The sequence below is a fragment of the Hyperolius riggenbachi genome, chromosome 7, assembly GCF_040937935.1.
Source record: "Hyperolius riggenbachi isolate aHypRig1 chromosome 7, aHypRig1.pri, whole genome shotgun sequence".
Classification (NCBI taxonomy): Eukaryota; Metazoa; Chordata; class Amphibia; order Anura; family Hyperoliidae; genus Hyperolius; species Hyperolius riggenbachi.
In genome coordinates, this window is record NC_090652.1 from 40,360,419 (window position 1) to 40,648,776 (window position 288,358).

Sequence of the window (288,358 nt, forward strand, 5' to 3'; positions counted from 1 at the left end):
TAAAGGTGCATTCTTTTCAGTTTTGCGTCCATCCCTAATTACAAGCCCATAGTTTATAAACTAAGTGTTGTACCCTCCTGACATAAACATTTAAAAAGTTCAGTCCCTAAGGTAACTATTTATGTATTTTTTTTAATTGTAAATTTTTTTATTTTTTTTTTATTACAAAAAAAAAAAATTGGGTAGTGTGGGAGGTAATGAGTTAATTTTTGTGTGTAAAACTAATGTATTTGTATGTGAAAAATGCTTTAGGGTGTAGTTTTACTATTTGGCCACAAGGGTGGCCACAGTAACATTTTGTTTCTGCGACCTGCAAGCGTCCGGAAGGACGCTTGCAGGAAGTGCTATGAGGCTGGGAAAGTTTTTTTTTTACAATGATCGCGCTGCTTCTCATAGAGGCAGCGGATCATTGCGGGGCTTAGATCAACGAACGGGAATGTTTTTTCCCTTTCATTGATCTCCGAGCGGGCGGCGGCGTGCATGCGAGCGGGAGTGCGCGCATGAGCGAGCGAGAGTGCGGGCAGCGGCAGGAGCGTGGGAAGTACGGATTTCTCCGTCCCTGGTAGTAAAAGGATGGAAAAAGGGACGGAGAAATCCATACGGCTGGGGGTAAAGTGGTTAAAGAGGAACTCCGGTGAAAATAATGTAATAACAAAGTGCTTCATTTTTACAATAATTATGTATAAATTATTTAGTCAGTATTTGCCCATTGTAAAATCTTTTAAATCCCTGATTTACATTCTGACATTTATTACATGGTGACATTTTTACTGTTGGCAGGTGATGTAGCTGCTGCATGCTTTTTTGGCAGCTGTAAGCTATTTCCCACAATGCAGCAAAGTTCACAGACAGTAAACTGTCAAGAGTAGGTACTCAGAATTTCTTTGTGGGAGGGGTTTCACCACAATATCAGCCATACAGCGACCCCTGATGGTCTGTTTGTGAAAAGGAATAGATTTCTCATGTAAAAGGGGGTATCAGTAGAGTGACCAGATTTATGTTGGTTCAACCTGGGACAGGGGTGCACGCTGCACCGAAAAATGGGGGGATGCGGCGCGCGCAGCGATGAACAACTGGGGTCTGCGGCGCGCGCTGCGCCGAAAAATGAGCGTGGCCATGACATTATATGGGCGGAGCTAACATAATGATGTAACAGCGCGGCATAAGAAAGCAGTGCTTACGCCATGATATGGTCAGACGAGGTTTCGCATCATGGGTGTGCAGAAACTGTGTGATGCTATTTAATAGTATACAGTAACCCCAAAGCAGCAAACATAGCCAACTATGACCATTAAATAATAAATGCAGCAACAGTTACCCCAGATACCAGAAAATAAACGCAATGTGGGCAAAATTTCAGCACAAAAGAAATGCAATGGGTAACATGTCAGCACAAAATAAACGCAATGGGGGCAATAGTTCAGCACAAAATAAACGCAATGGGCAACATGTCAGCACAAAATAAACACATTGTGGGTAACATGTCAGCACAAAATAAATGCATTGTGGGCAACATGTCAGCACAAAATAAACACATTGTGGGCAACATGTCAGCACAAAATAAACGCATTGTGGGCAACATGTCAGTACAAAATAAACACATTGTGGGCAACATGTCAGTACAAAATAAACACATTGTGGGCAACATGTCAGTACAAAATAAATGCAATGGCTATCATTCATAAACCATTGCGGAAATGCTTAAAACAGCTGACTTTACCGACCACTTAGCATTCATAAAGCCTCTTTCTGCATGGAAAAATGACACTACCGAGCAGAGTGATAAATCACCGCCTTGTGCGGTGATTATCGGAACAAATGTAGCAAAATGTTCATTCATAAAGATCACCGCAAGCGGTGTGAGGTCGGGAAGTACCGCTCCCTCTGATGTGGCGATACCAATGTAAGTGAATGGAGACACACAGACCTCCCAGGCAGCTGCAGCAGAGCGAAACACGGAGAAATGTATCAACTCGGCAGCTTCCGTGTCTCCGCAAGCCTACCGCCTGCCTACCGCCAGCTTAGTTCAGGGAATCTCCGCACTGCTTCCGCACATGGATACTTTTTTATGAATGCCCACCCAGAAGTCTAAAAATCCGCCAGCGGTGTTTTCCCGCACTGACAGCCTGTTCATGAATGATAGCCAATGTGAGCAACATGTCAGTACAAAATAAACGCATTGTGGGCAACATGTCAGCACAAAATAAACGCAATGGGGGCAATAGTTCAGCTCAAAATAAACGCAATGGGCAACTGTTAGGAATATGGTCATGCCACTTCCTGCCTGCTGGTGGCAGCATTGTGTTGAACTCTGAACTTCCTTTATTCCACCAGCAGATGGCTCTAGAGACTTTGCAGGACCTGAACTTTCCTTGTTCCACCACTGGGTGGCTCTATGCTGGCTGGAGACAGCTCTGCCACTGCAAGGGTTGCTCTCTATGGACTTTGCTTGTCAATCATGCTGCAGGTGTGTCCTCCTTATTTAAGAGCCCTGCAAGGAGCAACCTTTGCCAGAACTTTGTGCTCGCTAGCTGGAGTATCTGGACAACCCTGGTTCTCTGGTAGCCTGTATCCCTGTATCTGTTATCCTGTTTCTGAACCTAGATTCTGTCTGACCTCGTTTACTGCCTGCTCCTTGTGTACCGTGATTGCTCGATTGTTGCCGACCTATGCTTTGTCCTGACTGTGATTTTGTGCCTGCCTTCTTGTACTGCGTTTGGTGTATATATTGTATATCTTTGTCCGGTGTATCTGTGTGTGTATATATATCCTATAGATAGATAGATAGATAGATAGATAGGGATTGGGGTTTTTTCATCTTGCCTTGATTGTATGGTGTGTATGTATGTGGTGGTTACGTTCTTGTATATAATTGCCACCATATTCTCTGACTGCTGTACATAGTGTTATGTGTGCTGCTGCATTGATATTGCATAATACTGTATGCACGATTGTAAATAAACCTTCCTGCATAGTTTATTCCTGTCTCAGTCTGTGTTGCTGCAAACTGCAATCAATCCCAGTTTCTCCGTTCAGGCTCATGACAGCAACATGTCAGCACAAAATAAACGCATTGTGGGCTACATGTCAGCACGAAATAGATGCAATGGGCAACATGTCAGCACAAAATAAACGCATTGTGGGCAACATGTCAGCACAAAATAAACGCATTGTGGGCAACATGTCAGCACAAAATAAACGCATTGTAGGCAACATGTTAGCACAAAATAAACGCAATGGGCTACATGTCAGCACAAAATAAACGCATTGTGGGCAACATGTCAGTACAAAATAAACGCAATGGGCTACATGTCAGCACAAAATAAACGCATTGTGGGCAACATGTCAGTACAAAATAAACGCATTGTGGGCAACATGTCAGTACAAAATAAACGCATTGTGGGCAACATGTCAGTACAAAATAAACGCATTGTGGGCAACATGTCAGTACAAAATAAACGCATTGTGGGCAACATGTCAGTACAAAATAAACGCAATGTGAGCAACATGTCAGTACAAAATAAACGCATTGTGGGCAACATGTCAGTCAGGGGAGGACTGGCCAGGGGGAAAGGGGGGCAATCTCCCCCCAGGCCGCCTTTCATTCAGTGATTTAGGGCTGGTCCAGTGTCTGGTGTATTCAGGTTTGTTGTTATAAGGCAATGTGAAACACTTGGCTAGCTGATAAAAGTGCAATTAGAGTGCAGGCAAGCTGGTAAATATACACAGCATGATGCAGAGCTTGCCTGGAGGGTCCGTGGGCAAACATCTGTCTTGTTTCTCCCCATTGTTCTAATGACTGCATGTGTGGACAAGGCTTTAAACAAGTTGAAAAGTTTTTGACAGTCCCTAGACTCCAGGAGGGCTGCTTTCTGACTTGTGTAAGAGACTGGCAGGGACAGGAGTCATATTAAAGGCAAGTAGCCTCTGTGTGATGTGAGACTGCAATACAGATTAGCTCTCTGCTCCATCTCAGGCTATTCTCAGTCTCTCTCCACTCCTCCTCTCTCTGAGCTAGTGCACGCCAAAATCACAATAGCAATCTCTAGCAATTTGCAAGTGCGATTTTGTGAAGCGATTTTTCAGAGCGATTTTTGAATGAATCGCTCCAAAAAATGCTACATGCAGTGTGTTTGCGATTTTTAAAAAAATCACAATGCTGCTGTGAGAACACCCTCATAGGGTAACATTAGCCAAGCGCTTTTCAAACCACTGTCGATTTGAAAAACGCTCAGAAACCCTCTTGGTGGGCACCAGCCCTCCCTCATTCATCTTTGTTTCCCTCTTCCCCTAGTGCTGGCTGGCTGTGTCTTCTTCTTATACAGCAAAGCTAAATAAAAGTGCAATCCTGAAGAGGCAAATTATTGATATTATTATTATTTATTATTTATATAGCGCCACCATCTTCCGCAGCGCTGTACAGAACATATTGTCTTGTCACTTAACTATCTTCATCCTTCTCTTTCAGCTTTTCTCTCCTCACCGTTTCTCCCCTTCTCTGCATAAGGTCTCAGACACGCTATAAGCGCTTTTCTGAGCGATTTTACCGCGATCGTGATTTTACCATGATTTTAATATAAGTCAATGGAAGCCCTTTATAAAAAGCTCTCAGAAAGTTCTGATGGCTAAAAAGTGCTCATAAAAGCGCTTATAGTGTGTCTGAGCCCCTAGTATTTGTATGCTGCGGGTAAGTTGGGCGCCGGGAGCGCGGAATGATGGCTCTTCCTGCTGCCACTAAACTCCCTGGCAGTGTTAAATACTATTCCCCCTCAGAGTCGTTGCAACTCCGAGGGAGGTGTAATTTGGGGTACGGCGATCACTGGAGCCCCAAATTTCCCTTACGCACCCCGCGCAGCATATTATTGCTGCTATAGGGCTCCTAGTTTGGGTAACCGTTGCTGAGCGCCGTGCACCAAAACCACCTGCTTTGCCTTCTCTCTCCAATCTTGTTATTAGAAACCATAATCTAGAGCTGGCCATACATGCATCAATTGTTACGGACAGATTCTTTCACTATGATCGACTCAATGTCTTTTCCACCTGTCAGTACAGAGTATGGATGTGGCCTATAGGGTTTCATACTATAGTGAAGTGGGTCGTGGGCAGGGAGTTATCCACTGCCACTGACCACCAATAAAAATCAGGTAAGCAAGGCATGGATTTTGGGGGGGAGTGAAAACAGTGATGGGAGAAGGGATACCGAAACCTTGGAAATTAGCATTAACGAGGCAGGGATTATGGTGCCAGCAGGAAGGTCAGTAAGGATGTGTCTGGTAATGGGGGAGGGGATATCCGAAATGGAAGAGGGGCATATTTGAGGGATTAGTAGAGATGGTGGCGAAGGGGAGGACATAAGTGTGTGGAGGGGGAGGAGGAATGAGCTTTGGGGAATTAAAGTGGCCATACATCTGTTGACTCGATAGCCGATCGACCATCCGTTTTGATATTATCGAATCAGATAAAAATTTTGGGTGGAAATTGGTCGCATGTATCAATCTGAGATGTTGGGAAATCTCAGGCCAATGTGGTTGTCAGGTGCGATAATCACGGCATGCGATAACCACGAATTAAACCCCGGCCGTTGTACCTCAAAATGTATTATGTGCACCCGTTGCCTGTATTTCCACATTGGCGCTCCACGTGACCGTGACGCCAGGCGACGCCCAGTCGGCCAAAACGCAATCATGGTCGGTTTGCGACACATCGTTAAACCGAGATGTGATGTGTAATCTCCCTCTGACTAGGAACAGATGGGAGGTCTGGTCTCAGCTGAGAGAATCCCTGTAAAAGCCGGGAGGAACGTAGTTGATTTTTTTACCGATTTCTTGGTCAGATTTGCCAGTCGTGCAAGCGATCAGAAAATGACTTCTTTGTTTTTTTTTTTAAACCAGAGATCTGTCCCCCTGTGAGCAAGGCATTCCCCTCACCCCTCAGGAATGTCGCACGTGGCCAGATCCCCTGCAGGGACCAGCTCATTCCCCCCCACAGCCAAATGGTTCCATGAAAAGAGCCAGGAAGCTGGCTCCCCAGGGGGGCCCTGAGAAGCTAGCCAGGGAGGCACCGATAAGGACAGATATGAATGGATGTGATGTATGGTTGCTTACCTATTATATGGAGACCGTACATCGCACAGCTATAAAATTTATATAGTCTTATTCCTTAAAGTCTGCCCAACGCGCTGATATAACATTCATGGCCATGTCTCGTCCAGTTATTGCGGTATAAATCTTTTCAGGAACCTGAGAAGCTACCCAAGTCACGTCTGATATCATATTAATCTGTATTTTCCAACAAGTATGAATCTGTTATCCACCTAAATATGACATGTATCGTTTCTGAGTTACGGCATTTTATAAGTTTAAACCTAAAATCTCTCAGGGAATGAACTGTCATTGGTGGGTAATTCAGAGGGGGCGGGCATTGCCACCGAGCCAGCTTCATCAAAAGCACCTGGCCGGCAGGCGGACCTCAGTCCTCCAAATTCCATCTGTATGAGAGTCTGTCTGCTGCCAGCCAGAGGACACATGCTAGCGGCCATCTTGTTTGGACTTTGCTCTGATCATCAACAAAAGAATTTTGCTGAAATTGAAACCAAGGACTTTATGATTTTCCCTCAAAAGGACATCTCTCCATGAACTTTAAGTATCCGTGTTTTCTCCCTTTTATTTTCATACTGTTATCTCATGTCTCAATAATTGTTGATTTTAATAATTTTCTGTATATATTAATTATTTATATTGCATTAATAAACGACGTTCAAACGTCTTTTGTTTATTCAGCTACCCTATTACTCAGCTATACACAGAAACTGAATCCAGACTTCTAGAGAGACGCTACTATTGTATTGTTGTTAGCTAGACAGAATAGAGTGTTTAACTGTTTTAATTAATGGTCTAGAAATAGCTAGTCAGTGGGTGCTTCTGGCCCAGGAAAGCAGAAGTGGTGGCAGTTATACCCTGAAATAGTGTGTAAGTTGTAATTACCGTAACCCACAGGCTCCCTTCTAGTCGGGCTGCTGCCCAAATTCCGTCGGTTTCTGCCCACTGATCGCAACCACAGCTTGCATGATCTGTGTGCTGAAACCGATTGGAAGGCAATTTGCGTTCCGACCACTAGGGGCCCTGTGACAGTGACTACTGGCATATACGACGTGGGGTCCCTGTGTGACGTCATTTGGGCTGGGGCTGCCATGATAACGGGCCTCTGGTTTGTGTTTCCCCCCCAGGCCAAAAGGTCCCAGTCCTCCCCTGATGTCAGTACAAAATAAACGCAATGTGAGCAACATGTCAGTACAAAATAAACGCAATGTGAGCAACATGTCAGTACAAAATAAACACATTGTGGGCAACATGTCAGTACAAAATAAATGCAATGTGAGCAACATGTCAGTACAAAATAAACGCATTGTGAGCAACATGTCAGTACAAAATAAACGCATTGTGGGCAACATGTCAGTACAAAATAAACGCATTGTGGGCAACATGTCAGTACAAAATTAACGCAATGTGAGCAACATGTCAGTACAAAATAGACGCATTGTGGGCAACATGTCAGTACAAAATAAACGCATTGTGAGCAACATGTCAGTACAAAATAAACGCATTGTGGGCAACATGTCAGTACAAAATAAACGCATTGTGGGCAACATGTCAGTACAAAATTAACGCAATGTGAGCAACATGTCAGTACAAAATTAACGCATTGTGGGCAACATGTCAGTACAAAATAAACGCATTGTGGGCAACATGTCAGTACAAAATAAACGCATTGCGGGCAACATGTCAGTACAAAATTAACGCAATGTGAGCAACATGTCAGTACAAAATAAACGCATTGTGGGCAACATGTCAGTACAAAATAAACGCATTGCGGGCAACATGTCAGTACAAAATAAACGCATTGCGGGCAACATGTCAGTACAAAATAAACACAATTTGGGCAACATTTCAGTACAAAATAAACGCTATTTGGGCAACATGTCAGTACAAAATAAACGCTATTTGGGCAACATGTCAGTACAAAATAAACGCATTGCGGGCAACATGTCAGTACAAAATAAACGCATTGCGGGCAACATGTCAGTACAAAATAAACGCATTGCGGGCAACATGTCAGTACAAAATAAACGCAATTTGGGCAACATGTCAGTGCAAAATAAACCCATTGTGGGCAACATGTCAGTGCAAAATAAACGCAATTTGGGCAACATGTCAGTGCAAAATAAACGCATTGTGGGCAACATGTCAGTGCAAAATAAACACAATTTGGGCAACATAACACCTGGAAAAAAAAAAAGCATTTACTCACCTGGCAGAAGTCTCCTCTCACTCCTGGCCGGCCTCTGGCGCACTGCTCCTGGGACCATCTTGCTCCTCCTGCAGTCTCCTGCACTGACAGACAGAGCAGGGCTACGGCAAGATGGCGCCCGAAGCCCTGTACTGGAGACACAAATAGTCTCCAGCACAGGGCTTCGGCAGCCATCTTCCCATAGCCCTGCTCGCCTGCCGGAACGTAAGAGACTATGCAGGGTGGAGCTGGGCAGCGGGCAATGAACTGACGTTGCCAGTTCATGCAGATACGGTGGCCAGAGTCCCGAGGCCGGGACATCCCGCTGCTAAAAGCGGGGCGTTTCCCAGGATCTCATGCAGCCTGGGACAGGGGACCTCGAATCCGGGACCTGTCTCGGGTAATCTGGGATGTCTAGTCACTCTAGTATCAGCTACTGTGACAATCCAGCCCCGCGATCCCGTCGAGATCTGCTCCCGTTAGCGTACGCAGGAAGTACGGGTGCAGATGGACAAAGAAGACCGGTTGCTGGATTGTCAGAGGGAGAAGGGTTAATCCGACAACGCGTGCCAAGCCCATCTAATCTGCTCCCGTTAGCATATGCAGGAAGTACGGTGAACAGACTGACAATAAATGAATGCGCAACTGCCGACGATATGTAATGGGACAAACATTCACCAATCCCGTATTACTAGGCCACTGTTGCCAATCAGGTCTCATGCCCTAGAGACTGCTGGAGGCAAATTCACTGTGTGCGTAGTAAACGGTTAAGATTGGTTGGAGGTGCCCATACATGTACAATCCCGATTGTACGTACAATCGGTAAACTAAAAATATCGATTTCGCGCTGGAAATCGGGTAAATACACTGCCACCACTCTTCCAGTTGAGTAGGGAGGAAAGAGACTCCCGGTAGTAGCCAGCCCAATCACATTCAACATGCTCCAGTCACTGTTCGGGGAATAGTCACTTCCGAAGGCTTAAAGACTGTGAGCAATGCGACGTTAAAGAAAGGTTACTGGGTCCATATATGATGCAATCTCGGTTGTATCCAATCGAGAAAACTAAAGTTATTGATTTCGCACAGGAAATCGGATACTAGCTAATCCTAGAAGGAAGAAACGGTTATTTACAACCTAGCTAGCAAATCAACAATTTATAAGCAAATCATAACACAATGCGGTAGTATGACTGACTCTTTAGAGGGCAGATTCGTTATAGCAGCAATCAGATGACCAGAACAGGCACAAGACTGAACGATAAAAATCGTTAGTTTTATTATAAAACTACATACACACACAGCTTACTTTAGAACAGATTGATTTGATAGAAAGAGAGTAGAGATGAAAAGAAACAGAATGTATTAATATACAGTTCAAATACCATTATTGGTAGTCCATGCAGCAATCGTAAGTCTTTATTGAAAAGTCCAAGATGGCGATTGCCATGTGGCCAGAGGCCGTGATAGGAATAATCCAAGTTGGAGATTCTGCCAGTGTCCAGCTGGCTTGTCAGATGTTATAGACAAAGATTCCAGATGATGGACTTGGACCCAGAGCGTTCTGGGCTCTCTGTAGTTATAGCCCCCACTCCAGCAGGAGGGGTTAGGGGGCGTGGATCACACACCTCTTTGGAACAGGAGATATGCCCGCCCCTCTCATAGACACAGGAATATACCTGAATCATGATAGGTGTGCTAATCTGCAAACCATACAGGTTATGTTAAATCTAGTAACATTTTTAGGTTTGTCAGAATTTATCAAGAACGTTGATACCAAACTTGGGGGGTCAGACCTCTGGGGTGTTAGAGGGTTATTTTAAAACAGTCTTACGCTAGATCTGGGAGTTCGATTGGTCCGTAAACCTCTCAGAACCAGCGTCCTGCGGAATCCCACAACCTGTGCAGATTTGATGGGCATAGAGATTTGGTATGCCATGAATTATGAGGGAAATATGGAGAACATATGAATATTGGGTATCTCAGGGCCACATGGGGGTCAGCTGGGGAATGGATTATCTTTGATCCTTCAGCTGAGGTAATCCTGAGAGAACCCCCTGCTGTGATCAGTTCCTACCAGTCTGGAGAAGGATGCTTTTTATTAGCTTCTGTCCACCTAATCTAGCTCTGGATGAGCTATAACCTTTCCAGGGATGCTTGGGAACCCCTTTCACACATACGTGAGAAGAGCTGTAATTAGAAGCTACCAGAGAGCCAGGGGGAAGAGTATATTCAACCCAACCAAAATGTCATTTTGGTCGCTTGCAATGAAACTTGCGTTTGCGACTCCATGACGCATTCGATATGTCATATCGACGGCGTCACAGCTACTGATTGGGATAAAGTTCAATTCTTGGTCGGAGTTTCTCTTTAAGAAAATTCCATACTCAATTAAAGGAAAAAAGGAGTCTGCAGCCGTATTCTAGATAATCAATGTGATAATCAATCAATCAATCAATCAATGTGGTAACCAAGGCTACATGAATCTGTCAGCTAATTAATCAGATCATCACAAATCATCCTATATGATAAAACCTGTGTCCATGCTTTTGCGTACCACGCATGCGCGGCACGGGAACTTCAGCTAGGCATCGTTCCTGTTGCGTTAGCCGTTTGCGATTTTTATTTCCGATTCCGGGTGCTAGAGATGGCTTGAACCTCAGATTTTGGGTCCACGGATTGCGGACGCGAACTTCCGTTTTAAGTCAGCAGGCCGCGAAGTTGGCGAACCGCAATAGACTTCAATGGGCAGACGAACTTGAAAAACTACTAACACTGTTTCTTGCCACAAAAGTGATGGAACGGATGTTTCAAGGGATCTAACACATGGAGGGAGGGCATGGTGGAGTGGGATACAAGCCAAATGTCCTGGGAAAATTATATATTTGACGCAGAGCAGGGTTATAATCCATAAAGAGCAGAAATCACATTGCATTCCTAAATTGGAGGCATAAAGTGCTTTAAACATCTTGAGTGTGTGTATACATGGATCAAGTAGTGTAAGTAGTGTACTGCTTCACACTGACAGACCAAACTCACTGTGTAACGTACCGCAAACAGCTGTTTGTGTAGTGATGGCCGTGCTGGTGCACACATTGGCGACAGTGCAGGCGATGGCGGTTTTCCGGCCCATATGGTTGGGCTGAGGTAGCTCAATGACAGAACAGTGACTGTCCAGCTGATCGAATTTGGTCTGTCCACAATGAAGCAACGACCTTTTTATCTTGGGTGTGCCCCCCCCAACACACTCATATACAGTGGCTTGCAAAAGTATTCGGCCCCCTTGAATTTTTCCACATTTTGTCACATTACTGCCACAAACGTGAATCAATTTTATTGGAATTCCACGTGAAAGACCAATACAAAGTGGTGTACATGTGAGAAGTGCAACGAAAATCATACATGATTCCAAACATTTTTTACAAATAAATAACTGCAAAGTGGGGTGTGCGTAATAATTCAGCCCCCCGAGTCAATACTTTGTAGAACCACCTTTTGCTGCAATTACAGCTGCCAGTCTTTTAGGGTATGTCGCTACCAGCTTTGCACATCTAGAGACTGAAATCCTTGCCCATTCTTCTTTGCAAAACAGCTCCAGCTCAGTCAGATTAGATGGACAGCGTTTGTGAACAGCAGTTTTCAGATCTTGCCACAGATTCTCGATTGGATTTAGATCTGGACTTTGACTGGGCCATTCTAACACATGGATATGTTTTGTTTTAAACCATTCCATTGTTGCCCTGGCTTTATGTTTAGGGTCGTTGTCCAGCTGGAAGGTGAACCTCCGCCCCATTCTCAAGTCTTTTGCAGACTCCAAGAGATTTTCTTCCAAGATTGCCCTGTATTTGGCTCCACCCATCTTCCTATCAACTCTGACCAGCTTCCCTGTCCCTGCTGAAGAGAAGCACCACCAGAGCATGATGCTGCCACCACCATATTTGACAGTGGGGATGGTGTGTTCAGAGTTATGTGCAATGTTAGTTTTCTGCCACACATAGCGTTTTGCATTTTGGCCAAAAAGTTCCATTTTGGTCTCTGCCGACCAGAGCAACTTCTTCCACGTTTGCTGTGTCCCCCACATGGCTTGTGGCAAACTGCAAACGGGCCTTCTTATGCTTTTCTGTTAACAATGGCTTTCTTCTTGTCACTCTTCCATAAGAGCCAACTTTGTGCAGTGCATGACTATTAGTTGTCCTATGGACAGATTCCCCCACCTGAGCTGTAGATCTCTGCAGCTCGTCCAGAGTCACCACGGGCCTCTTGACTGCATTTCTGATCAGTGCTCTCCTTGTTCGGCCTGTGAGTTTAGGTGGATGACCTTGTCTTGGTAGGTTTACAGTTGTGCCATACTCCTTCCATTTCTGAATGATCGCTAGAACAGCGCTCCGTGGGGTGTTCAAGGTTTTGGGAACCTTTTTTTAGCCTAAGCCTGCTTTAAATTTCTCAATAACTTTATCCCTGACCTGTCTGGGGTGTTCTTTGGACTTCATGGTGTGGTTGCTCCCAATATTCTCTTAGACAACCTCTGAGGCCCTCACAGAGCAGCTGTATTTGCACTGGCATTAGATTACACACAGGTGCACTCTATTTAGTCATTAGAACTCATCAGGCAATGTCTATGGGCAACTGACTGCACTCAGACCAAAGGGGGCTGAATAATTATGCACACCCCACTTTGCTGTTATTGATTTGTAAAAAAATTTTGGAATCATGTAGGATTTTCGTTCCACTTCTCACATGTACACCACTTTGTACAGGGACGGATTTCAGGAAAGGCCAGAAAGGCCACGGCCTAGGGCAATAAAATTAGATAAGATAAGAAGGGTGTCATGACTTGGAGAGAGAAGAGGACATATGTCAAAGTAAATCATCTCTTCTGGTCCCGCAGCTCAGCCATCCAGCGCCCTGCTCTGCACTAATAGCTGAATTCCAGAGTTCCCCAATCCCTGCTTCTCTCTCTCACTTCCTGATGTGTTAAAACAATCAGGATCAGTCATAATGGTCACCTAATAATCCATTCCTTTGTATGATGGACATACAGATCGATGTGAGAAATACCAGAGATTTACATTACAAAGCAGATAGAACTAAGTTCCGCTGAGTTTTAATGCAGGCATTCCCAAACATCAGTGAGCTCTGCAAGTTTCTTCACCTCTTTTACAGCTTTGACACTGACCCCAGCAGTTGTTAATTTATATAATCCTAATTTATGACTGTTTTAGCAGTGGTCGCTTCTCTTGCTTAGTTAACTCTTTCCTGACTCATTTTCTGTCCTCCAGCTCCTACCATCTATGAGACTGCAGGATAAAAAATGCTGTTTTCTTCCCTTTCATTGCTAAACTGTCATTTTAAATGACACCTGAGCAGTGGTGCTCATCCAATATTTGGGTATCTGAACTACCCAGATAATCTAAACTTTTTCCACTATCCAATAGCAATTCGAATATTTGAATAGCAATTCGGATATTTTTTAAAATCTGAATAGCACTATCCGAGCAAACTCGGATTTCCCATCTGAGAGAGAGGGATTTTAAGTCCCCACATTATTAAAAAAACATGATGCTACATGCCTCATTTACCCTAAAAAAGTATTAAAGGCAATTTAAATAAGCCTTCTTCAGACTTTGTTCCCGTATACTGTCAATATGTTAGAGCACACCACCATATGTACATTCAGTGTTCAAAAGAGATGCATAGATTTTTCAGCAAATATAAATAAATGTCATTCAGATGCTTTAAAGTGGAGCTGAACTCTTGCACAGGACAGAAGGAAAACCGAGAAATGTACCCTGTATGTATTTAGAGAGCCTGTCTAATTCCCCCTCCTCTGTGTCACAAGTTGTAATTTGATCTCTACACTGTGACTGCCACAACAGCTAAGCTCATTTGAAAGCACAGGATGTTAAAAATATGTCTGCTTCCATAAAAGCAGGAAGTAGACACACTGCAGATTTTCTTGCAGGGTTTGTATCAGCTGTAACAAAAATGTTTTTATTGAAAGGTTATGTTGTTGCGTATCTTTTAGAGCAGAGAGGAAGTTCTGAGTTCAGGTCCACTGTAATTACAACGGAACATCCAAAGTGGGTCTTGATAGGATGTTTGCTACTTACCTGTTCTCTGTTTTAGATGGGCTTCTCTCCATTGCACTGCCCTGCCAGTTGCCACCTGTTTGTGGCTCCGACTGCAGCCAGTCGCACAGAGGACAAAGAAGCAGCGCCTGCTCTGGTCACTCGCGCTCCCTGTAATTTCTCGCTCATGCCCATGGCAGGTACAGTGTTATGCATTCTTGACAAGTACCGGTCATACATCAGCGTCATTTCTCAAGTATGCATGCCCAGAACACTATCGGCTGCTGTGCACATTTGGGCAGGAGCGCAAATTACAGGAATTATTTGTTGAATGGGTGGCAGAGCAGCACAACTGAGATGAGCCCATTCAAACCAATGATCGCTAGTCAGAGTGTTAGACAATTTTTTTTTTTTTGGGGGGGGGTGCTTGGTAAAAGCAGGCCTAGGGCACTGGAAAGTACAAATCCGGCCCTGACTTTGTATTGGTCTTTGATGTGAAATTCCAATAAGATTAATTCATGTTTGTGGTAGTAATGTGACCAAATGTGGAAAACTTCAAGGGGGCCGAATACTTTTGCAAGCCACTGTAGGTCATTGCTTCATTGTGATACGCAAGCCCCTTCACCGCGGCAAGGTAGTGATCACAAAGGGGAATTGACATATGTACATGCCTTTTGTTTTGTTGTTGCAGCCACAGTGCAGCCAGAAAAATTAGGCATTTACATGCACCAGAAAAATTACTACTCTTTTCGTTAGCGGCTGCTGTTAGCAACGACCTTAAAAATTCAGGAATACACCTGGAGTCCTGGACCCTGTTGGTGGTGGCAGAGAAGGCAGTCACACGGCGTGCAGGCAGAGATGCTGTGTGTGGGGACTGACTTAGTCTTCATGCAGGCAGCAGCGGTGTGCAGGCAGAGATGCTGTGTGGGGACTGACTTAGTCTTTGGGACGGGCAGGCAGTTACACAGCCTGCGGGCAGAGATGCTGTGTGGGGACTGACTTAGTCTTCAGGCAGGCAGTAGCCCTCTGGGATCCATGCCTCATTCATTTTTTATAATAAAGGTGAGGTGCTGAACACTTTTTTGACCTAGGCAACTTTTCTTGGATGGAAAATTGTGACAGCTCTGGCCACAGGTCAAGCCTGTGCACCCAGTAGTCCAGGGGTTCATCACTGCTGAGTGTCTATATCCTCACTTAAAGAGAGCCTGAACTGAAAATAAAAAGACAAAATAACCATACACAGGTCATACTTACCTCCTGTGTAGTCTACTCCTCAATCTCCTTCTCCTCTCCTGTGCCCATTTGTCCACTGTGATCAATGGAATTCTCTGTCCTCCATTTTAAAAATGCCCATTACCCCATAACAGCTTCCTGGTCAGCACACTGTTAAACTGTAATATCACTCCCTTGAGCTATAGGGAAACATGGACATTATGTTGCACATTCAGTTTTAACTGACAGCTGCTGATATATAACTGACAGCAACTGGTACACTTCAGTTCTGATAAAAGGGATCACTGTAAAAAGAAAATGGTGAGCCTCTGAGAGGAACTGACGGTGAGGTTAGTATGTAATGTTCATTTGCAGCTACGTGTTTATTTTAAATAATTTTCCACACTTCAGGTTCCCTTTAAGGCCAGGTAGTCGGCTACCTGCCGGTCGAGGCGTTGTTGGAGGGTGGATCCCGAAGGGCTGAGGCGATGCGTTGGACTAAGGAAAGTACACATGTCCATCACCATCAGATCGCTAGAGCGTCTTGTCCTTGCCTACATGGACATGGGAGGAGGAGGATTACTGGCACCTTTTTTCCACTGTGCTGTGACATCACCCTTTAACCTCCTGAGCGGTATGGACGAGCTCAGCTCGTCCATCACCGCCGGAGGCTGCCGTTTAGGCCCTGCTAGGCCGATTTTTATCAAATAAAAAGCAGCACACGCAGCCGGCACTTTGCCAGCCGCGTGTGCTGCCTGATCGCCGCCGCTCTGTGGCGATCCGCCGCGAGCAGCGGTGAAAGAGGGTCCCCCCAGCCGCCCGAGCCCTGCGCAGCCGGACCAATCAGTTCCGGCCAGCGCTAAGGGCTGGATCGGAGGCGGCTGATGTCAGGACGTCGGCTGACGTCCATGACGTCACTCCGCTCGTCGCCATGGCGACGAGAAAAGCAAAACAAGGAGGGCCGCTCATCGCGGCCCTTCTTGTTACTTCAGAAATATGCAACAGGAGCGCCCTCTAGTGGGCTTTCATGCAGCCAACTTTCAGTTGGCTGCATGAAATGGATTTTTTTTTATAAAAAAAAAACCCTCCCGCAGCCGCCCTGACGATCTCAATAGAATGCCGGGGAGGTTAAATCACTGTAAAGCATACTTCCCAAATTGTGTTGCAAGTGCTGAATCCTTTCAGCCTTGTTGTTATTTGGTAACATCTCTGCCACTTTGTGCTTATACCAAGGGCCTAGTAGCGTTGCCACCAAGTACAGGTCATTCCCCTTGAGTTTTTTTATATGGGGGTCCCTCAACAGCCTGGACCCTATCTGCACAACGTGTAAATGCCGACCTACTAGTCATCTCCTCTTGCTCTTCCTCAGTGATGTCAGGTAAGTTCTCCTCCTCCCCCCAGCCATGAAGAATACCACAGGAAAGGTGAGCAGCACAAGCCCCCTGCAATGCCTGCTGTGGTTGTTCTTGCGCCTCCTCCTCAAAGCCACCTTCCTCCTCTTCCCCAGAAGACTCCTCCTACTCCGCTGGGATGCCGCAGGTGTTGATGACAAATCTGGTTCTGGTGATGGTTCAAACAACTCTTCCTCCTCTTCCTGTTCACGCTCCTCTACAGCTTGATCCACCACTCTACACATGGCACGCTCAAGGAAGAAAGCGTATGGGATCAGGTTACTGATGGCGCCTTCACTGCGACTCACCAGGTTTGTCACCTCCTTTACGCATGAGTGTCCAGTACTTCGGCCAGAAAATCCCCAGCTCCCCAGAGCATGACGTTTCACTGTAGTTGTACAGATACTCGTTGATGACTTACTCCTGTTGTAGCAGGCAGTCAAACTAAACATGAGGATCGTTAAATTCCAGCGAGTTTGGCTATCGCAAATCAAGCGACTCACCGGCAAGATGTTTTTCCGCTGAATATTGGACAAGAGCGCCATGGCCGTGTAGGAACGCCTGAAATGCCTACACACCTTCCTGTCTGCCTTTGGACCTCCTGTAAGCCTGGGAACTTACACTCTGTCACGGACGGTTGTGGGGCCGCAGACGCGTCCTGGAACCGCCCGTGAAGAAAAAGCGATCGCACTCGATTCTCTGCATCGATTGCGCTTCAGATCAATAGAACCAAGATTTGATGTGTAGTATCCCTCTGCCTAGGAACAGCTGGGGGATTTGTCTTAGCCCAGTAGAAGCCTGGGGGGAGGTGTTAATTAGCTTGGACATATTCCCTGTAGAAGGCACAATTCCCCTGTTAGCAGCTGGCAGGAAGACTGGCCCTGTGACTGCTGATTAAGCCAGAGGTGTAAACTCAAAGTTTGTCTCAGCTGATCTCACATTCAGATGTTAATTGAAGGAGCCAACAAGGCCTTTCATAGAGGAAGATCCCAAGAAGCCGACACAGCTGGACTCCAGTCAGCCTGGCTGACTCCAGCCTTAGCAGGAAGAAATTAATGTACTATATAATCTTTTGCCCATTTACAGAATACAATAAATAGGGTGGTTATGAGAGCGGTATCATTGGATCCGTAGGGTCATGCTGGATCTCTTGATACCAGTCGAGAGGGGCCCGGGGCCCCTACAACCCAGGTATGAATCTACCCAGGACCCTGATCTGCTGCACTAGCCATGTCGGATATCATATTAATCTGTATTTTCCTCCAAGTATGAAGCTGTTACCCCCCTAAATGTAACGTGTATGGTTCAGGAGTTACAGCAATTCATAAGTTTAGCTCTAAAATCTCTCAGAGGGAATGAACTGTCATTTGTTGGTAGCTCAGAGGGGGCCGGCATTGCCACACCCCCAAACCAGCTTCATCAAAAGCACAGAGCCAGCAGGCGGGCTTGAGTCCTGTCATTCCATCCATCTGAGAACATCCTGCGGCCAGCCAGAGGACATAGGGCTGGTGGCCATCTTGCTGACCCATCTGAAACAAAGGACACATGTGCTAGCGGCCATCTTGATTGGCATCTTCTGTAACCTGGAACAAAGAATTCTGCTGAACTTTGATTGAAACCGTTTTGCTTGAACTTTCTGATTTTCCCACAAAAGGACATATTTCCACAAACCATAAGTATTTTCTCCCTTTTTATTTCATACTGGCTATTACTGTCTTAATAATTGTGATTTTAATAATTGTCTGTATATATTAATTATTTATATTGCTGTTAATAAACGACTTTATCCAAGTCATTCACTGTCCGCTACCCTGCTTATCAGCACACACAGAACTGATCCCGGGTCTCTGAAGATACGCTACTGTTTGTTTGTTGTTGGCTAGACAGAATACCGTGTGTTTAACCGTTTTATTCGCAGGACTAGTCAGTCAGTAAATCGGGTCCACTGGCCCATACCAGTGGTGGTGGCAGATACCGTGGAATCGTGTGTACGTTGTAATTACCCGTATCTTACAGGCGCCCTCGTGGTTTGTCTGCGACTATCTCTTAACGGTTCCGGCGCATTGACTGCGACCAGAGTTCGCACGATCTGTGCGCTGGCACCGTTTAGAAGGCTAAGTGCGGTCAGACCACTAAGGGCTCTTGTGACACACTCAAATCTTTATATTATAAGATTAAGCACATGTGCCATGCAGGGTACATGTGTCAACTTGCTGCTGTCACACACCACGTTGCTGATCTCCAGTTGGTGCGGGGTCAGAAACTGATTCACCCGTTTCTCCAGAGTGGCCAGGGGTGCTGCTCCGTTGTGACTCTCAGATTTGAGGCAAGACATGTCCAAGATGGCGTGACACCGTCGTACCTGGCATGCGGAATAGGCCCTGGGGAGCTGAGGGTGTGCAGTTTGAGAGAACACAGCAGTAGAGTAGCACTCAGCCGAGGAGGAGAAGGATGACAGCGAAGAGGATGTAGCAGGAGTAGGAGGAGAGGAGGTGGCAGAAGGCCTGCCTGCAAGCCGTGGAGGTATCACCACCGACTCTGCTGCACAGCCAGATACTCCATGCTTGCCAGCGGTCACCAGGTTGACCCAATGTGCCGTATAAGTAATATCCCTGACTGTGCTTTGCAGACCAGGCAACTGTAGTCAGATGGACCCTTGACCCAACACTTTGTGCCAGAGATGACACCACTTGCTTTAAACATCACAGTACAGTTTGGGTATCATCTTTTTCGAGAAATAATTGCCGCCTGGTATCTTCCATTGCGGTGTCCCAATCGCCACAAATTTTCGGAAGGCCACAGAGTCCACCAGCTTGTATGGTAACAGCTGGTGGGATAACAGTTCCGCCAGTCCAGCTGTCAGACGCTGGGCAAGAGGGTGACTGGCAGAGATTGGCTTCTTCCGCTCAAAGATTTCCTTAATGGACACCTGGCTGCTGTGGGCAGAGGAGCAGGAACCGCTTAAGGTGAGAGGCGCAGTGGAGGAGAGTGGCTGTGAAGTTGCAAGGGCAGCAGAGGATACAGCAGCTGAAGATGCTGCACCTAGAGGAGCCAGAGGGTGGCTTTGCGTTTGTGTGCTGCTTTTCCACATGAGCTTATCCCATTGGTATACTGGTAGGTGATCAGAGGCGCCAGCAGAATAAAATTAATATAAAATTGTTAAAAATTGCCGGGAGGGAAAGTGGTGGACTTCCCCTCAATAATTAGACACCAAGGTCTGTCATCAAATCAAACGAATACATTTATTCAATAGTACCCCAAAAATATTGAATAAATGTATTCGTTTGATTCGATGACAGACCTTGGTGTCTAATTATTGAGGGGAAGTCCACCACTTTCCCTCCCGGCAATTTTTAACTATTTTATATTAATTTTATTCTGCTGGCGCCTCTGATCACCTACCAGTATACTTGAGTCCACCCCAGGTGGAGGGGTGACCCTATCCCATTTTTTTCTGATCTACAGAGAGCGACTTCTTAATCCTGAGTGAGGACAGGTCTAATCTCCTCACCTGCCTATACAGTGGTTGCCTGAGCGGTAAACCATGTTTGTGAGTATAACCATATCACTTATTCATTTCCCTTCGTATCTCTGACATACTACACCATATTGGGCTCTCGATTTCTCTCTTTTCTACTCATCCCATTGGTGTTTGTGCTTATTGATCAAGTGCCTTCGTAAGGCTGATGTCCCTAGGTGGGTGTTGCTTTTCCCACGACTCAATTTTTAGTGGCAGAGAGTACAGATGGCATTGCTGTAATCTGAGGCAGAGACACAAAAATAACTCCACACTAGTGAGCTGTGGATTGACGGCATTGTGGTGGTGGCAGCAGCTGACCTTGAAGGGAGTGTTGGCTGGCTGTCCCTACGTGGCGATACATGCCGACAGACACTGCCACGAGCTGTTTCCGATGACGAGCTCCCCCTGCTTCTTACAGCAACTCGTCTCCTCCTACTCCTCTCTACCTCCTCCTCTGAACTTTCCCCCTGTTCATCTCGTCATGTATTGGGAACCCACGTGCCATCCATGGCAAGATCATCATCATCCTCCACAGCTTCGCTTGTATCAGATACCTCCAAAACTGCACCAACAACAGGTACTTCATCATCCTCCTCACACCTTACATCCATAGCGGCGCCTAACTCAGACATACAAGGTGGTGTAACATCCTTAGCGCCTTCATCTTGTAACAAGAATGGCTGTGAATCAGTTAATTCCCCACCAAATAACTCCTGTGAACCCTCAAATGGAGCGGATGTGGTGCTAGTAGTAGCGGTGGTGGCCAGCTGAATGTTAAGTGGTGTCCCCGCATCAGAGCAGGAGGAAGAAGATATGTCACGGTTCAATGCAGAACCTGAGGAAGATGAGGTGTTCTGTGTCATGAAATCAACTATGTCCGCAGAATCTTGGGGGTTGATGGTCCGTGCCTTCCGAACACTGTACTTTGGTTGAGGGCTGCATGAAATCACACCAGCACGACCTCGAACAGACCTGCCAGGTGGCCTGCCCCTGCCACACACAAAAAAATAATAGAATATGAGCCCTCAAATGTTTTTTTTTGTTTTGGGGTGGTTTCAGCAATAAAGAACAGCCTAGCTAACGGTCCCTGTCTCTCTGTGGGCTGTATGCAGTCACCCACAAAAGGAGCGATGGTACGTTCAATCACAGATACAGAGGAAAGGTATGCACTGGTATAATAGAGTGTGCTTTCACACAGGTACAGTGGGAAGGTATGCACTGGTATAATTGAGTGTGCTGCCAGTGGTGGGACTACAAATACCAAGCAGGCAGCAACTGTCTGTGGGCTGTACCTATATGCAGTGTCACCCACAAAGACAGCTATGCTTTAGTAAGTTAAATCACAAATGCAGTGAAAAGATATGCAATGGTAATACAGAGTGGGACTACAAATCCTAGCTGGCCTGGCTGGCAACTGTCTGTGGCCTTTAGGTATATGCAGTGTCACCCACAAAGACAGCTAAGTTAAGCTAAATGAAAAATGCGGTGTGGGCCTGGCGCAGTACAGCAAGGCACAACTGCGTCACACACACACACACACAAGATCAGAAGAATATTAGCTCTCAAAAGAGCTTTTTGTGGGGTGCTTTCAGCAACAAGATTGAGTGAGGAGCAAGCAAGCAAGCTAACAACAGCCTAACTAATGCTTTCCCTATCTCTCCAGCAACATCTCTCCCTGCTCTCACTATAGCAAGATGAGCAGAGTGAGAACATGGCCAACACTGCAGCGTTTTTATAAGGGGGGGGGGGGGGTCCAGGAGGGAGTGCAGCCTGATTGGCTGCCATGTGTCTGCTGACTGTGATGTAGAGGGTCAAAGTTTAATCCAATGACGAGGTATAGGAGGCAGGGTTTCCCAGAATCTTCTTCTTGTGTTTTCTGGCTTTTCTTTAACCACTTAAGGACCAGGCCATGTTTCACAGATCTGTGCTGGGTGGGCTCTCCAGCCCGCAGCACAGATTAGGTTTTAAGCAGGGCGATCAGACTTTCCCCCTTTTTTCCCCACTAGGGGGATGTCCTGCTGGGGCAATCCGTCCTGTACCGCCTCTGATAGGCTTTAGCCTATCAGACGGCGCCAATCCCTGGCCAACCAAAGGCTGGGGATCGCAGATCTCCTTTAGGAGGATGTAAGCACAGGGGATTTCTTCCCCGTGTGTTTACATTTCACCTGCGAGCCACGATCGGAGGCTCGCAGGCTGTTCACGGAGACACCCTCCGTGAACTGACATGGAACAGCCGCTCAAAACACCACTTCAACTGGCCGACGCCTATCAGCGTTAGGCGGTCGTTAAGTGGTTAAAAAGGAACCAGAGCTGTTAGACCTATAGAGGCTGCCATATTTATTTCCTTCTAAACAATACCAATTGCCTGGCAGCCCTGATGATCTAGTCAGCTTTGTCTGATCTGCATGCTTGTTCAGGGTCTATGGCTTTGAAGTGGATCCGAGATGAAAAATTAACTAACAAGTCTATATATCTTATCTAAAGTTTAGCTAGTTTACACAGCAAATCTAGCTGCAAACAGCTTTAAAAGTTTACGATTATTTATTCCTGTGATACAATTAGAGCAGCCATGTTCTTTTTGTCACAGGCTGAGGGCTGGAGATACTATCAGCTTGCCTGTGTGTAAATTCAGTCCCCTCTCCTCCTCCCCTCTGCCTCTGAAATCAATGGCTAGTAACCTCCTCCTCCTCCTCCTGCCCAGACTGAACTCCCATAAGCCCTTGCTACAGTGCCAAGGCACAAAAGGAGCTGTGGGCGAGGCTTGTTTCGTTTATAGGGAATTAGAGCAATAAAACAAAACAAAAAAGTATTTGGCTTGAGGAATGCCCTATAAACTATAGGAAAGGAACACAATTATGCAATGAGTAAAAGTTTATCTCGGATCCACTTTGAGCAAACCTGTAAAGAAAGGGAAAAAAAATAAAAAAAACTTACCTCGGGAGGGGGAAAGCCTTTGGATACTGATGAGGTTTCCCCCGTTCTCTTTGCCCCCTGGGATCCAGCACTGGCAGCCCCCGGAACAGCGGGCATGTAAATATTTACCTTCCCGGCTCCAGCGCAGTCGCGACTTTCCAATAGGCTCCGGTGGAAATAGCTGAGCCTGCCTGAGCAGTAGAGCAGACCCAATCTGGTTCGGCTATTTCCACTGGAGCCCTTTGGAAAGCCGCTACTGTGCCTGCTCCACAGACAACATTGGCTGTGGTTTCGGGGGCTGCCAGTGCTGGATCCCAAAGGGTGAAGAGGATGTGGGAAGCCTCACGGATCCAGAGACTTCCCCTCCCAAGGCATATACTCCCTGTTTTTTTCTTTTTCTTACAGTGTCTCTTTAATTTATTTATTATAGGCTGAGGATCAGCAGCACAGACAGGTAATGACCATTATTTGAAAGGAAATAAACAGGTCAGCCTCCATACCCCTCTCACCTCGGGTTCCCTTTAAAGTGGACCCAAATTAAAAATATAAGATTTCAGAAATAAAATCTATTTTCTAAATTATAATAATAAATAGCAGCCTTTTTCAGCTGCATGATGACAAATATAAAATATTTTACATTTATTGGAGGAACCCCTCCCTTCCTTTCATATTGCCGGGACAGAATCCGGCAAACTGGTGGAGTAGGTGGTGTCCGGCAATGGAGGAATTGCTAATGGCTGCCACCTGTATAACCCTAGTTATGGAAAGAGAAGGGTGAAAAGCATGCACTGAAATGCTCATAGGCTTGAAGGAGTGTTTATCTTTGTATGTGTCAGAGTGGTGCAACTACATATTTTGAAATAAAAAAAATGTTTGGCTTGGGTCCGCTTTAAAGAGACGCTGAAGTGAAAAAAAACATGATATAATTAATTGGTTGTGTAGTACAGATAAGAGATAAAGCATTAGGAGCAGAGACATGTTGAATGGTGGGTACACACTATGAGATTTTCGATTATTTCCGACATGCCTGATTTGCTTTCCGATCGATTTCCGAGCATTTTCCGATCGATAGGGAATCGGTCCGAAAGCAAATCGGACATGTTGGAAATAATCGATCTGACAGTAAATCGCCCAGAAAATCTCATATTGTGTACCCAGCATAATATGTTTCCAGTACAGGAAGAGTTAAGAAACTTCAGTTGTTATCTATGCAAATAGCCATTGAGCTCTATGACTTTGAAAGTTGCAGAGAGCTCTGACTTCTGATTAGGTTATCTCAACTGTATTGAGTTTTTGTTTTGCAGAGAACAGTTCAGGACAGGTCAAAAAGTTCACTGCCGATATACAGCCGATTCGATCACAGTGATCGAATCAGCTGTGAAATCGCCGCACACACCACAGACAGAACAATCGATTTCCGTCTGAAATCGATCGTTCTCGTCGATTCGTCCGGGCGGAAGATTTTCCTCGATCGTCGGCGGGTCGGGAGTGCATCGATAGAGGTGTTCGAATGCCTGACGACCGACGCAATACAGTATACATTACCTGTTCCGCCGGCGCGACTCTCCTGGTCCTGGCTGTCTTCTTTCCGCGCTGGGTTCCGGACCGTTCCTGCAGCTACACAGAACTTCCTGTCCCGGCAGGAAGTTTAAACAGTAGAGCGCCCTCTACTGTTTAAACTTCCCCTGGACAGGAAGTTCAGTAGCTGCAGGAACGGTCCGGAGACCAGCACGGAAAGAAGACAGCAGGGACCAGGGAAGTCGCGCAGGCGGAACAGGTAATGTATGCAGGAGGGGGGGCGGCAGCTCCACAGATTGTGATCGGTTTCAGGCTGAAATCGATTCACAATCTGTTTGCAGTAAAGGTGGCCATACAATCCCTCTCTGATCAGATTCGATCAGAGAGGGATCTATCTGTTGGTCGAATCTGATGGCAAATCGACCAGTGTATGGCCACCTTTAGATTGCTAGGTTTTGTTGATAATTAATATGATTCAGGTTAAAAGAAATACCTGTTATCCCCAATTTGAGCATTACCAAACTGGACTCTATTAGATCTAATATATTCCTGCGTTATTTTGTCTGCTCAAAGAATATGTGACATCGAATATTTTAGATAATATGTTAAGATCTCGGTCTTATATGTATCTGCTCAATATCATATCATTTCTACCCAATACTTGTATTTTCAATGCTGTAAACTGAAACCTTTTTGAAATTCTTTGAAAATTGTTAAAAATCAATAAAAACAGTATAACAAAAAAAGTTTACTGCCTGTTCTGTAAAAACATTTAGAATGCTGAGTAATGTGTAAGCTGCAAACAGAGAATGATGCAATGTTATAAAAAAAAAAAAAAAAAAAAAAAAAAAGCTGTATAACAAAATAAAAATATGATCATATTTATTTTGCTTCCAATGTTCTAGTAATTACCCCTGCTACACAACCAATTCATGATATCATAATTTTTATTTATTTTCCGCTTCAGTGTCTAAAGGGATTCTGTAGGGGCTTCCTGTGGATAAAAAACGCCACTTACCTGGGGCATCTATCAGCCCCCTGTAGCAGTAATGTCCCACGCAGTCCTCCTCCGATCCGCCGACCCTGGTATAGCGCAGCACGCAGTCCAACTGCGGCTGCGGGGCCGTGCTCGCTCCCGCGTCATCAGAAGCTTACCGTGCAGGCGCAATACAAGAAACCTTTGTACTGCGGCAGCGCAGTAAGCTTCCGATGACGTGAATGGCAGCGCGCATTATTCGGCTATGACAGATGAATAATGCCCGGTGCCAGCGGTGGGGAACGGGTGATCGGAGGAGGATGGCGTGGGACATAATAGCTACAGGGGGCTGATAGATGCCCCAGGTAAGTGGCGGTTTCTATCCACAGGAAGCCCCTACAGAACCCCTTTAAGTGGCCTCCAGTTGCAGAATAGCCAAATAGCAAGAATATCTCAAAGCCATTGTGCAGATAATAGGCTGCCAAGTATTTTATTGTGCCTCTTTAGGTCCAGTTAAATTTACTTTAGTGAAAATAATTTTATCCCTACACATATACACATAAAATTGCCACCATCAATGACTTTATTTAGAAACAAAGAACTGAGTAAAGGGTTACAAAAACAGAAAAAAATGTTGGCCATACTTCTGTCCACTATGCAGCACACACCATAGAGTCTTCTGCACTGCCGAAGATAAGTATTTACAATCATTCTGTCTTAGCCAATGTCTCTTTTATGGCATCCCTGATCTCCGTATTGAAAATATCCAATTCCAAGCTTGAGAGACCCGGACTCTTTCCCTTTCTAATTTTACTCATGCTTCTCAATCTAAAGTGCTTCTCGACCTCGGAGTGAGTGATGACCTTGTAGTCAACCTCCTTGCTGCTCTTGGCGATGCTCCGGTTGATGTTTTTCCGGCATTTCTCCAGAACGGTGTTGAACCATTCAGCTCTGGGGACCATGCATGACCAGAAGACTACGGTGTCTCTGTACCGCCGGCTGATATCGAGCAAGACGTTATTGATAGAGGCGATTAAGTAGAAGGTGGTGAGCACTCCCAAATCATTCCCTCCTAAATGGACGACCAGGATGTTCGGCGCACCCATATTAGCGATCTTCCTTTTCAGTTCCGATGCCAATTCATGCCACTGCATGCCAGCTTTGGCCATCCAATGAACAGTGTAGTTATCCTTGCCGAAGCCCAGGTCATGAGTGGTCGCTTGCGCTTGCTGTTCGGCTTGTGATATCAAAGCATGCCCGATGATCCAAATTTGTTTATTTCCTGTATTGGATAATACCAAGATGTGTATTTAATCAGATGATATGTCAGAAATATTGTATTTTCTCTAATAAAAAAAGTTGTTATTGTTTTTAGGTAATCTTAAAGGTCATCCGAGGTGAAATTTAACTAATGAGATAAACAATTGTATCTATCCTCCTAAAAATGACTTTTTAGCCATTCAACAGTTTTATTTTATATTTTAATCTACTTTTTAAGTTCATATTGTTTCATGGCCTCATTCATTACATTCATTCAAGAATGCCAGAGCTAAAATCTGTGAACTATTTACATTTTTTTATCTTTTTTCTGCTTTCAGAAGCCATTTACTGCCAGGAAAGTGATTGATGGTTGTAATTCTTTATCAGTGAGTGTTAGGGCCACTACAGCGAATCTGCATGCGTTTTCTGCATGCAAATTCGCATAAGCAATACAAGTGCATGGGCCTGTTTCCACTTGTCCGGAATTCTGTGCGGTTTGTCGTGCAAAAGAAATCTGCACGGTAGAACCATCAGAATTCGCACACCGCACGTGATTCGTCGGTAATGTAATTAAGAAGGAAACCACAAGCGTGTTAGTCTTGCGGTTTTCCATGAGTTTTCGTTCGCGTTTTCGTTTAAAAACACATGTCCGGCACCGACATGGTTAAAATCTCATAGAAACGCGAACAAATCTGCAACCACATGCAGATTCGTTCACCCGTTTTTTGGGACGGAATCGCGACACAGTAGTGGAAATGAGCCCATAGCCCGACTCGGACAGAAATAGTCACTTGCATACCTGATTTTTAACTCTTTCAAGCAGAGAAGAAAAAAAGGAACGCAGCATAGTTATTTATGTGTTAGGCGCTGTACATACACATGTCTATCTCATCATGTCACCTCGGATGTCCTTTAAGTAGCTCTAAGGATTAGAATTAGGAAAAATATATATATCTAGAACGGTTTTTAACTCATGTAACGGTTTACATTCTTATATCATTTGTAGCGTGTAGCCAATAGTCCCAGGGTGGGCAAACTTTTTGAGTTGAGGGTCACAAAAAAAGTGATCTAAAATGTGACAGGGGGGCTGGATCAGTGCGGGTAGCCGACGTTTACCCCGTCAAATTTTGGTGCCTGCTAGTGGAGAAACCTTGGGTGCCACCAGAGGCCCATTGAATATCTTTAATAGTAAGAAATCTGGGCACCTGCACGCAATTTGTAGCCGTAATTTGCATTTCAGGTGAAAATTTGCACTGAATGGCGGCCGCAGAGGGCAGTGAAGGCCAGCCATGGGGGGTGTTAAGGTTAGCTGATGGTAGCCAGGGGAGCAGCCCCCCACCCCCAGTGTATATGGTGAGAGACACAACTGCACCTTGGTTTTACAGTCACTCTAGCCAACCTACCACTATATTGTTTAGAGAACAGATAGGTCTTCTCTTTTGGTACTGTACGATTACATACTGTACTTATGCCTTAGTTCAGCTGTGTTTTTATTTTTAATAACACATTAACCTTTTGGGGACCGAAGTAGTTTGAATCTACGTCCAGCAGGTGGTGCTGCCGCCCTGAATGGATCAACGTCCGTGCTAACGAACCGTCCTGGCGCGATTGTGCGCACCGGAGAGGGGAGATTTAGCTGTCATATGACAGCTGACATCTTCCCCTCAGCGATCAGCAGCCGTCTCGTATGGCTGCTGATCACGTGATCACTACGATCGCCGTCGGATTGTAGTGATCCATTTGATAACGGCGGCGGCATAGGGGGAAAGAAGAGGATCCACTCACCTCCCTGCCGTTCACGTGACGATCGGCGCTCCCCACCGCTCTTGCTGGCATCTCTGCTCCTTCTGACGTCAGCGCTGGGTTCCAGCTTAATGACATCGTCAAGCTGCGACCCAGAACTGAGCGGCAGTAGGAGCAGAGATGCCGGCCGGAGCAGAGGGGTCCGCTGCGGCTCGTCGCTGGAGCCTGGAAGGTGAGTGATGGCTGCTGCACACAGGGGGGACACCGGGCCACCATGGGGGGACACTGCCCAGCCAGACCCTGCAGGGATCGGGCTGCCCTAACCCCCCAAACGCCCCCCCCCCCCCTTTTCAGCAAAAACTCCTGGTCCTTAAGGGGGTTAGGTGGCTGGTCTCGAAATGGTAAAAAAAAGTAAAATTGTTTTGGAAGCACTTTTACTTTTTCCAATATAAACATTTTGTTACTGCTTCTTTCCCCTCCCGAGGTAAGTTTTTTTTCTTTTTCTATACAGATTTGCTTCTTCTAGTGTCTATTCTTTGTCTTCAATGCACAAAGAAGAGGTTGATTTAGGCACATTGCTCCAACTCCAATCTTATCTGCACATCATGCACATGTGTCGGATTGTGACTGGTGTACTTTGAAACAAAAGCCTAGGCTATTTAGCTTTGTGGAGTTCTGCCCCCATTGCGTTCAGGGAAACCAGGTATTCTTTCTGCTGGCTTTGAAACTCAGTACATTCAGCAGAGCTGCACCTGAAAGGACTAAAGAGGTCACTACCTGTGATAAATTTCAGAATGTAAATCAGGGAGAGGAAAGCTTTTACAATGGACAAACACTGACAATCATTTAGAGAGTAATCTTGTAAAAAAAATAAGCAATTTTATTAATTATTTTCAGTACAGCTCCTCTTTAAAGTGAACCCGAGCCAACACTCCGGTAAAAAAGGAAATAACCTCTGGATCCTATAGAGCACAGGTGTGGAACTCCAGGCCTGGAGGGCCAGATCCATGCCAGTGTTTAGGATGGAATGAGAAAGAGGGGAACATGCTCTACCTGGACCACACCTTTCCCGATTCAGCCCCATCAATTAAATTGAGCTGTGTCAAACCTGTGTGAGAACCTCGGAGGACCGGTTTGACATCCCTGCTAGAGGCTTCCCGAGTCCACCATGCCCCTGCCACCACTCGCCGGGACCCACCAGAAGGTCTGGGCCACGCTCCTCTTCAAGTACCTGCGTGAACACGGCTGCACCTACACGTGCATGAGCGGCTCTGGCCTTCTGCACAGGCGCGGCCCTACTTGTGCTTAAAGAGGGGCGCGGCCACAATCAGATTTCCAACAAGGAGGAGGAGATTAGGGAGTGACAATGGGGGAACGGGGTTGTCAAACTCAATTACAAAGTCAATCAAAAGATAGTCTAAGTTGCGGAGCAGTCTCAAATTAATTGGCGTAACTATTGTGACTGTGGGGGCCTTGCTCCTCCGCCTATTGCACAATGGGGCGGTTTAATATTTTCCTTCTCCAGAGCTGCGTTGGGTCTCCTCTGATCTTCCTGACAGCCACACGCTCTATGCTGCAAACCTGTAGCTCCTGAAAGCCACATAAAATGGCAAGGAGGGTCGCATTCGGCCTACAGGCCTTGAGTTTGACACCTGTGGTCTATAGGATCCAGTGGCTTCTTTGGTAGGCGTTTCCTTTTTGCCCCGAGCTTTGGTTGGGGTACACTGTAATAGCCATTTTAGCTTGGAAATGTCCTCTTTAAGTCACCTAAAGCTGACTCACCTGACTTGGCAGCTCCAGTAGAGGAGCCTTTCCTCCGGTTACCTAAAACACAAAATGGCAACAAATCAATGTCAATGGGCCAGAGAGTCTGAGAGAAAAAGTTACCCATGGAGAGAGAAGGAAGTGGGGCCTATAGGAGCCTTCACATTCATCTCCTGGTCCACTTGTTTCATCGCTTTCAGCACTGTACAAGCCTCCCATGGCAGGAGGCTTTGGAAGCCCGAGATCTCCCAAAGACGGGCGGCTCCGTACTGCACATGTGCGCGAGTGCTCTCATGCAGGCACAGTACGGAGCCCCCCGTCTTCGGGAGCTCTCAGGCTCTCCACTTCCAAAGCCTCCCACAGCGGCACAGAGCAGTCTTTGCCCCATCGGTTAGAGACTACTACCGGCGGTGACAGCGCTGGAACGATGGGACCAGGATAGAAACAGGAAGGCCCTATAGGATCCACAGCCTTCCCTCTCAATAGGAGAGCATCACTTAAAGCAACCCTGAGCTGAGAGGCGGTTTGATTGCTCTAGGTGCCATTGTGTGAATGGCTCTGTGACATATCTCGGCACCAGCCTCTCAGTCCATTGCCCCCAGGGGTCCCCATTCTAGTCAGGCGAAATCTTCAACTAACTAGAACATCAAATATGGGCGGGGAGGGGGGGGGGCTAGGGTAAAAGGCAGTTATTGTCCTTAGGAACGCCCCCGATCACACCCACTCGTATCTGCCGGCATTTTTACCACTAGCGATACACATGCCGGCAGATATGAGAGGACACGGTGGCGTAACAGGAGAGCGGACAGGGCGGAAAAGAGAGAAAAGGGAACTTGAACTAAGCGAGTTATGCTTTTTTTATTTTATTTTTTACACAGGTCTTCAAAGTACGGTACACGAGTAAGTTAAATTTCACTTCATGTTTGCTTTAACCACTACTTCTTCTGTGACAGTTCTGCACTACTTCCATACTAATGGCAGTTTGGTGTAATCATGCTAAACTGCTACAATTTCCCCTCTACCTCTTGGTAGGAATTAGGAGATTAGTTAAAAATAAGCAGAACAGCTCCTTCTGCTGGTTAGGACAGATCACCCAGGTAATGCAGTAATCTAGCGTGTGTGAGGCTACAGACCAGAGTCACCCAGGCCGCATTCTGCAGACCGTGGGCCACATTCCTGGCCTCCTTCCTCCCTGCAGAGTCGCCAGCGGGCAATTAGTGAGGGGTTAAAACTCACCTACTTGCAGCTTCCTTCATCGCGTCTCCATGGCAACAGGGCATCATGACACGTGTTGCATGACTCACCAGTGTATCACAGGCTGGCAGTCAGCATGTAATACGCTGCCACGTTCCGACTGCGTGTCATGAGACGCCATGGAGACCTGACTCTGGAATCGTCAAACAGGTGAGTTTTAACCCCCCCCAAACTAATCACACCGCTCGCGACTCTGCAGGGAGGGAGGGGGTAAGTGAGGAATCCGGACTACTACTGGCGGGCCGGTTGTACAGCGCTCGCAGGCCGGATATGGGCCGTAGTTTGCCATGCGCTGCTTTAGACACATACAGTAATATCTAAATAGTTTACCTGTCTTTGCGTCACCTGTAGAGCGATCATTTTCTTCCAGTTCAGAGATATCCAGATCTGTAAAACAAGACAGCCAACACTCAATCTATCTGTACAAACCACAGAGCAGGAGGGTACATCAAGTACAAAATACAGACACTCACCTGTACCGACTAAAAAGAATCCAGTTCGAGTGTGCTGGCAGCTCTTAAAGGGAACCTAAACTGAGAAGGATATCGATTTTTTCCTTTTAAAATAATACCAGTTGCCTGACTCTCCTGCTGATCCTGTGTCTCTAATACTTTTAGCCACAGCCCCTCAACAAGCATGGAGATCAGGTGCTCTGATGGAAGTCAGACTGGATTAGCTGCTTGCTTGTTTCAGGTGTGTGATTCAGCCACTACTGCAGCCAAAGAGATCAGCAGGAGTGCAAGGCAACTGGTATTGTTTGAAAAGAAACATCCATATCCCTCTCAGTTTAGGTTCCCTTTAAGGCAGCTTGGCGGCCGATTGACCATCCGACTTGATTATTATAATCGGATCGAATGAAAATCGGTGCTGCCAAGAGCATGCCCGATTGACGATGCAACCAATTACGGCCTATGGTGCGCCCAAATCTCCTGCGCTGGAATGAAAGTATTTGGAGCCAGTGGCTGACACGGTGCGGTCTTTCCGCAACCCTACAGCAAACAGCGGCAACCCCCTCAAAGCCTGCCGGCCATGCACCTCCTCAATGTGTCCCCGCACAAGGCAGCACAAGGGCACAGGGTACTGTAGGAGGCTGCAAAAAGCCCCAGGTAAGTTTAACTTTTTTGTTTACTTAAATAACCCTTTAAAAAAAAGAGTACCTCAGGCCAACTAAAACATATCTCTAAAAACTAATAGTAATTTTTGACTTTTAACTGTGTAAATTATCCAACTGGGAGAACAGATACTCTCTCATAATTTATTTCAACTGACCGTTTGTCTCCTCTTAATGACAGTAGAAGGCATAGCCTGGATGAAGTGGCATTAGATAAGTAAACAATCTGCCAGCTCCTCCCATCCATAGGCTCCTAATGTCTGCAGGTGTGTGGGCAAAGAAGAGGGAAGCATATTAACCATTTAAGGACCGCAGTGATTGAAATCTACGCCCTGTATTGGTGGGCTTTTGGCTGGCAGGGCGTAGATTTCAATCACTGTCCGCGGCATGCATCCGCCGTCTCCGCCGCTACCCGCCAATCGCGCCGCTCAAACCCGATGATTCTCGCCGCATCTCACAGGCTCTGCCTGTCTCTATGACGGCAGAGTCATGCGAGCCGGGTCAGGAGCCGATTTCATTGGCTCCTGGCCATGTCTTTCAATGTAAGCTGTTCCCATTGGCTTACATTGAAAAACAGGGTCAGGAGCCAATGAAAGCGGCTCCTGACCGGCTCACATGACACTGCCGTCATAGCGACAGGCAGAGTCTATGTCCTGGGGTCCCGGCGAGCTGCGATTGCGACGGGTATGTGCTGTGATTCGTCGGGATTCTGTCGGGATTGGACCAGCGGTCTCTGGTCCTTAAGTGCCCAGAGACCGCTGGTCCTTAAGTGGTTAACCTCCTTGCCGGTCATCCCGCTCGGTGTAACCCGCCATGGAGGATTGCTATGGCCCTGCTGGGCCGATTTGCATAATTTTTGTTACATGCGGCTAGCACTTTGCTAGCTGCGTGTAACATCCGCTCGCCACCGATCCGCCGCCCCCCCCCCCCCTCCAGACCCCTTGCGCAGACTGGCCATTCAGTGCCAGGCAGCACTGAGGGGTGGATAGGGACTCCGTCTGACGTCATGACGTCAGTCCGATCGTCGCCATGGCTACGGGGGAAGCCCATACAGGAAATCCCGTTCAGAACGGGATTTCCTGTTGGGTATTTGCGCCGGAGAAGATCTGAGAGGTGGGAGGGACAGCAAAGGGAGGGGGGAAGCATGTAGCTAGCACTAGGCTAGCTACATGCTAAAAAAAAAAATAGCCAAAAAAAAAAAACAAACCCTTCCGCTGCCGTGCGCAGCAAATTATTAGAACGGCAGGGAGGTTAAAGAAGACTACTTATATGCACAAACCCAACTTAGTAGTGAGAAACCATCTCTGCCGAGAAGTCTGAATGGATAACAATATCCACACAATCTCTTAGCAGGAAATGCCTGTAACTGATGAAATCGATTCCTGTTGGCATATGGAAAACCTACCTGGAGCAACCAGCGACTTCATTTCCCTCCACACAGTATACAGGATGGAGGACCCCTTGGTGGTGCTTTGCTTCAGCTCCTCCTCCTTATCAATGAGAGTCTTTTCTGACCGCGCCTCTTTCTGCACCCTCTCACACCTGAGGACAGAAGGAACAGGCAATTTATATACAACATGAGTAAGCGTACGATGCTCTATGATCTCCACCGAACACAGCACGATTTTCATGTTGCCATTTGCAGATTTCACAGAAGGACAATGAAACTCCTTGGCGGTAATAACCGGAGGGCGCCGCTCAGGCCCTGGTGGGCCGACTTTCATCATTTTTTTTTAGCTGTGTGTCTAACCTGATCGCCGCCGCCCACCGCTGATGCGCCGCTACCAGCCGTGTTAGAGGCCCCCCCTGAGACCCCGTGCGCAGCCTGGCCAGTCAGTGCCAGGCAGCGCTGAGGGGTGGATCGGGACTTCCAATGACGTCACCACGATCGTCACCATGGCGACGGGGGAAGCCCTAAAGGAAATCCCATTCAGAACGGGATTTCCTTATGGGAATACGCGCCGGCGGCGATCGGAAGGGTGGGAAAGATGCGTACGGGAGGGGGGAATCATGTAGCTAGCGCTAGGCTAGCTACATGATAGAAAAAGAAAAGAAAAAAAATAGTGCTGCGCATCCACCCTGGCGCATTTAATAGAACGCTAGGGTGGTTATGAAACATTTAACGGAGGAGCTGCCTCTAAACATCCAGCCCCAGATTATACATATCCTGCTATCGGCACTATCATTAATAGCCACCAATTGGAAATCAGCCGACTCTCTGTCGATAAGACAACTAAGGTCCCAAGTGTTTGCGAACCTCGACATGGAACACAAAATTAGAATAAGAACTTCAGGAGATCACAAGGCCTTCTCGCTACCTGGTACCTGGCTAGATTGATCCATTTAGATACCCCTTATATATCCTATAATTCCTGGGTGTACTCTACTATTTAGCATAGTTAATTTCATTACTCAGTTCTCACTTGTTTTTCTCTTTTCTTTATTTTCTTTTTTTTTTTTTCTAGTGATTTCTAGTTAGAAGGTTTATAGATGAAACACGAACACGGTACAATGTCAGTTGAATTCTCTCTTTTGAATTCTCTCTTTTTCATCTTTGAAACAGCTAGGTCATAAATCTGCACTCTAGAACCATTATATGTTAATATGCAAGTATCTAGGGCAAAACTAGGCCCACTGGATAGATACATTTTGGGGAGGTCTGAGTTCCTGGTAGGTACCTAATATAGGTCATGTGAAAACTACCAGTACGAGACCAGCATACTAGGAGTGCCCCTTGCACTAACTTACCCTTAAGCTCAAAGGAATAAGATAATGTATCTGTGTAAAAGACTTGTGTGAGTATGAGTATTGAGTAGATTACTTATCACCATGATGTTTATGTTCGCATTTATGGTTTTGTATCACGCATCAATAAAAATTTATGATGAAAAAAAAACAACCATTTAACCTCTTTAGCCGTAAACCCGAGTCAGGCTTGGGACGGAAATCCTCAGCTCAGAGCGGTAATCCCTTGCCAGTTATAAGAAGGAGCTGCTGCAGATCTTTCTGTGGTATGTTTTTTCTTCATCTTGTTTTTAGGGTCTAAAAGCTTGTGAAAAAACAGCACGGCTTTTAGACCCTAAATCCAGAAATAACCATAACGCCAGGGAGGTTAATCTTTCCTGGACCGACGCAGTACAAATCTACATCCAACAGGTGGTGCTGCGGCCCTGACTGGACGTAGACTGTACGTCGCATTGACCGCGCCTCCCCGCCGCAATTCGCTCGCCCTGCCAACTCTATGATAGCAGAGCTCTGTGAGCAGGTCAGGAGCCGTTTTCATTAGCTCCTGGCCCTGTCATCACTGTAAGCCAAACCCATTGGCTTACATTTATTGACCGGGTCAGGAGCCAATGAAAGCGGCTCCTGACCGGCGGCACAGCGCTTTGCCATCATAGAGACGGCAGAGAGAGCAGCCTGCGGTGAAGACAGAACAGTGTGACCGGCGGATCTTTGAGTCGATTCGTTGGGAATCGGTGTTTTACTGTACCAGCAGCCTCTGGTCCTTCAAGCGGATCCGGGATAAAAAAGTAACTATAACAAGTAACTGGTCTATATATCTTATCTGAAGTTTAGATAGTTTACACAGCAAATCTAGCTGCAAACAGCTTCAAAAGTTTATGCTTATTTATTGCTGTGATACAATGAGGGCGGCCATGTTCTGTTTGTCACCCTACACTGAGGCAAGCTGATAACATCTCCAGCCCTCAGCCTGTGGAAAATTTCACCTCCCCTCCTCTTTCCTCCCGCCTCTGCCTCTGAAATCTCTGGCTAGTAACCTTCTTCTCCTCCTCCTCCTGCCCAGACTGCACTCCCATAAGCCCTTGCTACCTGGGACTGAGTGCCAAGGCTCTCTATAAAGCTGTGGGCAAGGCTTGTTTAGTTTATAGGGAATTAGAGTATTAAAACAAAATTTAAAAAAGTAGTAGTTTACCTCGGATACACTTTTGTGGGATGAGCTCTGCCCTTCCTTCCTTGTGTATTCCCAATGTGAATGCTGATAGAAGGACACAGAGGCCTGTTTCCAGAATAATGGCCGACCTGTGTCCCCCTGGATGGCTGCTCTGATACCACGATAATAAAGATGGTTTTGTATGAAGGGAAGGTACGTCCTTAGCTGGAATGGCATTCCTCAGCAGCCCATTCTAGCCTCTGAAGTGCCCCTTCCCCGCCTACCGAAGGACCTTACTGAGCAAGTCCTGTCATAGGCGGAGCTCTTGAGCCTACTTCATGTGCCAAATGTGATTGAGAAACACCTTTGCAGGTCTAAAGCCTCGTAAAGCTCAGATGGCCGAGATCATTGTTCATCGTCAGTTATTTAAAGTGAACCTCCCGCCTAAAAATCTACTCGGGAGAAATAAAAAGGCTTGGTGTTTCTTTAAAGAGACACTTAAGCCAGAAAAAAAAAAAAAAAGTTTTACTCACCTGGGGCTTCTACCAGCCCCCTGCAGCAGTCCTGTGCCCTCGCAGCCACTCACTAATCCTCTGGTCCCCCGCTGCCAGCTAGTTTTTGCCGACAGACCCGTAAGGACTGGCCACGCGTAGCTTTTTCCGCATTCCTGTAATTAGCATTATTGCGGGCCGCAACGCGTACAAAAATACGCGTTGCCGCATTACGAACGCATAGATATGCGGCAACGCGTATTTTTGTATGCGTTGCGCCCTGCAATAGCGCTAATTGCAGTCGGGAATGCGGAAAAAGCTACGCATGGCCAGTCCTGACGGGCCTGTCGGTAAAGACTAAACTAGCTGGCAGCGGGGGACCAGAGGATTAGTGAGTGGCTGCGAGGGCACAGGACTGTTGCAGGGGCTGGTAGAAGCCCCAGGTGAGTAAAACTCTTTTTTTCTGACTTAAGGTTCACTTTAACAGTTTCACAGCATCAGAACTTTGTTTTTCTTAGGGCCTGAGTCCACTAACGCAGTTGTGTCCGCTTTTCAGCATCTTTAACATTGATATATAACTGAAAAGCGGACACAACTGCATTAGTGGGCTCAGGCCCTTACCAAAGCATAATTTTTAGCTAAGCTCCACCCATCAAAGTAAACTGCCCGGGCTTTTTTCCCCTGATGCTGTGCAAAGCATGATAGGATTTCCTATGTTGTTATTCACGTTGCCTAGCAACTTGGAGGGGTGATCAGCACACAGGACAGTTGGAACTGTGTCTCATGCTCCCTGTCCCCTCCTTTCAACCAAAAAGATGGCTGCCCTTATGAAATCAAACATTTGCCTGTTCTTTTAAAACAGGGTGGGTAAGAGATTATATTACCTATTTTAACCACCAGAGCAATTTTCACCTTTCAACTCTCCTTCCATTCATTCGTCTATAACTTTATCATTACTTATCACAATTAATTGATCTATATCTTGTTTTTTCCGCCATCAATTAGGATTTCTATGGGTGGTACATTTTGCTAAGAGCTACTTTACTGTAAATGCATTTTAACAGGAAGAATAAGAAAAAAAAGGGGAAAAAAATTCATTATTTCTCAGGTTTCGGCCATTATAGTTTTAAAATAATACATGCCTCCATAATTAAAACCCACGTATTGTATTTGCCCATTTGTCCCGGTTATTACACCGTTTAAATTATTTCCCTATCACAATGTTTGGCGCCAATATTTTATTTGGAAATAAAGGTTCATTTTTTTCAGTTTTGCGTCCATCCCGAATTACAAGCCTATAGTTTATAAAGTAACAGTGTTATACTCTCTTGACATAAATATTTAAAGAGTTCAGTCCCTAAGGTAACTACTGTATATTCCTGCATATAAGACTACTTTTTAACCCTTGAAAATCTTCTGAAAAGTTGAGGGTCGTCTTATACGCCGGGTGTCATTGATGCCGGGTGATACGCCCTATCCTGTTACCGCCTCTCAGATCTCCCTGCTGAGGGAGCGCAATCTTTTCTTCCATACCGCTCTGATAAACAGGTAGACAAGGAGAGCTGACCAGTCTACTTAAGGAGAGTTGACCAATGCAACAAGTCAATTGACTATATACTGTTATATACTGGGTACCACATACAGTACAGCACCAGTAGCTGTTCATACATAGCACCAGTACATGATTTTTTTTTATTTTAATGTGGTGTGCGTTGGAAGAGGGGTAGTCTTATACAACGAGTATATATCAAACTCTATATTTTAACTGGAAAAGTTGGGGGGTCGTCTTATACGCTGGAATATACGGTATTTATGTAATTTTTTTTTTCTTGCAATTTTTTTTCTTTTTATTACAAAAAAAATTGGGACGTGTGGGAGGTAATGAGTTAATTTATAACTAAATAAATAATAAAACTAGGTATTTATTTATGAAAAATGTTTTTGGATGTAGTTTTACTATTTGGCCACAGTAATTTTTTGTTCATGCGACCTGAAAGCGTCCGTAAGTACGCTTACAGGAAGCACAATGAGGCTGGGAAAATCACAATGATCGCGCTGCTTCTCATAGAAGCAGCCGATCATTGCTGGGGGACAGAGATCAACAAACGGGAATGGTTTTTCCCGTTCATTGATCTCAGAGCAGGCATCGGCGTGCACAAGCTCAGCGGCGGTACCACCAGGGGCGGTATGTGTTTCTACGCCCCTGGTGGTAGAGTGGTTAACCATGTCAGCCTGCGGGGATTTTTCACCTTATGCATCAGAGCAATTTTCACCTCCCATTCATTCGCTAATAACTTTATCACTACTTATCACAATTTATTGATCTATATCTTGTTTTTTCCGCCACTAATTAGGCTTTCTTTGGGTGGTACATTTTGCTAAGAATTACTTTTTCATAAATGCATTTTAACAGGATTAAGAAGAAAAAAAAATGGAAAAATGTATTATTTCTCAGTTTTCGGCCATTATAGCTTTAAAATAATCCACGCTACCATAATTAAAACCTATGTATTTTATTTGCCCGTTTGTCTCGGTTATGACACCATTTAAATTTTGTCCCCATCACAATGTATGGCGCCAATATTTTATTTGGAAATAAAGGTGCATTTTTTCCATTTTGCGTCCATCACTATTTACAAGCTTATAATTTAAAAATGTTAAGTATACCCCCTTCAAATACATATTTAAAAAGTTCAGACCCTCAGGTAACTATGTCTTTTTTTTTATTATTGTAATTTTTTTTCTCATTAAAAATTTTATTTGGGTAATATTTTGGCGTGGGAAATAAACAGTTAATTTTTAATGTTATTATACGTGTAAATTGTAATGTAAAAATATGTAGATGTAGTTTTACTATTTGGCCACAAGATGCCCACCTTTCATTTTCTTTTCCCTCCTTGTGCTTCTCGCTAAGTGGCAGCACAAGGGGGATGCGGAAATTTTTACGGGCAGAAAGACTGAAGCCTCTTGTAAGAGCACTTTGGTTTTTCTGCTGGGGACATGGATCGGTGATCGGGAACCATGTTCCCATTCACTGATCCCAGGGCTACCGGGGGACACCGCAGCAGAGCAGAAATGGTTAATTAACATAACTAATGTAACTTAATGACAGTATGTTTGTTTAGGCTGAAGTTCCTCTTTAATATCGATAAGATTCTATGGATCACAATTACAGAAAGGGAAATGCACTTACTGATCTAAGAAGGACTTGATGTTCTGTAAAGGAAACACAAAACAGTCATTATAGTGGATGTCAGAACCCCCCCTTAATAAAAAGCAAGACAACACGTATTTAGGCCTGCTGGCTCCACTCACAGACAGGAAGGAGGCGGCATCGGTCTCACTCAACTTCTCATTGGATTCAGCAATCGCGTGCGTCAGGAACTCTTCATTCTTCTGCATCTTGAGGGCGGAGCTCTGTATCTCCTCCAGCCGCTCCTTCCCCTCATTCCGGGTCTTCTGCATGTACTTCTCCTCCTGCTCCTGCAGGAAGTTGTGCAGGCCCTCGAATTCCCCCATAATGTGCTGCTCACACTCCTGCATGTCAGCCTGAAGAAGGAGGAGGAGACCTGTGAGATCGGCTCTAAGGACCATCTGTGGTGATTTCTACACCTGCAGGGCTTCTGCCTTATGAATTAGATTGTGTGCACTGGAAACCTCTTGTGCTAAAACCATATAGTTCTCTGTTTGCTGCCAGGTTATCCTGCCTCGCTACCCCCCAAGCAGCTGGACTCCACACTGCTCAGTGTTAGCGTCATAAAGTGTCAAAGGCCGAGCACCATTTTTAGCACCCAGGGCATCTCAATAGCATGTTAAAATGTGGCTCATTAATAAAAAAAATTCCATTTTACCTCTTCTTTTTACATATAAGTTTATCAGTGGTTTTCATTACCATAGTTCTGCGGACGGCAGGGCCTGCCCAACCGCAGAAATTTCAGGCAGACAAGGATGATGTCATTATTTTACTGCACACATTGGAAGAAGGGGGGGGGGGGGGGAGAGGGAGGTTGGGGATGGGGTTGAACCCACGGGATTGGATTGTCTATGTGCCAGAGTAGATTGGAAGGCTTGCACAGGCTGGCCGGCAAGGGCCATATGGATACCACCTTTTCCATAGGACCAGCACTGGCAACACTAAAAGGGAAAGTACCAATGGTTTAGTGGATTAAAGGGAACCTGAAGTGAGAGGTATTTAAAGGCTGCCATATGTATTTCCCTTAACACAATACCAGATGCTTATCTGTCCTGATTATTCCTGAATCAGTAGTGTCTAAATCACACACCTGGTACGAGCATGTGACTAAACCAGTCAAACATCTGATCCGTATGCTTGTTCAGGGTCTATGGCTCAGTATTAAAGGCAAAGGATCAGCAGGACAGCCAGGTAAGTTGTATTGCTTAAAGGATACCCAAAGTGTCATGTGACATGATGAGATTGACATGGGTATGTACAGTGCCTAGCACACAAATAACTAGGCTGTATTCCTTTTTTTCTTTCTCTGCCTGAAAGAGTTAAATATCAGGTATGTAAGTGGCTGACTCAGTCCTGACTTAGACAGGAAGTGGCTACAGTGTGACCCTCACTGATAAGAAATTCCAACTATAAAACACATTCCTAGCAGAAAATGGCTTCTGAGAGCAATAAAGAGCTACAAAGGGGAATTTCTTATCAGTGAGGGTCACACTGTAGTCACTTACTGTCAGGACTGAGTCAGCCACTTACATACCTGATATTTAACTCTTTCAGGCAGAGAAAGAAAAAAGGGAACACAGCCTAGTTATTTGTGTGCTCGGCACTGCACATACACATGTCTATCTCATCATGTCACATGTCCCTTCCGGTAACCTTTAAAGCGGAACTGAAACTAAGAAAAAAAAAACCAAAGTTTTACTTATCTGGTGTTTCTGCCAGCCGTCCTGCCCTTCACAGTTCTCCATTCTCTCGCCGCCAACTAGTTTCAAGTAGCTTTGTTCGCGTTCCCGTCTGCAATAGCGGCGCAGGACACTCTTGCGGACAGGAACGCAAGCAAAGCTACGTGCGGCCAAAGCTATGCAGGCGCAGTGGCCCGTCGCCGAAACAAACTAGCTGGCGGCGGGGAAACAGAGGATCGCGGAGGATGGGCGCGGGACAGGACGGCTGCAAGAGGCTGGCAGAAGCCCCAGGTAAGTGAAACAGTTTTTTTTTGTTTTTCTTCAGTTCCGCTTTAAAAAGGAACTAAACCTATCCTAGACCTTTTTCAAGGAGAGCAGCAATCAGCTGGCTTCCACAGCCCAAGTGCGGACAAGTTCCAGTTGTACCTGTTACACTGACGGTTGCCTGGCAGGTATCTCGCTATTTTACCACTATTTTGTGTTATACAAATGCTACACTTAGTGGCTCCTGTTTCTATTCTCGGGTCTCATTTTCTGAGGTCTTTGGAGAATGAAGCCTGTATGGTGTCCGGATTTGATCACTTACTTTAAGCTGCTCAATCTTCTCATTCTGCTGGTCAGGCAATGGTTCAACCACCTCCAGGGCTTCCTCTAGCGGTGTCACTATGGCCGACACTTTTGGCTGAAAGAAAGACAAGACAAAATAAATAAACCCTACAAGCTTAATAACTCTAAATTCCACATTCCATTCATCATATCCTTTAGATTGTAAGCTCACAAGGGCACGGCTCTCTCCCCCTTTTGTGTCTTGGAAATCACCGTACATTTTATCATGATACTTTTATCACTGTCATTACCAATTCTGTATTTTGTATCATTTTTGCGTCACTAATTGTGCATCTTGTATATTGGTGTACACCATTGTCTGTATTATTATGTAGTCCATGTTTGTTTCTTACTTTGTACAGCGCCATGGAATATGTTGGCGCTTTATAAATCAATAATAAGTAAGTTTTACTCACCTGGGGCTTCTACCAGCCCCCTGCAGCTGTCCGGTGCCCACGCAGTCTCGCTCGGATCCTCCTGCCCCCGCCGACAGCCACTTCTGGTTTCAGCGACAGGCCTGGGAACGCAAGTGATTCTTATTGTTCCTGGCCGCAATAGCAGTATAGAGGGTGGTAGAAGCCAGGTGAGTAAAACTTTTTTTTTTGCCTTAAGTGACCCTTTAAAGGGAAGATCCGAGGAAATTAAAAAAAAATCCACTTACCTCGGGCTTCCTCCAGCCTTTGGCAACTGACCTGTGCCCTCGCCACAGCTCCGTTGGCATCTTCCAGCGTTCCACTGTGCGGCTCACTGACGTCATCCGGGCTGTTCTGTGCAGTACAGTCCAGATGACGTCAACGCGACTGAGAGCCGCACACAGGCGCAATCGGCATCTTGCGTTAGAGGGGACCCCGGACCACCAGCGTGAAGCGGAGCTGCGGCGTGGGCACAGGATGGCTGGCAGGGGCTGGAGGAAGCCCCAGGTAAGTGGATTTTATTATTTTTAAAATCCTTTGGATGTGTCATTTAAAGGGGCACTATGGCGAAAAATTGTAAGATTTGAAATATGTGCAAACAAACAAATAAGTATGTTTTTCCAGAGTAAAATGAGCCATAAATTACTTTTCTCCTATGTTGCTGTCACTTACAATAGGTAGTAGAAATCTGACAGAAGTGACAGGTTTTGGACTAGTCCATATCTTCATAGGGGATTCTCAGCAAGGCTTTTATTCTTAATATATTCCCTAAAAAAGGATTTAAACAATGATGCTGGCCGGCCTCCCTGCTTGCTACACAGTTTTTTGGCAGTTGGACAGAGCCCTTCACTAATTGCTTTTGAAAATAAATAAATCCCTGAGAATCCCCTATGAAGAGATGGACTAGTCTAAAACCTGTCACTTTTGTCAGATTTCTACTACCTACTGTAAGTGACAGCAACACAGTGGTTCATTTTACTCTGGAAAAAATGTACTTCTTATTTGTATAGGTTTGCATATATTTTAAATTTTACAATTTTTCGCCATAGTGCCCCTTTAAACAAACAATCATATGCCTGAAGCTCCACCAACCTCGGCAAATAAAAGGTATGGAAACGAGGGTGAAGTAAAATTGATAAAAATAATACAATGGCCACCTGTAAGCCATTTTGCCACACTCTCTTTGTTCTATACAGTTACTCGTATAAGACCAGTTCTCTTCTTTCACATGCTTTCATGGGTTTGGAATGTGCTACTAGGGATGATTTGTGCTGTCTTGTAGATAAGAGATGGCGCCATGTTAATCTCATCAGTCAAACCAACTTTAAATTAAACAAGCTACTATTGAAGTGACCTCTAATAATAATAATTAACGACTGACTTCATCTATTTCATCATTTATATGCATTTATATATTCATATGTGTTCCAATAGGTAGCTCAGATATTTTGTAAGTATCCAATCATTGCCAGAGTAGGAGGAATGATTGCAATGTGTAATTGGGAGTATACAACTCCTGTTCCAAGCATTCCTAGTCAGACACTGATGTTCAGTGCATGTCTCCTGTACAGTAAATAAACCGATACTTTACTTCCAAGACATGGATTTGTGGTATCTGCCCTGATGCCCAACGCTCCTCCCATCAAATCTAAAAGCACCTCGGGACCCTCTTCCGGGTCACCGGAGTCGAGCTTTACTGCACAGGCCGCACTCGTCCTACAGCTTGCGCCTGTGACCGCTCTGCACTTGAGGTCATGAGCACTCCTTGCCACGGGCACACACTGTAGGACACGCGCAGTAAAGAATGACTCCAGTGACCTGGAAGAGGGTCCCAGGGGGGCTTTTAGGCATGATAGTTGGGCTAGAGAGGAGAACGGGGGAGCGGTGGGCATCAGGACAGGTGACAGTATATGTCTGCTCCCCCTATTTCTCTACCTTTATTCCAGTCTGGTATCCTTTAAAGTTTGACGATCTGTGTTCATGGGAAACCTATAGGGATGCCCATCACAGGGTACTGAACACTAACTTTCGTAACGGGGAACATAATGTAATAATTGAGAAAAAAATAATGTAAGCACATCACAGCAATCTCCTGCCAAGTCCCAATACTACAATACTCACCATGTACAATTCCGCTGCATCTCGGATGGATAGGAAATTGTGACCGGCGTGTTTCAGGGAGTCCCGACAGATAATACAACTCAGGGCTCCATCATCCTTGCAGAAGAGCTTCAGCCTCTCGTCATGCTCAGGGCAGTCGTTGAATATTTCGGTGTTCATTTTCAGTGCAGGCTTCGCTGGAGACAACATGGTCACAGCACCAGCTGCCTTCTTCACTAGGTTGGCCAGGGCTCGGTTGGCGGTATAGGTTTTGTCGATCATCATTTCGTTGCAGTCAGGACAGACAAAGATGTCCTCATCCTTCCAGGCATTGTCCATGCAGTCACGGCAGTAGTTGTGGCCACACGCGACCATGACGGGATCTTTGAAGAGCTCTTTGCACAGAAGGCAGATCAAGTCCTCAGCAACATCCTCTGATATCAGCAACAGGTTGCTTGTCTGAGCTTCCAAGTCTTCAGCAATATCTTCAGTCTCCCCCAAGTCCTCAGTTTCCAAGTCCACAGCAATACCTTCAATTTCCCCCAAGTCCTCAGGTTCCAAGTCCACAGCAATACCGTCAGTTTCCCCCAAGTCCTCAGGTTCCAAGTCCACAGCAATACCGTCCGTTTCCCCCAAGTCCTCAGCAAGATCTTCAGTTTCCCCCACCTGGCTGCTTGTTGGAATTTCTGAAACTTCAATCTTCTTTTTCTAAAGCAAGAGAAATTAATTGTTAGGGGAAGTAGGAAGCAACAGCAACCAAGGCCTGAGTAATCACATACATACTGTCAACTGCCACTGTGACCCCAAAATAACGTATTTTTTGAACTATAAAGACGCTCCTGACCAGAAGACAAACCTAGGTTTAGAGGACAAGAATTAGGGGAAGAAAAGGTTAACTATAACAGAAGTTCTTTTATATCTGGGTATATTAGACCAGGTGTTACGCCCATATACTTATAATGGTGCTTGGCTAGGGCATAGACATTTAGTTTACTATACCCGAAGTTTTACTATCTATATCAGTTTACTATAAACGGGATTCTAGTGTATTCCCATTTGATACTTTTCCGTTTGCTAATTGTACATAACTGGGAAGCACTCCACTTTGGGAATTTCAACATCTGTTTATTATTTATTGATTACGGAATGGATTTTATTGGTCATTGACAATTTGATGTTTGTGGAATTTTTGCATGATATACAATAACTGTGAGCGCCACCATTCCTTCCCAGCATAACACTTGGCACCACTTACATCCTGACAGGACACAAAGGTTTAGGTTTTCAATATTGCTTCATTCCAGTAGGTGATTTCCTTACATGGATACTGCTATAGTGCTGGTGATGCACAGTGAATCCATCTCGTTTTCTGAATGGTTTGTCAGGCAAAATGCTTCATTTCAGTATCTGCTGGAAGGGGATCATTCTGTCCCTTGATAAGCAAGATAAAATTACTTCAGTAAGAAGTGACTGTAAGGCTAGAAACCCACTATGAGAGCTTTTCTGAGCGCTTTGTGATTTGAAAAGCTCTAGCTAATGTAATACTATGGGTGTGATCCCACTTGAGTGATGCGATTTTATAAAAATCCCCCATAGCATTGCATTACCAGGAGCTTTTTCAAATCACTCACGCTTACAAAGCGCTCCCAGTGGGTTTCTGGCCTAATACCTGATCAGCTAGTCACATCTGCAAAAAATATCCAGCAATAGTAAGCTAGATATCTGTGTATACAGTAGTCTGCAGTCCCATTTGTTCTAGTGAAAGGTATACTTTAAGGCTGCTTTCACAGTAAGACGTTACAGGCGCACGTTAGTGCAGCCTGTAACGCATCCTAACTGACAGCAATGAAAACTAAATGGGCTGTTCACAGTGCCCACGTTGCGTTATATTGTAACGCTGGACGTCAACATAAAGTGCTGCATGCTGTGCGTTATATGCGGCTAAGCCGCGTTAGACTGTTTGCACATGCTCATGGTGGAAGAGGTCTCCCCTCCTCCTCCGCGGCCAGCAACATGGCTAATTAATATTCACTGCACTGTGACGTGCAGTGTTTACTTTCCAGGAGCGGCCGCTCTGTGCGGATCACGTGGTCTCCGCATCCCAAAGCACAAAAACGGCGCACCACGAGCTGCATAACGCAGCTCTAGGTAGCGTCCTGCTCCAACACCACCAGGCGTTGCGTTCGGGGCACCTTATGCGACCTATAACGTCCCCTAAAACGCAACGTCCTGGTGGGAAAGCAGCCTAAAGCAGCAGGGACAGCCATACTATCCCAGTAAAAGAAAAACACATATAAAAATAAATACTTGTTCTACTTATATAAAATATACACTCACCTAAAGGATTATTAGAACACCTGTTCAATTTCTCATTAATGCAGTTATCTAATCAATCACATGGCAGTTGCTTCAATGCATTTAGGGGTGTGGTCCTGGTCAAGACAATTTCCTGAACTCCAAACTGAATGTCAGAATGGGAAAGAAAGGTGATTTAAGCAATTTTGACCGTGGCATGGTTGTTGGTGCCAGACGGGACGGTCTGAGTATTTCACAATCTGCTCAGTTACTGGGATTTTCATGCACAAACATTAAGGTTTACAAAGAATGGTGTGAAAAGGGAAAAACATCCAATATGCGGCAGTCCTGTGGGCGAAAATGCCTTGTTGATGCTAGAGGTCAGAGGAGAATGGGCCGACTGATTCAAGCTGATAGAAAAGCAATATTGACTGAAATGACCACTTGTTACAGCCGATGTATGCAGCACAGCATTTGTGAAGCCACAACATGCACAACCTTAAGGCGGATGGGCTACAACAGCAGAAGACCCCACCGGGTACCACTTATCGCCACTACAAACAGGAAAAAGAGGCTACAATTTGCACGAGCTCACCAAAATTGGACAGTTGAAGACTGGAAAAATGTTGCCTGGTCTGATGAGTCTCGATAGAGTCAGAATTTGGCATAAACAGAATCAGAACATGGATCCATCCTGCCTTGTTACCACTGTGCAGGCTGATGGTGGTGGTGTAATGGTGTGGGGGATGTTTTCTTGGCACACTTTAGGCCCCTTAGTGCCAATTAAGCATTGTTTAAATGCCACGGGCTACCTGAGCATTGTTTCTGACCATGTTTATCCCTTCATGACCACCATGTACCCATCCTCTGATGGCTACTTCCAGCAGGATAATGCACCATGTCACAAAGCTTGAATCATTTCAAATTGGTTTATTGGACAGGACAATGAGTTCACTGTACTAAAATGGCCCCACAGTCACCAGATCTCAACCCAATAGAGCATCTTTGGGATGTGATGGAACGGAAGCTTCATGCCCTGGATGTGCATCCCACAAATCTCCATCAACTGCAAGATTTTATCCTATCAATATGGGCCAACATTTCTAAAGAATGCTTTCAGCACCTTGTTGAATCAATGCCACCAGGAATTAATGCAGTTCTGAAGGCGAAAGGGGGTCAAACACTGTATTAGTATGGTGTTCCTAATAATCCTTTAGGTGAGTGTATATTGTACTGTCTATGTTTTGATTTCAGTGAAATTTATGTAGTAGGTTAATAGAAAACTGTTCCAGGCATATTCCAACTTTACTGCCTCTAACTAAAGTCAATCCTGATGTCATTTCCTCCCTTGCCATTTATTTCTCCTCCCCACTGAGCACTGTAGGAACTGCCAATCTAGCTTGGTTTGTAAACACATGTGAGAACAGCACAGATGCTATTTCAGCAGCTTCTCCAGAGGGGTAAGTTGTATTTCCTTTTTCAACCTCCTGTTACACTGAACTGCCCTCAGCCAATCAGTGAGGAGCAGGAATGTGGGAGGGGAAATAAAGAGCTTCCTTCTCCCTGGCAATGTACCAGACTAGAGCCAGGCTGACTGAGATAGGATTCATTACAGCAGACATTTATGATTATATTGAAATGCTTGCAGTGCAGGGTCAGGATGTAAACTGCATAATAAACACAGAGCAGTGGGTAGTTGGAATTTGATTTTACGGCAGACAATCCTGCTTTAAAATGTATATGGAGAACAAATGGAAGGACTGAAGAGCGAGGAGCCATCTGCCATAGTGTAGCAGCTCTGGCCACTCAGCGGATTCATCCATCCTCATCACTCAGACTCCGGAATTGAGTCAGAGGGAGTTCCATATGTATTTGCAGCAGAGATCTCAGGTTTATATCAGATATGAAAGCAGTGCAATAGATCTATACTGCTTGGCACATGCTGAGGAATTACTGCGTATATCTTCTATTACCTCCCTCACTGTGCTCAGTGCCCCATGCTAGTGGTGTCAGCAGCTATTATGTCTCCATTGTGCAGGCGCATACATACACTGGAAACCTGTTATTACTGTGGGCTAGATAACAGGTTCTCTTTGCTGTATTTTGTATTGTGCACCTGTGTGGCTAGTTATAATAAGACTGAGCAGCCACCATTTTTTGTCAGTGAAAATCCACCATACTGCCAACTAGTGGTAGGCCTCTGGTAGTGCACAGTCAGTGTGACAGTATGAGGCGCTACCAGTGGGGCAATGGGGAATCCTAATATGCCAGGGCTGGCTGGAGAGCGTTGCATTACCTTTGCCTCAGGCTCAGCATCTTCATCTTCCTGCTTCTGAGGCGTATTTCCATCCTCAGGTGCCTCAGGGTCCTCCTCATTGGCCTCATCCTCTTCTGCTTTGGTGAGCACCAAGCGGGGTTTGTCCACCCACTCGGGTCGCTGGCGGGTCACTGCGGAAAAAGTGAGCTCATAACAGGCGGGTTCATTACACAAAAATAAGCGGAGATAACTGGCTGCAGCTCAGAGAGTAAACTTACCACAAGAAGACTAAAACTAATGTTCACAATGACTTACAAACTATAATACACTGCATAGGTAACTATGGAAAATCTACAGGCTACTAAACAGAACAAACTAAATGGCATAAACACCAGTAACCCTGCTGTGTAAACAAGCACATGGTCAAGCTGGATTTATCTGGCAATTTGATCTTTAAAAGGGTTCTGTCTTCTGTGGATACTTCTAAAAACAAAAACTGACACATACCTGGGGCTTCTATAGGTCCCCTGCAGCTGTCCTGTCCAGCGCCCTCCTTTATCCTCCGTTCCCCGTCACTGGTTACGGTCCAATTATTCATCTGAGTAGAGGAATACAACTGCGCCCCGCTCGCGTCTCCAAGAGCTTAATGTGCAGGCACAGTACAACATTTTCACGCACTGCGTCTGTGCATTAAAGGGAAGGTTCAGGGAGGGGATTCAAAAAATAAAAATAAATTTCCACTTACCTGGGGCTTCCTCCAGCCCGTGGCAGGCAGGAGGTGCCCTCGCCGCCGCTCCGCAGGCTCCCGGTGGTCTCCGGTGCCCGACCCGACCTGGCCAGGCCGGCTGCCAGGTCGGGCTCCTCTGCGTTCCATTTCCTGGAACTTCTGCGTCCCACGACGGCGCGCTGACGTCATCGGACGTCCGCCGGGCTGTACTGCGCATGCGCAGTACAGCCCGGCGGACGTCCGATGACGTCAGCGCGCCGTCGTGGGACGCAGAAGTCCCAGGAAATGGAGCGCAGAGGAGCCCGACCTGGCAGCCGGCCTGGCCAGGTCGGGTCGGGCACCGGAGACCACCGGGAGCCTGCGGAGCGGCGGCGAGGGCACCTCCTGCCTGCCACGGGCTGGAGGAAGCCCCAGGTAAGTGGAAATTTATTTTTATTTTTTGAATCCCCTCCCTGAACCTTCCCTTTAAGCTCCCGGAGACGCGAGAAGGAGCTAGACCGCGCGCGGCCACGGAGTCGGCCTGCTCTACTGCGCATAAGCTGTTTTCATCCATCTCCGTGCGGAGAGCCGCAACAGCGCCCCCGCTGCAGCCAGGAAAGGTCAATAAATCAGCGCTTGTCAGGCTTGTCGAGGGAGGATTCTGGGACACTTCGGGGAGCCAGCGCTGGACTGCCTGCAGCTACAGAGGAGGGGGAAGCCTCAATGGGACCCTGAGGATTCCCCCTCCCGAGGTGAGTACCCCCCAGGGGAACTTTTTTTTTTTGTTACAGGTACTCTTTAATGGATGCTTGCCCCAACATTCCTCAATTTGAACAATGCTGTAGCCAAAGGCAACACATTTGGTAGCTGTACACACACAATTACATGCTGACACTTTAAATGATAGGGTGTGTCCAAGTATTCACAGGCAATGTATTCTTTGCAGGAGAGTTGGCAGTTGTATCAATGAGTCAACCTCCATAGAGAAGGAATACCAAGACAGCGATAACAGAGGTTCAGCTATCTGGAGCCCTGACACTTCACCTGCACATAAGTCTCCCAAACAGATAGTAATACAAATGCTAAAATTCTGGTTCCAACTACTCTCCACACATTAACAAACATAGTGAGTGTTCCACTTTATCCAGCAAAAGAATACAAAGAAAAAAAAAACAAAACTTGTCAACCACTTCCCCACCACAGGTTATTTCCCCTTAAAGTACATTTCACGCTCCTCTCAGGGCTCGTTTCCACTGTTGCGACGCGATTTCGCCGGCATTCCGACGCTTGTAAAAACGCATGCGGATGCGTTTCCGCATGCGTTTTTACCCGCGATTTCGCGTGCGATTTCGCATGGCAGGGTGCCATGCGAAATTAACCATGACACTGCCAGGGCAAAATAAAATTGAAAAAGGTGCGAAATCGCGGGTAAAAACGCATGTAACAAACGCATGCGTTTTTACTATTAAATACATTAGCGGCGATTCGCATGCATTCCACTCGCAGGCGAATTCGTTGGCTCTTTTGTGCGTTTTTTTACCGCTGAAAAAAACGCACCTCAACAACGCTACAGTGGAAACAGGCCCATCCACTTGCATTAAATGTGCGAATCTGCATGCGTTGGACGCATGCAGATTCGCGATAGTGGAAACGAGCCCTCATTCATTCACCAATACATTTATCACTACAGACCAAAATGACCTATACATACTCATCACAGAGTAGGCTTTCTTTTGGTGGTACTTTTTGCTAAGAATTATTTTATATGCATTTTTAAAGAAATAAGAAAAAAAAAAAATCCTTATTTATTAGTTTTCAGCTATTACAGTTTAAAAAGAAAATAAGTAGATAAAAGATAATAGATAAAACCCAGACATTTTATTTGCCCATTTGTCCCAGTTATGACAAGTTTTAATTGTGTCCCTAGTACAATGTACGATGACAATATTTAATTAGGAAATAAAGGTTTATTTTTTCCTGTTTTGTGTTTATGTACATTATTGAAATAATTACATGCCATTATTTTTTTTATTATTATTTATTTGCAAAAAAATAACAGCAATATACACTCAGGATATACATACTAAAAAAATCTGAGTGTCTAGGGTAACTATTTGCAAACATTTTTTTAAATGCTGTCACTGTTTTTATAAAGTGGCGACTATGGGGGAGGGGGGATAGTGGGTTGATATTTTTTTTTTTTTATATTAATGTAATATACTGACATTTTAAGTTTTGGCTACTAGATGTTACCACATTGTATGCCCGTGTACTGTACAGTACACCGGAAGTAATATATAAGCGTTTCTGTTTACTTTCATTTTGTTCATTACCACCAGCATATTGCTGATGCCTTTGATCATCACTGCAGGTTCTTTGTTCGGCTTTGGGAACACATGTTCCCGTTCACTGATCCCTACTCTGCCACGTGGGGGAGGGGGTGGTGTCACGGACACGTAACTGGGAACAGGTTAAAGCACAGTCTCCACTCACAAAGAAATGCCCTTTGTGGCACTGGTGGTCCTACAGAGTGCAAGCTTCTGGGTCTAGTACTAGCGTCACAACAGGTACTCACAGCCAACGTAGCGCACGTAGAACTCCTCTCTCCCGGCCTTCTTGTTCATCCTGGTTTTCAGGACCTCGGCATCATCTGTAACGAGAGAAGTAGAATGTCTTCAGGCATATTCTTCACACACTGTGCACAAACTTTAAGGGAGGGGTCAATATTTCTGTCAGATTTAACCAATTTCATCTAAATGGGCCAGTGATTGGCAGACCAACAGATACAACCAATTTCATAAAGTAGGTGGGCTGTGATTCAGTGCAACACTGAACGAAAGCAAGAAAGTGGTGGCAGTGGCAGAATGGATTCCAAGTCGGCTTTCTACCGAAGGGCAAAACATAATCATTCACTTGTTGAATTAGGCCGCTATGGATTCTGTGTGGCTAATTTAAAGTGGATCCGAGATAAACTTTTACTCATTGCATAGTTGTGTTCCTTTCATATAGTTTATAGGGCATTCCTCAAGCCAAATACTTTTTTTTTTTTTAATACTCCTAATTCCCTATAAACTAAACAAGCCTCGCCCACAGCTCCTTTTGTGCCTTGGCACTCTTAGAGCAATGTAGCAAGGGCTTATGGGAGCTCAGTCTGGGCAGGAGGAGGTGGTGTTACTAGCCAGAGATTTCAGAGGAAGAGGGGAGGACGACTTTTCACAGGCTGAGTGCTGGAGATGCTATCAGATTGCCTGTGTAATGTGACAAGCAAAACATGGCTGCTGTTTATGTATCACAGGAAGAAATAATCATATACTATTGAAGCTGTTTGCAGCTAGATTTGATGTATAAACTATCTAAACTTTAGATAAGATATATATACAAGTTACTTGTTAGTTAGTTTTTCATCTCAGGTCCGCTTTGAAGACTTCAAACCCACAGCAGCGGAATAAAGAAAACGCCAATTTTGCACAGATACTTTAAAGGGAAGCGAGAATAAAAAACAAATATTTACCTAAGGAGGGGGAAGGCTCTGGGTCCTATAGAGCCTTCCCGCTCTCCTCCAGGTCCCCATACCCCCCCCCCCCCCCCCCATTAGCAGTCTACAACCATTCGGTTGTATACTGCTCTCTTCCAAGTTGGGTTGGCTTTTGGCAGCACTCGGGCCTCCAAAAAAAGGGTCGTTCTGTACTGCGCACGCGCAAGCACCCTCTCTCATGCACTCGTGCGTGTGCAGTACAGAGCTGCCGGTCTTCGGGAGCCCGAGAGCTACTGAAGTCTAGAGCGGCGGGAGATTCAAGCTGAGAAGCCTGAAGGAGAACAAGGAGACCAGGAAGACTCTATAGTACCCAAAGCCTTCCCTCTCCTTAGGCGAGTATCTGTTTTTTATTTTTAGTGGAGTCGGAGCAAGTTTGGGTAACTGGAGTCTGAGATTTCAGAAACTGAGGAGTCGGATGATTTTTGTACCACCTTTTTTAATGTAGCGAAAGAATGGAAGAAGTGGAAGACTGGCTCTTCTCATAAGGGAGGGGGGGGGGAGGGGGGACTGTTGATTCAGTGAGTGATATGCAAAGGCCTAAAATGATACTCAAGTGAAAACAAAATGGAGATAAACAATTATATCTATCCTCCTACTCTTAAAAATGACTCTAAGGCTCACTGCAAATCCGTTTTGCGATTCCGATTTTCCCTGAATACATTCAACAGAAAAACGGATCAAAATATGCAGCATGCAGTAAAGATTAAAAATTGGAATCGGATGTAAAAACCGATTAAAAAGCGGAATCGGAATAGCATGCAGTGTGCAGGGAGCCTCATGCTGGGAGTACAAGGGTCGATGTTGCCGCTCGATTCCGCGCCCGATCGTTTTCCACGCTCGATTCGGCAGACGATTCTCTTATCTTTTCCCATTGTCCTCCATGCATAATCGAGCGCGAAAACGATCGGGCGGGAGATCGGACGTGTCGGAAATTATCTATGGAGTCATCTAAATGGCTCAGAATCAAGCCGTGTATTCCCAGCATTAGATATCCCGCAGTTTTTGTTATGTGTAGGTAAGAAAAACAAAGGTTTGTAAAAGTAATACCTTTTAACGGCGACCTGAAGTTAAACTATGCAAGCTTTCTGGGATCTAGTCCCCTTCTTCAGGCATATTTCCAGATGTTAGCTGAAGTAAAACACTGATGCAGGTAAATAGTGTACACGTAGATGGCAGTAGTGCTGGTTACTTTTTAGCAGTTAGATGTCAGGTGATCAGTTGGCTGGATCCCCTGCAAGTATACAGGAAGTCCAGCTGGTCCAGACTGGCATCAGTGTTTTACTTCAGCTAACATCTGGAAATATGCCTGAAGAAGGGGACTAGTTCCCAGAAAGCTTGCATCATTTAACTTCAGTTCACCGTTAAAAGGCATTACTATTACAGAACTTTTGTTTTTCTCTACCTACATGGTACAAAAACGGGGGAATTTTGGGTACCTGGAGTCAGAGTCGTGGTTTCATAAACTGAGGAGTCGGATGATTTTTGGAGGCCTGTCTCGCTACAGTGGGCGAGTCTTCCGACCTCCCTCTGGCACTACAGCATGCGGGTCTTCCAGCCTCCCTCTGGCACCACAGCGGGCAGGTCTTCTAGCCCTACAGTGGGCAGATGTTCTGACTTCCTTCTGGTACTACAGTGGGCGGGTCTTCCGACCTCCCTCTGGTGCTACAGCGGGCAGGTCTTCTGGCCTCCATCTGGCACTACAGCGGGCACGTCTTCTGGCCTCCATCTGGCACTACAGCGGGCACGTCTTCTGGCCTCCATCTGGCACTACAGTGGCCAGGACTTCAAGCTCCCTCTGGCACCACAGCGGGCGAGTCTTCTATCCCTACAATGGGTGGATTTTCTGGCCTCCTTCTGGCGCTACAGTGGCATGGTCTTCTGGCCTTCCTCTGGGCACTACAGCGGGCAGGTCTTCTGACCTCCCTCAGGCGCTACAGCGAGCACATCTTCTGGTCTCCCGTTGGCATTACAGTGGATGGGTCTTCTAACCTCCCGCTGGCACCACAGTGGGTGGGTCTTTTAGCCCTACAATGGGTGGATTTTCTGGCCTCCTTCTGGCGCTACAGTGGCATGGTCTTCTGGCCTTCCTCTGGGCACTACAGCGGGCAGGTCTTCTGACCTCCCTCAGGCGCTACAGCGGGCAGGTCTTCTGACCTACCTCAGACGCTACAGCGGGCAGGTCTTCTGATCTCCCTTTGGCGTTACAGTGGATGCATCACAGTGGGTGGGTCTTTTAGCCCTACAGTGGGCGGATCTTCTGGCCGTCTCCTGGCGTTACAGCGGGCAGGTCATCTGCTGAGCCTCCTGATGATCTGAGAAAAGGAAAATCTTTCTCATGGGAAAGTGGGCATCAGCTTTTGGTTGAGATGAAGTTCAATTCTTGGCCACAGTTTCTCTTTAAACACTCAGGCTGGGATGTAGCAGCAGGGAGAATCCATATCAGGTGCCCCCCCCACCTCCCCACCTCTAGCTCTGTCTTTGCACAATACATATAATGATATATAAGGTGGATGCACTCACGGTAAGAGCCGTCCTGCCTCCTGCAGGGGTAAGTGGCCCCGATCTGCACGGTGATCTCCTCCTCCTCCAGCTCTTCATCCTCCTCTTCCTCCATCTCCTCCTCGGGGTTCTCCATCTCCTCGGTGATCTGCGCTGCGGCGGCCATGACTGCAGTGAGAGTGAAAGGGCGGTCACGTGACGCGCGCTAGAGGGAGAGAGAGGGGTGCGCCGCTGGTCTCCGGGAAGATGGCGCCTGTGTGTACAGCATTGTGCGAACCTGGAGGGCTCCTCCCATTTTGTCACATGACCGCGCTCTAGTGATGGCGGGATCATCTCACAGCGCCCCAGTGTGGGAGAGGATGGAAGCAAGCAGCAGCAGCCACCAGGAGAGGAAGATGGAGGAAGAGGAGGATGAACACCAGGAGAGGAAGATGGAGGAAGAGGAGGATGAACACCAGGAGAGGAAGATGGAGGAAGAGGAGGATGAACACCAGGAGAGGAAGATGGAGGAAGAGGAGGGGGCCACTTATCCCTGCAGGAGGCTAGACAGCTCCTCCTGTTAGTATGTGTAATGTGTGTGTATGTTCTCTGTGCTGGACTGTCAGTGTCTCCCCCCCACTGCACAACTTGGGCCCTGGATACATAAAGGACTTGCTGAAGCTGCACCACACCTGAAATCAGGAGGATCCATAAACCTGGTCACCCAGAGAGTGCACCTCAAAACCTTTGGAGATAGAGCTTTCTGTCATGCTGCCCCTACTCTTTGGAACTCCCTACCACACCTAGTAAACACAGCCTCATCCCTGGAGTTTATTCAAATCCAGACTGAAAAGCCACCTGTTTAGGCTGGCTTTTCCGGACTTATAGAATTCTTCCTCTGTACCACGATTTACCAATCAACCAATAATTGGTCTGAGCCATGCTTATGCGCTTTGAGTTCTACGGGAAAAAAGCGCCTTACAAATGTTATTTGTTGTTGGTGTGCTGTCCAGGGCAGACTTCTTGCCCCATTGGAGAGTGAGGTCTGCTGCTATTTCATTGAAATCTAAACAGAGAGAGAGACAAGAATCACTTTCACTTACTTGGGGCTTCTTGCCGGAGCAGAGCTTTTCAGCGCAGGTAGATTTGGCCGCAGCCACCGCCACCATAGACTGTAATACAAATTACAGCTATAGTGCGCTCAGTGAGTAACGTCTGCGTCGTCAGAAGACGGAGCCAAAGTTGCTTTTAAAACACAATAATTTGGCCTCCAGCAATAGCTGGAAGCCGAATTATTTAATTCCCCCCTATCCATGGCGGCCTGGAGGGGGAATTGTAATTAACACGGCCGGGACTTGTGCAGAAGCAGGATCAGCCATATACCGGCTGTGTCCTGCGCCCAAGTCTACCGGCGCCGATTTCAAATGTAGGCCTTCTTGCAGCCCCCTGGAGTCATCCTGTGCCTGTGCTGTTCCAGGATCTTACAGTCAGCAGTGGCAACTCCCTCAAACCTGGCCGGGCATGCGCCTGCTCACCGCGTCCCCGCGCATGGCAGTGTTCTGCACATGTGCAGTATGGGAAAATCGATACTGAGCATGCGCAGAATGCTCCCGGTGACCATCAGAGTGCACGAGGCTCCGGGAAGCACATGCACAGTAGCCTTTGACTGGCCACAACCAGCCATCTTTGAGGGGGTCGTCGCTGCCTGCTGGAGGGTCTCGGAAGGATGTCGCAAGCACAGGATAACTATGGGGAGCTGCAAGAAAACCTAGGTAAGATCAACTAATTTTTTTCCCACGTAAGTAACCCCATCAGGTTTATGATTCAGACACAACAACATTTGTAAAGTGCTTTTCTCCCGTAGGACTCAAAGTGCATAAGCTTGTCTCAGATCAGTACATAGTAAAGAGTGTAGCGGAAAAAGTGATGTCATCATAAAACAAGTAGCTTTTCAGTTTTGATTTAAATGTGTCCGGGGTTGGAGCTGTCTTGATTAAGTTTTGCAAGGCATTCCAAAGGGTAGGGGCAGCATGACAGAAAGCTCTGGCTCCAAAGGTTTTTAGTTGGACGCTGGAGGTGGTCAAGTTATTAACTCTTTTGGGCCGGGCACCTCAGAGGCTTTTTTTTTTAATGCTTTCACTTCCTGATCACTGTGATTGGCTCAGGAGATCAGGATTTAGTGAAATTGGCTCTGTACCGATTGGAGGAAGCCCAGCTGTCACATGATAGCCGAGTTTACTTAGTTCTGGAGCAGTGATCGGTTTAGGACCGCAGCAAGCTGTGGTGTAGAATCAACACTGTGTCAGAAAGCCACAGATACGGCGTAGATTCTACTTATTGCAGTCCTGAACTGGTTAATCACTACTGCAGCCAAAAAGATCAGCAGGACTGTCTGGCAACTGGAATTCTTTAACAGGACATAAATAGGACAGCTTCCGTATTTCTCTGAATTTAGGTTCTCACAAATGCTACCAATCTTAAAGTGCCCGTTAATGATACAGTCTCGGTTGTACAATCTTGCCACGTCTATGTAGTATGGAAAGGTAGTAGCATTAGTGACCACCTTCAGAGTCATAGAACTTGACTTCCGGTTTTTTTTTCTTTGCAAGGGTTAAAGAGAACCTGTAACAAAGAAAAAAAAAATTCCCCTGGGGGGTACTCACCTCAGTTGGGGGAAGCCTCATGGTCCCAATGAGGCTTCCCCCTCCACTGTAGCTGCAGGCAATCCAGCGCAGGCTCCCCCGAAGTCTCCTGCAATCCAGGCTCAACAAGCCTGACAAGCTACATTTATTTACCTTTCTTGGCTCCAGTGGGGGCGCTGTTGCTGCTCTCAGCACGGAGATGGGCGGAAATAGCCAATCTCTGTTGGGTCGGCTCTACTACGCAGGCGACTTGCGACTGCGCAGTAGAGTGGCCCGACAACGATCGGCTATTTCCGCCTATCTCCGAGCGGAGAGTCGATACTGCACCTGCACTGGAGCCGGGAAGGTAAATATCTACATCCTCGCTGTTCGGGGAGCTAGAGAGAGACCGCCGTGGGACACAGGAGGACGGGGAAGCCTTGATAGGATCCGGAGGCTTCCCCCACCGGAGGTGAGTACCCCCCAGGGTAACTTTTTGTCGTTACAGGTTTTCTTTAATAAATCAGTGCTTTATGACTGCAGAGGCAGCTCTCCTGAAAACTAATTACAGGGCATAAAATATCTGTGTGACTTCTGTGTGTGACATGCACTATAATCACCACTATATTTATCATCTTTATCATTCTGGGAGACTTCCACAATGCAAATCTGCGGCAGGAGCTGCCTCGGTATAAGCAGCACATCACGTGCCCCACCAGAAATCACAACACCCTAGACCATTGCTACACAGTTCTAAAGAACGCGTACAAAGCTGTTCAGGGAGCTGCCCTGGGGAACTCTGACCATAACCTTATCCACCTGATCCCCACCTACAGAAGGCTCCTTCAGTCCTCAAAGCCCATCACCAGGACTGTCAGGAAATGGACGGAGGAGGCAAAGCTTGAGCTACAGGCATGTTTCGACTGCACCGATTGGACAACCCTAGAGGCACCCTCCCTGGAGGAGTGGACAGAGAATGTCACTTCCTATATCAGCTTCTGCGAAGAATCATGTGTCCCATCCAAGACCTTCAAGGTCTTCCCAAACAACAAGCCTTGGTTCAACAGCAAGCTGCGCCGGCTGCGAAAACTCAAGGAAGAGGCACACAAGTCTGGCTCCCCTGAAGAGTTCAGGGCAGCTAGGAACTCCCTTAACCGAGAACTGAGAGCTGCAAAAAGAGCCTACTCTGACAAACTGGGTCTTAGTCTCCAGTCCAACAACCCACGGGAGGTATGGAAAGGCTTTAGGACAGTGACGAACTTCAAAGCCCCCGCACATCATGCGGCCCCAAGCACCCAACTGGCTGCAGAGCTCAACGAGTTCTACTGCAGATTCGAGCACCAATCTGTGCAGCTTGGGGTCCCTGCACCCGTGCCAGGAGAAGCTCCTCCCCTCCCATCCTCACTGCCGAGTCATGACCCCCCTGTGCCAGTTGTGGTTCAGGAAGCGGAAGTACTGAGACTCCTACGCAGAATCAACCCCAGGAAAGCCGCTGGTCCAGACGGTGTGTCATCAACCTGCCTGAGAACCTGTGCAGATCAACTTACTCCCGCCCTGACCCCCATCTTCAACAGGTCCCTAGCGAAAGGCAAAGTACCCTGCTGCCTCAAAAGATCTCTAATTATCCCAGTTCCCAAAAAGCCAGGGAACACAGAACTTAACAACTTTAGGCCTGTAGCCCTTACCCCTGTCATCGCAAAGATCCTCGAACGTGTTGTTCTTGCCCTCCTGAAGTGCTCCACTGATGCCCTCCTCGACCCACACCAGTTTGCGTACAGAGCCAACAGGTCCGTGGAGGATGCCATAAACGTCAGCCTGGCACACATCACAGAACACCTCGACAAACCAGACTCCTATGCCAGGATCTTGTTCTTGGATTTTAGCTCTGCGTTCAACACCATCTGCCAGGTCATCCTGCTCGACAACCTTAGGCAGCTTGGAGTCAATCCCACCCTGTGTGCATGGGTCAATGACTTTCTCTCCAACAGAACGCAGCGGGTTATGCTCGGAAACTGCTCCTCCCACGAAAAAACCACCAACGTAGGGGCTCCGCAAGGGTGTGTGCTGTCCCCCCTACTCTTTTCTCTGTACACCAACAACTGTACCTCATCTGCAGACCCCGTCAAAGTCATTAAATTCGCAGACGATACCACTATCATCAGCCTTATCGACAACAGAGGTGAGCACACTTACCGAAGCGAGATTGAGAGGATCAGCAATTGGTGCAAAGGTAACAAGCTCGTTCTCAATGCGACAAAAACTGTTGAGCTCATTGTAGACTTTAGGAAGCACCCCTCCACGCTCCCCCCAGTCTTCATTGATGGAACTGCAGTCTCCAGGGTGTCCAACGTACGGTTCCTCGGTACAACCATAACTAACGACCTTAGGTGGGAGCAAAACACTTCCAGGATACAGAAGAAGGCCCAGTAGAGGCTATTCTTTTTGCGTCAACTGAAGAAATTCGGTATGCCAGGCAAACTGCTGACCAGCTTTTACACCGCTACCACGGAATCAATACTCTGCTCCTCCGTCATTGTATGGTATGCAGGGGCATCCGCTAAGGACAAGTACAAACTCCAAAGGGTAATTAACACCACAGAGAAGATCATAGGATCGCCCCTACCACCTCTGGACCTTCTCCACACAGCGAGACTGGGGTTGAGGGCTTCCAAGATTTCACGGGACCCCTCTCACCCGGGTAACTGCCACTTCAAATTTATGCAAACAGGCCGACGTTACAGGACCATCTACTCCAGAACTACCAGGCGCAGGAACACATTCTTCCCTCAAGCTGTCCTCCACCTGAACTCCACACCCTCCCTCCATAACTGTCCGCAGCGCCTAGTCCCTAGTCAATGCTCGGATCCCTGATCTCTCACCACTCTGGGCAGTACTGCCCCACACTCTAGCTACTAGTGCCCTCAAATGAACTGTTCCCCAGTTTCCAAAATGCATGCTGCTATACCCATCCCATTGTATATACCTGTCTGTTCTTGTTCTGTGTGTCATGTAAAGAAATGCCTATGCCATGTGTACCACAACCAATTCCGGGCACGACAACTGTCGTACTTGGCGAATAAAGTCAATTCTGATATGTGATTTACCACAACCCGTATACTGTATTTTTTGGACTATAAGACTCACTTTTTCACACGCAAAAGTGGGGAAAAAAGTAACTGCATCTTATAGTCCAAATGCAGGGAGTTCCTGACTTGTGAACGCCAGCCAATACGAACCTCAAACCCGCCGCAATGTCGGGGACTCCCTGTACTGTGCCCATGCAGAGGAGGACACAGGGGGACAAAGGGAGGACACAGGGGGACACAAAGGGGCATAGAGTAGGACACGAGGAGGACACAGGGAGACATTTTGTTGTATACTACCCCTCCTCTTGTTTCCCCCCCCCATTCCCTTTAGATTGTAAGCTCGCAAGAGCAGGGCTCTCTTCCCCTTTTGTGTCCTGGAAATCATTATAAATGTTATTCATCATGTTACTATTATCACTGTCATTACCAATTCTGTATTTTGTATCGTCTTTGTATTTTGTCACTAATTATGTATCTTGTATATAGTCTAGATTATTACGTATCCCATGTTCGTTTCTTACTTTGTACGGCACCACGGAATATGTTGGTGCTTTTATAAATCAATAATATTAACATGTTGAAACATTCACGCTTAGAAAGACAGGCTCAGATGGCTGACAGGGTTGCGTATCAGCTTCCTGGCTAGGAGCTTTTTGTTCCCAAAAGTAGATGCTTTTTAGGTTACATACTTTCAATCAAGAAGATTGTTATATGCAAATTGGAGGAGTCTGAGTCGGTGGAATCCTAAACTGAGTAGTCAGAGGATTTTTGTAGTGACTCCACAGCCCTGCAAGCCATGGAGCAGAGAAGCGGCACCCTGTAGGTAATTAGTGAGTCTTACTCTGACTACCCCACCCCCTTAACAGTGCACTTCATTATATTTTTGCTTCATGGGGAAATTCTTTCCGTAAAAAAAACAAAAAAAAAAACCGTTTTTATGGTGCTCAGTGACCTTTAGTAATTCTGAACATTAGTGGAAGCCTCCGTTTGATAAGACAATCTTCCCTCTGCCTCTGTTATGTTTTATTATGAACTTACCTGTGACAAGATCACTTTTTCCACAGTGAATCACAATGAGTGGGTAGACAAAACCCGTCTGGTGTTGCTGAAACCTGTGGATGAAGAGGGCGGGGCTAATGGGAAGGATCAGCAGAGGGGCGGAACTGGGAAAGCAACTGACGAGCTGAAGTGCGAGAAGGAGGAGCCAAAAGCGAAGGTAACGCGAGGCCCAAACTCTGACTACTCCCACCACCTGGTGCCACAACATGTTGGGATTAACCAGTCCACCCTGCAAATGGCGGGCTTGATATCTGTGCCGATTCTGAAATGTAATTATGTATAAGTTGTTTTCAAAACTTGCTCTTAATTCTTGTGACAGGAGTGATGGTGCTGAGATTTGGCTGGCAGTGCTTCTCTTTCTTCCCCCTCCTCTCACACTTTTTATCTTTCTGCAGAGAGCCAAGGTTGAAATTACTGAAGCTCAGTCAAACAGCTCTATGATGGAGTCTGGGGACTTTACAGAGGGGTTGACATGTCTGTTGTGCCAAGAGCTCTTCAAGGATCCCGTCACGGTGGAATGTGGCCACAACTTCTGCCACTGCTGCATAGACGAGGCTTGGACTAGCCAGGATTCCTTTACCTGTCCGGACTGCATGGAAGTCATAACTGAGAGGCAGTACGCCACTAACTGGGCTCTGGCTAAGCTGGTGAAGAAAACTGTTGATGCCCCTAATGTCCTGACTTTACTGAAACAGAAGGAAAAGACCAGACCTCCTGAGAAGTGCCCTGAGCATGACGAGAAGCGGAAGCTCTACTGCAAGGATGATGGGACTCTGAGTTGCATTATCTGTTGTGACTCCCTTAAACATTCCGGTCACAAATTCCTGCCCATTTTGGATGCAATGAGGGTGTACAAAGTAAGTCATGTTGACCTACCCTTTTCTGGAGATTGTACAAGATAATTGCGTAATTGACTCTTTAAGCACTGTGCTTTCTTCAGGAAGAACTCTTGGCCATGGTGTCTCCACTGGAAGAAGCTCTGCAGGTGACCGAATATCTCACCACACTTCAAAACGAGAAGGTTGAGGATCACAAAGTAAGTGATCACACCCCCGGGCATCAGTAAGTGGCAGGCTATGTCATAGTGCTTCTGTGGAAATGTCCTCTGATCAGACTCCCCCTTCCTATCAAGTAAACACACCCACCTGCCTTCAGAACATCCCTTGTAGTAAAAAAAAAAACAAAGACAAACGGGAGCCCAAATGGTGCAGTATGTCACAATTATTGGGTACTAGCTGGTCGCCCGGCGTTGCCCGGGTATGTAATTGGCTAGTGTTAGCTCTGCCCACTTTTTCTAATCCTAACACACAATTACTCAAGGATGACCTAGTTTGTGAGCTTTGTGGTCTTTGGCATCAATAATTGGCATTGAAATTAAATAAATCTAGTTGGCTGTGGCTCCACTCCTTTGAAAATCAATAGGTGAATTTTGATTAGCTTTTGTAGGCTCCACCCACTTTTCTGAATATTAATCCCAGTCACCCAGTGACCAACTGTGCAAAGTTTGAGAACCCTGCCATTGACAGTGCAAGAAAAACTAAAGTTTGCTTTCTTAAAACAGAAAGAATTTGCGATAATTCAGGTTGGAGTGAGCTTATTATGTCGCCCAGTGCATCACTGTTAAATATATGCAAATTAACCATTGTTACCCTTAAAAGCTAAACACACCTCCAGAACTGCTGGAATGCAATGATGTTTCATCTTGTTAATTTGTACAGAGCCATGATAATCCAACATGCATACAGACTGTTTGGATTGTTTGATCCTCATCAGTGCATGGCATGGATTAATTTGGCTCTATGCAGTAGGGCTTGTAACACCGAGAGGTACAGACTAACCAGAAAGCTCATGGTGACCCAGGACTCATTGGAGTGTGTAAGGGACTACAATGGTCCTAAAAGCCCCCTTACTAAGATGTTAAGAAAAACAAAAGTTTGCTTTCTTAAAACAGAAAGAATTTGCGATAATTCAGGTTGGAGTGAGCTTGAGATGTCTCCCAGAGCAACACTGCTGAATATATGCAAATTAACCATTGTGCCCTTAGAAGCTAAACACACCTCCAGTGTAACAGTGTAAGGCCTTGTTTCCATCTGTCCGCTTCTATCCGCTTTTTTTCAGCACATCAATGTTACAGATTGATACATGTTGCCAAAAAGCGGACAGAAGCGGACAGAAGCGCATAGATGGAAACGAGGCCTAAGAATGGCTGCAGTATATATTTTCCAGTGAAATTTGTATTTGTCTCCGCCCCCTTTTTGGTTATGGGAATAAAAAGTATCCTATACTTTATTCCAGGTAATGTACTATGTGTGTGCCAAATTTCAGTTTACATTCTGGCAGTTAACTTTGTAATTTTCTCCACCCACTGATGTCCTAATGTTTCCCGGGTATGTATTTGGCTGCTGATGGCTGTGGCCACTTTTTCTAACCCTAACACACAATTGTCAATAGTCAATAACCAAGTTTGTGAGATTTGTGGTCTTTGGCATGAATAATTTTCATTGAAATGAAACACATCTGATTCGCTGTTTGTGGCCCCACCCCTTTTCTAAATATTTAACCCCAGTGACCCAATGATCAACTGTACCAGGTTTGAGGCTTGTGCCATTAACAGTGCAAAAATGGCAGCAATTAAATATTTGCCTTGAAAATCAATAGGTGAATTGTGATTGGTTTTTGTAGGCTCCACCCACTTTTCTGAATATTAATCCCAGTCACCCAGTGACCAACTGTGCAAAGTTTTAGAACCCTACAATTAATAGTGTAAGAATGGCTGCAGTTTACATTTCCCCAGTGAAATTTGTGTTTGTCTCCGCCCACTGAAGACTCGGCATTGCCCAGGTATGTATTTGGCTGGTGTTGGCTCCGCCCACTTTTCCTAACCCTAACACAAAATTACTTAATGACCAAGTTTGTGAGCTTTGCGGTCTTTGGCATCAATAATTTGCATTGAAATAAAATAAATTTGATTGGCTGTGGCTCCACTCCTTTTCTGAATTTAAACCCCAATCACCCAATGGCCAACTGTACCAGGTACAGGTGATTAACAGTGCAAGAGGCTTGTGCCATTAACAGTGCAAGAATGGCATCAATTAAATATTCCCCTTAAAGATTATTAGGTGGATTTTGATTGGCTTTTGTAGGCTCCACCCACTTTTCTGAATATTAATCTCAGTCACCCAGTGACCAACTGTGCAAAGTTTAAGAACCCTACCATTAATAGTGTAAGAATTGCTGCAGTTTACATTTTCTCAGTGAAATTTGTATTTGTCTCTGCCTACTGATGACCCGGTATTGCCCGATTATGTATTTGGCTGGTGTTGGCTGCGCTCACTTTTCCTAACCCTAACACACAATTACTCAATTACTCAATGACCAAGTTTGTGAGCTTTGCGGTCTTTGGCATCAATAACCTGCATTAAAATGAAACAAATCAGATTGGCTGTTTGGGGCTCCACCCCCTTATATAAATGTAACCCCCAGTCACGCAATGATCAACTGTACCAGGTTTGAGTCTTGTGTCATTAACAGTGCAAGAATGGCAGCAATGAAATATTCCCCTGAAAAATCAATAGGTAATTTTTGATTGTTTTTTTGTAGGCTCCACCCACTTTTCTGAATATTAATCCCAGTCACCCAGTAACCAACTGTGCAAAGTTTGAGAACCCTACCATTAACAGTGTAAGAATGGCTGCTGTTTACATTTTCCCAGTAAAATTTGTATTTGTCTCCGCCCACTTATGACCCTGCGTTGCCCGCTTATGTATTTGGCTGGTGTTGGCTGTGCCCACTTTCCTAACCCTAACACACAATCAATTACTCAATTACCAAGTTTGTGAGCTTTGCGGTGTTTGGCAACAATAATTTGCATTGGAATGAAACAAATCTGATCAACTATAGCAGGTTTGAGGCTTGTTCCATTAACAGTGCAAGAATGGCAGGTTTGAGGCTTGTGCCTATAACAGTGCAAGAATGGCAGAAATATTCCCCTTGAAAATCGACCAACTGTGCAAAGTTTGAGAACCCTACCATTAACAGTGTAAGCATAACAAAAGTTTGCTTTCTTAACACAGAAAGAATTTGCGATAATTCAGGTTGGAGTGAGCTTGAGATGTCTCCCAGTGCATCACTGCTGAATATATGCAAATTAACCATTGTTACTCTTAGAAGCTAAACACACCTCCAGAACCACTGGAATGCAATGATGTGTCAGCTTGTTAATTTGTACAGAGCCATAATAATCCAACATGTATACAGACTGTTTTGGATTGTTTGATCCTCATCAGTGCATGGCATGGATTAATTTGGCTCTATGCAGTAGGCAGGGCCGAGCCGAGACATAGGCTGGAGAGGCTCCAGCCTCAGGGCGCAGTGTAGGAGGGGGCGCACAATTTATTCAGCTGTCATTCCTAATTGTGTATGAAGCAGAAAGAAATAAGAAAAGGGGATACATAGCAGTGACTGCAAGCCAGAAAACTAGATATTAAGGTGTTGGGGAGGTTGTGGGCCCTGTGGCCCTCTTAGTCTAATAGCAATCAGTGTGTGATGGCTGGGGTGGGATGGATGGAGGGGCGCACTTTGGTGTCTCAGCCTTGGGTGCTGGAGGACCTTGTCCCTGCTCTGGCAGTAGGGCTTGTAACCAGGGCTGTGGAGTCGGAGTCGTGGAGTCGGGCAATTTTGGGTGCCTGGAGTCGGAGTCGGGAAAAATGCACCGACTCCGACTCCGACTCCTAATGAATTTGTAACTGTAATTAAAATAGAAAATATGATAAAAATGTTCTATTTCTCAGATAATAGTCATTAAAAATAATGTATATATACAGTATATATACAGTAATAGCTGTGCTTAGTCCACAAAGATGAAAGAAACCAATCAAAATTAGTTACTTGTGCTGCTTCAATAAAGCAGTCCCCGTATTTTTAAGGTCAGATATACATATCTGATTGTGACTGTATATATGATGTGTACACAGGAATCTCTTATATATACTAAATAACATCTATGCTGTAAATATAAAGCCTGATGTGTAGCCATGTCACTAATAGAGATGGTCAACGAGATGGAAATAATTCTGCATTGATGCTGATTTATGCAAATGTATGCACTCCCTTTGCTGATGAAATAAAATAATTTGATATGTTATTAAAATTTGGTTTGGTGACTACAAATTAAAGGGTAACTGAGACGGATGAAAAGTAAAGTTTTATACATACCTGGGGCTTCCTCCAGCCCCCTTCAGGCTAATCAGTCCCTCACTGTCCTCCACCATCCGGATCTTCTGCTATGAGTCCTGGTAATTCAGCCAGTCAGCGCTGTCCGGCCACACCCCGCTCCCACAGCCAGGAACATTCTGCACCTGCGCAATAGTGCTGCACAGGTGTAGTATGCTCCTGGCGGCGAAGTGTGTGCATGCGCACTACGCTTGACTGACTCAAGTACCTGGACTCATAGCAGAAGATCCAGGTGGTGGAGGAGGACAACGAGGGACTGATTATCCTGAAGGCGACTGGAGGAAGCCCCAGGTATGTATAAAACTTTAATTTCATCTGTCTCAGGTTTACTTTGTTACACAGTAGTACAATACTCTACATATGCACTCCCCACAGAGCTGCAGGGAATCCACTGAGAATGCTGTGCACATTGAACACAGAGGTGTTGTCTGTTTACAATCTCCTCATTCCCCTGCAGAGTACCTGCACATCATTCTTACATGCACCCACACTTGATAGATGTTCGTTGTACCTTTTACAAGTACTCTTACCAAGGACTAGTTTTAGTCTATAGGGAATAAATATAGTAGTCTACATATCCTTCTCACTTCAGTTGTCTTGTAAAATTCCTAAGCGTTGGCAGTTAAGAGACGAATTTCATGTTACATACTTTTAATCAACAAAATTGTAATATGCAAATTAGAGGAGTCGGAGTCGTGGAGTCGGAGTCGGTGGAATCCTAAACTGAGGAGTCGGAGTCGGTGGATTTTTGGACCGACTCCACAGCCCTGCTTGTAACACCGAGAGGTACAGACTAACCAGCAAGCTCATGGTGACCCAGAACTAATTGGAGTGTGTAAGGGACTACAATGGTCCTAAAAGCTCCCTTACTAAGATGTTAAGAAAAACAAAAGTTTGCTTTCTTAAAACAGAAAGAATTTGCGATAATTCAGGTTGGAGTGAGCTTGAGATGTCTCCCAGTGCATCACTGCTGAATATATGCAAATTAACCTTCTACCCTTAGAAGCTAAACACACCTCCAGTGTAACAGTGTAAGAATGTCTGCAGTTTACATTTTCCAGTGAAATTTGTATTTGTCTCTTTTTGGTTATGGGAATAAAAAGTATCCTATACTTTATTCCAGGTAATGTACTATGTGTGTGCCAAATTTCATTCAAATCCGTTCAGCCGGTTTTGCGTGATCGAGTAACAAACATCCAAACTTTCCCATTTATTATATTAGTAGGATTGAAAAGATATTTCTATAGAAAGGTACTCACAAAGGCGGGTTGCACCAGGGGGCAACCGACCACTTTAGGCACGTGCAGTATCCTAAAACCCAACTCCACTCAGGTTACCTATGAATCCTGGACTCGGTCGCTCTCTTGTAATAAACTTGCGCTCCTTGGATAGGTGCGCAAAGGGCCCCCCTCCGTGGAGGACGGGGGAATAAGGTACAGTAGAAGGTGAAAAGGCACCCAATGTATATAAAACACTTTAAAATCAATAAAATGAAAAAGATTGAGGTGGCTTACCTCATAGATAACAAAAACACTTTAGGAAAGGAAGTTTAATAGAATGTTTAGCACAGGCAACGCGTTTCGTGGGTCTACGCCCACCTCCTCAGTCCAAATAAAGTGCCGTGGTAGTATATAAACCGCACCCCAAGTAATTTTGTCGTCTATGAGGTAAGCCACCTCAATCTTTTTCATTTTATTGATTTTTAAAGTGTTTTATATACATTGGGTGCCTCTTCACCTTCTACTATCCGTTGTAGTAATCACTGAATCCATGTTGGATTCCCTGCAGTGACAAACTGCGGACTCTTCGAAGCTGATCCTAAGATATTTGGAAGATAGGATATCAATTCCTCTTATATTTTCCATTTATTGGTCCAGGAAGAGATTGTGGAAGATGGAGCAGTCATTCTGTTGTCCAGTTTCCATTCAATTAAAAAGGGGGTTATAACCTCCCCCTTAAAAAATGGACAATGCGTAGTGCCCCAAAAATATATCCCCCCCCCCCCTTTTTTTTCCTAAAATAGGTCCCTCTATGGCCCCCATTTTTTTTTCTTTTCACCGAGTCCAACTACTGGAACTGTGCAGTGCCAGTGGGATTAATAAGAAGCTTATCTCAGTATGCAAATAACAGAATGCTTCTTATTTCAGATAAGATAAGGACACTATGACCAGAAAGTACCTGAATCTCCCCACCCTTTGTGAAGTTCACACAGTGATGTTAGCCTGTTGTCTTGGTGAAAAAGAGAAAGACATAAGTGATGTCAGTTTTGGCGTCACAGAGAAACATTAAAGAGAACCAGAGATGAAGCACCCTCTTGTATTTTACCTTATAAATCAGTGGGAACATGACAGTAAACACCTAATCTGCCCTTTGTTTCATTGTTCTCTGTGTAATCTGACTGTTATCACGTCTGATAAGAATCCCCGACTGAGAAGTCAGGCTGCTTCGTCTAGCTTTGCTACAGAAAGATTATAGCTAAGTCTGTATTCTGTGGTGTTATTTCAAGCCCAAGCCTGCCCCCTTGTGGCTTTGCTATAATGACTCAGCTATAATCATTCCCAGCAAAGCCAGATTTAATTGCTCAGTCTGGGATTCTTGTGACTGCTGTTAACAGACACTTTTAGCAGTGAGGAGGAAACAGAGAGCATGGTAAGTGTTTTCTCTAATGTTCTTACTGATATACATGGTAAAATACACAAGGGTGCTTCGTCTCTGGTTCCCTTTAAATATGGAAACTAGCAGAAATATTCTTTGTTTCATTTTAAATTCCTCCTAAATTTTACAGCGAACACTAAAAACACCAGGACAGGTAAGCTAAATAAGTCATTTGTTATTGGATGATTTTTTTTCCCGTTAATATGCAGTTTCATCCCACTTTCATCTAGTTATTGCTGTGGGGGCAGTATATCTACACCTTGCCGGACTTCCACTGAAGTCCCAGGGGCGTAGATACTTGTCTTTGGATTTCTATGCACTTTGTGCGCCCGCCAGCCACCAGTACATGACAGATTGGTGAATGCGAGCCTATGGGCCCAATGCCAATCTAAGTGCCTGATTCATGAATAATCAGTGCTGTAATGAACAGCACTGATTATTCAATGGTCGTATGTAAAAAATAAAAAACTTTTCTTTTTGTTTTAACTTCATCTTAGCATTCTAAGGCAGGCAACATCTTATGGTCAAAAATAATATTGCAGGCACACAAAGAAATCCACTAATCCTTTCCGAAAAATGGAAAATGTTTTATGGCTGTAATTCCTTATCGGTGAGGGTTATGCTATAGTCCCGACCCAATCCTGACCCGGTCAGAGACTGTCGCTTGCATACCTGATTTTTAACTCTTTTAGGCAGAGAAAGGAAAAAAGGAACACAGCATAGTTATTTTTGTGCTTGGGGATGTACAGACACATGTCTATCTCATCATGTCACATGTCACCTCATGTATCCTTTAAGGGGAAATAACCTGTAGTGATCAAGTAGTTAGTCTAGAAAGGTAGATGAGGAGTGTGGGCAGAATAACAACAGCCTGGTGTAGGTAGGAGCTTAACGTCTGCTTAGCTATTATTATCATTATTTATATAGTGCTGACATCTTCTGCAGCGTTGTATAAAGTATATAGTCTTGTCACTAACTGTCCCTTAGAGGGGCTCACAATCTAATTCCTAACATAGTCATAGGTCTATGTATGTATCGTGTAGTGCATGTATCGTAGTCTAGGGCCAATTTTTTTAGGGGGAAGCTAATTAACTTATCAGTATGTTTTTTGGATGTAGGAGGAAACCAGAGTGCCTGGAGGAAACCCACACAGACACAGGGAGAACATACAAACTATGTGCAGATAGTGCTCTGGCTGGAATTTGAACTGGGGACCCAGTGCTGGAAGGCAAAGGTGTTATCCACTACCCCACTGTGCTGCCCACGATCAATTTTGATCGAAAGTATTGATCAGACAGGATGATAAATTTGGTTTAACATGGTCGCTTTAAAGGGACTAAAATCAAACCTGGTGCTTCCTTCAGCTCCCTGTAGCCAGCGAAGTCCATCGTTGTCCCCTCTGTGGTCCTGCTGGTGGCCCAGCTAGTGCAGCGACTTTGGCTGACGTTGAGCGCAACTGTGCATGCCCCTCGATCATGCACGTGTTGCCGTAAGCCTCCTGCGCATGCGTGGTTCTTGAAAGAGTGAATCGCGCAGGAGGCTTACGCCGATGCATGCGTGATCGAGCCAGGAGTGCTCCTGGGCCACGCATGTGCAGCTGCGCAGGACTTCGTCTGAAGTTACCACACGAACGGGGCTGCCAACGGGACCACGGAGGGGGCCCGGAAGACGCTGAGGGGCTACGGGGGCTGGAGGAAGCCCCACCTAGGTAAGTGCTGATTTTGATTTTAGCCCTCTGCTTGGGGTCCCTGGAAGATAAGGTAGGCAAGGAGACAAATCTTTGATTTATGCAATGAATTGGACCCAATATCCTGCAGCTTCTCAGTGACTGGTAAACCGTCCGTCCTTGTCTGACACGAGTGTTGGGGAGACAAGCGACCTGTTAGAGCAGGGGTCTCAAACTCAATTTACCTGGGGGCCGCAGGAGGCAAAGTCAGGATGAGGCTGGGCCGCATAATGGATTTCACAAAAAAAGTCAATCAGAAGCTCAGCCCCCCCCCCCCCCCCCCCCATCCCTTGCATTGATTTTTATTGCAAAATCAAATTCACACTGAAGCGGACTATTTTGCCTATTTTACTTTATAGTTCGCTTCAGTGCTCCCATTACAAGTAATCCGCCGTGTCCCCGCCGCAAAACGAGGGCTGCAGAGCCCCCAAATCGCCCAGGGGGCACTCCGCCGGCATTTCCTGGAAGGAGCAGAGCTTTCAGCTCTGCCCCTCCTGACGTCAATTGCCGCACGGATCGCTGCCTCTCCCCGCCCCTCTCTGTGAAGGAAGAGTGAGGCGATGCGGCGCGATTGACGTCAGGAGGGGCAGAGCTGAAGCTGAAAGCTCTGCCCCTTCCAGGAAATGCCGGCGGAGTGCCCCCTGGGCGATTTGGGGGCTCTGCAGCCCTCGTTTAGCGGCGGGGATGCGGCGGATTACTTGGGAGGAAGCTTTTGCCGGCGCAGGCCACAAAATATTGTATCAAGGGCCGCAAATGGCCCGCGGGCCGCGAGTTTGAGACCCCTGTGTTAGAGCTTTTTCACACTATGAGCGTTTTGAGCATTTTAAATTGCTAGTGTTTTTAAACGCACTTGTGTAATGAAATCCAATGTGTGTTCTCACATGAGCAATGAGCTTTCTTTCCAATCGCAAATGTAGCTCCTGCACCACCTTCTGAGCGTATGAGAAAAATCGCAAAGCGCTTTAAAAAGCACTTAGAACAGCGATTTTGTGAGCCTTTTTTCAAGCAAATGTACTTTAAAAGACATTCAGTTCCAGGTCAAAGATTGCACTTTCTGTTTGCCTGCACACAGAAAATCTCAAATCGCGAAGCAAAAACGCTTCCAAAATTGCTTGCAAAAAGCACAAATCGCAGAAAAATTGCTTAACAAATTGCTCATCAAAACGCTTAGCGCTTTCAATTTGTTGTGTGAACCAGGCCTTACTAATTCAGCTCATTTTAGACCTCATGAGCTGTATTATTCCTGCATGCTGAAACATGTTGGCAAGCAAGGCTGACCTGTGGCTGACAGATCCTGCTTGCTTCTTCCCATCCAGATCAGCGTGTGAGACTTCCAGGAGCATATTATGACTGAATTTGATGAGCTGCACAATTTCTTGAGGGAGCGGGAGGACAAACTACTGGAGCAGCTTGAGGAAAAGAGCAAAAACCTGCTGAAGGAGATGGAAACCAACATCGCCAAGATGCAGGAGAACATAGATGACATTAAGCAGCGCCTCCAGGTGGTCAATGAGAGGATAAATGATGCCGACCCCCTCTCTTTCCTTACTGTAAGTCAAGCCAAGCAGACTACACTTTGTTTTTTTAATCATTTATTTTTCACTATACTGTACTTAGAATGTTTTTCTTTCTTCTTGTAGGACATCAAGGAGTTAACTGACAAGCAAGTGGTGTGATATAGGATATGTGATATGACTGTATTTTTACTAATTGTATGTTATTCCTGCATTGTTTGTTTGCTGTGATTAGGCTATGTCTCTGCATTGATTGTAAGTTACTGGAGTCAGGCGGGGCATTTGCCATTGTCCTATTGTCTGTTAGCAGACTGGCCTTGCTCTTATCATCTGCTAACATTTGATGTCTGTTTGCTAAGCTTGATATATACTGTCTGGTAGAGAGAGAGAGGGAGTCATTCTGGTATGAGACAACTAGGTGAAAGCTGTATGCTCCTGTATTGATGGAAGTTCTCTGATGTATGGATCAGAATAAAGTGTTCGTCATTGGATTCCATGTCTGCTCACTGTTTATGGACAATCCTCATGTCATATCATGACAAGTGGTATTTTAATTCGGCTTACATTTGAAGAAAAAAAATGGTCTGACTTTTTTATTATTTTGTGTTTGACAGAAGATCAAATATTGGTATGCCCGGATATACAGGTCCTTCTCAAAAAATTAGCATATTGTGATAAAGATCATTTTCTGTAATGTACTGATAAACATTAGACTTTCATATATTTTAGATTCATTACACACGACTGAAGTAGTTCAAGCCTTTTATTGTTTTAATATTGATGATTTTGGCATACAGCTCATGAAAACCCAAATTTCCTATCTCAAAAAAATTAGCATATCATGAAAAGGTTCTCTAAACGAGCTATTAACCTAATCATCTGAATCAACTAATTTAACTCTAAACACCTGCAAAAGATTCCTTAAGCTTTTAAAAACTCCCAGCCTGGTTCATTACTCAAAACCGCAATCATGGGTAAGACTGCCGACCTGAATACTGTCCAGAAGGCCATTATTGACACCCTCAAGCAAGAGGGTAAGACACAGAAAGAAATTTCTGAACGAATAGGCTGTTCCCAGAGTGCTGTATCAAGGCAACTTAGTGGGAAGTCTGTGGGAAGGAAAAAGTGTGGCAGAAAACGCTGCACAACGAGAAGAGGTGACCGGACCTTGAGGAAGATTGTGGAGAAGGACCGATTCCAGACCTTGGGGGACCTGCGGAAGCAGTGGACTGAGTCTGGAGTAGAAACATCCAGAGCCACTGTGTACAGACAGGTGCCGCATTCCCCAGGTCAAGCCACTTTTGAACCAGAAACAGAAGCGCCTGACCTGGGCTTAGAGTTGAGCTGAAATTTTCGTAATTTCGCATTACTAAAATTACGCATGCGAAATTTGCGATTACGATGCGACATTACAGTAGCGTAATTGCCATTAAAATCGTAATTGAAAATACCGTAAGCGTAATTTTCAACGCGTAATTTCGCGCTTCATTCATGCCGTAATTTCGCATTAAACGCTACCGTAATTTTGCGTTAAACCGTAACGCTCCGTATAATATAAAAAAGCCGCCGACTTTAAGGGTTAATAGCAAAGCCCCCTTAAATGCTAAGAGCCTCAAATTTGGAGAATATATTAAGGAGATCAGGAGGAATAAGAGGAAATTTTTTTTTTCAAAAAGACCTTATAGTTTTTGAGAAAATCGATGTTAAAGTTTCAAAGGAAAAATGTAAACATTTAAAAACCCGCCGACTTTAACGGTTAATAGCAAAGCCTGCTTAAAGTTTAGGAACACCAAATTCCCAGGGTATATTAAGGGGATCAGTGGGAATAAGAGGAAAAATTTTTTTTTCAAAAAGACCTTATAGTTTTTGAGAAAATCGATTTTTAAGTTTCAAGGGCGAAAATGTCTTTTAAATGCAGAAAATGTCAGGTTTTTTTTGCACAGGTAATAATAGTGTATTATTTTCATAGATTCCCCCAAGTGGGAAGAGTTTTACTTACTTCGTTCTGAGTGTGGGAAATATTAAAAAAAACGACGTGGGGTCCCCCCTCCCAGACCTCTTTAACCCCTTGTCCCCCATGCAGGCTGGGATAGCCAGAATGCGGAGCACCGGCCGCGTGGGGCTCCGCACCCTGACTATACCAGCCCGCATGGTCCATGGATTGGGGGGTCTCGGAAGGGGAGGGGCAGCCAAGCTTTCCCCTCCCCCTCCGAGCCCTTGTCCAATCCAAGGACAAGGGGCTCTTCTCCACCTCCGATGGGCGGTGGAGATGGAGGCCGCGATTTCCTGGGGGGGAGGTTCATGGTGGAATCTGGGAGTCCCCTTTAAAAAGGGGTCCCCCAGATGCCCACCCCCCCTCCCAGGAGAAATGAGTATAGAGGTAGTTGTACCCCTTACCCATTTCCTTTAAGAGTTAAAAGTAAATAAACACACAAACACTTAGAAAAAGTATTTTAATTGAACAAAAAACATAACCACGAAAAAGTCCTTTAATATTCTTAATTAACCATTAATACTTACCTGTCCCTTTAAATAAATGATCCATCGAAATAGCCTCGGAAATGTTCTATCAGTTACAATGTAACAAAGTTATTACAATGTAACAACTTTGTTACATTGTAACTACGCCGCACCCGACGTCACTCGCCGCCGCCGCATACGCGTCTGCGCTGCACACATTCCCGACAGAGCTCTGAGCTATATAGCTCAGAGCTCTGAGAAGCATCTTTGTATTTTGGCTCCAAGGAGCCCCATTGGTCCTTAGCAGACCAATGGGGTTCCTTCAAATCAAAAGGAACCCCATTGGTCTGCTAAGGACCAATGGGGCTCCTTGGAGCCCAAATACAAAGATGCTTCTCAGAGCTCTGAGCTATATAGCTCAGAGCTCTGTCGGTCCGTGCAGGACGCTAAGTCCCCGCAGCTCCCGCTGTCCACCCCGCCCACATCTGTCACCCACATGTCACCCACATGTGGGTGACATGTGGGTGACGTGGGAGAGGCGGGGAGGGCAGCGGGAGCTGCGGGGACTTAGCGTCCTGCACGGACCCGACAGAGCTCTGAGCTATATAGCTCAGAGCTCTCTAAGCATCTTTGTATTTTGGCTCCAAGGAGCCCCATTGGTCCTTAGCAGACCAATGGGGTTCCTTCAAATCAAAAGGAACCCCATTGGTCTGCTAAGGACCAATGGGGCTCCTTGGAGCCAAAATACAAAGATGCTTCTCAGAGCTCTGAGCTATATAGCTCAGAGCTCTGTCGGGAATGTGTGCAGCGCAGACGCGTATGCGGCGGCGGCGAGTGACGTCGGGTGCGGCGTAGTTACAATGTAACAAAGTTGTTACATTGTAATAACTTTGTTACATTGTAACTGATAGAACATTTCCGAGGCTATTTCGATGGATCATTTATTTAAAGGGACAGGTAAGTATTAATGGTTAATTAAGAATATTAAAGGACTTTTTTCGTGGTTATGTTTTTTGTTCAATTAAAATACTTTTTCTGGGACTTCCGGTTCCGGCGCCTGCATGAACGGACGTGTGTGAAGGGAGCTCCGTGCAGCCGTTTACAGAATAGTGGCATAGCCACACTCATACACCCCTCAGAGACTTGAAGGGTGGCCCACAGTCCGCAGAAGCTAAGAAGTATACCCTATGGACCGTCGCCTAAAACCAGCAGGCAAAACAACTAAAGAAAATTCAAAGCCTGACATCCAGCCTAAGATGGCGCCGCCGGAAAAGAAACAGGCTAAGTCTCCGAGCAATGAGAGGGACGAGGGCGAGTGGGGCACTGACTCAGACGAGTTCGAGGAGAGACCCCACACTCAACTTAAAGATGCTGACCACCAGCGCATAGCCAAAGAAGTGGTCAAAAGAATCTCGCCAGATTTGCAAGCGATAGTAGAGGCCGCGGTCACGAGGTCCATGGCGGCCATTAACCACAAACTACAACAACACTCAAAACAGATCCGGGAGGCGGAATCCAGGCTAGAGAGATGTGAAACTGACCTACAAACAGCCCAGAACACAATTAAAGATCTTACCGTGGAGAACAAAGGCTTCAAAGAGAAGCTAGACGACTTGGAGAACCGCTCCCGCAGGAATAACCTGAGAATAGTCGGGGTGCCGGAGTCTTGCAAACCAGGAGACCTGCAACAATTGTGCGAAATAGACCTGCCAGAAGCTTTGAAGCTAACAGCGCCTATGAGGGTGGAAAGAGCGCATAGAATAGGACCCCCGAAAGATAATGAGGCCAAAACGCCAAGAACTGTGATAGTCAGATACTTAGACTACAATGACAAAATGAAGATTTTGAACGCGTATAAGACACTGAGAGAAACATTCAAGCTTCTTGGATTTGTCATACGTATTTTTAATGACTATTCAGCAGAAGTCACGAAGAAAAGACAACTTTTTGGAGCAGTATGCACAGATCTTTATAATAGACAGATAAAGTTTGCTCTACTGTATCCCGCACTTCTTAAAGTGACCGAAGCTGGAGGTAACATCATATTTCTCCGGGAACCAAAAGAAGCTCGCAACTACATCAAAAATCTCCCCCCCTTAGTGCCTGCGGAAAGAGCTGAAGAAGAAGCGGGGTAATGTATGAAAAGACTTATTAACCAGCCTACGCTCTGTTTATTTTAAGGTACTCAGACTGGGGGATTTGCCCTGACCCTTTTGGTCTAAAGAACTGGGGTCTTTCCTTGGGACTCGTAAAGTACATAATATATGATGCGGACAATCTGTATATCTTATAAGGTTGCAAACAAGCCTAACGGCTGGCTGAACTGAGTCCATGCAGGAAAAAAGAGAAGTCTCTACCAAAGGGATGGAAAATGTTAAGTTTTTTGATGACATGAGAAATACAACTTCTGAAACTCTTGGTATTAACCTTAAAGTAAATTTGGTATGCTCATGTCAGTTAAAGGTTTTATATACCCAGGTTAAAATGGGGGAAGGGGTTAGGGGGATTAAAGGGGACTGCTCTCTCGATGTTAACTGTTGTCTGTGGAAGAGGGGATTGAATGAAAGGCGACATAGGCCCTGTAAACTTAAACCATGGTAATCAAAATTATCTCATGGAACGTTAAGGGCCTGCGAACACCTACTAAAAGGGGCCAAATCCTGAGACATTTGAAAAGTCTCCACGCTGACATAGCTCTCTTACAAGAGACGCATTTGGGTAGCTCAGAGCTCTCATATATGAAAAAGAAATGGGTAATGCAAGTTATAGGATCCCCAGCGATGGGAAAAAAAGCAGGAGTAATGATTCTCATAAACAAATCCTTAAGGGCGGAAATTATAGACTCAGCCTCTGATGATGAGGGAAGATGGGCCTATGTCACTTTTCGTATACCGGGGGAGACGTATACTGTATTTAATGTCTACGGGCCAAACGCAAACTCTAAAGACTTCATGCAAAAAATACAGTGGAAAGTAACAGAAAAGTCATCCCCTAATCTTATTGTGGGAGGTGACTTTAATGATGTCATCAATGTGGCTGAGGATAGGTCTGCTAGACCCCGAACAAATTATCAATCAAAATCTACCTACTTAGCCACATTGATTAAAGACCTAGACCTGATAGACAGCTGGCGTTTCCTACACCCTTATGACCGCGAATACTCCTTCTACTCACAAGTCCATACCTCTTCCTCACGTATTGATTATTTGTTCATATCCCCAAATATAATCTCTAAATTAAGGGAAGCAATAATCCAAGATATGGTTATCTCTGATCACTCACCTATCTCCATCACTATAGAGAAAAAAATACCTCATGGTACAGATATACTATGGAGATTCCCACAGTTCTTATATGGAGATGAGAAGTTTCACCAAGACCTAATATATTGGTGGCAGGAATACTCTGCTGATAATAAATCTTACAAAACTAACCCTCACCTCTTTTGGGATGCCTCCAAAGCGGTCATAAGGGGAAGGATTATATCATATGTAGCAGGTAAAAAAAAGCAGACCTCACAAGAATATGATAAACATGTTAACATGGTCAGACAAGCTTACACTGAGTATAAATTGTCCCCTAGTGAAGCCAATAGACAGAAATGGCTAGAAGAGAAAAAAGAGATGGATTACTGGTCGAAGACCCGAGAAACCATGACAACACCCTATAAGCAGCTATACTTTCACAAGTTCGGGGAAAAGTCAGGGAGACTCCTGTCTAGAATGGTCAAGGCCCAAAACTCCCCCTCAAATATCCATTCCCTTAAAGCCAAGGATGGAAAGCTTGTCCATCTACCCAAAGATATTAATAAAATCTTCTATGAACATTATAAGCAATTCTATGGGGACCCAGGATCTATAGACAAATCACTGGGAGAATCATTTATACAAAAGGTCAAATTAAGGAAACTTTCAGAACAACATTTAGAGGAACTGAACACCCCCATCACAGAACAAGAAATCCTAGCCACTATCAAAACCCTACATAATCATAAATCACCCGGCCCGGATGGCATGCCAGCCGAATATTTCAAAATATTAAAATCAGAGGTGACACCCACACTGACCTCCTTATACAATTTAATACTGGGAGGGAAACATATACAGCCCTCAGGAAACGAAGCTTATATCAAACTGATATATAAGCAGGGTAAAGATCCAAATGACCCGGCCTCCTATAGGCCGATCTCCCTGATAAACCAAGATTTAAAAATACTCACAAAACTAATGGCGAATAGACTGGCACAGTTTCTGCCTTTCTTGATCCACCCAAATCAGGTGGGATTTGTAAAGGGAAGAGCAGCGGTGACAAATATCAGAAAACTCATGACAGTACTAGAACAGGTCAAAGCTTACCCAACAACATACAAGCAAGCGGCAATACTCACGTTAGACGCGGAAAAAGCCTTTGACGCAGTTCACTGGACATGGCTAAACAAGGTATTGATGAAAATGGGGTTTCAAGGGGAATTTATACAATTCATAAACTCATTATATGCAGCCCCCTCAGCTAAAATCTATACCCCAGGTTTCCTCTCCCCCTCTTTTCGATTATACAAAGGAACAAGACAAGGATGCCCAATGTCACCGCTGCTCTTCAATATAGCCTTGGAGCCACTAGCCACTTATTTTCTTAACACCCTAGAGGGAATACATATAGGAGAGCGAAAAGTAGTGTCCGCACTTTTTGCAGATGATATATTACTTTTTTTAAATAAACCACGCTCACAAGTCCCCCAAATACTGGAAACTATCAGGGAGATTGGCCAGGAGTCAGGTTTTAAAATAAATGAAAAAAAAAGTGAGCTTCTGTACCTGTCAAATCAGCTGCCTAGACAAGAGCAATTACAACTAGGAGTTAAAATAGCAAATAAGTCCATCACATACCTAGGACTGAAAGTCGATAAAGATCCCGCCTTATTATATGTCAATAATTTTACGCCACTAATCACAAATATCACACAACAGTTAGAAAGATGGGCTAATATCCCTGTGGGTCTATCAGGTAGATCAGCATTAATAAAGATGATAAGCTTTGGGAGGCTCCTATATCCAATGCAAACCCTCCCCCTCCTGATAAAACATAGGGATATAACTAGTCTAACTACAGCCTTTTCCAAATTCCTATGGAAAGGAAAAAGAGCTAGAATACAATACAAGAGACTTCAAATCCCTAAAATATATGGAGGCCTAAACCTCCCAGACATTAGAAAATACAACCTAGCATGCCTTACACGGCATGTAAGAGATTGGGTCTCAGCCACTAGCTACTTCTCCAATTTTGAGCTTGAGAGCTCTCTAGCAGAGCCCTGGTCCCTGGTTGGACTATTGCATACTCCTTGGGCAAAATTGCCTACACGTATGAAACATAGCCAGGTATTCAGAGATACTATTGTAGCGTGGAAGGAATTAAGGAAGATGTTTAACCTCCCATGGAAAATCTCAAAATACACCCCCTTATGGGGTTTGCCAACATTTTTGCCAGGCATGATGCACAAGGAGTATGCGAAGTGGGAATCCAAAGGGATAATAAAGATCAGCAACGTGCTTAACTTAGAGAAACATACCCTCTTGTCATTCAGAGAAGTCCAACAAATATATGGGATAAGTAAGACACATTTCCTGATATATGCGCAAATCAAATCCTATATAAATAAAAATGTCACTAATGTTGCTAATATAGCAAAACTTACCCCCTTTAATCGATTCCTTAAGCCAGGAGGTGGGAGACTATCTCTCTCAGAGCTCCAGAGTGCTCTAGCCCAGACGCAGTGCGAGGCAACATCAAAAAAGAACTTTAAAGCGTGGGAAAAATCCTTTCCAGATATAAATATTGAGAATAAAATAATAGCTGGAAATAATATATTAAGATCACTCCTGGTAAGTGAGAAATGGAGGGAGTCACACCTTTTATTTATTTTCAAGGCAAAATATGCATTCAATATAAAATATAAAATCCCTCCACCACACTATGATAATAAATGCCCAAAATGCAACCATTTGGAAGCAGATCTGATCCACTGCGTCTGGGAATGCCCGGAAATCTCAAAGCTCTGGGATGACGTGTCTCAATTTTTGAGTAAGCTGTGTAAACAACAAATTAAGAAGAACCCTATACTCTTCTTATTCCACTTCAGTGAAGAAGAAAGAACTGCAGAAACCTCCCCAATTAAACTCCCTGATATAGGCCATCTGGTCTTAGCGGCTGCCAAAAAAGCCATATACAATAGATGGATATATCCCACAGTACCTTCCATAACTGATGTACACGACGAATTATCATTTTTATTTAAAATGGAAAGACTGGAGGCAACCTCAAATGTGGAAAAGGGCACAAAAAAGTTCTTTAAGAGGTGGAAAGCATATATGCTGATAATGTACTCAGACTCACAAATTAGACAGCTCATGGAACCATTCAAGTACTCTTCTTGGTATGCTTACCAGCAACTAGCAGGTACCTTAGGCCGCTTAGAAATTCATGTTAGCTAAAAGTTTGATCTCTTATGTCCATAGATACGGAAATAAAATGCATTAAAGCTGAAGAGAGAGCAGAAGGGTGGGAGGGAGGAGGGGAAGGGGGAGGGAGGGAGGGAATACAGGGTGGGAGGTGGGAAGTATAACTTGATGTGATTGTTGTACCATGTCATTGATATATAATATGCTGATATTAATGAGAAGCAGCTGCGCCTGCATAATGTTTAAGATGTGAGATGGTAGATTTGTTCTGTAACCAGGGTGAAAATTTGAAAACCAAATAAAATATTTTAAAAAAAAATAAAAAATACTTTTTCTAAGTGTTTGTGTGTTTATTTACTTTTAACTCTTAAAGGAAATGGGTAAGGGGTACAACTACCTCTATACTCATTTCTCCTGGGAGGGGGGGTGGGCATCTGGGGGACCCCTTTTTAAAGGGGACTCCCAGATTCCACCATGAACCTCCCCCCCAGGAAATCGCGGCCTCCATCTCCACCGCCCATCGGAGGTGGAGAAGAGCCCCTTGTCCTTGGATTGGACAAGGGCTCGGAGGGGGAGGGGAAAGCTTGGCTGCCCCTCCCCTTCCGAGACCCCCCAATCCATGGACCATGCGGGCTGGTATAGTCAGGGTGCGGAGCCCCACGCGGCCGGTGCTCCGCATTCTGGCTATCCCAGCCTGCATGGGGGACAAGGGGTTAAAGAGGTCTGGGAGGGGGGACCCCACGTCGTTTTTTTTAATATTTCCCACACTCAGAACGAAGTAAGTAAAACTCTTCCCACTTGGGGGAATCTATGAAAATAATACACTATTATTACCTGTGCAAAAAAAACCTGACATTTTCTGCATTTAAAAGACATTTTCGCCCTTGAAACTTAAAAATCGATTTTCTCAAAAACTATAAGGTCTTTTTGAAAAAAATTTTTTTCCTCTTATTCCCACTGATCCCCTTAATATACCCTGGGAATTTGGTGTTCCTAAACTTTAAGCAGGCTTTGCTATTAACCGTTAAAGTCGGCGGGTTTTTAAATGTTTACATTTTTCCTTTGAAACTTTAACATCGATTTTCTCAAAAACTATAAGGTCTTTTCGAAAAAAAATTTTTCCTCTTATTCCTCCTGATCTCCTTAATATATTCTCCAAATTTGAGGCTCTTAGCATTTAAGGGGGCTTTGCTATTAACCCTTAAAGTCGGCGGCTTTTTTATATTATACGGAGCGTTACGGTTTAACGCGAAATTACGGTATCGTTTAATGCGAAATTACGGCATGAACGAAGCGCGAAATTACGCGTTGAAAATTACGCTTACGGTATTTTTACTGTACGGTAAAGGCTTACGGTAAAGGCTCTTAGCATTTAAGGGGGCTTTGCTATTAACCCTTAAAGTCGGCGGCTACCTAACATTGATACATGCGTCAACTTTTCCGCTTCAGGAGCATGACCATACGCATTAATTTCGTAATAGCCGTTGTAATGCGAAAATTACGCTTGCGCGAAATTTCACGAAATCCTTCTTCATTACGATTATGTACTTACGGTCATAAACGTAATTACACTAATTACGCGAAATTTCGCGAAATCGTAATTACTCCATTACGCTCATCTCTACCTGGGCTACTGAGAAGAAGCACTGGACTGTTGCTCAGTGGTCCAAAGTACTTTTTTCGGATGAAAACAACTTTTGCATGTCATTCGGAAATCAAGGTGCCAGAGTCTGGAGGAAGACTGGGGAGAGGGAAATGCCAAAATGCCTGAAGTCCAGTGTCAAGTACCCACAGTCAGTGATGGTCTGGGGTGCCATGTCAGCTGCTGGTGTTGGTCCACTGTGTTTTATCAAGGGCAGGGTCAATGCAGCTAGCTATCAGGAGATTTTGGAGCACTTCATGCTTCCATCTGCTGAAAAGCTTTATGGAGATGAAGATTTCATTTTTCAGCACGACCTGGCACCTGCTCACAGTACCAAAACCACTGGTAAATGGTTTACTGACCATGGTATTACTGTGCACAATTGGCCTGCCAACTCTCCTGACCTGAACCCCATAGAGAATCTGTGGGATATTGTGAAGAGAAAGTTGAGAGATGCAAGACCCAACACTCTGGATGAGCTTAAGGCCGCTATTGAAGCATCCTGGGCCTCCATAACACCTGAGCAGTGCCACAGGCTGATTGCCTCCATGCCACGCCGCATTGAAGCAGTCATTTCTGCAAAAGGATTCCCGACCAAGTATTCAGTGCATAACTGAACATAATTATTTGAAGGTTGACTTTTTTTGTTTTAAAAACACTTTTCTTTTATTGGTCGGATGAAATATGCTAATTTTTTGAGATAGGAATTTTGGGTTTTCATGAGCTGTATGCCCAAATCATCAATATTAAAACAATAAAAGGCTTGAACTACTTCAGTTGTGTGTAATGAATCTAAAATATATGAAAGTCTAATATTTATCAGTACATTACAGAAAATAATGAACTTTATCACAATATGCTAATTTTTTGAGAAGGACCTGTACTGTGTATTAAAAAGTAAAATGTCATATGTGGTGTACTTTGTCTCACATTGGCACTATTCAATTCAATTTTCCTCCTAGGAGGTAATTTTTCATATTCTCCTTAAAATAACTTGTCAACACTCTTCAATTGAAAAAGTACCAAACAATAGGGGAAAAGATACTGTCAAAATTATTTTCTTGCTTGCTGAAGCTTGAAAGACATTTTATTTAACCACTTGAGGACCACAGTCTTTTCGCCCCTTAAGGACCAGAGCCTTTTTCTCCATTCAGACCACTGCAGCTATCACGGTTTATTGCTCAGTCATACAACCTACCACCTAAATGAATTTTACCTCCTTTTCTTGTCACTAATACAGCTTTCTTTTGGTGCTATTTGATTGCTGCTGCGAGTTTTAGTTTTTATTACCGTATATACTCGCATACAAGCCGAATTTTTGACCCCCAAAAAGGGGGCCAAAAGTTGGGGGTTCGGCTTGTATGCGAGTCATGGTGGTCCGCGGGTCCCCTCCTCCGCTGGTCCGCGGGTCCCCCGCTCCCCCCATAGCCGCCGCCGCTGCTATTACCTGTCCGCATCTTCTATTTCAGTCTCCGTGCTTGTAAACATTCAGAGCAGCTCGCCCGGCGCTGCTACTGTGACGAGGCAGGAAAGAGCGTCCTGTTACTATGGGAACCGCTCTTTCCTGGCTCGCCGCTCGTCACAGTAGCAGCGCCAGGCGCGCTGCTCTGAATGTTTACAAGAACGGAGACTGAAATAGAAGATGCAGCCAGGTAATAGCGGCGGCGGCCATGGGGAGCGGGGACTGTACTGGCTAAACTGGGGCACTTAACTAGCTTTACTGAGCGCTATACTAGCTAAACTGGGGCGCTATACTGAGCGCTATACTGAGCACTATACTAGCTAAACTGGGGCACTATACTAGCTAAACTGGGGCACTATACTAGCTATACTGAGCACTATACTAGCTATACTGAGCACTATACTAGCTAAACTGGGGCACTATACTAGCTATACTGAGCACTATACTAGCTAAACTGGGGCACTATACTAGCTATACTGAGCACTATACTAGCTATACTGGGGCACTATACTAGCTATACTGAGCACTATACTAGCTATACTGGGGCACTATACTAGCTATACTGAGCACTATACTAGCTATACTGGGTCACTTTACTAGCTATACTGAGCACTATACTAGCTATACTGAGCACTATACTAGCTAAACTGGGGCACTATACTAGCTATACTGAGCACTATACTAGCTATACTGAGCACTATACTAGCTATACTGAGCACTATACTAGCTATACTGAGCACTATACTAGCTATACTGAGCACTAAACTGAGCACTATACTAGCTAAACTGGGGAACTTTACTAGCTGTACTGAGCACTATACTAGCTGTACTGGGCACTATACTAGCTAAACTGGGGCACTTTACTAGCTATACTGAGCACTATACTAGCTATACTGAGCACTATACTAGCTATACTGAGCACTATACTAGCTATACTGAGCACTATACTAGCTATACTGGGCACTATACTAGCTATACTGGGGCACTACCTACCCATACTGGACACTTTACTAGCTATACTGGGACACACTCGGGGAATAAGGCGGCCAGCATTTCCTACCCCCGGCTTATATGGGGGTCAATCATTTTCCCCTGGTTTTTCAGGGAAAAGTTGGGGGGTCGGCTTATATGCGGGTCGGCTTATATGCGAGTATATACGGTATATTTATCAAAAAAGACATGAATTTTGTCAAAAAAAAGGATTTTCTTTACTTTCTGTGCTGACATTTTTCAAATAAAGTAAAATTTCTGTATACATTTTTGTCCAAATTTATTGTGCTACATGTCTTTGATAAAAAAAAATCCATTCAGTGTATATTTATTGGTTTGGATAAAAGTTATAGCGTTTGCAAACTATTGTGCCAAAAGTGAATTTTCCCGTTTTTAAGCATCTCTAACTTTTCTGACCACCTGTCATGTTTCATGAGGTGCTAAAATTCCAGGATAGTATAAATACCCCCCAAATGACCCCATTTTGGAAAGAAGACATCCCAAAGTATTCACTGAAAGGCATGGTGAGTTCATAGAAGATTTTATTTTTTGTCACAAGTTAGCGGAAAATGACACTTTGTGACAAAAAAAAAGTTTCCATTTCTTCTAACTTGCGACAAAAAAAATGAAATCTGCCACAGACTCACTATGCTCCTCTCTGAATACCTTGAAGTGTCTACTTTCCAAAATGGGGTCATTTGTGGGGTGTGTTTTACTGTCCTGGCATTTTGGGGGGTGCCTAATTGTAAGCACCCCTGTAAAGCCTAAAGGTGCTCATTGGACTTTGGGCCCCTTAGCGCAGTTAGGCTGCAAAAAAGTGCCACACGTGGTATTCCCGTACTCAGGAGAAGTAGTATAATGTGTTTTGGGGTGTATTTTTACACATACCCATGCTGGGTGGGAGAAATCTCTCTGTAAATGGACAATTGTGTGTAAAAAAAATAAAAAAATTGTCATTTACAGAGATTTCTCCCACCCAGCATGGGTATGTATAAAAATACACCACAAAACACAATATACTACTTCTCCTAAGTACGGGATACCACATGTGTGGCACTTTTTTGCACCCTAACTGCGCTAAGGGGCCCAAAGTCCAATGAGTACCTTTAGGATTTCACAGGTCATTTTGCAACATTTGGTTTAAAATTTTTCATGAAAAAAAAAAATTGTTACTTAAGTCTGAACTTTTTTTTAATATGCACGTGAAGAGGGTATATTAAGAACATTTTTTTTAAATTATAAGCTTGTAAATATTGATGGACGCAAAACTGAAAAAAATGCACATTTATTTCCAAATAAAATATTGGCTCCATATATTGTGATAGGGACATAATTTAAATGGCGTAATAACCAGGACAAATGAGCAAATAAAATACATAGGTCTCTCTCTCTCTCTCTCATTCATCCATCCATCCATCCTCTTGTAGGGAATTGCAGTTTTTCAAAAGCCAGCTTACATACCTAGGCTGGGATTTGAACCCAGGTCTCAGTGTGTAGTAGGTATCTGACTTACCCCCTAGACCACCAACCACACTACATGCTAAAGCCAGCCTAGCATGTACCATTATGATCAATCCAATAGAAAAAGTAGCATGCTTAAAGAGGAAGCGACACCCATGCTAACCTAAAAATAAAAAAACACATATTTAAGTAGATAAATACTAGTTCAACTTATATATCAGATGTATTGCACTGTCCACATTATGATTCCTGAGAATTTTATAAATGAGAAGCAGAAAATCCTATTCCAGGCAGTGGCCATTTTGCCCAGCTAATGCTGACATCATATCCTCCCTGACTCTTGTTTCCCCCCCTCCCTTCTCTTGCTCATTATATATTCATTACCTGCCCTCCTCCCAGAGTCTTCAGACACTCCCACTGAGGTGTATACTAGGAAGTGTCTTATGTCATCATTGTGCAACTCAGTACAGCTGTGTTTACATCACAAAAGCAGGGTGATTTCAGAGCACACTTCAGAGATCAGATTTCAGCTGTCCCTTCAGGAAGTGTGTGTGCTCTCTACTCCTGGAAACAATGCTAATGAAAGAATGGTAATCTTGATGGCATTTTGAGAACAGAACTAAGAAATCTTATTGAATCTTTGTTCATGCCACACATGGTACAAGCTCAGTGGTATTGTACATTGTTTTCGTGATTAACCCATCAAAGGGGAGACCTCCTCCTCCAACATTACTGCGCATGTGCAAACAGTCTAACGCGGCTTAGCCGCGTATAACGTATAGCATGCAGCACTTTCTTTAAACGTGCTGCGTTACAATGTAACGCAACGTGGGCACTGTGAACATCCCATTTAGTTTTCATTGCTGTGAGTTAGGCTGCGTTACAGGCTGCACTAACGTGCGCCTGTAACGTCTTACTGTGAAAGCAGCCTAAGAGGGTGTGAGAGTGTAGGTGTGTGTGTGTGAGTGAGAGAGAGTAAGAGTGAGGGTGTGTGAGTGAGAGCGAGTAAGTGAGAGGTGTGTCAGTGCTTCTCCCTCCCCTCTGCATAGCACAGCACATACTCCTGCTTCTCCCTCCCCTCTCCATAGCACAGCACGCGCTGCTGCTTCTCCCTCCCCTCTCCATAGCACAGCACGCACTCCTGCTTCTCCCTCCCCTCTCCATAGCACAGCACGCCCTGCTGCTTCTCCCTCCCCTCTCCATAGCACAGCACGCACTCCTGCTTCTCCCTCCCCTCTCCATAGCACAGCACGCCCTGCTGCTTCTCCCTCCCCTCTCCATAGCACAGCACGCCCTGCTGCTTCTCCCTCCCCTCTCCATAGCACAGCACGCGCTGCTGCTTCTCCCTTCTCTCTCCATAGCGCAGCACGTGCTGCTGCTTCTCCCTCCCCTCTCCATAGCACAGCACGCGCTGCTGCTTCTCCCTCCCCTCTCCATAGCACAGCACGCACTCCTGCTTCTCCCTCCCCTCTCCATAGCACAGCACGCCCTGCTGCTTCTCCCTCCCCTCTCCATAGCACAGCACGCCCTGCTGCTTCTCCCTCCCCTCTCCATAGCACAGCACGCCCTGCTGCTTCTCCCTCCCCTCTCCATAGCACAGCACGCGCTGCTGCTTCTCCCTTCCCTCTCCATAACACAGCACGCGCTGCTGCTTCTCCCTCCCCTCTCCATAGCACAGCACGCGCTGCTGCTTCTCCCTCCCCTCTCCATAGCACAGCACGCACTCCTGCTTCTCCCTCCCCTCTCCATAGCACAGCACGCCCTGCTGCTTCTCCCTCCCCTCTCCATAGCACAGCACGCACTCCTGCTTCTCCCTCCCCTCTCCATAGCACAGCACGCCCTGCTGCTTCTCCCTCCCCTCTCCATAGCATAGCACACCCTGCTGCTTCTCCCTCCCCTCTCCATAGCACAGCACGCGCTGCTGCTTCTCCCTCTCCATAGCACAGCACACACTCCTGCTTCTCCCTCCCCTCTCCATAGCACAGCACGCGCTGCTGCTTCTCCCTCTCCATAGCACAGCACACACTCCTGCTTCTCCCTCCCCTCTCCATAGCACAGCACGCGCTGCTGCTTCTCCCTCCCCTCTCCATAACACAGCACACGCTGCTGCTTCTCCCTCCCCTCTCCATAGCACAGCACACGCTGCTGCTTCTCCCTCCCCTCTCCATAGCACAGCACACGCTGCTGCTTCTCCCTCCCCTCTCCATAGCACAGCACGCGCTGCTGCTTCTCCCTCCCCTCTCCATAGCACAGCACGCGCTGCTGCTTCTCCCTCCCCTCTCCATAACACAGCACACGCTGCTGCTTCTCCCTCCCCTCTCCATAGCACAGCACGCACTGCTGCTTCTCCCTGCAGCACGTGCTAGGCTTCAAATGTCAAATTCAAAATGTAAAAAAAAAAAAAATTGCACTAAAACAGCAGAACGAGAACAACAACATCAGAAATCCCATCATGGGGGGAGGAAGAGGAATTCCGCAGAATTTTCATAGCGACGGAATTTATCATTGGCGGAATCCGTGATTTCCGGCGGAACGGAATTTGCTGGTTCCGATCATCACAGAATGTCTAAGGCCAGATAACAGTGGTGTTTCCTCCCAGGAGTTTCTCCAAGTTCACGGAAGCCATGTTCCCTCTCTCTTTCCAGGTATCGGGAGCAGCAGAAGGAAGTGATGCCCTCCAACATCACTCTTGTTGACAAGGAGCTGTCACTGAGCACTTTTAAGGGGCCAATTCAGTACTCGGTGTGGAAGGAAATGAAGTCTATTGTTGTTCCAAGTAGGTTGCAACTAAAGTGCATAAATTTGGTAGAAAAGGCAATAACATTGATTTTTGTTTCGGTTCCACGACCCTTCTTCAGGCCTTTATACATACAATGAATATCTGCACAATCTAAATACCCAGCAGAACCTCATCTGGACAACAATTAAGCCAGGATAGACCACATGGAAGCCACATGGAAGCAGAACATCCAAACTAGGTGGTGATTGTATGTATAAAGGCCTGAAGAAGGGTCGTGGAACCGAAACAAATAGATGTTGTTGCCTTTTCTACCAAATTTATGCACTTTACCACGTGATTGAAGATATTGTATACAATTTTCTGCACTTTTGGGAATATTAAAAGAAAAAGTACATTTTGCAATTTTTGGTTTCCTGAGTTTTTTATTATATTCCTGAGTATATAATAGTATATAATAGTACTGAGCAGTGTCCAAGCTATAATCCTCTGGCCCAAAGGTTTTTTAACCGAGAAATAGTTAAGGGTCTAAATTTATTTTTGCTTAAAGTAAACCTGAAGTGAAAATAAACTTATGAGATAATGAATTGTGTAGTATAGATCTATAGTTCTACTAGCAAAGAAAAAAGTATCATATTGTTTTCTAGTACAGAAAGAGTTTAAAAAAAACTTGAGTGTTATCTATGCAAAAGAGCTTCTCTGAGCTCTTTGACCTAATAGGTCAAATAAAGTCCTGTTTCCTGAAGCACCTACACAGCCAGAGACAGCTTGAGATAAGGTTTTACTGCAGGAAAGTTCATAGGGTCATTATTTCTGCTTTATTTCCAAATAAAATATTGTTACCATACATTGTACTAGGGACATCATTTAAATGTTGTGATTGTTAGAAGTTAAGTATTTTCCTTATGCCTCCATGGCAGCACCTATCGGTAGTGGCTCCGCCCCCTAGCCCCATAGGACAGGTATCTAGTTTAAATTAAAGGTAGGCTAGCCCCACCCTGTCTATTTTCATCCTTGCCTCGACAGGGTGTTCTAGTTCCAGCGTCTGCATTCACCCCTACTCTCATCCAGGTTCAGCCTCTCCTGGTGTCACAGTGCGACTCTAATAGAGCAGGGCTTTTCAACCTGTGGTACGCGTACCACCAGTGGTACTTTGCTGTTGGCCAGGTGGTACATTCCAAGTTTGTCTGCTACTTAATTGCCCACCTGCTGCTTGTCCTGGTCCCGTCCTGCCTCCACAAAGTTTGGCTACCCCTCACTCCTCTGCCTCCCCACCAATGCCTCCTGCTATTCCCCTACCATATGCCTTCCCCCCCCCCCCCCCTTCTTAAAGTGTACCTGTAGGAAAAAAGTGCCCCGGGAGGAGGAAGCCTCCTGATCCTAAAGAGGCTTCCCCCTTCCTCCTCAGTAGGGAGGTTCCAGCGCTGGAACTCCTCGAAGATCTCCTTGTTGGTGTGAGTGTATGTGCGGTAGCGGCTCTCCGCTCGGGCTCCTCTGGAAACAGCCGAGCCTGATCTGGTCAGATCTATTGTGCTGGCACACTGGTGGTACTTCAAATTTTTCAGGTGATCAAAGTGGTACAATGAATAAAAACATTGAAAAGCCCTGTAATAGAGTATGCAATGCTGCCCCATTCTGCTGGTCTTGGGGGCCTCAGACCATACAGGCGGGGCTGTCAGGTATGTCGGAAGATAAACTCTTCTTTTGCCTAAAGTATATGTCTTACCTGGGCTGGCTAATAGTTGGCAGGGGCAGGGGAACCATATCGCTAGTGTAGCGCCGGAGAGACATTGCGGGCAACGCTGTTTGCCTTCGGGGAGGCTGGTGACGTCACTTCCGGTTGCGCTCCTCACGACCGGAAGTAGGAAATAGAAGCTGTTCCTCTCCTCTGCGTTCCACGCCTCGTCTCCGGCGCAGGGGGCGGAGTGGCTTACTGGAAGGGCCTGGGAAGCCTATTTAAGCTACCAAGATGGCGGGGATCGGCGTCTTTCGCTGAAATTCTGCGTGGACCCTGCGGTGGCCGATCCCTGTCACTTGGACTTGCTATAGAGCAATTATTCTCAGGAAAAGGTAGGTGAGGGACAGATTTGGCCTCACTACAGTGTTTTCTTCTTACCTCCTTGGCCGCAGCCAACTATACACATTCATTGCTGTGTTTTTCTTTCACAGCATGTCGCAAGCAGATATGGACCCTATTACGCCCAGCACAGACCAGCCTCAGCTTATCAGGTAGGGGTGCTTAACCACTTGCCGACCGCCCACAGCCCATGGGCGGCGGCAAAGTGGATGCCTTAAGGACCGCAATACGCCTTAGGGCGTTGCGTCCTTTTCCTATGCCGGGGGAGCGATCGCGTCATTGATGACGCGCACTTCCCCCGGCAACTGGCTCCGCCCACCCGCCGTAACATCCCGCCGGCCATACGGAAGCGCCGGCGGGATGTTAACCCCGCGATCGCCGCTACAAAGTGTATAATACACTTTGTAATGTATACAAAGTGTATTATACAGGCTGCCTCCTGCCCTGGTGGTCCCAGTGTCCGAGGGACCACCAGGGCAGGCTGCAGCCACCCTAGTCTGCACCCAAACACACTGATCTGCCCCCCCGCCCACTGATCGCCCACAGCACCCCTCAGACCCCCCCTGCCCACCCCCCAGACCCCTGTTTGCACCCAATCACCCCCCTAATAACCCATCAATCACTCCCTGTCACTATCTGTCAACGCTATTTTTTTTTATCCCCCCCCCTGCCCCCTCCTGATCACCCCCCCACCCCTCAGATTCTCCCCAGGACCCCCCCAGACCCCCCCCCGTGTACTGTATGCATCTATCCCCCCTGATAACCTGTCAATCACCTGTCAATCACCCATCAATCACCCATCAATCACCCCCTGTCACTGCCACCCAACAATCGGCCCCTAACCTGCCCCTTGCGGGCAATCTGATCACCCACCCACACCAATAGATCGCCCGCAGATCCGATATCAGATCACCTCCCAAATCCATTGTTTACATCTATTCTCTCCTCTAAACACCCACTAATTACCCATCAATCACCCATCAATCACCCCCTATCACCACCTGTCACTTTTACCTATCAGATCAGACCCTAATCTGCCCCTTGCGGGCACCCAATCACCCGCCAACACGCTCAGATTGCCCTCTGACCCCCCCTTATCAATTCGCCAGTGCATTAATTACATCTGTTCTTCCCTGTAATAACCCACTGATCACCTGTCAATCACCTATCACCCATCAATCACCCCCTGTCACTGCCACCCATCAATCAGCCCCTAACCTGCCCCTTGCGGGCAATCTGATCACTCACCCACACCAATAGATCGCCCGCAGATCCGACATCAGATCACCTCCCAAATCCATTGTTTACATCTATTCTCTCCTCTAAACACCCACTAATCACCCATCAATCACCCCCTATCACCACCTGTCACTGTTACCTATCAGATCAGACCCTAATCTGCCCCTTGCGGGCACCCAATCACCCGCCCACACGCTCAGATTGCCCTCAGACCCCCCCCCCCCCTTATCAATTCGCCAGTGCATTAATTACATCTGTTCTTCCCTGTAATAACCCACTGATCACCTGTCAATCACCTGCCAATCACCTATCACCCATCAATCACCCCCTGTCACTGCCACCCATCAATCAGCCCCTGTCATTGCCACCCATCAATCACCCCCTGTCACTGCCACCCATCAATCAGTCCCTAACCTGCCCCTTGCGGGCAATCTGATCACCCACACACACCATCCGATCGCCTGCAGACCCGCAGTCAGATCACCTCCCAAGTGCATTGCATCTGTTCTCTCCTCTAAACACCCACTAATTACCCATCAATCACCCCCTGTCACTGCTACCCATCAGATTAGACCCCCATCTGCCCCTAGGGCACCCAATCACCCGCCCACACCCTCAGACCCCAGCCCTGATCACCTCGCCATTGCATTACTTGCATCTATTCCCCCCACTAATCACACCTTGAGACACCCATCAATCACCTCCTGTCACTACCTGTCACCCCCTAGCACACCTACCCATCAGATCAGGCCCTAATTTGCCCCGTGTGGGCTCCTGATCACTCGGCCAAACCCTCAGATCCCCCTCAGACCCCCTTCCGATCACCTCCCCAGTGCATTGAGTGCATCTATTTTCCCCTCTAATCACCCCCTGAGACACCCATCATTCACCTCCTGTCACCCCCCTAGCACTCCTATCCATCAGATCAGGCCCAATACAACCTGTCATCTAAAAGGCCACCCTGCTTATGACCGGTTCCACAAAATTCGCCCCCTCATAGACCACCTGTCATCAAAATTTGCAGATGCTTATACCCCTGAACAGTCATTTTGAGACATTTGGTTTCCAGACTACTCACGGTTTTGGGCCCGTAAAATGCCAGGGCGGTATAGGAACCCCACAAGTGACCCCATTTTAGAAAAAAGACACCCCAAGGTATTCTGTTAGGTGTATGACGAGTTCATAGAATATTTTATTTCTTGTCAGAAGTTAGCGGAAATTGATTTTTATTGTTTTTTTTTCACAAAGTGTCATTTTTCACTAACTTGTGACTAAAAGTAAAATCTTCTATGACCTCGCCATACACCTAATGGAATACCTTGGGGTGTCTTCTTTCTAAAATGGGGTCACTTGTGGGGTTCCTATACTGCCCTGGCATTTTAGGGGCCCTAAACCGTGAGTAGTAGTCTAGAAAACAAATGCCTCAAAATGACCTGTGAATAGGACGTTGGGCCCCTTAGCGCACCTAGGCTGCAAAAAAAGTGTCACACGTGGTATCGCCGTACTCAGGAGAAGTAGTATAATGTGTTTTGGGGTGTATTTTTACACATACCCATGCTGGGTGGGAGAAATCTCTCTGTAAATGGACAATTGTGTGTAAAAAAAATCAAACAATTGTCATGTACAGAGATATTTCTACCACCCAGCATGGGTATGTGTAAAAATACACCCCAAAACACATTATACTACTTCTCCTGAGTACGGCGGTACCACGTGTGGCACTTTTTTACACCCTAAGTGCACTAAGGGGCCCAAAGTCCAATGAGTACCTTTAGGATTTCACAGGTCATTTTGCGACATTTGGTTTCAAGACTACTCCTCACGGTTCAGGGCCCCTAAAATGCCAGGGCAGTATAGGAACCCCACAAATGACCCCATTCTAGAAAGACAACCAAAGGTATTCCATTAGGTGTATGGCGAGGTCATAGAAGATTTTATTTTTTGTCACAAGTTAGCGGAATATGACACTTTGTGAAGAAAAACAATTCAAATCAATTTCCGCTAACTTGTGGCAAAAAATAAAATCTTCTATGAACTCACCATACTCCTAACGGAATACCTTTGGGTGTCTTCTTTGTAAAATGGGGTCATTAGTGGGGTTCCTATACTGCCCTGGCATTTTAGGGGCCCTAAACCGTGAGGAGTAGTCTTGAAACAAAAATGACCTGTGAAATCCTAAAGGTACTCATTGGACTTTGGGCCCTTTAGCGCAGTTAGGGTGCAAAAAAGTGCCACACATGTGGTATTGCCGTACTCGGGAGAAGTAGTATAATGTGTTTTGGGGTGTATTTTTACACATACCCATGCTGGGTGGGAGAAATACTTCTGTAAATGACAATCTTTTGATTTTTTTACACACAATTGTCCATTTACAGAGTTATTTCTCCCACCCAGCATGGGTATGTGTAAAAATACACCCCAAAACACATTGTACTACTTCTCCAGAGTACGGCGATACCAGATGTGTGGCACTTTTTTGCACCCTAACTGCGCTAAAGGGCCCAAAGTCCAATGAGTACCTTTAGGATTTCACAGGTCATTTTGCGGAATTTGATTTCCAGACTACTCCTCATGGTTTAGGGCCCCTAAAATGCCAGGGCAGTATAGGAACCCCACAAATGACCCCATTTTAGAAAGAAGACACCCAAAGGTATTCCGTTAGGAGTATGGTGAGTTCATAGAAGTTTTTATTTTTTTGTCACAAGTTAGCGGAAATTGATTTTAATTGTTTTTTTCACAAAGTGTCATGTTCCGCTAACTTGTGACAAAAAATAAAATCTTCTATGAACTCACCATACTCCTAACGGAATACCTTGGGGTGTCTTCTTTCTAAAATGGGGTCATTTGTGGGGTTCCTAGACTGCCCTGGCATTTTAGGGGCCCTAAACCATGAGGAGTAGTCTTGAAACCAAATGTCGCAAAATGACCTGTGAAATCCTAAAGGTACTCATTGGACTTTGGGCCCTTTAGCGCAGTTAGGGTGCAAAAAAGTGCCACACATGTGGTATCGCCGTACTCAGGAGAAGTAGTATAATGTGTTTTGTGGTGTATTTTTACACATACCCATGCTGGGTGGGAGAAATAACTCTGTAAATGGACAATTGTGTGTAAAAAAAAATGAAACCATTGTCATTCACAGAGATATTTCTCCCACCCAGCATGGGTATGTGTAAAAATACACCCCAAAACACATTATAGTACTTCTACTGAGTATGGCAATACCACATGTGTGGCACTTTTTTGCAGCCTAACTGCGCTAAGGGGTCCAAAGTCCAATGAGCACCTTTAGGCTTTACAGGGGTGCTTACAATTTAGCACCCCCCAAAATGCCAGGACAGTGAACACACCCCACAAATGACCCCATTTTGGAAAGTAGACACTTCAAGGTATTCAGAGAGGGGCATGGTGAGTCCGTGGCAGATTTCATTTTTTTTTTGTTGCAAGTTAGCAGAAATGGAAACCTTTTTTTTTTTTTTTTTTTTTTTTTTTTGTCACAAAGTGTCATTTTCCGCTTACTTGTGACAAAAAATAATATCTTCTATGAACTCACTATGCCTCTCAGTGAATACTTTGGGATGTCTTCTTTCCAAAATGGGGTCATTTGGGGGGTATTTATACTATCCTGGAATTCTAGCCCCTCATGAAACATGACAGGCGGTCAGAAAAGTCATAGATGCTTGAAAATGGGAAAATTCACTTTTTGCACCATAGTTTGTAAACGCTATAACTTTTACCCAAACCAATAAATATACACTGAATGGTTTTTTTTTTATCAAAACATGTTTGTCCACATTTTTCGCGCTGCATGTATACAGAAATTTTACTTTATTTGAAAAATGTCAGCACAGAAAGTTAAAAAAATCATTTTTTTGCCAAAATTCATGTCTTTTTTGCTGAATATAATAAAAAGTAAAAATCGCAGGAGCAATCAAATAGCACCAAAAGAAAGCTTTATTAGTGACAAGAAAAGGAGCCAAAATTCATTTAGGTGGTAGGTTGTATGAGCGAGCAATAAACCGTGAAAGCTGCAGTGGTCTGAATGGAAAAAAAGTGCCTGGTCCTTAAGGGGTAGAAAGACTGTGGTCCTCAAGTGGTTAAGGTAGGGGTTTTTTTTCCCAGCAAAAGAGTGCGAAGGTTCTAAAAGACATGTATATTCATGTCTCCTGACAGCCCTGCAACAGCAGCATCAGATCAACCATCAACATCCCATTCCCAGGATAGATCAAGCTCGGCTAAGAGGAAAAGGCGTTCCAAGAGCAAATCGCCAAGAAGACATCACCATAAACGACCCTCAAAGAACTGTTGGGCTTGTGGTGAAGTTACGCTGCCTGGGAAATTAGTATGCAGCGCTTGTTTCAATCAAATGCCACGAGAAGCTCAGCAAGCCATTGAAGTTTCACATCTGATCAGACAAGCAGTACAGGACTCAATGGCGGAATATATATCTAACCTACCCCAGCCAATTCCAACAACTGAGCCCATCCCGTCGACATCGCGGCAGGAGGACTTGCCGGCAGAAGAGACGGAAGTCGGCTTCAATTTTGCTCTAGTAGAGCCATTTGTAAATGCTGTAAGACAGGCCATCGAGTGGGAGGATGATTCAGAGGACGAATCAACTACCGACAACAAGAGGAAGAAAACATATTACAAGCATTTTAAAAAATCATGCACTCCTTTCCCATTTATGAGTGAGATCCAGGAATTAATCCGGGAGGAATGGGAGAAGGCGGAAAAAAGGATCCCATTAAGCAACAGACTTTCAAAATTATACCCCCTTCCTGAGAAAAAGGTACTAACGTTAGAGAACGCACCAGTAGTGGACGCATCTGTGATCAGATTGGCAAAACACGTAACATTGCCTTTAGAGGATGCTATTTCCTTCAAAGATGTAATTGACAGGAAAATGGATATGGACATGAAGAAATCATATACCATCTCAGGCGGAGCACTAAAACCGGCAGTAGCTTTAACCTCTGTAGCCAAAGCCATACATGCGTGGACGGACAACCTGGAAGTGGCAATTGCTAAGGATGCAGATAAGGAAACTCTACTTAATTCTCTCCAAGAATTCAAGCTATCGGCAGATTTTCTGGGTGAGGCAGCCGTAGATATCATCCGATCTACGGCCAGATCGATGTTTTATGCCGTAACAACTAGAAGAGCCTTATGGCTAAGATCTTGGTCAGCCGACACAAGTTCAAAACAGAACTGGTGCAAAATCCTTTTCGATGGCAAAAATCTGTTCGGGGAGCGAATGGATAGTGCCATCTCGAGAGTCACGGGTGGGAAATCGGGTCTTATCCCTCATGACCGTAAGCAGAGAAGACCCGTAGGACCCCAACAGAACAGACAGCAGAATCGCTTCAGGAATGCCAGGTCCTACCGACCGGGTAAGGATTATAGGAAAAACTGGCAAGGGGGACAAGCAGCCCTGGCCAAACTAAACAAGCAGAGAGCCACTACCACGACTTCCACAAACCCTAAGAGCTTTTGATGGTGCGCCCGTCCGGACGTGTCCGGTGGGGGGAAGGCTTCAGGCTTTCTGGCACGTATGGGCGGACCACTGTCGAAACCAATGGGTGGTGAAGACTATTCGCCACGGACACAAGTGGACTTTCAAACAAGAACCTCCGGACTCCCAGTTCATCCCGACAAGACTACCAGGTACAGCAGTAAAGCGAAAAATTTTGGACGAATACATCCAAGACCTACTCACAAAGAAAGCAGTCTGTTTTGTACCAACCCAAGAAAGAGGAACAGGGATATATTCCCCACTGTTCTTTGTGACAAAAAAGACGGGGGATTTAAGACCAGTATTGGACTTAAGAGCGTTAAACCAACTAATAGACCTTCCCAGGTTCAAGATGGAATCCCTCCAATCCATAATATTAGCGACCAGAGTCTCCGACTGGATGCTGTCGGTAGACCTAGAAGATGCTTATTTGCATGTGCCTGTACACAGGGATTACCAACGTTTTTTACGCTTTGCAATCGGGGAGGTACATCTCCAATTCAGGTGCCTTCCTTTTGGAATAAGCACAGCACCCAGGACATTTACAAATATACTTGTACAGATAGTGGCCTCAATTCAGTAAGACCATGCTGGAGATAATAAGACAAGAGAAAACTTACCTCCACATAAGAGAGAGTTATCTTATCTCTTCATTCCTTAAGTTACCTCCTCTGCAGTTAAGTTACCTCCTCTGTAGTTATTTTACCTCCTCTGTAGTTATTTTACCTCCTCTGTAGTTATTTTCACATGCAGTTAATAAACAGCCTGTCTTTAACTCTGGAGTTATTTTAAGGATTGAAGAGTTAACTTAAAGACAGAAGAGTTAACTTTAGGTTTGCCTGAGGTAAAATGTTTCCTGAATACTACATGCCTTATCACCATGGTAACAACTCTAGAAGAGTTATTAAAGACAGGAGATAAGCTTAGTGAATTGAGGCAAGTGTCTCTTCTACGTCTGAGAGGTCTGAGATTACATCATTACCTCGACGATATTATTCTTCTGGCACAAGATCAACAGAGAATTCTGGAACAGAGAGAACTTCTGTTAGAGATGCTCCAACACTTTGGATGGAAGATAAGCTGAAGGAAAAGTCAACTATCCCCCACACAAGATATGATATTCCTGGGAGCCAGATTCCTAATCACACTGAGGGCTCTTTTCCACTATGAAATGCGATCGCGATTGCGATCGCGACTACGATCGCGATCGCAATCGCATTTCAATTTCCACCATGCGATTGCGATTGAGCTACTATACTCATTATAGTCCAGCTCAATCGCATACAAAACGCAGCAGGACGACGATTGCGCTTTGACCAAAATCGCATCGCAATCGGATCGCACTAATGGAAATTGCTGCTGCAGTTTCCATTAGTTTAATGTACCTTGCGATTTGCAGTCAAAAGCAAATCGCAAATCGCAGGCTAGTGGAAAAAGGCCCTTAATGCGATAAGACTACCAGAGGAGAAGGCGAACAACATTCTCAGAAAGATTCAACATACAAGGGACGCATCTCACCTACAAGCTCGTCAATGCCTAAGTTTGATGGGGACACTAACTTCAACAATTCCCATGATCAAATGGGCCCAATGGCATACCAGAATTTTCCAATGGGGCTTCCTTATGCAGTGGCGGAAGAAGGAGTTGCACCAACCAATCTTTATAGATATTACGATGAAGAACAGCTTAACTTGGTGGCAGAATACGAACAACTTGTACAGACATCAACAGATTCAGATTCAGAAAGAGATACTAATTACAACCGACGCAAGTTCAAAAGGCTGGGGAGCCTACTTAGGGACTCAAGTTGCACAGGGGAAGTGGTCCCAGACAATATCGAAGGAACCAGCAAATCTTTTAGAGCTAAGAGCGATCTTACAGGCCCTAGAACATTTCCAGAAGCTGATAACAGGGAACCCAGTCCTAATCAGAAGCGACAACAGAACGGCAGTCGCATACACGAACAAACAGGGAGAAACGAGGAGCTTACGTCTTCTTCAACAAACTGCACCAATAATGCAGTTTGCGGAGATGTATCTATCGAGCTTGAGAGCAGTATATATACCAGGCCAGTCCAATGTGAAGGCGGACTACCTCAGTCGACACCACCTGGACAACAAAGAGTGGTCCCTACATCCAGACATCTTCAGAACGATTTACAAGAAGTGGGGTTCACCAGATCTGGACCTGATGGCAACAAGACACAATACGAAGTGCACACGCTTCATATCCAGAGCATACTGTCCTCAGGCGGAGGGAACAGATTTGCTGACGGCACACTGGAACTGCAGTCTAGGTTACATATTCCCTCCAACACCAATGATCAGCAGAGTAATGAGGTTGGCGCAAGAGAAGATCACGGTAATAGCCATATTACTTTTCTGGAGCCATCGACCGTGGTTCCCACTAGTGTGGGATCTGAAGATAGCAACACCATGGAAGCTCCCGGAAGTTCCTCAGCGATTATCGCAAGGTCCGATTTGCCACCCGGAAGTACAACGACTACATTTGACGGCATGGCTTTTGAGGGGGAGAGGCTGAAAGCAGCGGGTTGTAATGAGGAGGTTATCAACACAATCCTAAAATCTCGCAAACCATCCACAAACAAAACATACCACCGTGTTTGGGGAAGGTTCATCCAATATGCAACAGAAAAGGGGTTCAATCCCTCACAGCCAAGCACTGGTAGCATTTTAGCTTTTCTTCAGACAGGACTCGAAAAGGACTTAAAGAGGAACTGTAACGACAAAACGTCCCCTGGGGGGTACTCACCTTGGGCGGGGGAAGCCTCCGGATCCTAATGAGGCTTCCCACGCCGTCCTCCATCCGTCAGGGGTCTCGCTGCAGCCCTCCGTGCAGCGGTGACGTAATATTTACCTTCCTGGCTCCTGCGCAGGCGCTCTGACGGCTGTCGGCTCCGAAGTAGGCGGAAATACCCGATCGCCGTCGGGTCTGCTCTACTGCGCAGGCGCAAGTTTCCGGCGCCTGCGCAGTAGAGCGGACCCGACGGAGATCGGGTATTTCCGTCTATTTCCGTGCCGAAAGCTGCCACAGCGCCCCCGCTGGAGCCAGCAAAGGTAAATATTGAAGCTACAGTCGGCTCTGTCGCCGGCTGTTCGGAGGGCTGCAGCGAGACCCCCGTGGGACAGAGGACGGCGTGGGAAGCCTCATTAGGATCCGGAGGCTTCCCCCAGGGGAGGTTTTTGTTGTTACAGAGTCTCTAAGTTACTCAGCTCTAAAGGTACAAGTGACAGCCCTTTCTGCTCTGACTAATGTCAGATGGGAGCTTGATCCCTTAGTTATCCAATTCCTTAGAGGTGTGATGAAAATCAAGCCTCCAAGAAGGAATCTATTTCCAAAATGGAATTTACCCGTCGTCCTAGAAGCACTAAGAGGACCTCCATTCGAACCTTTAGACAACTGCTCACTGTGGAATCTAACCATCAAGACGGTATTCTTGACTGCGGTCTCCTCCGCTAGGAGAGTTTCGGAATTGCAGGCAATGGGCATAAAAGTCTTTTTTCTCAGACAGGGTAGTCATTAGACCCATGCAGCATTTCATTCCCAAGGTGGCTACCCTGTATCACTTTAACCAGGACTGGACACTGCCTACCTTCCAAGAGGAAACCACACAACTACCACTTACATTAGATGTAGGTCGAATGCTCAGGAGATACTTAGACATGACGTCAGCAATTCGAAAGACGGATAGATTCTTTATTATCCCAACAGGCTACAGGAAAGGTGAACCGGCATCATCCAGGACAATATCGTCATGGATAATAAAGGCCATTCAAGCTGCGCATACGATAGCCAATCTGGAACCTCCTACTAACCTCAAAGCACACTCCACAAGATCCATATCGACATCCTGGGCGGCATATGCCAACATTTCAGCAAACCAAATATGTCAAGCAGCAAACTGACAATACACACTTTTATGCAGCATTATCGGGTAGATCCTGCTGTAAATTCAACTGTAAATTTTGGAAAGACGGTTTTGTCTGTTCAGATTTAAATATTTACATTTTTGTTATTTCTGCCTGTCAATTGAACTATTAAAGTTTAAGTTTTGGTGCACTTGCAGACCGTCCCCCGCCCATTTATTAATGTGTTGAGTATAACTAGTTAGATCCCATAGGTGCTGCCATGGAGGCATAAGGAAAACGGTAAAATTGTATACTTGCCTTCGGTAATTTTCCTTTCCTGATGCATCCATGGCAGCACATAGGACCCACCCGGGTCTCAGCAAGTCCGAAAGTATAGACAGGGTGGGGCTAGCCTACCTTTAATTTATACTAGATACCTGTCCTATGGGGCGGAGCCACTACTCATAGGTGCTGCCATGGATGCATCAGGAAAGGAAAATTACCGAAGGCAAGTATACAATTTTCCGTTATGTAGGCCTCAGTGATTTGGACTGAGTTAGTCAAAAAGGCTTGGGGTGCAGACTTGCCCTTTAAAGAGATTTTCTCTTAGAGAGAAAATCTACAGTTCTGACTGTCAGCAGAACTAGGATATACCAAGAAGCTGTTCTATGGACAAGGCCACAGGTCTCACTGACCTCAACATGTAAACCACAAGAACAGTAAACACAGCCATGTTTAATCAATATAGAATTCTTTGCAACTAGGACAAAGGGCTCATAGAATATTAACCAAGTAGGTGAGTATCATGACACCATAAGGGGTTTGAGCCAATTGTAGGTTTGGGGGGGGGGGGCTCAGATGATGTTCCAGTTCTCTTTTCTGGTCCGTATAAAACCCACCGCCGGCGTCCGGAGAGGCACTTTTCTGCTTCCTGTCCCTGTTGGCTATAATAATCTTTAGTTATGTTTTGACATCTTGTATGCTCTGTCTGTATATACTTAGTTTAGATGTAACTTAGTATAGAAGGAAGATAACCTGATTACCATTCATTAGGAAGGTAATTAAGAAGCTGTAACGCAACGGACTTACTACAGAAGAATCTGCTTTGCTAAGATGTAACGAACTGTATTTTTATATCTGTTTACTGAATAAACACTTTGGAACTTGGAAGCCGCCTAAAGAAGTTCTATCTCCTATGCTAAGAAAAAGACACCGAGAGCCCAATATGGTGTAGTATGCTCAGGACAATAGTAAATAATGTAATGTGAGAAGGTTATACTCACAAACAAGGGTTACCGCTGAGGCAACCACTGTGTATGCAGGTGAGGAGATTAGACCTGTCCTTATTCAGGGTTAAGAAGTCGCTCTCCGTAGATAGAAGAAAGGTAGGGGTGGGTCCCCCTTCCACCAAGGGTGGACACTAAAATGACTTTGATGAACAGAGGCGCCAGCAGAATAAAAACAATAATTAAAAGTTTTAAAATATGCTGGGGAGGCAGTGGTGGACTTACCTCCGAAAGCAGACTAGACTACTTGTCTGACATAAATAAACACTTTATTAGTACCTCAATATTGGGGTACTAATAAAATGTTTATGTCATAAAATGTTTAATTATTGTTTTTATTCTGCTGGCGCCTCTGTTCATCAAAGTTAACTCCTATGCTGTTTTGCTGTGATGAGAGTCGTGTTTGCAGCTCTTACTAATGAGTTGCTGGTGCCGGAATAAAGGTGTGTTGTTGTCGATAGAAACAAATTGTTTCTTACAGTGATAACCAGGACAAATAGGCAAATAAAATGTTAGTTTTGTCTACTGTAGCATTGTTTATTTGAAAACTAAAGTAGTTGAAAATGGAGAAATAGCGTGTGTATGTTTTCATTTTTTCCTTATATCCTCTCTTTAAAATGCATAGAAAATAATTACTAAAAAAAAATCTCCTACAAAAAAACTTAATTTGTGGCAAAAAAGCAATATATAGGTCATTTAGTTGTGATAAGTAGTGTTAAAGTTTTTGCTGAATGAAAGAGAGGAGCGGTGAAAAATGTTGTCGGGAAGGGTGAAACAGCCTGTGGTACATGGTGCCCCCCAAAAATGGGGTGGACAGACACAGATGGACCAAAAGTGAAAGTAGTGTGCCCAGTTTAACTTACCTGGGGCTTCCTCCAGCTCCCTGTAGTACTACTGGTCTGTTGACGACGTTCCATTCAGCAGCTGATCCCTTTAAAAGCCACATATGGCCTTGTGCTGTGCGCCTCCTCGATCCCACTTCCGTAGCTGGGAACGTTTTGCGCTTGCACTGCGAATACGCAGGAGGCTCCCAGCAATGGGAGTCCCATCGAAGAGATGTGCAGTAGCCTGCGACAGGCTTAGTTGACCAGCTTTTAGAAGGTGCACAGCTGCTAAATAGAACAAAATGGAACAACAGCAAGGGGCCAAGAAGGACTACAGGGGTCTGGAAGAAGACCCAGGTAAGTTAAACTGGTCACATTACCATCACTTTAGATACCCCTTTACTTCAGACTTATGAGGATATTCTCTTCTGTGTGCCTTCCACTCTATAATCATACCTGGGCGAGGCATGGCGCTACATATCTGCCTAAAGATTTTTCAGATTATCCATGGCTCAGTAGCCCCAAGATTTTCTACTGAAAAAATTCTGCTGAAAAAATTTGGCAATTGTGTAAAGCACCTGTACATCACAATTTCCATTTCAGAGGTTGCAAACCGACTATGCTCAGTTACCAGACTGCCCTTATTATTATGAGGGCAAACGATGTGGGGATTGGGATACTTCTACGAGGTGCGATCGGGGGCAGTTCCTTAGGATATCAGGCAGCTCTAAGATCGATTACATAGCTACAAAAATGACAAAGAAGAGCGCTCTGGGACATCACATAGTATGCTGCAACCACTGTCCTATCCAGGACAGGTCTAACCTGGTAGATGTTGGCTGTCAGCACTATTCAGCCACAACAAGCATGTGTCCCCTTTAAGGCAGCTGGAGACCAGGCTCTCCAGGTTGGCTCCAGCAGTACGGAAGTCCATGAATGGCGGCTGAGAAGACTTTCAGGGAGGTAGTAGGACGTTGGCAGGTTGGTGTCCCAAACAGAACGCCAGCTCTCCCCTGCGTGGTGATACAGCGGGAGAGCGGCGTCTGTGTAACGCAGAAAACCGCCGCTGGCATAGAGCAAAGAATTGGTGTCTAGCCGGAGCCTATCAACGCAGCGTCGCTATAGACAGAGACTTGCGGGGGACAGAGGGAAGTGAAAAGGGTAATTTATTGAGCATAAAAACTGTGTAAGATAACCCATTTCATGGATGACCATCCTTATGATTTATGGTCTAGTCTGGTGACGTATTCTCAGGACAGGTGAAAGCTTGGCCTGTGGTACAGGTTATAATACTTGCCTCCACCAAAAAACTTCAAGAGGTTGTATATGCCATTTTGGGCTCACTAAAATTGTGGAGCCCTATGGATCTAGTGAGGCTATGAATGTTTTAAAGCAAACCTGGAGTTGTAGAAGAAAAAAAAAGTCAGGTGTCCTCTCAAGTTTTGTATGTGTGCCTTTGTCTTATTTCAAGTTCTATTGACTTTTCGGTGTGTTTTTTCCCTCCAGGTACGGCTCAGAAGAAAGTGTGGATACTTGGCCACTCTTGGATATTTCATGCTTCTAAGAGAATAGAAAGCGGACCCTACTCGACAACCTTGCCATTTAACAATGCCTCACTGAATATACAGTGGATAGGTGTAAAAGATTTGAGTTGGCAAGGATTGTTAGACCAATTGAATATGCTCTTGGTGTCTGCACCTGCTCCCGACATTCTCATTATTCATCTGGGCGGCAATGACGTTGGTAAAATGCTAACTCTAGATCTGGTCCTCAGAATGAAGAATGATTTTGATTGGTTGCACACACAGATGCCTGGAACTACTTTAGTTTTTTCAGAGCTTATTCCCCGTTTACTGTGGTCATTTGGAGACCAATTTCTGGACAAAATTCGGAAGAAAATTAATAGGCGAATGGCTAAAATTTTACCCAAAGTCGAAGGGTTTTCTTTCAGGCATACGGAACTTGAAAAACCGAATCCTGATCACTTCTGTGGAGATGGACTCAATTTATCAAATAGCGGGTTAGACCTTTTCATTGCTAGTCTTCAGGCCATGATTGAACAGGCCATAGCGATGAGATGACGAGGTTCGTAGTTCTACTTGGGTCTACCTAACAAAGTTGGAGTTAAAATCTGTTGACCAGTCTATTAATAGATGATGGCAGTTTTAGAAGCATGCGTTTTTGCCTACAGACAAATCTGTTGAGATCAGAAACTAGAAGTGAACTGTTTTCTGCAACTCGCAACTGAACTGTTGATCACAGATATCTGTTATCAATTTTGGTTTCAATTTGTTTAAAAATCGGTCATGTGAGACTTGAGCATGGTAAGATTATGTATATGTTGTATTCTATTCATACTATTGCAATTGGATTGAGAGTTTGAAACCTGACCAGCTTGTTACTGTATTACTCACTTGAGGGTCAGCTGAGTATTTTACCTCCGTTTTCCCCAATTTTTTTTTCATGTCCGCTGTGCCTTGGAATTTTATGTTTAGTTTTTTATTCTGATGCAGTCAGTATTTGCCTTTTCGTTATATTTTACTGCAATATTTCAGTCTTTAGTATCCTCTGTGATCTGGCTTTACATGGGGGGAGAGGGGGGGGGGGGGTGTCTAGCTATACACAATGAAGGGGGGAATATGATGCATTGGGGGGGGGGGGGGGGTATGGCTATACTTAAGGGGGATCTCACTACCCCCAAAAAAATATAAGACCTCCCCGAAAATAAGCCCTAGCACATTTTTTGATTGAAAAATTAATATAAGACAGTGTCTTATTTTCGGGAAAACATGGTATGTACCAACTGGAATAAAGTTCTTAAAGGGAAGGTTCAGGGTGGCTGTTAAAAAAATAAAAATGCCTTACCTGGGGCTTCCTCCAGCCCGTGGCAGCCAGGACGTGCCCTCGGCGCCGCTCCGCAGGCTCCCGGTCCCCTCCGGTGGCCGACCCGACCTGGCCAGGCCGGCTGCCAGGTCGGGCCCTTCTGCGTTTCAAAATGCGCCTCACGGGGGCGCGCTGACGTCATCGGACGTCCTCCGGGCTGTACTGCGCAGGCGCAGTAGTTCTGCGCCTGCGCAATACAGCCCGGAGGACGTCAGATGATGTCAGCGCGCCCCCGTGAGGCGCATTTTGAAACGCAGAAGAGCCTGACCTGGCAGCCGGCCTGGCCAGGTCGGGTCGGCCACCGGCGGCCTGCGGAGCGGCGCCGAGGGCACGTCCTGGCTGCCACGGGCTGGAGGAAGCCCCAGGTAAGTGGATGGGCATTTTTATTTTTTTAACAGCCACCCTGAACCTTCCCTTTAAGTTTTTGGAAACATTAGTGCCCGGCTCTGAACTCTTGAATTTGGTCTTAAACCCTAAACACAGTGCAACTTCGATTTCCACTGGGTCCTGGGGGGTCCTAGCGATGGATATGTAGACACTAGGTGAATCTGGAATGCATCTTGATTATCCAGAGGATTCCCTCTACTGAGGCAATCGTTTGCATCACTTCAGGTATGCTTCGATATGAAACCCCAGTCTCATTATAATAACAGGTAGCTGCAGAAAATTTACCATTAACCTCCTGGGCGATAATCCCGAGCTGAGCTCGGGGTATATCGCGCAGGAGGAGTTCTCAGGCCCTGGTGTGCCGATTTGCATAATTTTTTTTTGTTACACGCAGCTAGCACTTTGCTAGCTGCGTGTAACTTCCGATCGCCGCCGATACCCGCCGTGCCGCACAGCCCCCCCCCCCTTGCGCAGCCTGGCCAATCAGTGCCAGGCAGCGCTGAGGGGTGGACCGGGACTCCCTCTGACGTCCGTGACGTCATCCCGCCCCGTCGCCATGGCGACCGGGGAAGCCCAGCAGGGTTAATGGTACAATAGAGTCTCATTTATCTGGAACAGGCGGGGATTGCCGATGCTGGATATGTGTTCTTGCCCTAAAACAACACTAACCTCCCCCGTGCAGAGCTGTGCGCAGCAAAAATGACTTCTAAAACCTTTGCACGCCATCTTCTACACTTCCTGTATCTCCCAGCTGCCCTGCTGTGTCTTGTCTGCACAGCTCTGATGCGTCACATGACCTGCTGCGGGTCAGGTGACACTCCAGGAGCCGTACATGGACAAAAAAAACCAGTAGCCGAGAGCTGCAGTAGTGAAAAAGACCACGCCCAGAGGATTTGTAAGTCGTTTCCGCTGCAATGTGCTCAGCAAAGCTTAGGAAGGAACGCCCCCATTCCCCCAGCATGCCGGTTAGTTGAGACTGCCAGTTCCGGTTAACCAGGACTTTACTGTATCACTATTTTTGCCAAGCTATTGCGCATTTATATTAACTCTCCAGATTGGGGATTTTTTTTAAATGATTCCTGGATTACACTTGATTCATTGTTGTACTTTCTGTGGTTGAAAGAATGTTTTCACTTTTGTATTTATTTAATTATTCTTAATAAAAGTTAAAAGAAAAAAACATCTGGTTAACATCAACATGTTATTTTTCAAATGGAATACAAGAAATTACAGTTGAAATTCTGGGGAATGATCTAATAAGGTTTATATTTATAAATTATTTTATATACAGTTAGGACTATAAATATTTGCACAGATCACTTTTTTTTACATTTTAGTTCTGTATATTACCACAATTAATCTTACCTAATAATATACAAGTGTCCCTGCATCCTGTCCCATTGCTTCTGCACTACTGCGCATGTCCTGCACTGACACCTGTTGGGACAGGACGCATGACAGGCCAAGCAGGTGGGCGTGTGTTCACGGCGAGCGGGTGCGCCGGCACGGTGGTGGTGACAGACCTAGAGCCCGTTTTTCAAACGGGCTTAGGTAACTAGTTAAAAAACAACTCAAATGCAGCTGTGTAGACATTCAGTCGGGTGAACAAAACCATTGCATAAAAATGTTAGGCAACTAAAGCCATTTTTTTTTTTAGCACAATCTCTTTATTTCAGAGGCTCAAAAATAATTGGACAAATTAAATAAGTGGAAATAAAATATGAATTTGTAATACTTTGACCAAGCATTGTTTATTAGTAGAAGGGCTTTTCGGTCTCTTTATAACCCTGTACATTACTCGTGGTTTGGGTCACCCTGAGCAGCTTGGTTACTCTGTAATACTTTGCTGAAACCCCTTTGCTGGCAATGACAGTCTTGAACTCATGGACATCACCAGATGCTGTTTCCTACTTTTTAATGTTCTCCAGGCCTTTAGTAAGGTTTCGCACATGCAGCTGACAAGTGGTGAATTAACCGCCTGTCAGCTGCTCTCTTGCCGGCTGCAGTGAGGAGGCACGACATGTCGCGTTCCTCAGCCGCCCACTAACACCACCGCATGCCAGAACTTGACCGACAAGGCGTTACAACCGCTGCAATTCGGCTGCATTTAAATTGCACCCGAATTGCACTGCCAGCTCAGCCATCTGTCTGAAAGGGGCCTTACTGCGGCAGCTTTCAGTTGCTATTTGTTTGTGGGTCTTCCTGTCCGAAGGTCTATAACAAGTGAAATGTATGCTCAATTGGGTTAAGATCAGGTGACAGACTTGGCCATGTAAGAATTTTCCACTTCTTTGCTTTTGGGTCATTGTCCGTATGTATCATGAAATGCTGCCCAATCAATTTGACTGTATTTAGCTGAATTTGAGCAGACAGTATGTCTCTGATCAACTCAGACACTTCATTTGGCTGCTTCTGTCCAGTGTCACATCATCAATAAACACAAGTGTCTCAGTGCCACTGGCAGCCCCAAGCGATCACTCCGCCTGTAGTGTTTTACAGATGATGTAGTATGCTTTAGGCTACTTACACACCAAGACGTTGCGTTAGGTGCTACGTTAAGGTCGCATAACGTGCACCTAAAGCAACGCATAGTGGGGTTGTAGCTGGACGTTACATTGAGCCGCGTTGACCAGCTCTTCACATGTCCTGTGATGCGTACTCTTGGACGCATGCGGCATCACGTGGTCCCGCCGGGCAATCGCTGCACAGAGCAGCGCTCCAGGAAGTAAACACTGCACGTCACACCGTGGAGTGAATATTAATTAGCCATGAGCCTGGCCGAGGAGGGGGGAGTTCTCCTCCTCCAATACTACTGAGCATGTGCAAACAGTCCAACGCGGCTTAGCCACGTAGAACGCACAGCATACAGCACTTTAAAATAGCGTGGAGCATTACAATGTAACGCAACGTGGGTACTGTGAACAGCCCATTGATTTTTTCATTACTGTGAGTTGGGCTGCGTTACAGGCCGCTCTAACGTGTGCCTGTAACGTCCCACTATGAAAGCAGCCTTAGATAATCCACGTCTTCTCCATCCTTTTTCTTTTCTTGCCATCTTTCTGGTAGAGACTGATCTTGGTTTTATCTGTCCAAAGAATGTTTTTCCAGAAAGAACTGGGATGGTTTTTTTTTTTTTTTAGAAGTTCTTTAGCAAAGTCCAATCTAGCTTTTCTATTCTTGAGGCTTGCTGTCCTTGTTCCAGCGCTGTCACCACCATTACGGCTTTTCAATGAACTGGTCAAATACGCCTTTGGGGGTTCTCAGAAAGCTTCAGGATCACTCAGGAGTTCTTCCAAGGACTCCTGGAGGCAACAAATTTAAATGGGGGACAGTGCTGGAACAAGAACACCAAGAGGGGACAGGGAAGGCTCTATAGGATCCAGAGCCTTCCCTCTCCATAGGTAAGGTGATTTCTTACGGCACCGTTCAGCAGCTACAAGAGTATATGGCTAAGTATAACCCTCCTGGCTCCTGTGATGAGTCTCTCTCCTCCCACTCGTACTGCCAACCTATTATTTTAGCATGTACAGAGTCTTGGCTTGATGTCATCTGTACTTGCCAAAATGAGGCTGGCAGTACCAGTAGTGGGAGGAGAGACGATTGCCGCAGGAAAGGGTTGAGTCATACTTAGCCATATACTCTTCTAGCTACGAAACAGCACTGGCAGAGGGAATTGGAGATCGGGCTTCATCGGCAATCTAGAGGCTTCCCGTGTCCTCCCTGCCATGCAGACCCTCTGAACATATGATAAGAGCTTGTCAGACATATTTGCATGGCAGTGCTATATGCCATGCACGGCCACACCGTGCCATACTCCATAGCTGCTTGTTCATGAGGGACCCTATACTCGTGCAGGCGCAGTGAGATCACGCACCTTTAGAGGGTCCCAGGCAGCGGTCTCTGTGGGAAGTCTCTGAAGTAGGGATAACCAATGACGTGCAAATATTTCCAAGTTCATGCAGACTTATTTACATTTTTATGCAAATATATGCAGCTTAAAAATGGAGCTATCAAGTCTTCCCAGGTTTAATTTGATTGGTCCATTTTCAAGATGCATAAAATTTACATAAATTTGCATAAACATTTCATTTATTCTTACTCTGGAGAATCCTCCTTTTGCATCAGACTTTTTATTCTAAAAATGCCTCAGGTTCTCTTTAAGATTGATCGAATTTTTCACAGTTCCAGTCATATAGTTACCAGATCTAAAGCCCCGTCTACACGGGGAGCTGTTGTGGCGATCCGGCAGCTCGGTTAGCCGCCGGATTGCCTCTTCCACGTCCCCGCTCGCGCCGTATTCGATTCCGCGCGTGTGCCGCTTATCTTCCGCTCCATTCCCTGCCATTGTCCCCTCGCGGGGAGCGAGCAGGGAATCGGCGGAAGCAAGATCCGTCCTGTCGGATCTTATCAATCGAGCCGCATCAGGCATAAGGAGGATCGGAGCCGCATCTACGCATGTAGATGCGGCTAAAGCCACATCTACACGCATAGATGTGGCCGCGATGCTCCTTATCAATCGAGCCGGATAAGATCCGACAGGACGGATCTTGCTTCCGCCGATTCCCTGCTCGCTCCCTGCGAGGGGACAATGGCAGGGAATCGAGCGGAAGATAAGCGGCTCAGACTCAAATGCGGGGGGACGCGGAAGAGGCGATTCGGCGGCTAATCGAGCCGCCGGATCGCCACAACATCTCCCCGTGTAGACGGGGCTTAAGAGTTACTTTAATATCTGTCCTGGTGAAGTTGCTGGTGATAGCAAGAATCTAAGCCCCGCAATGATCCGCTGCTCTCCGATGAGCAGCGCGATCATTGTGAAAAAAAAAAAAAACACTTACCCAGCCTCCTACTACTTCCTCCAAGAGTCCGGAAGGACGCTTGGAAGTCGCATTAAACAAAAAGTTACTGTGGCCATCTTGTGGCCAAATAGTAAAGCTACACCCTAAACATTTTTCACATACAAATAAATTATTTACACAAAAAATTAACTCATTACCTCCCACACTCCCAAATTTTTTTTTTTTTTGTAATTAAAAAAAAATCAAAAAATTTACAATAAAAAAAAAATACATAAATAGTTACCTTAGGGACTGAACTTTTTAAATATTTGTCAGGAGGGTACAACACTGTTACTTTATAAACTATGGGCTTGTAATTAGGGATGGACGCAAAACTGAAAAAATGCACCTTTATTTCCAAATAAAATATTGGCGCCAAACATTGTGATAGGGACATAATTTTAACGGTTTTATAACCGAGACAAATGGGCAAATACATTTCATGGGTTTTAATTACAGTAGCATGCATTATTTAAAAACTATACTGGCCAAAAACTGAAAAATGAATTTTTCCCCACATTTTTCCTATTTTCCCATTAAAACACATTTAGAATAAAATAATTCTTGGCATAATGTCCCACCTAAAGAAAGCCTAATTGGTGGTGGAAAAAACAAGATATAGTTCGTTTAATTGTGATAAGTAATGATAAAGTTATAGATGAATGAATGGAAGGAGCGCTGAAAGGTGAAAATTGCTCTGGTGGTAAAACCCCTCAGTGGTGAAGTGGTTAATACTCTAAAAATCTATATATATATATATATATTATATATATCTAAAATTGGATGTATGTGCCACGATCATGTGAAATCGGCTTGACCCCTTACTACCTGGGATGATATGTTCTGGGGGTCTCGCGTCCCCCCTTGCTTTCCTTGGCGGAGCTACAAACAACAAATCAGATTCCACCCATTAAAGTGAATGGAAAAAATGGAAAAGGCTGCCATTTTCACAGTAATCGAGCCAGAGTCCTCACACTTGGCACAGTTGGTCACTTGGTGACCGAGGTTACAAATCCAGGAAAAGTGGGTGGAGCATAACAGCCAATTAAATTTCAGACATTAATTTTAAATGGAAAACTGTAAACTGCAGCCATTCTTACACTGTTAATTGCAGGGTTTACAAACTTGCCACACTTGGTCACTGGGTGAATGAGATTAACCACTTCAGCCTACAGCTTTGAAAATCTCATGCATCCGAGCAATGTTCACCTCCCATTCATTCGCTAATAACTTTATCGCTACTTATCAAAATTAATTGATCTATATCTCGTTTTTTCCGCCACTAATTAAGCTTTCTTTGGGTAGTACATTTTGCTAAATTATTTTTTTTTAAATCCATCTTAACAGGAAAATGAAGATAGAAATGGAAAAAATTCATTATTTCTCAGTTTTTGGCCATTATAGTTTAAAATTAATACATGCTACAGTAATTAAAACCCATGTATTTTATGTGCCCATTTGTCCCGCTTATTACACAGTTTAAATTACGTCCCTATCACAATTTATGGCACCGATATTTTATTTAGAAATAAAGGTGCATTTTTCCATTTGCGTCCATCACTAAGATACTCTCTTGACCTGTATATTTAAAAAGTTCAGACCCTTAGGTAACTATGTAGTTTTTTTTTTTTAATTGTAATTTTTTTTATTTATTTTTTTTAATACAAAAATGTATTTGGGTAATTTTAGTTTGTTAGTTAAATAGCTAATTTTAGATGTAATAGAATGTATTTTTTTTATTTAATAAAGGTATGTGGGTGCAGTTTACTATTTGGCCACAAGATGGCCACATTCAAAAAATTCCTGGATGCGAACGATCTCACATCCAGGAACTAAAAGAAGAAAGTGATGTTTCCTGGGGGCAGAATACCGCGCTCTCTGATGAGAAAGTGTCGGTATTTCTATATTCCCATTCACTGATCGGGGGGGGGCAACGGGAGCACGCCCGATCGCGCGCACCACACGGCTGCAGCAGCAGTGCCTATCTGGACGGATATATCCGTCCAGATATGGCGAAGTGGTTAATATTCAGGAAAGTGGGTGGTACCTACAACAGCCAATCAAAAGTCACCTATTGATTTTCAAGGGGAATATTAAAACTGCTGCCATTCTTACACTGTTAATAGCAGAGGCTTCAAACTTGCTACAGTCGGTCATTGGGTAACTGGGGTCCAAATTCAATCAAGGGGCGGGGGGCACAAACAGCCAATCAGACTTTCTTGGTGGATAAACTGCTTCCATTCACACATTTTTGATGGCAGGAACCTGAAAGCTCACAAACTTGGTCATTGAGTGACTGTCAAGGTTACAAAAAATGGGAGGAGCCAAAAATAAAGTTCACTAGGAAAATATAAACTGCAGCCATTGTTACACTGTTACTGGCAGGGTTCTCAAACTTTGCACAGTTGGTCACTGGGTGAATGGGATGAATATTCAAGAGAGTGGGTGGAGCCTACAACAGCCAATTAAAATTCACCTGTTGATTTTCAAAGGGAATATTTACATTGCTGCAATTCTTACAGTTAATGGCAGATGCTTCAAACCTGGTACTGTTAGTCACTGAGCGACTGTGGTTCAAATTCAGAAAGGTGGCAAAGCCACAAACAGCCAATAAGATTTTTTTTTTTCAATTGGAATATACAAATTATTGATACCAAAAGCCCAAAGCTCATAAACTTGGTCATTGAGTGACTGTATGGCAAGGTTAGAAAAAGTGGGCGGAGCCAACAACTACATTTTTCCAGGGGAAAATATAAACTGCAGCCATTCTTACACTGTTAATGGCAGGGTTCCCAAATTTGACACAGTGGGCCACTGGGTGACTGGGATTAATATTCAGAAATGTGGGTGGAGCCAACAGCCAATTAAATTTCACCTATTGATTTTCAAGTGGAATATTTACATTGCTACCATTCACTGTTAATGGCAGAGGCCTCTTGCCTGATATGTGACTGGGGTCCAAATTCACTAAAGGGGGTGGAGCCACAAACAGCCAATCCAATTTGTTTGATTTCAGCCATTTTTATTGGCAGGGTGCCCAAACGTTACAGTTGGTCAATGGATGACTGGAATTAATATTCAGGAAAGTGGGTGAAAACTACAACAGCCAATCAAAATTCACCTATTGATTTTCAAGGGAAAGATTGAAACTGCCACTCTTACACTAATAATGGCAGAAGCCTCAAACCGGCTACAGTCGGTCAGGAAGTGGCTGGTGTTCAAATCCACTAAGGGGGTGAAGCCACAAACAGCCAATCAGATTACTTTACTGGATAAACTGCTTCCATTCACATAATTTGGATGGCAGAAACCCGAAAGTTTAAAACTTGGTCATTGGGGGACTGGGATTAATATTCAGAAAAGTGGGTGGAGCCTAAAAAGAAAATCAAAATTCACCTGTTGATTTTCAAGGGGAATTGCTGCCATTATTGCCCTGTTAATGGCACAAGCCTCAAACCTGGTACAGTTGGTCATTGGGTGACTGGGGTTCAAATTTAGAAAAGGGGTGGAGCTCCAAACAGCCAATCAGATTTGTTTCATCTCACTGGTAAATTACAAATTGATGCCAAGGACACCAGAGCTCACAAACTTGGTCATTGAGTGACTGTGTCAAGGTTACAAAAAGTGGACGGAGCCAAAAACAAATTTCACTAGGAAAATATAAACTGCAGCCATTCTTACACTCTTAATGGCAAGGGTTCTCAAACTTTGCCCAAATGGTCACTGGGTGACTGAGATTATTATTATGGGAAGTGGGTGGAGCCTATAATAGCCAACCAAAATTCACCTGCTACAGTTGGTTATTGGGTGACTGGGGTTCAAATGCCGGAGAGGGGCAGAGCCACAAACAGCTAATCTGTCATCAATTTGTATATTCCCATAGAAATTAAATCAAAGTCCCCAAAGCTCACAAACTTGATCATTGAGTATTTGTGTTAGGGTTAGAAAAAGTGGCCGGAGCCAAATACATACCCGGGCAATGCAGATTTATCAGCTATTATTCATAAAAGTGGATGGAGCCTACAAAAGCCAATTAAAAATCATCTACCAATCAAAATTCCTCTATTGATTTTCAAGGGGAATAGTTCATTACTGTCATTCTTGCACTGTTAATGGCACAAGCCCCAAACTGGGTTCAGTTATTTATTCAGTGACTGGGGTTCAAATTCAGAAAAGGGGTGGAGACACAAACAGCCCATCAGATTTGTTTCATTTCAATGCAAATTATTGATGCCAAAGACTGCAAAGCTCACAAATTTGGTCATTGAGTAATTAAGTAATTGTCTGCTACTGTTAGAAAAAGTGGGCATAGCCAACACCAGCCAAATACATACCCAGGCAATGCTGGGTCATCAGTGGGCAGAGACAAATACAAATTTCACTGGGAAAATGTAAACTGCAGCCATTCTTACACTGTTAATGGCAGGGTTCTCAAACTTTGCACAATTGGTCACTGGGTGACTGGGATTAATATTCATAAAAGAGGGTGGAGCCTACAAAAGCCAATCCAAATTCATTTATTGCTTTTCAAGGGGAATATTCAATTGCTGTCATTCTTGCACTTTTAAGGACACAAGCTTAAAACCTGTTACAATTGGTCATTGGGTGACTGGGGTTCAAATTCAGAAAAGAGGATGGAGCCACAGCCAATCAATGTTTCATTTCAATGCAAATTATTGATGCCAAACAATGCAAAGCTCACAAACTAGGTCATTGAGTGATTGTGTGTTAGGGTTAGGAAAAGTGGGCGGAGCCAACACCAGCCAAATACATACCCGGGCAATCAGCTAGTTCCCTATAAACTAAACAAGCCTTGCCTACAGCTTCTCCAGCGTGCCTTGACTCATAGCAAGGATCTGAGATCATCCCTGTTTGTTGAACATTGGGCTCAATTCTGGTAGCGTTTGACAATTACCCCATGGAATTTGATTTACCTCATGAGGATAAATTACTTTTGAATTCTGGTAGTTTAAGTAAAGTTTTACCTCACGTAATTTGAGGTAATTTATGTGGTAATTTTTGAATAAAAATATGCGGTATTTAGTGGTAAAATAACTCTTGCATTGTGAAGTGAAATAAGGTGCGTTTGCATGTATTTTACCTCACATTAGACCTACCTCTACCACACGGTAAATAAATACATTTCTGTGATTAATGCTACATACACACTTGAAAGAAAAGATATCAGACCAATTTTACCCCATTCCATGTAGTTTGAGAGCCGTAATCTACAGTATTCTAATGTGCTGAACTCAAATAGAAATCTTTGCAGGATGCTCTACACATTCAAAAGATTATCTGCAAAAGATCCATTCCTGCAAAATTCAGTCTGATATCTGCAGATCCTTATACACACCGTTTGACAGTCATCTGCAGATCAGATCCACCAGGATGGATCTTCAGATATGCAGATGAAGTCTGTTAAACAAGTCGTGTATGAGGATCTGCAGATATCAGACTATGAATGCATTTTGCAGGGATGGATCTTTTGCAGATACTGATCTTTTGTGTCAATACAACATCTGTGTGTGCAGCATCTTGCAAAGATTTTTATCTGATGGGGAGTTCAGCACAATAGAATAGACTGTAGGTGTGGCTCTCATACTACATGGAACGGGGTAAAATTGGTCTGGTATCTTTCATGTGTGTACACACCATAAGACTTTAGCTAAGACCGGTATTACGTGTCCTCAATATAGCGAAGACTGGTATAAGTGTCCCTAGCATTGCTAAGACAGGTATAAGTGTATCCAGTATAGCTATGAGGAGAGGTATTACCTAGGGCATTAGACACCAGGTGCTGGGTATTAAGAGAACCCCCCCCCCCTCAAATAAAAAATAGAAAGGAGTGGGTGTGGCGTGCTAAGCCACGGCAGGTAATGCCAGGTATAGTTGACCCCCAGTATAGGTAGCCTGGAATAGTTGCCCCTTGTCTATACTAAATATATAGCCAGATCCCCCCCCCCCCCCCCCATTTAAATTGTTCGTATATGTAGCCTGATTGCCCGTCTATAGCAACATCAACCCTGCATAAAGCTACTATAGAGAGTCAGATTCCCCCTGTATACAGCTAGTATATAGGTTACACCGCTCAGGAGGTTTTGCCAGTTTGTGTCCAAGTTTATTAATGCGATCAAATGGGTGTAAAACGTTTAGCTAGCACTAGGCTACCTATTACAAGTGTCTGGCAACCCCCAATCCCCCATTTAAACATTACCCAGCCTGGATCCAGCGATCGGCGCAGCCTCCACGCACAGCTCCGGCCTCTATGGGGAGGATCGCACATGACATCGACATGCACAAATCCGAACCTCCCTATAGAGAGACTGAAGTTGTGCGGGGAGGCTGTGCGACCGCTGGATCCAGGCTGGGTAATGTATGCATAGGTGCGCAGAGCCTAATTATATCCAGGATACACATTTTGCATTCAAAACAGAAGCACCAACATTAATTGAGGATCTGTTTTGGATACAAGGTGTGTTTTGCCTCTAGGGGGCTTTGCACACCTCTGTTGGTAGTCAAATGCAGCCTGGTCTTAGGTTGTGCTGCCATTACTCCCAACCAACCAGATTCATTACATTGCTTATTTGCTTGGACTAGGACAATTCCTTTTGCTTTAAAATGGGGGAAAAAAAAAATGAGGCGTACCACAGTGTAATTGAAACTTAGTACTTTATTACAGAACGAACCTGAACAGAAATTTGAAATTCACAGAACACAAAGCGCATTTACCATGTCAACACATCACAGTGGAGCAAATTTTAATTTTCATAAAAAAATTGAAACAGAAAAATTACAGCCAATATGGACAACAAAAAAAATTTGTTTTCTATTCCATATTAATCGTGAAGAAGGCGCAGAGGTTCGGCATTGCGGCCGGACTCGTGCAGGAATGGAGACAGGTAGGGGTACAACTTCTCAGTGAAGGTGGCATTAAACGTGTAGATGGCGGTCATGTCATCAGCGTTGTAGAAGGATATCTGGCCTCCTTCGTAATCCACATAGACTCCAATCTTCTTTGGCTTGGAGGTGAGGGTCAGGGTCTTAGAGGGGGACTCCAAAGCCTTGTAAGCGTTGCCATTTCTCAGCCAGATGGCCCAGTAGCCGTTCTTGGGATTCAGCTTGATCTTACCCTTGCGGTTGCTTGATTCGCTAGCCATACCGACATCCCAGGCTGTCTTGTCTCCCACATCCACCTCCCAGTAGTGGCGGCCAGACTCAAAGCCTTCAGATCCCAGGACCAGGATGCACTGGCTGAACCGTTTAGGATTATCAGGCAATGGAAGCTTGGTGTCACCATACTTAACGCTAGTCAGACCATCGGACAGGACAAGATTGGGGTGAGCAGTGATTGGGTCCAGCAACATTGGGGTCAGATCTGTAGAAACCCAAAAATAATAAAATAGTAAATGCCACAGGGGAGAAGCAAATTTCCAAAATAATCTCATTGGGGGAGCGTAAGGCAAATTCATTGGAAATGACCCCATACTTCACCACTAGAATATCACCTTATGTTCTGACATTCTAATTATGGCCCCATTTAATCAATACTTCTTACAACTTCTGACACCCAACTTTTTCCTGGACAAACTAAACCTCTACTTTGGGTTGTTTCCCAATTATTTGCAGTTTATTTTGTAAGCACAATTGCCATACTCTTCAGTAGCAAAGACAAATATGTACACCCAAAGCTTTAGATGTTTCAGAGGACAAATGCTGTCTGAACAACAAGTGGTTGAATTGCACACTATAAACATGAGCATGTGAAACTACATGTTCAGGTTACATAGAGAAATAAGCAAACAAAACACTGAACTGGTACTTCTTCCAACCCCTGGAAGCTTGTGTCCCTCACCACAGCTTGCCTAGGGTCCCCTCCGGCAGCTGCCGGTGTCTACTGTGAAGGTCGATGAACGGGAGTGTTCAGCACAGTACTGCGCTTGCACAGAATGCTCCTGCCTACAGGGGCGTGAACGTGAGCAGCACGGCTCATGCAGTAGCCACAGACTTCAGCAGATGCTACGGAGGGGACCCCAGGCGACCCAGAGGAGTTGCAGAGAGGGACACAAGCCTCCAGGGGCTGGAGGAAGCCTCGAGTAATTTTTTTTTTTTTGCCTGATATTTCCTTTAATGGAACAACTTTTAAAAAAAAAAATGAAACAGTTTAAATGTTCTATCAAAGGGCTACTATCACAATTCTAAAAGTTTGTTTTATTGTTTTTGCTTAATGACATTCATTGACGTATGCCAGAGCCAATATCTATGAACTATTGACCATTTTTAGCCCTTTGTAAGAGATACAATGTATTACATACATTAAAAATGTGCATTTGTCCCAGAGTAAAATGCATTATAAGTTACTTCAATCCATAAGAGGCTTCTGGTGATATGAGCAGAATCCCAAACAAGAGTTTACTGCAGAAGGCTCATTTCACACAAAACTAGGCAACATTTGGCATATATAACTAGATCTGAGCCTGGAGACAATCTTAAAACCCAACTAAACCCATAGGCTAACAGGGCAATTTCACACCAATATTAGAAACAGTCAGAATACGGGACAGTGAATATAGCAACAAATAATGAGTTGGCCACAACAGCTTGCCTTCTCTGTGGCTTCAGCTTGTGGACGGGTCAACCAGGTGTGACCACGTGACAATGATAGTAGGAAACCTGCCAGGCAACATTTCTCTACATACAAGCAGAAAGCAAGTCTTTACATAGGGGGTTGTGGACTTTGTGGTCGCCAGAAGTAGGCAGTGAGCAGTAGCAAGACTGGGAGATGTAGGACAGGTCAAAAATTGTACGGATAAGTGCAGGTACACATGTTGCATTAATTTAAAAAGTTTTGTTCCTAAAGGAAATCCTTTATAGTTTTCAATTTTGGGTTTAGTTGGGCCTTATCCCATTAGCAGCTTCAATAGATATTTCATTTGAGATAAGTGCACTGCTTTTAACTTATTGGTAGAACTCGCTGTGCTGCAAATTCTTGGAATGCTTTGATCTTTCTACTACTGTAGCATAAAATACAGAAACAAAGCAGAAGTTCTTGTCTCACACTGCCGCCAAATACACCTTACAGTCCTATTAACTGGAAGAAAAAAAAAGTGCTAAAATAAATTGGCCTGGAGCACTTGCAAGCTTCTAAATTGGCTGCTAAAGGATTACACTGTGTACACTGAGGGAGTTCCTTTGCCCATTCATCACTCAGCTGCAAACATTAAGGCCTGGAACCTACTAGAAAGCACAATCACTATCGCTAGTGATTTGTGATAGAGAGCGATATCTTCATTAGAATGGAAAAGCTCCCAAAATGCTGCATGTCCTGCAATTGTAATTTCCTTATATCACAATCGCTTTAGTAGAATCGGTCCCATCCACTTACATTGGCAGAGCGTTTAGGGAACTAGTGATTGAAAGTGCTCCCTAAACACTCAAAAAAAAATGCTCTAGTGGGTTCTAGGACAAGGACTTTATTTTCAGTTCAGTATTAATGTCTGACACAGGAAAGCATGGCTGCCGCTGAGGGAGCTTTTGCCGCATTTAATCACTTTTGATCAAAGCCTGGCACGGATCACTGGCTGCACTTAGCTCCACATAAAATCTCTACCTGGGCCGATTTAGGCTCACCATTTCCAGACGTAGTTTGGCAGTGTTGGGCTACGTAAATTAGTTTGTTTCCACTTAAGAACCACACTGCACACTGTCCAGGATCGAGCTGCCCCCCAAATACCTGTAGAGACCTTAATATAGTCCCGCCGCTCAGCACTAAGGAATCACCCAAAACTACCTGGGGGAGGGATTGGAAAGAGTAAAGCCCTGGCTATTTTAAAAATTGGATCAGCATTTCACTTTATGCATTCTCAGTGTACAAGACCCTTTGTAAATGCAATCCAGTACTTACATGGAGAAACAAAGGATTTCATCTGCCTCCACACCGAGTACTGAATTGGTCCCTTGAACGTTCCCTGGCAGAGATCCTTGGAGAGAAGGGTATTGCCAGAGGACATGGCCTCCTTCTGCTGCTCTTGGCATCTGGCAAAAACAGAAAATTATAGGGCTGAACACCACCTGAGGTTTAGACACAATGAGACAAAGACCAAAGTTGTTTAGGTGACACCTTTAAACACCACCAGAGGCAAAAATAAACGAATGAAAAAGCCGATTGAACAGGTAGTCCTTGGTTAACGAACGAGATAGGGACTGTATGTTCGTTCTTAGCCTGAATCTAGACTTAAGTCGGACCACTGTGCTACACTGCCATTTCTGTCCACTGTACCTCCAGTGTCCCCCTCTGTCACCTCTGCCCCTGCTTACACAAGTTTAAAAGTCATTTTTTAAAATAGATTCTCAAAACCTACAAGTGCAATTTGAAAATGTGTTCGTAAGTCGGGGACTACCTGTATCCATCTTCCTTCTAAACATGACTTAAAGGAATACTATCGATGTATGCATTTATTTTTAAATGCTGTATGTTGTAGCACACATTAGGGCAAGTACTAGGAGCAATTTTATTCCTCACACAGCTGTTCCTCTCAGCTGTAAAATCCTCCGTCAGATTTGGCGTCAGTGTTGGATACAAAATGCATCTAATACTGACTGCTCCCAGAGGGCTAGACCATGTCTGCACAGGGGAGTTGCTATCAACTCCTCAGTTTGTTTAATTATCACCTTGCTGAAAGAATCTTGTTGATATGGTGGTAAGGGGTTAAAGATTCTAGCAATGTGTGTTTATTATCTTTGCTTCTCTTGACTGATAAAGATACTAATAATGCTAATTGTAGACAGTGATCTGCCCCTCAGCAGCTTGTAAAGTGGATGCAGCCTGGAGTGTATCACCTCAAGCAGACAGCCAGGCAGTCTGAGTGTAAACACAATAGTTAGTTATATTCCAGCAATATTCCAGCTCATTTAGTTACCTGTTACCACCTCAGATCAGCCTATTTCTCCTCATGTCTGCTGCATGCTGTGAGTGACACAGTGAAATATATTTGTGAGCTGTGTGACAGGGTAACCAAGCAGCTCAGGGTGACCCAAACTACTAAGCTGTGTGAGAAATGAATTTTTAAGCAGTGATAGCGACAGAGACACCTGGGTGAATAAATAAAGTGCCCCTAGCACTAGTGGTAATGTGTACACTAATATAGAGTATTAAAAAAAAAGTTTTTTTAATCGATAGTACTCCTTTAAGATATTCCACGGTTTTATTTTATGTTTAAATCTACCTTAGGTTTTAACTGTTTTATCTCAATGACACATTCATTGAAGTATACCAGAGCTAAAATCTATAACCTATTGATCTTTTTATCTCTTTTCTGCTCTCAGAAGCAATTTTTTTCCTAGGGAAGTGTTTTATAGTTGGAATTTCTTATCAGTGAGGGTCACACTGTAGTAACTTCCTGTCTGAGTCAGGACTGAACCACGTGCATACCTGATATTTAACGCTTTCAGGCAGAGAAAAAAAAGGGAACAAAGCATAGTTTTGTGCTTGGCACTGTACATACACATGTCTATATCATGTAGCCATACATCTAGCCATTCTGATTCAATCAATAAAGCGACCGACTTCAGTATAGTGACCCACACACTACAAACGATATCCTATGCAATTCACCTTCAATCTGACCAAAGTTGCGTCTATGCAAAAATTGATTCTGAGTTGAACGAATGAAATGTGAAAAGTAGCAGATTCCTGTGCAAGCGACTGGTATCGTGCATCCTGCTCGATTGACTAAGCTGGCCGATTCGATATGAAAGCACACTTCATCGATGGGAAATTCTGTAACACTATTCTATCGAATAGTCAATTCTTCAGCCAAATCGCTAGATGTATGGCCACCTTAACCACTTAAGGACCACGGGGTTTTCTTCTGATCGGTGCTGCGTGGACTCTCCAGCCCGCAGCACCGATCAGTAAATAGCCAGGGCGATCAGACTCCCCCCCCCCCCTTTTTTTCCCCCACTAGGGGGATGTCTTATCGCCGCCGGCTGCCTGCACTTTCCGGGGGGGGCTCTTTCCGCCCTCCCTCCCTCCCCCTGCGAGTGGCGCAGGACGGAGTTCTGTCCTGCGCCGGATAGGACAGGCTTCTGCCTATCAGATGCCGGCGATCCCCGGCAAATCAGAGGCCGGGGATCGCCGATCTACGTCACGGCGCTGCTGCGCAGCAGCGCCGTGTGATGTAAACAGCGGGGATTTCTTCCCCGGATGTTTACATTAGGCGTGCGAGCCGCGATTGGCGGCTCGCACGTTGTTCACGGAGACAGTCTCCGTGAACTAGCATGGGAAGCGGATCGAGCGGCCGTTTCCATGCTATACCACTAACGACCCGCCGACGCCTATGGGCGTTAGGCGGTCGTTAAGTGGTTAACTGTACAAGATATCTCTGCAAGCTTTCTAAACAAAGTTTCTTCTACCAACATGATACAGAACTGGTTCAGAACCAAAGTGTCACATACTCCAGCTTATATGTGACACTACTTTGTATGGTTCTGAACCAGTTCAGAAACAAACATGAAGAAGAAACTAAGCTTCGAAACCTTGCAGAAAAATCTTGTACAGTCATTAAAGGTATCACCGTCCTAAACAACTTGTGGTTACGTCTTCAGATTCCCTCCATGACTAATACCGGACCACATGCAACTGCCCACAAGTAAATGTAAATGGAAAAAAAAAAAAAAAAAAAAAGTACTCACTTCTCAATGAAGGCCTTGATGTCCTGCATAAATTAAAATGAAAAAAACAAGTCAGATGACAAACCCAAGACACCTTAAATGTAAACTGCAGACAGCTTTATCTAGCAACACTTACAGTAAGGAAGGAAATGGAGTCAGTGTCATTCATTCTGTCATTGGCAACAGCAATGGTCTGCTGGATGTTGTCTTTATTCTCCTGCATCTTAACCAGGTTGGAGTTCATTTCCTTGAGCAGGCTCTCGCCCTGTTCCTCGAGCTGCTCCAGCAGTTTGTCCTCCCGCTCCTTGAGGAAGCTGTGCAGTTTCTCAAATTCCGACACAATGTGCTGCTTGAATTCCTTCACATTGGCCTGCAGGAGAAAGAAGTGGGAGTGACCTGACAGAAATGGTCTGGACTGAGGATAGTCTGCAGACACACAGACCTCCGAGACCAAATGGTGTGAAAGTCAACAAGGAGTTTTACTTACCTTGTGCTGGTCAATCTTCTCATTCTGCTGGTTGTTTAACTGCTCGGTGACCTTCAGGGCTTCTTCCAGAGGAGATACTATGGCAGACAGCTCAGTCTGAGGGAACAAAGCTTAAAAGATCAATAAGATACCACAAACAACCTCCTGGAGCAGCAGTAACACTATCATAAGCTTACAAAGGCAGTCCCCTTCCTTATTGTACCGTGGCTGTAACTGTTCTGAGGCATGGAACTGTCTTTTTATACATTTTGGCTCATGTATGGGTGAAATTAAGGTGGCCAGAGTAACTTACTTGGACTTCTTCCAGCCTATTGAAGTCCTCCTGGTCCCTCGGTGTCGTTTCATTCAGTAGCAAGAGCCTTCTGCACTTGCAAAATTTTTAAAAATTGCTACTGCACCAAACACTCCCAGTAACAGAAGCGCATGAGTAGCCCAGGACTGACACAGTTGGCCAGCTTCCGGAGGGGCAGTGGTTAAATAGAACAGAGCAGAACGAGGGCAAGGGACTTTTACTTGATTTTAGCTTCCCTTCAAAATTGCTAAACATTCCTGTTCTATAGGAATGAACTATAATATATTTGACACTGGTTTCTATTCTAAGCTTATATGGAAGATGTGGTGTAACTACGATTTTTCGGAAGATGTGGTGCAATCTAAACTTACTCTGTACACCCCCACTGCATCCAGGATGGGCAGGAAGTTGTGGCAGGCATGTTTCAGGGAGTCCCGACAGATCACACAGCTCAGGGTCCCATCATCCTTGCAGTAGAGCTTCAGGCGCTCATCGTGCTCGGGGCAGTTCTCCAGGGGTCGGGCCCTCTCCTTTTCTACAGGCTTCACTGGAGTCGAGACTGGAGTAGCACCAACGGTCTTCTTCACCAGGTTAGCCAGAGCCCGGTTAGTGGTGTGTCTCTTCTCGGTTATGACTTCCTTACAGTCAGGACAGGTGAAGGAATCCTGACCGATCCAGGCCTTGTCGATGCAGCTGCGGCAGAAGTTGTGGCCACATTCCACCATGACGGGATCCTTGAACAGCTCTTTGCACAGCAGGCATGTCAGCTCCTCAGCAAAGTCCCCAGACCCCACGGCAGCGCTGTTAGCTGGTGCTTCGGTGACTTCTACCTTCGGTTTCTAGAAGGAAAGAAATGACCGTGAGAGGATGTAGTGGAACTTGGGAACGCTGTCTGGAGGTCAGCATTTGCCATCATATCCTCGAAAGCAAACACTATGGAGGAAAAAAATCACTTTAGATGAAAAGGAAGAAAGTCAAAGTGTATTAACATTAGAAAGCCGTCCTGTGAGACATAGGCTAGAAATAAATTTTGGTTAAGCACCACAAATGGTCCATTGCCAAGGATTTTCCCTAAAAAGAAACCAACATATAAAACAGTCTGTAAGGATTTTCAAAAACTGACCAATTGGATGCTTCTTACAAAAGCACAAAACTACTGCCTTCTATACGTTTTGCACACCAACAGGATTTCTTAAGGACTTGTACAACGATCACAAAATATCTCGGCAAGCTTTTTTTTTTTTTTTTTTTTTATTATACACAAGTAACGCTGTGAAATAACTGAAGCACATTAATCTGTACACATTAAAGTAACTCTGAGCACAAACAACAACGGTCACTAGCTACATTCCAGAAAACATGGCAAGTGTAGAAATGAAGGTTCAATCCTAGCATCTTACGTCTAATGCAGGAGATGTATTATTCCATGAAGCCAGCAGTGCAAGAAAGAGGGCTTGGTGTAAAAGCAGAAGCCTCAGTAGTTATACAAATGAGTTGGTCAAGTTGAGGAGAAGCTTTGCACATGTTTATTCCTTAGGACAATCTGCAGCCCTTCACATAGATGGGCACTTGCATGTGATACAAAACTGGTAACACTTCATTTGTGAGATCGCAGTAATGAGCCTATTCAGTTTTGTGTTCAGTGTCACTTTAAAATGCCATCTAAGGTAAATTGGTTGTATATTTGAAGCTGTGATCCAAGAGTGGAATTGAAATTCCTTAAATGAACACTGCTCAACTGTAGCTCCTCAGGAAAAAATAGCTTTACTTTATCTTTAAAAATTAAGGAAAAACAGAAAAGCAATTCTCCAAAAGGCAATACAGCTCATAGGACTGGGGGAAGATATGGCTGGTTTCAGGTACCCAGGACAAACAGCATGGGCCCAAAACAGAAAAACAATCACAGGACTTAAAAAAAAAATAAAAAAATGTAACAGCAGTATCTTTGCGAGATACTGGCACTGATGCATTAAAGTGCCAGGAAATTTGGCCACAGGATAAAGCCAAAAAATGCCTAACCCTGCTGCTGCAGAGGAAAAAAATATCCTGGCAGTATTAATTACCATTCTCTCACACGGCTGCCATTGACTGGGGAAAGACGTAACTCAGCTTCCAGTTAATGACTGGAGTCCAAACTACACAGTTATCGTAATTTGGGCACCATCAGTCTACAGCGCCTAAATTACTGGCTGAGCGCCACTATAGCCTTAATTCACCCTATGGCGACACATTTCCAGGGCTGTGTGTGCCTGCCCAGGAAGCATCTGGAGGGCAGTGGATAAGTCACACCATCATTGCAGTAACCTCTGCTATTGAAAGTGTGACGCCGCCTCAAAGAGGAGACATCTACTTCCCAATTCAAGCTGTTAAATGGGACAAAATGTGTGCGCCTGCACTGGGCAGACTAGCAGCTCATGTGGTGGACTAGCTATCCCTCAGACTGGTGTAAAAAAGCCAGAGCAGAATATTACATTTATATGGCAGACGGGGAAGACTTTTGTGCTCAATGAAGACCAATATCTGCTTTAATCTAGTGTTTAGTCCTCGTAAGGACAAAAGTTTGGCAATGTTATGCTTAGATGAGGAAAAACAAAGTAAAAAAATAGTTTAAATCTGAAGACAAAAAAAAATAAATTCACATGTACAGTAAATATGTTACATGCAAATCTAAATATACCAATGTACACAGAGCAGCCTGTCGAATGGGTAAACACCTGGAGGGGTTAACTAGACCTACAATCAAGGGCACAGGATTATGGGAGACTGCAAGTGACTCGTTTACTTCTCCAAAGCACTAAGGAAGAAATACTAAACAGCACAATTAGAGTATAAGCTAGATAAAGCTGTGTTGTGTGCAATTAACTAGTTTTTATATTCTATTACACTCATGAATCTTAACCAGTATTTGAAAATAAATCTTGTGCGTTCAGTGTTAACTTTACAGACAATTCATAAAAATAGCAGGTTTATCAAGGTTGTCTACAAAGTCTGAGCATTTTCCATTACTCTTCAGGGATCAGTGCCGAACTCAACATTTACACAATGCCCACTGGAGAAGCGCAGTCTTGTACACGCTACACTAAGCTAGGCAGAGGTGGCTGGCTAGTGACGTCTCTGCTAGGTCTAGTGTGTGTACAGTGGCTCCAGTGTATCAAATTATCTTGACTAAACGCCTCGTCCCCAAATCCTAACTCTGCCTGGCAGAAGAAGCTCAATTGTGTGCCAGGTTGCAGCCCCTCCTTGGCAACAGAACACGTAGCTAGGCTGTAGCCTAGTGGCATGTCTGTACAAAGGTCAGCCCCAAAAGGTCACCAAAATGATCACTGACTGATCCAGACAGGCAACAGTCATTGTGCTTGTGTGCGTACCTTAAGGGGCTTATTTATGAAACTATGATAAAATGATGCTTGGCACATCACCCGAATTGCAAGAGGAACAATTTCTGTCGAAAACACAACTATGTGCAAAAGTGAGCCGTTGCAGTCGTGTTTTATTGGCCAGTCTAGTTTATGAAAATCATGTGATGCTGGCTGGCCAATAGGAGGGAAGGCGAAATAGCCCAACCTCACTGTAAACAGTGTCTATAATTCTAGCTGTAGTCACTTGACGACAGTCCTGCGAGTTGGAGGAGATTTTGTTGCATCAAGAGAAAGCTTCTCGGCAGGCTGCCTGAAACAACCAACTCCTTAAAAGGCAGTGCAATGTGGCACTACAGATGTGCCACACACCAACATTACAAATTAGGTCGCAGCACGGTTGTGGCGCAAGATGGGAAATTTTGCATCTTTTATACAGTTTTATAAATAGGCCCCTAAAAAAAAAATAGATAAACCCCAAGAGTCCAGTAGCCAAGGTTACTGAAAGTGACAGTCAACCTCTTCTATTGGCTACTGAATCCACCTATATTTGTCCCCACCCAGCCTGACAACCTGCCGGCGCTTAGCCATGGCAGGTCATTGCATGGCAATGCACAGACAAGATTTACAGAAGATAGCGTTTCATCTTCACAACACACAGATTGTCGGCATGAAAACCAGCGATTACTTTCTGGGTGCTGTACGATAGTACATTACTAAGCAGTGCCAACTTCCCCATAGGGAAAGTCCGTAAAAAGTTCACTAGTATGCCTATTCTCTGCACCAAATTCAGTGCTGTGAAAAAGGCACTCAGTACAACGCAACTAGGTCAACATCTGCCAGAAAGAAAAATCTTCCATCAGCACCCAAGCACTGCTAGACTTTTAGAAATTGAACCGTGCAGTATATAAAACACCAACACACGACATGGTCTTTATTTTAGCAAGAACACATTGTTCTACTTAGCACAACCAATTTCTCTAGCAATCGCACAAAAATCTCAATGCTGTACACAAGGCGCATTGTACATTGGGCCAGAAGAGGCTTACCACAAACCATAGCTAATGCCTGGGTGGCAACACAGTCAAAACAAAAATTGGGACATCTATAAAAGCTGAGCATAACAAAAAAAAAAAAAAAGCTCACTGCAAAGCAGTAGGAAATGTTCAGTAACTGAAATTATCCAAAGGGAAAGGCAAATCTGTATTTCAAAGCTTTCTGCCCTCAACTGAGTTCATGGACAACCTCAAATATGGTTACATGCCTTGTAAATATGAAGGCTGGACAGTGTTCCTTCCTGTGGGTGTATACCCTAAACAGGAAGTTTTTTATGCCTAGGCATCTGCTTCAGTTTTACAAATGTCCCAAAAAGTAAAAAACAAAAAGAGCATTGTACCATCACATGTGGTAAGTTATCTTTTCTAGGATCGCTAGATCCCAGGGCTCATGCTTTAACGATGTCTTGCAGAACCAAACCAGAGGACCCATGGTGGCCCAAGGCAAGTTTTGGAATGAGCCAGAAGTGAAAAAAGGCAACTGGCGCCTCCATCGTAATTTCTGGCAAAATAAAAACAGTGAAAAGGGAAAACAAAACAAACATGACCCAGTTCTCCAACTGGCTGCTACGCGGGAGGGACAGCACTAAGACGCCAGCGTGAAAGGCTTCCGTCAGCACGGCGAGAGCTTGGCGGAATTGGGCACAGGATTTACGCCTCGTGTTACCTTCGCTTCAGGCTCGCCTTCCTCGGCCTTTTCATCTTCCGCATTTTCTTGGTCCACGCCATTGGTCACCTCTTCCTTCTCTGGCTTGGGAAGCACCAGCCGGGTCTTGTCCACCCACTCGTTTTGGCGACGGTTCACTGCGGAAAAAGCGAGCTCACAATAGGTATTCTCATAATGAAACAGATTGAGGCGGGAGAGGCGGCCGGGTCTGACCAGAGCCTGTACTTACCACAGAGTCCTGGGACACTAGAGGAGAGAAGACTGACAAAGTTAAATAAAATAGCTCCTTTAAAAGGAACGCCACTGTAAGCCAAGACTGGACGCATTTTTGACGCAAGTATGAAAACCCAAGACAATCAATTTGGCAATAAAGTGTTCAAGAAATAAAGTGTTTAAGGTCTGGGCAAGTCATCGATGTTTAATATGGACCACATAAAAATGAGTCAAGGTTGGTAATAGGCAAGTTTACACAGCCTAAACTTCTTAAAATTATTAACATGTGATTTAAAAATGTCATTAAAGCAGACCTTTCAGCGCCAGCAACTATGATGTATTAAGACTGCATTTATCACGTAGTCTTGACACTTCACATTCAGGTCAGTAGAGCTTTCAGCTAAACTTCCATTAGGTTATTTTGATTGACCCAGTGATGCCACATTTTTGCCATCTTATCAGCCAATTACTGCCCTCATTCACAGTATGTCCACGATCTCATACACAGTTTTCTGGGCATAAGCTCAATAGGCAAGGTGTTGGTACCAGCTTACCAATGGCAAACCCTTCCTGTAAAGTGCTGAGCGGAAAAGCCTGCTTTAATGCGTTCATCCCATTTTTTGGACTTGCACTCAAAGGTCATCTGTATGCAAAAAAATGATCGCCACTGCTTAGAGAGCAAGAGTTGTATTGATTAGAGGTAGTATACAATACAATAACATTTGTAAAGAGCTTTTCTCCCATAGGATTCAAAGCGCATAGTAGACTGGCTCAACTCTTACAAGTGTGACCTAGGCATCATATAGGCGTGTGCGCAGTACAGCAGTTATTCGCCTAAATGGGCTCTGCAGACAAGTGATAAACAGTCTTTACCTAGGCATTGCTGGGTATAATCTGAAAAAGTCCTGAAAAAACACATTTGCAAATTGAACCAGGAGGCATGGTCTCATTTACAAATAAGTTTTATGAGCAGGGAGAGTAGCCCATCTGTTCTACCCTATCCCGTCATTCTACGCCTTTTGATGTCACTAGTTGCTCTGCTAGATATTCAAATTCATTTTTGAGATACTGCTCAATTTGAATGGCTATGAGTCCATTTGAGCCAAATTGGAAGGTAAATCATGCACCACTCAACTGCAGGAGACAACAGTCCCTGCTGAAGGTGCAGTTATGTGGCTACAGCAGACATCACCATACCAGTATGAAAAAAGTCTCAACAATAGAGATATCAGTGACATCACATAAACAAGTTGTTCATCCGGCCAGGTTTCATGACTGACCATATTTAGGAAAGGACAAAGACATGTCCTTCCAAACATGTGGACCAGCAAAAGGAAAGGCGGGACACTTGCTGTCCCAGCCCCACTGAACAAGCTATAAAATGATTGCAATCCACATTTTGCCGTTTGCATGGAAAGCGGCTGGAATGCCTTTCTGTGCACATCTATTCAGTATAACTGAACTGCCTGTGTGCAAACTTGATACAATAGTTGGCTCATTTTGTTATTGAAGCCTGAGTAAACCCAGAATCTTACACCCAGAGGGGTTTGCCAGGTCACGAAATCTAACTACCTTGCTCTTATTTAGCTAGTAAGTTTGGACATGAACCAGAAAAGGTAAACCGAACATCCATGATGCCAATTCATAAAGATTGCCAGGTCTATTTTTGAAAGCCTAGACCACCTATGACATGTAAATTCCACAAGGTGGCATAGTTTTCTTCAGTTTCTTTTATGCTTTATTTTTCCAATCAGCAAGGTTTTGACAATTTCTGCTCCTTTTGACATTAGCCACCACAGCCAGTGTACTTACTACAGAAAAGTAAATTTAGCAGCCAAATAAACTGTAATCTTTATAAATTGGCCTCTGAGATTACAATAGATGGCATCAAAAGCACATCAGATGTGTCCTAGAAGTTGACCTGGCGCAGAACATTTAGAAAGCATAAGAAGGTAAGAATCTTGGGCAGATACAACATCCTCATCAGGACCTGAGAAAACAGATTAGAATGAAGCACCTCCTTGGTCTGTTACTTACAGCCAACGTAATGAACGTAAAACTCCTCTCTTCCAGCCTGTTTATTCATCCTGGTTTTCATAATTTCGGCATCATCTGTAAAACAAAAATGATTAACACGGTGAGGATTCATATGAACGCTTTCTAAATGCTTATACAAAGACCAACTACTGTATACCCAAAATGTAACAGGTCCCGCCAGCATTCATTTTAATAGTGTAAATCAGGATCACATTTGGTACCAAACTGAAAAACCCACCGGATCACACTTTCATAGGGAAGGCTGAAAGCCATGAATTTAATGCCTGTCAGCTGCCCCCCTGCACCAGCCGGGCACTAGACAGCAGTGCTTGGCATGAGCAATGAAGTCCCACCTGAGTGTGTGGGCTGTGGAGTGGCTGTTCACAGCTGATGGCCAACTGAAGACAGACCCAGGAAGGGGTAGAGGGAAGGTTCCATAGAATTAGCCTTTCCAGCTGAGGCCAATAAAGCTAAAATCATGCATTTTTCCAGACTGTTAAAAAAACAATGCTATTGCCCTCATATACACAACAGAGATACCTCAGCCAAGAAGCTGTCTCAACTAAGGATTCTCTAATGTGTACACGTAAGGTTAACCATCTGTTACACAGCTGCTCCAGGACATCTTAAGATACGCCACGTCAACCGCTAAGGCTAGGTTTATAGCGAATGCGCTGCCTCAGCACAATACTTCCTGCCAAAGTTTCAGTCGATCCATTGCAATTACATTAGGTTAAAAAAAAAGTGTACAGCAACAGATGCCCTGCATTCACTGTAAATCTAAGCCAAGTAATGAACGTGTGCCTAGTCCCTCCTCGGTTCCCCACTGAACTGTTCCTAAAATGAATCTTGCCAAACACTGGCAGACTTTCTCCCGATTGGAACAAGAGACTGATCTCTATCTGGTCTATTAAAGATCATTTGAACACGTAGCTCCCTGAGGTGCCTCTCCTGCTGTCCCTGGGGCTTTATGCTGAGTATTAGAAGAGCAAGGCACTCTCACATCTGCAGCAGAGACTTGGATAATTTATCATAATAGTACATGCTATGTTGCTTTTTAAACCTGAAGGTATTTGCAATAAGTCAGCTGTAAGTGAACAACTGTGGGAAACCACAATGCTCCACTCCTGAATATAAAATCATCTTTTTATGGCCTTATAACGAACCTGACACGAAAGAAGTCAGTTTCCATATTCACCCGTGGGTTCCTTAAGCCCCCATTAGGCCGATCAGTCTGTTGCCATCTCCCCAGGTTGCTCCTGTCCCCCGCTGGACGGGCCAGTAGCCTGGCCGAGTCACACGCTGCGCAGAAAACCTCCAGGCATGCACAACTCATCCAGACTAACATGCCGTCCAGCAGGGGACAGGAGTGACCCAGAAAGTCAGAGGGACCAAGCAGCCTCAAGTAAGCTCCAGGTAAGTATAGAACCTTTCATTCCAGGTACACTTTAAATGCAAGAAATGTGCATCCAGAACCCCTGCTGTATAGCGAATGGCTCACTCGCTATACACCAGCGGCTCTGAATGGACAGCACTGCTTCCAGGTGTATAGAGATTTACATATTCAGAAGTGATGCATCCCAGAAAACAGAAGCTCACTGACAACTTAACTATTGCATATATGCTGTCTGTTTTAAGAAAGAATTACATTTAGCATTGCTTAATAGAGGGCTTTTTGGCTCCTTTAAACCCTCCTGGTGGTTCTGCGTCACCATGAGCTATTGGAGTATTCCTTATCACAACAGGAGTGTGTAAAGGACACTCAGGAATATACAGAAGCCAGTGCCTATACTGCCAATAAGGGGGGGGGGGGGGGGTAAAATAAGCTCCTAGTAGGCCACGAAGGATTTGGAAAAACTCCACCTTCAGTAAACTGCCAAAAAAAAAAAAGGTAGCATGGCTGTATTATATTAAGTTCCTTTGAACTATTATAAATTGACTGCATGGATGAATTAGCAGCAGAGGGTGGAGGCTATGGTTAAGCCTTTATAAAAGGATTGATCTAAACATGTCCACATGTGTGCACCAGGGCTGTGGAGTCGGAGCAATTTTGGGTACCCGGAGACAGTGGTTTTAACTCCACAACCCCAGAAGTGAGTAACCAAATGATATACACTTACAAACAAGTCACAAAAATATAAAAACTATAATGAAAAATGAGCTGAAATGATAGAGAAAAACTCCTTTGTGCAAATGGAGGGAGGCTCAAGGCATGTATGAGCAGTAGTCCTCAACCCCCTCCCCCCAGCCTCTTGTTTTAACAGAGTAACCAAGCAGCTCAGGGTGACCCAAACCACTAGGAATGTATGGGGGGATAAAAGACCAAAAAGCCCTCCTAATAAGCAATGCTTGGTGAAATTTGCCTTCTTAAAACAAAAGGAAATATGCAATATTTCAGCTATAGGTGAACATTGGTAGTTACCCACAATGCACCACTACTGAATATGCAAATTATCCATTTTCACCCTTGTAAGCAAGGTAAGCATCCAGAACCGCTGGTGTATAGCAAGCCTACACCTTTAAATATTACACATCCAGTTTCGGGCTTTTGGCCCTCATCAGTATATGGCAGGGATTGATATGGCTGTATGGGATAGGGCTTGGACAGTACAACAAAATAACCAAGCAGCCCAGGGTGACCAAAACCACTCGGAATGTATATGGGGATAAGAGAGACCCTATACATTCCTAGTAGTTTGGGTCACCCTGAGCTGCTTAGTTACTCTGTTGTACTGGTCCAATTCCTATTCCATACAGCCATATCAATCCCTGCTGTGTGTACTGATGGCAAAAAGCCAGAAACAGGCTGTATACATGTGGGATTGGTGTGGCTGTGTAATATGTAAAGCTATAGGCTTGCTATACACCAGTGGTTCTGGGTGCTTGCCTTGCTTACAAGAGCGAAAAGGGATAATTTGCATATACAGTAGTGGAGCATTGTGGGTAGCCACAAATGTTCACTTAAATCTTAATTATTGCAAATTTTCTTCTGTTTTATGGCCTGTTTCCACTTGTCGAATCTGCATGCAGATTCACATAACCAATACAAGTGGATGGGCCTGTTTCCACTTGTCAGAAATCATGTGCAGGAAGAATCTGCACGACAGAGCCATCAGAATTCACACACTGCCTTGCAATGTGCGATTCACAGAATGTATTAGGAAATTCTCATGCAGAATTTACCACGAATTTGCAGCATTTTCAAATAAAGTCAATGTTAAAAGCACACAGGTACTGACATGGTTAAATTCAGCTACAAACATAATGCGAAAACGCCCACGTGTGAATTCATTTTCACATTTTCCACGACTAACACTGCACAAGTGGAAACGGGCCCTTAATATTTCACCAAGCATACACTGTAACGAGTGCCAACACTGACCGCGATGCCTGGCTCCTCAGCGAAATAAAAGTCAATGAGCATTTGCATGCAGTGTTCGAATTTACGCTGCAGGATGCAAATACAATCCGCAAACAAAAGCTGCGAATTCCCATGGAGTTTCATTACACGTGCAGCTTTGCACACGGCCTGTGCTAGTGAGCCCCGCCCACAGCCTAGAACAATGCGGCCTGCGGACACGGAGAGAGACGAGGGGGGAGGAGGAGCACGTGCTGCGGCCGCCATCTTATCACAGAGCGCTCAGCACGCGGGCTCTGCAGCCAGCCGGTGACGTCACACTCCCACCACACTGAGAATATAACCCCCCCTCCCCCCATATCATACACAGCGCGGAGAGATACTCACGGAACGAGCCGTCCGTCCGCTTGCAGGAGTACGTGGCCCCGATCTGCACGGTGAACTCCTCCTCGTCCTCCTCTTCTTCCTCCCCGGCGTCCTCCTCTTCGTTCTCGTCGTCCTCTTCCTCCATCCCCTCCTCGTTCTCGGGCTCCTCTCCGGCGAGGACGTCCATCTTCTCGTCAGTGCTCTGGGCGACGGCGGCCATGGCTGGGCACGGGACTCGCGTGTGAGGAAAAGGCGGGAGAAGAGCTGAGGAGTGCAGAGAGAGGAGAGCTGCGTGCCCTTCCCTGACAAGATGGAGACTGCGGAGAGATCAGGGCGCTCCTCCTCTATCCTTATCATTCAGCCGCTGCCCCGCCTTCCTCCTCACCCATTCGTCTCTTTACCATTCATCCTAGCCCCTCCCGCTGCCCCGCCTTCCTTCTCGCTTATTCAGCCTCGCCTCTCCGGCTGCCCCGCCTTTCTCCTTGCCCATTCGTTTCTTCACCATTCATCCTAGCCCCTCCCGCTGCCCCGCCTTCCTTCTCGCTTATTCAGCCTCGCCGCTGCCCCGCCTTCCTCCTTGCCCATTCGTCTATACTCTAGTGTTGTCCGGATCATGAACGATTCGGATCTGTGATCCGAATCTCTTTTGTGAGTCGAATCATCCAAATGAGTGATTCCGATCGCAAAAGGGAAGGGGCCAGGAGCGACACGCCCCCTCTCAGCGGGCAGCGGGGTCCTGGAAGCAGAGCAGAGATTAGTGATGGGAATTCTGGCTCTTCTCGGAGAATCGGCTCTTCTGAATAGGCTCCCATTAAAGAGCCGGCTCTTACGGCTCTGAATCGGCTCTTCATTAAACATCACTAGACACCACTCAGAATCAGAGTAAAAGCCCCATCCCTGTCTCCATGACAACTCCAGACTGCTTCTCTGACTGGGGCAATCCCTCCTGCTACTGCTCTGCCCCATACACTCCTACAAGCTGCACGAGGAGGACTACATCTCCCAGCATGCCTCAGCGCCCTTTATTACATAGCAAATCAGAGCTGTGTGGGGCGGCTGAGGCATCGGCTCTTTTAAAACAGAACCGGCTCTTGTCGTTCGCAGCAACGTTCGCGAACGACCCATCACTACTGGCTCGCTCTGTTGGAGGGGAGCCAGGGACAAGTAGATAAGAGAGAGGGGACATGGGTGCCACTGCCAGATATGTGTAGAGCACACATACTGGCTGAAATGTGCTGCTGATTATAGGCTGTCTGTTCCGTAGGTGTGCAGTGAACACATTGGGCTCTATTCTCAAAGACTTACCGCATGCGGTAAAGTACATGCGGGAAGTTTGCACCCAAAATACCGGCAAGTTGGGATTCTCAAAATGTTCCGCATGTTTTTTCCGCATGCGGAAAAAGTGTGATAAAAGTGCGGGATTCATGCGGTAAAATTTCCGCAAAAGTCTGTATTTTCCGCAATAAAAGATCAATTCTCAAAGATGTTCAGGCGCATCATTTCTTCGTTAATTACCGAATTTTTATCACCTACAAGTAGTAGGTGATATATTCCGCATCCCATTGACTTTAATGAAGTGTGGAGGCTTAAGGGCTGTGCTTGGTGGACTTTAACTTTTTTTTTTTTAAACACTTTTTCATGCGACCTTTTTACCGCATGATTCCCGCATGAATAATGCCTGTTTCCGCATCTTTTTTCCCGCATGCGGAAAATATTAGTGAATGTGGAAAAAATGCGGAGTTTACCGCTGGCGGGAATATAGCGGTAACATTTTGCGGAAAATTTGGCTCTTTGAGAATAGAGCCCATTGGAAGCTTTTGGCTCAGCTCAGCACAGCTCAGTAACTTTGCAGGCACTGTGATTGCAGCGCAATATGATCCTCCTGCACTGCTCTAAACAGCTGCACATATCTTCAGGGAATGCTTTCTTTCACTGTGCGACGTTTCCATTCAAGGTATACAGATGAACATGTAGGTGAAATACATGTAAAGCATATGATTGCAGCATGTGGGTATTGTGTGCAAGCAAACATTTCTGCTCTCTGCTCGTCCCTCCTCCCATCTCTGTCCACTCCCTGCCCTCTGTCCATCTTCTCCCCTTCTCTGTGTGTCCACCCCCCCTCCCCTTCTCCTGTCCACAGCAGGGAAAGACCTGTCCTGCTATTCATTTCACCCCCGAATGCTTCCATAGTAAAATGATCCTTTTCGATGATCCGATTCGAATCATCCGGATCATTGAAAAGATCCGAACTTCCCATCTCTACTCTACTCTAGTGTTGTCCGGATCATGAACGATTCGGATCTTTGATCCGAATCTATTAAATGAGTTGATCATCCGAATCATCAAAATGATCGATTCGGATCGCAAAAGGGGCGGGGCCAGGAGCGACACGCCCCCTCTCAGCGGGCAGCGGGGTCCTGGAAGCAGAGCTGAGATGGATCGCTCTGTTGGATGGGAGGCAGCCTTGCAGGGACAGCAGGTAGATAAGAGAGAGGGGACATGGGTGCCACTGCCAGATGTGTGTAGAGCACACATACTGGCTATAACGTGCTGCTCATTATAGGCTGTCTGTTCCGTAGTTGTACACAGTGATCACATTGAAGCTTTTGGCTCAGCACAGCTCAGTAACTTTGCAGGCACTGTGATTGAAAGGCAAAATGATCCTCCTCCACTCGGCACTAAACAGCTGCACTTATCTTCTGGGAATACTTTCCTTCACTGTGTGACGTTTGCATGGAAAGTACACAGATGAGCATATAGGTGAAATAAATACATGTAAAGCATATGATTGCAGCATGTGGGTATTGTGTGCACAAACATTTCTGCTCTCTGCTCGTCCCTCCTCCCTTCTCTGTCCACTCCCTGCCCTCTGTCCATCTTCTCCCCTTCTCTCTGTGTGTCCACCCCCCTCCCCTTCTCCTGTCCACAGCAGGGAAAGACCTGTCCTGCTAGTCATCTCACCCCGAATGCTTCGGTAGTAAAATGATCCGAGATTCGGATCAAAGATCCGGATCTTTTCAATGATCCGATTCGAATCATCCGGATCATTGAAAAGATCCGAACTTCCCATCTCTCTACTCGTCTGCCTCACAGGAAGGCGGGCTTCCTCCTTGCAGCCCCGCCTTCCTCCTTGCCCATTCGTCCCTCCACCATTCAGCGTCGCCTATCCCGCTGCCCCGCCTTCCTTTATTCGCCTCTTCATTCCCCCTCCTCCTGCCCCGCCTTCCTTCTCTCGCCCAATCGTCTCTACCCTCGTCTGCCTCACAGCCCCGCAGGAAGGCGGGAAGAGACGTCTCCACCCTACTTCTTCGTCTCTTCCCGCCTTCCTTCTCGCTCAATCCTCCCTCTCCTGCTTATTGCTCCGCCCTCTTTATTCCCTTTCCACCTCGGCTATATCTTTCAGCTCCTCCCATTGTTTCTCCTTGCTTCTCATTGGATCTTTCTTCTTTTTTGTTCCTTCTTGCGGCTCCTCCTTGTTTTTCGCGCCCGCCCACTCTTTTCTCCTCGCTTCCTTTTCTCTTTACACAAAGACGACGTACACGCCCTCACTAAACATGGCCGCCGAGCTGCGTGTGATCATGGTGACGTGTTTCCGGTGGATGGCTGCGGCCTAGTGTGTGGCGGGTAGCTGAGGTTGCGCAGCTCGTAGCGCGGGAACCTGTCCGGGAGAGGTTGATCGGGGCGCGGTGTGTCCCGAGGAGCCGGCGGAGGTCCGTCTTCCGTCGTGTGACGTCACCTGTCGGGAGTGACGTCAGAGAAACCGGTCATGTGATTTGCACGGTACGGCCAGCTCTGTGTTGAGGTGGAAATGATAAGTTGTGTGATTAGAAGCATGGCTGGACGGTACATCTGTTACCCCCCCCCCCCTATCCTGACTGTCCCTCAGCCTCATGGTGCTGCTGAGGGGTCTCAGATCCCCTCCCTCTCCCCCTCCTTCTGACCTCATACTAAATAATTATGTAATAAAATGTCTACATTCTATAGTATGGCAATTGGGTTTTCAGTTCTAGATCTCCAGTGGACTTCAGTTGCGAGCTGCATGCTTGTTCCAGGTGTGTGATTCAGACACTACTGCAGTCAAATAGATCAGTAATACTGCCAGGCAACTGGTATTGTTTATAAGCAAATATGACAGCCTCCATAGCCCTTTCATTTCAGGTGTCCCTGTAAGAGCCTGGTACTCTAAACACAGCTGAACTAAATTGCCAAGTAACTCGGGCTGTGCAATCATGTCGCCTTATCACGTAGTATTATTATTTTTGTGTTTGGGTGTTTTGTTTATGTACTGTTTTTTTGCCTTTCTGTAAAGTGTATCTGAGGAGAAACTTGCAAGAAGAAACAGATAATCCAGGAAGAGGGAAGCCTTTGGTGTTCCCCTCGTCCCCACCGTTGCTGCGCACAGACCTCCAGATCATATCTAACAAGAGCTTGTCAGATATCTGTTATTGTGGCTGCTGCATAACCGGTTCCTTGCTGCTGAACTTGTGCAGGCACAGTATACATCCACTTTCGTGCATGAAGCGTGACTGAGAACCTCCAGAGGAAACTGGACAGCAGTGGTAGGGGTGCAGTGTTCCCCAACCCTATCCTCAAGGCCCACCAACAGTGCATGTTTTGTGGAGATCCACAGAGGCAGTCAAGGAGCTCTGGTGATACACTAATTACCTCACCTGTGCATGTTTGTGGTTTTCAGCAAAACCTGTACTGTTGGTGGGCCTTGAGGACAGGGTTGGGGAACTCTGGACTGTAGAGGACACAGGAAGCCTCTGAAGATCCAGAGACCTTCCTCTACTTAGGTAAGTATCTGTTTTCTCCAGGGCTGTGAAGTCAGAGCCTGCTGTTTCATAAAACCGAGGAGTCAGATGATTTTTCTACCACCTCCACACCTCTGGTAAGTATTAGACTAAGGAGTCGGAGGAATTTTGGGTACCTGGAGTCAGCACCTGTTTCATAAATTGAGGCGTTGGAGTCGGATAATTTTTGTACAGACTGGCTTTCTCTTGCCGGTTTCACCTCGATTTTATTTGAAATGAGACGCGGTCAATAAAGCCTGAAGTTAGACACACACACACACGTGCTGATAGCTCGGCGTTGCCCGGGTATGTGTCTCCGCCCACTGATGACCTGACTTTGCCCGGGTATGTATTTGGCTGGTGTTGGCTCCACCTGCTTTTTCTAACCTTTACACAGAATTACTCAATTACCTAGTTTGTGAGCTTTGGGGTCTTTGGCATCAATAATTTTCATTGAAATGAAAAAAATCTGATTGGCTGTTTGTGGATCCACCCCCTTTTCCGAATTTGAACCCCAGTCACGCAATGACCAACTGTACCAGGTTTGAGGCTTGTACCATTAACAGTGCAATAACAGCAGCAATAAAATATTCACCTGTAAAATCAATAGGCAAATTTTGATTGGCTTTTGCAGTCTCCTCCCACTTTTCTTAATATTAATCCCAGGCACCCAGTGACCAACTGTGCAAAGTTTGAGAACCCCTACCATTAATAGTGTAAGGATGACTGCTGTGTACATTATCCCAGTAAAATTTGTATTTGTCTCCGCCAAATTTTTGGTTATGGGAATAAAAAGTATCCTATATGTTATTCCAGGTAATGTTCGATGTGTGCCAAATTTCATTCAAATCCGTTACGTCATTTTTGCGTGATCAAGTAACAAACAACCAAACTTTCCCATTTATAATATTAGTAGGATATAGATATATATTCCTTTTAACCTCCTTAGCGGTAACCCCGTGTGTGACACGGGGTAAGCCGCCGGAGGGTGCCGCTCAGGCCCTGCTGGGCCGATTTACTTAATTTTTTTTTTGCTGGACGCAGCTAGCACTTTGCTAGCTGCGCCAGCACCCCGATCGCCGCCGCCGCGCGCCCGATCGCCGCTATCCGGTGCGGCGCGCGGCCCCCCCCAGACCCCGAGCGCTGCCTGGCCAATCAGTGCCAGGCAGCGCCGAGGGGTGGATCGGGTCTCCCAATGACGTCCCGACGTCGCTGACGTCGGTGACGTCATCCCGCCCCGTCGCCATGGCGACGGGGGAAGCCCTCCAGGAAATCCCGTTCTTTGAACGGGATTTCCTGATCGCCTATCGCCGGAGGCGATCGGCGGGGCTGGGGGGATGCCGCTGAGCAGCGGCTATCATGTAGCGAGCCCTCGGCTCGCTACATGATAAAAAATTTTTTTTTTTTAAAAAAACTGTTGCGCTTCCCCCTGGCGGTATTTTTCATACCGCCAAGGGGGTTAAACAATACCAGTTGCCTGGCATCATTAGGCATCATACGTAGTGTCTGAATCACACACCTGAAGCAAGGCTAATCCGGTTGGACTTCAGTCACAGCAGCTGATCTGCATGTTTGATGTCTATGGCTAAAAGTATTAAGCCTCATCTACACGGTACAATTTTCCATCAGATAGGTGGATCTATTAGATAGATCTAATAAGAAATTGCATCGTGTGTACAAGTCTAAATTGTTTCAGATCAATTTTGCGATAGATTTAACTTTTTACAAGTACCCAAAATGTATTGCAAGATCGAACGCAATCCGATTGGAAATGATCTCATAGATCCGTCTAATAAATCCAATCTGACGGAAAATTGTACCGTGTAGATGAGGCTTTAAATGCTTTGACTCCTGTCTCTGAGAAAGCTGCTAAGTTCTTCAGACTTTGTATCGCCTTATGCTTCTGTATTGGGCTCTGTTCACAATGGGTCTTCCGTTCTATCGGTGTGCAGCGGACCAACTGACATAGGGGCGTAGCAATGGCTATGGGGCCCTGGAGAGGAGGGCGGGCCCAGGTGGTACTTGATGTGTTCACCCCAGCCTCTTATCCATGGGGTAGGGGCAGGTGGCATTGCTCCAGAGTGCCTACATCTGATGGCCCCATAAAAATTGTGCTATGGGGTCCCATAATCTTAAAGGATACCTGAGGAGACATGATGATAGTCATGGATATGTACAATGCCAAGCACACAAATAACTATGCTGTGTTCCTTTTTTTTTATTTCTCTGCCTGAATGAGTTAAATATCAGGTACAGTACAGACCAAAAGTTTGGACATACCTTCTCATTCAGAGCTTTCTTTATTTTCATGACTATGAACATTGTAGATTCACACTGAAGGCATCCAAACTACCGTATATACTCGCAAGCAAGCCGACCCGCATATAAGCCGACCCCCCAACTTTTTCCTGAAAAACCAGGAAAAAATGATTGACCCTCATATAAGCAGGGGGTAGGAAATGCTGGCCGTGTGATCCCCCCCAGTGTGTCCCAGTATAGTTAGTATAGTGGCCAGTATGGGTAGGTAGTGCCCAGTATAGCTAGTGAAGTGCACAGTATAGGTAGTATAGTGCTCGGTATAGCTAGTATAGTGCCCCAGTATAGCTAGTATAGTGCTCGGTATAGCTAGTATAGTGCTCGGTATAGCTAGTATAGTTCCCAGTATAGCTAGTATAGTGCCCAGTATAGCTAGTGAAGTGCCCCAGTATAGCTAGTATAGTGCCCCAGTATAGCTAGTATAGTGCCCCAGTATAGCTAGTATAGTGCCCCAGTATAGCTAGTATAGTGCCCGGTATAGCTAGTATAGTGCTCGGTATAGCTAGTATAGTGCTCGGTATAGCTAGTATAGTGCTCGGTATAGGTAGTATAGTGCCAGGTATAGGTAGTATAGTGCCAGGTATAGCTAGTATAGTGCTCAGTATAGCTAGTATAGTGCTCAGTATAGCTAGTATAGTGCACAGTATAGCTAGTATAGTGCCCCAGTATAGCTAGTATAGTGCCCAGTATAGCTAGTATAGTGCTCAGTATAGCTAGTATAGTGCTCAGCATAGGTAGTATAGTGCTCGGTATAGCTAGTTTAGTGCCCAAGTATAGCTAGTATAGTGCTCGGTATAGCTAGTTTAGTGCCCAAGTATAGCTAGTATAGTGCTCGGTATAGCTAGTTTAGTGCCCAAGTATAGCTAGTATAGTGCTCGGTATAGCTAGTTTAGTGCCCAAGTATAGCTAGTATAGTACTCGGTATAGCTAGTTTAGTGCCCAAGTATAGCTAGTATAGTGCTCGGTATAGCTAGTTTAGTGCCCAAGTATAGCTAGTATAGTACTCGGTATAGCTAGTTTAGTGCCCAAGTATAGCTAGTATAGTGCTCGGTATAGCTAGTTTAGTGCCCAAGTATAGCTAGTATAGTACTCGGTATAGCTAGTTTAGTGCCCAAGTATAGCTAGTATAGTGCTCGGTATAGCTAGTTTAGTGCCCAAGTATAGCTAGTATAGTGCTCGGTATAGCTAGTTTAGTGCCCCAGTATAGCTAGTATAGTACTCGGTATAGCTAGTTTAGTGCCCAAGTATAGCTAGTTTAGTGCCCAAGTATAGCTAGTATAGTGCTCGGTATAGCCAGTTTAGTGCCCCAGTATAGCTAGTATAGTACTCGGTATAGCTAGTTTAGTGCCCAAGTATAGCTAGTATAGTGCTCGGTATAGCTAGTTTAGTGCCCAAGTATATCTAGTATAGTGCTCGGTATAGCCAGTTTAGTGCCCTAGTATAGTGCCCCCGCCTCACCCAACTCCCCCCCCCCCCCCCCCCCCCCCCCCCACGGCCGCCGCTGCTATTAGCTTACTGTGCGGCTTCCTCTATTCCCCTCTCCGTCTCCCGGCATGTAAATAGTTCACAGCAGCTCGCTCCACGGCGGCTGCTGTGTGATGACAGGAAGCTGGAGGCAGAGTGGCTTCCTGTACGGGCGATGTGTATCGCTGTTACTATGGAAACCGCTCTGCCTACAGCTTCCTGTCATCACACAGCAGCCGCCGTGGAGCGAGCTGCTGTGAGCTATTTACATGCCGGGAGACAGAGAGGGGAATAGAGGAAGCCGCTCAGTAAGCTAATAATAGCAGCGGCGGACACGGGGCGGGGGGGAGGCGGCCTTCCAAAACGAGACTCGCAAGCAAGCCGACCCCCCAACTTTTTGCCCACTTTTGGGGGGTCAAAAATTCGGCTTGCTTGCGAGTATATACAGTATGAATTAACACATGTGGAAGTATAGTACATAACCAAGTGTGAAACAACTGAAAATATGTCATATTTTAGGTTCTTCAAAGTAGCCACCTTTTGCTTTGATTACTGCTTTGTACACTCTTGGCATTCTCTTGATGAGCTTCAAGAGGTAGTCACCTGAAACCTGAGCCAGCTGATGCTTAGAATGCTGCCCAGAATACTGGAGAATCTATGTGCGGGGTGAGGCTGGAGAGGGCGACCATCAAAATGGGCTAATTCTTCAGAAACCACAAAGCTCTTGGAGCTTGACTCAACACCTCAATAGCCTCCATTTACAATAAGTTGCCGCATTCAAAGACATAACAACAAAAGTTGTTTAGGTGATAACTTTAATGACTAACTACAAGATTTCTTTGCAAACTTTCGAAACTTTACGTTTCTTCTTCAGGCATGTTTCAGAACTGGATCAGAACCATACAAAGTTGTCACATACAGAGGCTTTATATATGATTTTGTAGGGTATACTGCAATCTGACCTCATGTTACAAACTTCCTCTTTTTTTTTTTTTTTTTTTGAAATGTAAAGGATCTAAGCTTTACTGAACATGTATTGAGAATGGAGGCCATTATCCTGTAATCCTCTCCACCTTGGATACATGAAAGAAATGTTGCAGCTGCGTAGCAATCCCCACAATCTCAGATCCACAGGTTCTAATAATCTAGTCATACCCAGAGTCCACTTGGAAACTTTTGGTCCCAGAGCCTTTTGTCATGCTGCTCCTACGTTTTGGAACTCCTTACCTCAACAGATTCGTACAGCTCCATCCCTGGACGTGTTTAAATCCAGACTGAAAACCCACCTGTTCAGTTTGGCATTTGCAGAAATATAACTTATGTTGTGTGAATACTTCATCCTACTACTAATTACTGAATCTGAGAGAGCCTAAGCGCTTCGAGTCCTATGGGAGAAAAGCACTATAGAAATGTTATGGTATTGTATCATTGGGCTGTTATAAATTGAGGTTGTAGTACTGCAGATTTTCCAGCAGATGGCTCTCATGATCCACCTCTGCTTTTCCAAATCGCATTGCTGATGTTTCTAGATCCCTGGCGCATAAAGGTAGCCATAATGTAAAGGTGTGTACACACATGGCCAACGACGGGTCCTTCAGACCCTCCCGCTGGGCGGCACCTTAAAGAGGAACTCCAGCCTAAACAAACATACTTTGATTAATTTACATTAGTTATGTTAATTAAAATAGATAGGTAATATCTCTTACCCACCCTGTTTTAAAACAGGCAAATGTTAGATTTCGTGATGGCAGCCATCTTTTTGGTTGAAATAAGGTGACAGGGAGCATGAGACACAGTTCCAACTGTCCTGTGTCCTGAGCACCTCTCCCAGTTGCTAGGCAACGTGAATAACAACAACACAGGAAATCGCATCATGCTCTGCACAGCATCAGGGAAAAAAAGCATGGGCTTTTTTTCTTTGGGTGGAGCTTAGCTAAAAATGCAGCTAAAAATTATGCTTTGGTAAGAAAAACAAAGTTATGATGCTGTGAAACTGTTAAAGATACACCAAGCCTTTTCAGTTCTGCTGAGTAGATTTTTAGTCCGGAGGTTCACTTAAAGGGCCCACTGCACTGCTGATTTTTTAAATTGCTAGGATTTGCAAAATAACATAGGAATTGCAGTAGGTATTTTCCACTACTGCAATTTTTTTTTACCAAAGCGCAATTGCTTTCTGGGCCATTTTGAGAGCGATTTTACAATGCATATACATTGGGTATCGCATAAAATAATGAAGAATCGCAATCGCTGGTGTTTGTAATTAGCGATTGTTAGTGGAAATGGCCCTAAAGGTGGACATATCTATTGATTTTGCGGCCTGTTCAACCTTACAATTTGATGATCATTTTATTGAATAAAAATGGTGCTGTCACAAGCATGCCCAATCGACTATTTGACCGATTTCGGATCAACTTCGGTTTAATGTATCGATTGAGCATGCTAAGAAATCTCAGGGCGACATGATCTATCAGGTGCAAAGTGATAACGACATGCAATATCACATAGAACGCGACAGAACCCCTGGCACTGTCTCTCCTAAATGTGAACGTGTCTGTGCATTCAAATCTCACCAGTTCCAGCTGCCTAGTCTCATTCGCTGCTTCTCCGCCGCCAGACACATAACACATGTGCCTTGTGCTATACGTGGCAACCACCTGATGGCTCTCATGGGGAAGCAACTGACAAGACCGGGAGTAACTGTACAGTTGCAGCAGCTGGAGCAGGTGAGTTTGAATGGAAGGGGGGGGGGGGGCATCGGCCGGGCAGCAGAGGTGACATCACAAGACCTCACATCACAAGATTCCTGAGAAATTTAAAGCTGGAATCGGTCTGTGGTGTATGAGCAGCCAACAGATTACCCTCTGAGATCCAATCAGAGAGAGATCTGTCTTTTCGTCGATCTGCCGATACATAACTAGAAGTATGTGCTCCTTTATAGGTGGCCCCTGGATGTGGCCAAAAGACAGGATCTGATCCGCGACGGATCATTCTGATCGAATTCCTCCACACACTGCCCATAGAATTTTAATAGATTTCCGCATGAAATCTATTAAAAAGCTGTCAAATCGCAACGTGCATTGCTCAATGCAATGTACCACTGATCTATTGCCGCACCTGATCGTTATCTCCCATTCGGTATGATTAACCAATTCAATCTACATCTAGTGTAGGCCCATGTGTACCCTGACCCCTGGTTTGTAAACCTCTGTGTAGCCTGGCACCTGGTTTTGTAGGGCTCTGTGTGGCCTGGCCCCTGGTTTTGTAGGCCCATGTGTAGCCCGGGCCCTGGTTTTGTAGGTCTCTGTGTAGCCTGGCCCCTGGTGTAGTAGGCCTCTGGTGTTGTAGGTCTCTGTGTAGTCTGGCCCCGGGTTTTATATGTTCCTGGTGTAGTAGGCCCCTGTGTAGCCTGGCACCTGGTTTTGTAGGGCTCTGTGTAGCCTGGCCCCTGGTTTTGTAGGCCTCTGGTGTTGTAGGTCTCTGTGTAGTCTGGCCCCGGGTTTTATATGTTCCTGGTGTAGTAGGCCCCTGTGTAGTCTGGCCCCTGGTTTTGTAGGGCACATGTGTAGCCCGGCCCCTGGTTTTGTAGGCCCCGGTGTAGCCCGGCCCCTGGTTTTGTAGGCCCCGGTGTAGCCCGGCCCCTGGTTTTGTAGGCCCCGGTGTAGCCCGGCCCCTGGTTTTGTAGGCCCCTGTGTAGCTCGGCCCCTGGTTTTGTAGGCCCTTGTTTGCATTGCCTGGCCTCAATGTTTGCATTGCTCATTAAAGTAAGCTTCTAAATTCTATGGTGTTTGGAATTCGGCAAATTGAAAATCGATAGGAAGTAAATTTGATTTGCCCAGGCAGCATAGAATTTGCATTGGATTTGCAAGCAAGCTGGAAGTATCTGCATTTCATTGATCTCTGTTGGAATGTATGTGGCATTAGAGCAGCAGGAGAGCGAGCATCCTTCTATGGGAACGTTCCGTGCTGCATTTGGCCGGTATATATATTTGATCAGGTTGAGAATTAGCAGCAGTATGTTGTGGCTTCTGTACTGCTTACATTTGGCTTTCCAGTGTACACAGGCTGCTGGGTGTAGTTCAGGGGTTTCTCTCACACACATTTACCTGGCAGCTGCAATAATTACTTATTGTCTTATTCGTTTACATTCCTCCCTTGTGTGCTTTTCCCTCACCTTAGCTATGTAAAGATTGGTTTCGTTTGCAATTGAAAGTGATCCAGGTTTGTCTGGTCTGGCTGCCTGTGTGTCTTTGTCATGTGATAGACTTCCCTGAAATATTCAGCAGGAAACAAATTGTGCCTTTGTCCCCCCACCCCCTGTCATTCTATTGTAGATGTAAAGATGTGTACACATGCTGGATGAAACTCCACCGAGAACAATCCCTGTAGGGAATTGCATGCGTTATGCGAGAAAATGCTGCCAGCCATCCATTTTTTTCCACTATGTGCAAATTCAGAAGCAGCCCATTAACCACTTCAGGACCGTAGGCTTAAAACGCTCATGCAATCGCTTGCCAAAACGATTTTGTGAGTTTTGCGGTTTTCCTATACCTTCCATTGAGGCAAATCGTCTCAAAAATGGCCCGAGCAGCGCTTTTCAAAGCGGATTGTAAACGAACCGCTCTGATAGAGAATCATTGCACAAGTGCTTTCAGGGTGATTTTGAAAATTGCCCGCGCTTAACCTCCCTGGCGTTCTATTAAAATCGCCAGGGAGGCTGCGGGAGGGTTTTTTTTAAATTAAAAAAAAACTGTTTCATGCAGCCAACTGAAAGTTGGCTGCATGAAAGCCCACTAGAAGGGCGCTCCGGAGGCGTTCTTCCGATTGCCTCCGGCGCCCAGAATAAACAAGGAAGGCCGCAATGAGCAGCCTTCCTTGTTTTGCTTACATCGTCGCCATAGCGACAAGCGGGGTGACGTCATGGACGTCAACTGACGTCAGCCGCCTCCGATCCAGCGCTTAGCGCTGGCCGGAACTATTTGTTCCGGCTGCGCAGGGCTCGGGCGGCTGGGGGGACCCTCTTTCGCCGCTGCTCGCGGCGGATCGCCGCAGAGCGGCGGCGATCAGGCAGCACACGCGTCTGGCAAAGTGCCGGCTGCGTGTGCTGCTCTTTACTTTATGAAAATCGGCCCAGCAGGGCCTGAGCGGCGACCTCCGGCGGTAATGGATGAATATACTCGTCCATACCGCCAAGGAGGTTAAAGTGAATGGTTACCGATTAAAAAAAAAAAAGTCAGATACTCACCTAAGGAGAGGGAAGGCTCGGTTCTAATGAGGCTCTCCTCTCCCGGTGCCCAGTGGATCCTCCGTTCAAATCTTCCGCCGCGGGGGACTTCGGAAGTCTTCGGGAGCACCCAGGCAGCTCCATACTGCGCACGCGCGAGTGCGTCTTAGTGGGCACTCGCACATGCGCAGTATGGAGCGGCCCGTCTTCGGGAGCCCGAGTGCTACCGAAGACTTCCAAAGTGGCAGTATTGGTCGAATACTGCAACGGCGGATCGTGAGTGCGACCGGGCACCGGGAGAAGAGAGCGAAGTCTCATTAGGACCGAGCCTTCCCTCTTCTTAGGGCCTGTACACACTGAAAAACGCAGGCAAAAACGCAAGCGCATGCGTTTTTAAAGTGCCTGTAGTTTTAAAAACGCATGTGCTTTTGCCTGCGTTTTTTGTGCGTTTGCGTTTTTCTTGTAATTGCTGATTGGCTAAAGAATCCTTTGTTTTTTTTCTAGTTTACATTTCAACAGGAATCAGGACATTGCAGAGTCTTCTGGGATACTGACTTCTGAAAAACGCAGGCAAAAACGCAAGCGCATGCGTTTTTAATGCGTTTTTCATGCGCTGCGCTTAAAAAAGCGCAGCAGGCACTGCGTTTGCGTTTTTTTAAAAACGCATCGCACCAGTGTGTACAAGTCATCACGATTTTCATTCTTTTTCAAAAGACCTTGCGTTTTTAAAAACGCATGCGTTTTTAAAACGCAACGCAAGCGCAGCAGTGTGTACAGGCCCTTAGGTGAATATCTGACTTTTTTTTATTTTTTTTTAATTGGTACACATTGGCTTTAAAACTTTTCAAAAACGCCTATAATGTGAACAAGGCCTAAAGCCCCGACACGATACGATTCTTTGTGCAATTCAATTACGATTTTATTTACAATCCAATTGAATCCGACATGTCCGATCGGGATTCGATTCAATGCGATTTACTGTTGTTTTGCAGTGGCAAATCGCATTGAATTGAATCCCAATCGGACATTTTGGATTTAATCGGATCAAAAATAGAATCGTAATTGAATCGCACAAACAATCGTGTCGTGCCGATTGGGCTTTAGGGCTTGCTGCAGGGCTGTACAACTCAGCACCCAATGTGATTTTTTTTTTTCCCCCTCCCCCATCTTTTCTTCCCAACAACAGCTTTCTGTTGGTGGCCTCTGAACGCTGCTGCCTTGTTTATTTAATTTATTTTTTTTACATTTTGCTATTTTTATTAATCCCCTCTCTCCCTCCCCCCGCCAGCCAATCACATCGAAAGGCTCTCATAGGCCTATGAGAGCCGATCTCTCTCTGGACCTCTCCAGGGGACAGCTGAGTGACACGGCTGTCCCCAGTACAGCACTGCTGTAGATCGCAGCGCTGTATAATGTAAATAGATGGCAGTTTTCCCCATCGCCGCTGGTAGACAGAGGACGGAGCGGGGGAGTGCATGGGTGCGAGATCCCCTGCTAACCATGCCAGGACTTAATGCCAATTGGCGTTACGTGGTCCTGGGGAGCCGCCGCGTTCACGTTAGTATGCTACAATTCCCTGTCCAAATTTGCATGCGGGGAATTGTACCGAAACGCTTCTAAAGACTGGTACACGCGTGCAACTTTTGTGCCCAGCTATCGTCCAAACTTGTCTGTTGGACGATGGGTTGGGTGTGTGTACATGTGGCAAACGACTAGACTGATAAGAGGCGGTTTGCCCAATCCAGCCGCTGAATCAACTGACCTATTATAGTGCAGGTTGGCCATGTGTTTACAAGTTGTTTGAACAACTTGTTTTTTTGATTGCGGAAATACTGCGCGCGCAATATTAAAATGAGTTTGGTGTTTAGTTGGGCATCGCGTGTGTATGTACTGGTCGTGCAAACAAGTCACACGGTTCGTCATGTTGGCCATGCATTGAGTTGCAGGTATGTACCTTAAAGCGGTTCCGAGATGAAAAACTAACTATAACAAGTAACTTGTCTATATATGTTACCTAAATTTTACAGCATATCTATCTGCAAACAGCTTCAACAGAATATGATTATTTCTTCCTGTGATACAATGAGGGCAGCCATGTTCTGTTTGTCACAGGCTGCTATCAGGAGATGCTATCTGCTTGCCTCTGTGTAAATTCAGTCCCCTCTCCTCCTCTCTTCTCCCCTCTGCCTCTGAAATCTCTGGCTAGTAACACCTCCCCCTCCTCCTGCCCAGACTGAGCTCCCGTGAGCCCTTGCTACTGTCTGAAAATGCCAAGGCACTCTGGAGAAGCTGTGGGTGAGGCTTCTTTAGTTTATAGGGAATTAGAGTATTAAAACAAAAACAAAAAAGTATTTGGCTTTAGGAATGCCCTATATACATTAGAAAAGAAACACAATTATGCAATGTGTAAAAGTTGTATCTCGGATCTACTTTAAGATGGACCTACATCAAGTGATTTGGTAGCAGATCAACCAAGAGACTTTTCTCTGTCTGATCAAAGCTGAGAGAGACCTGTTGGCTGCCGATTCTCAGCATGACATTTTTCTGGAATTGACTTTGTGACACCGCCCCCGTCCAAGTCCCCCCAAATGTTTGCTGTGCACCCCAATGCCTGTGCATAAAGATACTTTGCCTGCCATACTTCCGTGCTGGCGTCATAGCATGAAAGACGCATGTGTGGCATCACACACACGCTCCTAGTGCTTTATGCCGGTAGTCACGTAGGACCCAAATGTGAACGTACAGCGCGGACACTAGCGGGCAACATGACTGGTAAAGTGTTGTAATGCACGGGCACATATACTATTATGGAGGTACAGCGACCGGGAGTGCTCCAGATATTGCACGCAGTTCCCACCACACATTCGATCGACCACGTTGGCCTGAGATTTCCTAGCACGTCTGATACATTCAACCAATTTCGTCCCGAAATCTATCGAATTGTCAAACGGGCATGTTTGTGGTGACACCGATTTTTTTTTTTTTTTTATTCGATAATAATTATTGAAGCAGATGGCCGCTATAGAAACAACGCCACCTTTACACTTTCTAGCTCTCTTTTGCTATTAGCAGTTTTTGCTCACTCCGATAAAATTAGTTCTTGGAAAGCCCGAGGTGGGCTAAAAAAAAAAAAAAGTAGGCTACCTGATCCGCAGGGCTGAGCGGATCAGGTAGCCGCAAAAACCGCCGCTCCCCTGGGATGCAATGGCCCACTTTAACTTGCGTGACCTCTGGATCACAACACTGCAATGAGAGACTGTGTTGTCTCTCATAGCGTGCAGGGAGGCAGGGGAGTGTCAGGAGGCGTGGCCAGGGGAGAGAGCTGCCCAATGGCAGCTCAGGAATCCCTGTAAGAACACCCATGGCTGGCATTTTAAACAAGGAATTCCTCTCCCCTCTATTTACCTCCGAGTTGGCAACAAATCTTGTCGCTAATCTCGGGGGGCTATAGCGTGGCGGTGGGGAGGAGAGGGGAAGAGAGTGGCAGTTGGGGGACACAGAGCCATGTCATTAGGCAGAGAACATGCCTCTGTCCTATCTGCCCCCCAAAGATCCACCTCGAGTTCTCTTTAAAAACACTTCTAGTGCTAAAAAATAAAGAGAGGACACAGGCAGTTCCTACGTAGGCTGAGTACTATACGTACCCGTGTTTCTCATCATGTCACGTCACTTCCAGTGTGCTTTAAGGTGTTAGTTGTGACTGTTTTCTCATCTGTAGTCAGGTCCCAGTGGAGCCATGGATGATTCGGTTCCTGCAGACCACAAATCGGACACTTCAGCGATTAGCGAGAACCAGCATGACGCTCTCCCCTCTCAGGAGGACTCGCTGGAGCAGGAGAGCGTTAAAGAAGAGGAAGATGAGGAGGTGGGGTCCGGTGGAGAGACCAGAGTTTGCACTGGAGGCGGCAGAGATCCTGAGGTGACGGTGGAGATCGGGGAGACTTACCTGTGCCGTAGAGCCGACAACACATGGCGTAAGCGTAACGTAATTCACTGGCATTGTACTACCATTACTCGCACAGTGTCATAGATGTAATGATTGTTTATCTGGATTACCATCTTACATCACTCAATATTCAGCAGATTTCAGCAGAAAGCTGACTTGTACAGAAACTGTAACTCAGGATTGAACTTCATCCCAATCCGTAGCCGATAGCCCCTTTCCCATGAGAATTTTTTACCTTTCCTCTAATCGATCATCGGGGTTGATGTAGCTGATATTGTAGTGAACCCCCTCCCACAGTGTGATGTCATGACCATGGTCCTGACAGTTTGCAATAGGAAAACTGAACTTACAGTTTTGTACACAGAAAGAAATGGTAGCACATCTAAAACCAATCTGCACCTGTCTGACACTTTCTGCATAGAGCTTTCGTACAAGACCCTTCCACCGCAATGAGGTCATCCTGTTGGAAGGGACCCAAACTTATGTTTAAAATCAACGAAATCCTTTGAAAACATGCAAATGTTAACAGTCCCAGATTTGCATCACAGGAGCCTGAAGGCACAGATGTCCTGGCACCTAAGACTTCACCATCCATTAACCTACAAACCCCCTGCAAAACTGCAATTGTGCTGCAAGTGCTCCCTTAGTTTTAGGTAGCCAGAAGTACCCTCAGTATTAGGTAGCCAGAGGTGCCCCCCCACGCTCCGGCTACTGAACTTCCTGTCCAGGGGAAGTTTAAACAGTAGTGGGCACTCTACTGTTTAAACTTCCTGCCGGGACAGGAAGTTCTGTGTAGCTCTGGAGCCTGAAGCGGAGAAGACGACCAGGGGACTCGCGCCGGCTGGAGCAGGTAATGTATGACCGCTGAATTGCGGCGGTCTTCGGGAATTCGAAAGCCGCTAACGACGCACTCCCGGCCCGCCGGCGACCGAGAAAAATCTTCCGCACGGATGGATCGATGGGAACGATCGATTTCGGACGGAAATCGATCGTTCTGTCAGCGGTGTGCGCGGCGATTTCACAGCCGTTTCGATCACTGTGATCGAAACGGCTGTATATCGGCAGGAAAATTGTTAGGTGTATGGGCCTCTTAAAGACTTTCCTCTGGTGAGGTAAGTTTCAAGCGTCTATTTTTTTTTTCTTCTTACAGGTTCACTTTTAAAAGGATCACTTTAAAAGGATCTTAGCAGCTCCTGGTTTCAAATGGCTAAAAGGGATGCCTTGTTTGAGAAGATACATCCCCTGCTCCCTTTTCACTGTTATTATCCAGGGTTGGTGTGAAGTTCATCAAGTGTGACTTCTCTTTTCTGTTTGAAGAACAGTTTTCCCCCTCCCCCCTCTCTAATGCTGAATGAGTTTGTTTGATCTAATGCTGGGAATACACAATGAGTTTTTTGGGGGGCAGATTTACGGGCCTATCGATATTCCAATCGGTTTTCTGATATCTTCAATTTCCATTCACTTCTGTGAGAAAATCGATCAGAAAAAACAATCGAAATCAGATCGGACATGTTGGAAAATATCTATCGAGCCATTTATCTGCCCCCCAAAAAACTCATGGTGTATTCCCAGCATTGGCTTCTGGGTAATTGAGTATAATTAGAAGCGTCCTTATCTGCTTTCCATTTTCTGTAGCTTGCCACCAGCTTGCTTGTAGATGGAGGTATTAGAGCAGTGATCTGCAAACTTGGCTCTCCAGCTGTTAAGGAACTACAAGTCCCACAATGCATTTGCCTATATGTATCATGACTGTGGCTGTCAGACTCCTGCAATGCATTTTGGGACTTGTAGTTCCTTAAAGTGATCCTTAAGTCTATTAAAAAAAAATGAGATTTACTCACCTGGGGCTTCCCTCAGCCCCCTGCAGCTGGTCGGTGCCCTCGCAGCCCCGCTCCGATGCTCCAGGACATGCTGGCGAACACTTACGGTTTGGCCGTCACCGAGTGATTCTTCGCATTCCCAGCCATAGTATCGCCCCCTATGCTGCTATTGCTGCCTCCTTTTTTTTTTTTTTTTAATAACGAGCCATGTTGTTAGTATGCATTTTTAACATGCTTTTGAGATGCCCTGGTTGCTAAAAATGGTGCTTGGTTTACTTGAACATCAAAGAATTTCTACAGAGCTAGAAACCAGCTCTGCAGCTGAATGTTGAACAGTTGTAGAGGGAAGTGTGTCTGCAGTGGGAATTTATATGGCAGGAATGTACTGCAGCGTGCCCATGTATCTGCGGGAAGCGGTGTGGGTTGTGCAATGCTTGCATACCCTGACGTATGACTGGTCTCTTTTGTCCTCAGATTCTGCAGAAGTTATCCAGTCGCGGCTCAATGAGCAGGAGGGGCGGGAGGAGTTCTATGTCCATTATGTGGGATGTAAGTATTGCTGAGACAAAGTGACTCCCATCCACTCTTCTTATCATATAACAAACAGTCTCTCCAGTTGTTGCGTAATACTGGTATTAAATGGAAACCTGAGCATAATACAAACAAATTACACTGATAAGGTACGTGTACAGTATGTACTTTGAAGTCAGCATGACGCATAAGTTTATTGCAGCAGTCAACCCTCTCAATTTGTAAAGACCCAAGTATAAGCCTATGTGAGGGAATAGCAATGTTCCGCCATCACCTTCATAACGTAGATGGCCCACTGCACCAATCCACCCCCCCCTTCTTCACGACACTGAGAGAGAATGAGAGAATGGTCCTCTCCTCACCTCCTAAACGCATATGGCTCTCTTCTCCTCCACGCTAATCCAGAAGAACAAAACACACCGGGAGCCCAATCTGGTACAATATCGTTAGGTCACACTGATAGTAAGAATATATGAATATACTCGCAAGGTAGGGTTGCTATGAAGGCAACCGCTTAAAGAAAGCCAGAGGTGAGCTAAAAAAAATGAAAAAGTAGGATACCTGATCCGCGGGGCTGAGCAGATCAGGTAGCCGCAAAAACAGCCGCTTCCATGGCCCATTTTCACTTTTGCGACCTCTGGGTCACAATGCTGCACTGAGAGAATGTGTCTCTCATAGCGTGCGGGGGAGCGGCAGGAGGCATGGCCAGGGGGAGAGAGCTGGCAGCTCATGAAACGCTGTAGGAACGCCCCTGGCGAGCGGTGGTGTGGGGACACATTGGCATGCAAGAAGGCAGAGAACATGGCTCTGTGTCCCATCTGCCCCCCGAAGATCCACCTCGGGTTCTCTTTAAGAGAGCATGTGGGGAAGTACCGTCCGTACTTAGCCTTGGAGTGGTACATGTCGCCGATCCCAGTCAGTCCGCTCTACTGTGCAGGTGCAAGTCGCCCGCGCAGTAGAGCAGTCACAACTCGGATCGGCTATTTCCGCCTGATCTAAGCCGAGGGCTGCTACTGCGCCTGCGTTGGAGCCGAGGAAGGTAAATATCACAGGCGCGCCTGCGCCACAGCTTGACAAATTGTCGGCTGTGGCTTTGGAGGGGCCTAGAAAGACCACCGTGAGACTGAGGACAACGGGGGAAGCCTTAATTGGATCCAGAGGCTTTCCCCTCCCGATGTAAGTAACCCCCAGGGCCCCTTTTTTTCAGTATAGGTTCTCTTTAAATATGAGTCATACAGGAAATCGCTTCATAAAGCCATGATCCCCACACTGCCAGCGAAAAGCAGAACATTTTCTCACAAACTGTCACGCCGTTATATAATCAGTTATACAGTATTTCAACAATGTTGTTACGACATCTTGAAAAAAGAGAAATCATAAAGTAAAAATCATTAAAAAAAAGGCCCCGTTCACATTGCACGCGTTTCTGTCCGCGTTCCAGGAATGTGTGTAGGAGGCCGACACGCATGACACCAGACAGTGCATAGACTGCACTGTCTGATGTTCACACTGCATACGTTACGGACCAGTGCGGTCTGGGAACGCATACTGCACTTTCAGTGAATGGGATCAGCCACGCAACGCATAGAAACGCGGATAGCGTGCGTTCCTATGCGTTGCGTTCCGACGTCCGTGTTTTGTATGTGAACGGGGCCTAATGCAGTATTTCTGAGTCGGAGTCCAGGCTTCCAGAAACTGGCAACCTATTCCTGATAATGAGTCCAGCCATTTCCACCCAGCTTATTTCTCCTCTTCAGTTAACAGACGCCTGGATGAATGGGTGGACAAGAACCGGCTGGCGCTGACCAAGACCGCAAAGGACGCTGTGCAGAAGAACACTGACCAGTACCTGAATGAGCTGTCAGAGCAGCCCGAGAGGAAAATCACCAGAAACCAGAAGAGGAAGCATGATGAGATCAACCATGTTCAGAAGGTGGGGGAGCCCATCCGAGAGCGAGTGTTACATCCAGACATTTGATAACATTAAATTTGCATAATTATCTATGTATATTATAACCTTGTGCTCCCTATAATCTAACACTATTATTATATATTACATTTTTATAGCGCCATGTTATGCAGCGCTGGACAATTAAAAGGAACATAAACTGAGCAGGATATGGATTTTTCCTTTTAAAATAATACCACCTGCCTGACACTCCTGATCCTGTGTGTCTAATACTTTTAGCCACAGCCCCTGAACAAGCATGCAAATCAGGTGCTCTGACTGAAGTCAGACTGGATTAGCTGCATGCTTGTTTCATGGGTGTGATTCAACTACCACTGCAGCCAAAGAGATCAGCAGGACTGCCAGGCAACTGGTATTGTTTAAAAGGAAACATCCATCTCCCTCTCAGTTTAGGTTCCCTTTATGTTACAGATAATGATAATAGGGGTGACAGCCTGTGCAGCCTCTGCCCTGCAGTTCTCCCCGGGGGATCGGGGACTGATCCCTGACAGGCGACATGCCTCATATATGTGTACGAGGCGTTAAATGGCTGAGTGAGAAAGTATCTGGCTAATGTGTGTAATCTCTTTTCAGACGTACGCAGAGATGGACCCTACCACTGCCGCGCTGGAGAAGGAGCACGAGGCGGTGAGTGTCACAGGGTTAAGTGTAACTCTGGCTAATATGGTTTCATTTTATCTAATAATATCTGTACAGATTGTGTGTGTGTATTGTTTACACTGCTGGTATGTGCACTGTTGGTACGTGTACTGTGTGGATGTTGTTTTACTTTCTAGGGTGTGAACAGTGGGGTTGGTGTAAGTCTCTGGGTGGGTGCTGCTCAGGGCCGCGCATGCGCAGTAGCCAGCGACTCGCTGGCCGGAGGGGATCGGGAGGACTTTGTGGGCGCAGGAGGACCCCAGGGGGGCTGCAAAGAGCCCCAGGTAAGTTAAAAGGTACCCTAAACAGGTTTAAAAATGACAATTTCCACTTGCCTGGGGCGGCCTCCAGCCCCCACCGTAGGCTGCGAGGTCCCCCGGCATCCTCCTGGTTCAGAATCAGAGAACCGCGCAATAGCAGGACTCTCACGCCGGCCGACTTGACGACACGTGCTGGGCAGGCGCAATGATGTGTAGCGTGCTGGGCCGACGTAAATATTCCTTTAAATAAACTTTGTGTTGTCGTTATGGCTTGTTGTGTGCAGAATTCTACATTTTCTAAAATCTAAAGAATTTCATCCATTTTGGAATAAGGCTGATAACAAAATGTGGAAAAAATGATGCTCTTTGAATACTCTCCGGATGCACTGTATTTAACTACTTAAGTACCGCTGTGATTGAAATCTACGCCCTGTCTTGGTGGGCTCCTGGCTGGCAGGGCGTAGATTTCAATCACCGCCGCAGCGCACATCCGCCGTTTCTGTCGCTCCCCGCCGATCTTGCCGCTCACCCCGACGTCTCTCGCCGCAGCTCACTGGCTCTTCCTGTCTCTATGACGGCATAGCCATGTGAGTCAGTCAGGAGCTGATTTCATTGGCTCCTGGCCATGTCTATCAATGTAAGCCGCTCCCATTGGCTTACATTGATAGACACGGTCCGGAGCCAATGAAAGCGGCTCCTGACCAGCTCACAGGAACTCTGCCATCATAAAAACGGCAGAGTCTGTCAGGAGGATTCCGGGTTGCGGCGGGTATGCGCAGCGATTCGTTGAGATTCCGTCCGTTTTGTACCAGCGGTCTCTGGTCCTTTATGGTCTTTAAGGGTGCAGAGACCGCTGGTACTTAAGTGGTTAAGCATTAAGCACATTTTTGACATTGGTTTCTCCTGGCTGCCTTTCATATACATCCAGGAACAGCACTGCATTTTGTATGTTGGCTCATGACTTGCACACACCTTGCCATCAGGGTCTGTGAGGGGGGAGGGTGGCTCTGTAAACCAATCACAAGGCTGCCGGTAATCCCACCTAAATTGTACTTCCAATCACAGAACACGGAATTGTTTTGCTTGTCATTGGATGAGACTAAAGTCCAAGTGATTATTATTATTATTATTATTATTTGTTTACATTATGGTCTGCCCTCCTTTGTGACCTAGATTCACATTTGTGTAGCTTTCACTGGCAGCAATTCATCCATGCATTAGATTCCCAGTGTTGCCTAAACAGTTTTCTTTACACCTTTACTCCTTTTCACCTGAGTCTGATAAATCCCCAGTGTGGAGTTGTGGATAGATATTTGAAATCGGTCATACTGAATTGACGAGAGCTCAGGACTTTCCCAGATTCGGGCATGCAGAGTTTTGCCGAGTTCATGTTCTGTGGTGTTGGGCAGCTCAATAAATAACTCAGCAGGTGAAAGTGTGTTCCGTCTCCTCTGCTGCTTCCTCACCAGCTACTGGCCTCTTACTCATGTTTTATTATCATTTTCTCAGATCACCAAAGTGAAATACGTGGACAAGATTCACATTGGAAACTATGAGATAGACGCGTGGTACTTTTCCCCGTTCCCAGAGGATTATGGGAAGCAGCCCAAGCTGTGGGTGTGCGAGTACTGCCTGAAGTATATGAAGTTTGAGAAAACTTACCGCTACCATTTGGTAAGTTGTCACAGGCCAGTGTGGTGCATTCTGCATGTCCCTACCAGTACCTAACCAGCTGCCTCACACAAGCCTGCCACCATTGGACGTCCGTAAGAATTTAAATCTTCTCTTGATGCAAATGGAGAGGAATATTTTTGTCCCCCTAATCCTTCTCATAGCCCCCCCCCTCCCCATTCCATAAAGACATCCCATCTAAATCTCCCCCAACACCCCACGCCAAAAAGAATGGCATAATTACCAGTATTACTAAATAATTGCTGAAGTTCCAGCAATGTCAGAGCAGGAATCTTCAGAATCTGCCACACTCCAAATAAAGGGGATATCTTTATAAAAGTTATCTACCTGCCAGCAGCGGCTACTAACATGACAAGACGAGATGCCCGAAATGAATAAAATAGTTGAAAATGAATTTAAAGTAAACCCGAGAGGAGGAAACCTTTGGATCCTAATGAGGCTTCCCCTCCCAGTATAAGTACCCCCTAAGGGTCATTTTTTTTTTCTTACAAATTTACTTTAAGGCCTCTTTCACACTTGGACGTTGCGTTTTAGGGGACGTTAAGGTCGCATAACGGGCCCCTAACGCAACGCATGGTGGTGTTGAAGTTGGACGTCAGATTGAGCCGCGTTATGCGGCTCTTGGTGTGCTGTTTTCATTCCATCTATACTGATAGAACAGCCGCTCCAGGTTAGTGATAGGAAGTCCGGATCTTTTAAAGGATTCGGATGATTCGAATCGGATCATTGAAAAGATCCGGATCTTTGAACCGAATCATTTGAATCATTTTACTAGGGAAGCAGACTGGGGGTGAAATGACTAGCAGGACAGGACTTTCCCTGCACTGTACATTCTGTATGTTCCTGTTTCTTCCAGACAGACATCCACTGTGTACCGAATCTTTCATTGTGATGATCCGGATGATTCGACTCACAAAAAAGATCCGGATCAAATGGAACGATTCATACATGATCCGGACAACACTAGGAGTCCAGGTTAGGTCACCACAGTGCAGTGAATATTAATTAGCCATGTGCCTTTTCACTGAGCATGTGCAAGCAGTCTAATGCAGCTAAAGCCCAGTATAACGCACAGCATGCTGCACTTTCATTCAACGTGCAGCGTTACAATGTAACGCAACGTGGGCAATGTGAACAGCACATTGATTTTTCATTACTGTGAGTTGGGCTGCATTACAGGCTGCTGTAACATGGGACTTTAACGTCCCACTGTGAGAGCAGCCTCAGACTTAACAGCCTAAGACTTAAGTGTTGGGTTACCTCAAAACACCAGCCTTCAATAAATACGTTTGTTATAGCACAATATGGCAAAACTACAGAATATAAACTACCATAGGCATCCATGTACATAGCCGCAAATGGCAGTTATAACTGGTAATTTGGGAAGTAGGGGCAACTTTTAAGATGGCTGTTGTTGGGGCTGCCTGCTATACAAACTACAAATATTGACTGTTATTTTCAGTTATTTACATGGGTGTTTATGGGGCCCCAAACTCCCCCCAACACCCCACCTCCGAGGCTATTTAGTAGTGATTTGGGCAGGGCGCCATGGTTGGGTTAGGCATGGGGGGTATCAGTTAGGGATTTTGCTGCCGGGGGATTGGTTAGGGTTAAGCATCAGTAGAGGGAGAGTTCGTGTGAGAACAATGTTAGGTTACACATTGGAAAAAAATTACCAATATTTTACTTTTATATTGGAATAAAGTTGTAGAATGTTTGTAATTTTACCGATATATTCCACTAGCGGCCTTTTCCGGTTCCCGAATAACCATGGTGCCCTTTTTTAATGTATGTGTGAGGAGGGGCCCTCATATCGCTCTTAAGTGGTAGAATCTGCAATGAATTAGAATTGCATTACTGATCATAGCACAGTTTGGGTCTACTTTATTCTTTATAAGTACACCTGTCCCTTGGAGTGGTGAAAGTGATGTACAGACCTCTCCTCTGCCTACAGGGCCTGTGCCAGTGGAGGCAGCCGCCAGGAAAAGAGATCTATAGGAAGAATAACATCTCTGTGTACGAGGTGGATGGGAAGGACCACAAGGTCTACTGCCAGAACCTCTGCCTGCTGGCCAAGCTCTTCCTGGACCACAAGACCTTGTACTTTGATGTGGAGCCCTTCGTATTCTACATCCTGACCGAGGTGGACCGACAGGGGGCGCACATTGTGGGCTATTTCTCTAAGGTAAGGTAGCACGTCGCAGACTAACTGCTGTACACACTCTAGATTGTAGGAGGAAGTGACCCCAAATGCCCATCTTTGACAAGGTCCGTATAGCATGCATGCAAGGCTTTAGACCTAGTCCCAGCTGCTATAGTATACAGCTGCACAGACTTGTACTGATCACTGTTTGATGACATTTTTGAGATAAGCACTTGGTAGACCTCATCACGTTTCTTCTGTTGAGAACGCCCGATCACGCTTTTCTTCTGTTGGGAACACCTGATCACACTTTTCTTCCAGTGTTGTGACTATGGATGACTCAGATGGTGTGTTCTTTCAGGAGAAGGAGTCTCCGGACGGGAATAACGTGGCCTGTATCCTGACCCTCCCTCCGTACCAGAGGCGTGGCTATGGGAAGTTCCTCATCGCTTTCAGTAAGTGGCTTGTGTGTGGCTGTACAGCTGTGAGCATTGTGTGATAATGGAAGAGGCAGGCTCCCTCTACATTGCTGCTGCTCTATCCGGCTGTCCTCACTAAAGATGGTCTGTGAGCTGCAAACTGAATGCATAATTAGGCCAATCCAAATCATCAGGAAGTGCATGGGATGGCCTTAGTACAACCTGCATACAACTTGCATTAAGGGATACCTTAGCGGTCACAAATTTTAAAAACGGGAGCAGGCAAGTGCAGATAGCAGTCCTCATACCTACTGCTCTTCCCGTTCTCTTCTAGAGGTCCTGCAAAGTTACTTGTTGGTTTGCGAGGTCGTGGCTAGTGCACAGGTGCTGTCCCAGCGGAGCACGTCCTCGACCCCACAACCTCTTGCCTGGGAAGCAGGAGCAGTACCTCTACACACAATGGTTTCTCTACTTGATAGGAAACACCACAGCATTTTTTTTTCCAGCAAGGGAGCGTGGCTATGTGCTGGAAGCTGTCAAGATGCTAACTTCATTAACCTCCTTAGCAGTAATAACGAGTCCAAGTCGAGGTGGAAAAAAATAAGCCAGGAGCGGTAACCCCGAGCTGGACTCATGGTTGCAGGAGACCTATGCAGAGCAATGTGCTCAGCGGGCGTTTTCACTCATCTCCTGGAGGATCCAGACGTCGGCTGCCATTCTTCCTCGCCACAGAGGCTCTGCATCCCCCTGGTGAGATCGCCGTCTGATTTTTTTTTTTTTTTCCAGTGTTATGGTCTAAAAGCATGCAAAAAAATTGCATCGCTTTTAGACCCTAAAATCCAGAAAGAATCATACTGCCAAGGGGGTTAAAGAGACTCGGTAACAAAATTTTGAGCCTTATTTCTTCTGTCCTATAAGTTCCTATTACTGTTCTAATGTGGTCTGTCTTACTGCAGCCTTTCCTAGTTGCACTGCCTCTGTAATAAATCTTATCTCCTTCCCTCTGTCGTGTCTGTCGGGCTGAGGCTGGAATGTGTGGAATGTGCAGCACTGCTTGTGATTGGCAGAAGCTTTACACTCCAAGCTCTGCATGAGTCACACAGTAAGCTAGTTCTCAGCCTATGATGCTCTGGTTAGAAGCCAGTCTTTTGTTTGTAAACACTGCCTAAAACTGTTAATTACAAGCCAGGACTGCAGCAGGGAGTGGCAGAAACAGCACAGAGGGGCACAGGAGAAAATAAGGAATAGAATGGTATGCTTTTTAGTGTAAAAATTTTAGAGTACAGACTCTCTTTAAATGAAAATAATGTCATTTCAGGCTGTATAGTTGTTTTAAGCAATACCAGTTACCTGGCTGTCCTGCTGATTCTTTTGCCTCTAATATTAGCCATAGACTCTCTGAACAAGCATGCAGATCAGATGTTAGTGACTGACGTCTCACTGGACCACCTGCATGCTTGTTTCAGGTGTGTGATTCAAACACTACTGATACCTGAAAAATCATCAGCAGGATGCTTGGTAACTGGTATTGTTTAGCAGGAAATAAATATGGCAGCCTCCATATACCTCTCACTGCAGGCATCCTTAAAGTGCACCTGAACTCTTGCACAGGACAGAAGGAAAGCATAGAGAAATGCACCCTGTATGTATTTAGAGAGTTTAGCCTGTTTAATTCCCCCTCATCTGTGACTAATCACAAGTTGTAATTTGATCTCTCCCCGTGTCACATGGCAGATAAGCTCATTTGAAAGCACTGAATGTTACCATGTCTGCTTCCATAAGTGCTACAGAAAACGGGCCTGTATTCCCCCCAGTGGGTCGACGAGCTCAGAGAAGCTCTTTTGCATAGATAACTGAAGTTTTGTATCTCTTCTTTTACTGGAAGACCATATAAGGCTTTTTTTCTTTGCTACTAATGTTCTATTTCTTGGCTGTACTACACATACAATTCATTACCTCGTAATTTTATGTTAGCTTCAGGTTTGCTTTTTAGCTTGGTACACACACACAATTTGACCTCTTCCATCTAATATAACCTATACAATCTGTTCATTGTATGAAGGTGGTAAAATTGGCCACTGATTGCCAATAAAAATTGGATGAGTGTACCAGACTTGTATGGCAACACTTTCAGAGCACCAGACAAATGCCACAGTAGTGCGGATATATGCAGGCTGCTGGTAACATGGGGAGCGCAGATAATGGGCAGCTGGTTGGGAGTGTCTGGGAGAAATGATTAGTAGAGAGGTCTCTGTATTTGTAGTGATTGGATCCTGTCTCCCCCCAGGCTATGAGCTCTCCAAGCTGGAGAACACGGTGGGCTCCCCAGAGAAGCCGTTGTCAGACTTGGGGAAGCTGAGCTACCGCAGTTACTGGTCCTGGGTGCTGCTGGAGATCCTGCGAGACTTCCGGGGCACTCTGTCCATCAAGGACCTCAGGTGAGGACCGCCCACTCCCTGCCCTATCACATGCTACAGATGAGAGGACCCACGTCTCACACTCTGCCGCCTTCTCCTCTCTTCCAGCCGCATGACCAGCATCACTCAGAATGACATCATTGGCACGCTGCAGTCACTGAATATGGTGAAATACTGGAAGGGACAACACGTCATATGTGTCACCCCCAAACTGGTGGAGGAACATCTGAAGAGCGCGCAGTATAAGAAACCCCCCATTACAGGTGAGTGGCTGCCGATCTCATCACCCCGTTACCATATGCTGATTGTCCTACCATAGAGATGTCCCTAAAGGTCAGTGACGGGGATGGTTGTCCTATGAAATACTGTCATTTTACATCTTTTTAAGCAGATCCGAGATGAAAAACTATAAAGCTGACCATACACTAGGCCGATTCCTGCCAGATCGGCAGCAGATTCGATCACTGGGATCGAATCTGCTGTCACATCGTTCCCGCTACATGCCGAATTTCGATCCATTTCGTCTGATCCCGTCGATCGCTCCGTGTGGAAAATTACCGTCGATCGCCCGCAGGTAGGGAGCGCGTCGCTAGCGGCGTTCGAGTGCCTGACGACCGACGCAATAGAGCGGCAATACATTACCTGCTCCGCCGACGCGACTGCCCCCGGTCACCGCTGCTCTGTCTCCGCTCTGGTCTCCGGGTCCGGCATGCTTAATTTCCTCCTGCCCGGCAGGAAGTTTAAACAGTAGAGGACGCTCTACTGTTTAAACTTCCTGCCGGGCAGAAAGAAGTAAAGCCTGCCGGACCTGGAGACCAGAGCGGAGACGGAGCAGCGGTGACCGGGGGCAGTCGCGCCGGCGGAGCAGGTAATGTATGCGGGTGGGGGGAGCGGCGGCAGCACCACCACAGATTGTGAACGGTTTCAGGCTGAAATCGGTTCACAATCTGTTTGCAGTAAAGGTAGCCATACGATCCCTCTCTGATCAGATTCGATCAGAGAGGGATCTATCTGTTAGTCGAATCTGATGGCAAATCGACCAGTATATGGCTACCTTAAAGAGAACCCGAGGTGTGTTTAAAGAATGTTATCTGCATACAGAGGCTGGATCTGCCTATACAGCCCAGCCTCTGTTGCTATCCCAAACCCCACTAAGGTCCCCCTGCACTCTGCAATCCCTCATAAATCACAGCCGTGCTGTGAGGCTGTGTTGACATCTGTAGTGTCAGTCTCAGCTGCTCCCCCGCCTCCTGCATAGCTCCGGTCCCTGTCCCTTCCCTCCAATCAGCAGGGAGGGAAGGGATGCAGGCGGGGACTGGAGTTCTGCAGGAGGCGGGGAGAGCAGCAGACTGACACTATAGAGATAAACACAGCCAGCTCTGACAAGCTGTTTGTCAGCAGCGTGGCTGTGATTTATGAGGGATTGCAGAGTGCAGGGGGACCTTAGGGGGGTTTGGGATAGCAACAGAGGCTGGGCTGTATAGGCAGATCCAGCCTCTGTATGCAGATAATATTTTTCAAACCCACCTCGGGTTCTCTTTAAGAAGTAACTTGTCTAGATATCTTATCTAATGTTTAGATAGTTTACACAGCAAATCTAGCTGCAAACAGCTTCAAAAGTTTGATTATTTATTCCTGTGATGCAATGAGGGCAGCCATGTTCTGTTTGTCACAATGTCACAGGCTGAGGGCTGGATATGCTATCAGCTTGCCTGTGTGTAAATTCAGTTTCCTCTCCTCCTCCCCTCTGCCTCTGAAATCTCAGGCTAGTAACCTCCTCCTCCTCCTACTGCTCAGACTGAGCTCCCATAAGCCCTTGTTACACTGCCAAGGCACTGTGAAAAGCTGTGGGCGAGGCTTGTTTAGTTTTTAGGGAATTAGAGTATTAAAGGATACCCGAAGTGACATGAGATAGACATGGGTATGTACAGTGCCTAGCACACAAATAACTATGCTGTGTTCCTTTTTTTCTTTAGCTGCCTGAAATAGTTAAATATCAGGCATGTAACTGGCTGACTCAGTCCTGACTCAGACAGTGACTACAGTGTGACCCTCACTGATAAGAAATTCCCCTTTTTATTTCTTTCTTGCTCTCAGAAGCCATTTTCTGCTAGGAAAGTGTTTTATAGTTTCTCTGCCTGAAAGAGTTAAACATCAAGTGTTCAGTTTCTGTCCAGTTGGGACTTGGTCGGACTATAGCCGTAACCCTCACTGATAAAGAATTGTAGCCATAAAACACTTTCCTGGCAGAAAATGGCTTTTAAGCACAGTAAAGAGATAAAGGGTCAATAGTTCATCGATATTAGCTCTGGCAGACTTCAATGAATGTGTCATTGAGCAGAGACAATAAAACAGTAAAAACTTAAGAGTACTGTAACATGGAAAAAAAAGTTTGTGTTAAGTTGTGTTAAGGCCCATACACACGTCGGATTTCCGCGAACGACGGGTCGTTTGAACGTCCCGTCGTTCGCCCGCTAAATCGGGCGTGTGTACAGACTGTCGTTCGCTTGATAAGAGTGAGTTTGGGCCTGTCTTTCGGGAGGATTCAAATGGAGGAGCTGCCGGTGCAAAGAGGGCACCAGGAGAGGGAAGGGGCTATAGGCCTCACAGCCTTCCCTCTCCTTAGGGTGCATACACACATCAGACCATAGTCTTTAGAAAATGAAAGATCACAGACCAATTTTACCCCCTTCCATGTAGTATGAGAGCCATACCTACATAGTCTATTCTATGGAGCTGAACTCCCCATCAGATAAAAATCTGTGCAAGATGCTGCACACACAGATGCTGTACACATTCAACAGTTCAGTATCTGCAAAAGATCAGTTCCTGCAAAAGATCCAAAGACTATGGTCTGATGTGTGTATGCACCCTTAGACTAAAAAAAACAAAACAGATACTTGCCGGATTCCCATCAACTTTAATATACTGCTAAAAGAAGTTCAGGATAAAGTTACAATATGCGCTTATCAGATTCTTTGAGTGCAGGATCCCCCTTCCAGTCAGTGTGCAGCTCTCCCCTCATCGCCGTGGCCAGCAGTGCAGGTGTCTAGATCATTGGGACTTCAGGCATGTGATAAGGAGGGCGTGTCCTAGCTCCTGCATGCCTCAGTGTCTCTACACATTTTGGCGTTACCACGCCTTCATCAGATCTATTACTGTCTGTATTGATTTACAAGAGTGACCTGAGTTTTCATTGTTTTCCCACAGTGGATTCCCAGAACTTGAAGTGGGCTCCCCCAAAGCACAAGTTAGTGAAGACCGCAAAGAAGTGAGCTACAGACTAGATGGAGGGAGTGAGAATGTGACGCCACGTCCTGTGCGGCTGCTGGAGGAGTCCCCCACAATACCCAGTCACCTGACACTGGGCAGCCCAGTGTTCTCCCCAGAAATATTTTTCCAGCCAGGTGGCATGAAAAAGTAGCCGGGTGGGACGTGATGAGAATGCAGGACTGGTGCTTCTGTGCGCTAATCTGCTCACAGGAGAGGAGGAGGTGAGGCGATTACAGCCGGGTGCTCACCAAAACTAGCCGGGTGGAGCGCCCGCCTAAAAGAGCCTGGAGAGAACACTGCAGCTCCTGCTGGTTTCTTGTAAATATTTTTTGGGGTAGTCTAGAAATGTGTGCTAAACCACCAGTGTTTTTATTTGTTTTTTTTTGTTAATATACATAATGATATGTTGTACATAAAATAATGTAATACTTTATTTGTGGTCTTGTGTCGCTTTCATACATTGTGGTTTAGGGCCCTTTTTCACTGTGAATTGCGATCATGATTGTACTGCAGCAGAGATTTCACATATTTCCAATACCGCATTTACCCCGCCATTCCTGTATGAACCAATGGGCATGAGGCACAGCTGCATGGGGAAGGGGGGGGGGGTGTATTTGGAAGCATGGCATAACCCCCCCCCCCAAAAAAAAAAAAAAACTAATAATGCTATGCAATTTTCTTTTTCTCGAATACTTTGTATAGGAGTTCCAGTGCACAAAAAATGGAACAGGGCTGATATTTGTCATAGCGCAAAATCACGTCGCAAGTGCAGTAACTGAAACTTTCCCGTGCAGTGTCCCTTTGTTTTAAAGAAGTCAGCGTTTTGCATTCAGATCACAAAATGCTGCTAGTGGAATAGAACCCTATGTGGTGTTATCTCAAACTGGTTCACTCCATGTATTTGTATTTTGCAGCTGTAGAATTCCCACGGAGGAAATGCTTTGCCCCCATCCTCCTCTTCTGTTGTCTGATACAGTGCTGTATTTATGAAGGGTTCACGCTTATCGGTGCAGGAAATAAAGTACTTATGCACACAGCTTTTCCTATGCTGTGCATGTGAATCTGCATTCAAACTTGTATGTTATACCGCAGTATCCGATTGTCAGTGTGAAAATGCACACGCTATGTGATATTATACTGCACTGCTGTATGTATCGCCCCCCACATGGGAGAATTACATTCAGGTGTGAATCAATGCCATTGACTAAAGGTGGGTACACACATCAAAGTCTTTGGAAAATGAAAGATCACAGACCAATTTTACCCCCTTCCATGTAGTAGGAGAGCCATCCTCTACACAGTCTATTCTATGGAGCTGAACTCCCCATCAGACAGAAATCTATGCAAGATGCTGCACACAAAGATGCTGTACACATTCAAAAGATCTGTTCCTGCAAAAGATCTGTTCCTGCAAATTGCATTCATAGTCTATATGAGATCTGCAGATCCTCATACACACCTTGTTTGACATTCATCTGCAGATCAGATCCACCAGGATGGATTTTCAGATCTGCAGATGATTGTCTGATTTGCAGATGAATGTCTGTTAAACAAGGTGTGTATGATGATCTGCAGATCTCATAGACTATGAATGCAATTTGCAGGAACGGATCTTTTGCAGAGACTGATCGTTTGAATGTGTACAGCATTTTTGTGTGCAGCATCTTGCAAAGATTTCTGTCTGATGGGGAGTTCAGCTCAATAGAATAGACTGTGTAGGTATGGCTCTCCTACTACATGGAAGGGGGTAAAATTGGTCTGTGATCTTTCATTTTCCAAGACTTTTATCTGATGTGTGTACCCACCTTAACACTGGGTTTTCAGTTGTAATGCGATTTCACACATGGGAAAACACATGCGATATGTCACAAGTGTCTTCCACACATTCATGTTTTGTAATATGTTCTTATTGCTCAAAGAATGCCTGAAATGAGAGGAATACGAAGGCTGACATATTTATCTCCTATTAAACCGTGCATAATGTATGGCTGTTTAACCCTAGACCCTGAACAAGCAATGCACATCAGATTCACTGGATTAGCTGCATGCTGGTTTCAGGCGTGTGATCCAGACACTACTCCTGCAGGAAAGATCAGCAGGATTCCAGGCAACTGGTATTGTGTAAAAGGACAATTGACAGCCTCCACTTCCCCCTGTCCTTATGCGCTTTGGTACCTATGTGGTTTAAAAACCTGCACTGCGCGTTATGGCTGTGGAGCAATTTAAAAAATATAAGCGCTTGTCTTCCAGTGCATTTCAGTGAGTCGCGGGGCTGTGTGCTGCAGCTTGCCTTGTGCTTTACTTCTGCAGCGCCTGGAGCACTCCCATCTCACAGCAAATGGTGTGGCATGTGTCAGACTTTAACCCCTTCAGGACCATAGGCTTACACCCACCTAGTGACCAGGCTATTTTTTACAATTCAGGCCACTGCAGCTTTAAAGTGTACCTGAACTCAGAACGTCTGATACACAACAGCATAATAACCTTTAAACAAAAAAAGTTTATTTCTTACAACTGATATAAATCTGCACTGTTTCTGCTTCCTGATTCATGGAAGCAGACATATTGTTTACAATCTGTGCTTTCAAATAGGCTTATCCCGTGTCACATGACTGCCATGGCAGATACGCAGATAAGCCCATTTAAATGCACAGGCTATAAATAATGTCTGTTTCCATGAATCAGGAAGTAGAAACAGTGCAGATTTATTTTTTGTTTAAAGGTTATTATGCTGTTGTGTATCTTTTAGAGCAGAGAGGAAGTTGAGTTCAGGTCCACTTTAAGGCCTCGCTGCAGGGCCGTACAACTCAGCTCACAAGTGATTTCCCCCCTGCCCTTTTCTGCCCACCAACAGCTTTTCCTCCCTATGCCAGCTAATGACAGGGATCGGCTGTAATAGGCATCAGCCTATGAGAGCCGATCGCTCCTGAGCCTCTGTAGGGGACAGCTGAGTGACACGGCTGTCCCCAGTACAGCACTACCTTAGATCGTAGTGCTGTACAGTCTCCTAGCGGCAATTACCGCTGGGAGACTGATGACAGAGCGGAGCTCCTGCAAGGCAAGCGCCCCCCCAGGACTTCACACCAATTGGCGTTGAGCGGTCCCGTCGGAGCTGCCGCGTTAACGCCAATTGGCCTGGAGCGGTTGGTAAGAGGTTAATGGCAACTGCGTCAGGGGAGAGTACTGTGACGCAGTAACTGCAAACAAGGCCTTAAAGCAAACCTGAACTTATATAATTAACTGAGTGTGTAGTACAGATAAGGAATAGAACGTTAGTAGCAAATAAGTCATTTTTATTTTCATTTTATTTTAGAACTGGTGCAGTTTTAAAACTGCACTCTGTAATTTAAAATATAAAACAGAGGAGAGCTAATGACCCTTTTTGAACTTTCCTACAGTAAAACCTTATCTAAAGCTGTTCCTCACTGTTTTTGGCTGTTTAAAAGACCTGTACTGAGAATAATATGGAGACTGCCATATTTCCTTTTAAAGGCTTTCCTATTAGGCTGCAGTAGTGTCTGAACTGCACCAGAAATAAGCCTGCAGCTTATCCAGTCATATCTATGTCTAAATATCTGATCTGTATATGCTTGTTCAGGGTCTATGGCTAAAAGTGTTATCAGCAGGAGGGCCTGGCACCTGGTATTGCTTAGAAGGAAGTAAATATGGCAGCCTCCATAGCCCTCTCTCTTCAGTTGTCCTTTAAGTGCTTTAGAAAACATGATTGTATTTGACCTAGTAGGTTGAATAGCTTAGAGCAGCTGTTTTGCATAGATAATGGAAGTTTAACTCTTCCTGTACTGAAAAACAGTAGGGGATATTTGCTACTGATGTTTTATTTCTTAGCTGTGCTACACATACAGTTCAATATCTCAAGTTTATTTCTGCTTAAGGTTGCTTTAATGTAAGCCTGAATCCAACAGGTAACCTGTGCAGATGGGGGGGGGGGTTAGATGTGAGGATGTGACCCTTCCTTCTCGATTTGGAATGATCGCACATCATCCGACAATTTACAAATGAAACACTGCTGTTCTCCTGCCTCCCCTTTCCTCACTCACTGTCACTCCTCACACAGCACAACAAGCTGCTTTTCCCCAGTGATGATTCCCCAATTCACCTCGCTCACAGTACAAAAATGCTGCTTCTGTAATCTCTGCGCCTGATACTGTATGTGTTTCACCTTGCTACATGACAAAACTGGGCCTGCATTCCCTCATCCCTCCCAAATCATCACACAAAACAAACATTCTACAATCAGATGGTTCTTTAATCAACATTAGACTACAATTACATACAATGTAGTAACATTACCAGCCTGAAATCAGAAGAGAAAAAAAATTCCAAGTGAGAGAACATCTGAAATGTATATATTTGCCAGTTTTCTTTCCTCAGTAACTGGTTCTGTCACATGATTCTCTGCACATACGGACAGCAGCGAGCAAGGTGCATGATTATCCAGCAATGCAGAGGAAAGAGCAGCCATGTGTGAAGAGCAGGACACCTGATAGTCACGTGGCACATTCCTGTCATCGGATCAGTGATAAGAACTGCAGCCTGGGTCACTGCAAGTCTACAGCCTCTACCAGATGACACTCGCAGTAGGAAAAGCAATGGATGTCAGACTGTGTCCTAGTCGGCCTGCATTACAGTAAAAGCACAGGTGTTGAACTCCATTCCTCAGGGGCCGAGGTCCTCACACATTTTTGGCTCAGCTCAACCTACTGTAATTGACGAGTCTGAATCGGGAAAGGTGTGGTCCATCAGGTAGAACACATTCCTCTCTTTCTCAGTCCATCCTAAGCACTGGCATGGATCTGGCCCTCAAGGACTGAGTTTGACACCTGTGCTTGTACTGTAACGCAGGGCAGCTATGATACAGTCTGGCATGCATTGCTTTTCCTACTGCGAGTGTCCTCTGGTTTCCCCTGAACTACTCGGCAGAAAAGAGGAAGCAAGCTGGACTGTTCTAGTAAGCACATTTGGCCCATAAAAAATATATATATATCTTCGTATAATCTTCGACCTACGGCCCGAAAATGTGACATTCGATTCTATGGGCACAAGTAAAATGTTTTTTCAAAAAGATCTTGTAGTTCGAGAAAATCAGTTTGGCAGGGAACACACTTAGAATCATATGCGTTTTCCAATAAATCCAGCGCAGGAGATTTGGGTGCAGCTGGCACCACCATAGGCCGTAATAGGAATTACTGCTATACCCGCACAGGGAGTAACTTTGGTGCCGTCAGAAGATGGAGCTGAAGTTACTTATAAAACACTGTAATTCGCCCATCAGCAATAGCTGGAAGCTGAATTACATCATTCCCCCACATTCCACGTGGACCTGGAGGGGGAATAGTAATTAACCTTCCTGGCGGTAACGTTCGGGGTAAGCCACGCAGGAGGTTTTCTCAGGCCCTGCTGGGCCGATTTGAATTTTTTTTTTGCTGAACGTTTTTTTTTGCTGATCGCCGCCGCCCCGCGGTCGATCGCCGCTATCCGCGTCGCAAGACAGCCCCCCCCCCAGACCCCTGCGCTGCCTGGCCTATCAGCGCCAGGCAGCTGCAAGGGGTGGATCGGGACTCCCTTAGACGTCACGACGTCCATGACGTCATCCCGCCCCGTCGCCATGGCGACGGGGGAAGCCCTCCAGGAAATCCCGTTCTTTGAACGGGATTTCCTGATCGCTGGAGGCGATCGGCGGGGCTGGGGGGATGCCGCTGAGCAGTGGCTATCATGTAGCGAGCCCTCGGCTCGCTACATGATATAAAAAAAAAAAAAAAAAAAAAATCAAAAAACGGCTGCGCTGCCCCCTGGCGGTTTTTAATTTACCGCCAGGAGGGTTAACGTCGCCGGGACTTGTGCAGCAGCAGGATAAGCCATATACCAGCTGTACCCTGCGCCCAAGTCTCTCGGTGGCGATTTCTCTCGTACGCTGTTCCTTGCCTTAAACGTAAAAAATGTTTTATAAACTGGTAAAATAACATTTTGCTGAGGGAACAGTGTTTAGACTTAAAGAGGAACTCCGGTGAAAATATTGTAATAACAAAATGCTTCATTTTTCTCAAGTATGTATAAATGATTTAGTCCGTATTTGCCCATTGTCAAATATTTCCTCTCCCTGATTTACATTCTGACATTTATCACCTGATGAGTCGTTAGACGAAACGCGTAGGGCGTGGCTTGACGGGCAGGAAGCAGCAGTGCATGGAGGAGACGTCCTCTTCGTTTTGAATTTTGATATGCCTATTTTCTTCTGATGTTTGTGAGTAGCGCTACTATTTTTAAGGATTTTAATAAAAGATTTTATGCTATGTCAGCAGCGTTGTTAGTTGCAGTGGGCTGCATTTAAGCTGTGGAGAGGATAACCTCAGGATTGAAGGGAGATCGTGCATACATATGTTGGGAAGCTGTCTGTGATTGGGGCAGCCTGATTTTAAGGTGAGCACGGTCCCTGGAGGTGCGGGGCAACACAGTGTGTGAGAGGTGGCCCTCAATAATTAGGCACGGTGGATTGTATATTCAGGCAAGAGGTTACCCCCCAAAAAAGCCAGTATTGCAGCCTGCGCAATGATGTTTTATTAATTTGTCTTTTGGGAGAATCACCTGTGAGTTAAATTGGAAGAAGGGAAAACGAGTTGGTCGACTGGAGATATATGCTATATTAGCTGTCTGTGGGTCTGGGTAGCCAGCGTTTAAGGTGAGAGCGGTTCCTGTGGGTGGTGAAGCACGGAAAAGTGGTGACAGCCGATAAGACTCTTCTCACGGGATATAATTTGGTGGAAGATTGTTCTCATTGGATTGATAGCCTATGCGATGAAAGTCTCTCTTTTCTCTTTGTCCCCTATGTATGAGGAATATTGGATGTGAAGATCAGAGTGGATTTGACCTGCTGACTGTGTGGCTCAGGATCTCTCTACTCAATAGTGGACTGTGAGGCAGTATATATATATATCCTCAAACACTGGCAATCCAGGGCAGGAGATTAGGGTGCAGCCGGCGCCACCATAGACCGTAATAGGAATTACTGCTATACCCGCACACAGGGAGTAATTTCGGTTCCGTCAGAAGATGGAGCTGAAATTACTTATAAAACACTGTAATTCGCCCATTAGCAATAGCTGGAAGCTGAATTACATCATTCCCCCACAGCGGCGCCACACTGGGGTTTACCCAGGCTTCAGCCCCAGCTGGCGACTTAGCCCCCCCTAAAGCCGCCCCCCCCCCCCCCCCGTGGCCACCGCAAGTTCCTTCAGGAGGAGGACTGTCTGGACACGTGAGGAGGGCCTGGCGCTGACTGTCACCACCAGCTATCAATCACCGGCCCGGGACATATACATAATGCTGGTACACTAGCAGCCACGCAGAGCGACCTGCATATAAAAAATTCTGTCACGTGACACTTGCAGCGTGCTTCCCTCGTCTGGCCCGCACAGCCAGCTTCAGCAAGTTGCCGCCGAAGAGGCGAAGAAAAGAGACTGCGTGTCTGCAGCATGCCCAGCACTCACACCCACCCAGCCCAGACACCCACGGACAGCACAGGAAACGTCCGAGCGGCGTCGGACTGGAGCCGGGCCAGCCAGAGCTGAGGCAGCAGCAGCAGGAGGAACTCGTTACTCTGAGCGAGGAAGGAAGGCTCAGTCAAGGCAGCTCAAGGTGGGTGTCCTCCTTTCCTGTGTCCAGCCAGCCAACTGCCAATTTTATTTTTTTTGCACAGGCCTGAGCTCAGCTGCCCTGGGGGGCCCCAGCCCACCACAACAGCTAGGTTTGAGGCCTTCCCACCCACCACCAGCCAGGCCTGAGATGCCCCAGCCCACCACCACCAGCCAGGCCTGAGCTGCCCTAACCCACCACCACCAGACAGGCCTGAGGTGCCCCAGCCCACCACCACCAGTCAGGCCTGAGCTGTCCTGGGGCCCCCAGCCCACCACCACCAACCATGCCTGAGGCCTTCCCACCACCATCCAGGCCAGAGGTGCCCCAGCCCACCACCACCAGCCAGGCCTGAGGTGCCCCAGCCCACTACCACCAGCCAGGCCTGAGGCCTTACCACCACCAGCCAGGCCTGAGGTGCCCCAGCCCACCAACACCAGCCAGGCCTGAGGTGCCCTGGGGCCCCCAGCCCACCATCACTAGCCTGACTACATATACTGGGGACAGCTATACGCCTGGCTACATATACTGGAGACACTAGCTGTCTGTCATTATGTGCATTAACTGGTGAAACGCTGTCTCTTATGTGCATTTAATGGGGAAAGGCTATCTGTCATTATGTGCGTTTACTTCATTTTTTTTTCCATGTAACTATGTTAGCTGGTACAACTACATTACAGTTAGCCCCGCCCACATGACATCATGACCACGCCCAATTTTTCACCCGCGCCACAAATCTCCCTCCCCCCTCCCAAGCCCGGCCTGCCAGCCCTTGTGCCCCCTTTGAGCCCCCCCAAAAAATCTGAAGCTGGAGCCGCCACTGCCCACATTCCACGTGGACCTGGAGGGGGAATAGTAAGTAACGTCACCGGGACTTGTGCAGCAGCAGGATAAGCCATATACCAGCTGTACCCTGCACCCAAGTCTCTCGGTGGCGATTTCTCTCGTACGCTGTTCCTTGCCTTAAACTTAAAAAATGTTTTATAAACTGGTAAAATAACATTTTGCTGAGGGAACAGTGTTTAGACTTAAAGAGGAACTCCAGTGAAAATATTGTAATAAGAAAATGCTTCATTTTTCACAATTATGTATAAATGATTTAGTCAGTGTTTGCCCATTGTAAAATATTTCCTCTCCCTGATTTACATTCTGACATTTATCACATGGTGGCATTTTTTTACTGCTGGCAGGTAATCTCAGAGGAGGGAGATGCTGCTTGCTTTTTTTGGCAGTTGGACCCAGCTGTAAACAGCTGTTATTCCCCACAATGTAATGAGGTTCACAGAGAGTAACTGCCAGGACCATGGTCCTGACATCACACTGTGGGAGGGGTTTCAGCATAATAGCCATACAGAGCCCCTGATGGTCTGTTTGTGAAAAGGAATAGATTTCTCATGTAAAAGGGGGTATCAGCTACTGATTGGGATAAAGTTCAATTCTTGGTCATGGTTTCTCTAAAGACCTGAAGCAAGTAAAAATATTTAAAATAAAACATCAGGTAGCTGCAAGGAAATATTACATACTAACCTCACCGTTGGTTCCTCTCAGAAACTCACCATTTTTTTCTTACAGTGAGCCTTTCTAGTTCTGACAATATTATGTCAGAACTGAAATATACCATTTGCTGTCAGTTATACTTTATATCAGCAGCTATAAGTTACAACTGAATGTGCAAGGTAATGTCCATGGCTCAAGTGGGCAATATTACAGTTTAACCGTGTGCTAACCAGGAAGCTGTTATGGGGTAATGGCCGTTTTTAAAATGGAGGATGGAGAATTCCAGGAGAAAGAGCTTGAGGAGTAACCTACACAGGAGGTAAGTATGACCTGTGTATATTTTTTATTTTCAGTTCAGGTTCTCTTTAAGGCTCGGTTCACATTAGCTTTTGCCAACGGAACTGGCCGTACGGTTCTGTTGTCCATTCCGCTGAATGAACAAAAAAATGCTGCAGGACCAAATTTTCCAGAATATTTCGCTCAGCAGAACAGAAACGGAAGGTTTTGCACCACAATAGAAACCCATGGAGCTCACTGGCTGTAAAAACAGACAGTTTTCCAGGATCCAGATGGGCAGATCTGCAAAAAAAAACAAAACAGATGTGAACCAGGCCTAAACCAACCCCCCCCAAAAAATTACCTCGGTAGGGGGAGGCCTCTGGATCCTAATGACACCCCCCTTCCTCCTCTGTAGCCCTAATCCAGCATTGGCTCCTCCTCAGAAACAGTCACCATAATATTTACACCTACGCGCCTGCCTGCTCAGGCCCAGTATCAGCTTCCCCTCAGGCTCCAGCAAATGGCCAAGCCTGATCAGGTCCACTTTACTGTGCAGGTACAAACTTGCGCATACGCCCGATCGGCCTTGGCTATTTACGGAGCCCAAGCGGTAGCTGATACTGCATGAGACTCCTAACAAGCGGATTTTCAGGGGTCCCAGCGCTGACACCACTCTGGTGAGGAGGACGGGGAAAGCCTCTAGATCCTAAAGAGTAAGTCTGATCGCCAAGGCTCAATCCTGATTGGTGCTGCGGGCTGGAGAGCCCACACAGCACCGATCACTGCAGAAAGCCCTGGTCCTAGAGAAACCATGACCACGAATTGAACTTCATCCCAATCAGTAGCTGATACCCCCTTTCACATGGGAAATATCTTCCTTTTCTCAAACGGATGATCAGGGGGCTCTGTGTGGTGGATACTGTGGTGAAACCCCTCCCACAGGGAACAGTGAGGACCATAGTCCTGGCAGTCGTTGCATTGTGGGAAATAACTGTTTACAGCAGTTTGCAACTGCCAAAATAGCAAGTAACATCTCCTTCCAGTGACATCACCTGCCAGCAGTAAAAATGTCACCATGTGATAAATCAGGGAGAGGAAAGATTTTTCAATGGGCAGACTAAATCATTTATACATAATTAGAATAAAAATGAAGCACTTTTTTTTATTACATTATTTTCACTGGAGTTCCTCTCTACAGAGGAACTGTGACCAACAATTCAACTTCATCCCAATCAGTAGCTGATACCCCCCTTTCCCATGAGAAATATTTACCTTTTCTCAAACAGATCATCAGGGGGCGCTGTATGGCTAATATTATGGTGAAATCCATCCTACAGTGTGATGTCAGGACTATGGTCCTGACAGTTTCCTGTTTGTGAGCCTTGTTGCACTGTGGGAAATAACAGCTGTTTCCAACTGTCAAGCAACCATAATCTCCCTCTGATACTAATAATTCTGTCTTGCATGCATGTATATCTATAGAAAAGCAACCTTTTAGCCTATCGGTTAGGGGGTGGGGTTATTGATAATGACAGTTGAGGTTTTTTTTCCATATCTGCCAGGAATAAAGATGATTTAACATGCTGGCATATTGTGCATCAAACAATACGAACATATCACATGGTGAATATCAATCATTTCTTGATCTCCCTTTTATTTTTTAACTTCTCACTTTGCAACGTATTGATTTATTTTCTCTCCCTTTTTGACAAAATTCCTCTTTAAATTTATACCATTAAAATTATACCAAACCGAAAACACACCTTTATTTTCTTGATTCATTTCATAAGAAAGAGCAATAGGTCAGGCATGTTTGACCTTGAAGCAGGTCACAAATACATACAGTGGTTTGCAAAAGTATTCGGCCCCCTTGAAGTCTTCCACATTTTGTCACATTACTGCCACAAACATCAATTTTATTGGAATTCCATGTGAAAGACCAACACAAAGTGGTGTACACGTGAGAAGTGGAAGGAAAATCATACATGATTCCAAACATTTTTTACAAATAAATAACTGCAAAGTGGTGTGTGCGTAATTATTCAGCCCCCTTTGGTCTGAGTGCAGTCAGTTGCCCATAGACATTGCATGATGAGTGCTAATGACTAAATAGAGTGCACCTGTGTGTAATGTCAGTACAAATACAGCTGCTCTGTGAGGGCCTCTGAGGTTGTCTAAGAGAATATTGGGAGCAACAACACCATGAAGTCCAAAGAACACCCCAGACAGGTCAGGGATCAAGTTATTGAGAAATGTAAAGCAGGCTTAGGCTACAAAAAGATTTCCAAAGCCTTGAACATCCCACGGAGCACTGTTCAAGCGATCATTCAGAAATGGAAGGAGTATGGCACAACTGTACACCTACCAAGACAAGGCCGTCCACCTAAACTCACAGGCCGAACAAGGAGAGCGCTGATCAGAAATGCAGTCAAGAGGCCCATGGTGACTCTGGACGAGCTGCAGAGATTTAGGGCTCGTTTCCACTATCGCGAATCTGCATGCATCCAACGCATGCAGATCCGCACATGTAATGCAAGTGGATGGGCCTGTTTCCACTGTAGCGTTGTTGAGGTGCGTTTTTTTCAGCGTGAAAAAACGCACAAAAGAGCCAACGGTTTCGCCTGCGTCGGGAATCCGTGCGAATCGCCGCTAATGTATTTAATAGTAAAAACGCATGCGTTTGTTACATGCGTTTTTACCCGCGATTTCGCGTGCGATTTCGCACCTTTTTCAATTTTATTTAGCCCTGGCAGTGTCATGGTTAATTTCGCATGGCACCCTGCCATGCGAAATCGCAGGCGAAATCGCGGGTAAAAACGCATGTGGAAACGCATCCGCATGCGTTTTTACAAGCGTCGGAATGCGGCCGAAATCGCGTCGCAACAGTGGAAACAAGCCCTGACAGCTCAGGTGGGGGAATCTGTCCATAGGACAACTATTAGTCGTGCACTGCACAAAATTGGCCTTTATGGAAGAGTGGCAAGAAGAAAGCCATTAACAGAAAAGCATAAGAAGTCCCGTTTGCAGTTTGCCACAAGCCATGTGGGGGACACAGCAAACGTGGAAGAAGGTGCTCTGGTCAGATGAGACCAACATGGAACTTTTTGGCCAAAATGCAAAACGCTATGAGTGGCAGAAAACTAACACTGCACATCACTCTGAACACACCATCCCCACTGCCAAATATGGTGGTGGCAGCATCATGCTCTGGGGGTGCTTCTCTTCAGCAGGGACAGGGAAGATGGTCAGAGTTGATGGGAAGATGGATGGAGCCAAATACAGGGCAATCTTGGAAGAAAACCTCTTGGAGTCTGCAAAAGACTTGAGACTGGGGCAGAGGTTCACCTTCCAGCAGGACAACGACCCTAAACATAAAGCCAGGGCAACAATGGAATGGTTTAAAACAAAACATATCCATGTGTTAGAATGGCCCAGTCAAAGTCCAGATCTAAATCCAATCGAGAATCTGTGGCAAGATCTGAAAACTGCTGTTCACAAATGCTGTCCATCTAATCTGACTGAGCTGGAGCTGTTTTGCAAAGAAGAATGGGCAAGGATTTCAGTCTCTAGATGTGCAAAGCTGGTAGAGACATACCCTAAAAGAATGGCAGCTGTAATTGCAGCAAAAAGTGGTTCTACAAAGTATTGACTCAGGGGGCTGAATAATTACGCACACCCCACTTTGCAGTTAATTTTTTTTTTTTTTTTAATGTTTGGAATCCTGTATGATTTCCATTCCACTTCTCACATGTACACCACTTTGTATTGGTCTTTTTCACGTGGAATTCCAATAAAATTGATGCATGTCTGTGGCAGTAATATGACAAAATGTGGATAACTTCAAGGGGGCCGAATACTTTTGCAAACCACTGTAAATAAAAAACAAAGTCACGTACATAAATGTATTAAGATCAGCGTCGTGATGTAGAATGCAATAGTGAGACTCAATTGTATTCAGATTTAGGGTCTGCTGAACCAAGAGTAAAGGTAGTCATATATCTAGCGATTCTGACTCAATCAACAAAGCAATCAACTTTATTGGGGAAATAGACTTCAGTATAGTTGATCGAAAGTCGATTGACTAGTGACCCACACACTTCAATCGATTCCTATGCAATTCACCTTCACTAAATCGATCTGACCAATGTTAAGTCTCCATGCTCTGAATGGGAAAAAAAAAAAAAAAAAAAAAAAAAATCGATCAAATGATATGTGAACAGTAGCAGATTCCTGTGCAATCGACCGATATCTTGCATCCTGCTCAATCGAGTAAGCTGGTCGATTCAACATGATATGACCACTTTTCAGCAATTGGGATTTCTGGAACACGCTCGATTCTGTCTCAATTCGATAAAATGATCTAATAAAATGGTCGATCGTTAAGCCAAAATCGCTAGATGTATGGGCACCTTTAGAAGCTGGACACTTTTACAGGAGCTAATTAGATTTGTACACAGAAGCAAAGAGCAGTCCGGCACGGCTATTCATGAGAGCTTTTAATTTCTTGTGAAGCAATGAATACAATTGTATAAATAAGCCCTTACTTGGTGTAGATGAGGAGGGTGCTGGTGGAAACGTGGGTGTCAGTGCACGAAACGGCTGTCGGGCTTTAATCACTAGGCACCCACTGTTCCACCAGAACCTCTCAGCTACACCTGATAAGGGCTCATTTATGCAACTATATTAATTGCTTCACTAAAGAATAAAACGCACTCGTGAATGGCAGTGGCACACTGCTCTTTGCTTCTGTGTATGTTTTTGGCTTGATGACCCATCCTGAGCACACCAGATGAGGACATATCCTCAGGTGTAACGCCAACATCCCAACCAGTCGCGTCGACTGCGCCACCTCCACCCCACTCCCCGTTTTCAGCAAAATCAGAAAACCATGGAACGATTTAGGGCAGTGCTTGCCAAACCTGTCCTTGTGACTCCCCAATAGGGATGGTCGCTGGATTCTGCGAAATTAAAAATTCCATGATTCCGGCCGGAATTTGATGATTCCGGAATTGCTATATCAGTATGGCGGAATCTCTGCGGAAAAATATGAAATTCCGCGGAATTTTACGGAATTCAAATTTTTTTGCCCACCAAACTCATTTCTGCCTAATGAGATGAATTTCTACTCGACAGACTTCCTTTCTCCCTTCCTCCCTCACTCCTCCCGGGTCTTGTCTTCCAGGGAATTTTAGGATTTCAAAAGCCAGCTTACATACATTGGCCAGGAATCGAACCCAGGCCTACCGCTCTGTAGGCTGCTATCCTAACAATTATACCACCAACACAACACACTGCAATGCTACATGCTGAAGCCAGCCTAGCATGTACCATTATGATATATCCAAGAGAAAAAATGAGCTTGCTTAGGGAATTGTAGGATTTCAAAAGCCAGCTTACATACATTGGCCGGGAATCGAACCCAGGCCTACCACTTGGTAGAGCTGCCTACCGAGCACTTGACCTTGGTTCGATTCCCGGCCAAGGTATGCAAGCTGGCTTTTGAAATCCTACAATTCCCTGGAAGACAAGACCCTCCTCCCTCCGGGAGGAGGGGAGGAGGGAGAAAAAGGACTAAGGGATCAATCAATAGGGTCTATGGGCTACAATTTAGCATAAATAAAGGTTCCATTTGCGATTACTATAATTTTTCCCCGGAATCCAGAATCCCACAAAAATCCGGCAGAATTTTCATAGCGACGGAATTCAGCGCTGGCGGAATCCGCAAATTCCGGCGGAATTTGCCCTTTCCGATCATCCCTACTCCCCAATGGTGCATGTTTTGCAGGCAGCCTCACCTCTGTACCAGTGGAGTACTTAGTGTCACAGCTAGGTGGATTCCATGTAGCTGAAACACTAATTGCCCCAACCTGTGCATAGCTAAGGCTGCATGCAAAACATGCAACAAGGACAGGTTTGAGAAACACTGGTTTAGAGGCAGCTTAATTAACTGCCTGTTAACTGATCAGATGTTGCTTAGGCCTATTTCACAGAGATGACTGGAGCTGCACAGTTGCCAAGCAGGTCACCTTCCAGTCGGCTGGCCAGCAAGCACTTTCCATCTGCACTTTAATGCAGATGAATGTCATGGTTTCAAACTACTCACATGTCAGCAGTCGACATGTGTCGCAGTTACCTAGCAGAAGGAAACGGTCACGTCAGATTGTGGCTGTGGTGGTCACACTGAGATGCACCTCTATGGTATGGATGCTCCAGACTAGTGTCCGGACCATGCACAGGAGCAGTTGAGAGATGGTGAATGCACCGCCCACAGCTGCCTGTAGGAAACAGGCCTCAATTTGAAGCTGCCCGTTTTACCAAAACATTCCCACCACAGTAGTCCACATACTCTTTACACCAGATCTGGTTGTTCTGCATCACTATGTGACAACTTGTTCTTTTATGAGGAATATTTTATTGTTTTTCCACAATTATACAATATTACCAGTTATAACAATACATATAACAGAAATATAACCCCCAATATGGTAAAGGTGGTCTTGGCCATCCCAGAAGGAAGGATCTGCAATAATCCGTGACTTTCGATGGTACCTCATTTCATCAGTGGGTCAAGAGGCCCTCAATCATTCCATCCAACTTAAATTCATGAAGATCTATCTGTTGCTCAAATCTCAATTCTTAAAGCATCCCCTTTTTACATTTACACCTTAGTATACAGCTTATCCAGTCAGTTCCTCAAGTCTGATCATTGCTCTGGGATGGTCAACAGGAAATGGTTGCAGGGAGGAGCATGATGGGGGGGGGGGGGGAACAATACCATAGACAGGTGTGGTTGCAGGGAGGAGCATGGGTGGGCGAGTACAATAGACCAGTGTTCTCCAACCCTGTCCTCAATGCATGTTTTGTGGAAATCCAGAGAGGCAGTTAATCAGCTCTGCTGAGACACAAATTACCTCACCTGTGTATGTGTGTGGTTTCCTGCAAAACTTGTACTGTTGGTGGGCCTTGGGGACAGGGCTGGGGATCTCTGCCATAGACTGATCAGCACAAGAACTACAGGCACCCAATATTTCCTTGGATCTTATCAGGTAAACAAAATGCAATATAATTACAACATTTAGCTATACGTTCATTTTTCAAAAGTAGAAAAAAAAATTGGCTGCTAAAGGTTTAAGGACCTTGTCACAAATTTAATAGAAGCTTGCAAGCGTTCCAAGCCAACTTATTTTAGCACTTTTTTTATTTCGGCTTTCTTACATTTCCTTACTTATAATTAGTACTACTGTAATGAGTACTTGCGGCCACTGGTCACTAGGGGGCAATGTGAGACAACAGTGGACTTCTGCTCTCAGTTTCTATGTTGTCTGCTAGTAGATGGAGATCAAACCATTCCAAGGATTTACAGCACAACGAGTTCTCAAACAAGATAACTCTATTGAAGCGGCTAATAGGTTAATGGGGACCCTTCAATAGCTGTTCCTCCACTGAAATACATATAATTAGTGAATTTCCTTTGCACTGTAAATATAGTCAGCTCTATGCCATATATAAACTGCACTGCAGTATAGTCCAACGCTCTACAGTATTCATTATAACAGAAATCATTCAAAGCTTTCTCTTTACCCCTATAGAATTGTACTTCTGCATATAAATACAGTTCTCAGTTTTCTCTACCCTGCAAAATCCACCAAAACATTAAACTGAACCAATAACTGAACTTATTCAGGATGTGTAAATGCAGAGATCTGGTTGTTGCAAGCTAGTCTCCTCCCACCTCAAATGATCGTGATGTCATTTCCTGTTTACCTGAAGAAGCTACGAGTAAGAGGGAGCTATGGGCTTCTGGTAGCTATAGGCAGGACTTTTGCTAGACCAAAATTATTGCCTCAAAATCCCAGCAAAAGGTCCACCCCTTGGTCTACTTCCTAGCTTCTATATGGGTAGAGAGGAGTTGAAGTCATATTTACAATTGCTGGTAAGCTTTGGAGAAGAAGAAGAACTAGGCCACAGGGACCAGATCTCGCTACAACTGGACCTCATACAGATCTAGAGAGAACAAATAACCATGAGTACAGATAGGCTATGAAAGTCACAGTTCAAATAATTTCAAACTAGTGATGGCGATCTACTTCCAAGTGCCAGTACCACAAGGGGTTTGTGGTAAAGCAATGAGGTGAACAGAATTGGCAGTACGCATTTAGTCATTGGTTTATGGATCACAGCAATAGATCAGAAAGAGAGCAAAGTCAGAGAAGTGAAGCCATTGCATATAGGGCTACCTATTGCAAGAAGGAGGGGATCTGCAGTTCCTGGCTTTCATGGCCCCATGTTCACTTTCCAAGTCAACCAATGACAACAGCTGTTCTCTCATGGAAGCAGTGTTTCATCCAGATCTGGAAGCTCCCAATGCCCGACTTCCAAAGACAATGTCGTTTCCAGCAAGGCCACTGTCAAAGGGGTGTAGTAGCAGTCCCCAGGTGTGGAGGTCCCAATGTGTCTCGTTTGTGGCTCAGAACATTTTATGGACTCTGGAGATAGCTAGAAGTTCCAGAACAGCTCATTACTGTGGGTGATGCTGCAGAGGTACTATGCCCCTGAAGAAGCCCTGCTTACTACAATCAGGCAACAGCAGTCACCAGTTCCAAATGGGATTTCTGACCGGTTGTTCTTCAATATTCCTATAAATGGATCAGGTGCATAATCTTTAATGAAACATGGGCAACAGGCATTTTGTTCAGAGCTCCCAATGGTTTCTGATTAGTAGGACATGTTATAGGTCAACAATGTAAATTGTGAAGACACAGAAGACAGTATGGAAGAAGAAAAAAATCCATGGAGCACAGTTGAAAAGTTTCAGACATGGTGGTGAGCATTTTTTGCTTTTCCTGTTGGGAAGCAATCAGAATTATGGGGTCTTCTAAGGCAGATCTGTACTTCACATGAGAGCAAAGAGTCTCAGTCTCGCAACAATGGAGTGTGAAATATATCTGGTGGAGCTCTGATCACATCAGGGTCCTGAGTGCGAGAGGGATCAGTCCAGAAGGCCTACAAGTTGCTGAGTAGATAGGCAGTCAGCCAATACAGGGGCAGGGACATGAACGTGACTAGGACCACAGAAGCTTTATTTGGGTAAGGGTAAATATTTCCATCCGACCCAACACAGCCATTCGCATCATCGGGCACTGGAGTCATGTCTACGGTGAAATCTACCGCTGTCGCATCAGTAGCAATGCTCAGAATCCAATAGACGTAATAGCTGATCTCTGTGTAGACTCCAGGCCTGTTTTGGGACCCGCACTCATCTCCCCAGCTCACCACTCCAACCTGATAGGGGACTCCATTCACAGAGCAGGTGAGCGGGCCGCCCGAATCACCCTAGAACACATGGAAAGACAGGATGAGTACAAAATACTACCTTTGTTAAGATTAAGTGTCTTATTGCTTTACATATATTAAAACTAATTTCCTGCTGTGGTCATGGAGGAAGACTGCTTAGGCCATTACTAACTCCCATCTTCCCCACAAGCAATTCTGAAGCTAGCTGTGGGGTGGGGGGGGGGGGGGAGGGGAGTTAGGCCTAGCACCTATTAACAGCGCTTTTCTAAATGGAAACACTCTTGCTAATGTAATGCTATAAGTGTGATCCCACTAGAGCAGCCTTTCTCAACCTTTTTACCTTGGAGGCAGGGCTGTGCAGAGGGTCCTTGAGTGGGGGGTGCTTAAATTTAAAAAAGGGGCCTGGCAATGCCTTCTCCCGCATGCTCCCCCTCCTCATTTCTGGCTAGGGGGGTATTTATTGTCATGCTGCTGAACAGGGGCGTAGCAATAGGGGTTGCAGAGGTAGCGACCGCATCGGGGCCCTTGGGCCAGAGGGGCCCCATGGGGCCCTTCCTCAACCAAAGCATTAGCTGTTTATTGGTCCTGTGGTGGTAATAATCACCTCTATAGATGCTTTGAATCATAGTAATCATTAACAAACTGTTCCCCATCCGATTCTTGCACCTCTAATACTATGTATGACCAAGGCAGGTTTTGTTGCGCCGTATCAAGTGTTATATATAGAGTGCTGGGAGGGGCCCCATGTAAAACTCGCACCGGGGCCCATAGCTACAAAGCTACGCCACTGCTGCTGAATGCAGATGCTGGGTGCCATGTGGGTTCTGGGTGTAAGTACTGAGTGTCATCCAGGTTCTGGCTATGGTTGGGTAATAAGTGTCATGCGAGTGTTGATTGCAAATACTTCGTACCATGTAAGATCTGGGTGCATGTACTCGATGTCATGTGGGTGCTGGGTACAGGTACTGGATGTGACATAGGTGCAAATACTTGGTGCCATGCCTGTACTGGGTGCTGGCTATGAGTGGGCTTTGGGCATCACGTGGGTTTTGAATGCAGGTACTTTGGGTGCAGGTACGGGTTAAGTGGGTGCTTGGTGCAGATAGTGGGGGCCATATGGAAGCTGTGTGCAGGTGTGAGTACTGGGTGCAATTTTAGGCCTGGGTGCAGATACTTGGTGTCATGTGAGTGTGAGTACTGGGTGCCAGATATGAAGGGAAGGGGTGGGTGCTGGGAAAAGTAGAGGTCAGTGTGGGTGCTGCAGGAAGGGGCAGGGCCGTGCAGAGGATCCTCAAGGGTGTGGTGCTCAAATTTGAAATCGAAAAATTGTGCTAAATTGTGTATGTAATACCCAGGGCCGGGCCGAGGCAGAGGCTGAAGAGGCTCCAGCCTCAGGGCGCAGTGTAGGAGGGGGCGCACAATTCATTCAGCTGTCATTCCCAATTGTGTTTGAAGCAGAAATAAATAAGAAAAGGGCATACATGACAGTGACTGCAAGCCAGATAACTAGAGATTAAGGTGTTGGGGGGGTTGGGGCGGCTGGGGCGCCTCTAGACTATAAGCAGTCAGTGTGTGACGGCCAGGGTGGGAGGGATGGGGGGGGCGCACTTTGCTGTCTCAGCCTTGGGTGCTGAAGGACCTTGTCCCACCTCTGGTAATACCCCCTCTCCAGAAAGCTTAAGGCAGTCTTAGTGGGTGCCATGTGAGTGCTAATTGGTGCAGGGAGCCATGTGAGTGTTGGACATGAGTGAGTGCCATGTGCGGTCTGGATGTGTGCCATGGGAGAGTACTGAGTCTCATATGGGTTCGGACCAAGGATGGGTACTGGGTGCTATTTGGGTGCTGGCCATGGACGGGTACTAGGTGCATATAATGGCTTTGGAACTTGGTGATGTGTGAGTACTGTGCCATGTGGGTGTTGATTATGGCGGTATGTGGGTCTTAGGTGCAAATACTGAATGCCAAGTGGGTACTGGGAGTGAGTACATGGTGACATATGGGTGATGGGTGCTGGCTAGCGGGGTATTTGTTGTCATGTGGGTGCTAAAGGCAGATGCTGGGTGCCATGTGGGTTCTGGGTGCTGGCACAGGGTGTCATGTGGAGTCTGGCAGTATGGGTGGGTATCAATCATCATGTAGGTGTTGATTGCAGGTACTTAGTCCCTTGTGAGTTCTGGGTGCATGTACTGGATGTCATATGTGAGTGCTTAGTGTGGGTGCTGGGCACCAAGTGGAGGCTTAGTGCAACTGGACCTACTGCAGATGAAACATGTGGGTGTTGGGTGCAGGTACTGGGTATCACATAGGTGCAAATACTTGGTGCCATGCCTGCACTGGGTGCTAGTTATTGGTGGGCATTGTGTGTCATGTGGGTTCTGAGTGCAGGTACTTTGGGTGCTAGTACTAATTATGTGAGTGCAGATAGTGGGTGCCATGTGAAGGCGGTGTGCAGGTGTGAATAGTGAGTGCCATGTTGGGGTTGGGTGCAAGTACTGTGCCATGTAGGTGTGAGTACTGGGTGCTAGCTATAGGGTGAAGGGGTGCAGGTATTGGGTGTCATGTGGCTGTTTGATGCAAGTACTAAGTGCCATATTGAGGCCAGATGTGAGTACTGGGTGCAGGGTGCTTGGTGCAAGTACTGGGTGCTTGCTATAGTGGGAGTTACTGGTTGAGTGTAATGTGGGTGCGGAATATTGGTGGGATTGCTGTGGGTGCAGGGGGTGGGAGATCACTGTGGGTACTGCTATGAATGGCATAGTTGCTGCTAGGGGAGGTAGGCCACTGTGGGTGCTGTGAAAGGAAGAGAGCAGTATGGGTGCTGGAGGAAGGGGAGGTCACTGCGGGTGCTGGGAGAAGTCAGTGTGGTTACTGGAGGAGGGAGTGGATGCTGGGTGTTGGGAGAGGCCACTGTGGGTGCTGGCAATGGGAGAGGTCACTATAGGTGCTGCTTTTGGGATGGGAGGTCCCTGTGGGTGCTGCAGGGGGGACAGGAGGGTAGCCACTGGGGGAGGGAAAAATCACTGTGGGTGCTGGGGGAGGGATAGGTCAGTGTGGGTTCTGGGGTAGGCAGGATTACTGCTAGAGCTGGGGAGGCAGACAGGAGGGTAGCCATTGGGGGAGGGAAAAATCACTGTGGGTGCTGGGTGGAGGGAGAGGTCACTGTGGGTGCTAGATGGAGGGAAAGGTCACTGTAGGTGCTGGGTAAGGGAGAGGTCACTGAGTGCTAGGTGAAGGGAGAGGTCACTGTGGGTGCTAGATGGAGGGAAAGGTCACTGTAGGTGCTGGGTAAGGGAGAGGTCACTGTGGGTGCTGGGGAGGGAGAGGTCAGTATAGGTCCTAGGTGGAGGGAGAGGTCAGTATGCCACACTAGGATTCCTGTCTGGGCTTCTTCACTTGAAAGTGTCCCAGATGGGGGTGGGGCTTCCCTCGGGTGGGCGGAGCTTATCGCGGTCGGGGGCGGAGCTTATTTTGCATGGCGAGAGGGGCCTCTTTTTGAAGGTTTTAAAAAGGGGGGTGCCTGGGCACCCAGAGCACCCCCCTGTGCACGTGCCTGCTTGGAGGAACCCTGAAATTAACTTTTGGATCTCAAGGAGCCCCTGCAAACAATTTTTTTGATCTTGAGGAACCCCTACATTTATTTTGCAGGAGGCATGGTCTTTAAAAGTAGGTGAGGCTTAGAAAATCACCGCTAGTGGGTCCCAGGTCGAAGATACTTATCTATGGAGAGGGAACAGGATCCCGAAGAGCCTTCCGGTTCTCTCTATATTCACTCATTGTAGAGCCAGACCCCAGATGAGTCTTTAGCCCTCCTCGGGCAGCCGCTGGACCTGCACGTCCCCGAGTACTGCTCAAGATGAGTGAATCCTACTGCACATGTGCAAGTCTGGGCTCGTGCGTGCACCGTAAGGATGCGCCAGAACCACTTAGGGTGTTGGCCAATCCTGCTGAGGAGCCCCAAATGCATAAATTCAACGGGACAGCGGTGGAACAAGGCGATGGAGGGAGGACCAGGGAGGCTCTGTGGGATCTAGAGACTCATCTCTCCATAGGCGAGTATGGAACTCATTTTTTCGCGTAAGCATATGTTATCTTGGACTGCAACACAGGTGGACATGTATTTTACAAATCACCACCCAATTTACACCCTCCTACAAACTAAAAATGTGGCTGTACACCACACAATTTTCTTAAGATCCTATAAAATTCAATTTTCTTGTTTTCCTGCATTGAAGGAATAAAAAAAATAAAAATAAAAAAAAAGTGAATTTTTCTTTAGCGGAAAAAAAGAACTAAACACAATTGGATATAATGAATTGTATGTGTAGTACAGATAGTTCATAGAACATTAGTAGCATTTTTATTTCCAGTTATATAGCTGATTTTCTGTAACATTGCATCATTCTCTAATATTTGCAGCTTACAAATTACACTCTGTATATTTAACTATGAAACAGAGCAGAGCTAATGACCCTTTAAACCTCCTGGCAGAAAAACCTTAAACCAGAAACAATGAGACATAGGCTGAGATAAGGGCTTCAGAAAAAGAGCATTGCTCTCTGACTAAATTAGTCGGAGAGCTCAGAGAAGCTCTTTTGTATAGATCACGACTGGAGTTTAACTCCTCTACTGGAAACAATATGAGACTCCTATCTGTGCTGCTAAAATTATAGTTCTTAGCTGCACTACACATACAAATCATGAGTTTAGATTGTAAGCTCGCAAGGGCAGGGCTCTCTCCCCCTTTTGTGTCTTGGAAATCATTATATATTTTATTCATCATGTTATTTTTATCACTGTTATTACCAATTCTGTATTTTGTATTCTGTATGCTGTATCATTTTTTGTATTCTGTCACTAATTATGTATGTTGTATATTAGTGTACACCATTGTCTATTATGTACCCCAGGTTTGTTTCTTACTTTGTACAGCGCCACAGAATATGTTGGCGCTTTATAAATCAATAATAATAATAATAATAATAATGTTTATTTTCACTTCAGATTCCTTTTAAGGAGACTGAAGCGAGAATAAAACTTGTTTTCCCTTATATTCAGCAGGGGCATGCTTGCCCCTGCTAAAATGCCGCTATCCCGTGGCAGAACGGAGGGGGGGGGGGTATTTACCCCCCAGATCCCCCCCCTGCAAAATCCACGACCAACTTGGTCATAGATTTTGCTGCTCATGGAGGCAGAGCTATGAGCTGTAGCTCTGCCCCATGCGCATCTATCAGCCGTCGGATCTCCGCCTCTCCCCGCCCCTCTCAGTGAAGGAAGACTAAGAGGGGCGGGGAGAGGCGGCGATCAGCGCTGATAGACGCGCTGAGAGGCAGGGCTGCGGCCGTTCGCTCTGCCTCAAGCAGGAAGCGCTCCCCGCACAGCACGGAGGGGATTTGGGGGTAAAGACCCCTCGTTCTGCCGCGGGATAGCGGCATTTTAGCAGGGGCAAACATGCCCCTGCTGAATATTAGGGAAAAAGCGAGTTTTATTCTCACTTCAGATTCTTTAATTGGCTCTAAACTTTATCCCCATGCTTTAAACATTAATATGTGGGGGTGGAAGGTGATTAACGAGCACCCTGAGAAAAAAAAAACAGACAGCGGGAGCCCCGATGGTGCAGTACGTCACAAACAGTGGGAGAAGGATTGTGGTCAATAGCACAGTAACCAAGCAGCTTGGGGTGACCAAAAACCACAAGTATAGGGGACTAAAAGACCGAAAAGCCCTGCTACTAAAAAGCATTGCTTAATGTGGTTCGCTTCTTAAAACCGAAGGAATTTGCGATAATTCAGCTTTAAGCGAACATCTGTGGTTACCCACAATGCACCGCTACGGAATATGCAAATGATCTCTTTATGCCCCCTGAAGCCAAACTTACATCCAGAACTGCTGGGTGTATAGGCAGTGTATAGCTTTAAATTTTACAGAGCCACATCCACCCCACATGCAGACAACCTGTTATTGACTTTTGGTCCTCAGTGCATGGCAGGGATTGATGTGGCTCTATGGAATAGGGCTTGGGCCAGTACCACACAGTAGCCACGCAGCTCAGGGTGACTCAAACCACTAAAGACATTTTGGGACCTAATTTTCAATCTCATTGAGCAATGCTCAGGCTTTAATGTTCTCCCTTGCCCTCTCTTAGCCCTTTTACATATTGGTTTAGATACATTTCCTGTTCAAATTAGAGTTACTGTTACCCATATTATATGTGCAGCCAGACACTTGATTATATCAAATTGGAAATCTGAAGATATTCCCACTTTCTCTCACCTCAAAAACCTGATTCAGCAAAATCTTTTCTTAGAAAAATCCCTTTCAGCAAGATTATCGCCTCAAACGAATACAAATCTTTGGCTAATAGACTGGTCATTAATAAAGGTACAAACCCCCTGAACTATTGATAGTAACCTAGTAAATATTTATTAGCATTATCACTATATATCTGCTATACTGGGAATTAATAGAGTCTAGAAATTCTACTTAATCTAGTACTTACAAGGCTTCAGAATATAGAACAACAAAACATTAAGAGACCATTAGGTATATAAGTTCTAATACACAAAAGATCAGATGCCTCAAAGGACTGATCCTTATTAGCAACTTTTTGATTTAATTGCATTTTTTTTTTACTTATTTCCCGTTTTCCTCGTTAGTTAGATTCATGTTTCTTCTATAAATATTTTTAATATTTAGCACTTGGTTAGCAATAAAGCACATGTGATATGCTCTAGTTCTCTACTTACCAAACTAGTATAATGCACACATAAATATTCCTAGTCATTTGTCTAACACAAAGCATTTATATGAGGTTTTGACTTGGATGAACCAATTCTGGTCTTGGTTCTCCACTAAAATGCACTTGCTAGATCTGCAGCCCAAGTGGCCAAGTAAATGCAGCTCTGACAGGATAGACTCAACATATTAAAGTGAACCTCCAGACTAAAAATCGACTCAGCAGCACTGAAAAGGCCTGGTGTTTCTTTAACAGTTTCACAACATCAGAACTTTGTTTCTCTTATACAAGCCCCATTTTTAGCTGCACAGAAGAAAACTGCCCGGGCATTTTTCCCCTGATGCTGTGCAAAGCATGATGGGATTTCTGATGTTGTTGCTCTCGTTCTGCTGTTTTGGTGCAAAAAAATTTTTCTTACATTTTGAATTTGACATTTGAAGCCTGGGAGGGGTAATCAGGACACAGGACATTTGGAACTGTGTCTCCTGCTCCTTGTCACCTCCTTTCAACCAAAAAGATGGCTGCCCCCATGAATCACAAACATTTGCCTGTTCTTTTAAAACAGTGTGGGTAAGAGATTATATTACCAATCTATTCTAATTAACATAACTAATGTAACTTAATGACAGTATTTTTGTTTAGGCTGAAGTTCCCCTTTAATCTATATTTAGATAGGTTTTTGATATAAGTGTTGCAGATATTGTTGACTAGTGATTTCTATGCCTTATCAGTCACATGTACTTAATATAAGAATGTTGACTTTAAATTGTTAAAGCAGTTCTATATCTTCAGTTGCAATGTATGTTTGTAAAGCCCCATCTACACTATGGGACATTGCAGCGATCCGGCGGCTCGATTAGCCGCCGGATCGCCTCTTCCGCGTGCCCGCCGCGTCCCCGCTCGCCGCACGTGCGCCGCATTAGATTCCCCGCTCGTCCCCGCCGGCGCCGCTTATCTTCCGCTCGATTCCCTGCCATTGTCCCTTCGCGGGGAGCGAGCAGGGAATCGGCGGTGCGGAGATCCGTCCTGTCGGATCTTATCAATCGAGTCGCTGATGCGGCTCGATTGATAAGGAGCATCGCGGCCGCATCTACTCGTGTAGATGCGGCTTAAATGTACAAAAACCCAATAAAAATCTAATGTTTCAAACCACTAGGAAAGTATAGGGGACTAAAGCCCAATCTACACGATACGATTCTTTGTACGATTCGATTACGATTCTATTTACGATCCAATTAAATCCAACATGTCCGATCGGGATTCAATTCGATTCAATTTGATTTGTCAGTGCAAAACAACGGCAAATCGAATTGAATCAAATCCCGATCGGACATGTTTGATTTAATCGGATCGTAAATAGAATCGTATCGTGTAGATTGGGCTTAACAGACCGAAAAGCCCTCCTACGAAAAAAAACCATTACTTCGTGTGGCTTGTGCTAGGTTACTCATAGGATATAGGATACTCAAAGGGAGGTTGCAGAAGGGCAACCACCAACCAACCTGACGCCATTCGGGTATCCAGCAGACTGAAGGTCACACTCGTAAATAAAGACACTGGCTGGTCTACTAAGTGGCAACGCCACGGAGGCCAACTATAACAGCCCTCTAAAAAGGAGGATAAGAGCATAGCCGGCCTTTGATATGAGCGACCGGAGCGGTCGCTCAGGGCGCCGGCTTCCAAGAGGGCGCCTATAGCTGGTTACCTATACTGAGGGCACCTACACCTGATTTCTTATACCGGGGGGCACCTATAGCTGGCTACCTTTACTGAGGGTACCAACACCTGTCTACCTATACTGGAGGCACCTACGCCTGGCTACCTGTGGAGGGGGGGATGGAGACCTTCAACTGACTTCCTGTACTGGGGGCACCTATGCTTGGCAACCTATACCGAGGGCACCTACACATGAGATCCTATACTATGGCACCTATACTTGGCTACCTACCTATACTGAGTCTGAGGGCGTTTATTTTTTTTGGGGGGGGGGGGGGGGGACGTTGCGGCTATAACGTGTGGTGCAAATTGTCTTTCTTTGGAGTCATTGTCCTATGAGATATCTCAGGAGAAAAGGAATTGCATATAGGCCTGTGTGTGTGCGTGTGTATGTGTGAGTGTGCACGCATGCGCTAAGAGGATGACGGGGGCACAAAAATCAGGTTTCGCTCAGGGCGCTGTGAAACCTAAGACCGGCCCTGGATAAGAGTATACAAGGGAGGGAAGAGGTGCCCAGAATATAATAAACAAAAAAACAACTGTTCAACAACAACAAGTTGAAGTAACTTACCTCAGATGAGTGTCTTCATTTGAGGTAAGCCACCTCAACTTTTTCTCATTTTATTTTTTTAATGAAGATTTTTTTTTTAATTACATTCTGAGCACCTCTTCCCTCCCTTTTGCGTTTAAATCAATATATTTCCTATTTGTAAGTGTTAATATAAAGGAAAATGAACCAAGATAGAAAAGGACCAGTGTGGGTTGAATTATATAAAAAAAAAAAATTCCTTATTAAAATCTTTTTCATAAGCAGTAGATGCGCTCCCCCCCAAGTATAGGGAGCCAGATGTGCTCCCAACTCAGTATTAAAGAGAATCTGTACTCTAATATTCTTACACTAAAAAGCATACCATTCTATTCCTTATTTTCTCCTGTGCCCCTCTGTGCTGTTTCTGCCACTCTCTGCTGCAATCCTGGCTTGTAATTAACAGTTTTAGGCAATGTTTACAAACAAACTAACCAGCTTCTAATAGGCTCAGCTAAGCATAGTGTGTGAGTATGCAGGGGGCCTGCAGAGGGTGTGTATCGCTTCTACCAATCACAAGCAGCCCTGCACATTCCACACAACCAAAGCCTTAGCCCGACAAACAGGACAGAGGAAAGATACATTGATTTATTACAGAGACAGTGTAATTAGGAAGAGCTGCAGTAAGCCCCAGCACATTAGAACAGGCATATGAACTCATAGGATAGAAGAACTAAGGCTGAAAAAATTGTTACAGAGTCTCTTTAAGTAGCGCCCCCCCCTTCCCCTCCTCCCCCAATAGGTAAGGCCCCGTTCACACTTGCGTTTTGGCAAATAAACGGACCGGATCCTGATCTGTTCCTGATCAGAACCGTACGGTTCCGATCCGGATCCGGTCCGTTTGTATCAGGCATGCATCAGGTAGTGTTGGGCGAACAGTGTTCGCCACTGTTCGGGTTCTGCAGAACATCACCCTGTTCGGGTGATGTTCGAGTTCGGCCGAACACCTGATGGTGTTCGGCCAAACTGTTCGGCCATATGGCCGAACTAAGAGCGCATGGCCGAACGTTCCCCGAACGTTCGGCTAGCGCTGTGATTGGCCGAACGGGTCACGTGGTTTGAACCCGAACGCGCTCTGATTGGCCGAACGGGTCACGTGGTTCGGGTAAATAAATACCCAATCCACGTCATTTCTCCGCCATTTGTCTGTGGGTTTAGCTTTGGGTAGGCAGGCAGGGTAGTTCTCTCTCCAGCCAGGCTAGCCAGGGTCCCCCCAGTCGTGTCGCTGCTGGGAACAGTAGTACACCGCTCACCCACCACTGTATAGCATTGTGCTCTGTGTCGCTGCTGGGAACAGTAGTACACCGCTCACCCACCACTGTATACCATTGTGCTCTGTGTCGCTGCTGGGAACAGTAGTACACCGCTCACCCACCACTGTATAGCATTGTGCTCTGTGTCGCTGCTGGGAACAGTAGTACACCGCTCACCCACCCACCACTGTATAGCATTGTGCTCTGTGTCGCTGCTGGGAACAGTAGTACACCGCTCACCCACCACTGTATAGCATTGTGCTCTGTATCGCTGCTGGGAACAGTAGTACACCACTCACCCACCACTGTATACCATTGTGCTCTGTGTCGCTGCTGGGAACAGTAGTACACCGCTCACCCACCCACCACTGTATAGCATTGTGCTCTGTGTCTCTGCTGGGAACAGTAGTACACCGCTCACCCACCACTGTATAGCATTGTGCTCTGTGTCGCTGCTGGGAACAGTAGTACACCGCTCAGCCACCACTGTATAGCATTGTGCTCTGTGTCGCTGCTGGGAACAGTAGTACACCGCTCACCCACCACTGTATAGCATTGTGCTCTGTGTTGCTGGGAACAGTAGTACACCGCTCACCCACCCACCACTGTATAGCATTGTGCTCTGTGTCGCTGCTGGGAACAGTAGTACACCGCTCAGCCACCACTGTATAGCATTGTGCTCTGTGTCGCTGCTGGGAACAGTAGTACACCGCTCACCCACCACTGTATAGCATTGTGCTCTGTGTTGCTGGGAACAGTAGTACACCGCTCACCCACCACTGTATACCATTGTGCTCTGTGTCGCTGCTGGGAACAGTAGTACACCGCTCACCCACCACTGTATAGCATTGTGCTCTGTGTCGCTGCTGGGAACAGTAGTACACCACTCACCCACCACTGTATACCATTGTGCTCTGTGTCGCTGCTGGGAACAGTAGTACACCGCTCACCCACCACTGTATAGCATTGTGCTCTGTGTCGCTGCTGGGAACAGTAGTACACCGCTCACCCACCCACCACTGTATAGCATTGTGCTCTGTGTCGCTGCTGGGAACAGTAGTACACCGCTCACCCACCACTGTATAGCATTGTGCTCTGTGTCGCTGCTGGGAACAGTAGTACACCACTCACCCACCACTGTATAGCATTGTGCTCTGTGTCGCTGCTGGGAACAGTAGTACACCGCTCACCCACCACTGTATAGCATTGTGCTCTGTGTCGCTGCTGGGAATAGTAGTACACCGCTCACCCGCCACTGTATAGCATTTCTGTACTGCCACTGTACTGCTGCCAGTCAGCGTGTACTTTAAGGATAAGTGAAATGAAGAAGAAATCCTGTGAAAGAGGGAGGGGCAAGGGAAGAGGTGTTTCCCCTGACGGTTCACGTACAGGCCACAGTGGAGCACCGAAGAAAACCCACTCAATACCGCCCATGTTGTCCAGGAAATCAACCCTCACAAATCCAAAAGAACAGGACCAGATAATTAATTGGATAACCTCTCAAGCGTCCAGCAGTGGGTTAAGCAGCACCAGCACATCACGCACGAGGTCCAAGTCCTCAGCCAGTTACAAGGAGCCAGTGGGCACAAAGCTGACACAACCGGCGACACCACGCACACAACTGCCAAATAACCAGTCCGAAGAATTTCCTCAGGACACAATGGGGTATTCGCAGGAGCTATTCCCAGCCCAACAAACTTCCACCTTTCAAAGGTCAATGGAACAGCCAGAAATGTTGTGCCCGGATTCACAACCATTTAGTGTGGGAAATGCACCGCGCACTGAAATGCAAGGCGAGTCCGAGGACTTTGAAACCCAAATCCCAGAGCAAGTTGGGCAGGAGGGGTTTCAATTGCAGGTCGTCGGCCGAGAAGATCTGGAAGACGACGTTGGAGTGAGCTGCGCAGAGGTTGTTCTGGGGAGCTCTACTCCACGGCGGCGGCCCACAATCACATATGACGAGTTTGAGGAGATGGAAGAGGAGGAGGGTATGGACAATGTTGACAGAGACCCAGATTTTGTATGTGAAGGAGAACATCGCCGTCGTAGCAGCATCACAGATGAGTCATTAGAAGAACCCACTGCTGCACGAGTTCGCCTTGTGCCACAAGGTAGGCGGCGCGAAATTTCAGGCACCACAAGCGTGGAAGTTCAAGTGAGACGCAAAAGAGGCACAAACAGAAATCGCCAGCAAGGCAGGTGCTCCAAAGTCTGGCCTTTCTTTGAAGACTGCAGTGAGGATGGTACCATGGTGATTTGCAAGGTGTGCAAGACCCGCCTGAGCAGGGGGAAAAATATTAACAACCTCTCCACCACCAGCATGACCCGCCACATGGTATCCAAACATCCCACTCTGTGGGCGCCAGGACAGGGTACCAGCAACACTGCCTCCCTTGGGGTCACCAGACTCACCACCAGACCCTCCTCAGCAGCAGCAGTAGCCCAGCCATTGCGTGGTTCACAACAACATTCACAAACATCAGACGACGCTGACACTGTCACTTTCCGGAATAGTGCTCTTGAGGTCTCCCAGTCTTTATCAAACACAACAACCAACAGCCGTTCAGTGTGCAGCCCTACGGTTCAGTTGTCTGTGTCGGAGATGTTTGAGCGCAAGAGGAAATTGCCAGCAAATGACCCCCGGGCCGTGGCACTAACAGCCAGCATAGCCAAGCTTCTGGCCTGCGAAATGCTGCCATATCGAGTGGTGGAGACAAACAGCTTCAAGGGCATGATGTCAGTGGCCATCCCACGTTACGTGGTTCCCAGCCGCTACCACTTTGCGCGCTCTGCAGTGCCTGAGTTGCATGAGCACGTGGTCAGCAAAATAACCCGAAGCTTGAAGAATGCCGTTGCCTGCAAGGTTCACCTCACCACCGACACCTGGACGAGTGCGTTCGGCCAGGGTCGATACATCTCCCTTACCGCGCACTGGGTGAACCTTGTGGAGCCTGGCAGCGATTCCTCACCTGCTACGGCGCGGGTGTTGCCCACGCTGCAAACAGCTGCACCGCCGTCCCTCCCACTGGATAACAGCAGCAGCACCTACCTCTCTGACTCCTTCTCCTCCAACGCATCTCAAAGCTGTACCTCATCCGGAAACGCTAACCCAGCAGCAGTAGGATCATGGAAGCAGTGCAGCACAGCTGTTGGCATGCGTCAGCAAGCATTGCTGAAGCTGATCTGCCTTGGGGATAAGCAGCACACAGGGGAGGAAATTTGGAGGGGAATAAAGGAACAGACAGATTTGTGGCTGGCACCGCTGGAGCTGAAACCGGGCATGGTTTTGTGTGATAATGGGAGTAATCTCATTCGCGCTTTAAGGTTGGCTAAGCTGACACACATCCCTTGCCTGGCGCACGTGATGAACCTAGTAGTTCAGCGGTTCCTGAGGACATACCCAGGCGTGGCCGATCTTCTGTTGGAAGGTGCGACGAGTGGCCAAACATTGTAGGAATTCCAGTACTGCTTCGGGGGCACTAGCCAAGATGCAGGAGCGCTTCAATCTCCCCCACCATCGCTTGCTGTGTGATGTCCCTACGCGCTGGAATTCTACGCTGCACATGCTAGCCCGCTTTTGCGAGCAGAAGAGTGCAGTGGTCCAGTACATGACGGTGCAGTACCGAGGCGCATCCGGACAGCTGCCAAGCTTCTATGGATCCGATTGGGCCAACATGTTGGACCTCTGCCAAGTCCTCCAAAATTTTGAGAAATCCACGTTGCTTGTGAGAAGTGACAACTCTTCAGTCAGCATTACCATACTACTGCTGTCTTTACTGAAGAAGTCAATGTTGAAAATCAAGGAAACAGCTGTCATAATGCAACTGGGGGAATCTGAAGGAGAAAACGATCAGCGTGATGATACCAACATCAGGCCATCTGCCTCAGGAAACGCTGGCCCCAGCAGCTATGACGAAGAAGAGGAGGAGGAACAGCTGGAGTTGGAGCAGGAATTTCATGCCACCACTGACGAGGGCCAGAGCGGTGCACGTTGGACTTCCACAATTCAGCGCGAATGCAGAAGCAGACCAGGAAGAAGGTGACGACTATGATGCATCACAACAACTATCACAACGCTCACAAGAGGATGATGAGGATTCTGTCAGGACTCTGGCACACATGGCTCAATTCATGCTAGACTGCATTGAACGCGACCCACGCATTGTGCGCATTCTGGACAACACCAATTACTGGGTTTATACCCTTCTGGATCCACAGTACAAACACAATGTTCCAAAACTGCTTGAAGAAAGAGTCAGACAGGTCAAAATGGAAGAATACCAGCAGGCCCTTGTGGAGACTTTAGAGAGGAGATTGACATCCTCCCCCTCCTCTAGCCAGTTGTACGCCGACAGACTGACTTCCGCAAACCCAGGACGACCAGGAGGGCAGCAAACAACACAAGCCGCAGCTAGTGCCCAAAAGGGAATGGTATCGGCAGTGTCCTTGGAGTGGGAAAATTTTCTGACACCCATGCAGCAGCCCACAGAACAGCAAGCGTGCAGATCCACCTCCAACACCGATCGCCTGGAGAAGATGGTCAAGGACTACATGTCAGATGGCGTAGCTGTGTTGAACAATCCATCTGCACCCTTCAACTATTGGGTATCGAAGCTAGACACCTGGCACGAACTGGCAATGTACGCAATAGAGGTGCTGGCTTGCCCGGCAGCCAGCGTTATGTCGGAACGCTGTTTCAGTGCTGCCGGAGGCATCGTCACAGATCGGCGTATCCGCCTCTCCACAGAAAATGCAGACCGTCTGACTCAAATTAAAATGAATCAATCCTGGATTGGAAACGACTACGCAACACTCCCGGACCCCAACCAAGTAACATGAACAATGAACATCTGTGATGGGTTAGCATTACCGGTCCCTGTTTATTGAACCTCTCATCTGTATTACATTTATGACTGCATGCCGACAAAAAGCCAATTGCTATCTGCACGCTTCTTGTCCGTATGCAAGGCCTGGGTTGTTGTGTCTCAAAGCGTGGCCTTCTCCTCCTGCGCCGCCCTCCTCCTGTTCCATCACGTGTGCTGCTGCTGGGTTAGCATTACCGGTCCCTTTTCCTGGAACCTCTCATCTGTATTACATTTATGACTGCATGCCGACAAAAAGCAAATTGCTATCCGCACGCTTCTTGTCCTCATGCAAGGCCTGGGTTGTTGTGTCTCAAAGCATGGCCTTCTCCTCCTGCGCCGCCCTCCTCCTGTTCCATCACATGTGCTGCTGCTGGGTTAGCATTACTGGTCCCTTTTCCTGGAACCTCTCATCTGTATTACATTTATGACTGCATGCCGACAAAAAGCATGTTACCTGTGCAAAGAAAACAGACATTTCTCGCATTTAAAAGACAGTTTTCCCTTTGAAACTTTAAAATCGATTTTCTCAAAAACTATAAGCTCTTTTTGCTAAAAAAATTTTTCCTCTTGTACCCACTCCCAAGGTGCACATACCCTGTAAATTTGGGGTATGTAGCATGTAAGGAGGCTTTAAAAAACACGAAATTTCGGGTCCCCATTGACTTCCATTATGTTCGGAGTTCGGCACGAACACCCGAACATCGCGGCCATGTTCGGCGAACGTTAGCGAACCCGAACATCCAGGTGTTCGCCCAACACTAGCATCAGGCTGCCATCCGGATCCGTGGGCAAAAAATAGCGAAATTTAAAAAAAAAAAAATGTTGGGGTCAGCAGAAGGTGCACCTGTAGAATCAGGTTCCTCCGCTGCAGGCCTCACCTCCACCTCCGACATTCTGCCAAACAGCTCCAGCACGTCTGTCACTGCTGCTCCACTCCAGACATGCTTGGCCCAAGTGTCCCCATCCGAAATAGCCGCTTGCATACGCATAGGAAGTGGGGTAGAACGTCAGGTGTTTGTAGGCAGTGTGTTCTGTGCCTTCCGTTCCCCATTGGTTTCTGTGTTCCTGATGGTGCTGTCAGGCTCAGGTCCGGCTCCGGTCCAGGTGCGTGGGCCGGAGATCCGGACCCAAAAAATAGTGCATGTTGGAAAAGAGTCCGGAGTCCGGATCCGATCCGGCTCCGTACTGTACGGAACGGACACGTGTGAACGTCCGCATAGACTTTACATTGCTATGCGGAACGTACGTTCCGTTTGTACAGTATGCGGTCCGGATCAGATCCGGAAAATCCGGATAGCGAACGCTAATGTGAACCGGGCCTTAGGGGACATTTGGGGAGGGGAGCCTCCTGTCCTATATTAGGCGCTTGTAGGCACGAGTCTACAGTGCCTTATGGCAAATCCGGACATGGTTTGTGATCAGTATAAAACCTGCTACATTTTCCAATCCAGCTGGTTGCACCTACCTGGCAGGCATCTACAGTGCCCTGTGCGGACCCTGCACAGATCATGTCCTGTGTGATGGAGGTTATGGAGCCCCCGCTGTTATTAATGTGATATAGGCAGTTGCAGGTCCTGTCGCTGATTACAGTCACTGGTCCAACCTGCAAGGTCATGGGATTGGGCAAAGACTCTGCAAAACAACAAATGGAAGTTTAAAAATACGTTTTTACCACCACATAAAGATTGTTATGTTGGGCAACAAGCCTTAAAGAACAACATTTGGGAAAAAAAATAAATACATACATTTAAAATGTAGACTTCTCCCAGAATAAAATGCACTATAAATTTCCTATGTTGCTGTCACTCACAGTAGGTAGTGAAAATCTGACAGGTTTTGGACTAGTCCATTGCCTAATAGGCGAGTCTTTGGTATTTATTTACAAAATAACTTATTTAACAGCAGTCCAACTTCCTAACTTCCTAACTTCCTAAGTAGTGTGGAGTTGAGTAGCGATGCTGGTTGGCATCTTCGTATTGATTCTTTGCAACCAGTTTGTAAGGACATCGGCAAAATAATGGGTGGGGGGGGGGGGGGGGGGGGGTGTAGAAATTTTGCAGAAAACTTTGTATGCTTTGTATGTATCTGATTTTGCCTGATCACAAACATACTGCATGCTCCATTTTTCCTTGTGCTCCCAGAATCCAGAGTGAAAAAAACACAAAAATTATAAAATAAAAATAAAAATAAAAAAAAAAATTGCATTTGCGTCTGGCCCAGAATGAACATGCACATGAGATGCTCTGACTCTGGTCTGAATCCACTGGTTGCAGGGCCGGTGCTGCCATTGAGGCAAAGGAGGCAATTGCCTCAGGGTCCCCTGCACCACTGGACCCCCCCCCTGGGAGGCCTCCCCGTGCATTGTATGCAGAGCGATCCGAGAATCTGCAGCATGCTGCAGAGTCTCGCACAGCCGCATCCGCCCGCCGTCCCCTCCATACACTTCCGCATCAGGAGATGCAGAAGTGACGCGGATGCCAGCGGAAGTGATGCGATGAGGCTAGATAGCCGCACTCGCATCACTATACAAGTGAAAAAGGGCCCTTAAACCCAGGAGCTCAGCATGACAGCCAGGCAACTGGTTTTCTCAACAGCATTTCCTGAACAGTCAGGGCAGGCCCTAGACTTTTTGCCGCCTGAGGCAAACTTATAAAAAAATTGCCGCCCCCCTCAAGCAGTGGGTGTGGGGGGGGGGGGCTGCAGAGCTGGAGGGGGTAGCGGGCAGGAAGGAGGCATCGGGCAAAGCGGCGGAGCCCGCCTCCCTCGCCTGGGTCCCCCGATCTGTGCTCCCCCTCCAGCTTTAAAAAGCAGCAGCCACTAGTAAGAGGCAACGGGCGGGGATCACTCCTCTTCCGCGTTCCAGCGTGCGATCCACTGTCACTTCCTGCAACGCTGCCCACTGTATTGTAAGTGGACGGCATTGCAGGAAGTGATGACAGTGGAGCGCACGCTGGAACGCGGAAGAGGCGAGTCATCCCCGCCCGCTGCCTCTTACTAATAGCGGCTGCTACTTAACTTTTTACAGCTGGAGGGGGAGCGCAAATCGGGGCACCCAGGTGAGGGAGGGGGTCAGACCGCTAGGCCCAATACCCCCTTCCTGCCCCCAGCTCGGCGGCCCCCCCACACCCACAGACAGGCGGATGCCGCCCCCCCCAGAAGTGCCACCTGAGGCAAATGTTTCAGTTCGCCTTATGGGCGGACCGGCCCTGACAGCAGTTGCAAAATCTAATTGACAAAATAGCGTGCAAGGGAGTAGGGAGGCTGGCATCTAACTATTTTGGCAGTTAAAGTGCTGTTTAGGGGCATACTGTTTAAAGGTAACCTTAACCCTCCTGGCGGTTGATCAAAATCCTCCAGGGAGCAGCAAAGCCATTCTCCCCCCCCCCCCCCCGCCCCCCCCATGTAGCGAGACAAGGTCAGCGGCATCCCCCCAGCCCCTCCAATCGCCTCCGGGATCTCCTGGAGGGCTCTCCTGGAGGGCTCCCCCCGTTGCCATGGCGACGGGCGGGATGACGTCACCGACGTCGTGACGTCAAAGGGGACTCCGATCCACCCCACAGCGCTGCCTGGCACTGATTGGCCAGGCAGCGCACAGGGTCTGGGGGTGCGGCTGCGGCGCGACGGATAGCGGCGGATCGGCGGGTAGCGGCGCCGATCGCATTGCACACGCAGCTAGCAAAGTGCTAGCTGCGTGTAGCAAAAAAAAAAAAAAAAAAGCAAATCGGCCCAGCGGGGCCTGAGCAGTGCCTTCCGGCGGCATAGCCCGAGCTCAGCTCGGGCTTACCGCCAGGAAGGTCAAGTCAGGGGGAAAAAAAAAAAATGAGTTTAACTCACCTGCGCCTTCCCTCAGCCCCCTGCAGCTGATCGGTGCCCTCGTAGCCCCACTCCGATGCTCCTGGACCCGCCGGCGGCTACTTCCAGTTTCGCCCACACCGGCCGACAGGCTGGGAACGTGAAGAATCACTCGCGTTCTCAGCCTGTCGGCACAATAGCACCCCCTATACTGCTATTGCGGCAAGGAAGGCCACTGATGAGGCCTCTTAAGTCAGGAGCACTTCTAGTTACTTAATACTGAGGTTCCTCTAGTTACCTAATACTTGGGAACACCTCTGGCTACTTTATACTGAGGGTACTTCTGGCCAGGGGCATAGGGGCCACGGTCGCAGCAATCGACTGTGACCAGGCCCGTTGTGTGGGGGGCACATATTGCATGGGGGGGGCGCAGCGGCACGACCAGTAGTGGCTCGAGGAGTCATCAGATACTCACTCTGCCTCGACCCACGCTCTGCATCTATCTACTTCTTCCTGTTCTTGCGCTCTATCTCACAGCAATAGTGCCCTCTAGGGACAGGAAGAAGTAGATGCAGCACAGGGATTGAGGCGGAGTATCTGACGACTCCTCAAGCCGCCGCTGCTGCACCAGCCCCCCCCCCCCCCCCAGTCTCTGCCTGGCTACCTCTACTAAGGCATCTAATCCTGGCCATTTATACTGAGGCACCTATTCCTGGCTACCTATACTGGGGCACCTATTCCTGGCTCTCTATACTGGAGGTGCCTATAACCTGGCTATTTAATGTATTGAGGGGTGGGTCCAAATTTCGCATTGGGGCCCCGAGGTCTGTAGCTACGGCACTGCTTCTGGCTACCTAATACTAAGGGACACCTGTAGCTACCTATGACGGGTAAGGGAAGTAAGGGAGAAGTGACAGGTGGGACAGCCAGCACACTTACGATGCTTTTTGGTGGAGTTTGTAGATTGAACGGCAAAGTCTAAGGTGGCAGGACATCTGTACCTATAGGCTCCTGTGCCGGAATAGAGCCCATTGTGTAACAAATCCCTGAAGTCTTATTTGGGATAAGTCCCACCTCTACGGTGGTCTCACATTTGGTGATTAAACTACCACTATATATATTTGTATGCTCTGTGTTACAGTCTAGGCCTGATTACGATGATCTCACCAAGGGAAGGACTCCCAAAAGCCAATTCTGTAACAATATTTGTTAGTGAAAATAAAGTACCGCATTCAGTACAATAAATACATACAGTCATCTATGCAAATCTCTATCTCGCACCTGATTTTCTGATGTGGCCCCATCCGGTGATGGTACAAGGCGTCCCCGCCGGTACGGAGACACTGGCACTTGGCAATTTGATAGTGTCCACGTATTGGGTTCTGGTAAAAGCTTGTTTAAGCTTGATCACGACGATGTCGCCAGAATAGGCATCTGGGTTGTAGCTGGGGTTCAGCGTTATTGTGTCAATTTGCAATGACTGAGTGTGGCCGTCTGTTACGGCCAGGTTTGTCGTTCCAGCAGTGACAGTATAAAGAGCCACATCGTGTTCCCTGCAGAAGAGCTTACAATTACTATTTCAGGTCAAATCCATCCTAATAAAGTAAATAAAATGTAGAGTGGTGAAAAGCTTGTGATTTAAACAGTACATGTCAATGGTGGTTGGATTAACAACCGGATTCCTGGGAACGGCTTGAGGTTGCGGTCACTAAGGCTATCATTAACAAAAGCAGTGCGGTTAAAAAACAAAAAAAAAAACAAAAAAACAAAAAAAACTGTGCGTGAAAATACCACATTCAGTATTTTAGACTTCTGTGTGCTCATTCATAAAAATGTTTACAGTTGCGATAGCACTGCGGTATTTTCCCAAACTAGGCAGGTGGTAGGCTTGCGGAAACACGAGAAGCTGCCGAGTTGATACATTTTCTCCTCCAGTCCAGAGACAGCGTTACTATAGAAGAGGCAGCCCCAGCATCCCTTTACATGTGCATTTTTTTTTTTAAATTGCTTCTCATTGCCCTGAATCTACGCTGAATCTATTAATCTTTCTAAACAAAATCTATTTAATTGCCACAACTTAGAGGAACTTCAAAAAAAATGTTACACATGCAGGCTTTCTGATGTGAAATATATCTGAAAACAGGTACCCAAGGGGTTAAAAAAAAACCACAACCTTGGTATTCCGGAATGCCTTTTTTTGCTCTGCTCTCACTGCAGCTGCTGCCTGGGAGGTCAGAATCCCCAAGACGATCCAGCACCGCTCTTTTATCAGAAAATTGCTTCATTGGATCTTACAAAACATACATAAAAAGCTCTATGGCTATGGTCCACCGTTTCAGACCTCCATAGTCCTAGTTCATGCAACTGTGCAAACAAGGCCGGGCCGAGGCATAGGCTGGAGAGGCTCCAGCCTCAGGGCGCAGTGTAGGAGGGGGCGCACAATTCATTCAGCTGTCATTCCTAATTGTGTTTGAAGCAGAAAGAAATAAGAAAAGGAGATACATGACAGTGACTACAAGCCCGATAACTAGAGATTAAGGTGTTGGTGGCCCTGGGGTGCCTCTTAGTCTAATAGCAATCAGTGTGTGACGGCTGGGGTGGAGGGATGGAGGGGCGCATTTTGGTGTCTCAGCCTTGGGTGCTGGAGGACCTTGTCCCAGCTCTGTGTGCAAATGAAAGTTGACAGCTTATATAGTCTCACACTAAAACATAGTAACCAATCACAATCAACATGCAAATGACTGAACCTGATGGGGAACTGCAGGGACTGACCTCACAGGGTCACACCCCCCCACTCCATTGGTCAAACAGAAATGATGTCACATTGTCAAAGTAAACATACATAAACATTGTCATATACCTGATCAGAGATGGTAACTCAACATCTAAAAGATCCCAAAGAGGCGACAGGAGGCCCCAGAGTCCAAGGGTATATATAAAATAATCCCCATCTATAATATGATGGGCAAAAAACAAAGTTATATGTATTACGAGTGCTGCCCGCCGTCGCTATGGCAACAAAAAGTCAAATGACCACTAAACTAACGGAATGACGTATACAGCGCCGTTCTGACGCTCTGTCGCCAATGCAACGTATAAAAACAGCCGCAATGTACACGGAAAAACACGCGGAAATGACGCAAACAAAAATTTGCAATCCCATAGGACTCACAGGGTATCCACATCCCTCCTTAATAAAACACCCCTCTACCCTCAAAAACGCCTAAAAGGCAAGGGATTAATCAAACAGGCTGAAGAAGAAGACCCTTAAGGAACAGTATCCCACCCCAAGGCGCAAGGCACAGGGCATCATGTCAAATATCACCAAATAAAATTAAGGTCGTATTCTTTGTTCAATTCCACTGTCCAGTAGTCCCAAGTTCCCTTATCCAACGAGCCTCCCTTTTTAACAATTCTCTACCCCCATCTCCCCTAAACTCCCGAGGTACCCAATCTAAAACTTGAACCCGAAGTTAACTCACATGTCGGAATAGAGTAAAATGCTCAGAAACCGCATGATCCATACTCTTACCCCTAATGGTGGTCTTGTGAGCAGATATACGTTCGTTAAGTTCTTGAGTGGTTTTCCCCACGTAGCAGCTGCCACAGGATCATTTTAGCATATAGACTACATAACGTGAACAACAAGAGAAACGTCCTTTAATAGTATATCGTTTTCCTGAAGTTGGATCGGCGAAAGAATCGCCCTTTATAATGCTATGACACATGTGGCAGCTGAGACACGGGAAAGTACCACACAATCGTGGCAACTTGATATTAGATTTAGGGCCAAGATCAGAATGTACTAATTTAGTTTTCAACGATGGGGCGCTCTTAAAGGAAAACAGTGGGGGCCGCTGGAATTCAGGAACATGCGGGAGAGAATCCTTAAGCGTGCGACAAGGTTTAGCAACAATACGTTGTACATCTTGACTAATGGTATTATATGTGGAGACGCATGCAATCCGTCCCGCATTTCTCTTTTCCCCACCGGCCACCACTCTCCTCCTACGATATCCAGAAAAACAAAAGTTTGCTTTCTTAAAACAGAAAGAATTTGCGATAATTCAGGTTGGAGTGAGCTTGAGATGTCTCCCAGTGCATCACTGCTGAATATATGCAATTTAACCATTATTACCCTTAGAAGCTAAACACACCTCCAGAACCGCTGGAATGCAATGATGTCATCTTGTAAATTTGTACAGAGCCATAATAAGATCCTCATCAGTGCATGGCCTGGATTAATTTGGCTCTATGCAGTAGGGCTTGTAACACCGAGAGGTACAGACTAACCAGCAAGCTCATGGTGACCCAGAACTCATTGGAGTGTGTAAGGGACTACAATGGTCCTAAAAGCGCCCTTACTACGAAATCCAGTAAGGGTATTTGGAGGATATCCCCTAGCAGGGAAAAATATAAAAAAAAAAAAAAAAAAAAAAAAAAAAAAAAAAGAGTCCAGTTGCATAACAAAAAGGTTGTAGCCCCTTATCCAAAAATTGTGCTGCTGGTGTAAAGACCAGGGCCGGATTTGTACTTTTTACCGCCCAAGGCCAACTATACCGTCTGTATGGTTGTTATCTCTGTGTGCCCCAATGAGAATTCTACTTACTTTCCATCATTGGATGTCACAGACAATAACTATTTTAGTAATTTGTGTCTAGATTATTAGTTATGTTTTCCTTAAGAACTTTTATGTTATGTTTGCCATATCATTAATGATGAACCCATTGTGCCACCATGTGAGTTAGGCTGATGTGTACCTGCAGGACAGAGCTTACAGGTCTTGCAGGGACGACACAAGTACAGGACAGATAGTTCAAAGGATAAAGCTGTCTTTGTAGATAGGGATGGCTGCATAAAACAGCTTTACTGCCCCTCACTGAGCCGCCCCTAAATTTCTGGTGCCCTAGGCCATGGCCTATGTGGCCTTGCCAGAAATCCGGCCCTGGTAAAGACAGAGTTCACTGCAGCAACTATTGGTCTTCCAGGGGGGCGGTGGAGGTCCTTATGTATCTTAGGTAGCGTATTAAAAAAAAAAAAAAGCAGGGGAGTCCCAGGATGTTCATTGATCAAAAATTGTTTCAAGTCCTCCTCGATGATACCTTCATTGAACGCACCCTCAAATTGGAAGGAGGCCTGAAAGAGCTTCTGTTCCTCAGGCCTGTGTGTCTTTTAAAGTTAAGCCAGTAACCTCCACCTCCTGTAGTACTGTCTTAACTGGAGATGTGCTAAAACATTTTTTTAAGGTTTAATAGATCGAAAAAAAAAAGGTGTAGCTCGGTGTCCAAAAGAAAAAAAAATTAGGATTGTTCGTAGGACAAAAAGAAAGGCCAAAGTTAAGTACATGTTCCTCCACTGGACTAAGGGGGATATCAGAAATATTAACCACCAACGAGTTGACTCTGGTTGACTCTGTGATCCCTTTCTTTGGGGGTGATGCCCCCTACCGCCCATCCGACTCCTCTTCCTATATTTGTCGCGGAGGAGTCCCCCGAAGGTGCAGAAGGTTCCGAGGTGTTACTCTCCTCAGCTGAACAACCAGACGGTTCTCCCTTCGGTCGTGGGGGATGACGTGGTCTAGGTCTACCACATCCTCGACCCCTGCCTGCTGCTGGATTCAGGACTTTTTGCCAGGTGTATACATAACCGGTAGTATAATCAGAGACATCTCTTCTAAATTTTGACCGTTTTGTCTCTTCCTGAGTAGGAAAGCCTCCATTTTAGTCTCTAGGCCATCCACAGATTGGTCATATTCATCACCCGTGAGAGCATGGCGCAACTCCAGGTCAAGGGTCCAGTCATTTGCATGTTGATTGTGATTGGTTACTATGTTTTAGTGTGAGACTATATAAGCTGTGAACTTTCATTTGCACAGTTGGCTGTGTGGCGTGAACAAGGACTTTGGAGGTCTGAAATGGTGGACCGTAGCCACTATACAGCTTTTTATGTATGTTTTGTAAGATCCAATAAAGCAATTTTCTGATAAAAGAGTGGTGCTGGACCGTCTTGGGGATTCTGGATTGTTTACCCAGATGATACACGGGTGGATCCATTGCACGCCTGAACCCTGAATCATTAGAGTGCTGTCCTACCTTCTTTCTGGGTTGCTGCCTGGGAGGTCTGCCGCATGGTTATCGCTACTTCAAAGGGAGCGGTAATCTCTGTGCTGATACCGCTTGCTCTAATCTTTATGAATTGACATATGGTGACATTTGTTAACAATCACCGCACAAGGCGGTAATTTAATCGCTCTGCTCGGGAATGTCAGCTTTTCATGTGGAAACAGCTTTTATGAATTAACACTTTGCTAAGTGCTCGGTAAATTCAGCTGTTTTCAGCATTTCCGCATGCGTAAATGCTTTACGAATGATAGCCTAAAGGCTCATACACACATCAGACTTTGGAAAATGAAAGATCACAGACCAATCTTACCACCCTTCATGTAGTATGAGAGCCATGCTCTACACTGTCTTTTCTATGGAGCTGAGCTCTACATCAGAAAAAAATCTTTGCAAGATGCTGCACACAAACATGCTGCACACACTCAAAAGATCTGTAGCTGCAAAAGATCTGTTCCTGCCAAAAATCCATTCCTGCAAATTGCAATGATAGTCTATGAGATCTGCAGATCATCATACACACATTATTTAACTGACATTCATCTGCAGATCAGATCCACCAGGATGGATTTTCAGATCTGCGGATGATTGCTTGATCTACAGATGAATGTCAGTTAAATCATGTGTGTATGATGATCTGCAGAGCTCATAGACTATCATTGCAATTTGCAGGAATGGATTTTTGTCAGGAACAGATCTTTTGCAGATACTGATCTTTTGTGTCTGTACAGCATCTGTGTGTGCAGCATCTTGCAAAGATTTTTTTCTGATGTGGAGTTCAGCTCCATAGAAAAGACTGTGTAGAGTATGGCTCTCATACTACATGAAAGGTGGTAAGATTGGTCTGTGATCTTTCATTTTCCAAAGACTATAGTCTGATGTGTGTATGTGGCCTAAGATGGGAAGAGGTGGTGATGATTGGATGACTCCAGGAGGGCATAAGGTCCAAGTATTGTGGACTGCACCACAAAGAACCATAAGCTAGCAGAAGTTAAAGTGGACCTGAACTCAGAACGTCCTCTGCTCTAAAAGATGCAACACAGCATAATAACCTTTAAAAAAAAACTTATTTGTTACAGCTCATACAATTCCTAAAATGTGCATTGTTTCTACTTCCTGATTCATGGAAGCAGCCATATTGTTTACATCCTGTGCTTTCAAAATGAAATCCATTGGCAAGGTTATCTCCTCCATGGGTTTTAACTATCATCTGTTTGCAGATGACACCCAGATCTACCTCCACACCACCGACATATCCACCGCTACCATGGACAAGGTCTCCTCCTGCCTATCGGCCATCTCCTCCTGGATGTCCGCTGGGTTCCTGAAACTAAATCTAGACAAAACGGAATTTATGATCTTCCCACCCCGGCCATCCCTGAACCTCCCAGATGTGCATGTCACTGTTAACCACACTACCATTCACCCTACCTCTCAAGCCCGCTGTCTGGGTGTCACCCTGGACTCCGCACTCTCCTTCACTCCCCACATCCAAAACAAAGTCCTGTAACTTCCACCTTCGTAACATCTGTAAGATTTGCCCTTTCCTGACCTCTGCCACCACCAAACTCCTCATCCATGCCCTCATAATTTCCCACCTGGATTACTGCAATGCCCTTCTGTCTGGTCTCCCTATGACCCGAACAGCCCCACTGCAGTCCATCATGAATGTGACAGCCAGAATTATCCACTCCTCCCATCGCTCCGCCACGGCGGCTCCCGTCTGTGAATCCCTCCACTGGCTTCCTATCCAGTCCAGATTTAGATTCAAGATGCTGTGTCTGAACTACAAATCTGTCCACGAAACCTGTCCAATCTACATTTCTGATCTTACTCAGGAGGTACACACCTAGCCGCTCACTCCATTCCTCCAATGAACTTCGCCTGACCGCCCCCCGCATCACCCAGTCCCATGCACGCCTCCAGGACTTCTCAAGAGCTGCTCCAACACTATGGAACTCCCTACCTCCACCCATTAGGGCAGCCCCCTCCAACATCTTCAAGAAGGCCATCAAAACTCATCTTTTCACTCTGGCCTACCACCCCTCAAGTGCTCCAAACCCACAGCTGAACTCTGGTCCCCTACCTCTCGTGTTCCTACCTCTCCCTCTAGACTGTAAGCCTTTGGGCAGGGTCCTCCTCCTTTTGTGTCCTACCTGATCATGCACCTCCATTACTGTGAACCCATGCTATGCATCTGAGTGAACCTGACTTGCCTAGTCTCCATGTTCCATCCAGTGACTGACTAAGCATTACCTTGTACTCATACTGACCTGGTCTTTCTTGCATTCCTGTATTGTCATATTGCTGTATGTCACCCCTAAATATTGTCTGCAACCTAAACTAATGTCCAGCGCTGCGTAATATGTTGGTGCTTTATAAATACAATAAAATAATTTATCATTGAATAACCGATTACACAACCCCCCCAGCCACCCCCCCACTAAAAACCCAACATGTTTCACTTGCAAAATGAAAGCTTTTCCAAGGGAAAAGTGCCAAGTAAAAAAGTGCTAAAGTGCAGATATATATAACTATATAGAGGTAGAAAACGATATGGTGGGTAGAAAACTAATTGTAGAGCATTGGGGTACCAAAACTAGCCCTACAGTGTCAAGTTAGCTCACCAGATTTAACGAGCTTTGTGCTCATACCCCTCAGATGCCTCAATGACTACCTCTAGCGAACAAAATAGATGGACAAGGTTGTATATTTTCTTCAGATAAACTCAAAAATTAGCCATACTATTTTAAAGAACGGTAGATCTTATCCTCCACACCTTCCCTTCTGTTCTCTTCTACATTCTTCTTAGAAGGCAACACTATCCTGCTTTTTTTTGTTCCCCCTTTCTTTCCTATATTTCTGCTATGACTTTTCTCCCTTTTCTAACTCTGTAGTATTAGAATATGTCATTATGATTAGCAACCATGAGACTCTATGCCCAAAACCAAGAGCGTGGTGATGAACCCTATGGAAATGGTAGGGCTTTCATAAGCTGTGGCTAGACTAAAAAAAAAAAAAAAAAAAAAAAAAAGAGAAGAGGTCTTGTGTGTTAAAAGGAGAGGTGAGATACTTACGATGGGAAGCAGTGGCACGCAGACAGCACATACTGCAGTGAGATGAGGGAGCCGCCACATGCCGGGGCACCGTTGTACGAAATGCTGACTTGCCAGGGGTAACTTTGGATGTTTGTACTTGATCCTCCAACAATGCGATCGTTAACTGGAGGAAGAAGAAATCCAAGAAGCATTCTGAGGGTTACATGAATGACTGGCGCACATTTCACATAAAAGAAAAATCATCAAAAATGTGTTTTGGAGGTCTGGCTCCTGCTTTAAAATAGATGAATAATAGTCTTACTTTGGACAAAGATTCTGTTTATAATATTTTTTATTGGGCACTAAAAAAATAATAAAAAAAAATGACATTTCACGGGCAGGAGCGTAACTAGAAATCACTGGGCCCACCTGAAAACTTTGAAAGGAACCCCCCCCCCCTCGCTTTGTGCACAGGTAAACTGAGAACCAATGTTATTTAATTGGCTAGAGCACACCTGAATGCGTTTCCCCCATGCAGATAAAGACAGCAGTAAGTTACAGGCCTCACTACGTGCACTTCCTACTTCAAGCCGGAAGGAGGAAGTGCACGGCGGTGAGGCTTGCAATGCATCCAATAGGACGCGTGCAAGCTGTTTGAAGCACAGACAGGACGGCGGCATTATGGGTAAATCACCCTTTATCATCCAGCCGCACACCTGCGGCAATGAAGCGTCATTGGAATCACCAGTTAGCACTCATGATTACTCGTGAGCCCATCGCTGGTGATGGGTCCATTTACATAGTTACATAGTTATTTTGGTTGTCAAGCTGCATTAGTCTGCATTAGCATTGTCAAGCTGCATTAGTCTGCATACAAAAATGTGCACAATCCTGCATCAACTCAGAATTCCATGCACCTTGCTAACCATACCCAGTACACAAGCCTTCCACCTCAACCTACAGCTGCCTACTTATTCCTCTATCCCCTACCAGCCAGCCTGAAGCCAATCACCCTGTACTAGACAGCCAGGACAGGCTATTGTAAGTAGGCATGGGGACAACATAGCCACTAGGGATGGTCAGAAATGCAGATTCCGTGGAAATTCTCATTTCCACCAATCCCGATCCCGCAGATTTCCAATTTCGATGAGTCTTTTTTGCACTCTCTGATTGGCCAAATATTTCCAAGTTGACTTTTTTGCATTCTCTGATTGGTCCAATGCTTCTGAGTACTGTGATTGGGCTAAGATTACCGAGTTGTGGCCATGCAGTATTTCTGCAGAAATCCAATTTCCGTTTTCAGAGTTCCGTGCAGAAACGCTGATCTCCGATCGGAGATTTCATTCCCGCGGAATCTGAACGAGTCTCCCTAACTAAAGCAGCTATACACGTTGCCAAGGGTCAAAAGTAAGCAGTGGAGCAGGTGTTATTTATAACTTTGCAAAACCACAAAAATGCAAGATCTAAAGGCTGGACCCCTTCAGAGGCAGTAAGATAGTAGTTGCCACCCCCACCCCCCCCCCCCCCACCTCCCCTCTGGACCTATAACATGTAGAATATATTTTTATACACAGTGACCTCCACCAATTAGCTTAAAGCCAATGGGTACTAGTTTAAAACACAGCACCGAGGGCACCGGGAGAGGAGAGGGAAGGCTCGGTCCTAATGAGCCTTCCCTCTCCTCTCCCGGTGCCCTCGGTGCTGTGCTGGCTCCCCCGTACGCGTCCGCCGCCGCAGGGACTTCGGAGGTCTTCGGGAGCACTCGGGCTTCCGAAGACGGGCCGCTCCATACTACACGCGCGATTGCGTCATAGAGGATGCTCGCGCATGTGTACTATGGAGCGGCCCGTCCTCGGGAGCCCGAGTGCTCCCGAAGGCTTCTGAAACCTCCCTTCAGTGGCGGAAGTGGCAGTATTTGACCGAACTGGTCGAATACTGCTACTCAGGATCCTGATCGGGACCGAGGCCACCGGGAGAGGAGAGGGAAGGCTCATTAGGACCGAGCCTTCCCTCTCCTTAGGTGAGTATCTGACTTTTATTTTTACACTGGTACACATTCACTTTAAAGCGGATCAGAGATGAAAAACTAACTATAACAAAGATAGATAGATAGATAGATAGATAGAGATTCTATCTATATATCTATCTATCGCTATAGATCTATATAATTTATATCTATATCTCAATCTATCTATATATAGTTAGAAAACGATATGGTGGGTAGAAAACTAATTGCGGAGCATTGGGGTACCAAAACTAGCTTCGTGCTCATACCCCTTGGACGCCTCAATGACTATCTCTAGCGAACAAAATAGATGGACAAGGTTGTATATTTTTTTCAGATAAACTCAAAAATTAGCCATACTATTTTAAATAAAGTTAGATCTTATCCTCCACACCTTCCTTTCAGTTCTTTCAGAGATAAAGATTAGAGATATACACATCCATCTATCTTATCTAAGCAAATCTAGCTGCAAACCACTTCAATAGAATATATAATTATTTCTTCCTGTGATACAATGACAGCAGCCATGTTTATAAACATTACACACAGGCAAGCTGATAGCATCTCCAGCCCTCAGCCTGTGAAAACCTAATTCCCTCTCCTCCTCCTCTCTGCCTCTGAAATCTCTGGCTAGTAACACCTCCCCCTCCTCCTCCTGCCCAGACTGAGCTCCCAGAAGCCCTTGCTACTGTCTGAAAATGCCAAGGCACTGTGAAAAGCTGTGTGCAAGGCTTGCTTAGTTTATAGGGAATTTGAGTATTAAAACAAAAACAAACCAGCATTTGGCTTGAGGAATGCTCTATAAACAATATGAAAGGAACACAGTTATGCAATGAGTAAAAGTTAATCTCGGATGCACTTTAACACAAGTCACAAAGTGCTTCCGGGTGAATGCAGCTGCAGATTTATGATGAATGTGGCTGTGTTGTGGTCATAAATGTAGAATACACTTGGAGGACTCACCTTGGCAGTGGACGAGGTTATTGGCTAGAAAGAAAAACAAACAGGCACAGCATTAGTCACAGGCCGGTTAAGTACATAAGCAAAACAGTCATAAGAATGGACACTCCATTTATTAACTTACTAGCCGGTGGCCCGACATTGCCTGGGTATGTATTTGGCCAGTGTTGGCTCCACCCACTTTTCCTAACCCTAACACACAATTACTCATTTACTTAATGACCAAGTTTGAGAGCTTTGCAGTCTTTGGCATCAATAATTTGCATTGAAATAAAATAAATCTGATTGGCTGTGGCTCCACCTCTTTTCTGAATTTGAACCCCAATCACCCAATGGCCAATTGTAACAGGTACAGGTGATTAACAGTGCAAGAGGCTTGTGCCATTAACAGTGCAAGAACGGCAGCAAATAAATATTCCCCTTGAAAATCAATAGGTGGATTTTGATTGACTTTTGTAGGCTCCAATCACTTTTCTGAATATTAATCCCAGTCACCCAGTGACCAACTGTGCAAAGTTCGAGAACCCTAGTTCTAGTTAGAACCAAGTTTGTGAGCTTTGCGGTCTTTTCTTTTATTTCAATGCAAATTGATGCCAAAGACCGCAAAGCTCACAAACTTGGTAATTGAGTAATTGTGTGTTAGGGTTAGAAAAAGTGGGCGGAGCCAACACCAGCCAAATACATACCTGAGCAATGTTGGGACATCAGTGGGTGGAGAAAAATACAAATTTCATTGGGAAAATATAAACTGCAGCCATTCTTGCACTGGTAATGGCAGGGTTCTCAAACTTTGCACAGTTGGTCACTGGGTGACTGGGATTAATATTCAGAAAAGCGATTGGAGCCTACAAAAAAGTCAATCAAAATCCACCTATTGATTTTCAAGGGGAATATTTATTTGCTGCCGTTCTTGCACTGTTAATGGCACAAGCCTCTCGCACTGTTAATCACCTGTACCTGGTACAGTTAACCATTGGGTGATTGGGGTTCAAATTCAGAAGAGAGGTGGAGCCACAGCCAATCAGATTTATTTCATTTCAATGCAAATTATTGATGCCAATCTGATTGGCTGTTTATGGCTCCACCCCTTTTTCTGAATTTGAACCCCAGTCACCCAATGACCAACTGTACCAGGTTTAAGGCTTGTGCCATTAACAGTACAAGAATGGCAGCAATGACATATTCCCCTTGAAAATCAATAGGTGAATTTTGATTGGCTTTTGTAGGCTCCACCCACTTATCTGAATATTAATCCCATATTTGGGGAGGTCTGCCGGCCCTCCACCATGTGGTCTGGAAAAAAAAAAAAAAAAAAAAAAAAAAAAAAAGCCCTCCATGCCCGCGAAGTTGGACAGCACTGCTATATATTATTCCAGGTAATGTATGTGTGAGCCAAATTTCATTCAAATCCGTTCAGCAGTTTTTTGCGTGATCGAGTAAAAAGGGCCCATACACCTAACGATTTTCCCGCCGATATACAGCAGATTCAATCACTGTGATCATAACTGCTGTGAAAGCGTTGCGCAAATGCTGACCAAACGATCGATTTTCGTCTGAAGTTGATCGTTCCCGTTGATCCGTCCGTGCGGAAGATTCTGCTCGATCGCCGGCGGGTTGGGAGTGCGTCGATAGCGGCGTTTGAATGTCCGACGACCGCTGCTAGCGGCTATACATTACCTGATGCGGCCGGCGCGTATCCCCGCTGCTCTTTCTCTGCTGGGTTCCGGCAGGCTTCACTTCTTCCTGTCTGGACAGGAAGTTTAAACAGTAGAGCGCCCTCTATTGTTTAAACTTCCCCGGACAGGAAGCTCAGTGAAGCTGGAGTCTAGAGCGGAGAAGAGACAGCAGAGACCAGGGGACTCGTGCCAGCTGGATCAGGTAATGTATGCGGGGGGTGGGGGCGGCAGCAGCTCCACAGATGGTGAATCGATTTCATGCGGAAATCGACTCACAATCGGTTTGCAGTAAAGGCAGCCATACTATCCCTCTCTGATCAGATGCGATCAGAGAGGGATCTATCTGCTGGTCGATCTGATGGCAAATCGACCAGTGTATGGCCACCTTTAGAAACATCCTAACTTTCCCATTTATAATAGTAGGATTTATTCCCATGGAGAGTGCTCAGCCTGTCCAAGAATTACTGTATTATTATTAACCTTGTCTACTTCTGACGTTCACAAGCATAAAGCCAATGTTGTTTTGAACCTTTTAGAAAGCTGAATGTTCATACATGGGAAAACAAAACAAAAACAAACCTTAGAGCCAGGCCTCATGATTGCACAGGGATAGTCGCACACAGCAAGAATGTTTCGAGAGTTTCGATCTAGCCAATTTCAGTAGCTTGTTGTGGAAAGAGCGTAACCCTTCATGTTTGACTTGTGTGGAACCACTTAAAATTCCTGAATACTCACTAAGTACTGTAGGCAAACAGTAATGTACGCAAGCCCAAGCTCAGGTACAAAAAATCAAAAATAAGAAGAGGAAAGCCTCTGGATCCGAGTGATGCTCCCCTCGCTGTACTCTGGTCCCCTATTGCCATTCACTGACCCTCCAAAAATTACCATCATGGGCTTGGTAAGCCGATCAGGGCCACACTCTTCTTCAAGCACGAGCAGCAACGGTGATCAAATCAGTAAGGCCTCTCTTACACGAGCAGCTAAATATGGCGACTTTACTCCCTGTCAGCTCCTCCCATCCACTGGCAGGGTGCTTGCTAGCGCTCAGCACAGGCTAATCACCCCCCAAGCACGGCAGTTGCAATGGCCGAGTGCAACATGAGAGTTTTTTTGCTGCCAGGTTAACACCGTGTGTCAAGCATTGTGTTACCAAACACTGCCATTCAGCTACATGTAACTGCAGCCGAATGACGCCTTTAGCCAGCAACTGAGAGACTGAACTGCTCAATAAAACCAGCAGTTCAGCTGTCCATGGAAAAAAAAAAAAAAAAAAAAAAGGCCTTAGGGCTGGTTCATTTGAGCATCTGAACTAGCAGCCAACAGCAGCCCGGCCTGCAGAAAGGCATTTGGCAACCTTCAATGTGTCATCTTTTGACTACTGCACAGAAATGCCGCAATTAGCCGATCCTGGATGCTACATGTAGAGTCCAGGATGAAGCAAGATGTAGTGATCGAGCATGTGTGTAAACAATTGTGCCAGCTGCTGTCCACTAACTTGAACGGACAATGCTTAGACAAAGAGCGCTGCGGTTGTCATTTGCTACTGATAGCCCCATAGCCAGTAACCCTTATACAACATTAACACAAGGGATTTTTGGTGCTGCTTCAGCTAGCCTGGTGCCCATTCCTAAGTTTCCAAAAAGCCTATACTTGCTCAAACGCTCCTCATCAGCACCTAAACTTCCCACAAACATTTCCCACTCAAAATCTTCCATTCCAAAACAAAAAAAGGCATATTCAAAAACAAAACAAAAAACAAACAACTACCACACACCATAAATATGAACATATCCCGGGCCTCACCAGAGAAATATGAACATATCCCGGACCTCACCACAGAAATATGAACATATCCTGGGCCTCACCACAGAAATATGAACATATCCCGGGCCTCACCACAGAAATATGAACATATCCCGGGCCTCACCACAGAAATATGAACATAGCCCGGGCCTCACCACAGAAATATGAACATAGCCCGGGCCTCACCACAGAAATATGAACATATCCCGGGCCTCACCACAGAAATATGAACATATCCCGGGCCTCACCACAGAAATATGAACATATCCCAGGCCTCACCAGAGAAATATGAACATATCCCGGGCCTCACCAGAGAAATATGAACATAACCAGCAGCGTTACACAGAAATCTGAATCCGGCACAGGCTGGGGTGGGCCAGACTCTGCCTGTAAGCTCAGCCGCCGCTAGCGACATAAAGTTATGTTTGTTTAACAGCTGGCAACACAAGTGGAACGAATAGCTGCAGTAATTGTGGGAAATGATCTGTGTACACAGCCATATCTCCAGTCAGCCACAAAGTGTGTGTCAACACATAAATGTAGCATGCCGACGTGTCCAGGGAATGAAGAAAACAAACAACCGTGCACACAAATGCGCCCCCCTTGGGCTCTGATGGCTGCTGCAGGCTTTTGATTATTAGTTTTTTTTCCTGCTATTTAAATTGAAAAAATTATATATACACACACACACACATCCCTCCCCTCGCCAGTTAATCCCCGCGATCGTCTCTCATTTGCATCAGCGATCCCTCTGTGGGCCACTCCAGGGGACAGCCAAGTGACATGGCTGTCCTCAGCACTGCTGTAGATCGCAGTGCTGTACAATGTAAATAGAAAGCGCTTTCGCCGTCTAAATCTCCTATTGACCGCCGCTGGTAGACCGATGACGGAGCGGAGCGCGCGATCCCCGCTCCTGACGCCTTTCGTCGTTAGGCGGTCCTGGGGCTACCACCTTACCGACCAGGGACGGATCTAGACCAAGTTGCACCTGGGGCAAGGTCAGGTTTTGGTGCCTAATGTTCAGGTTTTGGCGCCTAAACTGCTATTCCCCATCCAAATTTTGCTGCCTTTTTAAGAATTCAACAAACTGCGCCTGGGACAAGAGACCCGTCTAGATCCGTCACTGTTACCGACACAGTTCGGCGTTAGGTGGTCGAAAAGGTCAAACTATGACATAGGAGGAAGAGTGGATTTGTGCCACATAGCTTACAAGCTACAAGTATACACATTAAAAGATACCTAAAGTGAGAGGTATATGGAGGCTGCCATATTTATTTCATTTTAAGCAATACCAGTTGTCTGGCTGTCCTGATTCTCGGCTTCTAGTGATCCAATCTTTTTATCCAATCTTACCAAATCTATGTAGTATAAGGGTAAATTGAGTGAATATACTGAATGGATACTTCAGGCAGTTCCCTTATATTACATAGAAATGGTAAGATTGGATGAAAAAGATTGGATCATTAGTGGCCAGGTACCTATACATCTAGCGATGAACAGATTCAACCATGAGACAACTCTCTCGAATCAAATCTGATCGCAGAGAGAGATCTGTCAGCTGCCCACACACCACAGGCCAATTCCCAATCAATGTCAGAAAAAAAAAAAAATCTCCTGGAAATCGGCAAGCCCACTGCACCGCCGCTGTGTATGTAATGTTTGCATTTATACATTACCTGCCCTGTGTCGCAGTGCCCATCCTGTTCTGAATACACAGCTCTTCCCTATAAATACTGGCCGACGTGTGTGTGACGTAACATGTGCGATGGCATACTATTTGCCGGCAGCGTGTATGGAAAGGGTAACAGACAGTGGTGGATTCGGAAGATGGATGGGCACAGCGATACAGGACAGGTAATGTGTAAATGCACAAACATACAGTGGCTTGCAAAATTATTCGGCCCCCTTGAAGTTTTCTACATTTTGTCACATTACTGCCACAAACATGAATCAATTTTATTAGAATTCCACGTGAAAGACCAACACAAAGTGGTGTACATGTGAGAAGTGGATCGAAAATCATACATGATTCCAAACATTTTTTACAAATAAATAACTGCAAAGTGGGGTGTGCGTAATTACTCTGGTCTGAGTACAGTCAGTTGCCAGTAGACATTACCTGATGAGTGCTAATGACTAAATAGAGTGCACCTGTGTGTAATCTAACAGCAGTACAAATAGAGCTGCTCTGTGACGGCCTCAGAGGTTGTCTAAGAGAATATTGGGAGCAACAACACCATGAAGTCCAAAGAACACACCAGACAGGTCAGGGATAAAGTTATTGAAAAATTTAAAGCAGGCTTAAGCTACAAAAAGATTTCCAAAGCCTTGAACATCCCACGGAGCACTGTTCAAGCGATCATTCAGAAATGGAAGGCGTATGGCACAACTGTAAACCTACCAAGACAAGGCCGTCCACCTAAACTCACAAGGCCGTCCACCTAAACTCACAGGCCGAACAAGGAGAGCGCTGATCAGAAATGCAGTCAAGAGGCCCATGGTGACTCTGGACGAGATGCAGAGATCTACAGCTCAGGTGGGGGAATCTGTCCATGGGACAACTATTAGTCGTGCACTGCACAAAGTTGGCCTTTATGGAAGAGTGGCAAGAAGAAAGCCACTGTCAGGCCCGCCATCAGGGGGGTACAACTGTGACTTCCGTCACGGGCCCGGGGCGGACCCAGGGCCCGCAGCCTCGGGCCCCCCCAGGCATTAACCTCCTGTCCTCTTCCCGACCCCCTCCCCCAGCGGCCGCCGCTGTTAATACCTTAGCAGCGGCCGCTCTCCCCTCTCTGGCGCGTGTCCTTATTTCAGCAGCATCTCCCGGCTGCTGTGTGTGATGCGGCAGGAAGCAGGGCTCGGTTCCCATAGTAACGGCGATACACTACAGGAAGCCGCTGCCCTGCTTCCTGCCGCATCACACAGCAGCCGAGAGATGCTGCTGGAATAAGGACACGCGCCGAAGAGGGGAGAGCGGCCGCTGTTAAGGTAACAACAGCGGCGGGGACGAGCGGGGGGCACCACCTACCCATAGTGGGGCACTATACTAGCTATACTGGGGCACTATACTAGCGCACTACACTGGGGCACTATACTAGCGCACTACACTGGGGCACTATACTAGCGCACTACACTGGGGCACTACACTGGGGCACTACACTGGGGCACTACACTGGGGCACTACACTGGGGCACTACACTGGGGCACTACACTGGGGCACTACACTGGGGCACTACACTGGGGCACTACACTGGGGCACTACACTGGGGCACTACACTGGGGCACTACACTGGGGCACTACACTGGCTATACTGGGGCACTACACTGGCTATACTGGGGCACTACACTGGCTATACTGGGGCACTACACTGGCTATACTGGGGCACTAGTTAAGGAAAGGGGGGGGAGGGGGAAGGCTGCGCATCCCTAAACACATGCTGCAATTGAATGGTTAATCGCACAGGCATACACCGCCTCTGCCAGACCGAAAAATGCATGCCCTGCATCCAAGACAAGTGGTAACATTTATTAAACTAGGAGGTACTTTAGCTTCCAATATGGTTTGCATGCAAAGTATATTATACTAGACACTTGCGCCACAGTGAGGCAGACCTCCGGGCAAGTGACCTAACCCAAATTTAAAACCTCGGGAGCAGCTAAGCAGAAAAAAAAAAAATGATGTGTAACTTACATTTGGTAGAACAGCGAGGAGAACGCCAGCGCATACCACTAAGGCTGCATCTGAAATGACCACCAGCTCAGTGTGTAACACCTATATATACACTTTCTACACACTTCACATTCAATTCAGATGCAAATCATATGCAAATCTGCTACTACTTATCATGCATTGTCATTTCAGATGCAGCCTTAGTGGTATGCGCTGGCATTCTCCTCGCTGTTCTACCAAATGTAAGTTACAAATTTTTTTCTGCTTAGCTGCTCCCGAGGTTTTTAAATTTAGGTTAGGTCACTTGCCGGAGGTCTGCCTCACCGTGGCGCAAGTGTCTAGTATAATATACTTTGCATGCAAACCGTTATTGGAAGCTAAAGTACTCCTAGTTTAATAAATGTTACCACTTGTCTTGGATGCAGGGCATCGGATGGAATCGGATGGTCGTTCGGCCACCAAGTCACCAGATATATGGCCACCTTTAGCCATAGATCATGAACAAGCATGCAGCATATCAGGTGTTTGACAGATTCTACTAAATTCCAATGGATCCATGTGCCTGTGTCAGGTGAGTATTCAGCTCAAGGTGCGCACACACGTCTGATATCTTCATACGACGGGTCGTCAGACCACCCACGGGGCAGCCGTTCTGACGACAGTTTTCCCGTGTACAGTCTGTCGGCAGGCTGATAAGGCTGGTTTTGAGTGATCCGACAGACTGTACACACAGGAATACTGTCATCAGAACGTCTGCCCCGCTGGCGGGTCTGACGACCTGTCGTATGAAGAGATCAGGCGTGTGTACGCGCCTTTAGGATGCAGCTGGTCTGGACAATCCTATCAGTTTTCAGGTGGACAGGGCCTCTTTACACACTACTACAGTACTGTGACTTCTCCAGATGCTGGGCTGCGTTTTTTTTTGGTCCTGGCTGTGCTTGGTTTGAGTTGTCTCACTCCCCTGGGTGGTGGAATTCCATGGAGGGTGAGAATATTGTATTACGGAATCACCATTATCTTACCTGTTGGTTTCTGAACTCTTAATACTTCGATAACTTTTTGTTCCTTATCTCCCACTAATTGTCCAGTGATAACAAACAGGTTCCACAGCCTACTGGCATTGTCAGGAGGAAGTCTGAAGGGAAGATTAAAGCAAAACTCTGCTTCTAATAAGGAAAACACAATCCCTTTCAGTTCAACTCTATATACACTGCAGGGATGAAAGAATACCTGGAGTGAGAGGGGTATGGGGCGGCCATATGCATTTCCTTTTATACAAAACTAGTGACCTTAGCCCGTTTAAAAAACAGGCTAGGTCTGTCACCTCTCACAAAAAGTGCATGTGCCCATTGCGCACACGTCGGCCCCTTCTGGCCGCGTCCTCCCCTGCAAGCCGCTTTCTCAGTGCCTCTGCGTCCCTCCCCCACACACCGGGACATGGAACGCAGAGACACTTGCGTTTTATTAGGTAGGACTAGTTGCCTGGCAGTCCTACTAATCTCTCTGGCTGCAGTAGTGTCTGAATCACACACCTGAAACAAGCATGTGGCGACTCCAGTCAGAAACACCTGACATATGGATGAAAGTAATAAGGTGGCCATACATCTAGAGATTTGGGCAGCCGATTGACCAAGAGACAGATCTCTCTGAGACCCTAAACCGCAGGCTGATGCTGCCTGATCGATTTCAGAGTGAAATTCTTAGGGAATGGGCCTTGCAATGCCGCCCTGGCCGCTGTCCCCCTACCCTACGCCCCTGCATATACTTTACTGACGGTGGACAAGTATAACTGCACGTGCACCGCGGGGGGGGGGGGGGGGGGGGGGGGGCGGGGGGGTTGTCAAATGGTCTATCAGACATGCTCTTGGCGGCACCAATTCTTATAAGATTATATAATTACTGTATCTGATGGTGGATCGGCCTCCAAGTCTACGGATGGGTGTATATATATATATATATATATATATATATACACACACACACACACACACACACACTTTTTCTGAGCGTTTTGAGTTTTTAAATCTGCTGCTAATGTTATCCTATGTGTCTGTGCACACTGGAGCAATGAGGTTTTGTAAAAAGAACACATAGCATTACATTGGGAAGAGGTTTTGAAACCTCTAAAAGCTCTTCCCAATGTAATGCTATGGGGGTTTTTTTTACAAAACCTCATTGCTCCAGTGTGCACAAACACATAGGATAACATTAGCAGCAGATTTAAAAACTCAAAACGCTCAGAAAAAAACTCCTCTGGTGTGCACCAGGCCTCACAGAGAGAGATAGAGATAGATAGATAGATAGATAGAGAGATCACAGGGTAAAGGTCCGTACACACGCCGGACTTTAGGCAACGACGGGTCCGTCGTTGCCTCCCGCTGGGTGGGCGTGCCAGTGACAGTCCGGCGTGTGTACGCTCTGTCGTCAGACTGATACGGCTGTTCCTGAGCGATCCGCCCGGCGGATCGCTCAGGAACAGCCGTATCAGTCTGACGACAGAGCGTACACACGCCGGACTGTCACTGGCACGCCCACCCAGCGGGAGGCAACGACGGACCCGTCGTTGCCTAAAGTCCGGCGTGTGTACGGACCTTAAGGGTTCCTAGCAGACTTCAAAATAGAATTGTCCAAGTTTGCTGCAGTCATGGTAAAATAAGTGACAGGTCCTCCTGATCTTGGCCTGGAATCTTCCTATCTTGCTGCATGGACAATTGGCTGCATTCTGATAAACAGTCCGGATTCCAGGAGTGACAGAAAGGTCAGCTTCAGACAGGTTTTGTAACATTCAAAGGCCTGAAAATATTACTTCCGTGAAAGTGGAAATTCAGTCATAACAGAGTAATTATCACTTGAAAGGATCAATGATAATTTTGGGTGAAAGTTTGCAGAATGATTCCTGTATAGGGACACTGCTGGGCTGTTAGCCGGAGGAGCATGTTCTGTTCTATGGAAAAGGGAGTGAAAGCAGCATAGGAGGGAGAGGCGCTACGCTAGCCAAAAGCAGTCCTTTGCAATGCATCATCCCTTTAAAGTGCCACTGAATCTAGAAAACCTTATGGTATAATGAATTGCATGTGTAGTATGGATAATTCCTAGAACATTAGTAACAAAGAAAAAAAAAAGTAATTTTTATTTTCAGTTATATAGCGGTTTCTATAGAATCGTATTCTGTCATATTTGCAGTTTACAATTTACACTCTGTATTCTAAAACTATGAAACAGAGCAGAGCTAATGACCCTTTGAAATTCTCTGCAGTAAAATCTTATCGGAAGTTGTCTTTGTTTTTCGATGTATAAGGCTTTGTTCAGATCTGAAATTTAAAAAAATCGCAAACGCCAGCATTTTGCAATTTTGTGAGCGATTCCCCCCCCCCCCCTCCCGTCACCTTCCTGCAAGCTACGATTTTGTGTACAGCGCTTTTCAAACCGGTTTTTGCAGAGCGATTGTATTTTTGTCACTTCCTGACGCTTTGACCCGGAAAAGAATACAATGTATACCTTCCATTGTAGCAAAAAAACGCCCTAAAAATGGTACATGCAGCGCTTTGCTGAGTGGAAAACAGAAAACGCGCTGATATAAACTATCTCATAAGGATTCATTTCACTAGCGATTTTAGGGTGTTTTTATACAATCACCGGCACTCAAAAAAACTCCTTAGGTGTGCACAAGCCCTAAAAGTGCTTCAGAAAATAGCACTGCTCGCTGACTAAATTAGTTGGAGAGCTCAGAGAAGTGGTTTTGCATAGATAAGTAAAGAAGTTTCTTAAAAGGGATACTGCGGGAGGGGGGGGGGGAATGATTTGAAGTTACCTGGGGCTTCTAATGGTCCCCCACAGACATCCTGTGCCTGCGCAGCCACTCACCAATGCTCCCGCCCCACCTCCGGTTCACTTCTGGAATTTCAGACTTTAAAGTCAGAAAACCACTGAGCCTGCGTTGCCGTGTCATCGCTTCCCCTGATGTCACCAGGAGCGTACTGCGCAAGCACAGACCATACTGAGCCTGCGCAGTATGCTCCTGGTGCCATCAGCGGGAGCGAGGACACGGCAACGCAGGCTCAGTGGTTTTCAGACTTTAAAGTCTGAAATTCCAGAAGTGAACCGGAGGCGGGGCCGGAGCATCGGTGAGCGGCTGCGAAGGGGACAGGATGTCTGCGGGGGACCATTAGAAGCACCGGGTAACTTCAACTAATTTTCCCCCGACTCCCCTACAGTATCCCTTTAACACTTGAAATAATATGAGAATCGTATCTTTCCTACAGATGTTCTAGTTCTTAGCTGTACTACACATACAATGCATTATTTCATAAGTTTATTTTCACTTCAGATTCCCTTTAACGTGGACCTAAACTCTTGCCCAGGACAGAATGTAAACAGCGAAATCCACTCTGTATATATTTAGAGAGTTCAGTCTCTCCAATTCCCCCTTATTTGTGACTAATCACAACTGTAATGTTATCTCTTAGCTGTGTAAGCTCAGGAATCTTGGCAGAGCAGCTAATTTGTAAACAGGATGTTAACCCTATGACGTCTTCCAGGAAGTAGACATACAGCTGATCCAAATCTGCAGTAACAAAGGTTATGCTGTTGCAGATATTTTGAAGCAGAGAGGAAGTTCTGAGTTTAGGTCCGCTTTACCGATCAGGCTGCTGCTGCATGCGACTGGTCCATTTCTAGGATTAATTTACATTAAATTAGCATCTCATAAACCATCCATGCTCTTAAAGGGACACTTAAGTCAAACGAGAAAAAAAAAAAAAAAAAAAAGTTTTACTCACCTGGGGCTTCCAATAGCCCGCTGCAGCTGTCCGGTGCCCTCGCCATCTCCCTCTGATCCTCCTGGCCCCGCCAGCAGCCACTTCCTGTTTCGGTGACAGGAGCTGACAGGCTGGGGATGTGAGTGATTCTTCGCGTTCCTGGCCACAATAGCGCCCTGTATGCTGCTATAGCATATATCATATACCATATTGCAGCATAGAGGGTGCTAATGTGTCTGGGAACGCGAAGAATCACTTGCGTCCCCAGCCTGTCAGCTCCTGTCACCGGAACAGGAAGTGGCTGCCGGCGGGGCCAGGAGGATCAGAGGGAGATGGCGAGGGCACCGGACAGCTGCAGGGGGCTATTGGAAGCCCCAGGTGAGTAAAACTCATTTTTGTTTGACTCAAGTGTCCCTTTAAACTGAAACATTGATCAGGGAGCAGCCAAACAGAATTCAGCAGAAATATGACCAAAAAAGTCCAATCACATCTCCCCTTTAAAAACTATATAGCTGTCAATTATCAGAAATGAACTGACACTGTACATCATGCCTAAATCAATAAATGCCCGATTATATACTGATCATCAGACGCCAAGGTGAACAGGTTACAGGGAAAACGTCGCTGTTTCAGCCCAAGGGAAAGTAGACTGTCCTCAAATGCTTCCTTTTACAAATAGCAAAAAACCTCACGGCTCTCACACCCAATCAGAAGCATGTGACTGGTCCAGATTCCAATGACACCCTCTACAAATATTCACAGACGATACTTCTAACGGCAGTCAGTATCACACCAATCAGGACAGAACAACCTGTTCAAACCCTCTACATCCTATACAGAGCAGACAATGACCACAAAGTTCTCTGCCGATACTACACCGTATACAGAGCAAGCAATGACCACATAATATCCTCTGCCGAATGTACACGGTATACAGAGCAGGCAATGACCACATAATATCCTCTACCGAATGTACACGGTATACAGAGCAAGCAATCAACACAGTGTCCTCTGCCGAAAGCACACCATATACGGAGCAAGCAAGACCACATAACATTCTCTGCCTATAGTACACTGTATACAGAGCAAGAACCACATAATAGCCTCTGCCCAAAAGTACACCATATACAGAGTAACAGAGCAAGCAATGACCACATAATATCCTCTGCGAAACTACACCGTATACAGAGCAAGCAATAACTACATAATATCCTCTGCTGAAACTACACCGTATACAGAGCAAGCAATAACTACATAATATCCTCTGCTGAAACTACACCGTATACAGAGCAAGCAATTACCACATAATAGCCTCTGCTGAAACTACACCGTATACAGAGCAAGCAATAACCACAGTATACAGCTCCTTATATTCCACCCAAGTTTATTACGTCTTTGTGCAGAAAGGTCAAAGTCAATGACTGAGCAGAGGAAATGAAGGGATTGTGGAGCCATACATTTCATAAAAGGCGCAGGAAATAGCCAATAGTAGAAGATCGGTAAAATTACAAATATTCTACCAATTAATCCATATAGTAAAATACTGGTAAGATTTACTGATATTTTACTATGACCTAATCCTCTCACACAGATCCCTCCCTTTACCGAGGACTAACCTTAAAGCAACCCCAAAACTGAAAATAAAAAAACTGAACATACTTACCTCCCATGTAGTCCACTCAGTCTCTTTCTGTTCTCCTGCATCCTGCTTGTCCACTGTGATCAATGGAATTCTCCACCCTCCATTTTGAAAAAAAAATGGCTATTACCCCCATGAGGCCTGGAACCCACTAGCAGCGCTTTTCTAAGGACTTGTGATTAAAGCTCTTGCTAATGTAATGCTATGGGTGTGATCCCACTTGAGTGATGTGATTTTTCAAAAATCCCCCATAGCATTGCATTAGCAAGAGCTTTTCACATCACTAGTGCTTAGAAAAGCACTGCTAGTGGGCCCCAGGTCTAATGCTGGGCATACACGGCTCATTTTTGAGCCATTAAGATGGCTCGATAGATAATTTCCCACATGTCCAATCTCCCGCCCGATCGTTTCACCGCTCGATTTTGGATTGCAGTGAATGTAAAAAGATAAAAACAAGCGGAAGATAAGAGGATTGACTGCGGCGAAACAAGATTTGAGTGGCAAAAACGAGCTGTGTATGCCCAGCATAGCAGCTTATTAGTCAGCACACTATTAAACTGTAATATCACTTATGTAAGCCATAGGGAAACATGGACATTACCTTACTCATCAGTTGTCCTTTCAGTTATAACTGACAGCAACTGATATATTGGGCAGCACGGTGGCGTAGTGGTTAGCTCTCTCGCCTTGCAGCGCTGGGTCCCTGGTTCGAATCCCAGCCAGGGCACTATCTGCAAAGAGTTTGTATGTTCTCTCCGTGTCTGCGTGGGTTTCCTCCGGGCACTCCGGTTTCCTCCCACATTCAAAAAACATACGGATACGTTAATTGGCTCCCCCTAAAAATTGGCCCTAGACTACAGTACTTACACTACATAATATAGACATATGGCAATGGTAGGGATTATATTGTGAGCTCCTTTGAGGGACAGTTAGTGACAAGACAATATATATATATATATATATATATATATATATATATATATATATATATATATATATATATATATATATATATATATATATATATATATATATATATATATATATATATATATATATATATATATATATATATATACACATACACACACTGTACAGCGCTGCGTAATATGTCGGCGCTATATAAATACTAAAAATAATAATAAAATAATAATAATAAATTACAGTTCTGACTAAAATCTTGTCAGAACTGGAAGGAATCGTAAGAAGAAACCGGTGAGCTTCTGAGAGGAACTGACGGTGAGGTAAGTATAGAATATTCATTTGCAGAAACGCCATGTGTTTATTTTAAATTATTGTACTTGGATCAGGTGCCCTTTACTATTATTACCAGGATGGGATCAGACAACACCAGGATCTGTAACGGAGAAGTTGATTTTTCCCACATTAGTCACTGAGCAGTTTTATTGCCAGGTAATTAGATTGCTTGCTCAGCGGGGCAGGACCGGGAGACGTCAGACGTCTTGTTATCCCGGTGTTTGCGGGTAAAGCCATTCTGCAGGATGAAGTATACATTCCTGCACATCCATAACTAGGTCATCATTGCATAATACGTTTTCCACATGCAAAGCAACACCAGCAGCGACACCACCCAACAAATCATCTCCGTCTGCGCTCAGGGACAAGCAGCCCAACGCTCCTCCAAAGATTACAGCAACAGAGTATAGAAAGTACAAATGCGAAAGAAAAAACAAACAACAACAAAAAACTGGTGTTTAACCAACCTGGCGTTCTATTGATTTCGCCAGGGTGGCTGCTGCGCAGTATTTTTTGGATTTTTTTAAAACTCATGTAGCTAGCCTAGCGCTAGCTACATGATTCCCCCCTCCCTGTTGCGTCCCTCCCAACTCTCCGATCGCCGCACTTGCCCATAGGGAAATCCCGTTCTGAAGAAGAACAGAATGACATCGACATCGTGACGTCAGAGGGAATCCCAATCCACCCTCAGTGTTGCCTGGCACTGATTGGCCAGGCTGCGCAGGGGTCTTGGGGGAGGGACTGACCTGCAACTGAATATCTATAATGTCATTTTTAATAAAAGTCGCTCACAAAATCGATTTTCCAAGCTCTTTGCGATTTTCCTATACCTTCCATTGAAGTGCAAACGACTCAGAAAATGGTGCAGGAGCCGCGTTTGCGATTGGAAAAAAAAGCTCATCGCTCATGTGAGAACACTCGCATTGAAATTCATTACACAGGCACTTTTAAAAGATGCTAGTGCTTAAAATAAGCTCAAAGCGCTCATAGGGCTTGATTCACTAAACCGTGATAACTCAAATATCACACCTCAAATATACCACACCTTATCAGAGTAGCATAGCGAGCGCTACAAACCCGCAGGGGCTCAGGGCAGGACGAGTGCCATTGCCAATTAGCAGGCATAAGTTTATAACGCGCGCTGTGCTACTCTGATAAGGCGCGTAAACTTTGACAAGGTGTGATATCTTTGATAAGGTGTGATATCTTTGATAAGGTGTGATATCTTTGATAAGGTGTGATATCTTTGATAAGGTGTGATATCTTTGATAAGGTGTGATATCTTTGATAAGGTGTGATATCTTTGATAAGGTGTGATATCTTTGATAAGGTGTGATATCTTTGAGTTATGGTATATCCTTTTGGCGCCTCTGTCTGCTCATACAGTTCCTGAGTCCACCCTTGGTGGAGGGGTGTTGCCCCTTATTTCCTATCTACAGAAAGCGACTTCTTAATCCTGTGTGGGGACAGGTCTAATCTCCTCACCTGCTGATATAGTGGTTACCTGGATGGTAACCCATGTTTGTGAGTATAAATAGGTACTTACTAGTACATACTACACTATATTGGGCTCTCGTGTCACTATTCTGTGTACCCTTTTAAGCTTTGTTTGCTCAAGTTTGTCAATTTTACACAGAAGGCAGATAAGATGAGTGTGTAATCTCAAGGCGCCCTTACAGACCTCATACAGTCTTTTAGATGATTTTATAGATGCCGAGGAGGAAATTCATCTCTGCTCTAAAAGATAAGCAACAGCATAATTACCTTTAAAGAAAAACATTTGTTACAGCTGATACAAATCCTGCAATACATCTCCAGTTTATGTACTTCCTGCTTTAATGGAAGCAGACATAGGGTTAACTTCCTGTGTTTTCAAATAAGCTGCTCTGCTGAGACAGCCAGCTGGCACAGCTGAGAGCTCAAATTACAGTTGTGATTATTCACAGATGAGGGGGGAATTAGACAGGCTAAATTATATACATACAGGGTGCATTTCTAGGATTCATCTAAAAATGGTGCACGGTGTTGCCGCTAATCCGTTTATTGCTTATCGCTATTTAACGTTAAAGCCTTATCGTTATATAGCGTTAACACACAGAACCCCCCCTGGTGGTGCCTAACCCTAACCACCCCCCCTGGTGGTGCCTAACCCTAACCACCCCCCCTGGTGGTGCCTAACCCTAACCACCCCCCCTGGTGGTGCCTAACCCTAACCACCCCCCCTGGTGGTGCCTAACCCTAACCACCCCTGGTGGTGCCTAACCACCCCCCCTGGTGGTGCCTAACCACCCCCCCTGGTGGTGCCTAACCACCCCCCCTGGTGGTGCCTAACCACCCCCCCTGGTGGTGCCTAACCACCCCCCCTGGTGGTGCCTAACCCTAACCACCCACACGCTCAGATTGCCCTCAGACCCCCCCCTCCTTATCAATTCACCAGTGCATTATTTACATCTGTTCTTCCCTGTAATAACCCACTGATCACCTGTCAATCACCTATCAATCACCCATCAATCACGCCCTGTCACTGCCACCCATCAATCACCCCCTGTCACTGCCACCCATCAATCACCCCCTGTCACTGCCACCCATCAATCACCCCCTGTCACTGCCACCCATCAATCACCCCCTGTCACTGCCACCCATCAATCACCCCCTGTCACTGCCACCCATCAATCACCCCCTGTCACTGCCACCCATCAATCACTGCCACCCATCAATCACCCCCTGTCACTGCCACCCATCAATCACCCCCTGTCACTGCCACCCATCAATCACCCCCTAAACTGCCCCTTGCGGGCAATCTGATCACCCACCCACACCATCAGATCGCCTGCAGACCTGCCGTCAGATCACCTCCAAGTGCATGGTTTACATCTGTTCTCTCCTCTAAACACCCTAACCCTAAGCACCCCCCTGGTGGCGCCTAACCCTAAGCACCCCTGGTGGCGGCTTACCCTAAGCACCCCCCTGGTGGCGCCTGCCCTTGACAGTGTTACATTAAATCCATTCACAGTTTTGCAGTTAAATAACGTCTGCAATTTGGCTTATGTAGGTTAGCTATTGATAAATAACGTTACTGTGTGCAGTTTCTTTTTTCCCTTCATTATTATGCAGTACTAACGATAAATAGCGATAAGCATATCTTTTTAATGCAGCGCCATTATTCAACGATCTGGCATTTCTATATGTTTTCCTTCTGTCCTACGCAAGAGTTCAGGTCCACTTTAAATAGGACAGGCTTTCCTGGGTCGTTTCTGTGTAATGGGTGGCAAGCATATGGGCTGCCCTACAGTGAGAAACAAAACAAAACAAAACACTATTACCGCACATATTAACGACCAATTACCGCAAAGTAACCGAACATTTAAAGGAATACTGTTGGGGGTTGGGGAAAATGAGTTGAACTTACTCGGGGCTTCTAATGGTCCCCCGCAGCCAGTATGGTCTGCACTTGCACAGTACGCTCCTGGTGATACCAGCGGGAGCGAGGACACGGCAACGCAGGCGCAGTGGTTTTCAGACTTTAAAGGATGTCTGCGGGGGACCATTAGAAGCCCCGGGTAAGTTCAACTAATTTTCCCCCGAACCCCCCTACAGTATTCCTTTAACACATTTACCGCACTTTTATCGAACATTTATCACACTCTGTAGATTTTTAGTGAATATGCAAAAAAGTCGGTGATTTTCACTGGAGGTAATTTTGCAGGAAAAAAAAAAAAAAAAAAAAAAAAAAAGTTACCACACATATTGTGAATAGAGCCCAATAAATGTGATTTTAGAGAGGGTAGGAAGCAGAGCAGTGAAAGGGTTAAAACTAAACTATTCAGGAAAATAAAGACAACACCACATTTCCGAATTTCACAATATTATTGTGTAGTAATAAAAAGTTAATGGTTTTGAGGTGATACAAAATTTTTATCTACTGGTACCTTGGACTGCACTACTCAAATAATGAATAAAACAATGCTGTCTTTCATCCATGTTCCCTGCACTGCAATAATCCATCAAATACTGGAGACAATTCCACGAGGTAAAAACGTTAATGTGGGCCCTGACACAGGGAGGAAGGGAAGGGAGGAAGGAATTACATTGACTTACATTAAAATTGCAGCAACATTTTGAAAATTGTGTTTGCTACAGTTTGGCCACGATTTTAATGCAAGTGAATGGAAGTTTTTAAAAAAATTTTTTTTTTTTTTTTTTTTTTTTTTAAAAAACAACCTAAAAAATGCTCTCCGGTGTGTCAGGGCTCTCAATGGTCATGCAATTTTTTTGGCAATCTACCAAACTATTACCACGTTTGAGGGTTGGGACACACTAGGCAGAAACGGTAGCGTTGCGGAAAAAACGGAGCGAAAACGCACAATGCAAGTCAATGGGCCGCATAAAAAAAACACGCGTATTTTTGCGTTCTGCAATGGGCTCTATTCTCAAAGACTTCCCGCATGCGGTAAAGTACATGCGGGAAGTTTGCACCCAAAATACCGCCAAGTTGGAATTCTCAAAATGTTCCGCATGTTTTTTCCGCATGCGGAAAAAGTGTGATAAAAGTGCGGGATTCATGGGGAAAAATTTCCGCAAAAGTCGGTATTTTCCGCAATAAAATATCAATTCTCAAAAATGTTCAGGCGCATCATTTCGTCGTTAATTACCGATTTTTTATCACCTACAAGTAGTAGGTGATATATTCCGCATCCCATTGACTTTAATGAAGTGTGGAGGCTTAAGGGCTGTGCTTGCTGGACTTTAACTTTTTTTTTTTAAACACTTTTTCATGCGACCTTTTTACCGCATGATTCCCGCATGAATAATGGCTGTTTCCGCATCTTTTTTTCCCGCATGCGGAAAACATTAGTGAATGTGGAAAAAATGCGGAGTTTACCGCTGGCGGAAATATAGTGGTAAAATTTTGCGGTGTTTTTGCCTGTTAGTGAATAGAGCCCAATGTGTGCTTTTAAAAACGCTGGTCTTGCTGCATATTTTTCCAAAACGCAATGTAAAACACACATAATGAAAGTCAACGGTGGCGCAGGGGTATTGCGATTTAGTGCGTTTTATAAGATTTGTATGCGTTTACAAAAAAACAAAACAAAAAAACAGTTTGATCATCTCCACTTCCTGTTGACTTCCTAGTAATTTGCATAAAACCCACCATGCAAAACGCATATGAAATTTATATATGCAAACCGCAAATGCATTAAAATGCACGCAAAACAAGAAAAATGCATGTGTGGAACAAAAACGCAAACGCACTAAAAACGCATATGCAGCAAAATGCTACCTTTCCAGGACTGCCTAGCGTGTTCCTACCCTGAAAGTCTCAATGAATTCGGAAAAAAGTCCAAAATCAAGAACTCCATATTTTACAATGCTGTTTGCCGTTATCTAGCGTTGCACCTCCCACATCAATCAAGATTTCCTGTCAGATTGATCATTTAGATTTGATTTTCTGCAAAAAAATAATAATACGAATCATGCTGTGCCGAGTCTCCGTGGATTTCATCAGCAGGATTTAATCTGCCAGGGATCGACCGGGAAAAAAATAAATTGAATGTGTGTATTGCCAACTTCATACAAATATCTGCAAGGCTCAGATAAAAAGTAGTCAGCTTTAAGAAAACCAGCGTTATCATTAAAGAAAACACAGGGCAGGCCTACCGTGAAGTAGGGCGGTTGGAAAGAGTGACTGAATGTGCAGGAATGTTCTGTTAATAGCAGGAATACTGACGGTTTCAACAATCTTCCAAAGTCTATCATAAGTAGGGTGGGGTGGAGGGGCAAAGTATTCAGAGCTGCTATATGAAGGAGGATGGTTTTATTTGGCACTTGGCAAATAAAAAAGGTTCCCATTAGTGATTCAACTTCCCTCATGATCGACCATCCATTTCGATCCTTTGCAGTTGATCACAAAAAAATTGTTCGGACTCACCAACGGAGGAGAAAAATTATAAGCAATCCGATTAGACTAAAAGAATCGTTCTGAAATTCGATTTGACAGAACCCTCTCAAAACTTTTAGGTTGTAGTAAAGTACGCCCACACTATTCAGCCAATCAGAATGCTTGCTGCTGTAGAGGGTGCTGTGAGTAGAGAACTGTTCCCTATGAGGTTTCCTGCTGGGTCCCCTAAAGTAGACTAGCGCCAACCAGTCCAGCTGTTTGAATGGCCTTCACAAAATAGGCACAAATATCACCACAAACAACCGATGGCAAAAAATCTCACATAGGACATTTCCGACAAATGGTGGATGGACCCCTTTATTTGCACTTTTAGAAAACACACCACTCTGCACAGAAACTCTCCATGTCGGTTCAGGTTACAAAGCAACAAAAGTGAGACTTACCTGCCAGGAGTAGGAGGAGGAGGGGCTTCAGGTATCGCTCCATGTTTATTGGGTGTATATCCCCCTCGTGTGTGAGGGTCCAGGGGGGCTCAGGGGTAACAATCCAGGGATACAAATAGACACAAGAAAGTTTGCCAAGCAGAAGTGAGTATATGGAGCCAGGTGGGTAGGTGTGCTGTCCGGGGTCAGGTAGGTGCCAGGTCAGCAGGTTATCCTACAGCCAGCAGAGGTATGGCTGGAAGGGATGGAGGTCTTGGTGTCAGTGAGTGCTGTAGTTTCAGCACTGCCAGCAGGTGCATGTAAGTAGTATCACCTGAGAATCTGACCTAACCTGTTCTTGAGCATTCCCAGCCTCGCCCACTCTGTGCTGCCTCCGCCCCCTCCTCCTGACGGACAGCTCTCAGCATTGTCACCTGGGCTGCCGTCTGTCATCCGCTATTTACCCACACAAACACATTCCTCAGCATTCCTATTGTTTCCCAGCGACAATCGCCCAGGTCACATGCTGTAGAGTGTCAGTTCTGTGGGGCAGCTGGGTCTCCCCCCTGCCCTGTGTTTGTCTTTCCCGGATTGGCACCTGCAGGCTGTGGAAGTCAATAATAGCTTTGTTTTTATAGCATCGTTAAGATAAGCGCTTGTGGTGTTTGCTCAGAGACATCAGTATTATCCCTGGATGGGAAATGGATTACTGATCTGTATCAGAGGAAGTTACTCATTGACCATTCTCTTCCACTGAGTCCATCTCCACTCACAGGAATAGCATCGCTGTCCATGAGGCCGGTCCGAAATCCAGCAGCCTGTGAGGGCCCATTCACACTTGCAAAACACCAGCGCTTTTGCTAGCGTTCTCCTCTGGCGATTTTTAGCAAATAACACGGAAAAAAATCGCCATTCACACTTGCCGATTTTTTCGCGATTGCGTTTAGCGCTTCTATAGCACTAAACGCGATTGCCAGGAAATCACCTCAGAATGGTGCAGGATACAAATTTGCGTTTGGTGATTTGCGTTAATCGCCGGCGATTAACGCAAATCGCCCAAGTGAGAACGGCCCATAGAGTATTATGGCACTCACGCTTTAAAACGCGCTAGCGCTTGAGCGTTTTGCCAAAAAATCGTCTGCAAAACGCTCAGATGTGAACGGGGCCTTAGGGGGTGCACACTTAGCAGAAACGTTAGCGTTGCGGAAAACGCTGCGTTTTTGCCGCTGATGGAAGTCTATGGGCCGCAGGGAAAAAAAGCATATAAAAAACGCATATGCGTTTTGTATGCGTGCATTTTTAAAAACGCTGGTTTTGTTGCATGGTATACAAAAACGCATCAAAAACGCACATAATGAAAGTCAATGGAAACGCAATGGTATGTGTTTTTCGTGCGTTTTTATATGCGTGGTTTTTTTTTTTTATTGATTTGGGATGTATTTCCGCTTCCTGTTGTCTTTCTAGTTATTTGCATAAAACGCAATAAAAACACATACAAAACTCATATACGTTTTGTATATGCGAAAGGAAAACGCATTAAAACGCACGCAAAGCGCTTGAAAAATGCATCTGCAGTAAAAAACTGCTAACGCAAACGCACCAAAAACGCACGCACAAAAAACCAGCACATGACATAAAACGTGACCTTTCACATTATGTTATGTGGGCCTCATTCACACCTAAAAACCAAAAACGCAAACACAAGCGCTTTGCATTTTTGTGCGCTGTTTTTTCCCCCCACCCGGTTATCCACTGCGCTGCGTTTTTGGTAAAAGCGCTTTTCTAAGCGCTTTTCCAGAGCGGTTTTGGCATTCACTCCCTGATGCAAGTCAGGAAGGGAACTCTTTGACCCGGAAAAGAATAAATACAATGTATTTATTCTAAAAAATGCAAACGCAATCGCCGCATGAAGCGGTTTTTGTGAGCATTTTGCGCTCTTCCTATCCCTTCCATTATAGCAAAAACACCTAAAAAATGGTACGTTTTATGGGCAATTTTGAAAATCGCCTGCACTGGAAAAAAGGGCAAAAACGCCCCTAGTGTGAACGAGTCTTCAAGGTGTCCATACATCAGACGACTTGCCGGTCAATCAACCCTCCAATTCGATTATTATAAGATTAAAATCGGTGCGGCCAAGAGCATGCCAGATCCATGATGCAACCAATTTGTGGCTGAAATTGGTTGCATGTATCTACTGGACATCCTGCAAGATGTCGGGCCGACATTGGGTATGTGGCGATAACAGCGCACGATATCGGGACGAGTGACGACTGTGACGGAATCCCCTGCGCTGTCCCCCGTAGTGTAAAATGCGCCCTCTGGTGCCCTGTGCATGAATACTTTACCTGTCGGTGTCTCCTGCAGTCTCCACCCCCTTCCTCACATACATGCACCCCACGTGGTTGCTGACGTATTGGGGGGGGGGGGGGGGGGGGAGACACAGCACCAAAGCAGGTTCCCAAAAGATTTCATACTAAAGTTGATCAGGAATTGGCCTGCAGTTTATAGCGCTCAGCAGATCTCTCTCCAATCCGATTACAGCAGAGAGAGATCTGTCTCTTGGTTGATCTGCCCATACATCATCTGATGTAAAAAAACATTAGATCAGAGCAGTTTTCCAAGCCTTTTTGTTACAGTAGCTGCTCAGATACAGCTGCTCTGCAACAAAATATAAAAAACGCTACACAAAAATGCTGCAAAAACCGCTAGCCATGTTCGTTCACACTTGAGCAGGAATCGACGATTCCCGCCCACCGCAAAGCGCTAGGGGTTTTTAAAAACCGCTAGCCCATGTTAGCCCATGTTAGTCTATGGCAGTGTTCTCACTGCCTCGATCGCGGGCATCTTAGCGGCGATTCCTCTGCGATCACGATTATTATGTATAGAACTGCCAATCTACAGTGTCCAGTGATTTTTCCGCGTTAATCACGGAAAAGTCGTCCTCCAAAAACGCTAGCGGTAATCGCTAGCGTTTTGTGTTTTTAGATGTGAACGGGGCCTAAACATGCCTAGAATCGATCTGAAGAACCTCTTCAAAAACCGCTAGCGTTTGCGGATCCACTAGCGGTTTTTGGTGTGCACCAGCCCTTACACTATTTTTTAAGGCCTCTTTTCCACGGGCAGTTGATAGGCAGTGAAATGCCTCTCAAACTTTCACAACTGCTCACTGCTGCCTGATAACTGCTCACTGCTGCCTGGCAACTGCTTGCTGGGCACACAATTCAACTGTTCGTGGAAAAGAGGCCAGAGAGCTATGGAGGCTGCCATATCTATTTCCTTTAAAATAATACCAGTTGCCTAATCCCTGCTGATCTATTTGACTGCACTAGTGTCTGAATCACACCAGAAACTAGCATGCAGCTAATCTTGTCAGATCTGACAACAATGTCAGAAACACCTGATCTGCTGCATGCTTGTTCAGGGTCTCTGGCTAAAAGTATTAGAGGCTGAGGATCAGAGAGAAGCCAGGCAACTAAAAGGAAATAAATATGACAGCCTCCATATACCTCTCATTTTAGATGTCCTTTAATGCATATTCATGCAGCTTGATATTGAGTTGGAATGAAGCCGAGTCTGGAGTCGATTTGGCCCAGTCTCAAGCTGGATCGATTAGCATTACAAATTTGCATAATTTTGCATTAACTCTGAATTATTTACATCTCATTGACCATCTTAAGGCCACATACACACATCAGACTGTAGTCTTTGGAAAATGAAAGATCACAGACCAATCTTACCACCCTTCATGTAGTATGAGAGCCGTCCTCTACACAGTCTTTTCTATGGAGCTGAACTCCACATCAGAAAAAAATCTTTGCAAGATGCTGCACACACAGATGCTGTACAGACACAAAAGATCAGTATCTGCAAAAGATCTGTTCCTGCCAAAAATCCATTCCTGCAAATTGCAATGATAGTCTATGAGATCTACAGATCATCATACACACATGATTTAACCTCTTGAGGACTGCAGGGCTAAACCCCCCTAGTGACCAGGCAATTTTTAGTTTAAAAGGCCACTGCAGCTTTAAGGCCAAGCTGCAGGGCCGCACAACATAGCACACGAGTGATTCCCCCCCCTTTTCTCCCCACCAACAGAGCTCTCTGTTGGTGGGGTCTGATCGCTCCCCCCCTGTTTATTTTTTTTTTAATAAATATTTATGTTGCTGCTTTTTTTTCAAAAAACCCTCTTCCTTTAAATCCCCTCCCTCCCTCCGTCCCTCCCTCCGCCCCAGCCGGCCAATCACGCAATCGGCTGTCATAGGCTTCTGCCTATGAGAGCCGATCGCTCTCTTGTCCCCCATGGGGACAGCCGTGTCACACGGCTGTCCCCAGTGCAGCGCTGCTGCTCATCGCAGCGCTGCACGTAGTATATAGACGGCGTGATCGCCGTCTAACAGTCACTGCCGCTCGGAGACTGAAGGCGGAGCTCCGCTCCGCTCCGCCCACCAAGCAGGAGATGCGCGCGCATCCTGCGCGCGATCTCCTGCAAATGCAAGCCCCAGGACTTTCCGCCAATCGGCGTTAGGCGGTCCTGGGGCTGCCGCCGCGGCCACGCCTACTGGCGTGTAGCCGTCGGCAAGTGGTTAACTGACATTCATCTGCAGATCAGATCCACCAGGATGGATTTTCAGATCTGCAGATCTGCAGATGAATGTCAGTTAAATCATGTGTGTATGATAATCTGCAGATCTCATAGACTATCATTGTAATTTGCAGGAATGGATTTTTGGCAGGAACAGATCTTTTGCAGATACTGATCTTTTGTGTCTGTACAGCATCTGTGTGTGCAGCCAGCATCTTGCAAAGATTTTTTCCTGATGTGGAGTTCAGCTCCATAGAATAGACTGTGTAGGTATGGCTCTCATACTACATGAAGAGTGGTAAGATTGGTCTGTGATCTTTCATTTTCAAAAGACTATGGTCTGATGTCTGTATGTGGCCTAACTCATAAGCAGTCAAATAGTGATGGTCTAGTAGATGAAAATAACATCAGGTTGGTGCAAATTTATGCAAATTTTTATTTACTTTGAGGCAGAAACGCCTCAGAAATCTCAACAATGCTGCAGGACCCGAGTTTGCGTTTGGGGAAAAAACAAGCCGCCCTGGTTTGCACCAGCACATTGACTAACACTAGCCAAGCGGGTTTCCCCCAGAAAGCGTTTCAAAAAACGCTCAGAGCCGCTCTTGGTGTTCACCAGCCTTAAAGGTCAACTGAAGTGAGAGGGATATGAAGGCTGCCATACGTATTTCCTTTTAACTACTTGCCGACTGCTCCACGCCTATTGGTGTGAGCAATGCGGCAGCCCCAGGACAGCTCCACGCTCATTGGCGTGAACGGCTGTCTATGGGGCTAGTAGGAGATCGCGCGCATCTCCTGCTCGGGGGTGTGGAGCTCCGCCCCGCCTTTAGTCTCCGAGCGGCGATCGCCGTCTAATTGCTTTGTACAGCGCTGCGATCTGCAGCCGCGCTGTACTGGGGACAGCCGTGTGACAAGGCTGTCCCCACTAGAGATGCGGAAGTGATCCGCTGTCATAGGCTTCGAAGTGATCCGCTGTCATAGGCTGAAGCCTATGACAGCCGATCATGCTGATTGGCTGGCGGGGGGAGGGAGGGAGCAGGGTAAAGAAGGAAAAAAAATAAAGCCATTTATTTAAAAAATAGTACTTATCCGTTAGCCGGGCGCATCCGGCAGGTGGCGACAAAACTCCACCAGAGTTACATCTTTCCCTACTATCCATGGCGGCCTGAAAAGGGAATAGTAATTAGCGCCAGCTGCCGGATGCGCCCGGCTAACGGATAAGTACCAAAAAAATAGTACAATAAATATTTATATATAAAAAAAAAAACACTGAGGGGGCGATCAGACCCCACCAACAGAGAGCTCTGTTGGTGGGGAGAAAAGGGGGGGGGGATCACTTGTGTGCTGTGTTGTACGGCCCTGTAGCTTTGCCTTAAAGCTGCAGTGGCCAGATTTAAGACAAAGTGCCTGGTCTTTAGGGGAAGGGGGGGGGGGGAGGGGGGGGAGTTAACACTGCGGTCCTCAAGTGGTTAGACAATACCAGTTGCCTGGCTGCCCTGATGATCTATTTGGTTGCAGTGGTGGCTGAATCACGCCAGAAACAAGCATGCAGCTAATCTTGTCAGATCTGACAATAATGTCACCTGATCTGCTGCATGCTCGTTCAGGGTCTATGGCTAATAGTATTAGAGGCAGAGGATCAGTAGAACAGTCAGTCAACTGGTATTGCTTAAAAGGAAATAAATATGGCAGCCTCCATATCCCTCTCTCTTCAGTTGTCCTCTAAAGCTACATACACACATACGACAACGATTGTTCGTGCCGAACGACGAACGATTGTTTAATGAGGATTCATAAAATGGTTGTGAAAAGGTCGAGGAAAAGGTGAAAATGATACGATCGTTAGCGAACGAACGATACGGAAGTGACGTGGCAATCTACATAATCCAAATGATGTATTTGTTAAGGAAAATGGAAGAAACGTCAATGTTAATGGCCAATAGAATAAGGAAGTTGCGTCATTAAACGAACGATCTTTCAGTAGATTTCAGGAAGTGACGTCAAAGGTATCCTATAAAAGGCTTTGATTCATAATAGCTTCCCAGGTGGACTAGAGAGGGCCAAACATAATGGCAAGCGTAAAAAACACTTGATAGACACATTTATGTGTATATTTTTTATAATATTTTTCTCTCTCTCATATATGCAGTGGCTGGATAGTGTAATGGTTAAGGGCTCTGCCTCTGACATAGGAGACCTGGGTTCAAATCTCGGCTCTGCCTGTTCAGTAAGCCAGCACATATTTCAGTAAGGAGTTTCTTGGGCAAGTCTCCTTAGGCTCCCTGCACACTGCAAATCCGTTTTCCGATTCCGATTCCGTTTCCGATTCCGTTTCCGATTCCGTTTCCGATTTTCCCTGAATACATTCAACAGAAAAACGGATCAAAAAACGCAGCATGCAGTAAAGATTAAAAATCTGAATCGGAATCGGATGTAAAAACAGATTAAAAATCTGAATCTGATTTGCTTGCAGTGTGCAAGAGGCTACTGCCTACTGAGTGCGCTCTAGTGGCTGCCTCGCAAGCGCTTTGAGTCCGACAGGAGAAAGGCGCTATACAAATACTGCCATTATTATATATATATATATATATATATATATATATATATATATATATATATACAGGATCTTCTCAAAAAATTAGCATATTGTGATAAAGTTCATTATTTTCTGTAATGTACTGATAAACATTAGACTTTCATATATTGAAAGTAGTTCAAGCCTTTTTATTGTTTTGATATTGATGATTTTGGCATACAGCTCATTACAGCTCATGAAAACCCAAAATTCCTATCTCAAAAAATTAGCATATTTCATCCGACCAATAAAAGAAAAGTGTTTTTAAAACAAAAAAAGTCAACCTTCAAATAATTATGTTCAGTTTTGCACTCAATACTTGGTCGGGAATCCTTTTGCAGAAATTACTGCTTCAATGCGGCGTGGCATGGAGGCAATCAGCCTGTGGCACTGCTCAGGTGTTATGGAGGCCCAGGATGCTTCGATAGCGGCCTTAAACTCATCCAGAGTGTTGGGTCTTGCGTCTCTCAACTTTCTCTTCACAATATCCCACAGATTATCTATGGGTTCAGGTCAGGAGAGTTGGCAGGCCAACTGAGCACAGTAATACCATGGTCAGTAAACCATTTACAAGTGGTTTTGGCACTGTGAGCAGGTGCCAGGTCGTGCTGAAAAATGAAATCTTCATCTCCATAACGCTTTTCAGCAGATGGAAGCATGAACCCACTTTTGAACCAGAAACAGCGGTAGAGGCGCCTGACCTGGGCTACAGAGAAGCAGCACTGGACTGTTGCTCTGTGGTCCAAAGTACTTTTTTCGGATGAAAGCAACTTTTACATGTCATTCGGAAATCAAGGTGCCAGAGTCTGGAGGAAGACTGGGGAGAGGGAAATGCCAAAATGCCTGAAGTCCAGTGTCAAGTACCCACAGTCAGTGATGGTCTGGGGTGCCATGTCAGCTGCTGGTGTTGGTCCAATGTGTTTTATCAAGGGCAGGGTCAATGTAGCTAGCTATCAGGAGATTTTGGAGCCCTTCATGCTTCCATCTGCTGAAAAGCTTTATGGAGATGAAGATTTCATTTTTCAGCACGACCTGGTACCTGCTCTCAGTGCCAAAACCACTGGTAAATGGTTTACTGACCATGGTATTACTGTGCTCAGTTGGCCTGCCAACTCTCCTGACCTGAACCCCATAGAAAATCTGTGGGATATTGTGAAGAGAAAGTTGAGAGACGCAAGACCCAACACTCTGGATGAGATTAAGGCCGCTATCGAAGCATCCTGGGCCTCCGTAACACCTGAGTAGTGCCACAGGCTGATTGCCTCCATGCCACGCCACATTGAAGCAGTCATTTCTGCAAAAGGATTCCCGACCAAGTATTGAGTGCATAACTGAACATAATTATTTGAAGGTTGACTTTTTTTGTTTTAAAAACACTTTTCTTTTATTGGTCGGATGAAATATGCTAATTTTTTTAGATAGGAATTTTGGGTTTTCATGAGCTGTATGCCAAAATCATCAATATTAAAACAATAAAAAGGCTTGAACTACTTCAGTTGTGTGTAATGAATCTAAAATATATGAAAGTCTAATGTTTATCAGTACATTACAGAAAATAATGAACTTTATCACAATATGCTAATTTTTTGAGAAGATCCTGTATATATGAGAGAAGTAAAAATATGATAAAAATATACACACACAGAAACACGCACATGTTTTAAAACATTTACAGCCTTTACATAGTACTCATAATACAACATAAGATGTTTTTCAACAATACAAATAGTGTTTGCGCATGCCCATATGTTTTGGAACGATCTTTGTACACACATAGCTTTTTATAACGATGGTCGTTACAAAAAATCCACCATGTCGGATCGTTCTTTTCCAATGAGATCAGTCGTTGGTCGTTGGAGTTAATGATCGTTTTCACCTTTTTTGTAACGATCCTCGTTTGATCGGGGAACGATCGTTTCAAACGACTATAGTCTCATGTGTGTACGCACCTTTATTCTGCATCAACTCAATATTATTTGCATGATTCACATCTCATTGGCCATTCCTAATTATAAATCAGCTAATCCAGGCATTTACCTGCATTTAACTGCTGTGATAATCACTCCACCTCAGTGGCGTCCACAGGATCGGATTTCTGGGAAGGCCACAAAAGCCCAGGCCTTGGGTGGCTGCAGCCCAAGGGGATGGCTGGATATTGAGGAGGGGTTGCTGGTTATGTAGGAGGATACTGCAAATTGAAAAGAGAGGTTGTAAATGGGGAACAACACATAAACGAGGGGAGTTGCTGTACACGAAAGAGAGGGGATGCTGTGCATGGATTAGGGGGTTGCCAATGGAATGGGAGGACACTGCTGCACATGGAAGGGTAGCAACCAGAGTTGCTCAAATCCGAATTCGGGTGAAAACCAGATAGTTGCTATCCAGCTGATGTCTTCTTAGGTCCGTCCCTCGGCACCTCCCACAATACGTTCCACGCATGTCACGTGACTACAAACACTTCCTCCTTCAACCCGGAAGGAGGAAGTGTTTGTACTCACGTGACTGCCACGTGGAACGCATTGTGGGAGGCGCCGAGGGACGGACCTAAGAAGAGTCAGCTAGGTAAGATTGAGCCCCCACAGGTGATTGTAATTAACAGGGTGAAATCCGGATAGCAACTATCCCGCTTTCACCTGAATTTGGATTTGAGCAACTCTGGTAGCAACAAGAAAATTGACCTAGGGGCACTAAAAATCCGGCCTTGGACCTCCATAGTGTAGGCAATACACGCCCAAGTAGGAGCTTCAACTTTCCATTTTCTCTCTTCTACAATAACCAGCAATAAGGCTCCTTTCAGACAGCTGAATTACGCATTTGCCGAGCAGTCCAGTCAAATTGCCGCGGTTGTAGCACCACACGTGTCAAGCATTGACATGCGGTGGCGTCACTGGGCGGTGGAGGAACCTGACATGTCCAGTCTGAATGCGGCTGAGCTCAGCACCCAGACCTCACCCTGTGGGGACGCCTGTACAACGCTGGTACCGGGAGCTGCTGATCCAGGAGAACAGCTGACAGGCGGTGACTTCACCACTTGTCAGCTGCCCGTGTGAAAGGGCCCTAAGGGCTAGTTCAAACTACAAGAGCTTTTTAAGCTCCAGGAACTTACAGGTGATAAAAAAACAATGTGCTATTTATTCCTTATGAATTTCATTTTTTGCGGAATTTAGCTCTAAAATAACAAATTTTTACCGACATGTTAACGCACTTTTTACTATGACTTTTTTTTTTTACTGCCCTTTTTACCCAAATGATAATTCTAGGTGAGAACATTGTGAATGTGGACATGGTCAATACTTCAGTCTGTAATTTTCTATCATTTGGTTACTGAATGCGGTAACTCATTGTGAATGGAGGCCAATGTATTTACTCATTGTGGACCTCTGATATTTGAATTGATTACAATTGTTCTCCCTGTATTTTGTGTTATGCTGCTCTACTTGCATCTTTTTTGCATTTATGAATATTTAAATAAATTTAAATAAATGATCAGTGCATGCAATTAAGGGAGTGCTGTGTTTTTTCTTTACCAATACTTTTTGTAGGCATCATGCATAGTTGCCAGCTAAATTCCACAATGTGGACATGTCAGGTGACCAGATTTTTCTGGGCCCAACCAAGGCCAGGGCGGGGGTGGCATAGAGGGAGCTGGGCGGGCCAATGTCAGGAGGCAGGCAAGGGAATTCAGGGGCGTAACTAGACTTAATATGCCCCCCTGCAAAAATGATAGCATAGGGCCCAGGTTTGTCCTGAACCCCCCCGGAATCGGGACTCGTTCTGCTGTGAAGCAGCCTCTGAAAACAGGAAAAAAAATGACACAAGCTCCTGCACATGGTTTTTGTAAGTGAATAGGGAGGTTTCTTTGCTAATTGGCTGCACTTGCAGTTAGGGAGAGGGAGGTGGAGGGCCCCCCCTGCGATGGCAGGGGTCGCAGAGGTGATTGCTACGCTCATGCACAGGATATATTACATACCAACACAGATTAATGTTGGAAAAATTAGGTGTCTGGTCGCTGCTGAAACCGTTGATTAGGTGAGCTGCGCTGCTGATTCTCATAGGTATACACAGGGGCAGAGAACACAAGGGGGGAATGGAGGGCAAATGGGGGCAGAGGAGGATATATGGGGGGAACGGAAGACACGTGGGGGAGGGGGAGGAGAGTAGAGTGCAAATGGGGGCAGAGGGTGACACACTGGGGACAGAAGGGGACACACTGGGGACACACTGGGAACAGAAATGGATACTTTGGGCAGACTGGGACACACGGGGGACAGATGGGGACACAATAATTAGGGGAGAACATCTTCAAGTCGCTCCTGGACCATGGACGCACCAGGTTTAGTATATTTTTTTCTCCCTGGTTTTTGTCCACCGAACCTAGTTGTGTCTTATAGTCATCTTATATGCTGAAAAATATGGCAATCAAAAACCCCCTTACTTTCCAGTACTGAGCTATGCATGGCCTTTCCGGTGCAGGCGGCTCTTGTAGGCACTTGGATGAATGCGGTGCGCTGTGGCTGGCACATGACAGTTTGGCTCAGTGTAGGCCTGGGACAGTCACGTTCTCCTGCGTCTCGGGGAGGAACACAGACCGCAGTGTGTGTTGTGACCGAGGCGGAGCGATGTGACAATGGCTCTTGTGTTCTCTGGCCGGGAGACAAAGCAAAGCGACACTTAATCCTCATATTATCAGCAACCAACGCTGGGAAACCAAGAAGCGGCAGAACCCAGACTCCAGTAACACAGCCTATTCTGCCCGCTGCCTGCATAGACTGGGACAGCACTGCACTGTGCAAAGAAACGCATGCAGCAGTGCACTGTCAGAACACACTACTGTGCTGTGCATAAGAGTGCGTATCATACAGAGCTGCGTGAGAGTGGACCTGAAGCCAAAAATAAACTTATGATATAATGAATTGTATGAGTAGTACAACTGAAATAAAAACAAAAAAAAAAAGTCCCATGTTGTTTTCCAATACAGGAAGAGTTAAAAAAAACTTCAGTTATTATTTATGGAAACTGGGTTGAATACAGTCCTGTTTTCTGAAGCACTTAGGGCCCATTCACACTAGAGCATTTGCCGGCGATTTGGGCAAAACGCTCAAGCGGTAGCGCTTTTTAAAGCTCTAGTGCTAAAATTAACGCAAATCGCCAAACGCAAACGTGTAGCCTGCACCATTTTCATGCGATTTCCCGGCAATCATATTTCATTGCTATAAAAGTGCTAAGCGCGATTGCTATAAAATCGCCAATTGTGAATTGCGATTTTTTTCGCGTTCAACGCACACAAAATAATCGCCAGAGAAAAAGGCTAGCAAAAGCGCTAGCGTTTTGCCATTTGCAAGTGTGAATGGGCCCTTAAACAGCCAAGAAACAGATAGCTTGAGATAAGGTTTTACTGCAGGAAATGTAAAAGGGTCATTATTTCTGCTTTGTTTTATAGCTGAAAAGACAGAATGTGGTTTCTAAACTGCTAATATGACTGAGGGCTGTTTCACACCAGGACCTTGCATTAGAGGGGACGTTATGGTCGCATAACGTGCCCCTAACGCAACGCCTGGTGGTGTTGGAGCAGGACGCTACCGAGAGCTGCGTTACAAGCAGCTCTTGGTGCGCCTGCTCTGTCGGAGGCACTGCGGAGACCACGTGAGCGGAGCTCTCCGCATCACGTGGTCCTGCCAGCCAATCCGCGGCCCCTCCAGGATGTAAACACTGCAAGTGCAGTGAATAATAAGTAGCCATGTGCCTGGCTACGTAGCGGCCTCTCCCCGCCTCCTCTCCGCCCATAAAATGAAATAATAAACCCCTACTGAGCATGTGCAAACCGTCTAACGCGGCTTAGCCGTGTGTAAAGTACTGCATGCAGTACGTTATGTAGACGTGCTGCGTTACAATGTAACGCAACGTGGGCACTGTGAACAGCCCATTGATTTTTCATTGCTGTGCGTTGAGGTGCGTTACAGGCTGCTCTAACCTGTGCCTGTAACGTACCACTGTGAAAGCAGCCTGAATGATGCAATGCTATAAAAAAAAACAACTATATAACTGAAAATAAATAATGATTTATGAATAATAATAAAAATATGAGGCTGTTTTCATTGCTACTAATGTTCCTATTACATATACAATTCATTATATCATGAGTTTTTTTTGCATCAGGTTTGCTTTAAAGTGAACCCAATGTGAAAATATGATGAGATAAACAATTTAATCTGTCCTCCTACTCCTAAAAATGACCTTATTGATGGAGTAATTCTTAAAGTGGATCCGGGATAAACTTTTACTCATTGCATAATTGTGTTCCTTTCATATAGTTTATAGGGCATTTCTCAAGCCAAATGCTTTTTTTGTTTTAACACTCTTATTCCCTATAAACTAAACAAGCCTCGCCCACAGCTTTTCACAGTGCCTTGGCACTGTAGCAAGGGCTCATGGGAGCTCAGTCTGGGCAGGAGGAGGAGGAGGTTACTAGCCAGAGATTTCAGAGGCAGAGGGAGGAGGAGAGGGGACTGAATTTACACACAGGCAAGCTGATAGCATCTCCAGTCCTCAGCCTGTGACAATGTGACAAACAGCACATGGCCGCTATCATTGTATCACAGGAATAAATAATCATACACTTTTGAAACTTTTGCAGCTAGATTTGCTGTGTAAACTATCTAAACTTTAGATAACATATATAGACAAGTTACTTGTTATAGTTAGTTTTTCATCTCGGATCCGCTTTAAGCCAAAAACTATATTCGGTCCATGTGAATTGTGTAGTGTAGCGATGATCGTAATGTGGCAATTATGATTTTGCAAAATTTTGCGTAATTTTTGTAATTACGATCATAATGGAAAAATCGCAATCATGAAAAAATAATGTGAAATTTTGCGTTATTACCACTGTACACTTTTTCGTTTCCATAATTGAGTATTTTTCAACATGGAATTTCATTTAAAACACAAAATTCCAATCCCATCTTACCATCATTTTCATAATTCTGCTAAATTATGGAATTGCGAATCAAACACAAAATTACAATTTAATGCAAAATTACGACACAAAATTACGAATAGCGAAATAACAAATTCCATGATAATTACGAATTACAATTTCATGCCGTAAACGCAAGTTTCATGTCGTAATTACGAAAACGTGAAATTTCTGACTGGATGGTGTACTGGCTAAAGTGAACCTCCAGACAAAAAATCTACTCAGCAGCACTGAAAAGGCTTGGTGTTTTTTTTTTTTTACAGTTTCACAGCATCGTTGTTTTTCTTACCCAAGCCTCATTTTTTGCTGCACAGAAGAAAACTGCCCAGGCATTTTTCCCCTGATGCTGTGCAAAGCATGATGGTATTTCTGATGTTGTTGTTCTCCTTCCGCTGTTTTGGTGCAATTTCTTTTTTTTTTAAAGTTGAGATTTGAAGCCTAGTGTGCAGCTGGGAGGGGTGATCAGGACAAAGGACAGTTGGAACTGTGGGAGACATTTATCAAGAGTGTCTGAGAGAAAATATTAGTAGGTTTTTAGAAATCCATGCAGAATTGTCTCAGACATCCTAAGAAATCACTAGATAGTGCAGATTCTTTCTTAAACTGTTAGGAATAGGAGGAGTTAGGAAGGTCTCTCAGGCAGTGCAGTGTGTGAGGGGAATTGCTGTTGCTGAGGTAACCAACACACCTGCTGTCAGCAGGCTCTGATTGAGGTGGGAGGAGCCCTTCACAAATCACATCTAGTCTGCACTGCTGCACTATCTGGGGAACTGCTAGGAAACACTTCTTAATCTGCAGCAGTTTAGGGACAGATTTGCACTTTTCTTAACTGTAGTGCAGCTCTAGAAATCCACGCTAAACTGCCATTATTAAGTAGGATTTGAGAAGTTTCTTACTATCATGCAGAACTGTTCTTCTGCTGGTTAGAACAGTTTTAGATGAAAAAACTGTCTGTAATGCTTTGATAAATCTGGCTCTGTGTCTCCTGCTCCCTGTCCCCTCCTTTAAACCAAAAAGATGGCTACCCCCATGAAAAAGATGGCTGTCCCCATTAAATCCCAAACATTTGCCTGTTCTTTTAAATCAGGGTGGGTATGAGATTATATTACCTATTTTAATTAACATAACTAATGTAACTTAATGACAGTATGTTTGTTTAGGCTGAAGTTTCTCTTTAAGGGCACCGCCTTTAACTCCCTGCGGACCGACGCAGTACGATTCTACGGCGGGCAGGTGGCGCTGCGGTTCTGACTGGACGTAAACTCTACGTCCCATTCACCGCGTGTCCCTGCTGTTCGCCGCTTTCTCCCCGCCGAAATTTGCTTGCCCTGCCGTCTCCATGACGGCAGAGCACTGTGAGCTGGGCAGCTTTCATTGGCTCCTGGCCCTGTCATTCCTGTAAGCCGTTCCCATTGGCTTACATGGAGTGACAGGGTCAGGAGCCAATGAAAGCAGCTCCTGACCGGCGCACAGCGCTGCGGCGGGGGCAGAGCGGCGTGACCGGCGGATTTTAGCGGTGATTCGTCAGGAAGCGGCGGTTTACTGTACCAGCATCCTCTTAAACCGTGAACCTAAAGGCAAGTAAAAAAAATTAGATGAACTCACCTGGCGCTTCCCTCGGCCCCCTGCAGCCGATCGGTGCCCTCGCAGCCTCGCTCCGATGGTCCCGGACCCGCCGGCGAACACTTCCGGTATGGCCGTCACTGGCCGACAGGCATGGTAACGCGAGTGATTGTTCGAGTTCCCAGACTGTATATCGCCCCCTATGCTGCTACTGCGGCCTCCTGCCCGCAATAGCAGCATAGGGGGCGATATACAGGCTGGGAACGCAAAGAATCACTCACGTTCCCATGCCTGTCGGCCGGTGACGGCCAAACCGGAAGTGCTCGCCGGCGGGTCCTGGACCATCGGAGCGAGGCTGCGAGGGCACCGATCGGCTGCAGGGGGCTGAGGGAAGCCCCAGGTGAGTTCATCTCATTTTTTTTTACTTGCCTTTAGGTTAACTTTAAGGGGGCAGAGGGTGCTGGTACTGAAGTGGTTAACAAGGGAGACCAGGATATAAATCCTGGCTAGGGTTAGTACCTATTCAGTAAGGAGTTGAAGGCAAGACTTCCTAACACTGCAGGGTGGCCCCTTTAGCGCCCCCTTAGTGGCTGCAGCTCTTGAGCGATTTGAGTCCGACAGGAGAAAAGTGCTATACAAATGTTCAGAGAGTTATTCAGAGTGTGTTTCTTAATGCGCTGCTGTGTATGTGTATGATAATAATGATGATATAATAGTGAACACGGAGCGGTGAGGAATCTGCAGGCAGCTTGGTGATTTGTCTTGTCAGAGGATCAGGAGTCCCTGGAAATGCTACAGAAGCTGATATGACTCAGGGTACAGCAGGTGCCACTACATGTTCCAGCCAGCACCCCTCCCATCTGATAGTACTCCTCATCTCTGGCTTCTGCGCAGCCAAGTGCAGAAACCGCCACACCTTCCCATTACACAAGGGCCACGCTGGGCACATTCCTGGCAGCTGAGTGCGGACAGGAGAGGAGGAAGGGGACAGGTGACACACAGCCACTGTTTACATCACTGTACGGTGACACAGACACAAACAATGGCTTGTTCCAGCAGCCAAACACGAGTCCTCTGAGGTGTCCCTGTCACCGGCCTAGCATAGCAGCTGCTTGGTATCAGGATATTATGGTGCCTCGTACACACAGATCACACAGCTGCTGTATGACGTAGCAATAACATGAGCAGAATCCAGCTTGCACATGATCAGTAGACCGAGAACTCCGCAAACTGCCAGTGTTTGAGTTTGGGCCTATCGGAGTTTTCAACTGTAACCCAGGATTGAACATCATCCCAATCAGTAGCTGATACCCCTTACCCACAAGGAAATCTTTACCCTTTCTTGAACAGATCATCGGAGAGGGGGGGGGGGGGGGGTCTGTATGGCTGATATTGTGGTGAAACCCCTCCCACAGTGTGATGTCATGACCTAGGTCTTGACAGTTTGCCATCTGTGAACTCTCAGTAGCGAGCTTTCTGTACAGATCACCTGGCAGGACCAAAGAGGTCATTATTAAAACAGGATATTAAGGTCATGCAAGCCTTCTAAAGTATACCAAAATCAGCTTTTATTAAATATATATCCACAACAAGCCCCCATAAATACACCGATTAAACAAGAATACTGTCCCACAACAATTAAAAACAACATATGCGGAGCATTGACAACTGTATGCCTGTGTGGCTAAATAGCATGCACCTATAATTATGCTGCAGATCTATCCTGGCCAGGAAATATATCACAACAGCACTACATGCATCCGCGCTTGCTCACTCCACACACACTTGTGCCATTAGTAATGCAACGTTGGGGGGCCCCCTGTTAGATAATGCATAGGCGTGAAAACATCGAAGCCAGGCTGGATTCAGTTCCATCAACTTAAAGAAACTTCTCATCTACTGCCGCACACAAAGAAGCAAAGAAGCAACGCAGAAGCGTGGAATCAGCAAAGCCAAGCCAGGTAAAGTTCCATCAGCTCTGTGCAACAGTGCAACTGCTGCTGCATGTAGGAGGCACTCATAACGATCTCACCCGTCCTGTCGCATCACTTTTGGTTAAGGCAAGCTCCTGGGCACAGATGTTAAGTCCTTTGTAGACCTGCTCAGACATGTGCTGGGGCCATGCCACAAAGACCCCTCACTCCAGCGCACACCGGCAAGTTGGAAACGCCAGCCCAGGAGTCCATAGACAGCGTGTGTGAGGAAGAGCTGCGTTACACGCACCAGTTGTAGCTCCGCCCACCGACGCGTTTCACGCCCTCATTGGGCGTTTCATCAGGGTGTGTCCATGGCTGCTAACAGCCCTTCCTTTGTATCCGCTTTAGCTCCACCCATTTTTCTTTCATCCTGTCACTCACCATTCAGGTAGACACTTCCTTCAGGAGGCAGGCATAATAGGGGATTTGGCTGGATACTATGCATTGCATAGCAACACCATACATTTGGTTTTGTCCTCAGACAGCAGGAGCATTTAGCAGGCATCATTAGCAAAGCGATTGGGTAACTTATATCCAATAGAGATACTCATAGATTATAGCTAAACTCTGGAAACACACGATCCACATGTTGCTATAGCCTTTCTTACAGCCAGATTGTCCATTATATGAAAGCAATTACGCTTCCTATCAGGCATAGATATTATCCCCTCAGATTGTGGCTTCAGATCATACCGTTCACTCGGCAGTCCACACAGACCTCAATGAACAATTCATTATATTTCCTTGGTTGCAAGATGTCAGTCACATATTTTTAAAGGCACATATACAGGACTATTTTCTAGGCACATTAGAGTCACTGCGGATCCATTCTTTCCCCATGCTTTACCCATAGGAATGGTCCTAACTAGAGTATTTAGTACAATTGTTGTTTCCTCTTTAGGACCCTGGTGCTGGGACATACAGTTAACCATATTTTTTTTAACCATATTTTTTAATCCTAAGGAAGGGGGATAGGTCCAATTCTGCATTGAGTCCGCCCGGGAAAACACTCCCAAGTTTGAAAATCCACATGGCCTCTTTGCAGTAGAGGACCTCATCAAAATCTCCCCTTCTACCTGAAATTTTCAAATTATAAATTCCCTTCACCAGGGTCCCTTTTATACTATTCTGATGGTATTCCCTGTAATGATCATATATTGTTCCTGTGGCCTTTCCCCCAGTAATTTTACAAAAATGCTCCAAAACTCTTTCTTTTAGGGCCCTTTTAGTTTTGCCGATGTAGCTCAGACCGCATGGGCATTGTATCATATATACTACTTTTTTAGTGTCACAATTAATAAAAGACCTAATAGCATATTCCTTTTCCCCCCTGCAGTCTGAAAAAACATCGGTCCTATCCACATAGGGACACATTTTGCATTTTGAGCATTTGTACATTCCCATTGGTTTCCTCTGGTCAAGCCATGTGGAGGGATTTTTTAACAGCTCACTATGCACCAACCGATCCCTAAGGTTTGGTGCCCTTTTTGCTGTAAGAAGGGGTCTTGGACCTACAATTCCTGCAACATCTTTGTCTGAGGTCAGGATAGGCCAGAACTTATTTAACATTTCCCGTAGGTTCTCCCAGTGCGCTCCATAGCCAGTGACCAGGCGCAGATGTCCACCCTCCTCCGCCCTTCGCGGCATCCCTCCAGGGGCCAGCAATTCTTGCCGGTCCAGGTTCCAAGCCCTTTTCAATGCTCGACGCAATACCGAGTGCGTATAGCCACGTTCACGGAATCGTCTATACATACTTCGGGCTTCGTTTCTAAAATCAGTATCTCTGCCACAATTCCTTCTTAGTCTAAGGAATTGACCATACGGTATTCCTTTCTTTAGGGATGGCGGATGATGACTGTTCGCATGCAATACCGTATTCCCAGCCGTGGGTTTACGAAAGGACGTTGTGACCACCCTTTGACCCTCAATTCTCAGCAGGAGGTCCAAAAAAGGAATCTCACTGCCAAAAGAAAAGGTCAACCGGATATTTTTTCCATTTTTATTGAGTTTTGTCACAAATCGTTCCAATTCGTCTTTGGTGCCCTTCCACACCAGCAAAATGTCGTCGATAAATCTAAGCCAGAGGGCGGCATGCGCGCCATATTCCGGGCTAGGGAACACTTGCTCCCTTTCCCAAAGCCCCAGATGTAAACATGCGTAGGCTGGCGCACATGCCGCCCCCATCGACGTTCCTCGCAGTTGCTGGTAGTACTGCCCGTCAAAAATAAAGCAATTCCGCGTGAGAATCAGTCTCATCGCCTCGATTATAAAGGCATTATGGGCCGAAGCGGAGGGATGCCGCTCGCGGAGGAAGAAGGACATAGCCCGGAGGCCCTCCTCATGCGGGATCGACGTGTAGAGGGATTCCACGTCGATCCCCACAAGGAGGGACCCCGGGGGCACCTCGAAGCCGGCCAGCACACCCAATACATCACGGGTGTCCTGTATATAAGATGGCAGCGCTTGAACCAAAGGTCGTACTTTCTTGTCAATAAACTGGCCCAAACGTTGTGTCGGACTGCCCACAGCAGATACTATCGGTCGGCCAGGTGGATTGGTCAAGGATTTGTGGACCTTGGGGATTACATATATGGTTGGCACATTGAAGGTACCCACCACCAGGAACTCATGTTCCCTAGTGGTCAGAATTCCCTCATGTACCCCCTCATCTAACAAACAATTAACCTGATCTTTGATTGCAGGGAATGGATTCTCCCGAAGTCTTTTGTATGTTTGTAAATCCTCCAATTGTCTTTTGATCTCTGCAATATATTTATCCTCATCCATAAGAACAACATTTCCCCCTTTGTCACTTGGTTTGATGATCAGTTTTGGGGCTTTTTGCAATTCATCCAGTGCTATTTTCTCTTGTGACGTCAAATTGTTTTCCCCTTTAGGAGGAAGAAGATTTAATTTCCACAGTTCCTGTTCAATTGTATTTAAAAAGACATGGACATTTTTATTCTGAGATAGAGGGGGCATAAATGACGATTTTACCCGTAGGTTCGTGGTTGGGGGGGGGGGGGGATGATGATACCAAGGGGGGATGCAATGTCCCTGAGGGGGAAATGTTGTTCTCATCTTCATTTACACTCCAAGGGTGGTCACCATACTCATCCATAAGTGATTCAAGGGCTATCATTGCCTCCCGTTCATTTATTGATAGGCATTCATATCTGTTCTGAGGATTAACATCAAGTGGTTGATTTTCACCAAAAGTCAATTTTAGTGTCACTTTCCTCAAGAACAGATAGATGTCCTTATATATTTCAAATACATCACCTGCTATAGTAGGGGAGAAAGATAACCCCTTCTCAAGTAGGGAGATATGAGTTTCATTCAATTTAAATTTTGAAAGATTGATCACATTCCTGCTGGTATCATCACCAACTCCTCGTTCCATGATTTTTACTTCTTTTGACTTCCGCTGCGTGTCACTCTTCCTGAAGTCTCCTCCCTCTCCCGGTTGTTTCGTTCTAACTCCTCCCTCCTGTCCCTCCCCCCTCCCCCTCGTCCTCTCCCTCTTCCCCTGCCCCCTCTGCCTCTGCCTCTTCCTCTGTTGGGATTGTTCTCGTCTAAAAAAGTCACAGACTTTCGACTGACACCTGATCCGTCTGTATCAATACTAGAGGGTTCTAGGCTATCCAGTCCAGAGGACCCCCTTCGTTTCTTTTTCGCTTTCTTTTGCTCAATGCGATTAATGGGGTTAAGGGCCTCATCTGAGTCCCATCTGGCCAGATCTTTCCAGATCTTTCTGAAACTTCTGCTGTTTTTGTTTTTTGATTGTAGCCTGAATTCTTTCAATTTGTTTTTTAAGATTGTCATTAAAGGAATTAAATTCCGCATGTTCACTGAATTCATTTAACTCAGCTGCACTCTCCATAACCTCAACCGTAATTTCCTGTAATTGCTCCCTTTCCTCATCAGCCATCATTTTGAGTATTTCTAAACCTCGCTCTAATGATTTTTCTTTCCATTTCTCAATGAAACGAGATGTTAGTAAATTACCAGCAGGAATGATTCTTTCTAAAATGCCATCCGGGATCACACTGGCCTTAACATATGATTCCAACAAGGAAGCATTCCACTTTCTTTTAAGTTGTTTAATTAATAGGCCTTTATGTATAAAAAATAACTCCTTTAATTCTGTAATATCATCTTCAATTTCATTCGTGGTAGCGGTAAAACTGGCTGCTATCTCACCATCCAGGTCTTCCCCTATTGTATAGGCCATTGTTTAATTGCCCACTATAAGTTTGGGTCAGTTAGCAGTATTAATTAAAATGGGAAAATAGATACTGATCAATACGTTTCAGGGGGGTGTGCTTCTAAGCACTGAGCTATAGGTGTTTAATAAAACACAGAACAACCAAGGAAATATAATGAATTGTTCATTGAGGTCTGTGTGGACTGCCGAGTGAACGGTATGATCTGAAGCCACAATCTGAGGGGATAATATCTATGCCTGATAGGAAGCGTAATTGCTTTCATATAATGGACAATCTGGCTGTAAGAAAGGCTATAGCAACATGTGGATCGTGTGTTTCCAGAGTTTAGCTATAATCTATGAGTATCTCTATTGGATATAAGTTACCCAATCGCTTTGCTAATGATGCCTGCTAAATGCTCCTGCTGTCTGAGGACAAAACCAAATGTATGGTGTTGCTATGCAATGCATAGTATCCAGCCAAATCCCCTATTATGCCTGCCTCCTGAAGGAAGTGTCTACCTGAATGGTGAGTGACAGGATGAAAGAAAAATGGGTGGAGCTAAAGCGGATACAAAGGAAGGGCTGTTAGCAGCCATGGACACACCCTGATGAAACGCCCAATGAGGGCGTGAAACGCGTCGGTGGGCGGAGCTACAACTGGTGCGTGTAACGCAGCTCTTCCTCACACACGCTGTCTATGGACTCCTGGGCTGGCGTTTCCAACTTGCCGGTGTGCGCTGGAGTGAGGGGTCTTTGTGGCATGGCCCCAGCACATGTCTGAGCAGGTCTACAAAGGACTTAACATCTGTGCCCAGGAGCTTGCCTTAACCAAAAGTGATGCGACAGGACGGGTGAGATCGTTATGAGTGCCTCCTACATGCAGCAGCAGTTGCACTGTTGCACAGAGCTGATGGAACTTTACCTGGCTTGGCTTTGCTGATTCCGCGCTTCTGCGTTGCTTCTTTGCTTCTTTGTGTGCGGCAGTAGATGAGAAGTTTCTTTAAGTTGATGGAACTGAATCCAGCCTGGCTTCGATGTTTTCACGCCTATGCATTATCTAACAGGGGGCCCCCCAACGTTGCATTACTAATGGCACAAGTGTGTGTGGAGTGAGCAAGCGCGGATGCATGTAGTGCTGTTGTGATATATTTCCTGGCCAGGATAGATCTGCAGCATAATTATAGGTGCATGCTATTTAGCCACACAGGCATACAGTTGTCAATGCTCCGCATATGTTGTTTTTAATTGTTGTGGGACAGTATTCTTGTTTAATCGGTGTATTTATGGGGGCTTGTTGTGGATATATATTTAATAAAAGCTGATTTTGGTATACTTTAGAAGGCTTGCATGACCTTAATATCCTGTTTTAATAATGTGCTTATATACCCAGGGTTAAGCCTTCCCCTATATAGATGTGATTGGGGTATAGGAACCATATGATTATCCACTATAAATGCTATGTTCTCATTTAGTGAGAACCAAAGAGGTCACCACCAGTGATGCAATTCAGATTGTAAATCAGGGAGAGGAAAGATTTTACAATGGGCAATCACTGACTTAATAATCTATAATGAATATTGTAAACAATAAGCAATTTTTGTTATTTTTACTACACTTCCTCTTTAATGTGTATGTCCCCTGTAATACTTTTGCCATCTGGGACAGGCACAGTGCAGAGCAGACCGAAAGAAGGCTAAGTGCCGAAACGCGTTGTGACGATAAGATGGCTTGCCGAGAGGAGTAGGAGCCGGCGGTTGTCCCCAGTCCACTTGCCTTACATCGTGCACGGATCCTGGAAGCCCTGGCCAGGCTCAGGAAGTGGGAGTGACTCGCTGGCGGCCCCCTACATGTGCAATACTTGCACATTCATTGTAAGTGCACCATAGAGTTAGTGCACCATAGGAGCGCACCCTTGTCCTCTTGTCTCCATATGCTAGATTTCTGGCACCACCCATCAGAGGGAGCAGCACTGTGGGCACAACACTCATTTAAAGGGCCATACTTAGCCACAGCTAGCGCCGGATTTGCACTTTTCTTTTGTCTACAGTGCAGAGCAACACATTGGTAGTATTGTCTCGCACTCACTAAAGGATCAAACTCATAGTCTTTAAAGGGAAGGTTCAGGGAGGGGATTAAAAAAATAAAAATAAATTTCCACTTACCTGGGGCTTCCTCCAGCCCGTGGCAGGCAGGAGGTGCCCTCGCCGCCGCTCCGCAGGCTCCCGGTGGTCTCCGGTGCCCGACCCGACCTGGCCAGGCCGGCTGCCAGGTCGGGCTCTTCTGCGCTCCATTTCCTGGGACTTCTGCGTCCCACGCCGGCGCGCTGACATCATCGGACGTCCGCCGGGCTGTACTGCGCATGCGCAGTACAGCCCGGCGGACGTCCGATGACGTCAGCGCGGGCTGTACTGCGCTGACGTCCGCCGGGCTGTACTGCGCATGCTCAGTAGTTCTGCGCATGCGCAGTACAGCCCGGCGGACGTCCGATGACGTCAGCGCGCCGGCGTGGGACGCAGAAGTCCCAGGAAATGGAGCGCAGAAGAGCCCGACCTGGCAGCCGGCCTGGCCAGGTCGGGTCGGGCACCGGAGACCACCGGGAGCCTGCGGAGCGGCGGCGAGGGCACCTCCTGCCTGCCACGGGCTGGAGGAAGCCCCAGGTAAGTGGAAATTTATTTTTATTTTTTTAATCCCCTCCCTGAACCTTCCCTTTAAGGAGAGTGCGACAGCTGAAAAGAGGGCTGACGCGCTCTATGGAGTATTCAACAAGGAAGAAAGCTGGCACATCCAAAATCAAAATTTATTGGTTCCATGTAAAATTATGGCCAACGTTTCGGAGCCGCGTAGGACCCCTTTATCAAGGCAATATTTGCTCTGAGTCTGAGGCAAAGATCTGTCTGCTGCTGTGCAAAAGATTCTGCATAGGAAGGTGGGAGTCTGGCTCCTCTAAGCACACGCTGACAGCGATGTTCATTCACTGGGATCAGCAGCAGGCTTGCCTCAGAGCAAATATTGCCTTGATAAAGGGGTCCTACGTGGCTCTGAAACATTGGACATAATTTTACATGGAACCAATAAAGATTGATTTTGGATGTGCCAGCTTCCTTCCTTGTTGAACAGTGCAGAGCAAGTCTGGAGACTGTCTGTTTCACCAACACCAGTGATTTGTTTGTGCTGCACAGACTCTTTACAGCCGTGGCAGAGGCAAGAGAGGCTTCAGCCTCGGGGCGCAGTGTAGGAGGGGGCGCACAACTCACTCAGCTATCATTCCCCTATTGTTTTTGAAGCAGAGAGAAATAAGAAAAAGGAGATACATGGAAGTGACTACAAGCCAGATAACTAGAGATTAAGGTGTTGGGGGCCCTGGGGTGCCTCTTAGTATAATAGCAATCAGTATGTGACAGCTGGGTTGGGAGAGATGGGGGGGGGGGGGGGGCACACTTTGGTGTCTCAGCCTTGGGTGCTGGAGGACCTTGTCCCGGCTCTGCTTTACAGTATATACAAAAATATGGTAACAAAACAAAAACCTTGCAACTAGATGGGCAACTTACTATAACTTAAAGGATACCACAACTGAAATGTGACATAATGAGATAGACATGTGTATGTACAGTGCCTAGCACACAGATAACTATGCTGTGTTCCTTTTTTTCTTTCTCTGCCTGAAAGAGTTAAATATCAGGTATGTAAGTGGCTGACTCAGTCCTGACTCAGACAGGAAGTGACTACAGTGTGACCCTCACTGATAAGAAATTCCAACTATAAAACACTTTCCTAGCAGAAAATGGCTTCTGAGAGCAAGAAAGAGGTAAAAAAGGGGAATTTCTTATCAGTGAGGGTCACACTGTAGTCACTTCCTGTCTGAGTCAGGACTGAGTCAGCCACTTACATACCTGATATTTAACTCTTTCAGGCAGAGAAAGAAAAAAAGGAACACAGCATAGTTATCTGTGTGCTAGGCACTGTACATACACATGTCTATCTCATTATGTCACATTTCAGTTGTGGTATCCTTTAAAGATGAGGATCCTCTCTGCTGGGTGCAAAGCTACTATTTGTCCCAAACCAAGAACAACAGAAAACAGAAGCAAGTCTTTTTACAGTGTAGAACAAAGATATCTTTTTCTTTTCTTTTTCAGTCCACCACACGTGTCGTCAGAGCAGGACAGCTTGGCCTAACTAAATCACCCTTTTTATCTCACCTGAGTTCCTGTATCAGAGAGAACAGCAGATTCTGGAGGGAATTTACCAAAATGGTGCATAAGAGGTAAATCTGGGACACAGATACAACATCAATCACATTCTCAGACACTCTCTCCCTGCAATTGCCACACCCCATATGGCAGAATGTACTTCTCGATCTTGTCGTGATTACTCCGACACGGAGAAGTGCTTTTTCTTTAACAGACTGAAGAAGAGTTTAAACTCGTCAAACCTCTACACTGACTCCTCCCATCTCTTTGCATTCAAGTCTTCTATGTCCTCCGCACTGCACACAAGTTAATAGGTAATTGAATTTGTTAATAACACTCCTGATTCACTGACGTGAGCCTGTTTTCAACAGAAACCATAAATTTCCACTACTTTAGTTCTTATTTTTCAGGTGTTTACATGTTATGCATATATACAGTGTATATGTATGTATGTATATATATATATATATATATATATATATATATATATATATATATATATATATATACAGTATATATATATATATATATATATATATACAGTATATATATATATATATACAGTATATATATATATATATATATATATATATATATATATAAGTATTGAGCCTTGTACATTTAGGGCTCTTCCACACTAGGACGTTGCTTTTGATGCGACGTTATGGTCGCACAACGTGCCCCTAACGCAACGCATGTCACTTTTGAAGTGTGACGTTAAATTGCCCTGCGTTATGTGTCTCAAGGTGCGCCGTTTTCATTGTATGCTGATAAAACGAAAATGGCGCATGCGTTACATTTAAAAAAAAATCAAAAACATTACTGAGCATGTGCAAACAGTCCAACGTAGCTAATAACGCAGAGAACGCACAGTATGCAGCACTTTCTAAATATTGCTACACACAACGCAACATGAGCACTGTGAATGTCACACATACTTTGTGTTGCTGTGCGTTAGTCTGCGTTATTACTTTTTATAACGTGTGACCTTAACGTCGCACTGTGAAAGAGCCCTATATGTTTTTAGGCACTTGTATTGGCCTGAGGAAGCGGGCTTGCACCCGCAAAACACGTTGTTGATGCATAATAAACCTTGTTTGTCGCATGTGACCATTCTTGCTGAGGTAGGCCCTCTCTGTCAATGACTCTGCAGGGGCCACAGTTAAGTTGAGGAGGAAGGGTGGGGGGTGACCTGGGTGGAGGGCCCAGCAGCCAGCTTGGGGTTCCTGGGGGGAATGTAGCAACAACAAAGGGCTCCTAATGTCGCTTTTTGGACAGGTCTGAGAGGTTCATTTTTACCGGGGGCTCCACTGTTACTAGAACTGGCCCTGGTTATAGGCACACTCAGTTATGCAAGTGACAACTTCTCTTTAAACAGGGCCTAGTGGACTATACTGTAGCTCTCATTGATAAGGAGATACAAGGAATAACAATCATAAAACACTTTTCTGGAAGAGAACGGCTGTGCAGAGTGCAGGGAATAGATAAAAAAGGTCAATAGGTCATATATTTTAGCTCACTTGAAAAACTGTCATTGAACACAGATGACAAGCTTTTAGTTGTTGGCGGCATTAGTTGAAGACAGGAGGACACGAGTGCCGGCCGGACAGGTGAGTGCGCTCCTCTACCACATGTACTCTGCAGGGTATACGAAGTTATAATTTCACTACAAGGCTGGCTGTGGCCTGTGCGAGGAGCCATCAGCCGTTAGTAAACGATCTCAGCCATTGTGTGTGCTGGTCCTGTTTGTCTTCTTCTCTGCAGTGATGGGCATTCCTGATTGATGAGTTGACTCTTCACTGCAGAGGATAAACAGGTCTATCGACTCTAATCTTCCCGCCTGTCTTTCCAGATCGGTGCAGATCCTCATCTGGTTCTTGCAAGCTGAGAAACATTAGTAATAAAAACAAATAGTTGTGGGCTGATACTGCTCCGGCTGGCCACACACAGAGGCGTGAATATACCATAGTTACGTCAGAACGCAGAGAGATACGATTATATGCTGTACAGATGTGACTCTTCTGCTAAGAGGTGACAGAGGAGACAAGCCCAAACCTGGAGGAATGTGTTATATAATGCAGCACCCTGGGGTGGAGACTTGGAAATAGGACAACGTCATTAACCAGATAATAAAAACATGGGGATATACGGTATGTGTTTGCTTTCTATACAGACCACACAAGGCACCTTTTTTGGGTGGGGCGATTTTGGATGGCTGGCTACAAAAGTGGGAATAAAGAGTGACAATCAGACAGAACCAACTCATGAGGTGTTATGCTATAGAAGCAAAATGCAAGACTTCCAAGTTCCTGACTTGTGAACGCCTGCCAATGCAAACCTCCAACCCACCTCAATGTCGGGGATCACCTGTACTGTGCCCATGCAGAGGAGGACACAGGGGACAAACAGAGGACACAGGGGGACACAAAGGGGCAGCGCTGTGTCTTGGGCAGTGCAGGCAGGGTGACCGCATTGGGCGCAGACCGGGAAGCAGAAGAAGGGGGGTGCAGGCAGAAGGACATGACCGCTAAGGAGCTGGTGACGCAACGCGCAGTGCAGCCAAATGGAAGAAGAAAGAAGATTACCTGTGCGATCACCCTCCTTGACTGCTCCTGGGCTGCCTGCGTCCAACGTCAAGTCATCATCACGTCACCACTGTGTGATGACACCTGACGTCCTGTACCGGTACTGCAGGCTGTCAGTGCACGGCGCCCAAGGAGGAGTCGGCTTTCCGGGCTCCCTTCGCCTGTGTGTTTCCTAGTTCCTGCTTCCTCCTGGATGAGTGGCTGGTCACTAGTAAGTAGGCAGATCTACTCGTGACCTGTGGTCACACACTGTCACTAAAGAGGAAGGGTTCATGAGTCCACAGGGGTGGGGGGAAGGGAGAGCAATTTTTACACCCTCGCTCTGGGTGCAATTTAGCCTAGAAACTGCCCTGCAAAGGGGCATAGAGGAGAACACAAGGAGGACAGAGGCGGAAACAGGGAGACACAAGAGGTACAAAGGGGGCATAATACACAAGATGCCCCTTCACCATGCATACACCAGGTTTAGTATATATATTTTTTCATCTGGTTTTTGTCCTCTATACCTGGGTGTGTCTTATCAGGAGCGTCTTATAGTCCGAAAAATACAGTACTCTCTGCTGAGCAGGAAGTATGTCACTGGGTTTCCCTTCAGGCCGCGCATGCGCGCAGCATCGTACCACGCTCCCATTGTTTACACTTACTGCGTCGTCTGTTGGTTTGCATTGCTGCACAATCTGCAGACTTTGCATCAGAAATGCGGCCGTTTGGATACTTACGGCGCACGGCTTTGAATGTGCATGTGACCATAGACTTGTATTGCCCTTGCGGCAGGGAAACCGGAAGTGTAAAAGGGGTCTTAAAGTACCCCTGAGCTGGTGACAACAAAAAAATGAATGAAGCCCATGGTGGGCCACATTACCTTTTCAGTAGTAATGCAAAGTGTACCCACACACACCACTGGGTATATGCCAAGATGTAAGTTGGGTGCTCAAACAACATGGTGTACAACAACACCGCCAACAGTCAATCAAACAAATGTCCAATGCTGGTACACCAAGTAGCTGATCACATGTTTTATTGTGATGCAGAATAGTTACTGTAACTCAGAGTGTTCCTTTATCAACCAGAATCTAATCCGGTCAGATCCATCAGCACTCACCAACAGGTGATGTGCTATGTTCCCTGGCACAAGACCAGGCCTGGATCTACTTCCCAGGAGTGAGGAGCCTATAGGCACAGATGTTCAGGTAACTTAGACTTTACCCTCCATGAACCTACAAAGCCCCTACTAACAGCACTGCAAGCAGTGGCGTAGCTACAAACCTCTGGGCCCCGATGCGGAATCTGGATGTGGCCCCCCCCCCCCCCCCCGGCAACAACAGCCCCCCCTCCCCCGGCAACACCCGACAGACGCACACATATATCATAATCCCTATAGCCATCTATAGGTCCCCCCAGTATAGGTAGCCAGGCATAGGTAAGCCAGTATAGTTGCCCCCGGTATAGGTGAGATAGGCAGGCGCCGCCGGTATAAGTTAGATAGATAGGTGCCCCCAGTACAGGTTAGCTAGGTGGGTGCCTCTAATATAGGTAGCCAGAATAGTTGCCCCCAGCGTAGGTTAGATAGGTAGGTGCCCCCAGTATAGGTTAGTTAGGTAGGTGCCTCCAATATAGGTAGCCAGTTTAGTTGCCCCCTGTATAGGTTAGATAGGTAGGTGCCCCCTAGTATAAATTAGATTAGGTCGGTGCCCCCCAGTATAGGTTAGATTAGGTAGCTGCCCCCCAGGATAGATTAGGTAGCTGCCCCCAGGATAGATTAGGTAGGTGCCCCCCAGTATAGGTTAGATTAGGTAGCTGCCCCCCAGGATAGATTAGGTAGCTTCCCCCCAGGATAGATTAGGTAGCTGCCCCCCAGGATTAGGTTAGATTAGGTAGCTGCCCCCCAGGATAGATTAGGTAGCTGCCCACCAGGATAGATTAGGTAGCTGCCCCCCAGGATAGATTAGGTAGCTGCCCCCAGGATAGATTAGGTAGGTGCCCCCCAGTATAGGTTAGATTAGGTAGGTGCCCCCCAGGATTAGGTTAGATTAGGTAGCTGCCCCCCAGGATAGATTAGGTAGCTGCCCCCCAGGATAGATTAGGTAGCTGCCCCCCAGGATAGATTAGGTAGCTGCCCCCAGGATAGATTAGGTAGCTGCCCCCCAGGATTAGGTTAGATTAGGTAGCTGCCCCCCAGGATAGATTAGGTAGCTGCCCCCCAGGATAGATTAGGTAGCTGCCCCCAGGATAGATTAGGTAGGTGCCCCCCAGTATAGGTTAGATTAGGTAGCTGCCCCCCAGGATAGATTAGGTAGCTGCCCCCCAGGATAGATTAGGTAGGTGCCCCCCAGTATAGGTTAGATTAGGTAGGTGCCCCCCAGGATAGATTAGGTAGCTGCCCCCCAGGATAGATTAGGTAGCTGCCCCCCAGGATTAGGTTAGATTAGGTAGCTGCCCCCCAGGATAGATTAGGTAGGTGCCCCCAAGTATAGGTTAGATTAGGTAGGTGCCCCCCAGGATAGATTAGGTAGCTGCCCCCCAGGATAGATTAGGTAGCTGCCCCCCAGGATTAGGTTAGATTAGATAGCTGCCCCCCAGGATAGATTAGGTAGCTGCCCCCCCAGGATAGATTAGGTAGCTGCCCCCCAGGATAGGGCAGGTAGGTAGGTGCCCCGTCCCCATAATGGAGGGGGGGCCGCAGCCGCGGGGAGGGCAGCCCGACCTCTCCCTCCCTTCCTCTCCCCGGGGCCCCCCCCTCAGATGCAGAGTGAGCGGCTCACAGAAGCGCTGTAGGCAGAACTCACCTCCGTCCCTGGTTCCAATCGCCGCTGATCTCCTCTCTGGCTGGCTCTGCATAGATGCTGTTACACACGCAGCTTCCTGTTTAGCCGGAAGCAGTGTGTAACAGCATCTATGCAGAGCCAGCCAGAGAGGAGATCAGCGGCGAGTGGAACGCAGGGAGGTGAGTTCTGCCTACAGCTCTTCCGTGAGCCGCTCACTCTGCATCTGAGGGGGGGGGAGGCCCCGGGGAGAGGGGAAGGGAGGGAGAGGTCGGGCTTCCCTCCCCGCGGCTGCGGCTCCCCCCTACCAGCGCGCACGGGCCGCATGGCCCTCCAAACGGAGATGGGCCCCCCGGGCCCCTCCCCCGCCTCCTCAGGAGCCGGGCCCGGTCGCCAAGGAGACCGCTGCGACCACGGGCCCTACGCCCTTGACTGCAAGTGTGCTGGCTATCCCAGCTGTCACTTCTCCCTTACTTCCCTTGCCTGTTATAGGTAGCTACAGGTATCACTTAGTATTAGGTAGCCAGATGTACCCTCAGTATTAAGTAGCTAGTGGTGCCCCCGATGAAGGGAGATCTGGTCAGTGGAATGCTGAGACCAAGATGAGTAACATCTCATTTACACTCTCATCAGGACTCTGCATAGGGAGGGAGTGAGGCACTCGGAAAGCAGAGTGAGCTGCCTTCACATCATCAGGCGCCTGTAGGCATGTGCCTACAGGGCTATTATGGTAAATCCGGCCCTTCACTAGATGAAACCAAATACTATTTTTGCAGCTCAATGAAGCAGGTAATAATTTATACATCAGATGGGGGATTATAGAGCAGAGGGACACTTAATCCGCAGACAGCGAGTGCAGGAGCATTGTGGGCGGCTGAATAGGGGAAAAATACAGCAGAAAGGCACTTGATACTTGGCTATAAGTCAAAAATTAAGTACTGACTCAAGTATTTGTCGTCCCCTCTACTTCACTTTAGCAGATCAGACCTAAAACTTCTCGACTTATAGGGCTTGACTCACTAAGACAAATAGCATGCCTAATCAAAGTTAACATGCCTTATCAGAGTAGCATAGCGAACTTATGCCTGCAAATTGGAAATGAGGACAGCTCCACTTGTCCTGCCTTGAGCCCCTGCAGGTTCGTATTGCTCGCTATGCTACTCTGATAAGGCATGTTAACTTTGATAAGGCGTGCTAACTTTGATAAGGCATGCTATTTGTCTTAGTGAATCAAGCCCATAGTCGAGTATATTGGGTACTTTGACTGCCATTACCTCTCCTTTGATCTGACACTAGTTTCTCTTGCACGAGTCTCCAGAGATCTTGTCCTCTTCTTCCAGGCTTGCATGCCCTAACCTCCCTGGAGATCCTGTCTGCCTCCAATCCTTTTAGCCCTGACGCGTCTTTCAGTGCGAGACATTTCAATGGTTGGTTTGGCAGTGTGCTATCCCCCAAGGTTAGCACCCAATTGTCTGATTTACCTGGCGGTCTGCAGAATGTGAACTAATTGAACCAACTATATATGCCTATTGTGACCATCACTTAAATGGAATATTGACACTGTATTTTAACAATTCATAGCTTCCCTCTACACGTGCCAGAGACTAAGCCTCTGATGAAGGAGCCCTTTGTCTGTTGGGCTGCGAAACTTGTGTCAGGCACATTATTTAATGACATGCTTGATCTATGACTATGTATATTTTGCTTTTATGCATGTTTTCCATGTACTTTATGATGTATCACTAGTGTGACTAAGAAAGAGGATGTTTTTAGTGCTTTAATAACTCAGCTAAAACCACATTTCTTGTTTGTTTGTTTTTTTTAATTGTATTGATAACTGTTAATATTGAGGGGGGATGAGGAGAATACAGAGTGATTGGCTCTATGGCCACCTAAAAAGTTGGGGGTCTCTGACTACCTAATGGGGGGGGGGGGGGGCGCTCTCTGGCCACTTAACGTGGGTGGGCTCTCTGGCTACTTACAGCATGGTCTCCCTGGCTAGTGGCTACCTACAAAGTGGGCACCCTCACTACTTACACACAGAGGCCTTCTGACTTCCTGTACTGGGGGGCTGCATCTGGCTACCTAATACTGGAGGGCTGCATCCAACTACCTAATATTGGGGGATCCTGTGGTGACCTATGCTGTGGGGGCTGCATTTGGCTAATTAATGCTGGTGGCTCCTCTAGGTACTTATATGGGGGGGGGGTTATGCCTGGAAAACTAATACTGGGGGCTACCTCTAGCTAGCTATATTGGGAGCTACGTTATACTGGGGGGCAACCCCTGAATATCGCATGGCAATAATATACACCATCGCCCTAGGAGCTCTATTACCTAGAAGCTGCCCTGTTTGCTGCTGCATCTAATCAAAGATAATCTTGAATTTTGTATGCAATTGCGAATCCTTCACAGTTTTCAGCTAAGGCAACCTGCTCTCCTACTTTGTTCTTGTGCAAGTTCATTACCCCTTTCCATTGTTTCATGGCTGGTGTTTGTTAAAGCCACACCTAAACATACTAACGTCTTCACAAAGTGGCTTAAGGCATCACAACACACGTTCCACCAATCTGCCCAACTATCTTTCAGACTTGGGGCTCAATTCATAAGGCGGTGCTAACTGTTAGCACGCTTGTGAAACGCCCCTTATCACGGCAAGAGAAAGTTAGCGCGCGCAAAGTACCGTGCACAAAAATGTGCGCGTGCAACGGACGGTGTGCGCAAAACGTTGCATCGGGTGCGACAAAAACGGCGTGCCCTGTTCGCCTATAAGGTCGCATTGGATGCGCTCTAAACATCGCATGGGAGGGACGTTTAGGGCACATCCAATGCGACCTTATAGGTGCAACGTTTCGCGCGCACCGCCCGTTGCACGCGCACATTTTTGCGCGCGGTACTTTGCGCTATTTAGGGCGCGCTAACTTTCTTTTGGCGTGATAAGGGGCTTTTCACAAGCGTGCTTACAGTTAGCTTCGCTTTGTGAATCAGGCAAAGTTTTGCGCGCGGTACTTTGCACGCGATCTTATCGAGCTTGGTGCATGCTAACTACTTAGTACCCTAGTTAACACGCTCAAAGCCTTAAGGTGTGCTAACTAGGTTAGCACTGAATAGTGAATCAGGCCCAAGGTTTGTTCATTGGGCATAGTTGAGTATGTGTATGGCTGTGTATAACAACCTTCTGACCAACTGATAACAATTTTTTTTAGAAAGATTCAACTGGTGCATCTACAAGGCAGAGCTGCTCAGATATTTTGGTATTGTATTCAGACTTCAACGAAAGAAATGACAGGGTCTCTACCTGAACTTTGGCAGTAATTGTGAATTTGTTATAGTACCACAAATCACACAGCGTTTCGGCCTGTAGGCCTTTCTCAAGTGCTTACATATCACATAAGTGAGATCCAATATATAGCAATCAGCAAACATACACGCCCCCCAGAAAGGGGCAGGTATAAAACTTAATTAAAGTAAGACTGCTTAAAGAGACTCCGTAACAAAAATTGCATCCTGTTTTTTATCATCCAACAAGTTCCAAAAGCTATTCTAATGTGTTCTGGCTTACTGCAGCACGTTCTACTATCACCATCTCTGTAATAAATCAACTTATCTCTCTCTTGTCAGACTTGTCAGCCTGTGTCTGGAAGGCTGCCAAGTTCTTCAGTGTTGTGGTTCTGTGATGCATCTCCCCCCTCCTGGCCCCTCTCTGCACACTGCCTGTGGGTTATTTAGATTAGGGCAGCTTCTCTCTTCTCTCTTATCTTTTACAAGCTGGATAAATCCTCCTCTGAGCTGGCTGGGCTTTCACATACTGAGGAATTACATACAGGCAGAGCTGTCTGCACTCTGCAGGAAGAAACAGCCTGACACTTCAGTAGAAGATAGCTGCAGGGGGAAAGAAACACACAAATGATCTCTTGAGATTCAAAAGGAAGGGTGTTTACAGCCTGCTTGTGTATGGATGTATTTTCTATGTGTGGACATACTGTACATCAACATACTTCCTGTTTTGGTGGCCATTTTGTTTGTTTATAAACAAACTTTTTAAAACTGTTTTTAACCACTTTTAATGCGGCGAGGAGCGGCGAAATTGTGACAGAGGGTAATAGGAGATGTCCCCTAACGCACTGGTATGTTTACTTTTGTGCGATTTTAACAATACAGATTCTCTTTAAAGGCAAAGAACTTAATTCATAGACAACATGGCATATTAAACTCATCATTAAGTCCTTTTTGGATCAAGTGTACTCAGCCTGTTCCATTGGAGCGGTAGTAGCAGGCATCAGGCCCTGTTGAAAAGAGAGGCCTTTTGAATCAGGAAGTTGGGGACCCTGGGGGGTTATTGGTCTCAATAGGGAATACAACGTAAGTTTTTGCATTTAATCGTATATACATTGTCATCTGTTTGTTGATCATATTTGTTTATCTCTGTATTTCTTCTATTCATCATTATCCATTTCTTTATTCTTTCAGATCTTTGCTTTTAACAAGGAACTCACAGAGTCGACAAGGTGGGGATTGCTTTACTTTTAGCCTACCATTCACATATGCCTATGACAACATAGCCTTTCTAGGGTTTTTGTCCTGGAACTAGGCTTTAACAAGTTAGGGTACAGTTTAATCTGCCCTGTCTTGAGGCTTTTTTGTGATTGGTCTGCTGTTTGATAGTTGTTTTTTTTCTTTAAAGTACCCCTGAACTGGGTTGTAAATGATATACTTTTTACACTGTTTAATTTCTAGTGCTGTGACATACTTGACAGCACCTCCCTCCCCCTAGGGCGCCCCGTGTCCCCCATTCGAATCTTCGATTTGAGCAGAACGTCGATGATGGGCAGGGAGGAAGTGTCAGTTCTTCCTCCTCTCTGTCCGTCCTTAGCTCTACCCCTTTACTCGCTGCTTATAGTTCCAGATCTGAGACTGCACACAGTACACTATCGCTCTGACCTCAGTTATCACAAGCCTGCACACAGCGCAGTTCCCCTGCGCGTTAGGTGTTGTCTCAGATCGGGATCTATAATTGGCGAGTAAAGGGGCGGAGCTAAGGATGGGCAGAGAGGAGGAAGAACTGACACTTCCTCCTTACCCATGTTCAAAAGCTTTGTAGAGCGGGGGGCACAGGGAGCTCTGGAGTGGGAAGAGGATGGTGCTGTGCACCAGAAATCAAACATAAAAAATATATTGTTCAAAACTCCATTCCGGGGTACTTGAAATGTGCCTATAACACCAAGAGACATTGTATACCTGCAGGGCATCAGTAATGTTGCGTCATTACACTTCTCTGATTTTTTTCCCAGCGGTGGACGTGATTTATGCACACCATGAGGATGTAATGTTTGCAGGTGGTTTTTGCGTCCTTTTGGTCACGAAGGTTTGTCTATGTGTACCATTGGTTGCCACTTTACTGCCTGTGCTTTCTATTGGCCGCTTGAGTGGGGAGTTTTTTGCTTATAGGGCGGTGCAGTTCTTTGGCACTTCTGTGTGTATCATTGGTTGAGTGGGTTTCTCCATGCGTACCGTTGGTCGCCACTCTGCCGCTCTTGCTTTCTATTGGCCCTTGAGTGGGGAGAGTTTTGCCTGTCGAGCCATGCATCCCATTGGTCGCAATGGTTGTGCCACACGTCCTACTGGTCACTTTCTCGCCATTCATGTGCCCGTTTGGTCGCATTGTTGCCACCCACATTTCTGATCGGTCACAAACATTGCTTTGATGCCGGAAGTGGCTGGGTTTCTTTGATTTCTGGAGCTCTCTGACCAGGTATTTAGGTTTCCCAGGAGACATGAGCAGTTCATTTGCATTTTGTTGTTGCATCTTCCATCAGGTCCGCCCTTAAGTTCCCACCCATTTTATGACTATTGTAGTTTGAGATAGGGAGTGAACTCCTGAAACAGCGTCTGTCACTGCTGCCTTTCCTGTTATGGAATAAAGAGCTTTAAATACACTCTGTGGTGCCGACCTGTCTGTTTGACTACATTGGTGTTCCCCAAGAGATACTGGGGTTTGGGTCGAGACACTCAACTTTTTCACTTTTTGTTTGTCGGTGCTCCCCTCCATTCAATTTTTTGCAAAACTTAATTGAAGAAAGGCAAAGAACTGAGCATTAAAGAGAACCTGTAACAAAAAAAAGTTCAAAGAGAACCTGTAACAAAAAAAAGTTCCCCTGGTGGGTACTCACCTCGGGAGGGGGAAGTCTCAGGGTCCCAATGAGGCTTCCCCATCCCTGTAGCTGCAGGCAATCCAGCGCTGGCTACCTCGAAGTGTCCGTCAATCCTCCCTTAACAAGCCTGACAAGCGCTGATTTAGTTACCTTTCCTGTCTCCAGTGGGGGTGCTGTTGTGGTTCTCCGCACAGAGATAGCCGGAAATAGCCGATCTCTGTTGGGTCTGCTCTATCTCCGAGCAGAGAGCTGATACTGCGCCTGCGCTGGAGCCGGGAAGGTAAATATTTACATGCCCGCTGTTTGGGGAGCCTTATCTCCGCCGCCGTGGTACTGAGGAGGACGGGGAAGCCTCAATAGGATCCGGAGGCCCCACCCGAGGTGAGTACCCCTGCCGCAGGGGAGGGTTTTTTGTTACAGGTTTTCTTTAACCCTTTCTGGACCAGCACCCTCTGGGTGCTGGTCCAGCAAACCGCCGCTTCTCGACTAATCACCGCAAGTTACCACCGCTCCCAACGAACACGCCGCTCTGTCCCGCCGCAGCCTGCTCTCTCTGCTGTCGCTATGACGGCAGAGCGCTGTGCGCCGGTCAGGAGCCGCTTTCATTGGCTCCTGACCCTGTCACTCCATGTAAGCCAATGGGAAAGGCTTACATGAATGACAGGGCCAGGAGCCAATGAAAACGGCTCCTGCCCGGCTCACAGTGCTCTGCCGTCATAGAGGCAGCAGGGCAGCAATGAGCGGCGGGGGCAAAGCGGACCGAGCGGTGGGGACAGGCGGGGGCGCGCGGTCAATGGGACGTAGAGCTTACGTCCGGTCAGGACCGCAGCGCCCCCTGTCCGACGTAGATTTATACTCGCTAGGTCCGCAGGTAGTTAAATTAATTCATAGAAAACATCACATATTAAACTCATCATTAAAGAGAATCTGTACTCTAATATTCTTACACTAAAAAGCATACCATTCTATTCCTTATTTTCTCCTGGGCCCCTCTGTGCTGTTTCTGCCACTCTCTGCTGCAATCCTGGCTTGCAATTAACAGTTTTAGGCAGTGTTTACAAACAAACTAACCAGCATGTGATAGGCTCACATAAACAGAGTGTGTGAGTCATACAGAGTGTGCAGGGGGCCTGCAGAGGGTGTGTATCGCTTCTATCCAATCACAAGCAGCCCTGCACATTCCACACATTCAAGCCTTAGCCCGACAGAGGAAAGGAGATAAGATTTATTACAGAGACAGTGCAATTAGGAAAGGCTGCAGTAAGCCAGAGCACATTAGAACAGGCATAGGAACTTATAGGATAAAAGAACTAAGGCTGAAAAATTTGTTACAGAGTCTCTTTAATTTCATTTGGACCAAGGGTACTGAATCTGTCAATCCATCTGCTCTCACGATGGAGGAGGGTAGTTTGACTGTCCATTCCTTCCCCGATGAAGACTTTTTCTAAAACCCACCAACGAAGATCGCTGACAAGATGTCTGCATTCAAAGTAATGCTTGCCTATGGGGGAATTATTTTTATTTTTTTTATTTTTTTTAGGGTCAGCTTTATGTTCCTTATACAACTTAATGTAACTACGATGTTGATTCATATCCAGGTGTGGACTAGTAGACTTCCTGGTGAACCCATTAAGCAGTTTGCGCAGAAGGAACACACTTGTCTTTGGAATTGTATTCAGACTTCCCAGAGCACTGCCACATACCCCCTCTCCTCTCCCCCGAAACTAAAATGCCCACAGGACTGCTGTTTACACATATGCTGAGATCCACCTGTGTTGATGCTTTTGTTCCGAGGTGAGATTTTTGCACAGTAAAGTGTATAGACCATTTGAAAACAATGATTGGCATATCTCCTGTTCCATTTTCCCGCACAAGATAAACAGTGCACGTTTGCCACAGTGATAGTGTACTTTTTTGGTTAAAAACAAATTATATAAACGGGGTGGGGGGAGTTGAGTTTAGGCCACCAGAATGAATTTTTTTTTTTGTAACTAATTTATATATTAGGCACCCATTTAAAGGTTTCCACACTCAATCAACAAGCTCATCCAACTATACTAAATTCACCATGCATACCTTTATATCTCTCCGCTTGATGTGTACTTTATGTCCATGGACCATATTCAACTAATTTTTCTCCTCCTTTAGTGAAAGTTTTTTCACAAGAGATATTATCACACCTTATTTATGCAATACCCTTTAAGCCTCCAGCAAGCAATAACATGCTTAGAATAAATGTCATGCTACGTTTTACTTACTTTTCAGTACTTTTTCAGTGAATAGGTGCTGAAAAGATACTTTGTAGGTAAAATCAGCTATTATATCCTGAGAAAAAAACTCTGCCCTAAATGCAGATCCCCTGATGTTGGCTTCTGGAAGATATCCTGGGATTGATCCATCATTGCACAATTCTGGAGAGAGGTATATTTTTTCTTTCTGATATTTATAAACACACCAAGATTTCCAGGATTTTGTGTTTAATAACCATTTAAGGACCGGCCAGTTTTTCTATGATCTGTGCTGGGTGGGCTCTTCAGCCCCCAACACAGATCAGGTGGCAGGCAGGGCGATCAGACTTCCCCCCTTTTTCTCCCACTAGGGGGATGTCCTGTTGGGGTGGGTCTGATCACCGACGCTGCCTTGTGCCTAGCGGGGAGGCGCCTCAAAGCCCCCCTCCGCAGCGTTATTCCCCCCTCCCTCTCACTATGGGCGGCACAGGACAGCGATCCGTCCTGTACCGCCTCAGATAGGCTTCAGCTTATCAGACGGCGGCAATCCCCAGCCAATCAGAGGCCGGGGATTGCCAATCTCCTTTACGACGCTGCTGTGACAGCAGCGCCGTACGATGTAAACCCTGGGGATTTCTTCCCCGGGTGTTTACATTTAGCCTGCGAGCCGCGATTGGAGGCTCACAGGCTATTCACGGAGCCCCCCGCCGTGAACTGACAGGAATAGAAACCCACATGCGAAGGTAGCCAGTTATAACTGCCCCCAGTATAGGATCTCATGTGTAGGTGCCCTCAATATAGGTAGCCAAGCATAGGTGTCCCTGGTATAAGAAGTTAGTTGTAGGTCTCCCCCCATAGGTAGTCAGGCATTGGTGCCTCCAATATAGATAGCCAGGTGTTGGTGCCCTCACTATAGGTAGCCAGGAGTAGGTGCCCTCCCTCAGTACAGGTAGACAGCTATAGGTTAGGTGCCCCCAGTATAGGAAGTCAGGTGTAGGTGCCCTCACTATAATTAGCCAGCTATAGGTGCCCCCTTGAAAGCCGGCGCCCTGAGCGACCACTCGGTTGCTCAGGTCAAAGGCCGGCTATGGCCATGGGAGCAAGACAGGGTAACGTGCACAGCCCGACTGTGCCTGCACCGACTGGATGACTTGCCGGGGCCAGTTGCGGAGGCTGCAGGCAGCTGAGGATGGCGGTGTGGGAGTAATCAGGCTGGAGGGGGTTGGAGGAAGGCCCGGGAATGTATAACTTTTTGATGTCCCCCATCTCAGGTACACTTTAAAGGACAACTGAAGTGAGAGGCTCTCCTATTCATGGACTGGATGGGAGCAAAGGACACACAATACTGAGGTATGAGTGACTGGGCTCATGGGCAGGATAGAGGAAGAGGACACACAATACCAGAAAATGATTGAGGTGTGGCTGGGCTCTTCTGTACATGGATTGAATGGAACAAAAGGAGACAAGATACTGGGATATGAAGGAGGGAAGACTGGACTCTTCTGTACATGGGTTGCATGGAGTAAGACACACAATACCAGGATATGAAGGAGTCATTTTCATATTCTCCTGTATATGGGATGGCTGGAAGGACACATAGTACCAGGATATCAGAAAAAGTTGACAAGGCTATCCTGTAGGAGAGATGAAAAAAGAGGACACAGAGTACCAGGTGAGGTGACCACTGACTAGGTTCTCCTGTACATAGGATGAGTGGAAAACATTAAATATTGGGATAGAAGGTATGGGTAACTGGGCTTTTCTGTGCACAGGATGGATGTGAGGGAGGGTTGCATAGAGAACCACACTCTCTCCACACTCTCTGGTCTTTCGATAAAGACCCTTTTGCCAGTGCCAGACTCCAGCAAAGACACCAACTCCTGCAATACACTCAGAGGTACACACAACATACAGTATTTTGGGTGTAGTCCTTCCTCAGGTGGATTGATGGTGGTACACCTGAGGAAGAGCCACACCCAAAACATGTTGTGTGTACCTCTGTGTGCTCTGAATACAGTATTAATTGCTGAGCCATTTGTGTGCCTGCCTTGTGTACCAGGTTCTCCTGCCCATAGAATGGGTGAATGGAACAAAAGGACACAGTACCGTAGAAATGGGCAGAAGATAAGGGGGGGGATGATCCTTGTACATGGGCTAAATGAAGGGAAAAGGCACACAACACCGGTATATGTGGCAGTCATAATCAGGCTCTTCTGTACATGAGATGGAGGGAGGCGATACTGGGCTCTTCTGTATATTGGATGCATGGGAGAAGAGAACACACAACACCAGGATATGAGCAAGCGGTGACCAGGCTGTCCTGTACATACTAAGAATTGATTACTGACATATAAGGGAGGGGTAATCACGTTCTTCATAAAAAGTTGGAATAAAATGTCAGAGCCGACTAATCAAAGAGACTCACGCCAGGCCCGTAGGGATAATAAATATACTGAAAACCAGCCGACAAAGCAGTATATAGCACTGTGTCATTCAGCAAATAATAGGAATCAGATGCTCTCCCAGCAATGGCATATAACCGGAATATTGAGAGTCGGGATAACGTTGCCGTGATTAAAAGGCAGCCTACTGAGCTGGTGGGGGAAAGAACCAAAGTGGTGGGAATCAAAAGAGCCGTGTGACTGCAGAATATAAAAGAACTCGAGCACAGAGGTATGGAGTGAGGCAGTCGTGGCAATGGCGTCTTCCGAGTATAAAGAATAAATAATGACCTTGTGTCTAGTGGTATCATTAATGGTACTGAGGTCCACACTGCACAAGTGAGGGATATATAAATAATATAATGATGTTGCCTGTACAATAGATGAATGAACAATGGTGAAACCGCCACTAATTACCTACTAGAGAAGCACAGTGTCTGCATCTCCCGCCGCTCACACCACATGTGTGTTGAAACAGAAAAAACACAATACCGGGATATGACCAGGATACGAGGGAGGGGTGATTGGGTTCTTCTGTACATGGGATGGATGGAACGAGGGGTACACAATGCTGGCATATAAAGGAGGGAAGACTGGGCACTTCTGTATATGAGCTGTATGGGAGAAAAGGGCACACAACATTGAGGAAGCGAGACTTAACTCTTCTGTATGAGAGCTGGGTGAAGGAGGAGGACACACAATACAGAGAAATGACCAGGATACGAGGGAGGGGTGATCAGGCTCTTCTGTACATCAGATGGATGAAAGCTGGGATATGAAGGAGGTATGACTAGGCTCTTCTGTATATGAGCTGTAAGGGAGAAGAGGGCACACAACATGGAGATATGAGGAAGGTATGACTGGGCTCTTCTGTATATGATTTGTATGGGAGAAGAGGGCACACAACATGGAGATATGAAGGAAGCGAGACTTAACTCTTCTGTATGAAAGCTGGGTGAAGAAGGAGGACACACAATACCAAGAAATGACCAGAATACGAGGGAGGGGTGATCAGGCTCCTCTGTACAGCAGATGGATTTAAGCTGGGATATGAAGGAGGGATGACTGGGCTCTTCTGTATATGAGAAGAGGGCACACAACATGGTGATATGAAGAAGGCGTGACTTAACTCTTCTGTATGAGAGCTTGGTGAAGGGGGAGGACACACAATACAGAGAAATGACCAGGATATAAGGGATGGATGGAGCAAGTGGGCACATAATGCTGGGATATGAAGGAGGGGTGACTGGGCACTTCTGTATATGAGCTGTAAGGGAGAAGGGCACACAACATGGAGATATGAGGAAGGTATGACTGAACTCTTTTGTAAGAGAACTATATGGAGAAGGAGGACACACAATAACGGGATATGAGGGAGGGATGACCAGGCACTGCTGTACATGGGATGGATGGAAGAAGATGATGCACAATAAAGGATATGAGGGAAGTCCCGCACATAGGAGGGATAGGATAACAGGACACACAATACCGGGATAGAAGGGAGCGGTAACTGGGCTCTCCTGTCCATAGGATGGATGGAAGAAGATGGAACGCAATACGAGGATGTGAGCGAGGGGTGGCTGGGTAACCCATAAATGGTATGGATGGAATAAAACACTGAGATATGAGAGAGGGGTGACCAGGCTCCCATGTACATAGGGATGGATGGGATAAGAAGACACACAATACTGGGCTGCGAAGGAGGGGTGACCAGGCTTTTCTGTACATTGGATGGATGGAATAAGACTACACACAATACCAGGACATGAGGAAGGGTTGAAAGGGTTCTCCTGTTTACAGACAGAATGGAAGAAGAAAGAAACACAACGTCAGGTTATGAGGAAAGTGTGAACAGGCTTTTCTGTCCCTGGATATGAGGACGAGATGAAAAAGGCTCTTCTGTAGATGGAGGTGGAGGAGGACACACAATGCCAGCATATGAGGAGGAGATGACAGGACACTGCTGTACATGGGATGTATGGAAGATGAACAATAAAAGGAGAAGAGGACACACAATATTCAGAGTTACAAGGTAGTGCAGTGATCTGCAAACTTGTCTCTCCAGCTGTTACGGAACTACAAGTCCCACAATGCATTGCGGGAGTCTGACAGCCATAGGCATGATTCATAAAGGCAAATGCATTGTGGGACTTGTAGTTCCTTAACAGCTGGAAAGCCAAGTTTGCAGATGACTGAGGTAGTGGTAACTGGGGTCTCCTGTACATAGGATGGATGGGATGAGGACACACTATACCAGAATAAGGCGTATATCAAAAAAGGGCGCCTGGAAAAAAGGGCGCGGGGTGTAGCCGAAATTGTAAGTTTGAATGCAAAACCGTATTTTTCGTTAAAGAGGTTATAAACGATAATTTAGTGCTAAATAGGTTAAATAAACGGAAATGAAATGGCAAAATACCGTCTATAACAGTAAACGAATTCTGAAATGAAACGTCAAATAGCGTCTATAGCAAAAACGATATATTTACACTTGTATTAAGCATAGTACTAGAATGGTAGGTTTTACAGGTATTTTACTACAATTATACCTAACTTTAGGGTCACAGATATCGCTCCTTATCCCTATCCCTCACACCTAGACCCCCCTTTGTGTAAATACACATAATGTAATAAATTGTATATATTACATATATTGTACTATAACTATACCTAACCTTACTCTCATACAGAACCCTCCCTGTACCTATCCCTAACCCCTAGACCCCCCTGGTGGTGCCTAAACCTAAGACTCCCCTGGTGGTGCCTAAACCTAAGACCCCCCTGGTGGTGCCTAAACCTAACCACCCCCCTGGTGGTGTATATTGCACTGTATGTATACCTAACCCTCCCTGTACCTATCCCTAACCCCTAGACCCCCCTGGTGGTGCCTAAACCTAAGACCCCCCTGGTGGTGCCTAAACCTAAGACTCCCCTGGTGGTGCCTAAACCTAAGACCCCCTGGTGGTGCCTAAACCTAAGACCCCCCTGGTGGTGCCTAAACCTAAGACCCCCTGGTAGTGCCTAAACCTAAGACCCCCCTGGTGGTGCCTAAACCTAACCACTCCCCTGGTGGTGTATATTGCACTGTATGTATACCTAACCCTCCCTGTACCTATCCCTAACCCCTAGACCCCC

At 45.9% G+C, this 288,358-nt stretch overlaps 4 protein-coding genes and 1 pseudogene across 6 annotated transcripts; 2 read left to right on the top strand and 3 right to left on the bottom strand.

Annotated features, from left to right (window-relative positions):
* Positions 1-26,441: 26,441 nt before the first annotated feature.
* Positions 26,442-56,940, bottom strand: LOC137524270 (nuclear factor 7, brain-like). 2 transcript variants are annotated; one of them, XM_068243943.1, is made up of 11 exons: positions 56,701-56,940; positions 53,221-53,295; positions 49,979-50,130; positions 45,409-46,095; positions 42,855-42,950; positions 40,712-40,945; positions 40,590-40,612; positions 34,419-34,555; positions 32,233-32,289; positions 30,667-30,708; positions 26,442-27,163 (listed from the first exon to the last, which is right to left on the bottom strand). In XM_068243943.1, exons 1-11 carry the CDS (start codon positions 56,843-56,845, stop codon positions 26,589-26,591), a joined length of 2,223 nt encoding a protein of 740 aa, XP_068100044.1. In that variant the 5' UTR covers positions 56,846-56,940; the 3' UTR covers positions 26,442-26,588. The 2 variants fall into 2 exon arrangements, with proteins under 2 accessions (XP_068100044.1, XP_068100045.1); XM_068243944.1 differs by lacking the exon at positions 56,701-56,940 and adding an exon at positions 55,228-55,338.
* A 107-nt stretch (positions 56,941-57,047) lies between these two features.
* LOC137525986 (nuclear factor 7, brain-like) lies at positions 57,048-108,646 on the top strand (annotated as a pseudogene).
* Positions 108,647-121,325: 12,679 nt separating this feature from the next.
* On the bottom strand, positions 121,326-139,561 carry LOC137524271 (nuclear factor 7, brain-like). Its single transcript, XM_068243945.1, has 9 exons — positions 139,195-139,561; positions 135,450-135,524; positions 133,200-133,336; positions 128,493-128,960; positions 127,830-127,925; positions 127,479-127,712; positions 127,364-127,386; positions 124,575-124,705; positions 121,326-122,048 (listed from the first exon to the last, which is right to left on the bottom strand). Exons 1-9 carry the CDS (start codon positions 139,391-139,393, stop codon positions 121,510-121,512), a joined length of 1,902 nt encoding a protein of 633 aa, XP_068100046.1. The 5' UTR covers positions 139,394-139,561; the 3' UTR covers positions 121,326-121,509.
* A 2,946-nt stretch (positions 139,562-142,507) lies between these two features.
* On the top strand, positions 142,508-172,509 carry KAT8 (lysine acetyltransferase 8). Of its 2 annotated transcripts, none has more exons than XM_068243947.1 (11): positions 142,508-142,953; positions 156,690-156,941; positions 159,208-159,282; positions 161,022-161,197; positions 161,807-161,860; positions 163,642-163,806; positions 165,779-166,009; positions 166,329-166,422; positions 168,674-168,824; positions 168,912-169,066; positions 172,014-172,509. In XM_068243947.1, the coding sequence occupies exons 2-11, from the start codon at positions 156,704-156,706 to the stop codon at positions 172,076-172,078; spliced, it is 1,404 nt and encodes a 467-aa protein (XP_068100048.1). In that variant the 5' UTR covers positions 142,508-142,953; positions 156,690-156,703; the 3' UTR covers positions 172,079-172,509. The 2 variants fall into 2 exon arrangements, with proteins under 2 accessions (XP_068100048.1, XP_068100047.1); XM_068243946.1 differs by having other exon boundaries at positions 142,510-142,953; positions 156,686-156,941.
* A 15,382-nt stretch (positions 172,510-187,891) lies between these two features.
* On the bottom strand, positions 187,892-243,312 carry LOC137524273 (prostasin-like). Its single transcript, XM_068243949.1, has 6 exons — positions 243,008-243,312; positions 221,867-221,890; positions 218,938-219,082; positions 211,023-211,294; positions 207,415-207,581; positions 187,892-190,835 (listed from the first exon to the last, which is right to left on the bottom strand). Exons 1-6 carry the CDS (start codon positions 243,048-243,050, stop codon positions 190,506-190,508), a joined length of 981 nt encoding a protein of 326 aa, XP_068100050.1. The 5' UTR covers positions 243,051-243,312; the 3' UTR covers positions 187,892-190,505.
* Positions 243,313-288,358: the final 45,046 nt, after the last annotated feature.

Bases quoted from the DNA above. Each gene is read 5' to 3' on its own strand.
- LOC137524270 (XM_068243943.1), bottom strand. From the start codon at position 56,845: ATGGCCGCCGCAGCGCAGATCACCGAGGAGATGGAGAACCCCGAGGAG. The intron at 46,096-49,978 runs GTAATGCAACGC...CTCTTGCTTTAG, and splicing joins ATGCTGAGCCTGAGGCAAAG to AAAAAGAAGATTGAAGTTTC. The intron at 27,164-30,666 runs GTGAGTCAGCTT...TATCCAATACAG, and splicing joins TACTGGAGCTGCCAAGTCAG to GAAATAAACAAATTTGGATC.
- LOC137524273 (XM_068243949.1), bottom strand. From the start codon at position 243,050: ATGGAGCGATACCTGAAGCCCCTCCTCCTCCTACTCCTGGCAG. The intron at 211,295-218,937 runs GTAAGTATCTCA...GCTCTTCTGCAG, and splicing joins GCGTGCCACTGCTTCCCATC to GGAACACGATGTGGCTCTTT. The intron at 207,582-211,022 runs GTGCGAGATAGA...GTTGTTTTGCAG, and splicing joins GGGCCACATCAGAAAATCAG to AGTCTTTGCCCAATCCCATG.
- LOC137524271 (XM_068243945.1), bottom strand. From the start codon at position 139,393: ATGGCCGCCGTCGCCCAGAGCACTGACGAGAAGATGGACGTCCTCGCC. The intron at 127,713-127,829 runs GTAAGTAAAACT...TTTCTCCTGCAG, and splicing joins AGAAGATTGACCAGCACAAG to GCCAATGTGAAGGAATTCAA. The intron at 127,387-127,478 runs GTAAGTGTTGCT...TAATTTATGCAG, and splicing joins ACTCCATTTCCTTCCTTACT to GACATCAAGGCCTTCATTGA.
- KAT8 (XM_068243947.1), top strand. From the start codon at position 156,704: ATGGATGATTCGGTTCCTGCAGACCACAAATCGGACACTTCAGCGATT. The intron at 156,942-159,207 runs GTAAGCGTAACG...TTTTGTCCTCAG, and splicing joins TAGAGCCGACAACACATGGC to ATTCTGCAGAAGTTATCCAG. The intron at 169,067-172,013 runs GTGAGTGGCTGC...GTTTTCCCACAG, and splicing joins TAAGAAACCCCCCATTACAG to TGGATTCCCAGAACTTGAAG.